Source organism: Pleurodeles waltl, chromosome 2_2 (assembly GCF_031143425.1).
Source record: "Pleurodeles waltl isolate 20211129_DDA chromosome 2_2, aPleWal1.hap1.20221129, whole genome shotgun sequence".
Lineage (NCBI taxonomy): Eukaryota > Metazoa > Chordata > Amphibia > Caudata > Salamandridae > Pleurodeles > Pleurodeles waltl.
The window spans coordinates 648957909-649246266 of record NC_090439.1 but is presented as its reverse complement, the minus strand read 5'-3'; the positions used below and the strand labels follow the sequence as shown (position 1 = coordinate 649246266).

General features: G+C 44.0%; 1 protein-coding gene across 1 annotated transcript; it reads left to right on the top strand.

The window, feature by feature from the left end:
- The first annotated feature begins 49485 nt into the window (after positions 1–49485).
- On the top strand, positions 49486–261179 carry SDR16C5 (short chain dehydrogenase/reductase family 16C member 5). Its single transcript, XM_069220207.1, has 7 exons — positions 49486–49905; positions 57486–57832; positions 109424–109555; positions 172764–172863; positions 203150–203294; positions 220355–220480; positions 259135–261179. Exons 1-7 carry the CDS (start codon positions 49728–49730, stop codon positions 259226–259228), a joined length of 1122 nt encoding a protein of 373 aa, XP_069076308.1. The 5' UTR covers positions 49486–49727; the 3' UTR covers positions 259229–261179.
- Positions 261180–288358: the final 27179 nt, after the last annotated feature.

The window sequence follows — 288358 nt, the reverse complement described above, 5'->3', positions numbered from 1 at the left end:
GCCACGGGCACGGGCAGTGTAGAGTCCCCTCTGTGGCCCCCTGCACCTGCTCTCCACCAGCCTTTTGATGGCAGTGAAATCACCATGCAAAGGCTGGCAGAAAACCAGGTTGTAATAAGCAAGGTGGTTCTGCATGCAGCGCTACCCTGGCTCATTGCAACTTGCACCTGCTGTAAGCCTGTTGGGATCACTGATCCTGGTGAAGATGGCAGTCCCCTGGCAGTCGCACCACCAGAGTCGTAATGTGACGGTCGGACTGCCAAATCAGTGACAGTACAGTCCTAGGACCTCCAGACTCGTAATTCAGCTCTAAATTTGGACCATAATTAGTAAGTACAAAACAAGGGGTTAGCTCAACAGTTTTTCCACCTTCAAAGCATTTTTTTGTTAAAACACGTTTTTATTTCTTAATTACAGTGTCATCCAGTTCATGGTCCTGAAGAGAACCCTGAACAAGTGGGTTCAAAACGTGTCACCAGCTTCAAACTAGGGAGTTGGTTTTGAGCTAGACCGGGTTGTAGGAAACATTTAACAAATGAAAGTAATCCTGGTCCTCCTCTCTGTAAGCTCTTAAAAAATAAATAAAGGCCTCTCAACCCCTAAGTTTAGTGGCTAGGAACAAGGGGCCCGTTGTACGTAAATGCAATTTTGCATTTCTTAAATAGCAACTTCATAGAAATCACTATTTGGGAAATGCCAGATGCTATGTACCAAGATACTGATTTCCTAATACAAAGCAGGAATCGCTATTAGAAAATCACAAATAAGAAATCCCATACTATTTGTGACAATGGGCTGGTTTTGCATTTTCCCAAATAGCGATTTCCTATTAGGAAATTGCTGTTTGGGAAATGCAAAACCAAGGACAGCTATGTGCAAAAGGCACCCCGAAATACACCCCAAAAATAGTGGTGCACATGTAGAGCACACATATTTCCAAGGGGGCATGTATGTGCGCTATTGCACTCTAAAAAAAGCATTTCACTTGACTTGAAGTCGATGGTAATTGCATTTCCTAAATGCCCAATTCACATTTAGAAAATGTTTGTACATCTGAATAGGATATCTCTATTTGCAAGTTCCTATTCAGAGGATCACAAATTGGGATTTCTATTGGGTAGAAATCGCAATTTGCCAATCCCTAAAGGGCTTTGTATATTTGAAAAAACCATTTTTCATTTGTTAACGCCCGGAAATAGCGATTCGGACCGTTATGAAATGCAAAACCGCTTTGCACATCTGGCCCTTGGAGTGAAAAAAGAAAAACATTGTGCTACTCCCTTTTATTTCAAATGATGAACTTGGTGTAATTTGTATAGTGAATACTGTTTTTTTCTTAATGTGCTGTATGGTGCTAATGTTCAATATCAACTGTGTGTGTCTTTTTGTTGTAGGAGTCATAAATAAGATGGTAATTTTCTTTAAGAATGTATTTTTTAGGTTGGTTCTCTTGAGTATATGGCCTGTTCTGTTAAAAAAATTGTTTAGTGGTTGATACATTTTTTTTTAATTAATCAAAATAATACATTTAAACACAAAAGTTCATTTTTTGTGGCCACAATTTGAAAAGGTGCTAACTAGTGTCAGTTAAGGTTTATTATTCTTGAAAACTTTTAGAAAGTGGGCATTTTCTTCCTTAGTCATTCTATGCCTCTGCCTGACTGTGGAATAAACCTCTGGGTCAGGATGGCAGTTGGGCTGTTTCCAAATTCACTCTAGACAGTCACACAAAGGGAGCTGAGGTGCGTCCTCCATATTCTGATGGGTCTTCCTGGGCTAGAGTGGTGGGGGAGCTGACACTTGCACCTGAATGGGACTGTACCTGTCATTTCACAAGGCATTCTCCAACCCCCTGGATTGTATTTAGGGCCAGGGCAGGATCTTGTGCACTACAGAGACTTTCCTTTGAAGTTTGCCTACTTCAAAGGCAGAAATGAGTATAAGTACTGGGTCTCTGAGACCACAACTTCAGAACACTTCTGAACTGAGGACATTCTGCCAGAGAGAAGAGTTGGATGCTGTAGTAGGAACTGTGCTGGCCTGCTGCTTGCTGCTTCTACCCTGGGAGTGAAAGGACTAAGCTCTGCTTTCAACATCCTACTTTCCAAGGTTCTCCCAGGGCTTGAACTGAACTTGCCTCCTGTTAAGAAGTCTCAAGCACATCAAAGACTTCACCTGCCAGAACCTGGGCTCTTCTGCTGAAAGTCCTCAATTGCCAAGTGGTGCCAAATCCAGTCCCTGGGCCCTTGGAAGTGGACGCTAATGACCTGAGTAAAAATCCTCGTACTGAGCCGTTGTGGCAGAAAAATCGACACAGGGCCTGTACCGTGGCTGCAAAATCAATGCAGCAGCTGTGGATCCGATGCATCTCCTGCTTCAGCATGGATTCATCTTTGCCGTGCATCTGGATTTTCCACGCATCACCTCTGGGCATCATTTTCTTCATCAGAGCTGCACCGCAGTAAGAATTCCATGCATCGCCTTTCCTGCAAGGAAAAGAACTGATGCATCCCCAACCTGGCAGGAAAAGAATTGACGCATCACTCGTCTGACGGGAAAAGAGTTGACGTATCATTTGCTTTTCTGATATATCACCTCTTTTGTGGCCTGCATTGTCTTTGTTTTTGACGCATCCAATGTACTGTGTGTTATAAGGATACAACCATTGATTCTTCAGGATTAAGACTCTTTTAAACCTTAAAAAGTGATATGTTTACTTGTGTATGTTGTATTTTTGTTGTTTGGTCTTGTTTAACTCAGATACATTTTGGCTATTTTACTAAACTGGTGTTGAGTGCTTATGTGGTGTTTGCACTGTGTTACTGTGTATATGTGTACAAATACTTTACACATTGCCTCCGAGATAAGGCTGACTGCTTGAGCTGAGCTACCAAGGGGGTGAGCAGGGGGTTATCTTACGTGTGTCACTCCCTTACCCTGACTAGAGTGAAAGTCCCTACTTGACAGGGTGTAAACTGACTGCCAACTAGAGAACCCAATTCTAACATTTAGGACCACTCCTCATGGGCTAAACCCCTTCCAATCGAATTGCTAATTGCCCCAGATTACTATAAAGTTAGTTAAATGGGGACATTTAAGAAACATATAAATCAGTCCAGACCCTGGTTAGATGGTGGATCATCTTACATTTTATTTTTAAATATTTAGGAAAGTTGAACTTGGTAAATTTACTTCTGGGGATTTTTGTGCCTGACATTGCACAGGAAAATGATTTTGTCAACTTCCAATTGATATGAGTTAATAAAATTGCAAAGGGCGCTCTTCACAAAGGTAACTTACACTTGTAACTAATTTACATGTAAAACGTGTAATTTACTCTTACACTTTTGAGTAACTTTACTGCTTTTGGCTATTCACAAAATCTGAGCGTGAAGTTACCCAAGAGAATAGACCCACATTTCTCCATTCCCTCAGGTTAGGGGGTGGAGTCAGAATAATTGTAAGTTATAACCATGTAGATACTACATGTAATTTATGAATGTATTTCACATCTGGAGGTACGTCCACACAGGGCAGAGTCTGGGCACAAGGGTACAGACCTCCGCATGGCAGTTAACAGAAGCCCTCTGCATGGCAGTGAATACGAAAATTATATATGTCCAAGCAACCCCAGAATTTTCTCTACTGATGATGGAATAATCCAGAAACACATGTCTAGAGATACAGCAATGACTGCACCAAATGAGGTGAATATTTAGATGAACTTTGAAACCATTGTGCTTAAAAGATACAGTAATGACTGCTGAATCTTTGCACTACGATAACCAGCATGCTAAGGGGTAATAGCGCATGGATATGAGGCAGTGTGCTCCTACCCCCTCCTTTCACAGGAAAATTATATATGCCTGAAGTAAATTAAGCACACCTGGCATATATTCACCTTTGGGCCCTGAATCCACTGCTGTGTTTTTATCTTCCAAGGATGTTGCCTGTGTTGAAGAAGAAGAGGAATTTCACTGAGGAGGAAATAGCCTTTGTAGGTAAAGAGTTGCCTCCCTTCTCCCTCAGTGAATCCTAGAATGCAGCTTTATGGCAGAATGTCATAGACTCTTTGAAAGTATTGCATAAGGAAGTCCGAACTGTTGAGGACATTAAAAAACATGGCAAGAACTGAGGTGGAGGGTGGAGGAGAAGTACTCCAGGATTCAGCTGGCTCAAGTTCTTTGTGGAGGGCAAACTTGTGCCCATCTTCGTCTTAACCCCCGGAAGGATGTCTCTCCACATTGCACCTCCAACTGCTATATGTACTGTGACCTCTGAACAACACTAATGTGGTTCCAGATAAATCATATCCTCCCTGCTCCCATACTTTCCATAGTGGACATGTTTCTCACATCTATGATTGATTAAGGAAACCAGTGCCACTTTTTTACTTGAATTCTTTGGCTTGTAGTTCTGGTTTTCTGCTGGTTGTAATAGGACTACAAGTCCCAGAATTCTAAAAAAAAAGAAAACTTGCACTGGTTTAGCTAGTCACACATGGCTCTAAAAAGCCTGGCAGTTATGACTATCCTTATATCTATAAAACAAACCTACAAGCAGTCATCCACGTATATCCTTCAGTTATACCTGCATTATTAGTCACAGATTACATACACCCCTCATAAACACCCCGTAACACAAGCCCTAAAAATTAATACATGTTGTGATAACGTTTATTTGTACTACCATTCATACAGCTGGAACAATTGCAACTGCAGTAGGGCAGTACACAGGGTAGGTTTTACAATGCAAACCACCTACACAGACAAGTTTGTCCATATGCTAACAAGCTGACTACTACACTACAGAGAATTATTCTCAGCCCCTGGTGTTAACCTTAAAAAAATCCTCAACTCAGACTTGGAAGCAGCAATTAGACTCTCTACCATTTGTCTGTCATTTAAGTCTGCAAATCTATGATCTTAACTTCTACATCTCATAACTCAACTCTTTTATCTCCCTTTTGTTAGGAGATGTATTTCATAATGGTGTACAAGCTGCTGCATGTCTCTTCAACTTACCTGCATTTGTGGTCATAATGACTTCTACAGACTGACAATATAGATTTTTTGGAAATTGGGTCTCTAGTAGGCATAGGTATGCATCCTGTCCAAGCAGGGACCACCACTCTAGTCAGGGCAAGTCAGATACACACCCTAAATCCACCCTTGGGTAGCTTGGTGAAGAGCAGTTAGGCCTAATTTAAGAGGCAATGCATAAAGTATTTGTGTGCACTTTGATCACAGTAATACAGTGAAAACACCACAAAAGGACCACACACCATTTTAGAAAACTAGTACACTCTTTCCTATGAAATTACTACTTTTCAAGTAATACAAGTTTAAAACAGGAGGGTAAAACAGTGCTCACAATGCTCCTCGCATTTCAGTGTTTTATGGGTGGTCACAGTAGACCGAGAAGAAGTGACAAAATTGGCACCAGTGGTCATCTATGGAGGTTGCTGCCTGGTAATATGAACAGACACAGGCCCAAGTTACTAGCAAGCCAAAGCAGGGCCTGTAGGGGGCCTCTCAGGCTGCAACTCCATAAAGTAGAGTCACCCGCAAGGGAGCATAGGTCAGCTTCACACACAACCCCGGGCCCAAAGGCGACACAGTACCTTTGTTCAGTGGGGTCGCCGATGATGGAAAATCTAGACCATCAGGGTCACTGTAGGAATGGGGCTGTGGAGGTGCCGGCAGCCTCATAAGTGGGGACAACATCATCGTACTTGGTTGGTTACCAACAGCACCTGCTGAGGCACAGCAAACCACCCAGCCCCCGTGGGCATGGACAGCTGATGAGCCTGGTGTCTTTGTACATGCCCCTGGTTGCCTGGGCAACACATTGCAGGGAAGCCATGCTGAAACGCACTGCAGCGGCTTTAAACACAGCAGTGGTTTCGATCAGCACAAACAGAGCTGCATCAGCTTGAGTCTTGTATGCAGAGCCGGTTGTGACAAAATGGAGCGTTAAGTCCTTGGCAAAGGGGAAGTGCTGGTCTTCTTAGTAAAGCTGAGTTGGCGATCAGGCTTACAGGCTGATCTTGCCATATTCACCTGCTGGACTCACCAGTTGCAGAGTCTATAGCAGTGGTAGTGGGTGAGGTCTTTGATGAGCCTGAGACCTCCTGAACAGGGGGCAAGCAAGCAAGCCCTTGGAGTCATTTCAGTTTCTTTGTGAGGTTGCAGAGATATGATTTAGGGGGTTATTACGAGTTTGACGGTCTGAAACATTCGACCGCCAAACTCCCAATGAGGAGACCGCCACAGTGCTGTCGGTCTCCCCAGTGGCCCCATTACAACTTTCCCACTGGACTGACGGGCAGGAACAAAGGTTCCCGTCCATCAGCCCAGTGGGAAAGGTACAGCAGCATTGTTCCCGGCTCATAGTTGAGCAGGTGGCAATGCTGCTACACACAGGGTGCACAAGCACCCTTGAAATGTGCACTGTCTGCACAGCTGACATTTCAAGGATGCTGGGCAAGGGGGCTACTGCACTGCCCATGCCATTGAAATGGACAGTGCAGGGGCCCTCCTGTGGCCCCCTGCACTTGTTCTCCACCAGCCTTTTCATGGCGGTGTGTAAATGTGATGCTACCAGTGGGTCTGCAGCATTTATTTATTGTGCAACTAACTTAAGAAGCACCTTAAAACATGTCCCAGATCTGACAGTGTATCCTGATGGCAGTCCCACTGCCATGTAGACTTGGCATTCAAAACTCTTTGCCAAGTCTTAAACTCCTCCTTTTGTACATATAAGTCACCCCTAAGGCAGGCCCTAGGTAGCCCATAGGGGAGGGTGCTGTGTAATTAAAAGGTAGGACATGTGCATTTTAGTTTTGCATGTGCTAGTAGTGAAAAACTCCCACATTTGTTTTTTCGCTACTGTGAGGCCTACCCCACCCATAGAATAACACTGGGATTCCTTATTGTATTTAATAAGCCGTAATTCCTAAACCAGAGGTGGAATATATATCATGTTTGGTATCTATAAACTTGTAGTGATAAACCCTCTTTAATTGTAAAGTCGTATTTATCATTACAGGTTTGGAAATGTCACTTTTAAGAAGTTGGCATTTTCCTGCCCTTAGCCATTTGTGCCTGCGACCTGCCTTAGGTCACATGAATCCATACAGCCCGCAATTCACAGCTCTCTCTCTTTACAATCTCCTCCCATGAGGGTGCATCTCCAGCCTTTTCTCAATTATCAGAGGGAGAGAACACCCCTGCTGAGAGGCAGCTATCCCCTGTCATGAATCCCCTCTACCACAACCACTGAGGTACCATCCCTCTCCATCCTGTTCAATCTGCTGGCCATGTGGAACAGCAATGCATGCAGGGGCATTGGACTAATGGCAGTGTTAGGACTAACATCCTTGATGTGGTCTTCCCCCAGACTTTTTGCCTTCTCTTTTCCTCTTTTTCTGAATTTCTTTTCTGTTGCCATTAGGACTCTGTGGACATTATCACTGCTACCAGTGCTAAAGTGCTTGTGTTCTCTTGGAGACACATGGCATGATTGGCCTACACTCAATTGGCACATTTAATTTACTTATTAGTCCTTCGTAAAGTGGTACTATATGTACCCACCGCCTGTAAATTAAATGCTACTAATGGACCTGCAGCACTTATTGTGCTATTCACTAAAGTAGCCTTTAAAAGCTGTCTCAGGCCTGCCATTGCAGCCCTTGAGGAGTTTTAACCTGGCAATTTGACCTGGCAGAATAACCCTTTAGCCCAGCCTATGGCTTCTATTTTAATACATGTATGTCACCTCAAAGGTAGGATCTAAACGGATCACTGACACAATATCGAAAACATAACTATTGAGATACAGAAATATTGTGTCAAAAATATAGATTACAAAACTATTGTTTCCATATACTTATAATGGTAAGTACAAAAACATACAAAATATGGGGCAGTCCTCGGACCTCCAAACTCACGGTGGTTGTCGGACCGCCGCCGCTGTGGAGGTCTAACCACCACATTATGAGTCCCCTAAAACCCCCAGTGACGTCTGATGACATCAGCGCACGATTGCACGCTGACCTCATCAGAGGTCACCCCCATCACGCTGGAATCGGAAGAGAAAAGCTTTTGTTTCTCTTCCGATCGGGGGTGAGGGAGATCAGAGAGGCATGAAAGGAAAGGAAAGGCTTTTCCTTTCCTTTCATGTATCTCTGAGCATTCCTGCAGCACGATCACATAGCGATTGTGCAGCAGGAATGCCCACTAGACACCAAGGACTTTGTTTACTTTTAGTAAACAAAGAAGGGGGGCATCCCAAGGGGGGCATTGTTTCTAAGGCCATTTAAAGGCCTATTTTAATTAGGCCAAGGGCGGAAGCCACTAGGCACCAGGGATAATTTTTATTTTTATTCCCCTGGGGGGCAAATTTATTTTAGGCCATTAGGGGCAGATTGGCCTATTTTTATTAGGCCAATCTGCCCCCAAGGGGGCAGAAACCACTAGACACCAGGATTTTTTTCTTTTATGTCAATTTCACTTAAGGGCAGCGACCCCTTAGGCAAGGGTCGCTCCTCTGGGTGGGGCTTTTTTTTAAGCATTTTCTGCCCTCCTTGGGTGCAAATCGGCCTATTTTAATTAGGCCGATCTGCCCTACAGATGACAAACTCACCCAAACTCTTGCAAGACTTGCAACTTTTGTAACAAGACATGGCCATGGCCATGTTGGGCACAGCAGCAATTTAAGGCCGCACCCACTTTCCAGACCTTGCTTGCTGTTATTCTACTCACTTGAGGAGGATCCACACACTAATTGCCACTCCGCTTGTGCCGAGGACTTTCTCTTCCAAATTAAGTCACAACTTTCTCCAAACCCCTGAAAGGAAAAGGAAACACAAAACACAGAATCACATTGGACAGCATTGCTATGGTAGTGTTGAAAGTACTACATTTAGCATGACTTACCCTGTTCTTTGGTTGCAGCTTGTGAACCTCTGACTCTCAAAAGAAAAGGGTCACATTACTAATCAGACCTAGCGAAGTTGCATAATGCTATAGAACTAACTAGAGATGCGTTGAATGTTTGTCTGGTGTATTAACAATGCGTGGTACATTTCTAAAAGCTGAACATTGGTTGTGTTTGCCATAGTTGTTGCATGCAATAGTGATTGTCGTGCAATGCCACCGAATTGTATATTATGTTCATAAGGTATAATTGAATACTTAAATGGTTGTAATCAGTGTTGTGCTCCTATGACCATGAGGGAAGTTTGCAAGACAATATGTCAAATTTGGATACAATATTACGACAAGGATTCAAGAAGACTCTGGTATGTACACAAGCAGTTATCAGTGAGAGTAACATATCCATGTACAATGGGATGTGGAGGTAACATGCATCTGCACCACATCCACTGAAACAGGAGCTGTTCTCTGCCCCACTTAGATTTGAAAAGGCTTCCTCCAGCACATTGACAAAGGAACTTGACACCAGTCTTTTTCACCCTATACTACCTGGAGTGGAGCCTGGGAAAAGGAAGGAAGAAACATTCTTGAACCAGATGTGGGGGTAGCCTAGATGTCTCCCCCACTTCAAAGGCTAGCACAGGTATAAATACTGGACCCTTAGACCAACACTTCAATACACTCAACCTGCAGAGGACATCAGAACGACTATCTTAGATGCCCAGAGGACAGCCCTGCTGCTTGAGGCCTGCCTTGTACCTCAGAGGACTACTGGACATGCCAGCTTGCCGATCCATCCAAGGTGCATTACAAGTCGGCCTGATTACACAGTATCACCTAATCTCCTTGCTACCTTCCCAGCCAAGGTCTTAGTAAAAATCATCAACAGAAGCCTCACAGAATAGCTCAACAACCACCAACTCCTCAACAACAGTCCAGTTTGAGACCCAATTACAGCAAAGAAGATGCCCTCATTGCAATCATGGATGTCATCTGCATGACTCTGGAAAGAGGAGACATGGCAGCCGTCATCCTCCTGGACCTCTCTGCAGCATTTGACACAGTCTCCCACCCCATCCTCATTTAACACGTACAAGACATTGGAATGCAAGGACACACACCCTGATGGAGCTGCTCCATCCCGACTGGAAGGACCCAGCCAGTCAGCCTGGCAATATACCTCTCAGCCACATGCAATCTCATCTGCGGAGTACTACAAGGATACTCCCTTTGCCCAACCCTCCTCAACACATACATGATACCTCTAGCCAGCATCATCTGCTCTCATGACATCAACATCCTCTCCTATGCTGACGACACGCAACTCATTCTCTCCTTCACAGAAAAGACGCCCAATACCCGCATCAAGTTCAATGCCTACATGACAGAAATCACTCACTAGATGAAGACCAACTTTTGAAACTGAACAACAAGACCAAAATTGTGATCTTTAGGAACAGCACTTCACCGTAGGACTCAACCTGGAGGCCAACAGAGCTAGAAGCAACACCCACTACCTGACCCAAGAACCTTGCAATTGTCATCAAAAGCAAGCTCAACATGACAGCACATGTCAACGCTGTCACTGCCTCCTTTTTCAATACCATGAAGATGCTGAAGAAGATTTTTAAATGCCTCACAGTCAGCACCAGGAAAAGCAACACGCATGCCCTGGTCACAAGCAAGCCGGTCTATGGGAACACACTACATTTCAAGATCAACAAAAAAAGGCCTAGAAGGCTGCAAACGATTCACAACTCTCACACCACATTCACAACTCTCACACCACATCACACCAAACCTGAAGGAGCTCTACAGGCTCCCTATACACAAACAACCACAATTCAAACTCCTCACCCCCACCTTCAAGCCGCTACATTACAATTTCCCAGCATACCTCAACAATCACATCTGCTTTCACAAACCTTTCAGACACCTTTGCTCGTCTGGACTCCTACTTGCACACATTCCACACCTAAGGAAAACCAGATCTGGTAGCTGAGTGCTCCTGCCACTACACATAAGAGCATAAGAGCCCCCTCCTCACTTCTTAAATTCAGAAAGAAGCTGAAGACCCAGCTTTTCGAGTAGTTGCACTAGCCCCTAGGTTTGGCTAGACTCACAACTGCCAGAATACCGTTCGGGTGATTATGCTCTTTACAAATCTGCATAACATAAGATAATGGCCGTCTTCATCATCAATGGTATTTTACCATTTATGAATATTTGTCAAAGCTGAAATTACAACACTCTCTACTGTATGCAGTATGGCCACAGGACATGGGCGGACAGAATAAAAGATGTTATTCTCCCACAAATTATTTAATGCCTGGTGCACTTAACATTGGGAATGGAATCACGGTATATATAAAAGTATTATGCTTTTGTCTCCAATATAGCATTAAAAGTCTTTGGAAGGGTGCATTTTGAACAAGAATCTCTCCATTTACTTGACAGTATTATTAGGCTATGCCTGTAAAATCGTCGCAAAGTTGTTCTTAATGTTGTACTTTGGCGGACAAGGAATGTGGTTGATGGCCTGCCTTTGCTTGTGTAATCATTTCCTGTGATGTACAGATGGTTCTTGTGGACTTAATCGGAATCGGAATGTCACTGTGGGTGCTCAACGTGGCAGCTGCAAAGTTTCTAGGTCAGTATTGGAGGAGAAAATCAACTCGTCTTTCTTCTGTGTTTACTTCTTAAGAACGTATTGAGAGTTATGTGTTGAAATATGAAAATTAGTTACTTTAAAAGTAAGAGAATATTCCAGGAGACTTTGGGGAGAGGCATGTTAAACCGAACTCATTTCTATTGCGTTGACACAAAGCTTTATTTTAGGTTCCCCCACAAACAAGATTTAATGGGGAGAAACGTAGATGGTTTCTTTGGTGTTTGCTGAGAAAGGATATTATGTGGTCTGACCAAATCAGTAGGGATGTAGTTTTAATCGCTGCAAGTTAACCCGCATACTACCATGAAAGGTATGTTGCACAGTTCTTTCCAGGTTCCATCATTGTGACCAGAAATCCATGACATAGTACCTTTGTGCAAATTCCTATACGAAGAAGTTACGTACAGATTCAGATTCATCTGTCACTGGGTAAATGGTGAGTACCCCTCAAGCAGATCAAATGTGCATGTGTGTTGATGTAACTGAGTATGCAACAGCCCTTATCACAATTCATCAAATTTCTCCTACTTTGCGGCCTAATGCATGGGAGTTCTGGGAACTGGCCTTACCACTCTGTTGCCAGATAGAACCATGCCAGAAAATATGGGAGTGGAAGCTCTGTACCCACTATCCTTCCAAAGGCCAGCATGCGCCTGAGAGTCAGCCCTTGAAACAACTGTTGAATATGGTGTCTGGAGCATATGAGCTAAACATGATCAGGAAATGGGAGTACTTACTATTTCTAAGTGGGGTGAAAAAAAGGTGGGGCGGGGGCAAGGTGTCGGTCTAGCAGTACTGTCATACCTTTTTAAAAGAAACGTGACCCTAAAGAGAGGCGAGGCGAATCACTTTACAAAAATTACAGCATTGTGAGTTGGTAAATTTCCCGAAAAGGCACACAGTGCCACAATGGAAAGAGTTTTCTGAATTTGGGTGAGGACTGGTGCTCGTGGAAGATGTTAAATTCAGGGAAGAGTCCTTGCAAAGTCCTCTACTGAAGTTTGACTCCCTCTGCTAGCAGATTGGAAGAATGAGATGCCAGGTGGGAGGGACATAGGAACCTATGCAGTAGAATATTATCATATGTTTCAAAATTTAAGGAACATTTTTAAATAAAAGTATATATCCACCAAATGACATCTGTAGCCAATGCTGGGGGTTTAGCCAACTCAACTTTCCATTCTGGGATTTATATTTTCATTTTTCCTATTAAAAATGAAGGCTTGCAGCCCCTACTATGCTCCTTCTTCCTCCCAATTTCTAAAACTCTGAAACCATAAAAGAGACTGGAATCGGAGCAAGAGGGTAGAGACGGTCGGTAATACATGAACTAAAATAGGGTATTAAACTCTGTATGATGGGTCACCTACATTCTAGGCCGGGGAGCTGTGACGTGATTGCATTTTTCTGAATTAAGGGATTCCAAAAGACACATTTGATTCAAGAAGGTTCACATCACTAAATTTCAACCAAGGAGCCAAATCTTTATCTAACTTGATGGTCTCAACATAATCAATGTCTCAGTATAAGTCACTGATTAGCATCAATGGGTCCGTTTTAACGAGGGCTCAGTACAATCCCGAATATGTAGGAACTCTGATTTCATGGTCTTTTTCTTTGTCTTCTTTATCTAGGCTAAAGTGCTAGACTGTGCTTGACCTATGTGACCTCTTTGTTTTTCTAACTGCTGAGATGCCATGGTTCCTGCAATGACTGTGATAAGGCAGGATGTATTATCAGCAATGAGCTGATAAGACAGTGGGGAGCAGAAGCAATTAGGTGGGGTTAGTCTGGAAGAACAACAATCTGAGTTACCTGGATGCCAAGCTAACGGATCAAGCAAAGGATATCTGTTCTGCTCTGCTAGAGCCAAAGGACTTGTATGCCTATGCGATGTCTGCATAGACCACTGCTGTTGCATCCATGCGTTTAGTTCTACAGCATAAGTGTGCTATCCGGTTTCATAACAATGAGATGTAAGGAAAGGTGTTTTGATTTATTTACAGGAATGCATATAGGTGCGCTTTGAGGGACATCAAGGGATAAGTCTACAGGGTTATCCCCTGTAAACAGCCTTCGGCGATCCGTAGACCTTGAGAGGGTCAGTCGAGGAGCGAACAGGGCAGCCAAAGACATACTTCAGGAGGAGAGGATGTTCGCAGTGATGCAAACATGTGCGCATCATTCAGGGGGCTTTAAATGTCACCCGTGAAGAGACCTGTAGTCAATATAGTCTAGCAAAAAGGAAACTGAGAGACCTAGGTAAAAATTATTGCACTAGGTTATCCTTTGCTACAATGGTGGATAAGGCCGCGCTAGCCCTTGTACAAATAGGCAGTTGAAAATGGAAGGAGTCAGCCACAACCTTCATTGGGTGTCAATCAAGATCATCGGAGGATGGATTCTTCCACTAGGATACAGTGCGCCTTGACAGCTCATGAACGGCCTCGAGCAATATTGTTACAGAGGGAGGGCGGTATGAGAGAGTAGCCAGTAATGAACTAGGGGCCACATGTACGATGCCTTTATGAGGTTGGAAACAGGCCAGTTAACATAATTGGTTCTTTTCCGAAAGCAAAAAGTAATTTTTACATGTACCAAGCCCAAATAGTGATTCAGTAGTCTATTACCGAATTGCAATTTGCGTTTGAAATTCGGTATTAGGAAGGGGCGTGTTGAGGGAGTCCCTTCCTAATACCGAATCACAGATCGCAGTGGTATGTATGAATGTTTTGTGACCGAAATGCGGTCGCAAAACATTCACATTTTACCACCAACTTCGAGGTGATGATAACCCATTTGCAAATGGGAAGGGGTCCGCAAGGGACCCCTTCCTTTTTTGAGAATGTTTGTAAAAACATTTTTTAAGAGCAGGCAGTGGTCCCATGGACCACTGCCTGCTCTTAAAAAATGAAAAGGAAAATTATCTTTGTTTGTCATATAAACACATCCAATTTCCCTTTAAGGAAAATGGGCTGCATTAAAAAAAAATGCTTTATTAAGAAAGCAACCACAGACATGGTGATCTCCTGATCCCAGTGAGCCACCATCCCTGGGATTTAACAATTCCCAATGGGTCGCAAAGTGAGACCTACCTCATTAATTTTCCCAAGGTAGTTCTATTTGAGACCCACTAGGAATCTCAAAATGTGTCAAAGGCACAGTTGTACATCGGTGTTTGCAATTACCAAATGGCAAATCATAAAAATTTGCTATTTGGTAACCGCATACCATTACCTTTGTGCATGTGAGCCAAAGTCACTGGCAGTCTGTCCCACAATTGAAAACAGATGACCTTTCTTGCCATTTTGCTATTTCCTGCTGTATGTGCCTGCACTTGGGGTGCAACTTTGTCCCCCAAGATTCATCTTGCTAAGGGAGGCAGGGCTGGTGACATCTAGGAGCTATAAAGCCCTGTAAGAGCACCATAGCATGGGATGTTTTCTTGCCATTTTGCAGCATCCTGCTGTGTGTGCCTGCACCTGGGGTAGGACTTTGCCCCCAAGGATTCATCTTGCTCAGGGAGGCGGGGCAGGTGACATCGACATGCTATATAGCACTGCAATGCCCCCACGGCGCGGGACACACACAGGACCATCTTCGCTCGTCATCAGCCAGAAGAGACTGTGCTGCGCCAGGTCCCTTGGTTGTTGTCTTCAGAAGGTACATGTATAATTTGAGTTAACTCCCAGTCTATTTCCCTTTGACTTGTGATCCACTACCTGGGATTACCTGGGACCTGTATTCGCCATTTTGCCCATCTCACTTAACCAGCCCTCAGTTTCCTCTCGTCATTTCGAAAAGGAATATTATTGGAGGTCCCTTGATTTTATGTTGGAGCGCACCGTAAATGTTATCAGTACAGAGATCGTGCCCACAGAGAGGAGGCTGTCTTTAGGGGTTGGAAGCGGTCAAAGAAATGACTTGTGGCCAAGTTCCCATTTTCCTAAGGGACACCTATATGAGAGCTAAGGGGACACACATGGCAACCTACCACCCAAGGGCATTGATCCCTTTATCTTTTGAGAGCGCAAAAACATGCATAGCACCTCAATGTAGATCCAAACAAGGTTCTCGCTACAAGCTGCGTTGCAGTAACAACTCCGATGCTACCCAGGTTTTTACAACAACTTTGTCACAGACTGACAATCTGTGTGATGATACATGTGACAGCCACCTCCTCCGCTGTGTGTCTTCATCGCCTGGAGGTGTTCCGTGCAATTGTCCAGTGACATCATAACAAATGTGTTGGATTATCTAGGGTGCCTTAGCATATGCTTAAATTGGAACTTTCTCCCTTGATCTCACATCTGGGCACTTTGGAAACTAAATTAGCATCCTCTATGTCACACCCTTGCTCCTCCTCTTTAGTCGGTGATGGAAACCCTGGGTACGTTGCTGCCCCAACCTGCCTGAACCCGAGTTTGCCCCCCCCAAAGATGCTCATGTTTCAGTTTCAAGCTTGGAGGTGCCAGCAGGTATATTTCCCCACACTGAATCTTTACAGGGAGAAATACCAGTATGAACCAACAATGGAGCTGGACTAATGGGGTAACGCTGTATGAATATCAAGCCAGTGTTACAGCAGCCACAGGAACCAGGCCTTCCTGCAAAGCATCCCCTGAACAAAAACTGTCAGACGATTCTTCTTCATCCTACAGAGCTGTAGTTAATATCTCGCCTGCAGCCTGCCCATATGTGGTTGTACTTACTGGGGTTCCCATCTTGCGAAGGAATCAGATGAGACTAATGAGAAGCTTTTCAACAAATGCTTTGATTGGCTAGAGTGGCATAATGGTTTCCCAGGATACCATACTAGAGATATTCTTATGGTGCGTAGATGTGCATGTATAGACCCTGCCCCTAGAAACCCCACAAGTGACTGTATAATCATGAATGCTAGATTTTCATTTTTAGCTCCTAATTTATTGAGTCCTGTGAACCATTTACCCACAGAAGTGCTATTTCCCTGGTTCCTTTGGGCTTCTGCTATAAACCACTGTGATACCATTCTCGGAGCATGGCTAGTCATCTAGGAGTGCCAACCAACCATGTTTATGCAAGCCTTGACTGCCACCATTTGCCCTCTTCCAGTCACACTGAGCCTCACTTGGCTGGATTGTTGCCTGTGGCCCCTCCTCAAGGTCCCCCTGTGGTTTCACAAAGGCCCTCCACTTCTTTTACTATTCCTACAGCTAACAGATTAGGGGGGTCATTCTGACCCTGGCGGTCATTGACCGCCAGGGCCAACGACCGCGGGAGCACCGCCAACAGGCTGGCGGTGCTCCCAAGGGCATTCTGACCGCGGCGGTACAGCCGCGGTCAGAAAAGGAAAACCGGCAGTGTACCGCCGGTTTTCCGCTGCCCTGGGGAATCCTCCATGGGGGCGCAGCTTGCTGCGCCGCCATGGGGATTCCGACCCCCATACCGCCATCCTGTTCCTGGCGGTTTTGGCCGCCAGGAACAGGATGGCGGTATGGGGTGTCGTGGGGCCCCTGGGGGCCCATGCAGTGCCCATGCCAATGGCATGGGCACTGCAGGGGCCCCCGTAACAGGGCCTCACCAAAGATTTTCAGATTTGCAACTGCACCCGTCGCACCCCTTCCACTCCGCCGGCTCCATTCGGAGCCGGCATCCTTGTGGAAGGGTGTTTCCCGCTGGGCTGGCGGGCGGCCTTCTGGCGGTCGCCCGCCAGCCCAGCGGGAAACCCAGAATACCCGCGGCGGTCTATTGACCGCGCAGCGGTATTCTGGCGGCTCCCGCCGGCCCTGCGGATACCGCGGCCGGTGGTAGTCAGAATGACCCCATAGGTGTTTTTGCAAATGTTGATTGACTTTCTACTGTAGCCACTGTTGCCACTGAGGAAACCACTGCTTCCCCTGGGGGGTAAACCTGTTGGCTCTGATTTTTGTTTGTACATATACCTTAATAAGTTGGAACGTCTCAGGCCTCAATGGGAAATTAGATAAACCAGCTAGGCGGTCTTTTATCAATGAGTATGATTTTATTGCTAAGCAAGAGACATGGGCTACTGCCCCCAGCCTATTTGATGAATAAGCGTGTTATTCTAATCAAGCAACGCCCTCCTTGTGGGGAAGGCCTATGGAAGGTCTTGCAAGCTGGGTCCGTGTAAATCTGTGTGTGGAAGTGACACCTATTGACTCTGGGTCTGCTGCCTTTCAAGTGTTATTGATCCAGAACAGTCTCGCCTGATTAACTTTTTATCTGATTAATGTTTATAACAATGATTTTGTTAACTCCTCATTTGTACCTTTTGAGCAATTGTTGAATTTTCTTTCCAATCTGAAGCTTCCTAAGGGGTATGTCCAGGCGCAGCCTCTATAACTTTTATGTGGAGATTTTAATGCAAACTGTATAAGGGTAGGCCTTTGGAGATGGGATCTCAGGCAGATCGCAGTGTTGCAAGAGGTTTTGAGTTGGCAAGATACTTGGCTATGTTTTATCTGCTTGATCTAGTTGATACTTTGAACGTAGATGTGTACTCTCTGCCAACTTTTAGAGGCCACGGCCATTCTTTAACTATTGATTATGTTTTCATAACTAGGAATCTGATGAAATTATTCATTAGGGCCGAGGTAGTGCTGACAGAATGGGGTGACCATCAGTAGGTCTAAGCTAACTACCAATATTATCCCTACACAGCACAATGCTGATGCGCTTAGGGTTGTTTGGCGCCTCAAAGACCCCCCAATTGCCTTGGGCATACTTTTGAACCGGCACCAAGGGTTATTTCTCAACTGCCTGTCATCAGCCCACGGTAATACCATGTCAGCCAATTATGGTGCTCTCAGTCAGGCCATTTAACAATCTTTTCTTAAACCCACGTGAGCCGGACAGGGAGACCCACACTTGATAGATGAGCATTGTTTGGCTGCAAACTGGCAGCTAAGGCGGGCACCAGCCATCACTCCGAGAGATGGGCCGTAATTCGATCTGCTCATCATGCATATAAGTCCACCCTTAAAACCAGGAAGGGGGCCTTCCATAAGCCAGATTAGGAAAAGCTAGAATTCACTGTGGTGGGCAACAATAGTAAGCTCTTCTGGGAACAGAACCAGGTCAAGATGTACCCCTATTAGTTCTCTTCTGTAATGTACTTGTTAGAAATGGGGTATCTGGTTGGTAGTCAGTTTGCACTCTGTCCAAGCAGGGGCAATGGAGATACACACTTAAGATAACCCCTGCTCAACCCCTTGGTAGCTTGGCACAAGCAGGCAGGCTTATCGCAAAGGCAATGTGTAAAGTTTTTGTACCAACACACACAGTAATACAGTGAAAACACTATAAAATGGACACCACACCAGATCGGACAAATAGGCAATATTTATCTAAATCAGACAAGACCAAAACGACAAACATCCAACATACACAAGTAAGGTTATGAATTTTTAAAATATTAGAAGTATTACTCTATGGAAAACAATGGAAACGTTGTTGTTACATAAAGTACCTGGTTTGCGTCAAAAATAAAGTTGCACGGACGAGCAAACATCGGAGAAGTCAGCGATGCCTTGATTCCTTACTTGCAAGTGAGGCCGTGCATCGTTTCTTCTCCAGTTGGGTAGGCGATGTGTTGTTTTTCTCCCATGCAAGACATCAATGCATTGATTTCTGGATGGGGCCCTCGGATCAGAGCAAGTTCACGCTGATTTTGATGTCCATTGAGGATGCATGAGAAATCCGGCTGCATGGTGATGGAAAATCCTGCTGCATGGGGTTTGAGTCATTTTCAGCAGGTGCAAGTGGGTGTTTGCGATGTTTCTCCAGCTGTGGTGCAGGTGATGCGTCGATTTCCCTGCCGTGATGCAGGTGGTGCGTTGATTTCAGCCACAAGGGGGATGGCGCGTCAAAATTTCCTCTGCACGGCGTCCTCTGTGTGGATTTCAGTCCTTGTTCTACCAGCTTCACCTCTCAAGGGCCTAGGGACTGGATGGAGCACCACTTGGCAGGGCAGGAGTTTCAGCTAAGAGTCCAGATGCTGGCAGAGGAAGTCTTTGATGAACCTGAGACTACAAAACAGGAGGCAAGCTCAGTCCAAGCCCTTGGAGATTTTTCACAAGCAGGAATATACCACAAAGTCCAATCTTTGTCCTCTTTCAGGCAGAAGCAGAAACTGCAGGCCAACCCACCAAAGGACAGTCACAGGCAAAGGGGCAGTACTCCTCCTTCAGCTTATCTCCTTGGCAGAGGTTTCTCTTGGTTCCTGAAGTAATCAGAAAATCTGGGATTTTGGGTTCACTACTTATACCCCTTTCTGCCTTTGAACTAGGCAAACTTCAAAGGGAAGTCTCTTGTTCACAAACTCCTGCTCTGCCCATGCCTGGCCCCAGACACAAACCAGGGGGTTGGAGACTGCATTCTATGAGGGCAGGCACAGCCTTTTCAGGTGTAAGTGACCACTCCTCCCTCCACTCTAGCTCAGATGGCCCGTCAGGATATGCAGGCTACACCCCAGCTCACTTTGTGTCACTGTCTAGGGGAGATTCACAAACAGCCCAACTGTTGGTCTGACCCAGGCAGGAAATATGCAAGCAGGCAGAGTCACAGAATGGTTTAAGCAAGAAAATGTGGCATTTTCAAACAGACAATTGAGAAAAAACAACTTTACCAAAAGATGTATTTTTAAATTTTGAGTTCAGAGCCCCCAAACTCCAGATCTCTATCTGCTCCCAGAGAAAAGCTACACTTAAAGGTATTTAAAAGCAGACCCCATGTTAACCTATGAGAAAGATAGGCCTTGGGGTGTCTTACATGTATAAAAAGGGAAAGTTTGGGCCTGACAAGTGTGTACACTTGCCAGGTCGAATTGGCAGTTTAAAACTACACACACAGACACTGCAGTGGCAGGTTTGAGCCATGTTTACAGGGCTGCTCATGTGAGTGCACAATCAGTGCTGCAGGCCCACTAGTAGCGTCTGACTTCAATGCCCTGGACACCTCTAGTGCATTTTACTAGGGACTTCCTAGTAATCCAAATATGCCAACCACGGATAAACCAATCTCCAATACAATTTATACAGAGTATATGCACTTTAGCAGTGGTTAGCAATGGTGAAGTGCCCACAGTCCTAAAGCCAATAAAAACTGGTCAGAAAAAATAGGAGGAAGGAGGCAAAAGGTTTGGAGATGACCCTGCAAAAAGGGCCAGGTCCAACAGTACTATTATAGGTTTCGATTGGGTGGCACATTTTTCAACCAGCTACCATCTACAGGAATGTTAAGGCAGTTTCATCTCTGGGTGCAAGGTAATATAACGCTCCACCTGTGACAGTATCGCTGATGAAAGCGGACCTGGCCATATTACAGTCTACAGTGACAAAGTCCTTGGCCCAGATGAGGTTCCAACTGACCTTATATATATAGTAGTGTTGCTATTTGGGTCCCTTTGATCACAAATGTTTTTAACAACTCTTTAAACGCGGAGATCCCTCGTTCATGGAAACCTTTGATTATCGTACCTATTTTTAAAAAGGGAGACTCTATGGCCCCCAAATGTTGCAGGCTGATACCTTTAATAGGCAGTACAGCTAAAATTATTGGCATGGTAATTTACAGCCTTCTTGTGGATTGGGCACAGGAACATGATATTTTCTCCCATTATCAATTTGGGTTCCATCCAAGACTGGGTACGGTTGAACAGTGCCTTAATCTGAGTTTGATTGTTAATACACACATCTACGCAAGGCGCTGTCCTCTGTATCTGGCCCTTATGAACCTTTCGATTTGGTAAAGAGGCCCAAGCTGTGGCTGAGGATATTAGATATGGGTGTAGAGGTATCATTGGTGAATTTCTTGCATACTGAGTTGGGAGCCAAATCATGCCTGAGTCCAAATGATGAAATGTCCCCGGTATTCCGGCTGAAATGTGGGGTGGTCAAGATTGCATTTTGGCCCCTTTGCTTTTTATTTTATATATTACCAAGCTCTACCCCTATTTGATTGGTTCTCCAGTTGATACTGTAAGAATCGCTAGCACCCAGATTCCTGCATTGCCTTGTGTGGATGACGTGGTCCTATTGACCCAGACTCCAAGTTCTGTACGGGTACTTGTGGACCACTTTGCACAATTCATGGGCAATCTCGCCTGGTCACAAATTATGGCAAATCGCAGGTTATGGCGTGCGATCCAGGAAGTATGGATATTGGTAGACTTACCATCCAGAGTGAGTCACTGCATAGTGTAAAAGACTTCAGCTACCTGGGTGTGGTTTTTAATCGTTTGGGTTCCTGGCAGTAGCAGTTGAATAGCTCAAGTCTTACACTCAGTAGGGCAGCCAGAGCAAATTTTAATCTTTCCAGAGCAAGGACAAAAGGGACAATTACTCCTATGGTACTCCTATGGTAGAGGTGTATAATGCACAATGTGTCCCTGCTGCCATGTATGGGTCTGGGGTTATCACAACTCCACTCTCCATCTTGAAGAAAATTGTATTTGCAGGAGGATTCTGCAGCTTCTGCTGATCCCCCTCCCCCAGTTATTTTATCCATGCATAGTTAAATCAGTGGTATGTTGAGGATAGAGTCCAGTTGTCCCCCTTACTACTGTGGATTAGCATATGGGTTAATCAGAGAGCACAATTCTATGGAGATGTTATTTAGGACTGTCTGAGTCAGGACAGAGGGCACGCCATTCCTTAGTTGTGATATATAGTTAACATTTTTGAGGTGCTGGGGTTGTGTTCTCTATACATGTCCCCTCTGAGTATAAAGAAGGAAGACAAACTCAGGGAAGGGAGTCTTTTTTGGGTATTCTGTGACGCAAGAAGGCTGCAAACGGAGTTGGCGAAGAGCCCTGTGCTGGTTTATTGCAGGTTTTTTCCTACCGGGACTCAGCATTTCACCTCTCTTTAGAACTCACACAATGGGAGAGGTCTCTTCTTTTTTCATTCCAGAAGATGCTTCTGCTCAGTTGCTTTTGAATTATATATTGTTTTGCACTGATTTCAGCCATCCGCAGTTTATTCCTTAAACTTTTTTAAAATCACTGGGTTTTCGTAGATGCAGAGATGCCCTGTTTTATCTGCAATTATTAAATACCCCAAATACTTGCCAGGAAAAACATGGAATGGTAGTCATCTTGGTTTGGCCATGTACGATCTATTTATTGTGCTTTTGCTGATGGCATATTTTGCATTTTAACAACTGTTGTTTTAATATTGGTTTTATATCTTTGTTATTTTATTTTCACAGCCATTTTTAACATATTGATAGCTGCTTCATTGTTTGAGGAGTTGTAGTGCCAACACTGCACTGGGCCTTTAAGTTTGTGGAGGGAACCCCAAGACAGCTACCTCCATTTTGTGAGGCTAGATTTTCCCTGCACCATAAAACAATGATCAAGAAATCCTAGGAGACTGGTAAAAACCCTAGACTTTCTGGGAAATCTTGTTACTTGTTACAAAGTGTTTGTACTGCTACCCATGCCTATTTACTGTAGGTTCCTTGTGTTTCAGCCAGCTTGGCCTTTTTAAACTGCTGTTTTTTACCTGTGACTGTTTGAAATTTCCCTCCTAGTTTGTGGCAAAATACTACATAAAACCAACCGCCACCCTCTCCCCTGCTTTTTTGTATGAGACAAAAAGGGGCTACATACACCTCAGTGGCTAACCAGTGTGTGTTTGGGAGAGTGCTTAACCTGTTTCTGTGATTTAAATTTTGTTTAGAAAGTGTCTGCACCACTTGTTTTTGCCTTGAAATAGCCAGTATTTTTGTGTTTTTCAATGTCTCCCTTACCTGGAAAGTAGACTCTGGTAGCTTGGAAGTGTGGATTCTGCCTGTCTGTATTCAAGGAGATTCTGAATAGAGCAGCAGCTCCCTCCTCCCTTCCCCTGAGGCTTCGGCTTCAGTTAACATGGCCCTTATATATGTTTCTATTGGTTGTTGCATATGTTGTTTTGATTGGTTGCTGGGATTAGTATTTCTATTGGCTTAAGGATTATGGTCTGGGTTCTGATTGGTACTAAGGCTGGGATTCCTATTTGTTCATGGTTGTAGGGTTGGTGTTGTGATCAGTACTAGGGCTGGGATTCCTATTGGTTCATGGTTTTAGTGTTGGGTTTGGTTCTAGGGTTGGGATTTCTAATGGTTCATGGTTTTAGGGTTGGTGTTGTGATTAGTACTAGGGTTGAGATTCCTATTGGTGCATGGTTTTAGAGTTGGTGTTGTGATTTGTTCTAGGGTTGGGATTCCTAATGGTTCATGGTTTTAGGGTTGGTGTTGTGATTGGTTCTAGGGTTGGGATTCATATTGGTTAATGGTTTTAGGGTTGGTGTTGCGATTAGTACTAGGGTTGAGATTCCTATTGGTTCATGGTTTAAGAGATGGTGTTATGATTTGTTCTAGGGTTGGGATTCCTAATGGTTCATGGTTTTAGGGTTGGTGTTGTGATTGGTTCTAGGGTTTGGATTCCTATTGGTTCATGGATTTAGGGTTGGTGTTGTGATTGGTTGTCAGGACAAAGAGTGTGATTGGTTAACAGGTCTAGGTCTCCCAGTGGCTCTAGGATTTAGAGTTACAAATCTGATTGGTTAGGGTTAGGACTAGGTTTCTATTGACCAGTAGGGCTATTTAAGCCTCGGGCTCAGGGCGTCTCAGCCCGTGCATCGAGGCTAAGGGCAGAGGTGACAAAGGCAGTTGCCTGTTGGAGCAAGGGCAGAAAGGACAAGGTCTGTTGCCTATTTGGGCAAAGGTGGAGAGGAGATGGGCAGTTGCCTGGTTGGACCTGTTCGGGACTGATCAGGCCTAGGGCTGGAAATGCTGCCCATTTTCCCATTTACCAGAAATAGCATTATTCCCTCCATATCCTCCAACATCCAAAAACAATATCAGCAAAGGCATCCGACTCATACACCACAAACTGACCTCATACAGATTGCAATGGCTCATCAACCAACACAAAACCCCACATACCACACCTATGCACATATCCAACACAACTACAAAAGTAAGACACCTTCTTTCTCACACCAAACACTACTCTGTCCATTCCCACTGACTCATCCTGCCATCGCCCACACAACACAAAACCACATTATACATTACTTTCAGCTATCCAGATACACTCTGATCATACAAACCAACAGCGCTATCCTCTCTTTGCTCCTACCAGACCACCTTTTATCATGACAGTACCTAAACCCGGCCTTCCAACACTCCATCCACAAATACCCTCCACCTCTCTTCACCAATTACACACAACCATACAATCCATACACTCCACTCCACCACACATACTACCTCTTCCAGTGAACATAACTAACACAAACACTACTAACTCTTGTCCATCCCCTCTTATATACCTCATACACTCAATACATTCTCCAAAGCACATCAACAGCCCCCGTAATGTTCTAATACCACTCAGCAGCACTAACTCACATGCATATCCTACACAGAAAACCACTACATCAATATCTCCTCTCACTATTCACATCAAAATGAAACAAACGTTCATACTTTCCATCACACCCATTCCCACCCTCATGACTACACAAATAATACACGTCATGCCCAATCTTTACTCCTAAATTCTTACTCTTCACAAACATCTACCACAAGTACCCAAACAGAGCAACATTCATTCATCCGCCTCTCATCCATTGCACAATTTAGAGCCTTACATTATGACCCACATGCTCCTCCACCACCCCTAACCAATACTCCTACAACACTGAACAGATGCAAACAAAATAAGCAACATGCCACGCTTAACAACTTTGCATCCCCTTGTTTTTTACACAATAAGGCTACTCTACAAAAAAACTAAACTCATCATGTCACTCATAGCCACAAGTCCACCACCACCACAAACAGACCCAACAAAATGCCTCATAAACCTGCTGGAAGAGGAACACTATATTGAAAAACAGGACTATTGTGACCCTCATACAGTTATCACAACTAATAACACACCTGCTGCAAGCTCAAAATATACTGCTCATCCTTCTCCAAAACAAAACAACAGTGCCACAAACACATATTTTCTAAACTGCCTGCTCATAAATGCTCAATAACACTAAAAAACAAGCACCACATCTATGACCTGCTCAATGACACACAACCTAACATACAAATTCATAACAGAATCATGGTTGAGGGATGACATGGCCCCGGAATTGCATGAAGCCGTTCCTCCAGGCTATCAAACCATCACACAAAACTGTGTAGGCAAGAGAGGATGTGGACTAGCTATTATATTCAAACAAACAATAAATCTCTGTAAAACAAACATTTCCATACACCAGATGCAACCCGACACCCACTTCCTTCCTGTAACTTTCTCCTCCTTTACAGACCTCCACCTAACAATTCAACACTCCCAGACACTTTTCAAGATATAGGCCGTCATTAAGACATAAGTGCCGCATACCGCCGCAGTGAAGGCTCCCAAAAGACTGTCACCGCGCCTAACATCCGTCCGCCAAATTATGACCATAGCTGGATTTCTGCCACAAGAAGGGTGGAAATCCAGCTGTGGCCATACTGGCAGATGGTGTTAAAGTGGTGCTGTTACCACCAGCAGCACCACGCCAGTAGACCACCTCCAGCCGTGTAATGACAAATATTATGGCCTGGCCGTGTTCTGCTGGCGGTAGCAGCACCCCGTCCCCTGCCGGAAAAACCCCTGGGTGCAGGTAAGCTGGGTTTCCGACAGGGGAGGGGAGTGGGGGGTGTTGTGTGTGTGGGGGGGGGTTGTGAATGTATGTGTGAGTATGTGCGTGAATGCAAATGTGTGTGTAGTGTTGTTTGTGTGTGTGTGTATGCATGTGTGAGAACGCATATATGAATGGAAATGTGAATGCGGGTCTGCATGTCAGTGTGAATGTGTATACAGATGTGTGCGAGAACGAATGGATGCATGCGTGTATGTAGGCGTGTATGCCTGTGTGAGTGTGTGTATGCGTTGTGCGTGTCTGCCAGTGTGCGTGAATGGGGGGGTTGGGGTATTGGAAAGAGGGGAGCGTGGATGGAGGGGGGCGCCTGGGGTGTGTTTGTTGGTGGGTGGCCTTCCAACCAGTGACAAGGAAGAAATTCTATCCTATTTAAAATAGAATAGAAGAAAACCATCAGCACCAACCCCTTTCCTAAAATGCCCTACTAGAGTATACCAACCCATCTTCTGCACTCCTTCAAACAACTATCACAAGGTGAATTTATGAATATGGTCAAAACTAGCAGGCCTTCCAGCTGCCCTTCTGACTCTTGTCCATCACACATCTTCAAAAACATTCTCTTTTCTACTTCTGCTGCCACACCTGTAAGAAGAATTATTAATAGCGCTTTAACTACAGGAATTTTTCCTGAAGACCTCAAAAAGGCATAAGTATGTCAGTTATTAAAGAAAACAAACCTAGACCGCAGGACCCCAACAACTGTCGACCAATTACAAATGGACCTTTCCTGGGCTAACTGATCGAAAGAGCAGCCTTCGCCCAGATGTCACAATGCATTGAAGATAACTCCATACTTTCAGACTACCCAGGAAACCCAGGAAGAAGCACTGAATCAGCCCTCATAGCAATTTGGGATGATCTTAAAAACACAGTCGCCCCGCAATGGAGTTGTTGCACTACTTCTCCTGGACCTCTCAGCTGCCTTTGATACTGTTGACCATGACACCCTAATTCAAAGACTTCTCGAGGCCGGCATAGAAGAGAGTGCGCTCGCCTGGATTACAACCTACCTTCAAAACAGAACTGGTATTATCTATTCTCCTCCCTTCACGTCCAAACTCTACCTCATAAAAACAAGGGTTCCCCAATGATCAATCATCTCACCTATGATTTTCAACATCTACATGAAGTCATTACCAGATTTAATCAATGAATTTCAACTCACATGCTACAACTATGTAGATGACACACAAATCCTACTTAAATTTGAATGCCCCACAGACATTGAAAACTCACAAATATTCAGTTGCCTCAGAGCCATTGATCAGTGGATAACTTGGAGCCATCTAAAACTGAATGTTTCCAAAACAGAAGTACTCACATGTGGCTACTAGGAATATTATGACCTACTGTGCGCCAGGCCTAATGATCTCAGACCACCACCTCAAGTATCCAAGGAAGTTAAAAGCCTTGAAATTACCATGGACTCCAATGAATGCCCAAGTGGACAAATTAGCAAGATCAGGCTTCATTACCTTGAACACTCTGCAACGCATCATTCCCCACCTCGGATTTCCACACAAGGTTCAGGCTACTATCTCTCTTGTACTATCCAAACTGGATCATGCCAATGGCCTCTACCTTGGATCATCACTATTATGAAAAAAATACAATGTATTCAGAGCTCTACTACTATTACATGTAAAGCCGCAAGCCCACATCTCCCCTGCCTTGAGAGCACTACACTGGTTACCCGTTGCCAGAAGATCCACTTTCAAGCTGTCTTGTATCACCCACAAAGCTATACATGGAACAGGACCGCTTTTCATCAGAAACTAAATATCCAAATACATTTAACAAAGAAACCTCCACTCAAGATTGCCAGCCTGCCTTAAAACACCACTATACAAGAAAAAGACAACAGGTGGTACATCCTTCTCTGTTCGAGCAGCCAAACTATAGAATTCATTACCTCCAAATATAATATCCATGGATAACTCTCTTGTCTTCAGAAGAATACTCACAATTTGGCTCTTTCCTTCAGAACCACCATATTCCAACAACAATGGACTGCATATGCCTGTGTTGATAAATATTAATAATCTGATTATGTGTATATTCTAGATATGAATAGTTCTTTAATAAATATGTATAGTTACTATTTCATAATAAGAAATTATAAACATACTATTTAAGCCTGTTTAACAAATGTATGTTTACCACGGTTAAATATATATATGTGTGTGTGCTTGTATGTTTATATATGTGTGTGTATATGCACATATATGTGTATATTATTCTATACTTAACATGTTCATAGGTCATTGCATATCTACTAGACAAGTTGTTATAATAGATACTTATGAGTCCCTGCTTTCTTTTTTATATCACAATGAGCAAATGTTATCTTAATTATTAAACAGCAAGCATTTAGCTTTTCAGCTGAGGAGGATTTTCCCAAAGACCACGGACGTCTCCGTATAATGGTGCTTAGGATACCTGTTGTCTGTGAGACAGTGATAGTCGGGGTATCCGTAAATTAGTGCCTAAACACCATCGTTGGTGGTGCCATGTCGTAGTTTGGACTCTTGCTCTGGGCAAGACTGCTTGTTAAAAGATGACAGTACTTTTGCTTGTAGGCGACTACGCCTTTCCTACAACAAGTCGCAACTGTTGTCCCAACCTTACCGGCTCACTAGCAGCACCTCACCAGAAACACAAAAGTAAAAGGTGATTTGTGGTAGCCTTTACGCATGGACTCGAGAATAAGACATCTCAGGGAGTGTCGTGGTTAAACGGAGATTACCCCTTTCTCACAGATATATCATGTCTCGTACAAACAAAGGCAATGACAAAGATGCAGTAAAGTTTCAATAGTTTTTATTTAACATAACTGCAATTTGCGATAAGTTGCATGGGCTGCAATGATTAGGATAATGAATAATGCAAGAAACAGAATTGTGAAGACGAGAGTCATTATTACAAAGACCCCCACCATCTTGCAATGCATAAGCAAGACATACGAGATGTAATATGCCCTAATACCCTAATATGAGAGGCCTAACCTCCTACCTAAAGGAGAGCTGGGTTTGCTAAACCTATTCTGCCAATGCCATGTCCATGAGAGGAGCCCCCAACCCTTGTTACCTTGTAATGAGGTCTCTATCTCAGACTCTGCAGGGGCACGAAGACTCGGTCAGCGTCAAGACGACTGCCGCATCGATATCAGCGATGGTGGTGAAGCCCTCTGGTCGGAATCCCTCTGATTATCTGCCTAAAGTGTGATGTATTTATACAGATCTACAAGGACCCCTGACGTAGGTGTATTCCCAAACAATAGATAACAGACATGCTTGGGATGGCAATTAATATAAACAATCCCTCAAAAGTATAGAGAGGGAAAATCTCTAAGTGTGAACACCTACTGTTTGTTTGTCTTTGTTGCTTGATCTTGACGCCTTAGCGCGGTGACACTTATAATGTAACTCGTAACAAGTGGCCTAACTATAAACAAGGCAGCCATCTTAGAAGAATTAAATAATTAAATGGGCTAAGACAGAGCAAGCTAAGTAGGTTAAAAGTCACTAGGTGACGGGGGCACGAGTCTGCAAGCCAAAGGCTAAGCTAACTCCTGTTATCCCATTAAAAACGAACTAGGATTCACTACAACTGTTGATGTTTAATATTGATTATAACATTTTCAACAGCTTTTTGGCGACCAGGCTCCTCCCATTCATGATGAATGCTACACAGCAATTAATATCAGGTGGCTGTTGACGCTATTGAAGGTGGATACGTTGGATTATGGGGAGGTGGCGATATTCGCAGAAGACATTGAGGAAGATTTTGAAAGCTTGTAGTGGTGCTTTCTCTATCATGTGTTGGCAAGATTGCGATTGGGGTCCTATTCCATAGCCTGGACTAAATTGCTGTAAACAGACCCTTCAGCTGAAGTCAGAACTGGTTGTGTTATCTCTGAGAGCTATGAGGTAGGCCAGGGGACCAGGGAGGGCTGCCCCTTGTCACCCTTGCTCTTTTCGTTGGGAACGGAGCCACTAGCCAGTAGTGCAGGACCTGTGGACCATTACCAAGAGCTGATAGTATGGGGAGGGCAGCATCATATGCAGATGATTTGCTGATATCCCCCAAAACACAGAAATGGATTGGGGGGCTTGAAAGTTACTGCACGATTTCGGCTTGATGTCTGACCTCAGGGTCAATTGGCAGATATCGTGACTGTTCCTAGCGCTTGCAGTCTGTGGACCTTCTGAGGTTCTTGAGCAGCTGCAATGGGAGCCCCGCTGTCTGAAGTATTTGGGTGTCTGAATTTTTCATCATCAGGCGGACCTGTTGGACGGCAACGTGATGAAGGCAGTTCGGGCTCTCAGAGCTAGCATTGACATTTGGAAGACACTTCCCTTATCGGTGGTGGGTTGGATGGCTATTCTTAAAATGGTGGCCCTCTCCCAGCTTCTATGCTTTTTTGTGCCCCTGCCAGTATGGGTTCCCTGAGCGTTGTTTCGGGAACAAGACTAGCTAATCATTGCTTTCCTTTGGGGAACAAATCACAGAAGAGCAGCTTTGATGACTCTGCAGTGACCTGTAGGAGGGAGGCCTAGCAGTCCCTGAGCTAGAGACATATTACATATTGGTGCAGATACAATAGTTTATTCAATGGGTGGATGGTAGGTTGTCCCTGGACCATGCGATGGGACAGTTTATACCTCAGAGTCAACAGCTCACAGCTATACAGAGTATTTTCAGGCATGAGCCCTGCTCTTACTGGAGACACCTGTGAATTCAAAGTGCTACAGCACTGTTGGACTAGGTGCTTGCAGAAGATGCAAACTTGCGTTCTGTATTCAGGAGGTCTCCTGTTTATATTGCATGATCAGGGAGGATATGCTGAAACACTTAGACGTGTTACAGGGCTGATGGGAAGAGAATCTGGGAGTGCCAATCCCCGAGGGTGTAGTGAAATATGTGTTTTTGACCACCTACTTTGTGTTGCACCACTTTGCACCTGGATTAGTTGTCCACTGTTCACCAGTTGCAGATTACAATTTGTATTCAGTTTAGCTGCCTATTGACTTTATCGTAGCGTTAGGCACTGCTATGTTAAAGTTGTCTGTGATTTTCCACATTGTAAACTGTGCTTGTTTTCGTATTCTTTCGACCGAAGAGCTAGGACATATTATCACTGAACAGCTAGTACATAATATGGAGGCGGTAGGCAGTCAGCACGATAAGAATGTTTATAGTGCAAGCAGGGAACGGCTTTGGCTTGTGAAAGACAATTTGGGAAACCGGCCAGTTCCAACCTGTTTCTTTCAACTCTGATCTACATTAGCCAGAATTTTTGAATATTTTGAACGGGGTCATCTTCTTGCTGGCATGAGAAAGATGAAGAGATTGGCAGGCCCTACGGTGATGATTTTTTACTTCATTATTTGCTTTGCAATTATAATATAATATAACTACATATATTTGCTGAGTACATTGCAGTTGAGAATAATTTTGGTATATTTCCTTTCAGTGCTGCGACTATTTTTAAACGTGTGCTTTTAACATGCTAACCTCTTTTTTAGGAACCTCGTGGTGAAATAGTAATAAATGTCTTCTTTGAACTGAGAAGTGCATTCCAGAGATTTTTGTCAGCTTGGCCATTAGTGAAAGAAAAACATTTTGGCGTAGGTCGGACAGTCTAAAAAAGAGAGGTTGGAGGTTGAGAGTGCACAATTTAAAAGTGTAAATATGTTTTTGTTCAGAGAATTAAAGGAAGCAACACAAACCATGTTTGAAAATGCATGTGAAATTAAAATGCCTTATGATGTATTGGCAAATATGTTTTCTTTTTATCAGTACTTTCTAAGTTTTGGGATGGGTGCTTGGATAAAACAAAAGTGCTAAATGTTTTTTCATGTTTAGAAAAGGTGCTTTTTTAACAGAATGATGTCCCTATTGTTCTTGACAGGAGGGTTTGGATACTTTTGTCTGCTTACAGAAAAATGCATGAGAGATGTAAACAGTTAGAATTTAAAAATAAGAAGTTAAAAGAGCAAGTTAATCAGAGTAAATTATTACAAGATAAAACTAAAATCTACCAAGCTGTTACAGGAGAATCTGGCTTTTCACATTCCAGTAATGAGGAGGTTAAAAAAGGTGGGACCAGTGTGAGCTGCATGAGCAGAGCGTAGTTTGTGCTCAGAGTAGCCCACAGATTTTGGCAGGAGTTGAAATGCGTTCTTTAAAAGATTACACTGAGCAAGAAGTTGACGATGTTACCAGTATATTCAGACAACTTTTGCAGAGTAGGATGCGTATAATTAATTCACACAAGACACAGGGACTGTCCCAAAATGTGCAGTGTCTAGGAATTCAGTGGAATCCATAACATGGAGAGATGTTGTTACAGGTAAAACACAAGAAGTTGGAGTTTCTTACTCTTTGCAGTAAGCAAGAGACACAGAGTTTCATGACATTGTTTGTTTTTTGGAAACAGCATAACCCTCATCTGAGTAAAATCTTAACCCTTTGGTACAAAGTAAGCAGGAAAAAACATGAGTTTGAATGGAGTGAAGAGCAGCTCTGTGCTTTTAATTTGGAAAATTAAATAATTCAACAGGCTTTAGACTTGTGTACAGTGCAAGGGGGAGACATTGAGTTACATGTAACTGTTCAGGGGCAATATGCAAATTGGAACATGTGGCAGAAACAGGGGAGGATGAGGGTGCCCCTAGGATGTTGGATTAGAAAACTACCTGACTCTGGGGAGCGCTATACTCCTTTTGAAAAACAGCGTTTGGCTTGTTATTGGGCTCTAGTGAATACTGAGCAAATAACACTAGATCATAATGAAATTCTGAGACCTGAAATACCAATCATGCAGTGGGTGATGAGTTCACCTAAATGTCACAATATAGTACATGCACAAGAGGCTAGTATGATACACTGGATCTGGTACATACAAAACAGGGCTCGGGTAGGACTGGCAGGCACTGCAGCCATACATGAACAGGTGTCACAAGCCCCTGTACAGGATGAGGAGAGAGTGCAGAAGGTACCATAGGTTAAAGAGTCACCAGGGAAATGGAGTGTGCCATTTGAATTCTTATCCCCTGAGGATAGAAAACATGTTTAGTTTACTAATGATTCATTCAAATACATGGATAGTAAAAGACTTTGGAAAGCAGTGTCATACAATCCAGTTACTGAAAAGTTGTTGTCTACCGCAGGAAAAGGAAAAATTAGCCAATATACAGAGTTGTACACTGTGTGTCAGGCTCTAAAGCAAGAACGTGTCATTTGTACACTGATTCTTGGTACAATGACAATGGATTAGCTATTTGGCTTCCCACATGACATGCATATAACTGGTTTATTCACTCAAAGGAGATGTGTAGCAAAGAGTTGTGGCAGGAAATTTGGGAAATGTTAGAACAGAGTAAAGTTATAGATACTTATTGTCCCATTGACTCACTAGAACGCTGGTTCAATTCCCTTGCAGACGTTGAAGTTAGAATTTCAGAGGCAGAAGTGTCAACCCAAAATTCTGACTTGGTGGGGATGGCTAAGTGGGCGCACCAGAAATGTGGATACCTGGGAGAAAAAGCCATGTACAGGTGGGCAGAGATTAGAGGGCTGCACATTCCTCTAGATTTGATCTGTCCCACAAACAGTTAAAGATCAATTGAGGAGAGGAATGTTACTAGGACAGCTAGAAATCAAAGCTATTCTGTTAAATAGTGGAGAATCTGATGTATTCATACAGATTGGAGACAGTGTTGTCCAACTTGTCATAAGTGCAGGGTATGGAGGACTGGTGACAGTGCAAGGAAAGGGAGGCTGTGATTCAGCAGATAAAAACCTCAGTGCTAAGGTGTGGGTTGAATCCCCAAAGGTCCCTCCAGAACCTGCAGAAATTATAGCAAAGGACCCCAATAACATCCTGCTGATTATAAAATAAGGAAAGGAAAAAGGGGAGCACATTTCAGATGACAAATGTTATTTGCAAGACAATTCATACTTGTTTCTTTTACAGATCTTACTACGACTTGCCATTGACCATGAGTGTGCTGTGTGGTCTCCCTTCAGGTGTTTGCATGTGGGGTCGGGGGAGGGACCGCACCCCCAACTTGAACCTGAATAATAACCTTTGTGCAATGCTCCTGCTGCTTTGAAAGTACAAAACCTATGGCTCTATTTAGCACTAATTGTGCTTCACAGATCAAAGCTCTGCATGGGATCAATGCAGAGTACCATGGATGTTCTGTCAACTTGTTTGATTACATTTTTTCACTCAAACTAACCCATGGCTGGTTATCATCTGAATACAGCTGCCAGTCTCATTAAGCACATTTAAATTGCCAGTTGGCTGACTATTCTTGCATGGGAACACTTCTATTCCAGCAAACCTTTCAGGTGGACCTTGTACCTTTACATAATTGATGTTTCCATCTAATTCTATACCAACTTGCTATCCTAGAGACACTATTCAATCAGTTATTATCGGAATCAGAATATATTAGCTTCAGTATTTTCATTGTAGGTGTGTCTGGTTTGCCTGTTTATATGATTAACACGTTAATCCACTTCCATTGTTTTCTAGTGGTTGCTTTTATCATTTCATTATGTTGCTATATACAATGCACACCTGATTTGTTTATAATGTTTTCTTTTGTTTTTAAAGAAAAAACAAAATGATGAGAGAGAAGTACACAAAGTCATTGATCAAAGGGTGGAATGTAGTGAAATATGTGTTTTTGACCACTGACTTTGTGTTGCACCACTTTGCACCTGGATTAGTTGTCCGGTGTTCACCAGTTGCAGATTACATTTTGTATTCATTTTAGCTGCCTATTGACTTTATCGTAGAGTTAGACACTGCTATGTTAAAGTTGTCCGTGATTTTCCACATTGTAAACTGTACTTGTTTTCGTATTCTTTCTCACCGAAGAGCTAGGACATATTATCACTGAACAGCTAGTACATAATATGAAGGAGGTAGGCAGTCAGCACAATAAGAATGTTTATAGTACAAGCAGGGAACGGCTTAGGCTTGGGAGAGACAATTTGGGAAACTGCCCAGTTCCAACCTGTTTCTTTCAACTCTGATCTACATTAGTCAGCATTTTTTAATATTTCTTTTTTATGGGAGGGTTTTTTCCAGAAAGACCTTCTCCGGTTCTTTACGATAAAAAAAGACGGCCCTGCTCAGTAGCGGTGAATTCCAAGACCTCAGTCAGGATTAGACGTCAAATGCCTGACACCTGTCCCGTGAGGGTGGAGATCTCTTTCTTGTAGTTGAAGGGGGCCATCTTCTTGCTGGCATGAGAAAGATGAAGAGCTTGGCAGGCCCTACGGTGATGGACTTTTACTTCATTATTTGCTTTGCAATTATAATATAACTACATATATTTGCTGTGTACATTGAAGTTGAGAATCATTTTGGTATATTTTCCTTTCATTGCTGTGACTATTTTTTAACATGTGCTTTTAACATGCTAACCTCCTTTTTAGGAACCTCGTGGTGAAATAATAATAAATGTATTCTTTGAACTGAGAAGTGCATTCCAGAGATTTTTGTCAGCTCTGTCATTAGTGAAAGCAAAACAGAGGGAGCCGGGGAAAGGTATTAGAATAGTCCCCCAGAGTGTCACGGAATGCCCGTTTTAAACTGATCAATTTTCACCAATTAAACAGGACAAACGTCACACCGGGGAGGATAAATAGGCATTTTGATACTGTTGGAGCGGCATGCATGAGATACAGGGTGGTTGGAGCAGAATTTTTCAACATGTTTTGGGAATCCCTGTCCCTAGCAGACTATTGGGAGGAGATCATGCACATGGTCGTAGACATTACACTGCTCTCAGGGCAATGCCTATTGAGTCAGTTTCCACACACCCCCAAAGCCAAGGTTACCAGCAGATTCTAAGATTTGGCCTTCATTTCAGCAAAGAGGGAAATTACTAAGAATTGGAAGGCTACTAGGGGAACATGACTGGTGGCTTAGCGCTAGGAGTTTTAGACAGAGGCAGAGCATGAAAGCAATGATCTGCTATGGGAAACCCACAAAGGCAATGGATCTATGGAGGTTGCCAGGTCCTGGGAAGCACTGGCAGATAGTTTAAAGGATCTGGAAACCCCTTCACTAATGGCACTTCTGAGCAGCCCACTGGGCCCTGTCCCGGATTAGATCGATATTATGCTTATGAACCCTCCTGCAGGTGTGTGATCCCCATGTTAATGCCTTGCGGCTCTGACTCTGTCTAAAACATACCCATAGTTTGCTGAATGGAACAGATGAACATGGGACAATGGACTTGCCTTTGGAAACTGGGAGCGCAAATTGGGGAGGGGGTGGGATGCTCTGGCTGGGCTACTATAGGATGTGATTTTGATGTGTTTATATGGCATTTGGTGTATTGCCGCCTTGTAGTGTGATGTATGCTACTGTTGTGAAAGCCAATAAAATCTGTTTTAAAAAAGAAACTAATGGCAAAGCCATCACTTCCCTTACCCCTATATGTAAGTCTCCCCTACGGAAGGACTATGGACCTTTATGGCAGGGAGCTATATTTTGTTAAGACATATAGGCCCTCATTCTGACCCTGGCGGTCGGTGATAATGCGGCGGCCAAGCCGCCAACAGGCCGGCGGTCCAAAATATGCAATTCTGACCCTGGCGGGAACCGCCAACACAGCCCGCCGCATTAACACTCCGCCCGCCACGGCGGAACAAACAAACAGCGCGGCGGTCCCCGCCAACAGCCAGGCGGCAGACAATGTACCGCCCACCCTATCACGACCCACCAATCCGCCACCTTTTCCGGGGCGGGAGCACCGCCGATAAAAACACGGCGGAAACAGACTACGGACGGGAAAACGCTCACCTCTACGCACTCCACGCGAGATTCCGGCAGTATGGAACCCGAGTTGCAGGTCATCCCCGCACTCCTATACCTGCTCCTGTACCAGGAGCACGCCCGGCGGCGCGGAAGACATCGGTGAGTACTGCACCTACGACACAGGGGAGGGAAAAGAGTACCGGCACACACCCACCCACCCACACCCACTACAACACACACATCAATGCATTCCCACAGATCACTGTCACAACCCACAACCCCCCCCTCCGAAATAATGCAAAGACCAAAAGAAGAGATCATAAACGGGCAGATATATTGAAATATGGACACCAGTAATCCCAATAAATAAATAAACTATGTACAAAATATATACAGCTACTAAATGTAGTCCAACCACTGTCCGTGGACCACAGGGGTCCTGTGCAAAGGGGCAAGGCCCAGTCCCACGACAAGAACTCCACGGAGAGAACACTGCAGGGGCATCAGAAAGAAAATAGGACAGGCACCTCAGGGGGAAGGGAAGGGGGGGCACCTCAGCCACTTGAGTACACGACGCCAGATCCACGAGGGGACTCCATGACCACTGGCCCATCCTGGGGAGAGCAAAGCCACAGTCCATACAGTCCATACAGTGGGTGGCCTGCCCACTGGGCCATCCTGGGGAGAGCAAAGCCACAGTCCATACAGTCCATACAGTGGGTGGCCTGCCCACTGGGCCATCCTGGGGAGTGCAAAGCCACAGTCCATACAGTCCATACAGTGGGTGGCCTGCCCACTGGGCCATCCTGGGGAGAGCAAAGCCACAGTCCATACAGTCCATACAGTGGGTGGCCTGCCCACTGGGCCATCCTGGGGAGAGCAAAGCCACAGTCCAAACAGTCCATAACAGACTCCACTGCCACTGGAGGAGGCATGTTGGCCAGAGGACATCCTGCAGCCCTGCCCGAGACAGATCCTGCCCTGCCACGTCTGCCAAAGGGCCAGCGGTTCTTGCCTTGAAGGGCCCAGTTCAGCGCTTCTTGCCTTGAAGGGCCCAGTTCAGCGGGTCTTGCCTTGAAGGGCCCAGTTCAGCGGTTCTTGAGACGGCGGTCCCCAGCGGAGCGGTGCTGGAGACGGCGGGGCCCAGTTCAGCGGTGCTTGAGACGGCGGTCCCCAGCGGAGCTGTGCTGGAGACTGCGGGGCCCAGTTCAGCGGTGCTTGAGACGGCGGGGCCCAGTTCAGCGGTGCTTGAGACGGCGGTCCCCAGAGGAGCTGTGCTGGAGATGGCGGGGCCCAGTTCAGCGGTGCTTGAGACGGCGGGGCCCAGTTCAGCGTTTCTTGAGACGGCGGGGCCCAGTTCAGCGGTGCTTGAGACGGCGGGCCCAGTTCAGCGGTTCTTGAGACGGCGGGCCCAGTTCAGCGGTTCTTGAGACGGCGGGGCCCATTTCAGCGGTGCTTGAGACGGCGGGGCCCAGTTCAGCGGTGCTTGAGACGGCGGTCCCCAGCGGAGCTGTGCTGGAGACGGCGGGGCCCAGTTCAGCGGTGCTTGAGACGGCGGGGCCCAGTTCAGCGGTGCTTGAGACGGCGGTCCCCAGCGGAGCTGTGCTGGAGACGGCGGGGCCCAGTTCAGCGGTGCTTGAGACGGCGGGGCCCAGTTCAGCGTTTCTTGAGACGGCGGGGCCCAGTTCAGCGGTGCTTGAGACGGCGGGCCCAGTTCAGCGGTTCTTGAGACGGCGGGGCCCAGTTCAGCGGTTCTTGAGACGGCGGGGCCCAGTTCAGCGGTGCTTGAGACGGCGGGGCCCAGTGCAGCGGTGCTTGAGACGGCGGTCCCCAGCGGAGCTGTGCTGGAGACGGCGGGGCCCAGTTCAGCGGTGCTTGAGACGGCGGGGCCCAGTTCAGCGGTGCTTGAGACGGCGGTCCCCAGCGGAGCTGTGCTGGAGACGGCGGGGCCCAGTTCAGCGGTGCTTGAGACGGCGGGGCCCAGTTCAGCGTTTCTTGAGACGGCGGGGCCCAGTTCAGCGGTGCTTGAGACGGCGGGCCCAGTTCAGCGGTTCTTGAGACGGCGGGGCCCAGTTCAGCGGTTCTTGAGACGGCGGGGCCGAGTTCAGCGGTGCTTGAGACGGCGGTCCCCAGCGGAGCTGTGCTGGAGACGGCGGGGCCCAGTTCAGCGGTGCTTGAGACGGCGGGGCCCAGTTCAGCGTTTCTTGAGACGGCGGGGCCCAGTTCAGCGGTGCTTGAGACGGCGGGGCCCAGTTCAGCGGTGCTTGAGACGGCGGGCCCAGTTCAGCGGTTCTTGAGACGGCGGGGCCCAGTTCAGCGGTTCTTGAGACGGCGGGGCCCAGTTCAGCGTGCTTGAGACGGCGGCCGGTCTATGGCCAACTGCTCATTGCCTGGTGGTGCCCTCCTGGGCAGCGGGGATGGTGCTCCTTCAATGCCCACCTGGGCTGTGGGTGGTGGGGCCCTCCTGGCCAGCTGGGCTGGGTCCTCCCTGGCCAGCGGCTATGGGGGCTCCTCCTGGGCAGCAGGCCTGCAGCCTGACCTCTCCGACTTGCTGCCCTTGCCCTCCTTAGTCGGGAGTCTGTGGCCCTTTCCTCCCTTTGGAGCTGTGGCTGGTGACTGTGTCTGGGTGGTGTCCGGGGGGGATGTAGAAGCCGGGCTCCTGCGGCGCCCCTTCCGTCTTCTGCTCCTCTTCCCAGGGGGTGGGCTGGCTGTCCCCTTGCTGCTGGGCGAAGATCCAGACATGCGGGCTGGTGGGCTCCAATACCCCTGCACCCTTGTCAAGGGGGCTGCAGGGCTGGTGGTGGCTGAGGTGCTCTTCTTACCCCGACGAGAAGGAGGGGGGGGCTCAGGGTCAGGAAAGAAGTTAGCAGTGGCGAGGAAGAGTTTCTTGGGACAATGGAGAGTGGTAGGTACAGTGGGAATGGGAGTGGAGGGAGAGGATGTGGTTGTAGGTGAGTCACGTTTGCTGTCTTTGGGTGCAGGTGCAGGAGGGATAGGCTGTCGTGAGGTGGATGGCTGTTGGGTGGGTGGGTGGCTGCGTTTGTGTGGTGTGGAAGAGGGGGTGACAGACACAGTGGGAGAGGACACAGGGGACGTGTAAATGGCAGTGGGGGTGGTGACTGCACGTGTGCGGACTGGACTGGAGGGTGTGCTGGTGATGGAAACACTGGCTGATGGTGAGGTGAATGGAGGTGTGAGTGTAGACGTCACAGAGAGGGAGGAGGGAGACGAGGAGGTGGGGGTCACAGAGGTGGTAGTGACTGTTGGCATGTCTGCATCGGAATGTTGCGTGTGTGAATGTCTGCGTGATCTGTGGTGCTTATGTTTGGATGAGCTTCTCTTGGGTGTTGAGGTGTGTGCAGGCTGGTCTGATGGTGTGGGTGGGACAGGCAGAGGAACAGGAGACTGGGAGGAGGGAGTTAGTAGAGGGAGGCAGGAGACAGGGACAATGGCTGCCGTCAGTGCTGAGGCCAGAGCCTGGAACGATCGCTGATGGGCAGCCTGACCCGAATGAATGCCCTCCAGGTACGCATTGCTGCGATGAACCTCCCTCTCCACCCCCTGGATGGCATTCAAAAGGGTAGTCTGCCCAACAATGAGCGTTCGGAGGAGGTCAATGACCTCCTCACTGAGGGCAGCGGGGGTAACAGGGGCAGGGCCTGAGGTGCCTGGGGCGAAGGAGATGCCCGGCTTCCTGGCAGAGCGGGCACGGGGCGAACGCTGAGGGGCTGCTGGGAGGGCGGAGATGGTGCGCTGGGTGGCGGCTGTACCTGTAATGGCGGGGGGCACGGATGGTGCCACCCCCGCAAGGGAGCTCCCTTCCGAGGACGTGTCCGTGTCGCTGCAGGGTCCAGTCGTCCCCGTTGTGGAGCTCCCCTCGCCCTCCGTCTCACTGGTCCAGTCAGACTCTGTGGCATGGCCCTCCTGGGCCATGTGAGATGCAGCTCCCTCCTGCCCCGATGCCACTTCTCCTCCGCCTGATGATGCTGATGCACACAAGCACAGAAAGACAAACAAAAAGGGGGGGGGAGAGAGAAATAAAGGGATATTGAGTACATGGATCTCCGGTACAGTTAGCGGACATGACAGACACAGATGCCCCCTGCACTAAGTTGCGCACTTGGGGTCCGCTACGCATTCCGTGGAACATGCCCTACACGCCTAGAGTTGACAACTGCACCCATGGATGACACGGCCCAGGGATGGCTGTACTGACACACTACTGAGGGTGGTGGCTGGGGACACAGGGGCTTACGGGGGTGCCCAGCCTACAGATATCGCCCTGGCCTAGGGGGACCCACAGCCCTCCTCCCCCACCCAGACACCTCCACTGCGCGACAACAGAGTAGATAATGCTTGGACTCACCCCCTTGTGTCTGCTGTGCTGCCCTCACGCGCCCATCCAAATCAGGGTAGGCCACCGCCAGGATCCGGAACATCAGGGGGGTCAGTTGACGGCAGGCACCCCGCCTACGTTGGGAGGCCATCCCCAGCAGAGACTCAGCGGTCTTCTTGGTCCCGCGGCGGATGTCCTCCCACCTCTTGCGGCAGTGGGTGCCCCGTCGATGGTGGACCCCCAGGGTCCGGACTTCCTTGGCGATGGCACGCCAAATCCCGATCTTCTCATGGGCGCGGACCTATGTGACACGTACAGGGAGGGAGAAATACCACGTTCAAGTTTGTCTGCATTTTCGTTGCCAGTGGCCCAACGCCCCCCATCCCCGCCAGGCCCCCCGCCATGCCCCCCGCCAGGCCCAACATGCCCCCATCCCCGCCAGGCCCCCCGCCAGCCCCAACATGCCCCCCATCCCCGCCAGGCCCCCCGCCATGCCCCCCGCCAGGCCCAACATGCCCCCCATCCCCGCCAGGCCCCCCGCCAGCCCCCCGCCAGGCCCCCCGCCAGCCCCAACATGCCTCCCCATCCCCGCCATGCCCCCCGCCAGGCCCAACATGCCCCCCATCCCCGCCATGCCCCCCGCCATGCCGCTCGCCAGGCCCAACATGCCCCCCATCCCCGCCAGGCCCCCGCCAGCCCCAACATGCCCCCCATCCCCGCCAGGCCCCCCGCCAGGCCCCCCGCCAGCCCCAACATGCCCCCCCATCCCCGCCATGCCCCCCGCCAGGCCCAACATGCCCCCCATCCCCGCCAGGCCCCCCGCCATGCCCTCCGCCAGGCCCAACATGCCCCCCATCCCCGCCAGGCCCCCCGCCAGCCCCAACATGCCCCCCATCCCCGCCAGGCCCCCCGCCATGCCCCCCGCCAGGCCCAACATGCCCCCCATCCCCGCCAGGCCCCCCGCCAGGCCCCCAAGCCAGCCAGTGGCCCCAAATCCATATTGAATTAAACTCACTTGTTGGTCTGGAGGACCGTAGAGTAGCGCATACTGGGGGAGGACCCCATCCACAAGTTTCTCCAACTCCTCTCCAGTGAAGGCAGGGGCCCTTTCCCCAGTCGCAGCAGCCATTGTCCCTTCCAGACCGAGGTCACAGCAACACTTGCAGTATAGGTCCTCTCCTGTGAAAGTTCAAGTCGCAAGTGGATAAGTAGATAGAAAATGGCGGTCACGTCCGCGGCGGTGCGTACCGCGGCGGTGCGTACCGCCACCGCCGGCGCCCTTCGCCATTGGCTCCTGAAACCCATAGGCTTCAATGTTAACCAATGCGGCTTCGCGCCGCGGTGTGCCACGCCAGCGCATTGACCTCACATCCCATTGTCACACTTCACAGGTCAGGCAGCCGCCATTTCGAGGGTCCACATGGCTCAATTTCAACTGCGTCACACAGGCCTAGGCCTTGCATAGCCACTCAGACACGCCATTCACTGCATAGAGAATCGTTTACTGTGCTAGCTGTGAGTACGTACCTGTGGGTTGCTTGACTGTGTGCTCCATGTTGTCCTTCCTAGGCACCGTCCGCTGGGTTTGGCGAGGAGACGGATGAATCCTCCTGTGTACCGACCGCTGGTGGACCTGTCGACAATGGAAGAACGCCACATTATCCTGACCTACCGTCTTAACCGTGCCACTATACATGAACTGTGTGCCCAGCTGGAACCCGACCTGATGTCCCCCATCCGCCAACCCACAGGGATTCCCCCTCTGGTGCAGGTCCTGTCAGTACTCCATTTCTTGGCAAGTGGGTCATTTCAGACAACAGTGGGAATTGCTTCTGGGATGTCTCAGCCCATGTTTTCGAAGGTGTTATCCAGAGTGTTGTCTGCCCTGATGAAATACGTGAGGAGCTACATCATTTTCCCTGAGGTGGGCGAATTGGCTGCAGTGAAGGGTGATTTCTATGCCCTTGGACATATTCCCAACGTCATTGGTGCCATTGATGGGACCCATGTGGCTTTGGTTCCCCCAAGAGACAGGGAGCAGGTGTACAGGAACAGAAAAAGTTACCATTCCATGAACATCCAGGTGGTGTGTTTGGCTGACCAGTACATCTCGCATGTAAATGCCAAATTCCCAGGGTCAGTGCATGACGCCTACATCCTGAGGAATAGCAGCATCCCTTACGTGATGGAACAGCTAGAGAGACACCGTGTATGGCTATTGGGGGACTCTGGGTACCCCAACCTGTCGTGGCTACTGACCCCAGTAAGGAATCCCCGGACCAGGGCAGAGGAACGGTACAATGAGGCCCATGGGCGTACTAGGAGGGTGATCGAACGCACCTTTGGCCTCCTAAAGGCCAGGTTTAGGTGCCTGCATATGACAGGTGGATCCCTAATGTACTCACCTAAGAAGGTGTGTCACATCATCATGGCCTGCTGCATGCTTCACAACCTGGCTTTCCGCCGCCAGGTGCCTTTCCTGCAGGAGGATGGTCGAGACGGTGGTGTTGTGGCAGCGGTGGAACCTGTGGAGAGTGACGAGGAGGAAGACGACGGGGCTGAAACAGACAACAGGGACAGAATCATTGAACAGTACTTCCAATAGGACACAGGTAACAATTCAAAGATAATTTAGTAAATGTGAACTACTCTCCTGCATCTCTGCTGCCTGTCTATTTGCCCCAGTGTATGATGACTGAGTTGTGGCTTTTCCCTCCCTATTTCAGATCTGGGGTCCCCACTACGAGTCCTGTGCTTCGTTTCCCCATGGACTACAGCTTTGTGGCAGCTGTTTGTTGACTTCACTATGTACAAGGACATATTTGCACTGTCATGTCAATTACAATATTTTGAAATCACAGCCAGACTCCAGATAGTTTTGTGCAAAATAGGTGTTTATTTCAGTGCTCAAAATGGGATGGGTGGTTTCAAGTGGGTGGGGGCTATGGTGAAGGAATGTCCATGGCAGAGTCCAGAGTAACAGTCACACAGGTGCATTGTCCAGAGGCCTGTGGAGAGATGGAGCATGGGCAGTTCAAGGATGGACAGGGTCACAATGTGGGACAGTGGGATGACATCAGGTGGTATCCTTTGCTGGCGGGGGTCTTGACATCCTACTCTGTCTTCTTGCGAGATCTCAGGGCCCTCTTGCGGGGTGGTTCTTCTCCTGCAGGAGGTGGGTGTCTGGTGGGCTGCTGTTGTGCGGGGGCCTCCTGTCCACTAGCGCCGGCGGAGGTGGTTGGCTGTTCTTGGTCCAGGCTAGTGGCAGGGGCCCTTTGTTGTTGTTGAGTGTCCGTCCTGGTGTTGATGAGGTCCTGCAGCAGCCCGACCATGGTAACCAGGGTGGAGGTGAGGGCTCTGATGTCCTCCCTGTACCCCCGATAGTGTTCCTCCTGCAGTACCTGGATCTCCTGGAACCGGGCCAGTACCGTCGCCATCGTCTCCTGGGAGCGGTTGTATGCTCCCATGATGGTGGTGAGGGCCTCGTGGAGAGTGGGTTCCCTGGGCCCGTCCCCCCCCTGTCGCACAGCTGCCCTCCGAGTTGCCCTGTTTCCCTGGGCCTCTGCCCCCTGGCCGGTGTGCCCACTACCACTGCCCCCAGGTCCCTGTTGTTGTTGGGGTGGTGGGTTATCCTGGGTGCCCTGTAGTGGTAGACACACCGCAGATTGACGCACCCTGGAGACAGAGGCATGGGCCCGCTGGGTGGGAGCTGTGCTGGTGTTCCCAGAGGGGTTTGGGTCTGTAGTGGCCTGTGCCTGTGTGAGGGGAACCGACTGTCCAGAGGTCCCCAATGGTCCGGGCTGGTCATCGGTGTCCAGGTCGACAGAGCTGCTGTCATCGCTGACGGCCTCTTGGGTGGGGGGTGTGGAGAATTCTGGCCCCTCCGCGGCGGTGTGTTGACGGTCGGGTCCTGCAGGGGTATAGAGGTATGGTTATAGTTTCAATGTGTGGCATATGGGTGTATCTGTGGGTTCCCGTGTCCCCAAGTGCTGGCATTCGTGTGTGGGGGCTTTGGTGAGGGTGGCTTGTGGGGGGGATGTGTATATGCATTGGGCATGCTTTGGTGATGGGTGTCCATGCTTAGTGGACGCATGCAGGCCTAGGTTTTGGGATGTGTGGGTTGTGATGGTGAGACATTGGCAGGGAATAGGTGTGCTGGGGGTGGGGGTGAGGATGGTGGTGGGGGTGAGGATGGTGGTGGGGGTGAGGGTGGGGGTGAGGATGGGGGTGGGGGTGAGGGTGGGGTTCGAGGATGGGGGTGAGGGTTGGGGTATGATTTGGCATGCAGGTGGGGGGGAAGCAGTAGTGAAGCTTCAACTTACCAGTATCCATTCCTCCGCCGACTCCTGCGAGGCCGTCAGGATGCAGGATGTTCAAGACTTCCTCCTCCCATGTTGTAAATTGTGGGGGTTGAGGTGGGGGTCCTCCGCCAGTCTTCTGCACGGCGATGTTGTGCCTGGATACCATGGAACGCACCTTCCCTCGTAGGTCGTTCCATCGCTTCCTGATGTCTTCCCGATTTCTGGGGTGCTGTCCCACAGCGTTGACCCTGTCGACAATCCTCTGCCATAGCTCCGTCCTCCGGGCAATGCTGGTGTATTGGATCTGTGTGCCGAACAGCTGGGGCTCTACCCGAACGATTTCCTCCACCATGACCCTGAGTTCTTCGTCTGAGAAGCGGGGGTGTCTTTGGGGTGCCATGGGGTGGTGTGTATGATGTGTGGGGTGGAGTATGTGCAGTTAAGTGTGTTGAATGTGGTGGTGTGTGTTGTTTTGTGTGTGGATATTGTGTGGTTGATGGTGTTGAGTGGCTGTGGCTGCTAGTTTGTGGATGGTGGTGTCTCGCTCTGGCCTTCTTTCGGAATTTTTGGTCGTAGGGGTTTGTGGGTGATGTGGGTGTGTGTTTTATATTGTATTGTGTGTGTGGGAGTGGTGTGTGTATGTGTATCAGGTGTGTGGAATTCAAATCGGCCAATGTGGCTGAGTTTTGTTCGTTTGTGTGTATTCTGACCGCGGCGGTGTGTCCCGCCAATGGAAAACCGCGTTGGAAAGACCGCCGCGTGGATTCGTGGGTCGTAATGGCATGGGCGTATTTCTGTTGGCGTGACGGTGGAGGTTTTGTCACCTCCACTTTTCCGCCGACCGCTGGTCTGGCGGTCTGTTGTGGCTGTCGGATTTTCGGAGGTTTGGCTGCTGCGGGTCAGAATGACCGTGGCGGGTTTACGCGACCGCGGCGGGATTATGGAGGATTTCTGACCGGCGGTAGGCGCCTTTTACCGCCGAGGTCAGAATGACCACCATATTTTTCATGTTCTAACAACAACACATTGAAATTGTTGTTTTGCTGAGGAAAAGTTAGTAACCCCATTGGCTAACAAAGGGTGACCAGCTTGCACCCTAGCCTGGCTAACTCTTAAATAGGACTACCTAACTGGGTATTGTAAGTTATCAAATAAGTTGTGGCATTAAATCTGACCTGATGCCCAGGTTGACTTTAATGTCTCAATTAAAGTTCTGCAACTTTTATAAAGTTGCCACTCTGTACTCCAACTAGTCCAGTGGCCTTACAAAGGCCCTGGAGACACACAGATTTCTGCTTGGGGAAACATGTGAATAATTCCCATGCCTAAGAACAAAGGCAACTGCTGTAGAGCGAGGTGTTACCTCCTATCCCAGGAAAGCCACTCGGGTGTAACCCCAAAAGGCGAGCTCCAAAGGGTAAGCCACCTTTGAAGGGCAAATGGTGATAACAGTCCCGAGCAGGCTGCCTTTTGTTCATGCAGACAAGTTGGGGACATGGACAGAGAGGGAAATCTAGTGCCCAAACAGGTTTTCCCATGAGCATGCAGCCCTCAGGTAGCTACACCTCTAAGGTGGGCTACCAAGCTCCTTACGACGGAAGAGAGGTTTAGACATCTTGAGAGTAGCTTGAATACTGCACACTGGGATAGTCAGATGCCACACATTGATGGAAACACATCACCAGAAAGGAGGGGACCTAGTAGCCCATTGGCTAGTGAGTGCCTGGTCCCACTTAGGGTTCAGGGAAAGTTGATTCTTGGCCCAAAATAAAGCAATGACTCCAAGGATCAGTTGTCTGATCCCCTGGAATCAGCTCCACGGACAAAAGAGCAGAAGAAGCTCAAACCGGCAAATTGGTAGCCAGCGCAGAAGGTGCGACTACCTGCTGCCCAAAGTGACTGTTCCATGATGGCCAAATGTTGCACCAGAGTCTGCTGGACCCGGAAGTGCAGTCAGAGTCTGCATTCATCACTCAAGAGGGACACTATCCCCCATCTGAGGATTTTGCCCCATCTGAGGTGCAAGGAGACCAGTAGCCCAGCATCAGCTGGCTAGCTACTGCATCAAAGAGAGCTTTGTGGGTTCCCGACCTTGGTGGCCAAAGTCACCCCACATCACATGTGGAGCAAAGAATAACTACAAACACCTCAACTGGAGCATCCTTGAACATCTTTTCATCCTGCATCCCCAGCATCAGGACCACTCTGTTACAGTCTATGGCAGTTGTTCTCTAAAGGCTGGAACTGAACTGAAAAAGCCTCTGGTGGCAAGGTAACTATTCAAAGAATATTTTCTGCCCCACTGGATATTCATCCTGTCAGACTGGTCACCCAAGCCAGGCCTGTGTAGTCAAACTAACTTTTTCAAATTTTCAAAAGTTTGCAAACTTTTTGTTGGCTAATGCTTGCTTGTGGTTGCATTTAAAAGTGATTATATCTCTTAAAACCTGTGTCTCTGGAACCATATGGTGGATGTTGCTCATCAAGGTCTCTGAAAATTCATTAAAATATACTCTATTTTTATAAACTGATGTCCTGCTTTTTTCATGTTGTGTGACCTTCTTATTTCGTTATTTGGTACTGCTAAAAGCTTTACACCTAATTCATTTGTGCAAGCCTTGCTGCTCTAAGGCCATAGCTACCTAGGGTTCAGCTTAAGACTGTTGAAACAAGTACGACTAGACCCAAGACAGTTTTTGTGAGTGTATTTCATGATACGGCTCCACAGCCATATCATATAATACACCTAAATCCTCACAACAATTTAGTGACCCGTGAATGGTGGAAAGCTGTGTCGGGGTTGCCAAGACTCATGATATGTGGAGCAGTGCTTGTATTGCAGCAAGCACCGTAATCACTGAGCCATGGTGCAGGCTTACAAACTGCATCTAATAATATGTTAATACCACCAGTTTTAAATACCCTTGCTTGCCCACTGACCTACTGTACGGGGATTGCAATCTGTGATATTCAAGTCACTTAAGGATGTAAGCAACAAAATCCACTGAGCTATTTTACATGAAATGCAAACCAGTGACCTAAATATGACATGTAATGCTTTGTAGCAGGCACATGAACTTTATAAGTTATTTTGTTATTCCAGAACGGTTACAGAGATGTATCCAGCAAGTACATTTAACCACCCCACCAATCAAACCAATAGTATACCATGAGACTTGCTGCGTAAGCATAGATGCTACAGCATGTGCCGTAACCCTGGAAGTTATCTCAAAACTCGTTCAGTTTTGTGGCAGAACACTTTTATTTATGACAAATGTCTTTGCAGAGAATTATTTGCGAAGAAGTGTTTTAAAACAGTTTCATGTTTGGCAGAACCTAGACTGTAACCGGGAAATGTTCCTCTTTATTGCGCTCCACTTGGTGACTATCGTTATCTGCCACCATTCCGACCGTATTCCAGCGCTGCATTTGTAGCTTTACTGTTTCAACACACATACTCCAACACAGCTAAAGTGAAGAAAAAACACAACTATCTTCACAGTTAACTTCTAAAGCACGCAATTTGAGACCATACTTTTAGCTGCGCCAACTCTATACGCTACGCCTCCTGCTAAATTTCCAACAAAACCAAGCTTAAAATTGAGTTCTTGAACAGCGAAAGGGAATCATGACGGAAGCGCAATATTTTAGCATTGAAAGCCAAAACAAATGTGCAGATGAATACTTCGTAAGGGGTAGTAAAAGCTCTATTAATAGAAATACAGCTTCAATTTTTAAAAAGTGTAATTTCCCTTTAAATTTTGAAAGACTTCATTAATGTGGGGCTGTAAAGGAAGACCATGGAGATTTCCGTCCCTGTGTGCTACCTTTAATACCGAGCTAAACCTGCACAATGCCGTATGAAACTTTCTAGCAGTGGTGGGGCAATGGGCACGTAAGGAAGAGAACACAACACACGATTACGAAAACTGCGAAATGAAACACAGAAGAGGAAATGAGACACGGAAGAGCTTCCCTGGCGTCTCCCACCGCGGCGCATGCGTAGTGCAGCGTGCTCCCAGCGCCTCAGGTCAAATGGTAGTGACGACTCTTTCCCCTGTGCACTTTGCCCCGGTCCTTCGTGTTTGCCGTACCGTCTCCGGCGACACCGCCACACTGCCACACTAAGACTGCACTTTCCTGCTCCAGCCCGGCATTTTCAATCTCTCAACGTTGGTAAGAAACTAAAAGTACCCCTGCATGTCTCATCGCCTCCAGCTTTCTGTTTCTCCTTGCGGTGTAGTTATTAATATTGCCTCAGTGCTCAGGTTTTACAGGCATCCTGCTGACGCGCCCTTTAGAGCTCTTGGTACAAGTGTGTGTATATTATACGTCTGTCTGTTAAAGTTCTATCTTAAAATGCAACGTAGTCTATGGTCACTTCGCAATAGGTCAGACAGCCTTGATTTATAATTAAAAAGCGTGTGAATCGAGACCGAGCGAGCACCTACTACACTGAGAACACATAATATGACAACAAGTTAATTATAGATCTCAGTAATACAATTGCCCCATAGGCACGAAACAGAATTGTGGTTCTGGGTTATTTTATGCCTGCTGTACTGAATTGTAACTTGTATATCTGAAATGCTTTGCAAAATGTTTTACTGAAATAAATAGTAGGTCACGCTTGCGATTACAGCGTTTCTTTTGCTGTCATGCAGTGTCTAGCAGGCAGGAGGCATCGTTTTGTGCTGTGTGAAAAGCACGCATGCCAACGTTACCTATCTAGGTAAAAGACATGACTTCTTCTTCCTTTTTTTTTTTTTTTTTTTTTTACAGCAAAACGGAGTAGATTGCTTTTCTCTTTAGTCTTTTTGTCAATGCAAGTTAAAGGGGAAATGAATCACCTACGACTTTTTTTTGCTAAATATTCTTATTTCTTTACACTTGATGCCCCTCGGAACAGCAAATATCTCCTCTGTTGTAACCCCTGGGATTATCTCATGGAAAGTGGCGGGTGCTCAGGGCCAAAGTGGCTAATCCAGATTGGTCAAAGCTTGTGGGTCAATATTCGTATATATGCTATTAAGAGACTTGGCTTTTAGACCCCCCTCATATTAGCGGTTTTACCACCTCCTGTGCCCCTGCAATTGAATCTCAATCAGGAAGGGCTAACAAGGGTTTGATCACGTTTATATCTGTACTTTTAAGGGGGTGGATGTACGTGTTGCTGATGCAACACCACACTGTTCATCTCCTCAAATTAACTGAGCCACATGATGTTTTGTTGATTAATTATTAGAACAATGTTTTTGATTCCTCAGTGTTATCGATGGTCTTGAGACGAGGGTGCATAAACAAGCCTCAAAAAATCATTAAAATTTTACTAGACGTGCAGGTCGAGTAGCTTGAATAATCTACTCGACCTGACTATAATGTACTTGACCCTGAAACAGGTCTCAAATTGTGTGATCCTAGGCAAATATTGTATTTTAGAGTTGCCTTTTTCTTCATTTTCATATATCAATGCACCTTCGAATATGTGAGTTCAGCATTTCTGCTGTAAAAAAAAATCCTCTTTTGTTTGATTAAATACACAAAACATTTGCTCCATGTATAATACATCTAGCCCACATATAGGGTACACATGGTCCATGCATGACTTGCCTATTAGTTTACTAATAGCTTTGCGATCAGGGCAAGAGTGTTTCTCAGTTTATGTTTAAGCACTCATTTTTAATAAATATATTACTAAAGCATGATGTGGTAGCATACTGCCATTTACAGACAGTACATTTCCAAGAAATATCCAATGACCTTCCCACTAACGTGCAGCTTTACTTATAAAACTATGATAGTGTATTAACAATAATCTATAAAAATTGGGTTTCAGAAAACATTTATCATTTGAACATCATCAAGTAAAGTGTTCTCTTTTTATTTTTATTTTTTTCCATTCTATGAAACTATTTTTTTTCATCACACAGAAATGGTCTTTCACAGCTACTGAAATATATTTTGAAATGTTTGTAAAGTTGAGTGTATAAATGTTGTGTGTTAGGAAAAATCTGATACCAAAAGCCTTTCTTTTCATATAGGTCAGACAGTTCACCTTACAAAATCCTGGAACTCTGCAGTCACAAGGAAAAGTATTTGCATTGCAAGAAGACAAACTGGCTTTTGACCTCTGTCTCTGAACACCAAACAAATGTGACAAGAATAAGATTTAAAGGCATCTGAATTGTTAATTCAGTTTTTGACTGAACAGAACACCTGTTCTTTGCCCACTTGCCAAAATGGTCAGGTCAGTGGAATCTAAAAATAGCTCGACCTCATAAAATAAAACTTGCACCAATGCGAGTGGACGAGTAGATTTTTTGACCCTGTTAAACTACAGAATGAGCATAGGAAGGAATTTATGATTATCTGGGTTGGAGATTTTAACGCCCATTTGTGTGAACCTAAATATTTAAAAGTGTTGCGGGATCTCTGATGACTATGATTGTCCCATACAGCACTTTAAACATTCCCGTATGGGAACGCACTCAACAGAATGCTGGCTACGAACTCTATGATCTTTCAATCCCCGGAAGTCAAGGGAGTCCCTATGTTTTTGGGTGGACGTGCTCAATCCACAATTGACTTTATAGTTTATTCTACAGATTTACCCCCCTCTGTAGGAAAGTTTAATGTGACGCTAACTTGTATAAGTGATCCTTACCCCTTAATTATGGAAACGAGGATGGGTTTGGATAAGGGTTGTGGCATTAGAAGTCTGGCAACCAGAGATGAGACTTAATGGGCAGAAAGGCCTGACCATCAAGTGGGAAAACATTGATAAATGTAGCTTTTATAGAGACCTGAGGACAAATAAGAAGGAAGAGGTCATGGCTGCTCTTGGGGGGAAAATACCCCTGTGCATAAAATTATTGAGGCATTTTCTGCCTTAACAAGCTATATGGCAATAAGTTACAACGAGTAAGTGTCAATAAAGTTAGGAGCCCTCGTCGGTTCAATCATGCATGTACGTCTGCTCTCAAAGACTTAAAGAAGGCTATTGGCACTTCCCCATATAATCAGACCACTATGAGATTGGCAAGAAAGACATACAGGGACATCCTTGTTGCCAGGAAGAAACAACTGATGGAGAAGGCCTGAAACGAGTTAATCAAAGCAAGTAATAATAAACATATGAAGGCTTTTTGGCGAGTGGTTAATTCCACCCCATTGGCTGGCAAGGATAGTGCTGTATTAGATACTGTCATCCCAGCCCAAGTGTGGGTGGAATATTTCTCTAAAACTTTTAAAACCAGGGGATAGAAGTCTCTCTAGCCATAGCCTTTAGTAAATCAATTGAAGTATCTGACGTTCTTCAGGCCATTCAAGATTGCCCACCTGACAAAGCCTCAGGACCTGATAGAATCCCTGCTAATGTATATAAAACTATACCAGAATTTTGGGGGCCAATACCTACCAGTGCTGTGATAGGCCCCCCGATAGACACCTGGAGAGAGGCACTCATTGTACCTATTTTTAAGAATGGGCATAGGGCTGAACCACACTGTTACCATCCAATCTACCTCTTAGACAGCTCTGTTGAGATCTTAGGCTGAGTGGTACTAGCAAAATTGGAGACATGGGCCATGGAGACCGACTGTTTATTTAAGGTACAGTTTGGGTTTTGCCCGGGGCTGGGCACGATTGAACAGACTTTCAACCTGACTCTGATAGTATAAAAATATACTAAGGCCAAAAAAGGCTGTGTCCATCTAGCCATTATGGATCTGTCCTGTGCTTTTGACACAATTGACAGACCCAAACTGTGGGCTGTTATGTCAGATATGGGGGTGGATAAAGGTAACATTTCTCTTCTCAGCAGAATCCACGCCTGCACCTCTGCAGGGGCCTGTTTCAGTCGGAGGGGTAGAGGGGGTGATCTGACAGAGGAATTTCCCTCTTTAAAGGGGGTTAGACAGGGATGTGTGCTGGCACCTTTCCTTTTCCTTATAGATATAAATGGTCTGAAAGATTTTTTGTATAATTCCCAGTCAGTCCCAGACTTACTCTATGCGGACAATGCTGTCCTTATTTCAAGGACAGCAAATGGCCTTCAGTCTTTGGATGCCTTCAATACTTTTATGGCGAGCCTTGGCCTAAGAACAAATAGAACAAAGTCCTATGTGATGAAGAGCAGTCCAAAGCTATCAAAAACTAAGACATTTGTTCTTGAAGGTTCAGAAATGTTAAAATTTCTGAATTTTACTTATCTTGGAGTCCCTACAGATGTTGGTTTTAACTTTTAACTGGAATTTTTTAACTTGTGTTCGTGTTTTGCAATTTCAAAGATTCGTAGATGCTGTTTTTAGGTTCTCAAAGAAGCTAGGCTGTAAAGCAGTGAGGGAAATGCTGACTTTTAAAAAAAAGTAAATGTTTCTCTATTGTGTCGTTTGGAGCTGGGGTCTAGGGCTATGGCAACTGCACGAGCCTTCAGGTAGTGGAGAATACGTTTCTGAGAAGGTTATTACCAGTTCCGCAATCCGCTCTGGCCACTTTCTGTCATGATGAAGTTGGTCTGAAGGGCAAAGCCGACTATATAAGATTGCAACCCTTATTGCTTTAGTCAAGAATCTGGCGAAATCCCGAAGCTCAATTCTATAGATCAGTGATTTCGGACTGTTTGTCACTGACTCGATCTATGGATATTCCCTGGCTCAGATATGTTTATTCCTTATTCTCCCGTCTTGGGGTTGGGGAATATTTCCATGCCCCTGAGTTCTTGACAGCCAAAGAGAGGACTAAGGAGCTCTATTGGCATTCTATTTTAGAACTGAATTTGACTGGCAAAACATCAGGGGATTTGGAGAGCTTGTTGCCATAGCCGCTACACCCTAAGCTGTATCTCACTATCATTCTTTTAGAGTGGCACATATTTTTATTTCATTTGAAGTCTATACATTTGTTAATTAGCATTTCCCACTCAAGGCACTTGGTTTAAAAAACGTCTGCCATGTACATGTGACAGTAATTCTCCCCAAAGCACTTTGCACTTTATCTTTTGTAATTTATATACTGTACATAGAAGGTTTTTATGTCCTGTACTTTTGTCTTCAGGCAGTAGGTCTAGCTATTTTGCCCATTCATATCTACATGACTTGGGAAGTGAAGGGATGATACATGGTGTGTTAAATTTTGTACTTGATGCTATTCGACTTCGCAAGTGTTATCACTTAATATAATATGTTTATCCTGATATTGTTATTTATATTTTTGCTGATTATTGCATATGTAATTGACTATGTCTTTTATGGCTCTTTTGAGTCCAATAAAGTGTGACTGACTGCCTGACTGACTTGATGGTATCTGTTGGCTATGCATGCCCCCCAATTAGAATTACTGTAATATTGTTGTGTAACCATTTTTAGCTATAGTTTTATACACCTTATTTTAGCAAAGTAGGCCTGCCGCTGTGCACTTCAACCTAGATATATTTTATTTTAGCTTTGTTATATTTTAACATTAGCCACATTTGCTGTCTTGTTTTATTTTCTCTACCTAGCTATTCTTTGCCTAGGTCAGCACTGCATTCTTAAACAAGACATTTCTTTCACTCTGTGCTTTTCTCAAGGCTGCAGTAAGATAGGTTGCTGGCAAAAGTGGTACGCTTTGTCTCCGATGTTCACAGAAACATACTCACTCTTACGTGGGGATCCTTTCTTGGAACATCACATGTTTTACTATAAAAACACTAAGTTGACCCATGTACGTTTAGAGGGAGATTCCAGCCAGATGACCACGGCTGTATGCTGATTGCGTCACTCAGCTGCTTACGTAGACTACAGGCCTCCTGTTCAGGTATGCAGGATGTCTTCCTAGTGGGAACCTGAAAGGCAGAATTGAAGCTTAACTTGCTCTTCTCTAACATAGCTTAGGTAGGAACTATCCCTACAAACCTTAGTAACAGTATGGTAGTGTTATTCTTGTGTTTTACTCTCCTTGTCACAATTTTAATCTTATTGTGCTTCATCGTCCTAGTTATTGCAATACTTGCTTTATTATCTAAGATGGAGTTACTTCAATAAAACCTTAATGAATTTTAATCTGCCTCTTATTGTCCTTGCATACGTGAGACTAATGTAACTGAGAGAAACGGATGAGATCCGAGTAACCACGATTTCCCTGAAGAGTCATGTATGTCATGGGCCCAGTTGCCCCAATCATCTCTGCACTCGGGTGGAGATGAGGTACTGCTAGTTAGCCAGAGCAAACCTGGATTAGGCCTACAGGTGTCACATGGTGCAGGATCAGACTCAGTCCCCGCAGTACAAGTAATTCTGCCACCCGAATCCAGTAGTCTCATTAGGATAATGGGAACCTATGTGACAATATGAACTTGTTGAACAGTGCATAGAGGGACGGGGTCTGAGAGATCTGAAAGTGATTGTAATTTTGAATGTTTTTTTAATGAATATTTGATTTTAAACTATTGCAGTTACAGTTTGTTAGATTGTATGTTGCGGTGAATGCCTTAGCGATTTAGTGAGATTTGACCACGCAGTAAAGTATTGTATCAGGTTAGAAGGTGTTACAATAGTTTAATATGTTCGAGGGGTTTTATTGGTAATGTGATGGTGTTTTGCTTCACTAATGACCAAGCTGAAACACTCGTGCACTGACAAAAAATCTCTGGAATGCGCTTCTTAGTCCAAAGAAGACATTTATTATTTCACTACACAAGGTTCCTAAAAGGAGATTAGCTTGCCGAAAGCACATGTTTAAAAATGGCCACAGCAATGAAATGAAATAATGTACAAATTATTCTCCACTGCAATATACACAGCAAATATATGTATCTATATTATAATGCAAGGCAAATAATGAATTAAAAAATATACATCACCATGAGAAAAGGACATCACTGCTTCATCTCCCTCCTATTCAGCATCAGATCGCTAGATCCCAGAATCTATCGAGGAGAGAGAGATTAATTATCCTCACAGGAAGGATGGCACACTCCAGCATCCTGGATGTGCCTGAGATCAGCAAACACTCTCTGTCCCTGATCCATCTGGTCTCGGCCTCTTATACTTTGAACAAACAAGAAAAGAAAAGTCTAGAACTTTCCCCCTCCCTGCAGAAGTTTATTTATTTAAAAAATGCTGATTGCTTTAGGCCAGCTTTGAAAATAACACGTTGGGAGGTGACCACAATCCCAAAGTGAAAATCCAAAACAAGTCCGTTCCCTGCCATCTGAGTACATTCTTATCAGCCTATGCCCTGGGTGGGGAGAAACACGAAGAATAAAAACGTGCACATTGTACAATGTGGAAAAATATTTGCAGATTTTAATGTAGCAGTGTCTAATGCTAAGTTAAAGTCAGTAGGCAGAATGAAGCTGATGGTCACTAAAGTGACAGTGTATTGCTAGGCTAAGTGCAATGTGGAGTCAGTGGTCAAAACTCACATATCATTACAGATGGCCAAGCGTTAAAGTTCTACTTACTGCCAGCTATAGTGGTGTTGATCAGATCTCCAACTGGATTACTATGTTTTCAGTTTTGTGGTTGATTTCAGAGTGGCTTGTTCCTATGGAATTGGATCAGCTTAGTGGTAAATGGAGGTGTTTTTCAAAGGTAGTGTTGTACTTACCACTGTCTTAGTTAGAAACTTGTGGAAAATACTTGAAGGGACCCTGAATATAATTACAAAAGTAGCCAGCCATAACACACTTTCAGTATATCTGCATGGCAGCATCAGTTATTTCAAGGTAACATAACACTTTGTTTTTGTATCTTCTTTTTTATTTCCTTCTGCAGACGTTGGCCCACAGACTACCTTGGAGATGAATTTCTTTCTAGAAACGCTGAAAGTCCTGGTGCTCTCTATATACTACACCTTTGAACCTTTGTTTTTATGGCTTCTGCCTTCTAGAAGAAAGAATGTTGCTGGGGAAATTGTTCTCATAACTGGAGCAGGAAGTGGGATAGGGAGATTGATGGCTTTAGAATTTGCACGTCTTGGAGCCACACTTGTCCTCTGGGATATCAACCAGGAAGGCAACAAGGAGACTCGCAGACTGGCCAAAGAACATGGAGCGCAAAGAGTACATGATTACATCTGTGACTGCAGCAACCGGCAGGACGTCTACAAGGTGGCCGCACAGGTAAACGTGACGTATTAGCTATTCCAATAAGGATCATAATGAGCAATGTTTTGTCTAAATGAGGGCACGTTTAATCACCCTCTTTCTCATTCAGACTGATCATTTTTTTTATTTTCTGACAAGTATTGAACTCCTATAAACTTTCATGTTCTTTCCCTTCCCCGTTCCTGCTGCTGAGATCCATTGTAAACAATTTCCAGTTTCCTGATAAGAGACGCTGTAGAATATAAGTGTTTTTAAATAGTCACAGTATACTGTCTCTGAGATCCCACTTACAGGCAGCTTTCACTCGCCTTTTCTAGACGACCTATTGTGTACGGTACCAGTACTAAGAGTGGACTTTGGGTCAGTCCGTTGCTTACCATTTGTTGTTTTTCTTGTCAGTCTGATTTGTTTTCCTATTATTTGATGGGTTGTGTCTGTCCCTCTGCTGTAGCATAGCTTCTTTACCTTCCTTTTGCCTGGATGACTTGTACCCTTCCACTTCTCACATCAGAGAGCTGTTTTTTTCTTTTTCTCCAAACAACCCCTAGGAGTGCATATGTTTTCTTGCTCTCTACCCCTCACTTCACTGCCCTCTTCCTGTTGCTCTCCACTCCTGCACAGCATGTCTGTAAAAGCACAGTAACAAGTGTTTGATAAGCTCGCCTTAAGTGTAGACTTTATTAGATTGTTTTTCTCTTATCTTCTACATTCCTCTTGTTGTATGAAAGCCCAGGCCTTGGCACATAAAGGTACAATTTATGTTGCTGGGCGCGGGGCAGGCTGCTGCACTCACCCAGCCTGTGTATAATGTAGAAAGTTAACTAAGCGTGTCTAGGTATGAGTTGTCTGTTTTGGTGGAGACTTATAAATCTGCTCCCAGGCTGCTGCAGACCATCACATTTTCCGGGCTAGGGGACTGATTACGAGTTAAGGCGTTATTTATCACACCTGATAAATAACGATACCACGGGGTACATTATTTATCGGGTGTGATAAATAAACCCTATTACGAGTTCATGAGTAATAACATGCGGATTTTGATGTTTAACACACCAAAATCCGCAAGACACAGTAAATGCTGTATGGTTTTCTGCCCTTTAAATTTTGGCACGTTTGGCCTGTGAAATTTGATGAAGGTTGAGTTACTTAACCCTTCTGATAGTTATCAGATACGTTAGGTACCTAACAACTTGTAATTCAACCCATGCATAAACGGGTTTATACAGGCGTCGGAATTATCCAACTAGAAATTAGGCCCAGTGTGTGCTAGATCCAAGTCGCACTAGCAGCAGTAGCGAACATTTTACCAACAAAAACCCTCAGTGTACCCCCACCTTGTTTTAGATAAAATCCTTGTATGAAATAGGGCACGGTGTTTATGAATTTAATACCAGCCACATTATATTTTGAATTGCCATGCTTTCTGAATTGTAGTTTATATAGTGTGTGCAGGGCCTCCATATTCGAGCATTGCAGTTTGAATGTATGCAGTGTAAGATTGCTTCATTCACACTGGCACTACCTCAGAACATTCAGTGGTAATCTTTCTCAGTCAGGTGAGGGGATCATAGTCTGAATTTTTTTCTTCTGCTGTGGCGAAAGATCTGTAGATGCTTTATTACCTATCTCGTTTTATGAGACGGAGTTCAGGCCAAATATAAGACCGTCATTAGTCCACTTTTGGACCATGCCAGATAATGTGTATCGGGTGCAGGCCATCTAATCACACTGCCAGCAATTTGAGTTCAGGAGTAAACCTGCTTTACTCAGCCTGGCAGGGGTCCAGTACCAGTTGTGGCATACTTTAAAGCATAAAAAATGAACCCTCGCTTCCCTGAGAAAGCTACCATTTGATAACTAGGAGTAAGGAACCCTTGTCCTCAGAGTAGTTTTAGCTCAGGAAATGTGCCTAAATATCTTTCTGTCTTTTAAGGACTATTTTGGGAGAAAATAAATTCTAAACACATTGTAGAGCCTGGCGAACTGTGCATACCCCAGGTTATAATGTAATTCTGGATCAGGTAGAAGCACTGCTTGCTTTCCCAGATGTCCTATACGCCTTGGAAAAGTTGCTAGCGTTGCCATTGGAAAGTGTCGCCCAATGCAAACTCCTCCCAAAACGAATACAACGGTTTTAGGCATCCCATCTTCAGTACATTAATCTACTCAGGCAGTGGCTTTGGATTTCCATTTTGCTGCGTATTCTGATGCAGGTATTGTGCTAATATGGAGAATCAACATACAAGAAGGGATCTATCCCGAACATTTTATGCACAATTTTCCAGTTACAGTGGCAAAGGGAATAGGATTATTCAAGTTGAACGAAAGTGCACAGGAACAGTATATGGTAGTTGTGCCCTGGGTTTTAAGCTGTGCAGCCCAACCGGCCCTCTTTAGAGTGGCATTTCATGACTGGGTAAGAAATAAAGCAGTTCTGATAGATTGTGGACTGCGTAGTAAATGCATATGTAGGGGAGAATAAGCTCACCTATCCTGGTCTCTGCATGAAACTTGTACTGTTGATTTTCACCACTACAAGTTTATGCATCAGCAGAGGCAGCATTCAGAAAGCAGAATTAAATATGGGCGTAATGGGCATATTCACTGGCTAACCATTCCCCAGAAAGATATATTGAGATGTTTCCAAAATGCAATATTGTTTTAAGTCTTGGTGGACAGATGGTATAAATTATCCTCCACAACCGTTTCCAAGCCCTGACTTGCGAACGATGGGGACCTACTTCATGGTATGAAATAACTGGCTTTTGAGGTGACACATGACCTGAGCAGTACTTAACACAGGAAGGTAGAGAACGAATCAATCACCTCAATTAAAGAGGCAAGTGAAGCATCAGGGTCCATATGTGTCAACAATATATGTAATGCGTATAGCAACCACTTTACTGGGTCAAACTGCTTGGATAGGCCTTTTATGTTTCGATCATTCAAATAGTTGCTGACAGTAGTTCCAGTGCCAGTAGAAAGTGTAGAGATGAAAATGGACATGTTTGCATTTTCTCCTGCTGTGGGTTTCTTTTTCCATTAATGCAAAGATGTAAGAATTGACTTTATTGTCTTTGTACATAATGATACATACGCACTTCCCGATCTGCAAGATTCATCACTCAGAATGTGCTAACCAGGATTGTAATTTTGAATGCCTGTGCATAGTGGATGGCATACCAGCCTCTGAGTTCTGTGCTGTTCTATAGGCATATAACGCCCATTTCGCATGCTCAAGAAATAAAGGGAATGTGTGTGTCATTAAATTACTGAAATGGCAAATGTAAAGGTCGCCAGGTCATCAAGCATCCTCATTAGTAAACAGCATAGTGGGCATAAAATTTAGAGCCATCAATATTTGTCTCTCTCCCTGGTCTGCAGCACAGAGCACCTATTTTGGGTGCACCTGGAATAGATGAGTAGACGAGCTAGTGTACGTAATTAGGAAAAAATATACCATCCCCAGTTGAGGTGCAGACTGGCACCATCACCGGGGTCAGCACAGTTTCATTCTGTCTTCCAGTGCAGAGTGACTGACCTGTTTTGAAAGAAGGTACAGGGCTTCCCAGCAGGTTAATACAGTGTGTGACTACACCAGCTGGCAGAGTAATCCTTCGGTAGTTCTTAGCCTCCCCCCTCACCCGTAACGCCTTACAAGCAGTGCCCCAGAGAACGGATTAATAATGCGCCTTTTTGTATGTGGTACACAGTTAGTACAGCTACCTAGAGCCTTATTCACCCTGTCCCCATGTCAGTATTATGGCACAAGTAAATCCGTTCGGTTCCTCGCTCATTTTTGTGAGGCACAGGGGGGAACGTCCCTTGAAATTGCACAGTTTAATATGCACCCAAACGATACTCATTAGTGAAGTAATTGGGCAAGCGTGAACTGTCCCTTTTGTAATACAAAAGTGCTGTTAAGTGCAAAAACATCCTTTGCGTCCCCAGGGCACTTTTATAATAAGACACTTGGAGCATTTTCATAACTCTAGGTAATATTATTTAAATCATGATGTAATGCTTAGCTTTATAGATTGTTCTAGCAAATCTGTGTTGCACAAGGTTGACTCAAGCCACTGGGATTTTAGATAGTACTATAATTGTGCAATTAATGTTAGTTGATTTGTAGGCTGCAAATCATTATTTATGTAATTATGTTTGCTATGACACTGCCCTTCCCTTCCGCCTGCCTTGTAGGGCAAGATTATCCATGGTTGATAAACCTACAGCACTGCTATTCAAAAAAGTATTTAATAATTAAACCTGTGGAAGAAAGAGTGCAGACATAGAAATTATTCATCAGATATATGTTAAACAAAGCAATGTATAACCACCATGAATCCAGACTATGGGCCTGATTTCAACTTTGGAGGAGGGTGTTAATCTGTCCCAAATGTGACGGATATCCTACCCACCGTATTACGAGTTCCATAGGATATAATGGACTTGTAATACGGCGGGTGGTATATCCGTCACATTTGGGACGGATTAACACCCTCCTCCAATCAGGCCCTATGTCTAAATAAAACTCTTCCGTGTTATTGGCGTCACAGTTTCAGACTTTAACATATTTGGCATCTGTCCCTTAAACGGACAAGTAGTCAGTACTTGGTGGCTTTCTAAGCCTTAGTCCACCTCAAGACAGGAAGGGGTCCAGATAGAGTTGGACATTCAGTTTAGTGTCAGGTGTGGGATTTATATACCATTCAGAGGACATGGTTTTCTTAAATAGTAACTGTTGGTGCAAGTGCCAGACGGAGAAGTAATGCAACCTCTTTTCTCATTTTTTAATAGTACTTCTCTTGTAGTATTAGGTATTCGGGATGCAGAGATACGGACAGAAATATTCCTTGCCCTCTTGTAATAAAGGACATAGCAACCAAAATATCCATGCTAAAAGTAGAGTCCAATCATTAGTTTTGTTGTAAGTTTCATGTGTGCAGTTGTGCATTTAATTCCAGTCAAACAAACATTATTGTGGCATAAGATGAAGCTCGTCTTAAAAAAAGTCATGTTGATAGAATTGATGATGTGGCTTAACTTCAAGGCAATTTTGCATCTAAGGCAGTTAAGGTTTTGCAAGGGAAAGTCTACAGTACTTGGTGCAGTGACAGTCTACTTGCCAGCAACTCTGCTCATGGGGTTGTGATGCTGCTCCACTGTGTATTTGTGGATCTCTTGAAGACCTTTGAAATCATTTACTGCTCAGTGTTATCAACAAAAGTTATACATTTTGGATATCCAGTCCCACTTGTGTCCACATGAAATAACCTCCTTGTAAACAACTTGTCCATGATAGCAAAACCGAGACACCAATTGCCACAAAATCAGAACTGGTCTGGGGCATGATTGAATATTTCTGCCAGAAATATTTCACTTTTTTACCATAAATTTGACACCACTTCTACTTCTGTGAACAATCTCCCTCCAAAATGTGATTGGACTAAAGGCTGTGCTCAGTTGTACATAAATGATAGAGCACTTTTTTATTAGAATGCAGTCGTTTCGCAATGATCGCTTAATGCCTTGGTTTAAGTACTCCAGTGCATATAATTTAAGAATGAATAAAGAAAAAATACAAATTCTAGTTTTGGTACAAAAAACGCTAGGACGTGACATATTGATTGTATCTGAGGCAAAGATGCATTAATATTTAAGGATTCAGTTTGATGCAAGAATGATGTGAGACGAGCCTAATGTGCAAGCATTAAACTCTTTTAGCTGCTGAGCAATGCCATGGCAAGTTTTAATAGTAAGTTTGGCAGCTTGTCGTTATCCCCCTGGTAAAAGCCTACATGGCCAAAGAAACAGAGTAACTCCAACGATGATTTATGGCTCTGAACTAAGGCTCTGAAGATTACCTCTAAGACTTGTTCACATAACGGATGCAGGGTAGCTGGCGGGTATGGGGTAGTTCTCCTGGGATATACCTGTGGAGATAAAGACTTGTCTTGGGATGACGGACAATGTATTTTCGGATATGAGGTCCATGATAGGTTGTTCTGGGGTGGCCGGGGAGGGGCTGTTTATGATGAAGGAGATATTTTTTTAAAAAACTGGTGGAGGGGACTTTTGTGTCCATTTTCGGTTTACATTGTCTTTCACTAGATAATAATATATGATACTATCTCCGTCTGTGTTGAACGCAAATAAAAAATGCGTTTGTTAAAAAATTGAATGTACAAAAATTAACAATAAGAATGATCATGAATCGTAATGGTAATATAGTGACAGTGTGATCAATCAGTTAGGTTATTAATTATTAGAAGACCTTGATTATATACTTTTTTTATTGATATATCTTATTTTGTAATTTTGAAGTATTTTAATGATGTGTGAACAGTAAAAAAAAAAAAAAAAAAAAAAGCACCTGCTAGCTTGCCTAAACTTACTTCTCTTGATCCTCATCACTGATCAGGCCTCAAAATATATTAAAAAGTTTACTAGACCTGCAGGTCGATTAACTTAAATAATCTTCTTGACCTAACTGTAATGTACTTGATCCGTAAACAGGTCACAAATCGTGTGATCCTAGGCAATTAGTTTACAGAGTCGCCTTTTTTTTTATTCTCACATATGACTGCAACTTCAAATATGTGAGCTCAGCATTTCTGCAGTGCAAAAAAACTATTTTGTTTGATGAAGTAGAATAAAGTTTGCTGCATGCATCACAAGAATCTAGCCCACATGCCCATGAGGTCTAGCCCAAATAACCTAGGACTTCTTTTAGTTTACTTGCAACATTGCCATCATAGCAGGAGTGTTTCTCAGTTTATTTAAACACAGTTTAAATAAATATATTACTATACCATGATGTGGTAACATATTGTCATCTACAAAGTAACTTTCCCAGAAATGTCCAAAAAAACCTCTCCACTAACTTGCAGCTTTACTGATAAAACTATGTAGTGTATTAACAGTCTGAAAATTGGGTTTCAGAAAACATATCATTTGCACATTAACACATAAAGTATTCTGATTTGTTTTAATTCAATTAAAATATTTTTTCACCACACAGAAATAGAAAAAAGGGCTTTCACAACTACTGAAATAAATTTTGAAATGATTGCACTAGTGTGTTAGTTAAAACCAGACACCCTGAATGAATCATTTTCTTTTACATTCTAAGCAGCAGGTCACACAGTTCACCTTACAAGTCCTGGAACTCTGCAGTCAGAAGGAAAATGAATTGTAAGAAAAACTGACTTTTGACCTCTGTCTGTGAACACAAAGCAAATGTGACATAAGAACAAGAGTTAAAGGCATCTTTCATTGCCCCCTCATTTTTCAACTGAACAGAACACCTGTTCAGTGTCAACTAGGGACACATAAGTATGAGTAAAGTATTAAAAATAGCTTGACCTGATCAAATAAGACTTGCTAATGTGAGTGGTCGAGTGGATTTTTCGAGCCCTGCTCTCAGGTGAGATGTGCCATCTACAAACAATCATAAAATAAAACATATCCTGGGATTTGGGCACTGAACCCAGAAGACTTGTGGGCCCCACTTTCCCAAGATGACTGCACCAAATAGTACTCTGGTGAGTGCACACACATCCCACATGCCATGGAGTTGCTGCTAGGGTGGGATGTACACGTCTTGTGCACAAGTACTGTCTTCCTCATTTCAACTGCCATGGCTTGTGCATTAGCGGTCCAACCAGAGGCCCCAAAACGCTTCAAAATAAAAATTGTGCAACATCAAATAAAAGGTCCAAATGCTGCTCGAAAAATGTACTAAACTAGCTTGAAACAGACTATTCTGGTCCTAGGACTGAGTAAAATCACGGCTATGTAATTTCTTCTCACCTCTCTTTACTGCACACTTCTTTGGATTTGCAGATGTATAGCACCTGCCCTCCCCATAGACAAACTGGTCAGCATAAGAATGCTGACACGTCTTGGGCATTTAATTTTCAAGCTGCTTCAACAGAACAGGTTGGCTCTCCGCCTGCTTCTAATGGACAACACAAGGACAGGTCTTCACTCTTTGTAGTTCAGGCTGAGCACATCTGTCACAGCATTTGTGCTAACTGCCCCTTTATTCCCCCAAGAACGGACCATGGCTCATGCACTCCAGTTGGTCAATACTCCTCTTGTCATCTGGCGCGAGGTTCACGAAACATATTTCAGCACCAAGAATATAGCTATATTTATTGATTTGCATTACATTGCACACTGCCTGGTTGGTCTTTTATCATATCTACATAGCTACAATGAGTATTATTAATGGGGGTGATAACTATTAAGTGTAGTAAAAGGCAGGTCCCATTTTCTGGCGGTCGGTTTGGAGTTGATTATTTTCGTTATCTTGCAACACTGAGGCAGCACAGAAAGACGGAGGGATAACTAAAATCATTCCTGCAGTTGTTGTAGTGCAGGGGTCTCCAACCTTTTCTGTAGCAGGAGCTACTTCTGATCAGTGAAAATCATCGTGAGCTGCTGAAGAATAAGCAAGTTGTGCATTATTACAAGACACCCTCATGCCCAGCTTCCTTGACTAAAAGCCTTGTGTCCATAGAGCCAGACACTATGGTTTGAACAAAATACTTTGACTAGGGGCTGCAGTGTATGTCAGTGAGAGCGTGGTCTTTAGGGATGTATGAACGTGTGTGTGTATGAGTGGGATGTATGGGTAACTGAGAGACTGTGTTGTACGTACTTATGGCACAGGACGTACCTTTCGCCATATGTGGCACCGTTACATGTGTAACACAAACCTACAACAATTATTTTTTTTTTTTTTTTAAATTGGGGAAATGTAAAGTACTAAAATGTTCATAATGTGGCCTCTTTTTCTTCACTTTAATTTTCTCCCGTTTAAAAAATGACTTTTTCAATTGTAAATATGTCACAGTGCTCTGTGCTGGCCACTAGGAACAAGAAATCTGCTGTTTGTAAATGCAACACTTTAAAAAAAAAGGTGAGGAAATTAAAATGAAAAGTTAATGTAATCACAAGGTAACTTTTAATTTCAATTTTATCTGATTTAAAAGCATTGAGAAACATAATTTTGTTCCCACCTCCAATGTTTAGCTGACAAGGACTTTTATTTAAGAGTTAAATAGCTTAGTGCTTCAGTTCTTCACCTCTGTGACCTGGGTCATAAATGTTACCTGTAGCCTGATGATAATAATGTTGAATAGGCACAGCCTTCCCTTAACCTTAAAAGGAAAAAGTATTTGCAATGCAATGGGTCTTGCATTCGCTGGAGTTAGAGCTATTAGCGTGGTAAACTCCTAACTGGACGTTTCTTGCCACATAAATTAAAAATGAAAAGTAAAACAGTTTCACATGAGCTAGCCAACTGCTTCCATGAGCATGAAGGAGACACACAAAAGTAAAAAGAAGTTTGGTCGAAGTCAAACGTATCGCCAAAAGTGCAATTAGCCTGTAACTGGGTCGATGTCCAAGGCTGTAACCAAACCACCCCAAGGAGGGATAAACATAAAGCATTTACCAATAATAACAAAGGATTTTTGAAGGGCAAGCCCATGCACGAGCGATAGTGATGGAAAAGTAGCTCTTGCTTGCTTGCTTGCTTGCTTGCTATGCTCAACCTAAAAATGTGACCCTGTGCTTATTTAATAATGAACTCTAGGCTGTGAGCTACTCTGAAGGTGTCTGGGAGCTACTGGTAGCTCGATAGACTGTTTTGGAGGCACCTGTTCTTGTATGTGTTTGAAATTTAGCAGTTCACTGATGAAAGACTTATTTTTCCATATTTACAGAGATCCTTTGATGTGAGCTACATTCATTTCAGATCCAGTTCAATTGTTTAAGTCTGAGCTTCTTTCAGTTGCACAGAAAAGCCTTGCTCAAGAAAATCTTGCTGTATAAACCTGGCACCGAAAGGCAGAAGTACTTTGCCTGGATGGCTCTTGAGGGCAGCGGTGGAGCACCTCGCATCTCACTCGGGGACCACACCCACTTCTGCAGCAGGGCCATCAGGGTCTTGCATTAGACCACCCTGGCTCGGACCTGAGCCACCTTCTCCCTGCAGCAGGACATCCTTATTCTCCACATCTGCATCAGTGTGACCATCTCCTTCCCTCTCACCTGTGTCTTGGCTGAAGGTGAGCCCCACGTCCCTCTGTTATACCCATTCCAGTTCTTTCTTATGTGCGACCTTAGGAGAGCAATCGTTTCAGAAACTGTTAGAAATGAGGTCTGTAGTTGGCAGTCGGTTTGCACCCTGTCCAAGTAGGGACCCTCACTCCAGTCAGGATAAGGGAGATACCCGCTCAGATAACCCCTGCACACCCCCTTGGTAGCTTGGCACGAGCAGTCAGGCTTATTTCAGAAGCAATGTGTAAAGCATTTGCACATAACACACAGTAATAAGTGAAAACACTACAAAGGGACACCATACTAGTTTTAGAAGAAAAGCCAATACTTATCTATATAAAACAAGACCAAAAACGATAAAAATCCAACATATAGTAAGAAAAATAGGAATTCTGCAACATTTACTCAAAATTACAGTTCCTTGAAGTCGATAGCTCCACCTGGGGCTATCACGGCGTTGTGATCAACAAAACCAACAGTTCAGGCTGGCCGTGGCGTTGCAGGCCAGCTACGGTGTCGGGAAGACACGAAAACAGTACCTTGGATTTGCAGGGCGTCGTGATCCTCGCTGTGAGCTCAAGAGAGCGGTGTCACTGACGTCGCAGTGTCAGTTCCGGAGTCGTTGCAGGAGTCGTCTGGCTCTTAAGGTCACACACGTTTCAGATCGAACTCCAGGCTGATGAAGTCAGGTGCGCTGACGTGGATGGCGTCAGGGCTGAGGTGCGAAGCGGAATGATGCGATGTGCGGTGCCCACAGGTCACGGTGCAGGCAGCGACTCGGTAATGGCGTCCAGCAGCGTCGGTGAGACCAGGGCTGTGGTGTGAAGCAGGGCGGTCGACGTGCGGTGTCCACAGGTCACGGTGCACGCAGGATGCATGGTGACAACACAGGAGTCGATGGTGCTGGTGTCGGTAGACCGGGACTGCGGTGCGGGATGGTACGGTGCTTTGTGTACCTCACGAGTGGTATCCACAGGCCACGGTGCAGGCAGTGGCGTCGGTGTCAGCAGGAGCGGCGGCGTCAGGGATGCCCAGGCTGCGGTGTGAGCAGGCATTGCCAGAGTGCGGGGCCCACAGGTCGTGGTGCGAGCGGTGGCTAATTGAAGTTGTCCAGTGACGGCGTCAGTGAGATCAGGGTTGCGGTGTGAAGTGGGGCAATGCGACACCGTGTGGCGTCAGCAGGTCACGGTGCAGGCCAGCGGCGTCGTTGGCGGCGTCACTGTGGTTTCTCCTCTTGAACAGCACAAAACACACAGTTCCCAGTGCTGCAGGTCGAGGAAACTGAAGTCTTTGGTGTCCCCGAGACTTACAACAGGAGGCAAGCTCTACTCCAAGCCCTTGGAGAATTTTCTCAAGCAGGATGCACAGCAAAGTTCACCATTTGCACTCTTTTCAGGCAGAAGCAGCAACTGCAGGCCAGTCCAGCAAAGCAGCACAGCAAAGGGAGAGTACTCCTCCTTCAGCTCTTCTCCTGGCAGAGGTTCCTCTTGATTCCAGAAAGATTCTAAAAGTCTGGGGTTTTGGGTCTTCTTCTTATACCCAGTTCTGCCTTTGAAGTTTGCAAACTTCAAAGAAAAGTCTCAAGTGTTTTCAAGATCCTTCCTTGGCCAGGCCAGGCCCCAGACGCACACCAGGGGGTCGGAGACTGCATTGTGTGAGGGCAGGCATAGTCCTTTCAGGTATGAACGACCATCTCCTCCCTCCTCTCTAGCTCAGCTGGCTCATCAGGAAATGCAGGCTACACCCCCGCCCCCTTGTGTGTCACTGTCTAGAGAGGTGCAGAACAGCCCAACTGTCAAACTGACCCAGGCAGACAATCAACAAACAGGCAGAGTCACAGAATGGTATAAGCAAGAAAATGCCTACTTTCTAAAAGGGGTATTTTCAAACAGACAACTAAAAAACCGACTTCACTAAAAGATATATTTTTAAATTGTGAGTTCGGAGACCCTAAACTCCACATTTTGATCTACTCTCAAAGGGAATCTGCACTTTAAGGATATTTAAAGGCAGCCCTCATGCTAACCTATGAGAGAGATAGGCCTTGCACAGTGAAAACCGATTTTGGCACTATTTAACTGTTACGACATATAAAACACACTAGTATATGTCCTACCTTAAACATACACTGCACCCTGCCCCTTGGGCTACCTAGGGCCTAACTTAGGGGTGCCTCGCTAACCGCTCCCAAAGAGTTTACCTCCCTCCGTTTCGCTCAGAACCCACCAAGATCATCTGCGGCGTACCTCAAGGCTCATCGCTCAGCCCGACACTCTTCAATGTCTACATGAGCCCCCTCGCCGACATCGTACGCAAGCACGACATCATCATCACCTCCTACGCCGACGACACCCAACTTGTACTCTCCCTCACCAAGGACCCCGCCAGCGCCAAGACCAACCTACAAGAGGGTATGAAGGACGTCGCAGATTGGATGAGGCTCAGCCGCCTAAAGCTGAACTCTGAAAAAACGGAAGTCCTCATCCTCGGCAACACCCCGTCCGCCTGGGACGACTCCTGGTGGCCCACGGCCCTCGGCACCGCACCGACCCCCGCAGACCACGCCCGCAACCTCGGCTTCATCTTGGACCCTCTTCTCACCATGACCAAGCAAGTCAACGCCGTGTCCTCCGCCTGCTTCCTCACTCTCCGCATGCTCCGCAAGATCTTCCGCTGGATCCCCGCCGACACCAGAAAAACCGTGACCCACGCCCTTGTCACGAGTCGCCTGGACTACGGCAACACCCTCTACGCTGGGACCACCGCCAAACTCCAAAACCGCCTGCAACGCATCCAAAACGCCTCGGCCCGCCTCATCCTCGACGTACCCCGCAACAGCCACATCTCCGCACACCTGAGACACCTGCATTGGCTCCCAGTCAGCAAAAGGATCACCTTCCGTCTTCTCACCCACGCACACAAAGCCCTCCACAACAAGGGACCGGAATACCTCAACAGACGCCTCAGCTTCTACGTCCCCACCCGCCCCCTCCGCTCCGCTGGCCTCGCACTTGCTGCCGTCCCTCGCACCCGCCGCTCCACGGCGGGTGGGAGATCTTTCTCCTTCCTGGCGGCCAAGACCTGGAACTCCCTCCCCACCAGCCTCAGGACCACCCAGGACCACTCCGCTTTCCGGAGACTCCTAAAGACTTGGCTGTTCGAGCAGCGATAACCCCCCCTTTCCCCCCTAGCGCCTTGAGACCCGCACGGGTGAGTAGCGCGCTTTACAAATGCTAATGATTTGATTTGATTTACATGTAGTAAAAGGGAAGGTTGAGGCCTGGCAAGTGGGTACATTTGCCAAGTCGAATTGGCAGTTTAAAACTGCACACATACACTGCAATGGCAAGTCTGAGTCATGTTTACAGGCCTACTAATGTGAGTGGCACAACCAGTGCTCCAGGCCCACTAGTAGCATTTAATTCACTGGCCCTGGACACCTCTAGGGCACGTTAATAGGGACTTATTAGTAAATCAAATATGCCGATTATGGATAAACCAATCCACAGTACAATTTATATGGGGAGCACTTGCACTTTAGCACTGATTAACAGTGGTAAAGTGCGCAGAGACAATAAACCAGCAAAAACAGAGTCCAAAACCAGGAGGTCAGAAGACAAAAAGATAGGGTAGACACTCCAAAAAACTGACAGGTCTAACAGAAACCATGTCAACTTTGCCCCAACGCTGGGTCACTCCACTCTTTTCAAATCTTTAACACCATGCATTTATTTTCATGTAGTATAATCTGTTAAAAAAGACACCTCTTACCTCCCCAACCCGACATGCAGCCCTCAAGGCACAACTGCATTTTTGTGCCCCTTGATCAAAGCTAGTTAAGAGTACCTATTAATAAATAATCATGTCAAAACCATTAGGTCTTTATATTTTATTAGTGAAATTCATGCTTCATTGATTGGTGAGTCTGTGTGAGGTAGTTTGGAAGGTGAAAAGTGATTATGTTAAAGAGTCAATGGAATATTGGGTGAGTGTTTCAACAAATGAACAAATAAGACTGTGGATAAGTATAATGCAAATAAGTTCATAGAAGGATGAAAGGTTAAATGGATGGATGAGTGAACTGTTGAGTGTATGGATAGATGTGGATGGATTACACTGATCTATCAGGCTGATCCTCAGTCTGCTTTAGCAACAGTGCAACATCTATTGGAACACTGGTTACATTGATGGGAAACCGTGTTTGGTTTGTTACAAATTGCACTGCTGATTATTCCTGAGAACAGTATATTTAGGATATGTTTTCAGGGGATTTAAAATTAGTTTTCCACATTTACAGCACTAGTAAAAAAATCTTGTACGGTTTGCTCCATTGTCCATTATGCAAGAACAGTAATACAGAAGAACAAACCGCTCTAGCTTTGCTGTTGTGCGAGCTATAGACCACATAACACCAGGTTGTGAGATCTACATTTTATGATTTCTCATTGTCAGTACCTCCAGTATGCAAAAAGTCCACTTTAGTCAAGAAGAAGCAGAGGCTTACACATCATTAATTTGCTTTAAAGTCGTCAACAGGAGTGTAACAAGCACTGGCAAAGCCAATGGGTCTGGCATTGGCCACCAACCTTCTTGTAACTATTGTTCTGTTTTGTCATGGTTGTTGCCAAACTTTGAGAGTATGCTTGGCCTTCCTCAATGTAAAAAAAAACAACAAAAAAAAACTTCTGTGTTTTTTTCTTTATACCATAATACTCCCTGGCACAGAAGCAAACTACTTTGTTTGGATGTCGTCCTTATGAAAGGGCAGGATACCGTAACTCGTAGCAAAGTCAGCCAATGGCTGAAATGGGCTGATATATTGTCTCTTAATGCATAGTGGAGTGGGTTGAAGAAAAATGTGAATGACCCCAGCCACAGACTAATCTCCGAATCCCCTATAAGTAACTATGTTATACACATCATTTTAGTAAAATCAAACGTTTTGGCTCACACTGACCTAAAAATGATAACCGGTCTATCATTGGTTGTAAGCCTCTAGCCTTCGAGAAAGAGAAAAGGAAAGAAAGGGGAAGAAAAGAAAGAAAAGGAAAGAAAGCATGAATGAGAAGGAAAGAAAAAGACTAGATTTCTGGGAAGGAACAAAAGGTTTGTTGACAGAGCACTGTCTGCGCTTTCGATATCCAGTTTTATGGGGTGTTAAGAGTGAGGGATATCAAAGGTTTGGTTGTGGGTTTTCATTTTTATATTATTGTAATGAAAGAATCTGCCATGGTTCATTAAGATTTCAGCAGTGTGGGATTTGAGATGGTGGAACTAGGTTGATGCCATATTTGAGTGTGCTGATGGGTGCTTGTTCATATTTGTTTGAGAGCCATATTAGTGAAAAGAAATTGTGAGTCGAGTCTATAGGTTTACACCGCTAAGGCTCTCTTTACAGTACCTTCTACATAACCTATGCTCACTTTTGACCCCCTTCGCCACCATAGATTCAATTAGAAAACAGGTAGACCTAGGAGGCGGAGCCATCCTAATTCTTTTGGATCTCTTGGTGGCATTTGATACCATCTAGCTCCAGATTCTGACACGTCGCCTACATCAGGCAGGGCTGAGGGATTCTTCTATGAGCATCCTGGAGACATTCCTCCAAGACAGGACAATGATAGTTAGTTGTGTAGACTACAGCTCAGGTCCATTTCAGCTTCCCTGTAAAGTTCCTCAGGGATCATCTTAGTCCCACCCTCTTTAATTAGTGTGTGGCTCCTCTGACTAAAATAGTCCAATCCTTCAGCTTTCAGGTGTTGTTGTATGCTAATGACACTCAAATTGTCACCTTTCAAGACAAGATGCATATTACGGCAGATAGGTTTCAATCCTACATGAAAGAAATAAGCAAATGGATGAGCCACAACTGGCTGAAAATGAATGGCGAACAAAACAGAGGTCATCATCTCTGGGGCAAATACCTCCATTTGGAATCGTAGCTGGTCGCTTGAGACATGTGGGTCCCTACCTTGTCCCATCTCTGCGGCCAATTTGGGATAATTTTCGATTCAGATCTAACTTTTGATGTACAGATAAACAAAGTTATTAACACCTGTCTCTGGATAGTCAGAATCTTAAAAAAAAAAAATCTGCCATTCATACTACCAGAACTTAGAGCGACAATGGTGCTGGCCCTCCTTATATCTAGATTGGACGACAGCAGTGCCTTATATTTAAACATAAACCAATCATTCCTGGATAAGCTGCAGATGGTCCAAAATGCTGCAGATCGGCTAGTGCTTGGATTAACCTAGTTTACCTCCATTAAGGAAGGCTTGAAGAAGCTGCACTGGCTACCTATTAGGAAGTGCATCATCTTCAAGGCATTGTGCCTGACTCACAAAGTTACTAACACTTGTCTCTGGATAGTCAGAATCTTAAAAAAAAAAATCTGCCATTCATACTACCAGAACTTAGAGCGACAATGGTGCTGGCCCTCCTTATATCTAGATTGGACGACAGCAATGCCTTATATTTAAACATAAACCAATCATTCCTGGATAAGCTGCAGATGGTCCAAAATGCTGCAGATCGGCTAGTACTTGGATTAACCTAGTTTACCTCCATTAAGGAAGGCTTGAAGAAGCTGCACTGGCTACCTATTAGGAAGTGCATCATCTTCAAGGCATTGTGCCTGACTCACAAAGCCCTCCACTCTCAAGGCTTAGGATATTTGCAAGCTGCAAATTGGCACACTCCCAACCGCCCTCTAATATCAGCTGGGCTTAGGTTGGCACGGACTGTAAAGAGCAAAAGAGCCTTTTCTGTTGCTGCTGCCAAGTTATGGAACTCACTCCCAGCTAAAATTAGGGAGATCTCCTCTCTGCTGCCATTTTAAAAGCATCTGAAAACTTGGTTGTTTTCACTTTAGTTTTCTGATCTGCATTAGCCTCTTTTTGCCTGCTTAGCGCTTTGATACCTCTGGTCTGAATGCGCTTTACAAATAACCAAATGCAAATACAAAATACATCTTGTGATTTAGTCAGCTTCTCGACAAAACTAGAATCTTGAAGAATAATCCTACAGATATTGATCTGCTGAATCTAGACACTAAAATATTATTGAATACACTTGCTAAAGGTTTAGATGCTTTACTTCTGTACGTAATATATTCAAGCCAAGGTGGATTCATACAGGGTGCCAGGAATTTGATAATGTTTATGAAGGATTGCCATCTGGTAGATAAGATCTGGAAGTGTTTCCAGGCTTTGCAGCTATTGCATATTTAGAAAGTCAGACAGCCTTTGACTAAAGTGTCTTCTTTTCAGTGACCCTTGATGTGATAGGGTTGGTAAGATGTTATTTATTTGGAAGCTATCATCCACAGTCTATAAGCTGGAATTAATTTGAAAGAACATACCAATGACCCATCTAGGCTGGTGCTGCCCTTTCTCTTCCTACCTACTCTCAATAACATTGGGACGATTCTGATGGAGAGAGGCAGGTAGAGAGGGATGGAGCGAGAGCAAGAGACCAGAGGGGAAGGAGGGATAGAGAAAATTAGTGGATACAAAGAGAGCGAGAACTTGTGAGGAAAGGAAGGGAGCCGGGCAGTTTGAGCATTGCTGTCAGGTCTGCTTTTCCCCCCATCTGGCCCTGCAGACTAGTGTTCAAAAAGCACAGCTGACACAGTAATGACCAATGTATAAAGTGGTATCCGAAAGGTTCTTTTTTTGCTATTTGGTTAGCAGAGAAGCACAGTACTTTGGCCCTTTTACAAAATAAGCACTGGAAATGTATGACAAGTTATTCATTAAGATGAATCTGTTCAATTGCCCACGGGTCCCTAAATAAAGAAACTTAGATTTGCCACTAACCGCGACTAAAGGAATATTTCATGTCTGGAGAGATGTGAACTGCATAAGATTTCAAGCCCTCTTTGTAGGGGGGGGAGGGGGTGAGGAAGATAATGGATTTGACAGATGTAGAAAATGTTTCATCCATTAGGGGAAGAGGTTAGAATATCTGTAATCATTACTTTGTGGCCAAAACTATGGTGTCCCACTAGATCACTGGCCCTCGTTTAGAAAACCGTTGATGCCTTTTTGGGATCTAGGGATTTAATAGCAAGTGTTTTCAAAGCGCTCTGTTGAGCCATCCCTTTATTTTATGGAGATGTGTGCATAGAAGGAGGAGAACCTCAAAGTACTGCCCAGTAATGAGGAATGGGACATGAGTACGAGGCAAGAGGGCACAGTCACCGTTGCTGAATCTTCAACAAAAGGAAACTGGTTATATTCAACTCGATATATATTGTATTGTCCGTACTTAAACCCAGATATGTTCACCTCTATAGAGAAAAAACACCAGCAAGTGATGGAGGGGATGTGGCCTTCTGCCTATGGTGGCAATCAGCAGAGATGCTCCAGATCAGGATTGAGAACTCCGAGGATCTTTGCATTGTGTTGCTGAGAATGAACAACTTGCTGGGCCTTCAGTGACCCATCAGCATAGACAAACAGAGTACATTTTTTACTTCTCCTTAAATTAGTGATACCAGCAGAGTGCTGATATAAAATGGTACTTGTCTAGCCCATCGTATCTGGGCGCTTCGGTTTACCGCAGAAAGCTCGCAGGTGCTACTTTCACAACGTTGGTTGTGATTCTGATAGAGGAAATATTTTTGCTTCTGTAATTCTGTACCATCTCGACAGAACTAGCGGGAAATTGAGCAACAGAGGAAACTGTTCCAAATTTCACAACCGGCTACACTGCTTCCGTTGGGCTTGAAAAAGAAATCCTATGTCATTTTTTTTCAGCCTTGAAATATGAAGTATCGTCGTTGGAAAAAGAGCAGGACGAGTGCTGTTAAATGAAAGAAACTGTAGCGCTGTTGAAGGACGATCTGAGGGGGGTACATAGACTGCGCATAAGTGAGATATTTAAACATCACTCACGTAAAGCCCCTGTAGATCCCACGGGCACCCTAATCCCCGCAGCCGAGACTTGTTTTCAGCACGCTTCCCTTATTGTCGTGCGACTACAAACTGACAGCTAATGTGATGTTTTAAGAGTGTTTGTGAATAACTGTTAACCGCGCGTTTCAGAGACCCGCATTTTCTTTCTAAGTGGTGGTCTGTAAAACCCCGTTGTTGTTGTGTCCCAGTTTTGCTTTTAAATTGTATTCTGTCAAAACATTTACTCGGCTCCTCATGTCTTTGGTGCTCAGAGCTCCTTTATCCTTGTAAATGTGGTTTCCAACAATACGGTGTTGCCGTTTTATAGAAACCTGTTTTCCCCCTCATATGCTAAGCCATTATACCATCCATATACAGATGTCATAACGGATATGTAGTTTAATTCTTCTGTAAATCCACAAGTTAGCCATCATTTTCTCAGAAATTAACCTTTAATAATAAATTTGTATTTAAGTTAGAAGCAACTCCTAAATCGTTTGTAAGCTTTATTAAGCATCGCATTTTAGTATGGAGCCCGTGGAGACTACATGGCTCCCCCGTGCTGATTTCCAGTCTGATCAAAGGTTAAATCCTCATTTCCAGTGTTCTAGGCAGCTCAGGTTTTCCCTTGTCTGTAAAAATAGGCAATGTTGGTAAATAGGGATGTAGAGGCAAATGTTGTGGTCATTTTTACAGTAACATTTAGTTTGTCTACAACTTGTATTAAATTACCTATCTGTGTGTGGAATTTATTAAATTACCTATCTGTGTGTGGTTGCCTCCTAAAACTACTTGTCCTGTAAAACAAAAAAAACAAAAAATCTACTTGTCCCTCTGGTGCCATGTACTGTGGTACAAATTATGGCAGCAATCTCATTATGTAAGAGCTTTGATAATAGCCTCTCAGATTATGCCAGGGTTACTACTGTTGTAGGTCTTGAATACTTGCAGTTTCAATCCCTACTATAGCAATTTCCTTATTTTGCCACCTTTCCACAGATCTACCTACTGGGGCTGGAGTAAGCAGTAAGCAATAGTTCCAGGGCTGGGATGCCCCTAAGTCTGCAAACACACTAACTTGCAGGTTTTAAGGATTTTCACCAGCTCTTTTTTCCCCATAATGAGAAAGGTTACTCCTGACAGTGGCAGAAGTCGAAGTTCTTTCAGGGTTGGGGAAAAAAAGTTATTGGAGGGAAAGTTAACTTGTAAATGTCCAATAGATTTTCACATGAGCAAATCTACACATTCATATTTGCTCATGCTAAAATACAGTTTCCCAAATATTTTCTAGGAGTACCTTTTCCTGGTCTACTTCTGCAGGTTCTTGTGAATTCATGGAAGCCACTAATTCAAAGACATATACTATGAGTGCATTTTCGTGACTTTCTTTTAAGAATTTGGTCCCTAATTAATCTGGAGTTAATAAAGACGTTTTTGTTTTTACTAAACGTTTTTATTTCTCTCTCTATCTATTGGCGGGCTTTAGTGCGAGTAATCGCATTCTACTCTTCCACAAGGAGAATGTTGGCACACAAGGTAGTTTTGTTCAGTGCCAGGAACTACTGGGGCAGTCAGTGGTGCAACAAAACTGGAGCCCCCCCTGCAAAGAAAGTGGACCCTCCCCACCTACACTCACTCAGGGCAGGTGCTAGATGGGGGCTGTGTGGTCTTTGTGATGCCACTGGTGGCAATGTGTGCTTTTAAAAAAAAAAAAAAAAAAAATTTAAGACCAATAACTTTTATTTCTTTTTTCCACTGTTTGTTACAGTGGTGACAATGGCAGCTCCCACAACAAAGTGTTACAAAAGCCATGCCAAAACAAGACACGCATTGACAAAACCAAAAGACTGAAAAAATGCTGGATCGTTGGCTTTGCCAGTGCTTGTTTATTTTCATGCTTCCCATAATCTTGTTGAAAATGGTTACACTGATTTTCTGTTAGGAATATTTTTTGGAAATACTAGCATGCATCAACACTTCTTACTAAATGACCCTTCAAAGAAGCAGCACCTAATAGTTATATAAATACAAGTTCAAACAGCATTAACATATGGACACATATTACCTCAACTGTAGACAGTTGTCTTCTCTGTAAACTGGCAGCCAGAGGGCTTTTGCTGAAGGGTTGGGTCTACTTGTCCCAAGGACAAAAATAACCATGAAAACGTGTTTACCCCAAACATTATGTCCTGGCCGTCGGGCAATAGGAATTCCACATCCCTGACCCCTTTTCACTATTTTTTAAATTTATTGTTGCCAGCATTGTGCATAGCATCCTGTAGATGTATTTTGCAGAGAGTGTCATCTTGCTTAACGGAGATAGTTTTGTGTTGTTAGACTAATTGCCCAGCAGGGGTAGTTGACATCAAAGCTTATATGACAGTAACATCTAAAGCCAACTGCAATGCTACAGCCTTTTCCATCACCCAACTATTATCATAAAGCATGCTCTGTGTTTGTACTCCTACATGTACACAGCATCCTTTTGTGATAACCACATGCAAACAACACCTACATTACCCAAGGGTCTGCATTATTCTAATTCTGTCCACAGCAAATAGAATTCCTGGAAATCTGTATCTTAGCCTTTTGGTGGGGATCAGTCGAAGTGCTCCAATGAAGGTGTTTATATATTTGGACAACTCTCATGTGTGGGGCCGTCTTGAGACCCCAATCCCCCAATCAAAGATGTGAGTTGATTTTGCATTTTTCTTAATGAATTATACCCCAATCTGAGAAGTGCATGTACTCTCTTTCAAATTTAAGAAGTGCAGATACTCCGTATCTAAGAGCACCTTCCCATTTAACCCCTTTGCTGCTAAGGTTTTTCCCACCCCGATGCTGAGCCCTTTCTGATGTTTGGGGCACTTCACCATTAACCCTTCAAAAGATATCCAGACCAAATATGCGCCATTGTTTACGCACATGACGGGGTTTCTGAAGGTGCCCAGTGTTTTCAAAATGTGGCATTTTTTAATGTGAAAAAGGTGCTGTGCAGGACAAAATAATTTTTTTAGAATGACATCAACAAAAGGTTTGCTCTGATAAGACTACTATCTTGCAAATTTTCATGAACCAGCATGCAAATCATTTGTTTACCAAACTGGGAGTCAATTTGTCCTGTTCTTTTGTCATTTCTGCTTACTCCGATTTGGTATTCACAAAGACACTAAGGGGGTCATTACGACCCCGGGGGTCGGGGATAGTGTGGCAGTAGTACCGCCAACAGGCTGGCGGTACTTACTGCCACATTATGACATTGGCGGATTGGTTGAAGCCAACCCACCAATGTATCACTCGTACAGCCATGATGGCAACAACCGCCGGGCTGGAGATATCTATCTCCAGCCCTGCGCCCGCCATTGTGCCGCCTGCAGGATTATGACCCTGCCTACCGTCATGGTTTTTGTGGCACAAAAACCATGGAGGTAGGCCATATCCGCGACAGGGAATTTCTTCCCTGTTACTGATAGTGGTCTCCCCCCTCCTTCCCCACCTCTCCATTTGTGTGTGTGTGTGTGTGTGTGTGTGTGTGTGTGTGTGTGTGTCTCTCTCTCTCTCTCTCTCTCTCTCTCTCTCTCTCTCTCTCTCTCTCTCTCACATATACATACGTCCAGTCACAGACACATCCGGGCACACTTCCAAACATACACGCATTCACATTTCACAACATACACGCGCTCACACATCCGTACATGCACACACTCATTCAACACACACCTGCGTTCAGGCACACATGTACATTCACCCTCACCCCCCCCACCCCTCCACACACACACAACACTCCCCCCAACCCCATCCCCTGTCGGAGACCTGACTTACCTGGATCCAGGGGGTCCTCTGATGGGACAGGGCAGTGCTACCGCCTGCAGAGCCCACCAGCAAAACACTGCAATGCCGTATTATTTGTTATAATATGGCTGGTGGAAGTCTACTGGCGTGGCGCTGCTGGTGGTAGCTGTGCCACCTTACCGCCATATGCCAGTATGGCCACAGCCATATTTCTGCCATTCTTCTGGCGGAAATCCAGCTGTGGTCATATTATGGCGGATGGCTGGTAGCTGCGGCCACGGTCTTTTGGCGGCCGTCTCCGCGGTGGTAGGCGTTTTTTACCACCAATGTTATAATGAGGGCCTAATTGTTGTAATAGAAAAACAATGAAAACAAGCCAGAAAGAATAGAAGAAATTGATAACAGCATTTTGATCTGTAATATTTTGCCCCGATTGCTTATTTATAAAAGTACTGTTACCTCTGTCAGACCATTCTTATTGCAGGGATATATAGTGTTTGTTGGTTGTACAAAAATACACAATATCCACAGACAGTTGAATTGCAGCTTATAATGAGTTTCATTCTTTTCTGCCTATGCTTCAATCCAAAAACTAATAAAGAAAAATGGGTATGATGGAAGTCTTTTCATTTGGAGATGCTGAATTTTTATTATTGTTTTTAACAAATGGTGATTAATTGTACAACTCTGAATTTGGAGTTAAATATATTACCATATGCTTCAGATAGCATATTGAAAAATGTGTGCTTTCTTGCACACTGGTTACATTTGGAAGCCAAGAACATAGCGAAATTCAGTTGTTAATAACTAATGTTACGCTATTCTGTGTTCTCACACTCCTAATAAAAGCTATACTCGAGTTGTTTGGGTGGGCCTCTCGCCGGCAACAGGAAAGGCCCCAAAATACAATGTGCTGACATCAGAATTTTCCCATGAAGAATAACCCATTGTGCTGATGTAGATAACTGTGATATTTTAGTCCAGAAATAAGGACCACCAATGAGACATACTAAACCAAGATATCTCTGAAAACTAGGTGGTGTGACTTGTATGGATTGCACTTTGAGGTTTGCATGCTTTCTAGGTATGAAAACAAACACATATTTTCCTCGCATTCTGTGAGGGAAAGTCCCGTAATTCACGGGGGATCCACAACATTCCTACTACCCATTGTTCCTACATTTCTCTTGATAAAAGCAGTACCTCTCGCTTGCTATGATGTTAGGTATTCTCTGTGCCGCAGGGTAGCAGTAATACTGTTGGGGTTTTAGGCGATGGGGTGTGGCCTAATGTCAGTACAGGTTGGCACCTAACCCAATAGTTAAAAAAAGAATCCCAGGACACAAAGGTTGTTTTGCCCTTTATAAGGTGGGGGCATAGTCTGATGCCAGAGTGAGCCACCCCCACCCTTTCTCTCTTTTTTTTGTTGTTGTTGTTTTTTTTTTGTTTTAAGTTACCACTGGTGATCTAGTAGGCTTTCTTGGTAGGGAGTGATTGAGGGACCCCTCCCCCCCAAAAATCGCCCCCTCGGGGGGGGGGGGGAAACAGACTGCTGGGAGGGTTCCACTTCCCTCCCACTAAAAAGTATCCCTGGTGTCTGCTAGATGGATCCCTTCTAGAGGATAAGGGTCTTGGAACGATCCACAAACAGGGATTCACTACGGAGAGGTACCAGTGGAAAAGGAACATTGTCCCCTTTCCAAGGGTACATCTGTTTCACAGTTCTGCAACCCGGGCACCAGTAAACCTGAAAGCAGTCTGCAAAAAATGGTGGCGAGTGCTTTCAGTTTTAATTGTGTGACATCACCAGGGGTCACACATACCAAAAAAAATACAAACTTAAACCTTGAGGGAAGCTCTTCTAAAAACATTTCTGGTGCCGCTCCAGAAGGATTTTATTGTTTAGTGTCATAGACAAATTAACGTCCACCGCGCTTGAGGCAATGCAATGGACATGAACGGTTCGGCCACCGCATTGAAGGTTAAAGCACTGGTAATAACTAGGTGCTTACCATGCATTTCGCCAAAGTCCTAAAGCTACATAATAACAAGCATAATGGTACTAATTTTTTGACACATGGATGAAGAAAGACTGAGTGTACCTGTAGGTATTTGAACCCATCTACTGTAGTTTACATATGAATTTCTGCAGGAGATGCATTAGTCAACTTAGCTATTTATTGTTTAGGCCTTCTGACCTTTTATCAGACCTCTTCCACTATAATCATAGTCAGATCCAGGAAGTCCCTACCTTGATCTAGCTTCACAAAAGCTGGCCCAAAGTCATTAATCCTCTGAATCTTTTGAGAGCACAACTAGAAACTGGACTCCCTAATCTCGGAACAGTACTTCTGCTCAAGAAGGTGGTGCCTTCAAACCGATCTAATGTTCTTTTTTAGCAACACATCTCCCAGATCTGAGATCCTCAACAATTCTGCGTTGATCACACAATTAAAATCCTTCACAGCCACAACTGCCCATAGGCCAGTCATTCATATTTGAGGCAGAAGTTACCATCTCACTTTCTGTTAATGGAAATCTTCTGATTTAAGTGTCAAATGAGAACCTGGAAACCTTTAATCAACTCTTTATAGCATTACTAAACATATAGAAGCACAAAAACGTAATTTGTGCTACTGATAACGACTCAAATCTCTTTGCTGTTTTGACAGTCCTCACTAACAAAACACCACCAACCATACTTTCTAAACACCAGAACACACATTTCTTTTGATGGTCAGTCAATTGAAATTGAATTCTCCCAATATCCAGCCTTACCAAGAGTAATTACTATGCACTCACCCAAAAGACGTTTACCCTTTCTCGACATATCTCGCCACTAGCCCTTATTAAACTCCACTCCTTCTGGGAAATGGGAAAAGCACACACAAGGACCAGAAACCTGACTCCAGTTCTCCGAATAAATGTAGTTTATTGATTGGCCCAGAAATAAGCCCAACATCTCTGTCTGCTCAGAAGATTTAGACATCCTCATTGAAATACATAACACAATACCTAAATGTCCCAGGTCATTAACTCAAGACGATTAGCTTAGTTCTGCTTCACTCAGCCATATCTGGGCTAAACTGTATATGTGTAGTGAAATTAGAGCCGTGTTATCAGACCTAAAGAGCACAGGATTGACTGTTTGAAATCATTGGAAACTGGTTAAGATCACACAGTGCAGATTACCTCAAAATGAACCCCATTTCAATTCCTGGGCTCAATAAAAAAACCTTACACAAAGACAGATTGAAAGTCTCCTTAAAAGAGGGCTTTCTGATACTACAAGCTAGCTGTAACGCTGCAAACACAGTTCTTCCTCCTGTGGGCTTCTCTAACATCCTTGCTATTACACGCAATAGAAGGCATCACACCTATACTTTCAAATAAGGAATGAATCCTAACAATTTTATTAGGGTTCACATCTCCCCATACCCAGAAACATGCTTGTCCTCCTTAAGATGCCTTCTTCATAACTGTGTTCAGCTGCTAAGCACTGTAGTGACATCTCACAGAATATACAAGAGCACAGCCAATATCTACTTTTCTTGATGGAGACCTTTCTGAACAAATCCTTGCATCAACCTAATGACCCCACCAGGCTCCTCAATAAAATTGTCAGACTAAAGTTAGAAAAGACAGAGGGATGGAATTTCTAGAGGTTTCAGAATAACAGCAAGATCTATCAAGTTGTCAATTTGCTTCTCAACTTCAGTATCTGAACCATCTCTTCTTCCATCTTCTGCTAAGATGTCCTCCTCCTTTACTCTCATTCGGTCTCCTAATACATCGTTCTCCCTTCTCAGTCCTATGTCACAACACACCTTAAAAATAACATGCTTTCTGCATGCTACTTTTTAGCATGCTTTCTACATTATAAATTCTCACCTTGTTGCATCTGGAAAAAACACACTCCAATCTTTCAAAATTCAATTACCCCACCTAATCTTTCTAAGAATACAGGCAAACTCCTGAACACACAAACTCCTTGAAGCCCTCCCAGAATACCTAAAATCCGTAACACCAGGGCAATGCTATTGCTTCTGGAGAGGTAAATTTAGAATAGACTTCCTATTCATTTTGAAAGACACTTCACTTTGGGTTGAAATACTCAACTCAGCCCTGTTTGTTTTACGCAAATCCAAAATCCCCTGTGGAATGGAACGGACTATAAACCCTTCTTACACCTTCAAAATGAAAACAATAACTGACTTTCTGTTAATGGTAAAATTATGGTTAAGCGTCTGGTAGAAACTTTAATCATTTAATTTAGATTCTTGATTTGCTTCTGCAAAAATGTAAGGAGAAACACTCACCAGACATCCCCACTCAAATAGCCTCTTATTTGGTCACCATCCACAGCAACTCCGAGGTACAACCCTCATTCCTGTCAGATTATCCCTCTACCTCCTTGTCTATCCAAACTTCTGACAGAGGTACAGCTCTTCCTTGCAGTATGTCTTGTTGTGTTAACCTAATCTGCAAAAAGCTGCCTGCTTACCATCTTAAAGTTCTTACTCCCCACCGTCCAAACAGATTCTCAGGACCTCTGTCCCAAATCAGATTAAGACTTTAATCAGAAGTTCTTACCATCTATCTTTCTCCAGTCAGTGCACTCTTACCCTTATCGCTTTAGAACAGATAATCAGGCTCATCATCTGTAGAAATTCAGATTCCCCAAATAGGGATTTCACACTTTTTCCTACACTAAGCTACAGGCCAGCTCCTATACAAATTTGTTACAGTTCACCTACGAACAGTCTTGAAGGTTCTCTGTTAGAGAACGGAATCCCTCATTGGCAAAATGAGTATCCTCTCTGCTGACCTGAAGACTACCAAATGAGCATTATAATGTCTTCAAAACAAAGTAAATAAGTACTACATTAAATTCTTAGTTCCTATCTAAAGATGCAGAAGTTTATCACCATGCTTCGAAACAACACACTATCTCTACCTAAGAGAGCCAGTTCAGACCAAGATCGAGGTAAGCACTCTACATGATAAATATGAATTACAAATTCTCCACTACCAAATCATTATCAAAGAGCTCAGACCATTGTTACCCCAGTTTGTGACAATCTAGTCAAAGCTTTTGCAATGTATTTTCCTTGATTGTCTTAAGGTGGTCACATCACTCATCACGAAAAAGCCAAGGACAGACCCTTACAAAATGAACAGTTCCTGACTAGTATTGAATCCAAATGTACCTTACCTAGTCAAGACACTGGAAAGGTGTGTAGAAGGCCAAGTGAAACTGTTCATTGTCAAAAAACAACCTTCTTCACTACTACCAGTCAGGCTTCAAGACGGGCTGCGTCGACACAAGCTGCTATGGTTGACAATAAAACCCTTATTCGGGATACTCTTGTTTCATTACTCTCCTCGAGCTGTACATGGCATTTGACACTGTCAGCAGCCCCTCTCACCTGAAGATTCTTGAAGACATTGGAGGAATGGTTCTCAAATGGAAAAAAAAGAAATTATATATATATATCACACAAAACAAGATGCTGAGGCCCAGTTCCAGTCAAATTCCAAGCTTTAATTCAAAATTAAGTAGCAGTTCCCCAGAGTCCTGACGCGTTTCGGCTTGAAAAGCCTTAATCATAGGAAAGTGGTTTCAGCTGTTCGTGAAGCAAGTGCTTTTGAATCAAATATCATGTGACTTCTTAATAAAAGCATACATCTCCCATAACACACTGATAGTGTTAATTCTCTTGCTACGGAGTTTAATTCTCAATCTTGCAGAAATAGCGTTTTACAAACTCTGTAGTTCCGGTCAACTGCTGTTATTAAAGCTTGGAATTCGACTGGAACTGGGCCTCAGCATCTTGTTCTGTGTGATTATATTACAATGGGGTACTCCACCCATCACCCTGTGGTTGCCCTGCAGGGTTGGGGGCCCCCTTTGGAGACTGCATATGGATTTTCATATATATATATATATACATATATATATATATATATATATATATATATATATATGTACGTTTGGAACCAGGGATCGCATAAGGATCTATTCTTACACATATATGTACAATCTCTAGGCGGGGCGTGGCCAAGATGGTGACTGGAACAGCAGCATAATCTGCAGCTCCGATCCCGGCCATACAAAATCTCCTGTTAAATAAGTGATCCCCGATTCATGTCGGTGGATCACACGTCTCCCTGCTGACCTGGCGCTGCTGGGGGTGCCCCGACAGTGATTGACCACGCAGAGGCTCCGGTGGGCCGAACGGAGGGCCGCTCCGCCTGAATTGTGCCGGGCAGAGGTGGGGCTTGAGGTGCGGCCGCAGGCCGTCGTCAGCAGAGGTGCCTACCTGCTGAAGCGGAGGGCGAGAGCGGACTCCGGTTGCCTTGCGCCGCTCGGTCTGTCTGCAGAAGACCAGTGCTCCGAACTGGGGCGTGGATAGGGCTGAGCGGGTTGCGTGCGGCCGTGAAGAAGTGCAGCGCGATGCGGCGGGCTGGACGGTGGCACACATCGGGCCGCGACGCCCTGACGCCACTGGCCCTGGGGGGGGGGGCGGCACAGCTCGGTGCGCTCCCTTGCAGGGGCCATCAACCACATGATTCAAGGTGGGAGTGTACAATATAGAGGTGATGCGCTACTGAAACGTACCACAAGTCACAGGATCGGACGGAGCCTGTTTAGGAGCTGGATCTATGGCCTGAATGAGTGTGGCCCTGGGCCCCTGTGCTACCTGACCGTGCATCTGTCCCTGCTACTTACAAGGTTTACATCCAACCCCAGGAGCGGCAGAAGGAGTACCGGGCACCACCTCTCACCCCTGCAGGGACGGCTGAACTTTACATCCTGAGGTCTGTACTTGCCACCATATGCCGAGCGTTTGCCAAGTGGGATTATGTGTGGAGATATGGACGCGGAAACCTGCTGCAGTTGTGAGTGAGCAGTCACAAAAATCTGAGCATCGAATGACCTCTTTCCCACATCATTGATCTACGGGGATGCAATCTTGGTGGTTTTAATCAGAAGGTTGTCACTTGGCGGCCTCTTTCGCTGCTGTGAGGACCAAATGGGCAAGCCAAAAATGGCGAAAGCATCCTCAGAGGCTAGGGATGCCCCAGATGCCCCAACTAAGGAGCAGGATACGACTATCCAGGTGTTGCAGCAGATGGAACTCACTTTGCGCAACCATACTTTGCAGTTTGAGAAAGTGTTGCAGGCCATTGTGGAAACCAAGACCACCCTGGAATCAAAGATTGGAGAAGTGGTGGAGGATGTCGGGCTGCCCAGGGCCGACCAACGCGCGCTGTCAGACCAGGTCTCGGAGACTGAGAAAGACATGGTTGGACTGACCAAACGGTCAAAGTGCTACAAGAAAAGGTACTACGCTTGTCATCAGAGGTGGACGGACTGAAGTGCAGAGCTGATGATACCGAAGGCAGATCTAGACAGAATAATATCCGCCTGGTGGGGTTCCCTGAGAGGGCCGAGGGCCCCTGTGCTGAACTATTTATAGAAAAATGGGTAGCAGAGACTGTATTACGGGACAAAATACGAAAATTCTTTTTGATTGAATACGCTCACAGAGTCACGGGCAGAACACCACCGCCGGGAGCGCATCCACGCCCCATAATAGCCAGGTTACTCAATTATCGGGACAGAGACCTCATACTTCAAATGTTTCGCAAGTTGGGTCCGCAGCACTTCGAGAATGCATCAATCACAGCTTATCCAGACTTCACTGTGGAAGTCCAGAAAAAATGTAGCTCCTTCTACCAGGTAAAAGAGCACCTTTGTGAACATAACTTCAAATACGCGCTCTTGTTTCCCGCCAATCTACGTGTTCAAGACGGGCCCAAGGTGCATATCTTCACCTCTCCAGATGATGCATGGACCTGGCTCCACGCCGAGGGTCTTGCCCGATCTGCACACCCGTAAAACTCAGAGGAGGGGTGGTCTTCCTCCAAGGAGAGATGCAAACACTGACCACGCTCCAGGATCAAACCAACTGTGGAACAGGTGGCGGAGGAGCGCTCTCGGCTATTACGAGAGACAACGTGATTTGTGGCCAACCCTCCAGTGGAGACATTAGAACACTTTAACACTGAACCGGAGCATGAAACCCATTCTGACTCTGCGGACTCCCTCCTGGGTCCGCTTCTCACCCCGCGGTCGTCAGGTGACATCTGATTGAATCTAGATATGGCTGACTGTCTAGGTACTGAGCACCTGCGGCCTCCGCGCGATTGGCCAAGCTGCCATTGGAGATCGAACTGGGATGTGGAGCGCGAGAAGTGGCACACGACCTGGGGCCTCCCCTGACGGCGCACTACGAGTCGTGTAAAGCAAGTCCATCCGTTGGGCTAGGAATGGGCACCTCTTAAACTGATCTACATATTCTACGCCCTGTTCCATATGGACCGGTTCAACCCTGTGCCTGCTTGCAGGAACTGTTTTGTTTTTTTGCACACTTAGTGCTATTGTTTATCAGTGTTCTTGTTTCTTTTGTTTTTCCTCAATGGGGTTCTCTCTTTGTTTTTACATGGGACTCTTAGTACACTTCTCCTGGAGGGTGGCGAGTACATCGTGGGCTCTTAGGGGCAAGCGTGTCTGGGGTAGGATGCTCTGGATACTCCTCATGGTGGTCATGGGGTGGGACCTTTGCGCCTCCCCACCATTCTACCTTCCCGCACTCCCATGACTGTAAACGATCAATTGCATACATGGAATGTAAGGGCGATGGCAAACCCACTCAGGCGGCAGCGTATACATGCCTATTTGAAACGTCACCAGATACATTTGGCCGTGCTCCAGGAAACACACTTGTCCAATGCCTCCCTGGGTAAAACTCAGACGAATTGGAGGGGGCAACTGTTGGGCACGGTGTCCTCATCCTTTGCCCGCGAGGTAGCGATCTGGATCGCTCCGGGGGTACCATATGTGGTTGCCTGCACGCGGACTGATCCTGATGGCAGATATGTAGTAGTGGATGGAAGCCTGGATGATACACCACTGGCACTGGTAGTGCTGTCTGCTCCCAACATTAATCAGCCTGGTTTTCTACACACATTATCAACGGGTCTGTTCTGTGATCCAACAGTAGATAGCATCTGGGGCGGGGACTTTAACTGTGTCATGGACATCCACATAGATAAGTCCTTCCCCCCACTTCCGACTGCCCCAAGCGGTCGCATTTTGCGCGAGCTGACTGCTTGGAAGTTGACAAATGGGCTGTGTGATGTCTGGTGACTGCGACATCTAGCACAGTGCGAATATTCCTTTTACTCCCCGGTCCACGCTCTCCATACCAGGTTAGACTTCATTCTTACATCGCCGGCTGTAATACATACAATCCATGCGGCAGACTACCTGGCTCGCACTTTATCAGATCATAGCCCTTTTCGTGTGACACTGGGTTGGGGAAAGCCGCACACACGTATCCCTACGTGGCGCCTGCAGGTAGAAGCACTGTCGGACCCCCCTTTTGTGTTGAACTTGCTCAGTGTTTATCCACCTACTTCTCTATAAATGACAACACCGCGTCTAGCCGAGCAATTGAATGGGACACCCACAAGGTGGTGGTACGGGGCCGCTGTATGGCTGTCTCGTTTGGGGTCAGGCAGGTGTTGATAAGGGAGATTTCGGATCAGGAGTCCCAGTTACGCGAGGCGGATACTGCAGTGGCGGGCAATGAGATGACAATAGAGGAGCTACAATCGCTGAGGGCGAGTTACAGGGAAGCAGATACCAGACTGAGCAAACATGATTATAGACATTATATGACACGTAAATATGCATAGGGAGATAGAGCAGGCCGTTTACTGGCCTGGCTAGTTCGACAACCCTCTCAACCTTCACCTATAGGAGCAATCCGGTTGGGTTCAGGGCAGATAGTAAATTCACAGGTGGAAATTAATGAAGCCTTTTACAATTACTATCAGTCCCTGTACTCGTCCAGTCCTTCTCCACCTGCAATGCAGATGGCCGATTTTTCAGTGTCCACTCCTCGGAGATGCTTACAGCCTGAGCAGGCTGATACGTTAGATGGTCCAATTAGCATAGAAGAAATCTGCTTGGCACTATCACAGATGGCCCGCAACAAGGCACCGGGTTCAGACGGCCTACCAGTGGAATATCTGACATCTCAAACTACTCATCTTCTACAGCCACTGCTTCGGGTGTTTAATGAGGCATATAATAGGGCGCAATTACCTGACTCGATGAATGAGGCTCTTACAGTTGTACTCCCCAAGCCTGGCCGCGACCCCCTGGACGTCCGATTATATCGCCCCCTTTCCTTGCTTAACACCGACTGTAAGTTGCTGGAAATGTTTTTAGCCAATAGATTCCTTCCATTTTTGTCGCATCTGATCCATGAGGATCAATTGGGTTTATACCTGGCAGAAACACCTTCCTCAATATTAGAAGATTACTTCGTATAATACACAGCGCCAGATCTGAGTCCCCTACCAGTGCGGTGGCCCTGTCCCTGGATATAGAAAAGGAGTTTGACACATTGAGCTGGGACTTTCTTATTGATCCGTTAGAAATGATGGGGTTTGGGGCTGGATACATTCAATGGATTAAGGCGTTGTACGCTAAGCCCATGGCCCGCGTGAAAACGGGGCAAGTTATCTCTGAGTCCTTCCCAATATGTAGAGGCACCAGACAGGGGTGTCCGCTGTCTCCCCTTCTCTTTGCAATCGCCATGGAGCCGCTGGTGGCCAAGCTGCGCACGCAAGCGTCTATATGGGGCATCCCGGAACTTAATACACATCATATTATTTCTCTGTATGCGGGTGACACTTTTGGTATAGTTGCGTGATTATACTATCTCCATGGTCGGTGTAATGGAAACACTCGACACTTTTGCAACCAAATCTGGCCTACGGGTCAACTGGTCTAAATCTTGCATTTTTCCTCTCTTCCCTGTACCATCGGAGCTCCACTCGGCTCTTCCAAATTATCAACTACCGTGGTGCCATACCACTTTTAAGTATTTGGGCATACAGATCTTTCACTCTATGGATGACCTCAGAGAGGGCAACATAGATAGGGTTCTTCGCTCAGTGCGAGGTTCTTTACCATTCTGGGTGGCTCTCCCTCTATCACCTATGGGGTGGATAGCTATCGCAAAAATGCTAATCCTCCAGAGATTTTTATATTATTTTACAGCACTCCTGAATATCCTTCCTCGCTCTTTTTTCAAGACCTTACACTCCATAATGACAGAGTGGCGCTGTCCATAACGCTATACCCACAGTTGAAAGGAGGACTGGGCATGCCCAATTTTGAATTGTATTATGCAGCAGCCCAATTACAGTGGCGGCCTTATGGCTCGGTGAAACCCCTTCAGTGGAGCGTACGGCAATAATGGAGATGCTGGCACCGCTCCCGGTGCTGTCTTGGCTGCTAGACCGTTCGCATTGTCCACCTCATGGCTCCGTTTGACTAGTATCTGCAAAGTCATGTTGGCAGTGATATGTCCACGGTAGGGGCACCCCAGTACCATACTCCCCCATGCTCCCATGGACTTAGTTGCCTAGGGCCCAAACTCTAATAAAGCATCACGACGCGTCCCTACGGTGCAAAGCAGGCCTAGCAATTTCAGGTGAGCTTTATGCGGACTCTATACTAAGGTCCTTCGAACTCATGACAACAGCGGGGATTCAAGCCGGCGCCTTCATCACATACTGCGCGATCAAACACTTGTTGGGAGCCACATGGGATTGGGGTAGCGCTGAACCACAAGAATCACAATTGCTCACTTTGATTCTATTGATTGGAAATACAAGGGGCGCAATTTCCAGATTATACTTGTCATTGTTAGATCAGGTATGCCCCGAACTGACGTGCGTCAAAGCCAGATGGGACGAGGTACTTCCCTCTCCCTTGTCCCAAAATGCCTGGACGGCGGCGTTATCCGCTGTCAAAAATGTCTCTCGCGATACCAGACTTCGATACACTCAGTTCAGTTATGTACATCACTCCTATCTGTCCCCAGCTTGCATAAAACAAATATACCCTGGTTCGGACCCAGTGTGTCCTAGGTGTGCACAGCCTTCAGCAGATTTCTATCACATGGTATGGGCATGTCCCCCACTGGTTATAGCATGGCAACGCATTACGGACACCAAAGCAGATATTACAAATTATACACTAGATATGGAACCAGAATCATGCCTGCTGGGCCTGCGCCGGTGCACCAAAGGGTATAAGCAGTTACACAGGTTTATCGAATTGGCCCTCATGGTGTTTAAACGCTTGATAGAGACTCACTGGAAGGCTCCACATACTCCGTGATAAAACAGCTGGTTGTGCGCCCTGATACAATGCTCTTACGCAGAAGCGTACACACTACGTCAGCTACAATACTGGGGATTGGACCGGGGGTGGGAGGGAGGGGTCTGAGATTTGGGACACTTTTATTGTCACTATGGAGGCAAAAAACGACACCCACCCACCTTAAATTGTGTATACACCACATTGTATTGGACAGTCAAAGGACTCCCTCCTATTCTCAGGTTGTCTGTACCCTGATAGAACTCAGTCACATATCTTGCTTGCTACGTCGTAAAGGGCAGAGGAAGCCACCGTGTACGCAGATCACTATTTATGCAAGTGCTCCCGGGTAAGGGGCGTCGACCAGGCTGAGACCGGGGCATACCCTGACTGCCACATTTCCACACCATGGTTAGAGATGCGTAATAAAGCACCAATGAATATCTAATGTAGGAAGACAGGTGTACATATATATAAACCCATTTATATGCTCCTTAATTAGAGAAGGGTTAAATCTTAGCACCCCACATGAAACATAACTACAGTGATCGTTATTGATGTGGCACAGTTCTTCTGATACAATACCACACTATATTCCTATGTTTTATTTTATTATTTTTCTGTATAAGTAAATATATATGTATGCACATGCCCGACCACTGTGTGGCCGATTGTTCTGCAGAACCTCAATATATTCAATAAAAAGATTTGAAAAAAAATGTACAGTCTCTAGAGACGTTACTAAAAACGCCAACCTCTCCTGTCTGTTACAGCCAAGTGACACTTAGTGGAGTGTAAAAGTATCCTCCCTAAATACCATTGAATCTCTTGCTCCAATAATGAAGAAAATCCAGTTTTGGATGATATCACATCAAACAGAATTTTTTAGAAACATGATTTCTTCATGTAACTAATGTGCCGTTTTCACTAAATACCCTAAATAACCATGCCTGACATGTTTTTCATCATCTGTGTAAAGTGCTTTCGATTCAATTTACACAAAAATCTCAACCTTCAAACACCATTGCAAAAGGTTTTCTCATATGAACCTGTGTTCTACTTGGAATCACCATTTGTCCCTGCCATAGGTTTCAAGCAAGTTGTACTATCCCTATTTCTATCCAGGCTTGACTAGTGCAACTACTTTCTAACAGGAACTCTAAAACTTCAGTTCACATCCCAGAAGGCTGTCCTGTATGCAGCTATGAGACTAGTTTAAGACACCAGCAAACTTGGCCTCATCACACCTGTTGTGATATCCTTGAACTGGCTCCCAATCGATGTTAGAAGCACCTTGAAACTTTCCTGCATTATATACAAATCACTTAACTTTAAGTCTCCAACTGTCCCTCAAAGAAGCTTGTCATCCCTGGTGGGCAGTGCCATGCTGTTATACTATTACTCAAACTCCATGTATGCCAAAAGTGTCTTCAGACAATTCTTTACTGCTCTGGAGATATGGAATTCAATTATACTCATCACCTGGACAAACCCATCTTTCAATATCTTTAAATGTGAAATGAAAAAACTTTGTTTCCAGTGATACCTTTCATGATTGCCTGCTTCTCAAATGCTACTCTCAAATATTTGTCCTTGTTCCGGGGTGACCAATGGAGAATGCCTGAGAATTGTTCTTCTGTGTTTTGTAAATAAGAATTAGTGAACCTATTATGCCAATATCGCTAAAGCTTGGAAATGATTTTTCTAAACACCCAAATGCCTACAACACATTTTATCTGCTCTACCTTATGTTGTAAATTGTTTGAAATTTGTTAGTCCAAGTGCAGGCCAACCCATTCTTAGTTGAATCATACCCTCCACTTTTTACGTTTAGCTAACATGATTCTGTGTGAAGCCTTTTCCATCTCCTCAGGTCTAGTTTGTGCTATTAAAAACCTAACATTAATACAATTCAATGCACGGTGTCAGGTGGAGGCATTTTCCGTCATTTTTTTCTGGTGAGCCTACAGGTGTTTTATGAGGGGGGAGTTTGAATTACTTAACGCACCTGCACTGGATTTATGTGACCCCCAGCAAACCTGAGCTCAACCTATAACTGCTCTTTGATATGCTCCAAAAAGAATGAAGATGTCCCAGTCGAGGATCTGATGTGTCTGTCTGACTTTCCGAGAGAGACTGTATACTGATCATTGTCTCAGCTTTCCAAGAGAAGATATGCATAGGTGGAGGCAAGTTTGGGGGTAGTGGAATGTATGGGTCCTCCATACTTCGCCACCCTGGGATCCTAGGAAAGGTAAATGGATGGTCAGGTCTGTCTACCAGAACCTGCCTGATTACTGGATTGAAGTATACAAAAAACATGATGGATGGAATGCTTGAATGAATCTCAGCCAATGATAATTACTCTGGGCCTCATCTCAGTACATAGTATTTGGCACACAGGCCTCAAAAAATCATAAAAATTTTATTAGACCTGCAGGTCGAGTTGCTTGAATAATCTACTCGACCTAAATGTAATGTATTTGACCCGGAAACAGTTCTCAAATTGTGTGAGCCTAGGCAAATATTGTATTTTACAGTCACCTTTTTCTTCATTCTCACATATAAGTGCCCCTTCAAATATGTGAGTTCAGCATTTCTGCTGTTAAAAAAAATTAAAATAAAAAATCCTCTTTTGTTTGATTAAATACAGTACATTTGCTCCATGTATACTAAATCTAGCCCACATATAAGGTACGCATGATCCATGCATGACTTGCCTCTTAGTTTACTAATAGCTTGCCACCAGGGCAGGAGTGTTTCTCTCTTTGTTTCAACGCTCACTTTTAAGAAATATATTGCTAAAGCATGATGTGGTACAGACAGTAAATTTCCAAGAAATGTCCAAAAACCTTCCCATTAATTTGCAGCTTTACTGGTAAAACTATATAGTGTATTAACCATAATCTGTGAAAAGTGGGTTTCTGAAAACTTTTATCATTTGCACATAACCAAATAAGGGGTTCTGACTTTTTTTTTTATTCTATTAAAATATTTTTTCCATCACACAGAAGTAGAAAATCACAGCTATGTAAATACATTTTGAAATGTTTGTACAGTTGACTTTGTTATATAAATGTTGTGTGATAGGAAAACCCTGATTCCAAAAGCCTTTAATTTCACATAGGTCAGACAGTTCACCTTACAAAATCCTGAAACTCTGAAGTCAAAAGGAAAAGTATTTGCACTGCAAGAAGACAAACTGACGTTTGACCTCTGTCTCTGAACACAGAGCAAATATGGCAAGAATAAGATTTAAAGGCATCTTAATTGCAAATTCAGTTTCTGACTGATCAGAACACCTGTCCTTTGTTCACTCTCCAGAAGGGTCAAATGGAATCTAAAAATAGCTCAACCTCATAAAATAAAGCTCACCATTTGGAGCAGATTTTTCCAGTGCTGGCACTTCAGATAGCAGTCAGGCATATGCACATTCATATTGACCCTGCTCTAGTTTGAACAGTTCGGCCCAAACTGCCAGGCCAGGTCCTCCCTGAACCAAAACACAAGCAACCAAGGACTAGTTTTGCCATTGTTAAAGCTCATTGTTAATGTATTGATTGCTTCTGGATGAGTGTGTGTCCTCAACATCCTAGCCTTTGTGAGAAACCAGATATGAGTTCTGTAAGCCACACACTGGGCCCGTGTTTCATGGTGCCACTGAGGGGAGTCTGCGAGATGCATAGCTATGCCCCCCCAGTCCAATAGCATGGAAGAGATCACCTTTGTACCAAGGCTAATCTGGTAACTCTCCTAGATATAGAACCCAGAGGTCTTTCATATCGAGAAGTCCTAAAGTTATAAATTTCCACCCTGGTTTCTCAGCCCACAGTCTCTTAAGAAGTAGCTTATCTGCTCCTCCACTTTAACCTCCAGCTTTACCCAGGTTATGCCCCTGTACCAACACACTTGACTACAATATCCCAACCCATCCTATTCATGGCACCTTATAAGTGTTCCCAACCTCTTAACGACCTTATCTGCAAAGGAGACAATCACTCTTACAGAATTGTATGCACTCCCGATCAATCCAAAACTGTGACCAAATATGACACAAAAAATCATCAAAGGTTTCCCTGTGACTCTAATTGCCGACTACTTCTTCTGCAACAGGAATGGAAAAATGAAAACAGATCTGATATATTTTTCACACAATACAAATTCCTGGTTCAAATTGCTCTCTAAAACACTACAAATGCTATAAACCAAAATACTATATGGCTTTAAACATATTGGGACATGCGTCTCCCCATCTATATCCTCCTCAATACTGGATGCGTCTGATCAATGCCTAACTGGCTTAAGACAAAGTCCCAGACTGCCTTAAAATAAGATAGGTCATCCCACAACTAAATAATATTTTTTATCTGCTAACCACTCCTTGATTTTTTACAAAAATCCTGAAAACGTACATTGAGTCACAAATCAAACAATTAGTGAAAAGTATGATCTACTTGATGATTTCAACAAACTGTTGCACTTTAAGGCTATGTTCCAATTTGTTGAGGATGCACTATGTTTAGTAGGCAGGAATCACTCATGGTTCAGCCTCCTTGACCTATTTTCTGTATTCGATATCTATGCACTCTGCAGAGCATAATGAGGGGCAGAGTGGATATCAGTTGCTCAGTTTCGAATTGGCCCTTCTAATAGCTAGAAAACCAAGCCCAACAGATAAAACAACAATACTTTCTCCGGCTATTCATATCTGAGCCAACATGTTCTGCAGGACTTCATTCCATTATTGACTCTTTTCAGGCGATCGTTGGAATCCTCAACCATTATCCTCAAACAATCTAACCTCTTCTATCACGTTTATGCACTTGATATCCAGCTATACCTAAATGTTTTCTTCTTTGAATAATGCTAAGACAATCTCTGGAAGACATCTAGCCATAGATGGCTTTTCACCACCTGAAACTTAACTCACTTAAGACTGAACTCCTACTCATTTAATCCACACAGAGTTCAATCCTAACTCAGTCTTGTTTAGATGCCCTAGATATAATATATTGAAAGTCAGTTATAATGTATTGCACTAACTCACTAGTCTTCAAAATAGATTTAGAATTGATAACAATCACACATATATTCACTTTCCCCTTTGTTTCCCTGATTTCTCCCCTACCCCTCTTTGGAACACGATCTCCTGTGGTACACACAAATCTCTCTCTCTAAAGACATGCAAAAAAGGAGCTAAAGCTCCTAAAGATTACAGCAGTATCTCCAAAGCTAACAAGTGAACAGACATTGCTGCTCTTAAAACCTAAACAGAGGCATTCATTCTCCCCTTACCCTGTGCATATGTTCATATTTAAACCAGTGTCTAAGCGTTTTCTGTACATTCACCAATAGAGATTGTAATGTGTTCCTGGTCCCGGAAAATAATATGTGAAAACGCTTCCTGTATTTTTTCAGTTTTTAATATTTTGTTGTTTTTCACTTGGTATTCTTTGTCACAAAAAACTATTATGTAGAAATGTTTTTTTGTTTTAACCAGTGGTTATTTGTTGATTTTCATTTGGAATGTTGTTGCTTCCTGTGATGCGCTCTGACAACTCTGACTCTGGCATATGCAATACTAAACCACCTGTAAATAAATATAATCTGTGACAATATAGTTTGGTAGGGTAGTGTCAGAATCACTTTCAGAGGGAAAAGGAGCTGGCAGGACTAAATGGGTGCAAATCTGGTGGTTATAGCCTTTTACTCCTGCTGTCCCAGGCCTGACGTACTGTGGGTTCTGAGTAACTGTGCCAAGTACTACAACTTTCAGCACTTAGGGCCATATGCACGAACACTTTTTCCCATAGACACAGAATGGGCAAAAACCTTTGCTACATCTGGCCCTTAGCTCCCAGTGGTATTGTGGGTTGAGGAGTTCAATTCTTTCCAAGGAGGAGGTAAGTGTAAGGCATACAGAGGTGCACGACTCAAAGTACAAACAATAATGGCAATAAGTTGAATCTCCAGTCAAATATTTGCTTTTGTGAAACAAGGAGTATATTAATATAAACGCACACAACATAGAAAGAGCACACTAAGTAATCCACTTGGTCTCTAAGGTCAGCATGCTAGGTTTATCCTGGGTGGATTCCCAGAGTCCCTCTTTCCCTGCTAGTGGGGTTGGTTATTCCCCATTTGATAATTGAGCTGACTTTCAGGTGTGGCTCATGCTGGTCCCCACATAACAAAGTCTTAGTTTGGCCTTAAGAGTCAATGTTAGCACTGCTAGGTGCTAAATTTGCGCACGTCCAATAGCCTAGAACAGTCTTATCAGACCCAGTGGCAGCCAGCTAGGGTTGTATGTCATAACATTACATATCTTTACCTCGCAGATGCCTTTAACGCCTATGGTAAGTGAATAATTGAAGTGTGTGTAGAAGAAATATATATGTGTGTGTGTGTGTGTGTGTATATGTGTGTGTGTATGTGTGTGTATATATATATATATATATATATATATATATGTGTGTGTATAATAAACTGTAACTCACTTATTCTCCATGCACTGATTATATATACCCTTTCATACTCCATCACTTACACCATCTAAATTATAGCATTTACAACAACATGAATGATATTGCAAATCACATAATTTGTGATAACACAGTGCATGGTAACGTGACGACTTATAGTTAATGTAGTGTGGGTACTGAGTTCAATACACTGTGTATGGAGATGCACTGGTTATAATAATTTGAAGGTATTGCGTAAACCTTAAATTTAAGGTAGAAGTATAACTTTAGAATTTCTAATATTTGTGTAGTTTAAGTTTGGTTTGTTGAGGAAGAATAAATAAAGATATAGTAATTTAAAGGTGGCGTGTAGAGAGTTAGAGTAAGTGTAGAATTTGTAATGTTTGTGTAGTTTGATTTGTATAGAAAGAATAACGTTGTTCTAACTACAAGAAAGCTTTAACCTTTGTTTTTCATTAAATATGTTAAATTTGTAATAATAATGTTTCAAATCGTAGAGTCTTCTGCCATCGAGTGGAATGTTGCAGAGTGGAGGTGAGTGTTGTATAGTGTTGTGGATTGTAGTGCTGTAAAGGGGAGTGCTGTAGCATACAGTGGACTAAAGTATAGTACAGTAGAATGGAGTGCACAAAATTGTACAAATGTAGAGTCAAGTAAACTGTCATAAATTGGAGTCGCCTGTCGTAGAGTGTTGTACAGTGGACTGTAGGTGTGTAGTGTGGAGTAGAGGGTTGTACAGTGTAGAGTGGGGTACAGTGTGATATAGTGGCACAGAGTGTAGTAGCATAAAGTTGTATAAAGTGGAGTAAAGTGTGGTAGAGTGAAGCTGTGTAGAGTGGAGTGTCATACACTGCCAAAGAGTTGGGTAAGGTGTTGTGGAACGACATGGAGTAGAGGTTTGTGGAGTGAGTTGGCATGTCGCACAGTGGAGTGGACTGACATGTTGTAGAGCATCAGAAAGTGGAGTAGAGTAGAGTGGAGTGCTGCAAAGTGGATTATAGTATGGCACAGTGGAGTGGGGTAGAGTGTGTGATACAGTATGGTAGATTTCAGAGGCAAATACTTGCATAGAGTTCAATGTTATAGAGTAGAGTCAAGTGGAGTGGCGTAGGGTGCAGTAGTGGAGTACAGTAGAGCAGTGTCTAATAGAGTATAGTAAAGTGGGGTGGAGCAGCATAGAGGTAATTGCGTAGAGTGGAGTAGTGCGTTGTACCGTGGCCTAAAGTAAAGTAGATTGCTGTAGACTTGCTTTGACAGGAGTACATTGATGTATAGTGGAGTGCTATAGAATGGAGTATAGTGTGGTAGCATGGAGGGGCGTAGGCTGTCATTGACTGGAGTACAGTGTCATTGAGTGGAGTACAGTGGAGTGGGATGAAGTGAAGTTGGGTAGAGTGGAGTGGCATACATTGTATTAGCGAGGAGTGGAGTGCCGTGCAGTGGAATATCATACAGTGGAGTGGTATAGAGTGGAATAGCGCAGAGTGGAATAGCATTTAGTGGAATTGCATACAGTGGAGTAAAGTACAGAGGAGTGGCGTAGAATGGAATGGAATTCACTGCGTTAGAGTAATGTACACTGAAAAGCTAGGCTGGATTTGGATTGGACTGGAGTGCCGTACAGTGAAGTGGCATAGCATGCAGTGGCATATAATAGAGTAGCATAGAGTTCAGTGGCGTACAGTGGAATAGCATAGAGTCGAGTGGCATAGAGTAAAGTTGCAGACAGTAAAGTGGGGTAGAGTGTAATAGCGTACAGTGGAATGAAGTAGAGTGTAGTGGCAAACAGTGAAATAGCGGAGAGTGGAGTGGCACAGAGTGGAAGAACATTGGGTGTAGTTTTGTACAGTGGAATAGCATACATTGGAGTGGCGTAGAGTGCAGTGGTGCCAGTGTAATAGCGCACAATGGAATGTCATACAGTGGAGTGGCTTACACTGGACTTGCATAGAGTATAGTGCAGCTTCCTGCTGTGGAGTTTTGTACAGTGGAATAGTGTACAGTGAAGGAGCATGCAGTTGAGTGGCGTAGACTGGAGATTTATGGAGTGGCGTAACGTAGAGTGAAGTGTGGTACTTTACAGACATAGCGCGAAAGCGAGTGAACATTTGTAGATGTAATGTGGTAGGAATATAGATTATGGGGTGTAAATGGTAATTTTTGGTAGTAGGTTTAACTAGTTTAAGCAGTGTTTAAAGTTATAAGTCTAAAAATACTTGGAGGGTGTGTGTATATATATATATATATATATATATATATATATATTAGTACAGTGGTAACTATGATATACTGCGGTACATGCCAATGACAAGGTAATATCTGATTAGCTAATGTCTGTCTTTACAAAATGGAAGCCACGTAATTTTCAGTATACTTTCACTGTGTTCTGGGTTAGGGTCATAAATATAGGTAAGTAGTATATTTTATTGTTGTTCCTTCCTAACACCTTTATTAAGGTGTTAATAGGTAGATAAATGTATTTATATTTTCTATATATTTTTTAAACAGTTTACAGAGAACCTCTTTTTTTTCCAAACAAATGTGTTTAATTAGTGCTGTCATTTGTAGGAATTACCACACTATTCCATAGAGTGTTTTGTAAAGAATTAAAGATGTTAAAAAAAAAAAAGAAAATACACTGTAGTACACTATATTTGTGAAATATAGTGTAGTCCAATGTATTTTGTTTTTCTTACAATTTAAAAAAAAATAATTTATAAGGACCACCGTACTTTCTAGTTAGTACCGAGGTACAGCATAAAAGCTTTGTAAAGTATATAGAAACGTATAAATAATTTCCCCTACCTATTACCACTTTAAGTAGTAATGGGGTGGGAAAAATATAAAACACATTACTTAACTATATCTAAGACCGTATCCCAGAACACAGTCAAAGTTTACTTCAGGGGGGCCGTGGACTGGAAAGATGGCTGAAAGGGCGTGAGCTCCCGACCAGCCTGGCTATTTAATCCCCCAAATCCTGCATGATCCTTATCAATCCTAACCCTACGGGTTACTACCAATTGCAACTGCATGTCGCCGCATTGTGATTGAGGCAAACCTCCGTTTCTTGTGAGAAACACGTCTCACAAGTCTGTGACCTACCAACCCTGCAAAGTGCGAGGCATAGACTCACGGGGATGAGCAATGGCCCAAAGTGACAGCAGCACCCAGGAAATAAATAGTGCACCCGATGTCCCCGGGGTGCAGCGTCGATGGGGAAGCCTGATGCCTTGGCGGTTCCTCCCTGAACGACATGATATTGCATACCCTACAAATGCTGCGGGGTGACTATCTCATAATCGCATACTCACCTGGAATGTCCAGGGACTAGGTACCTATTTCAAAAGATTTAGAGTACTTTCCTTTCTTGAATGTCATAAATTTCATATCGCTTGTCTCCAAGAGACCCACTTTGATGATGCTGAGGGCCCTACAACTAGCTAAAAAGTGGACTGGGACAATCTAGCACACCTCCTATTCGACATATGCCAGAGGTACTTTGATTTGTGTGTCTGAGGGTTCTGTTTTCCCATACATTTGTGGAGGCAAACATGAGTGGCTAGTTATGTACTCTTGCAAAACACCATGGATGGCAGGGAGGTGACTATACTAAACTCCTATGCGCCCAATAATGATGACCCAGGAGTTTTCTATACTATGCAGGATGTGATGATTAATGCCTTAGATTTACCCCTCATTTGTTTGGGTGGCTTTAACTGTGTCTTGGACCCCCACCTGGACATGAAACCACCGAGGGTATGGATCACACTTAACATGACTAATGCTTTGCACAAAGTGATGCATAATATAGGATTATACGATGTATGGAGGTTAGCACACCTTACACAACAGACATACACATGCCGCTCTTTAATGCACAACACACACATTAGATTGGACAGGGTACTAGTGAGTGGGCTTCCCCAACTGGAAGATGCTGAGGTTACACACTTGTCTTCTATTTGATTGCTTCCCTGTAAGCTGTAGCCTAGTTTGGGGGGGGGGACACCTCTGTGGTGGGGCGAACATGGCGGTTACTGACTGATCTCCTTGAAGACTCAGAGGGTTGCGAGACTCTGGAGAAAGCTGTTGCTTAGTATCCGATTTGAACTGGGGTTCCACCACACATGGGGCAACAGAGTAGGAAGCACTCAAGGTGGCCCTGAGGGGCACCTGCCTTGCTTTCACCTGGAGAGTACGCTGTCAACTTCAGGTGGACATATGGCGAGAGGAGGCAAAACTGACTGCGTTACAAGAGGCATACCCGGCTTTCCCAGAACTGCAAATGGAGAGGATTGGGAGAGCTTGAGGACTGACTTGATAAGTATACTCTACACCAGTACTGTCAGAAACTACACAGGGAGGCAAACAAATCCAGCAGGCTGCTAGCCTGGATACTGTGTAGGGAACAAAATCCACCACCCATCACTCATTTAACCACCAACAGGGTCACAACTATAGTGGCATAGTGCAAACGTTTCAGGAACCTTTACAATGGAACCTATACAATGTTATGCCATGTTGTCTGGCTGGCAAGAGGTTCCCCAGCAGTTATTGAAACCTTGCACACTTTGTTAACCATAGAGGAACTAAGGGCGGCATTGCATGCACTTCAGTGTTCAAAGGCCCCTGGAAGTGATGGCTTTCCCCTGAGCTCTATCAAATGTTCTCTGCGAGACTGACAGACTCTTGAAGGTCCTTCTAGAAGCCCGTGACAATGGGATACTACCACACTGACTAAGAAAAAGGGGAAATGTGTATGATTCTTAAACCAGTGGAAATTAAACTAACCCATCTGCCTATAGGCCCCTCAGAATGATAAATGCTGACACAAAAATCCTTTTTAAAACGCTAGCAAAGCGCTTATCAATGTATGTGTTGAGCCTTGTGCAGGAAGACCAATGTGGTCTCATACCAGGATTAAGCACTGTTTGAATCTTAGGAGATTGACTCAATTAGTTCATGAAGTCCTATATCGGCTAGAAGAAATGGCACTAGTAGCCATAGACCTGAAGAACGCGTTTGACACCGTGGACTGAGGCCATCTCCTAAAAGTCTTGCATGTCATGGGTTTCTGACCCCGATTCCCAGCGTGGGTATGTTTGTTCTACACTGAGTCTCAAGCCATTGGCTCGGGGGACACGTCCGGGTTGCCCACTCTCCCCGCTTCGCTCTTGTGATAGAACCCTTAGCGATATTGGCGCTCTGAGAACTAAGGTACTGGGGGAAATAATTGGGAGATAATTGTCACATCATTTCATTATACGTAGATGACGCTCTGTTCTGCTGCCCGCCCCCGCATGTCTTTGCCAGTGCTGTTGCAGTTATTAGAGGAATTTGGGAATGTCTCTGTCCTACCGCTTGATGGGGCTAAGTCCTTGGTGTTCCCCAACGTCTTCACCCTTATACCACACAAGATTTTTTGACAGCTGAATTCTTTTCTCTCCTACCTCTTGTGGATGGAAAAATGTAGGAGAGTTGCAATGTTGGCACTGACGAAACAGTATGAGGAGGGAGGTTTGTAGGCCCAGAGTCTGGGTCTGTATTATTTTGCAGCCCACCTGCAGCACGTGGCTAGATAGCTGGACCCGGCTGACAGCTAGAAAAAGTGCCTGCTAAATGGCACCTGGTGGTTGACCGCTTGCCCTAACTTTCATGGAGGGCACAGGTCTTTCAATAGACACCCCACAAATACAGACTGCAATACTCTGGCACAGGTTCGTTCGGATTTTTTTGAAACAAGCCCCTTACCACCGAGAACTCCCACTTTGCATACTGAACAAAGTTAGATGTATGATGGACAGTATGTCCTTCCAACAGGGGAGTGAAGGGGGACTTATAACCAGGTAACACTTTCATCTTGTTTTAGGAGGCCCAACATGCTTTCTCCCTTGGACCGGGCCAATTCCTATGTCAAGCGGGTCTGGCAGAAATAGCAAGGGATGTTTGGCCCAGTTACCCAGTTATTCCTAAATCTACACATAAACTTGGAGGGCTCCTATCTTGCAGGCAAACATTTGATTTCTTTATTATACAGAGGCATGTGTTCCGATGCTGATTGCCCCCCTTCGCGGGCTCGCATCGCCTGGGACATAGATCTTGCTACTCCACTTGTTGTGAGGGACTGGACACGAGTCCATTACCTCCCACCACAGTCTAATGTAATGCCCGATTTAAGCTGGTACTCTAGAATTTTCTGCACAGAACATATCTTGCACCAAAAGGTCTACACCTTGCATCACCACCTTTGCTCAGATAATTGACCCAGGTGGGGCAGAGTTCTTGCACTTAGCCTGACAATGCTGGAAGGTACAGAATTACTGGACCCCGTTGGATGAGGAAATACAGAAGACTGGGGGAATAACCATTGCTCAGACACCCCTGTGCTGCCTCCTGGGCAATGTACGACGCCTGAAGTGTAGAAGGATGAAGTACAGGTTCTTGCATCTAGCTTTACTTCTGTCCAGACGTCAGATAGCTATAACATGGATGGGGACAGAGAGCACCAGATAATTCTCGCTGGGGCACAGATGTGCAGGAATGGTCTGTAGCAAGGAATCCCACATGAGGCTTAGTTGACAAGATGATAAAGCGATAGATGATATAGCTGACTGGAAGGAATCATATGACGTTTTTCTGTCTGGATTTGGAGGTGATACAGACATCCTCGGACAGTGAGGGTGCTGAAACTAAGGACAGTAAGCGGGAAACAGTAATTGGGGAGGTTGCCCCCAGTGGAGGTAGCAACGATGGATTGTGATGACTGATTATTCTTAGTAAAGTGATTACGTATTAGGGATTCGGGCGGTAAGGTAGAAATTCTGCCTGGTTTATTTGATTATACATCTGCTCACCTGAACCGTTAATGCTCACTTGTAAGCCTACTTTTTCACTCGTTATTGCTGTACTGTTTATGATAACACCGAAAAAAAATATGTAAAACAAGTGTACTTACAACAACGTAATTGCCTTTAACATTTGTAAAGTCTGTCATTAGCCAGTCATATAATGCCTTTTCATCTGCATGTGCCGAAGTACTTTTGCAAAATTTAGCAAAACTACCACAGTGACAGATATCACTAAGGTAAAATGCCTTATAACTTAAAAAGAATTTACCTGTAATATGAAAATGGATCATCTGTACATCTTAATCGCTAATCCTGCCACATTGCATGCAAATTTGACTGTCCGTTTTTGCGCTATATCCAATACAAAAGTCTATGGAAAGTGCACTGGGAGAAAAAATGCGTTTTGGAACCCCCCTCCCTTTTTTCTTTGTTCCTCCTTGACGAGCCGCCACATACCTTTGCATCATCCGACAATGTAGAAAAAGCTGTAGGTCTGCAAAGTATTGTGTAGGTTTCTAAAGTAATTAATGGTGAAAAAAACGAGTAATTCATATCTCTAGGAGTCCTAACTATAACTACATAATGGCTACACCACTCTGTAATAAATATATACCTGCATGGTAAAAGCACTGTTGAAAAGGCTGTTTCCCCGAGCAAGTAGAGGAGGACTGGATTACTTCTTCATGGGCTCCAGTCTCCCGATACTGAGTGCCTGTGACCTCTGGTGGTCTTACCCTGATGACATGTTTCTGCCCCTCAGTCTTCGGACAGTCTACATCAGTGTCAGACATCCTCTTTCTGCTCCTGCAGCAATCGATAAGATTTCTTCACAGGATCCTTTGGCACAGCGTTCCAGGCCAACTGCTCTGACTTTAGAGTGTTTCGTCTTTCACATGGGTAAAGGCCTTATATTCACAGTGCCTCTCCTGCTGGTCACAAGGGGTCGCTGCCTTTTGCTAGCCCCCAGACAAGGGCCTTATTTTCACAGTGGCTCCCCTTCTGGAAACACAGGCTCACTGACTTTGGTTGGCACATGCGTGATGGCCTTGCCTTCATGGTGGCTCCCTTCCCGACACATGGGGTGGTGGGTAGTCACCGACTATAGCATGCACACAGGCAGCAGTCTGAGCTTCACAGTGGCCCCTTCCTAGCACATAGGTGTTGTTAACTTAAACACGCAAATGGGTGGTGGACGTAGCTTAATGGTAGCCCCCCTGGAGACACATGGGGGTCGCCGCTCTCAGCTACCACAAGGGCAGTGGCCCCAGCATCACAATGGTCACCTCCTAGCTCACATGGGTCTCTGATTTCAGCTTTCACAAGAGCAACTAGCCAAACAAGACCCCTAGGCCTAATTCCAGCTGCTTGAAGTCTTTGATCTTCTCCATGTGAACAGTGCTGTTGAACAACTTGTGGGACTCGTGCTCCCAGCTTTATAGTCCCATTCTTGGTACAGATATGATTTAGTGTCTGGTTCTTTGCAGTTGTGTTGTGAGTAATGACATCTTTTAAGTTGCTTCTCCTCTGTCCTGATCTTTCTCAAAGGGAGAATCTACTACAGCAGAAGTGGCTTTAGTTTTTATTGACCTACAAAACACAGAGCAAGGGAGTAACTGAGGATCACACTTGGCTGTCAGTCTCCATTGAAATTTGCCTCATAAAGGTTTAGAGGCCTAAACTTTCCCCACTATCCTGATTCCCTGGTCCTATAGAGCCATCCTTATCAGCAGACCCACCATCTCCCTGACAGTGAGCCTGGGTCCCACTGAGCAGCAACTCCTCTTGGACTCAAGCAGCCCTTCCTCCAGTGTGTGTGTTCCCACTGCAGACCTTGGAAATGTCTGCAATTCATATATCCTCTCTGGGGTTTGTACTCATCACCTCCACCAGCCTTTTCTGACCCTGGACTTCCACATTGAAACCAGCAAGCGTCCATGTTATGTACCATGCACATACACACACACATCCCCACACGCATGTCTCACGTGCTATCTGGTGTACAAATAGGGCAATGGTGAGTTAAGTACACAACAACTGAAACTTCCATGAGTGAGCTGGTAGGCACCACCCACATGACGCAGGTACAACAGCCTGCTCACATTACTGATGACAACTAACACAAAACGGATATACTGTCACCGCTGCAATCTTTTCACTTAACTCCTGGTAATGGCAGTAGCCATCTAACTTTGCAAGGGTAGTGGTTTATGTGCCCCTCCTGGTCTAACAAGACTGTTTTCCCATGGGACAGGCCTTGGTCACAGTGCACAAGCACAGTCTGTGTTTCCCAATGGCCAAAAATCAACACCAAGAATCAATATATCTATGCAGCTGGGGCACTCAGGGATGGCGTGCACATCTGTCAGCATGCAGGAGACTTTTCCGTCCTAACACATGGGTTGGAAGCCTTTATGGATAATTGGTTTAAAATTAGGCATGTTCTTTATTTCCAATTAAAATTAACAATGCAAATTAGTATGACCGAAACAAGCTTGACCAGCAGGACAAGATGTGCCCTTCTGTACTGCAAATCCATTCATGATGAAGCCAAAAAAAAAAACTGTTGACTGTTACAGTTCCTGATTCCTTTGTATGTGTTTTTAGAGCTGTGTCCAAGACCCATCCATTGCCTCTCATCTGCCTGTATCTGGATCCCGTGATAGTGGCTTCAGTTTGTGAGCAATCAAAATAGAGCTCGACAGCTCAAAGGACTGCCCTCTGCAGACTGAAGCTACTTTACAGCCACTGAATCTGGATCACCTGCTACCCGTTTTACAACTCTATAGTCCTAGTTTCATAATCCGTGTAGAATAAAAACGCAAGATGAGATGAAATAGGAAACAGGGTGAGAGGGAACAGGAAGGGAGCATTTGTAAAAAAAAATATATATATATATGAGAACACTAGAAATTGGACAAGAATGATATATTAAAGAAAATTCAGCAGTGAGGAATGTGAAGGGGAACAAGGACGACTGGTGAAGAAGATAAGAGAACAATGACTGAATGGGAAAGAACGTATAGTGCGTGTACATAATTGAATACAAGAGGGGGGAATCAGGCCAGTCTCTTCTCTTCTATCTGATTTCACGTTTCTTATGAGAACGCACGTCAGTATGATGTACAGTAGTGGGACGTTAGTACTAAACCCAGTGGGTCCGACTCCATCCCTTCAAAAAACGTAGTACCTTTGTAAACTTGTTTCTGTGATTGTAGCTTTAAGAAGTCAGTAATTAACTTTTGATTTCTTGTCTGTTAAAGGTAAAGAAAGAAGTTGGCGACGTTACTATTCTGGTTAACAATGCAGGAATTGTAACTGGAAAGAAATTTATTGATTCTCCGGACCCACTGGTCGAGAAAACCATGCAAGTTAACGTTATGGCGCATTTCTGGGTAATGTATTTTGTTCGTTGATGCCTCTTGCAAACACACGATGTTATTGTCTGTCTCTTATATTTCTATCTCCTTTTCGAACACTTGTACGGTTATGACCTGATTTACGGCGACTGCTGGGATAAAATAACCCTAGAGTATAAACCACATGCACTCGTTTTACTGGAACAAAACTATCTGGGTTATGGATGTGTTAGCAGTTCTAATCACCACCAGACGTGTGTATGCAAAGTGATCCCAAGGATGTGCCATGTATTGTTCGCACCCAGTCCCGGTTCTGTTCTAATCGAAGTAGAGTAGGTTCAAAGGTCCCTTGAAAAACCGTCTGCTAATTGTATGTAATACGTACACTCTCGTAAAACAAATAATTATAATTATAAGCGTGCATTAGCGATTGCTTCATGCGAACCTCCTCGGTTGATTACTTGGGACATCATAGATTATCATCCATTTCCTTCACAAATCAAGACTTGTATACATTATCACCAAAACTGTGTGTTTTTTTTTCACGTTCTGCTATGTAAATGAGGAATGTAATATGAAACCCCCCACAGTCCATGGTCATTCTCCCAGTTCACTTGACATATTTATCCACATATGGAGAAGTATAGAGTACAATGCCAAAGTAACTACACGGATAAATAATATTTCAGGGAACACAAATTTGCATTATTCTGAGAATCATTTACAAACTAGAAACCAAAATGTTTTAAGCAAGCGGTCAAACTCTCTTCCTTATCAGACTTATTAAGCAGGTCTATATAATCGTTTGCTCCATCTTATTTTTAAGTGACAATGAAGCGCTTTGTTAATTTATGTAGCATTCACAACACTATTTACCTACTCAGTGAAATGATGGCACTTTCAATATTTACTTGTTAACCGGTTTTCGGGTCAAGGAAACATGTTTGCAGTTACAATTGTTATAACACATTAATGTTCAGTTCATTTGCAAGACAGCAATATAATACCGTGGTATTTGACAGCTCCTCCCCAAGCATTTTTGTCTGTATTACAATTTATTTTCAGTGAAAAACTTTATAACATTTGTAACATTTACATATTTAAAGATGGAGGAATTTTTGTTTCAACTCCTATTTTGCGACCCATTGCTTACTGTACTTTCAAATCCTGAATTGCAGAATCAGGACTTATTTTTGTTTCTTTCTTTTTACAGCTGTAAATTTCATTTGTTGCAATTCATAATCCAACATTGGGATGAATTTGCACAGGTGGAAAAGTGAGGAAAGGATGCCAATGATGATCCTGGGATAGTTATACCAGTGGGCATTGAGAAAGTGGTGGTCCCCCACAAAGGCATACATTTGTGGGTATCCACAAACCTACCGAATATCCACTGTTACTCCTAATGCCGTAAATGGCATACATGATGAAAAATACCTCCATCTTCGGCAGGCATATAGATGAATGAATTTCTCCACAAGGAAACATTTATCTTGAGGGGGGGGAATTAAATGTTAGTTACTCTTTGAAAATTACCTTTAATTAGATGAAATTTCATTTCTACTAATGGGAAGTACACCTTTTTAGGGTTAGACCTAGGACCGGAAATTGATGATTGTCACAGATTTTCACGCATAGCTGTGGGATAGTTTTTGTGAATAACTTAAAAGCAAAGTTTATCAAATTCATAAACTTACTAGTTTGTTTTGCTTTGATTACCCCAGTACAAGTAATCCAAGAGGAATTCTTTCCCTAGACTTCTAGATTTACTCATACATTTTGTGAATCTAACTCAAGATATTAATACTACATACCTTGATGTGTCTAGCGTGCTTCTGTCTGAAAGTACTACCCATTGCAGTGTTCTTTTATGGGTACTTGCAAAGTAAAATGAGTTTTTGAAAGCTGTCCTTGTAAGTGGATTAGAAATGAAGACCAGTGTACACATTTTAGTCTGCCTTAACTATTTATTTACTATATAACTCAGTTTTTTGTTTAAAGCTGTTACCCAAGGATCACACCATAAAGGGCATGATGGTAGAGCTTTACTGTTTGCCATAAACATTGTTTAGTGCTGGTAGAGCATAAACCTTTCTCTTAATTGTGTTTTATCGGTTTAATTTAATACCTTGGAATTTTTGTGTGGACAGGAGCAAAGCAAAATTTGAAGCTGTATTAAATCTGTTGAATGGTTGTAATTCTTTTTTTGGGCGTTTACTGCATGTTTATCTCTGCAATTTTTTTATAACTTTTTTTTTTTTTAGTTTGTTGCATTGAACATAACATTCAACGGAGAATATTTATTTAATTGAAGTAGTCTTGGTTTCGATTGGAAGTTTCACCCACACTGTTACTTTTCAATAATTTGTATCAATATAACATTGGTTTGTGTTCCGTCTGTATTCTTTTTATGTTACAATGATTATAAGTTACTCTCCGTATAGATTGTCTTTTGAGCCTTTCCGTCTGCATTTCCCTAAAACACCCCCTTGCACTATTTCTACCCTCATCTTATGTAATCTAGTGCGTTTAGCGTTATCCAGCATCTTCACATTTTTTCAAACTTTTTGGACATCCCCTTCATATGTAGGAAACTTTTTTGGCAGCCATACACTAATCCTTTCCTCTGCAAATTTGACAAAAGTATACCAGGGGACTTGTCTTACAAGCTCCGCAATAGAGACATTTTACCTTGTTCGGCTGCTGTCACTGAATTCGTTTCCCACCATTTGCTTCTTATTTGGGAAGCTAATTTACTTTGAGTTAGTTGCCTATTTTTAATGATATTCAAGATTTTGAGCTAGAGATTGTCCTTGATGTAGCACACCTCCAAGTCTTTCATGATGACCGCCGATTTGTAAGCCAAGATCATGCATTAAGGTGTCACTTAACTTAATATTTTACCTCAAACTTTGCCTTACCTGTGTGGTAATCGCCTGGGTAAAATTTCAGATTTTTTTGTATGGAATATATATTCTTTCCTTGTATCTGTCACAGTGATTTGATGCACTGTTTCTCAAATTTGTAGAGCACTTCTGCACCCTAGCTAAGGGTCAACGCAGCTCATCATAACATTGATAAGTAGTATTGTCCATTTGTGCACTTACCAGAGAATCTGATTACCAATTGATGTTCTGTGACCAATACCACCAGCCGATGAATCGTATTCCATGACAAAATGGAAGAGGGTTTACAGCAGCAATTCTGTCAGACCTCCCTTTTGTATCAGACAGCAACATTGAAATAAAGTACTCCTTTGTAACTCTCCTCAGAAAGAAGAATCCTATTTCCTGTTCGCCAGTCTTAAATTGAGGAGTAATAAATAAGTGGACAAAAAAGGAGCTGAATATAGGGTGAAAGGAGGAGGGCTGATATCTGTGCACGCGCGGGCTGCAGAATACGTTAAACTTAAGAGTACCACACAAACCCCTCTTACCCTAACAAAATTCCATGTGCTGTGCTTGTATAGTTCATAGAGCATGTAGTAAAGATTGTGTATTCTAAGCTGTGAGGGAATCAGTCAGCAGAGCCTTGCACTTTCAAATGTTTTTTTTTTTTTGTAAGCTGCAAAAATACTTGCAGTTGCATCAGCTTGTGGGCATCGTGGGCATCTCCTTGATATCCAGTCTGTTTTAACAGGTCACCAATAAGAAATCTCCAAACCAAATGTGTTCACATAGTTCCTAATTCTCTTTATCTACTTCCTTCTTTTTGGGGTACATGTTTGCTCAAATCAGGAAAGCTCAGTTTCTTGTTCCCTCTGATCTATTTTTGTTTGGGTCTTAAGTCTGTACTTCCCTCGGTCTAGAGCATATCAGGTTGTCCATTAAAGTGCTGCAACTGCGTCCGTAATGGATAGCTTGATAACCTTTGGACGCTATGAACATTATGGGTCAACTCCAAGAATTGCAGCAAGGCGAAACTGTTGTAATCCCAAAATTAGTTAACCTAGAAGAATTATTCAGAATTTCTGCCTCCAGCTGTAGCTTTAAAAAAAAAAAAAATAATAACTATCGTTTTTTTTTTTTTTCCAAGCATAGTAGAACAATATTACGCATTGCATTTATAACATATGGCAGTAGGCGTATTAGCAGTACAGATCAGTATTTCAACAGCGCAGATCCTAGAGGCAAAAAGTGGCAGAGCCATCATGTCCATGTCACAGCTCCCTTCCATCTCGACACCCTGGTGCTTATTGCTTTTTTGACCTTCTAATACTCATTTGTGTCCCCTCCCCCTTAGGCTTTCTTTCGTCCATGGCTTGTCTGGGCAGGGCTCCAAATGTATTCCCAGGGCTTCCACCCAACAATTCCATATCTTATAGTGTTTCCTGGGGGCATCCTGGTGCCATAAATATGGGTTGTTCCTGCCCCAAGCAAAAGTCCATACCTTTAGCCCATCCCTCTACCAAGGAAGCAGCCACAGCTTTCCAGGCCTTCACAACATCTCTCTTGGAAATTATGAGGCCCAACCATAGAAGCGCCCTCTGGTGTCACATGCTCCCAAGTTCATTCGTGACATGTCGGAGCACCAATATAGGGTCTGTCGGGATGCACCAACCCAGTATTTCCTCCAAACTCCCCAGGACAACCCCCATCCCATAAAGAGAGAAGGGACGGGACAATACCAAATCGTGTGGGCCAAATCCCCTGGAGCACTCTCACCCTGCTAGCACCTACCATCCTGAATAAATAAAACCCATACGGTGAAGCCAAGCCCTGTTGTAATATATGCGGTGGAGCAATTTTAATTGTATGTGTCTAAATTGTGAGGCTGTAATTGACTCCCTCCCTGCCTCCAATTCCTCTCTCCAGTCATCCTCCTCAAACTCTCCTAGTTCCCTCTCCCACACCCTGCATACCGCCACCATTGGGTCAGACGTCCTTAACAGTATCTTGTACATCTGAGATAATTTATGTTCTTTGATGTTTGTCAGGAAGAGCTTAGCCTTCAGTGGGGAGACCTCTGGGATCTCCAGGGCTGCCCAGGGCGCTGGCGCTTGTGGATGGGGAAGTTGCAGGTGTTGAAAAAACTGCGTATGATGGGGAGTGTACTGTGCCTGCAGCTTCTGGAAGGATTTCAATATCCTGTTACGTAAAACATCCCCCAGAGTTGAAATCCCAATAGTATCCCATGCTGCGAAACCCTGCAGGGCCTCAACCAGCACAAGGCAGGTTCCCCGCCAGGGTGGAGTGTCCAACATTAGTCTGTTGATCCAGCCAGTAGCTTTCTTGGCTGCCGCCCATGCCTCCAATACCACTCGAATCACCGGAGGCAGGTCCCCTCATGCATTACCCCATGCAGCAAATGTGGCAGGCCCTGCAATCCCACAGCTCTCCCTTCAAGGGGGTAAGCCGGGCATGTGAACCCCCGAACCTCCAGTCATTGACAATGAGAAAATGTGCGGCCCAATAATATATGCAGACATCTGGTGTAGCTAGACCCCCTTTAATCACGGTCTACAGCACTTCTCCAAGGAGATGCGTGGGGCCCGTGCCCCCCCAAAGCAATGCTTGTAAGTGTGCATTCACCTTCATAAAAAAGGATTTAGCAATTGTAAAAGGGTGATTTTTTTAGATGATACAGAAGCAGCAGTAGTGCAACATCTCAAATAAGGCCGAGCTACCCACTAGGAGAGCTGTCCAGAACTTAATGTCCCTTACCAGCCGCTCCAGCTGCGACACCAAGTTCCTCTCAAAGGAACATTGTGCATCTCCGATGACAAACACCCCCAAGTATTGAAACCCATCAGGGTGTATCGATAGGCTGGATGCCCATGTCATAGCAGCTGAGCATGAGGCTATAGGGTAGATCACTGACTTCCGTGGATTGATACGAAGTTCAGAGTAAGTACAGAACACATAGAGTATTTGGAGCACCCTAGGCTCAGACTAGTCCGGGTCTCTCAGGTATAAAATCACATCACTTACTACACCATCCCATTGAAAGCCCTTAAACAGAGCATCATCTCGCACCCAGGCAGCCAGTGGTTCAGTCAAGACTGCAGATAACAAGGGGGACATCGGGGCAACCATGGCGGGTGCCAGTCATCACCAGAAACCATTCCGTGTCCACACCTCCCATGAGCACTCTGACTTTAAGGTCTGTGTATAAGAGACGTACATAACTGACGAACCTAGGACCACACCCGCTCCGTTCAAGCAGAGCAAACGTGTATGCCCAATAAAACCGAGTCGAAGGCTTTCTGGAAATCTACTGACATCAAGGCTCTATGCTCCCCCACCGACTCACTTAAGGCTATTGCATTATACGCTCACCTTAGATTATTAGGAATGGCCAGTCTCTGCATAAACCCAGACTGATCCAGCTGGACCAGATGCTCAGTGACTCTCCCCTGGCGAATCACCAGCACCTTGGCCCACACCTTCACCTCTGTATTCACTAACGAGATGGACTGGAAATTCTCACAATGTGTGCCATCCATGTCCGGCTTTGGCAGTACTACAATATCAGCCATTCTAAGGTCTGGGGTCATTTTGCCTCTCTTTAATGCCTCCCGGACATGCAGCCTTGGCTGAACCACATGTGGCCACACCAAACGCCAATACATAATGGAAACCCATTCAGTCCAGGCACTTTACCTGGTTGCAGCTGAGCCAGGGCCACTCAATTCCTGGTCAGTAATACCAGCCTCCAAGGATCCCCTTTCCTCTGATGACAAACTGGGCACCGTTGCAGCTCCACATGCAGGCTCAACAGGTCTACCTGATTCAATTCCCAATAGTAGGCAGCAAGCGCCTGAACTATCGGCTCGATACCCGCCACTTGCGATCTGTCCTGCAACTGCAAGTATGCCACAGGAGCTGTCCCCAACCTTGGTGTGCATAGCCAGTGTAGAATCTTGCTGGCCTTATCCCCCATTAATAAATTCTACTATATGTGGCTTTCCAAGCAGCCCGCGCCTCCTGTGTTAATTCCTTCCCAAGCAGGGCCTGTGTATGCAGTGAGTCACGTAGGATTTCCTCCTGACCGGAGGCAGCAAAACTACTCTCCTCCAGGTCCTGGTCCTTCTGCCTACTCCTCACCTATGTCCTTTGGTATAGCTAAAAATGTGACCTTTCCTGGTGTTCTTCTGGGCTTCCTATAACACTCCCCCAAACGCACTGAGCCTTGGTTGTCCGTGAAGAATTGTTTACTTTGTTGCCGGCACATTTCTCTAAAGTCATCTTGTTGAATGTAACACCTATCCAATCTCCACCCAGCTCTCACCCTCTCATACCCCAAGACAGAACCATCTCCACTGGCGAATCATCGGATAGACCCCATTCAAGATGTCTAACCTCCAACACTCTGACACTCCCTGGTAGGCATGTAAAAGTGATCTATTATAGAAAAGGTCCTATATACAGCAGGGTAGAAAATGTAACTCCACTCTGTTGGGTAACGCCACAAGTCTACTAGATTCAGATTACACAGGAAGGTTGCTAAATTTGTGGGTCCTCCTCCCCCGTCCCAACCGTGGAGCGATCCTTAAGTTCATCACACACACCATCAAGATCCCCACTCAGAATCCATGGGACCTCCAGTAGCTCTTTTAGCAACTCATCCAGTGTAGCCAAAAAGCCCATTGTGAGCGGGGGCGGGGCATAGAGGTTTGTTATTGATATAGGTTGGCCCTGAAGGATCCCAGTGTCCTCCACATAACCGCCCAAGCCGTCCTGCCAGACCTTTGAGACAACCAATGGTATGCACTTTCTGATCAGGATGGTGGTGCCCCTAGAGCCTATATGGAAGTCAGAATGATAGGTCTTGGTGTACCTGGGCAGTTATTACCCATGAGGTGGGTTTCCTGAAGGAGCACATCTGCCTTCGTTCTCAGTGCTGATTTGGGAACTGCTCCCCTCTTAATCTTGTCCAAGAGTTTGTTTATACTCCATGACAGCACCTTAAGGGTAGCCAGTCTGGTGGAAGTTGAACTGTTGTTCCCTGACAAAATAGTATCTGCCATAAAATGGTACCCCTAAACATTGTGCCTGCCGCCATCGAAGACGTGCAGTATTTCTGTGCTGAGTTCCTCCAACTAATCCATAGGGGGAAAAAACAACAACCCACGCCTCCCCTCACCCCAACACCCCCCTACTTTGCCAACCAGAAGTACCTCTTGTTATATGTCTAGGGACCTAGTCAACTGAGCTAAACTGTGATAAAGATCACCCCCTACACCTAAACCACCCCAACAACATTCAACGCCAACTGACAGAATATGGCCTTCATAGTTGTTCAGAAACCCCCCCTCCCATGCAAATAAACACAAGAGACCATCCACGCCATACTCAGTCTTTCTTCCGTGCGGAAGCCGCAGCCTCTGCTCCGTAATGTCCTCGCGTGATCCTGGACAAGCCGGAGAGGTGACCATATCTTTCCTTTCTGTAGCGGTCTCATGCTCCAGTGAGCGGGTCTGTCTAACCCTCTTCCTTGGTCGTTGGTGCAAGTCATGTGCCATTCCCTCTGTGCCTCATTATTACTGTCTACTTGTGCAGAGGGTTGGGAAGATTGTCGGGTGGTCGCTCCTGAATCCAATTCCAGTCCACCTTCGGTATGTCAAAAAAGAGTAATTTACCACAAAAGAAGACCTTTATATGGGTTAGAAATAGCAGCATGTACGTTAGGCCCATGGCCCTTAATCTAGTTCTGGCCTCCAAAAAGGAACGCTGCTGCTGTTAAATTTTCAACTTATAGTACGGGGAAGAATGATACAGGAGTGGGCTGGAATAGCAAAGGCTCCGCTCATCTCGCTGCCCTGAGGACGGCATCCCTGTCTGCATAGTTGAGCACTCTCTCAAAAAATCATCTTGGTGGGGCACCCACTGGCGGCTTCGTTTTTAGGGCCGTCTGAGTGCACTCTACATTAAAGCATGCCGGGACTTCTTCCTTAGGAACCCAGCTCACCACATAAATTTGGTAGGGGTACCTCCTTCTACCCCCTCAAGAATGCCCAACCACTCAAGTTAGTACACCTGGACAGTCCCTATGCTCTCAAGTTGACTCACCCGCCGTTGCGTTTTCACCAGACACTCTTCATATGATGTAACGGTGTCTTCCGTTTCTGAGAGACACCTCAGTGACTCTATGCATGGTGATGCGGAGGTCCTGTTTGATCGGGACAAAGTCCACCTTTAGTTCCCCCATCTTGCCTCCATGGTGCCCTTTAAGTCATGAATAACCTGCAAATTAGCCGCCGTCTGAGTAGTGTCCTCCGTCATAGATGCTCTGCCAGTCGCTCTGACCTCATCCACCAGGATGCTCTGTTTGGCATACTTCTCATTTTACTTCTGTGCAACCATGAATGACGATTTATCTCTTGCCATGTTGGAAGTAGGTTCACCGCTTAGGCACTGCACCTGATGTGGCGTCAAAGAACAGATGGCTATACACAGATCTGTATTTCACAACAGTCACTGACCAACAGTTCTCTGGCGGTCCCCCAGGACTATCAAGGCTGATAAACAGGGGAGGGCTAGATGAGATGCACACAACCACCGTCCCACAAGACTCCTCCAGTTGGCAACCTCGTCAGAAAAAGCAATGTGAGGGGGAAGAGCCCCCTCTCCCTCCCCACCCCCGCTGCAAAAGAAATCTGTGAGTGTATGCTGCCCTAGAAAGCTTTTTCAGAGCAGTTGCTCCTGGCAGCAGTCAAATGGTCCCAGCACCACTCATCGCCCGTCGGCTGCACAGCTCCTTTAGGCCCTGCAGGCCCCAGATCTGGGCAGCAGCAGGCAAACAGCAGCGCTACCCCAAGGCCCCGCTCCCGTCTCCGAAGCAGCATTCAGCCCGGGCCTCCCGCAGCCAACAGTACTCTCCTTGCCATCAGCCATGCAACTCCTTCAGGCCTTGCGGGTCCCTCTTCTAGCTGGCCCGAGGCGTGCCTTTGCCTTCTGTGGCCAATGGCACCAACCCGAACTCTGGGCAGCCGCAGACAAACTGCATGTCAACACCGGTGCTGCTCTCCTGCCACACACACAGCCCTCACTCCAAGTCCCATGCCGCAAACAGCATTCTCTCTCCTGGTCTGTGCGAACATTCTAAGGAATGGTGACAGTCTCACAGAATCTGTGTGCCCACCGACCGATTGCCAGTGTGGTTCTTGAGCGGATTGAGACCACCTGTAAGCTTAGCCCGCCATGAGACCCCCGGAGAACGGCAGTATTATACGGATGGTTCGCACAGGTGTGGAGCTCTAACAAAGACTGTCCGCCATGTTGCACGGCGGAGCCACACACCCACTGTAGCATTTATGAAGACAGCATGTTGTTTAGACCAGTGGTTCCCAACCTTTTGACGTCTGTGGACCCCCACTTTATCATTACTGGAGCCCGGGGACCCCTCACTGAGCCATTACTGAAAGCTGGGGACCTAATCAATTAATATTATTTAATATTATTTAATTTTTTAAGCAGCCCCGGACCCCCTGAGGAGGCTTTGCGGACCCCCAGGGGTCCCCGGACCACAGGTTGGGAACCACTGGTTTAGACCATAGTTTCTGTATGATTTATTTTGTGGTTCAAGACCTTGGACTCAAAACTACCTCCTGAAAGTCATTTTTATGTTTACCTCTACCCTATCTTTTGGAGTATCTATCTAGTCCTGTACATTAAGCAGTGTGATAGACAAGCACATATTGCTCATCGTCAATCATCAGTTGGAAAAACTCTTGGATTTTTTAGCCATCTCCCCATGATCCAGTCTGTTTGTTACCAGTTCTCATGAAAGCATTGGAGTCCCCGTTATGCAAATTCAGGACATTTTAGAATCTAATGATAGTCTGAACTATTTTGGGGTGCAGTCAGTTGTCAGAGAAATATTGTTTCTTTCGTGTTCATGATGCTAGGAAACCTTCAGTGGATTGTGGATGGTGAAAATATCTGTGCTTTAGCCTTATCTGACCTTTTGTCTGACTCTGAGACTGTGGATCATACCATCTTGTTATACCGATGGGAGGAATCAAGAATTGTGGATATTACCTTTTATTGGATCGAGTCCTATCTAACTAGTTAATCCCAAGTAATATGTTTCCCTGCCTTTCGTTTTGCGTTGGGGTAGATCACTTGTGGATTGCCTCATGGCTCTTCCCCCTGTGTTTTTTAAAGTCTCTGTGCAGCCCTTGCTACTCTGAACAATTATTATTTCTATGCCCTCCAATGGCATTGATATTATCTTCAAACTAGTAGTTTGGATGAGAGAAGCAATTACTTTAAGGCCTGCCTGTTCGGTGTTCTTGGGTAGATAACTATATTTGTCTGATTTCAGCTCCTGGAACACTAATTTCTGATGGTAGGCACGAACATTGAGATCTGGTCACCCTTGTTTATGCCAGGTGAAATGGTGTCCTGCACAGGTCCAGCAGAATTAGTTTGCAACCTGGTGTTCTGATTTAGTGTTTTGTTGTCCTTACTCCCCTTGGTAATAACGGCATGTATCCTCTTTTTCATCTTCGTGTCCTGAGCTAAACTTCACACGCCTTGACTCATGAGCAGGCCACCTGTGGAAACGGATCTGAGGATTTCATTACTTTTCTTTGCCTATTTCTTATAACTCGACACAATTTACATAAGTTGAAAACTCCTGACTTATTCATAACTTCCGCTAGATTAGTTATTAACCATAGAAGGTTGAATTCCATCCCCAAAATGTACTCAATTATTGTAGGCCCCAAGTTCAGTTTAAAATTCTCTGCATAGTTGATGGTGCGGTCCATGGTTATTGCTTACTTGCTGTTCACAGCCCCACCTTGTTCTCATCAACACCTTTCAAACGTTACTTATTGGGAATGCAGCAAAAATATGAGGTTTGAACTAGAGACGGGCTCGAGCTTGAAGCCTTGCACTGGCTCAGCTCAAGGTCCTTTGGAACCTCGAGTCCATAATGTGATGGGCTTTTATGTAGCTTCCGCTGCCTCGACCCAGATTGTGGCCTTATGTGGCTGCTGACTGTAGAACTGGGGAACCGGGTTCGAGTCTCAGCATCGGTGCAGCATCCTGTGATTCTGGGCAAATCACTTAATCTCCCCATGCCTTTGAACAGAGTGTCTGACCTTGTGTAATGTAACTACTGGTGCTCATGTAAAGCACTCCAGTAACCTTCAGGTCTAGTTTGCGTTATATTTTGAAAAGTACCCAGGTAAACAAAGCCTTAACACAAGAAAAGACCAGTAGATACCCAATTATTGGCTTATTTGTACAATATAAAACCATAAAACCTGCACACATCACGGTTTCACTTCTTAAATTGTGTTATCAGGCATATTATGTATTTCACAATTTTTTTTTTTTTTTTTTTCTTCATGATCATGTTTGAAAACACTTTCAAATATGTGGGATCAGACTTTCAGTTGTACAAAACTAACACTTTTACCCTTAGGCGCTTGCATGCTTTATAATACATCATACATTTCCATACAAAACAATGTTTACCCATTTGTTAAGGGTTGAGGAATGTTCTTTCATGTGTGATTCAGGAGCCAGTCATTTATGAACTGTATTTGTATTTTTTTTTATTACTTGATAGGCCCTAATGTACAGCATCAGGTACATATCTATACTTGGTGGACACACACACACACACACACACACACACACACACACACCCCTTCAACCCCCATTCTTCCTCAACATTACAGACCGCAGCTTATACATACAACAGATGTCACACAGGATTCTAACCATCCCCTGAATGTTTCAGAAGCTGTTAGCTGTCTCCAAGTAGCGTTCAAATCACTTGTGTTTACACTGAATGCTCTTTGTAGGTTTCTGCAAGTCCTACACAATAGCACTCACCGGGGATTACTTCTGAATGAAGTTATAAATATGAGGATCAACATTCCCTAGCTTGTGTAGGGCAAGTAAGGAAAATTACAGGCTGACTAATTCTGTTTTCTCTCTTTGGCCCTGCGTTCTTTTTCTTTGGAAGACGTTTTTGTTGATTGACAATGGCCTGGGGTTTACATTGATATAATTTTTTTTTGCTAAATTATTAGCTACACGCCTCCAGCCATGACTTCCCAATCCCCACCCACTGTAACACTCAGAACCTTTGCACTCTTTGCCCTACTACACCACCCCGATCCATCCATGAAGGCAGCTGTGATCCTTCTAGATGCTGGTAAGGCGTTTGATTTTGTTGCCTGGATCTACCTGTTCACTATATTGTAGAGAATGGGTATCCCTTGTGGGTTTAACAGGGGGACCCAACTACTCTGTACAGATCTGGGAGCCAGGGTGCGGGTAAAGGGAATAACTTCAGACCCCATTCCGGGTACTCGTCAAGGGTGTCACTGATCCTGTTCGCCTTGGCTCTGGAGCCATTGGCATGTGTAATTAGGCAACGCCACGCTGACGTGTCCCTCAGATTTCTGTTGTGCCTCTTGGCTATATTCCTATACACATATGATATGGTGTTCCATGCACGGGATGCGTAGTCCCACCTGGTCTCTCTCATCCAGGAGTATGTATGCTTTAAATGCCAGGGCTGAGTATATGGGAGAAATCGTATGTACTTCTCCTCGCCTCTAGCACTGTGCCATTCCTTGTGAAGTTCCCTCTGCAGTGGTGCAGCGATCCAGTGAAATACTTAGGTGTCCAGGTGCACAGGGGCTTGGAACTGGTGATCCGGTATAATTATAGCAAGGTGTTCTCCAGACTCGAGTACCGTGGTGGTCACGTCTCCCTCTGTCCCTGGCTGATTGGGTAGCGATGATGAAAATGGCCATCCTACCCCCGTTCTTGTACCTGTTTGTTCATATACCGGTCCCTCTTACTCAGGCATTTTTTAAGACCCTACAATTCCTGTTGACATCTCAGGCATGGAAGGGGAAGCAGCCGCGGATCGCCTGCAGGCAGATCGCACTCCCAGTTGCCTAAGGTGGCTTTAATGCTCCTCGGTGCCCCCTGAACGGTACAGTCCACACCTGGCAAAAGAGCAGGATGCTGCACATCCTATATGGCTCTCATCGCTGCTTCTGCACAGGTGAGTGGTCGTGGCCTGCAGCAGTCTTAGAACTATTAACTGCATGTTGAGCGCTTGGCAGGCGGCTATATCTTGTGAAACCAAGATGTGGAGAATGTACCTTTTTATGTGCCAATGTATTTCTGGTGCCTGCGGTGCCTCTGGTTTGAAGATACAGCAGGCAGTTTGAATTCAAGGCTCTCCTGTTTCACCCCAAATCTGGCCTTGGGTAAGTAGTAGTAGAATGCTGGAGACTCAAAGCATCTCATAATCGGAATGAAAATGCCTGTGAAGCTGGCGAGCTTAAAAGCTCCAAACTCTTCCTTCTGTTGCTAAAAAAAAATTAATGGTGCACTCATTCAGGCACAGTCATGCTCCATCTGTTGTATGTGGTGGTTTACACTATCTTCAATGGTGCCTCCCATCGAGCATTTCGGGAGGAAGGTCGGTTCTACATACTCCAGTGTGCTCCATTGTGCACACCACTCCTGCTTCTAAGCACTTAAGTTCCTTGTAAATTGAGGTTTGTGACTTGCGAACATAATCTCATTCTGCCTCAGTCTCTGAAAGCCAGCCACTTATACAGCATTTTAAGGATCGATTAGGTTGGATATGTACTCATCCTTCCTTGTACATCGTGTGCTATATGTAGCGAACTTTTGCAGACTTAACTGTGGGACCTAGGTATGCTACTCAACTCTTTGTGACTTTTTTGTAGAAACACGTTAGACACACAAATTTCCCATTTGTGTGTCTCATATCGCCCATTTATATTGCATACAAGTTCCCCGTGCATGCTTCATTCATTAGAGGAGAGACCACTGCCATGGTTTTCGAGAAACTTCAGCAGTCCTGACATCTGTAGGGTAATTCCACTAGCCATTATTTGTGGGTTCCTGTAAATAACAGAAGCCAGTTAGTACTCGGTAATCTGTCTGTCTGCTGCCTATTCTCGCCTATAATGTCAGCATCACACCAGTGTTCTTTGCATGGTAAATTGTTCCAAGGAGTTTTTAAGTGTAAGGCAGTCAGGCAAAATGAAGAAAGATGAGGTTACCTATGGCACATGTATGCACTCTTGTTAGTCACGTTTCAAGGTGCAGTTGCATCACTGTGGTGAAAATTGTGTTGTGGACGGTAGTTTAGGATTCACCAAGACCTTCTGGCTGGGTCCTGCCATTTACTGACTTGAGAGGTGAGGCCAGCACCAGAGAGATGGAGAATTAATTTCTATTAAATACTAGCTAGTTTTCATGCATCCGGGAATGTGCGCCACTAAGACAACCTGAGAAGAAAGAATCCCATAAGGAAGGCTCTGGTTTAGAAAAATTACATAGGTGGCTACAACCTTTGAAGCTGCATTTTGAAGTTGATTCCACGGAGTACACTTCTCAAGAAAACATTGTAATCTTTATGGTTTTAACAGTGATGATAATCTAGCTGTAAAAGTAGTTGTTTAGAATGTTTTTACTTCATATTGATGTGCTAGTCTATAATGCGGGGAGAGATGAAGGACACTATTCCCGAACTTTGAGATGTTCCTCCCTTTGAATGGTATTGGGTTCCCTGACACCCGGCTGTTCAGTATCCTGGAGTGTAATTAATTATTTTAATATAGACGTGGAGTAGGGCAGTCACTTAGGCCACAAAAGCAAGCAGGGCTCAATTAGAAGTTCCCCTGTAGTTGCTGATTTTCCGAGATTCAGCCTTTAGATTTTTTTTTTCGAACAAGAGTTATTCGCGACAGATTAAAATGTATAGGTGTTTCATATTATGCCACTTATGTCTTGGGCAAGTGAAGCAATAGTGACCTTGAGATGGAGGTCGAGCAAGGGCCAGCTCTTGAGGGTGCCTGAGGGTCGACAAGGTCTGCCTTAACGCATATTACAGCTCTGGACCTCAATGTGCACGTCCAGGCTCAGGATTGAGGGCCCGTTTTGGCACCCCAATTTTGAGACACTGAAAAAAGTTTGCTTTTTTTTTTTTTTTTTTTTTTTTAACTGGACGGACATAGTGGGAACTCTTTGAAATGTGTTTTGTGGTCACTTCAGTTCATTAATGTAAGAAGGAGTTTGTATTGGGCCCAATTATTTGTTAAGATATGGATTATCAGTATGGTCCAAGTTGAACGCACGGGGCTTCTCTTTTTTTGTAAAGTGTGTTTTTTGTAATGCAGTGTTAACATAATTTGCAAAAGACAATGTTTTCTACTGAGTTGCCTCCAGTTGCTCTGTTGCAACACAGGAAAAATGGCTTGGTTTTAATTTATTTCTTGATATACAATGCCGGTTTTACTGTGCGTTTATTACGCTGTCACATTTAATTTTATATTTTTGAAATTATTTGTGCTGTGTAAGCTGTAACTAGGATGCCTTAACCATAAAAACAGTCAAATACCCACCCAGACAATTCCAAATGTATTATGTTGCTTTGTGTATTTTCTGTGCATACCGTTTTAAATTTAAACTATTGACGATGGAAATGAAATGGTCCCTTTTTCAAGTCAGCACTTATTCACATTATTTTGAAGCAGAAATAAAAAAGCCATTCGTATTGGAAAAACTCTTTGTCTCCCTAAGAGCACATACTCGGTATGTAGGTCTAGTTTGTTCAGCTCCTCCTTTCAAATCCTTTCTCGGATTGCGCAGTGCTGGGCTCCTGAGCCACTTCCGCTCACTGGCTATACTACTTCACTCTCGTCTGTGTTTTTTTTACTTCTTTGGTTTCCGCTCCCGTTTCTTCATCAAGTGAGAGATCTTCTTCCCTTTTCTTTTGCACAATCACTGCACGAGTGTCTTTCCAACCCCCTATTCCATCTCCCACCAGCTCGGAATCCAGGATCACCTCTTTAAAGAAAGCTATATCACAATGCATTTACTGTCCGTAAACCAGCCACCTCTTTTCTCTCATTGACTGAATGCTTATCCTTGATCCTGCACAGCGCTCTGCTGCCTTTTGTCTAGGTTTGCGTACACTCCCATCCTACTACCATACCACATACCCACCGCTACCAGTTGGATGCCTTTTTGTTCCCCCTGATCCCTTAGTGCCTGAGAAAATATGGACACAAATTAGTCACTTAGTCCCCGAGATTTAATAGAAGTAATGTAATTTAAAAGTCAATAGACCTACATGCTTCTCTTCTAAAATGGGACTTGGGTGGAGATGTGTAAAATAACATAATCTTTTAAATTGAGATGTTTGTGATGTATAAACATGTTTTATCAGTCTGGCTGATGAATGGGCTTTGTTTTGGGTAATGCGAAAATGAATTATCAGTAAGTGTACTAAACAAAATAATGGTAGCCAACTGAAAATGTATGCACAGTCTTACTTTTTGTGACTGTTTTCAGTGAGGCACCATCTTCACAATGACAGGGGGACCAGTTAGATCATTCCAAAATCGTTCTGTGATGACTTTTTTGGGCAAAGTACACCCCGTTGTAAATGAAATATTCAATGTTCGTAGACTGTAAACATATTTGTATTCAAGCAAGAGGCGTTAACCCATTACCTATTTACAGTGATGCCAGTTTCTCTCATGATGGTGACCCACCTTCCTTCTGCTCAGTTCTGTCATACATACCCCGTTCTCTGTGCCTTTCTCCTCTGACTCTGTACTATATTGGATAAGTAGAGTTTTATATGAGACATTGAGAAAAAATTTGATTCTACAAAAAATCAAAATGGGGGCAGTTGATTACTTTTTGTCTGTCTTGTTCACACATCTTTTCCATGATCTGTCATAACATTTACTGTACAGAACTACAAATTTTCCAATTCACTGATGCTTTAATCCCAGCGCTTGATGGTGCAGGGTGTGTCACAGCCATTTACACTTACATAAATAAGGCAAACACTTTACATACTTCCAGTTAAATTAAGTTGTCATGTTTAGCTTGCACCTGATTCAGTAATTCAGTTTCAGGTCCAGAATGAACAGCACCAGCAGCTCTCTATTGCCTCTGACTCTCTTGGCTGCCCAAACCATTCTACATTTTGTTTTTACAAAGTAAAATTTGTGTGTATTATTTGTGACATGATCTTATATCTATTTATTGTTAGTGCTAGGTGAAGACTAGATGGCAGTTAGATATAGAATCTTAATATGGCATACTTTCTTTATTAGAACACTCCATTGTTAAGTAGTATGTTTTCAGGTTCTGACATTTGTACCTCTTGGTATCCATTAGGGACTTCTGTGTGCCAGCTGTAATAATTTGCAAGCACAAAGGTTAGTAAACAAGTACATTTATCCAACTTCACATCTAACTCAGTGTTGAAACCCCTCACAGGGATAATCTCCCTGTCCTCAGATTCAGGTTAGTGCCTCATTACTTTCCGTAGAACTCTGTCAAGTGCAAATTTACCTTCATATCTGCCAAGCTAAGCCTGCAATCTGGGTCCAAGTACCATTATGACGTTTACCCCACTGAATGTATGTGGGTTTGTAAGGACCTTTCCCATGTTTTGGGATATGATTGAGAATTAGGTAAGTAAGTAAATGTATTGATTAATAAGAATAATACAATTGATAACAATACTAAGAGCAGACCCCACTAACAGAAACTAAAAGCTCATTATATACAGTACAAGACTATGATATACCACGGTAGGAATGTATGGAGACCTAGAGTTACAAAGTTAACTCCTCAAAGGAGATCATGCTATCGCATGCATGCTTGTAAATTTAATCTTGCCAGTCTTGTGAATTTAGTAAATCCATTTATTAAAGGGTCACCTGTTTCCCCAAAACAGTGCTGCCCAGCATATTTACAGTTCCTGATACCTAACCTTCCAATGGTGGTGACAAATAAAACCTTTAAAGATGGCCTGACGATTGACAGCAACTGATATTGTGTGCTAAATGCTTTCGAAATTAGTCATAAACATGAATGCTGTGTGCACAGTTCCATGATTACCTAATCTCCTCCAAGTCAAAAAGTCCAAATGTTAAATAAATAATCTTGGTTTTGTAACTACAACGAAATTGCATTTAAGCAATAAGGTTGGAATTGACCTAATGTGTGCAAACAGAGGGATGTGTTTCTGCCACTTCTCAATGCAATATACTCTATCTTCAAATGTAATGTGCTTCTAAATTGATTGTCTGAAGTGCCAGGCTGACACTATCCGGGCATATGTACATTATCAAGCAGCTGTATTACAGGAAGGTCGCCATGGATTTGTAATTGAGTAGCTCTCCATCCGAGTTTAGCTTTAGGTGAACCTAGTTTTCCTGCTTTTACTTGCAGCCTGAATTATAACAGATCCCCCTGTAACACTAACACTTGAATCACTAGAGATAATTAAATTCTGGGTTGGATCGGAAAACTTACTTTGAGAAAGTTTGCACTTTGCAAAATCTAACAACTTAAGTAAATTAATTCACTGTTTCCCTTCTTAGAATTACAGGCCATGGTTTAAAGCGGATTATTACTGCACTCGTATTACTTCAAATAACGGTTTTAGTGAAGAATCTGAAAGATTTGTAGAGGGAGTGCAAAAGTTATTAAATCTGCCTTAGGTTTTAAACGTGTGCAATGAGAGCTATGCTCCTGAAAAGTAACTCCTATGTTCCCCAATAGCAACTGAATAAAACGTTTTCAAAGGCTTTCCTTTTTCAATGCCATAACAGTACATTTGGAATTATTAATAAGGCCCTCGTGTGCACAAGATATGCTATGATCCAGCACTTTGTTCATTCAAAAAGAACAGTATTGTCTGCATACTGCACGATATGTTGGCGGCTGTCACATAATTTAATAATCTATGCATGCACATATACACTATAAAAGAAAATGTGCAAGGATTTGATTAACATTTAAGAAACAAGGGTCCCATGGGTAAATGCAGTCATTAATTCAAAACCTCAAAAATGGCAATACATTAATACTACTTTCATTGCTTTATATAAATAGCACAGACAAATTGCAAAAGAACAAAGCAATCTGTGCATTTGTAATTTAATTCACTGCTTCGTCAGAAAGTAGTTGGTGCTCAAAAGTATTCATAAAGGGAAAGAAAGTGAACTTTATATTGAGTATTGAAACCTAACAATGGAGCCACATAAGTAGATTCAAAGTGACAATGTTGATACTGAGTATAAACTGTCACTGCCTGATTAACTTTCAAAATGGCTCCAATTACCGTATATGTCGATGGCATTTCGATCCAAGGTAGTTAAAGGGTCTTCATCTGGAGAGTAGTTAATAGGATGAGCTGTGGGCTATGAACTAGCAAAAAAATCAAAAGTAACACGTATGTTATGAATTTTAATCGATTCATTTTAATATTCTTTAATTTTGTGAAAAGGTCGCAGATCCCCTGAGTAGGCTTTGGTGACGCCCAGGGGTCCTTGGACCACAACTATAGAGCAGTTTAATAAGTATGTATTTGTTGACATTTAATGAGGTTTTGAATAAAACTCTTATTTATGGCATGGGACCAATGTCTTTTCTGTGTCAATGGCCTCTAGTTCGAGGTGGTATATAACAGGGCAGTCCCTGTTCCCATCTGCTATTGATTTGATTTGATTCAGACTTGTAACGGACTCCCAATGGATAGATGTAAACATTGATAACTAACAGTTTTTTGAGGTTTTGGCCCTGACAGTACAACATCAACATTATTTGGGAGGCTATTTCTACTGGATTAAACCTTACCCATCACTTCTAATGCTGCTGTGATTAAAATTGCGAACCGTTCAGCAGGACAACCCTCGTGTGAAGATTTATTTGGTGTTGGCAAAAGGATATGAAAGGCTTGCCAAATGTTGAGCTCTTAGGCACCAAGTTTCCAGCACACGTGGTATCATTTAAAGAGAGATATGCCACAATATTTATTTCAGTAATTAAGCAGTCCTACCCTGGCATTTCTGGAGCACATTTGAATTCTTCCATTCAGTTGACTTACTGTACTTTTCTTACTGTTTTCAATGCTGTTGTTGGGGCTTTGCTTTGGAGTATTTGAATATTGCCTAATTCAATGTTTGTTGCTTTTTTTGTCAAGGAAGGCTGCTAGCCATCCCCAGCCGACGTTGCTGATTGGTTTGGAGGTTTTGCTCTTTTTGCAGGACCTTATTCCGCCCACCAAGCCTGTAACCACCATCTGGGCCCTTGGTGGCTTTTCCCATTCTTGTGGCCAACAGTTTGATTTAAAACACAGCCTCTTTGTATTGCCAATTCGAAATGTGTTTCAGGGGCTAATTTTGAATAGGTTTTAGGGACATGAAGGCCTAACACTAAATGGTACTTAGGTAGAGATATCCTTGTAAGAGTGATCCCCCAGTCTGAAAGAAAATAGAGAGCTTGGAATGAAAAGACTTCGCTTTGCTCTCTTTTTGCACATGTGTGCAGAAGAGAAGAAACCATCAAATACAATTACCTAATTGATTCTTCTAAATTTTCTAGTCTCTGTGCAACTGTATTCTTTTCACTATTCATTTCAAACCAATGTTTCCTTTTTGAGGTCAAGCGTTCGGCCTCGTGTATACTTTTAGTATACTACTTATGGCTTAAAGTGATTTAATTTGTTGGTTGCAGCGTCCTTTAAAAATTCTTGCTCACTGGTTGTCAGTTCTGCCTTTTTCTCCATCCTTTTTCTGTTACAGAGCAGTGACCAACTAATGTATTATTCCACTTTGGTTTCTTTATCTGTTGCAGTGACTGATTACTTTTGAAATCTCTTTGTTGCTCACTTTTCACTGTGGGTGCTTTAGGCTGGTAGCTGCCTGCGTTTTATTGCATCATTCTGTTCCTCCTACCTCCTCCTATGTCGCTGACATTTGTTTTGGCTTTATTCCAGTGCTGTCCTCGTTTACTTCTGGCTCCAAATATAAGCTTATTTTACAAAAGAAACACCCGGTGTATAAACATTCAGCCAACTAACTGCTCACGAAAGCCACAATATGCCCCTTATGGTTGAATGTAACTAAACCTCGATGCAATGATGTGAAACTTGCAGAGCCTCATCTGAAGTCTCTCTCTCCAGGCTACTTCCCTGCCAGTCCTTAGAGACATCTGCACACAAGGAATTGCTTATCTCCTTTAATGGGGCCCTAAATCTTCTCAGGCTGCTCAGCTATTGTTAACTTCATTAGAGTTTTGTTGAAATGCAAGGCAAAGATTCTTGCAAGACTTTTCATTCTGTTAACATAAAAAGAAAACTACTTTTCCAGCCTTACTTTCCTTTTTCTGCCCAGATGTTTACACAGTCATCTTCTCGTCTCTCCTCAAGGGCTTGTGATTTCTGATGTCAGTAGCCGTGAGTGACCACCAAAACATAGCATGAAAGGACGAAATTATGAGGCAGCGTTGAGCAAATTAGATGACAAGAAAAGTCCAGTTCTAAATTTGCAATGCCAATAGCTCTAACTCAAGAAAATGTGAGACCTATTGCATTGCAAATGCTTGTTTAATTATATGCTGAACATCTTCAATGGTGAGCAACATAAATGCCAGACCAATTTGAATGACCATGGCAAGCAGTACGCTTACCTGTAAATAACTAGATTTTCGGAGTCCTTTAAAGTTTGAAGTGTATTTTAGTCGCCGTCTCCTTTTCGTAGATTCTCTTTTAACGTCCAATCTGATAAACATGGCCATTTCTTTAGATTATGAAAACGTGAAACCTGCGTCCGCTTCTTGTCACATTTGTAACCATGCTGGATATCTTTTACGTGGAACTCACTCCAGCTGAATAACGATGATTTTTGTTATTTATTCATTTTAAACAGATTTTAAATATTGTAACATTACTAAAAGTTTTCACAAATAAAGAAGTGCAAGACTCACTTATTAGGTTACAGTGGTTCTGTAACATATTAATCAAGGGAAATAGGCTGGGCATTGAAAAGCGGCCATGCGCAATAACCTGTGTGACAGTCCTCGTTATCACACAGAGTAGCTGACACTGGTATTTGGTTGACCCGGTTTCTCAGTGCAAGCACCCTTTGCTGGAAAGTGACATGGAAATACACAGATAATACACATCCCATGTATTACTAACATAACACACAGAGGCGCACACACACCATCTCTCGGTTTTGCATTCACTGGGACAGGCGCACTCACGCAAAGGAATAACCTCATATTAAAAGGAAAAGTTGTGCAACTATTCATGCACGCTTACTGGCATGCAGAGGAAAGTTAATTATGCAAATGCACTGCTGCACAATAGAAAATTAATATGTTTACACACATGCACACAAGGATACACATGCACAAATTCATGCACACATAGGAAAACAACTGAAAGCAGGCATATGTACGAAGAGAGAGACTAACACAAACAGAGACATTAACAAATAAAAAATAACCCAAGTCGTGTGGACAGCTTTATATCAAAATTAATATTCCAGCCAACATTTTCAACAAGCAGCGGCGGGGAGGTTTTGGATGGGCTGGGATGTTTTGGAGGGTCACGAGGCAAGCAATAATGGCAGCAGAGAGCAAACAAGGAGGGTGCACACAGTGATGAGGGAGGGCCTGGAGGGATGGGGTCATGCAGCTTAGCTGGAGGGTATTGGGGGAGAGGCAAGCCACGACAGGACATTAACAACAAGCATTGGCAAAGCCAATAGTTCTAGGCAACCCGAGAGCAATATGGCGTTACCAATGTAAATGCATTTCTATGTGGCTCTGGGGCTGTTTTTATTGACATACACAGATGCATTAACATTGCCAACACCTATAGATCTCAGATTGTCGCAACCTATTGGCTTTGCCAATGCTTTTTATAGTTCTGTGTGCATGCAATTATGAGCGTTTTTGGCTTAAAAGAACCTCTCTGGGCTTTAGTAGACCGGCCAAGCAATAAATCAGTGTTTTCAAAGTGACTCGAAAAAAGGGAAGGGGTGCAAAGGGGATCACCTCAGTTACTGAAAATTATAATTCAGAAAATTCTAAGCATTTCGGTGCTTAGTGTATAACTGAGACGGTAAAAATATACAAATTGTGTTTTCTTTCACCAGTACATATCTTTCCCGTACATTATAGGGACGCATGTTGCAATAATTGGTTGGCTCTTTAAACAATGGACTAGAGTGAAAATGGACCAATTTACTGACATTAGTTCCTCTTCAGAGCTACAGAGGCCAACAACAGACCAGTGCTTTGTGTGACAAAAGGCCTTTTTTTGACATGGTTAGACCCCACTTTTTGCCTGGTATGTGATGTAGCCTTGACGTTGGTAGGTCCCAGGGCCCCTGCTAACCAGGTTCCCTGGACCAGAGCTCTTTCCCTAAATGCAGGGTGCACTATACTGTGTGTGAGGGCATAGCTGAATGAGCAGTATGCTCCCACTGTGTCCTTACCAAACCTAGGACATAGTGAGTTAACAGAGCTGCAATTTTAATACATGTGCTGACACTGGTCAGTACGAGTTTCACAGCTACGTGATGGCCACTCTGGTAGCAAACAACTCAGAATGATAAATCCAGACTGGTAGCAGTGTTGGGTTTATTATAAAATGTACCCAGGGGTCACCTTAGAGGTGCACCCTGCAAAAGATAACTTCAGTGGCATGGATGCTGACTGGTCCTGACCAGCCTGCCACCTCCAGACACAAATCTGCACCCCTGGGGCGAGGGCTTCTGCCCTCTGGGATGCAGAACAAAGCCCTTTCTTGGTGGAGGTGCTAACACCCTCTCCCTCAGGAATGTCCACTGCCCTGTTGGCGAGCTTCAAAGGGCTCACTGCCTTAGAAACTCAACCTCCATGACTGCTGCTAGCAGCAGATGGCCGCCCGTTGCAAACCCCCATTTTTGGCAGGATCAACATAGGGAAACTCAAACAAAGGACAGGAGGAGTAGCCCTATCTAGCATGCACCACCCCTAAGGTGTTGCATGCGAGGTGAACTCTCCATTTCATTTTTCTCCATCTTGGATGGAAGGAAAATAGCCAGTCAGGTGTAGGGAAGTGACCTCTGCCCACCGGAAGTGGTCACTTAGTGGGTGTAGCCACCCTAAGGTAGATGGTCCATTGGCCACCACCAGGTTCCCCCAAAACACCCACTAAATACAGTATTTAGTGGGCATCCCTGGACCAAAGATTCAGATTCGACTGAAACAAGAAGACCAGCAACAAGAAGATCCAAAAACACTAGAACTGCACAAAGAAAAGGAGCCAAACCCTGCCTGCTGCACCCAGGACCCAGCAGTCGCCACTGAGGACACGCTGGACAACTGGAAAAATCAAAAGAACCCCAGAGGACCTCCAGGCTTTGCAAATTTCCAGAGAACTTCCTCCAGAGTGGAGGTACCACTCTAAATCCACAAGGAAAAAAACAAGCCAGTGAAGTCCACTTCACTAACCGGACACTAACTCCAGAACAGGACATCTCAGCCAGACCAAACTTCACACCAAAGGCAAGGGGCAAACCCTGCCAGTGTGCCAAGTTTGTGGCACTGCACCCTCCAGCGGCAGAACCATACCAATGCCCTGGTCATTGATCATCTGACTTCGGACACCCCAAAAAACAGCCCTCCCGGGGACTGTAAAAAGGCCAGGTGGAAGCCCCAGTTGATGTACTTCAGAAAGAACCTGTACCTCCAGCCGGGGTGCCCCCGTTGTCCTGCAGTCAACCTTAGAACTGACTTACCTCCTGCTTCTGAGGGCACCCTTGAGCACAGCTCCTGGCTCACCGATTCGCTCTTCACCCGCCCGCCCTGCACCAAAGATCCAACTGTACTCTAACGGTACCCCACCCCTTGCGACCTCAACAGTCCAACGGGACCCCCAGGGTTCACCTTTAAACTTACCTGTGCAGTGCTTTTCCAAGTGGTCCCCGGCAGTGGCCTTGCACCGGCTCCAGAGACCTTTTCCCGACTAAACCGGGAGCTGCCCGAACCTCTCCAGGCTGGCAAAAGAAGAACTTGGTAAACCTAATGTATGATTTTGTATGCATTTTTAAAGGTTATCCTCCATTGATTCCTATGGTGCGTAATTACACACAAAAAGACTATTTTTATTAAACTTAAAAAATGTATATCTCAAAAAGTACTTCACCAATTCTGATGATCTTGACCATTGACCACCTGAGGTTCAAGGGTAGAGGTGCAAAAGTAGGGGGCCCATTATGATGTGGGTAATAATGTCAATTTGAGCAGAAATCACTTTGGTTTCCAGGGACAAGCCGTCCAGGTCATACCAGTAAGAAAATGTAGGTTTTCTTTCCGCATAATTTATTCAACCCTACAGTATAGGTTGGTCCTCTACTGCTGCATGAACTGTAACCCTGCCTTTGATGCGCAACTTATAATATACAGGTAATATCAGGCGCAGAATTACAGATGACACCCAGATATTGTTAGTACCAGGTGCAACATTGACAGTCAGCCCCCAGATACTGCAGTAATGATGGTGGGGCTGTGGCGGCATCATTTGGAGCATTACAGATCACCATAAATATTTTTTCTTCAGCGACTGGCCCCCATAGCATCAAGATGGCTGCCCCAGAATACTTAGCTTTGGAGCCGAAAAATCCTGGACTAGGTGTTGGTCACACTTATGTAAAAAGTTGCTAGCTGTTAAATGTCTGGAAGAATCACAAAGGTTTCATGATCCCAGGGACTGAGGCATTCAAACTAGGTTACCTTTAATGGTCTTCTTTCATTTTCAAAACGAAGCTGTAAGCACTCTGCTAAAGCCAAGAGCAGGACCTTGTGAAAAGCCCAATGTAAACAGCCTCAGATAAGGAGGGAGGAGACGCATGGGCAAGGGATATGTTTAAACACACCCAAAAAAAAAAGGGCCCTTGGCACTAATGATAATTCTAGTGCTCCTAAGGAGGGCTCCTAAAGTAAGAAAAGAGTAGTTATTTAATTAATCATAAATTGAGAGATAGTTGAGGGAATACTGTACTTGGTTGCTGCGCTTGGGGAGAGAAAGAAAAGGAAGAGGCATGACAAATGCATGCCATGGATAAATGTTTGAAAGACTGGAAGAGTGACGAGGGAGCCACCAAATGGGAAGTCTCTGGGTGGGCTGAAGCCCACAAAGGAGATGCTGCATGTCTTGGTTCAAGACAACGCATGTGAGCTTTCTAGAGCCGAGACCTAAAAGTAACCAGGGTTCTGTTGACAGTTTTATAACAAAACTATTAATTCTAGTCAACTTATTAAACAATTAGCGACAAGGGGAGTGAGACAGGGCAAGCAATGATGGGGGAGGTGGTGGGGACAGATCAAGTAACAAAGCGGAAGGGGCTGGGAGAAGAGCAAGCAACAAGTGAGGAAGCAGCAATGAAGGGGAAGCAAAAGAAAAAGAAGTACCTCAATCCGAGCAGAATCAGCAGAATGAAACTGAATTAATCAATACTTAGTTTGTGCGCCAGAGAAGAGAGAAATACATGAAGACTAAGAGGAAGTGACGCACGCATACTCCCACCAATAAGAAGCAAGTAAATTAAAGCCACTGTTAATCCAGCAAGTGGTAAGCAGTGGGCGGCCTGCAAGCCCCTACACTGTATACAATATCTCTTGCAGGCGAGAGAGCTTGCCCTGGCATGACTTAGGTTGTTACAAACAAGACCTAAAACGGACACAGATGGAGGCAGTGAACCCCACCTAATAAATAATCTGAAACATTAGCATGCATTGTCCATATGGAAGAACTCTTAAATAGTTGACACATTTCTTTATCTGACTAGAAGTGGATGTTCCTGACACTAGATTCATGATAGTTTGGGTTTTGCCTGTGCACGGAAGGGGAGGTGCCAACTGTAGATCATTTGTGCATAACACAGTAGGCCATCGTGAAATGTTGAGCAGTACACCAAAGCCATGTGTGGCACCCAAGTCAGAAAGACCCAAGACAGCTCTGGAACATAAAGAGGCAGATCGCGGAACAGACTACAAACCTCACCAAAAAGGACATTGCATAAGCTATCCTAGTAACACCATGCATGGTCTGGGCTGCAAACTTGCAGATAATGTCAGCATGGTATTTCCACACGGTTGGCAGTGTCTGTCTCCACCCTCCAGTGTAGTGGAATTTGACTGTGTTAAAAACAAGCTTTATTCTCCTCTTCCCTGGATTGACAAGCTGAAAAGCTAACATAACAGGGTAGATTTTACCTCTGTCTTCCGGTATCCAATAGAATATTTCATGCTTCATAGGGTAGTAGCACTGAACATATGTTACTTGCAGTTGTATACAGATAACAAACTTGGCTTATGATACGATCCCCATTCAAAAGTCTGTTGAATCCCTGTCTTTAATGGGGCCAGAAAAGAAAGACTGTGTGCAACAGTGTATATTTTTATATTAAAAAAAGAATATCTGTGACCTTGTTATTTAGCTGACTGGCAGTTTATTAGCATAACCTGACTGCCTTATTCAGTGCAGGGACCTGGTGATCTATACAATAACGTAAGTGGTTAATGTTGAGTTTCCACAACTAGTATGCTCAGGAAACTTGGAGGTTCTTGTCTCTTTGGAAAGGAAGATAGGCTCACTGGATTTGCCTGAGTGGAGTCAGCATGAGTAACCATGCTTACTGAGATGTGATTGGATGTCTGCCTGCAAGGGAGTATGTGATGATGAAAGAGGTAAAAGTGTTCAGGGACTTTCAGTTTAGCAAAATACTGAGAAGAAGAACGTACAGATAAGCCACAAGTGTACTGCTCCTACTGATGGGAGGAATAGTTAGCAGAGGAAATGCAGAAGAGGTTTGTCCTGGAAGAGACACTCTCCTACAGGTAAAAAAAAGACACTGGTCATAACCTTCAGGACCAATGACTACTAGCTGTATTAAGTGCACAGACACGCTTTGGGTTATCACTTGAAGGACTACCAAAGACTAAATGGTCTGTAACCCACCTTTTGAGTAGAGTGAGGTGGAACCCTGCTACACTTGGTTAGTGGTCAAAGCTCCAGATCTGGCACTCTCCAAGCCAGAAAGACATTTCCCATTCAGGAAGTCTTGGCAGCCTCGTTTTGGTGAAACTTACAAACAGCCCCTCACATAAGCACACATGTTAAAGTTAACCTCATTACTTTTTGTTGCTAACTCCTGGGAAGATGGGAAACTGGCTTTGTGTGTTCCTTAGTATTCCAAGTGAGCCAAGCGGTGTTTTGTACATAGTTGGTCCAGCTTTTCCCCTTTAGCCTCTGAACTGGTTTATGGGCCCTCTGCATCTGGGGTTCCATCTCCCCCATACTCTTAACAAAAATATGCAAACCTGGTAAGTGTTAGTGAGAATCATTATTGAAGGTGAAGCATATAATTGGAGGTGTGGTCGCAGATTAATAAATGAAGGCATGTGATTTGGTGAGAGATGTGCCCATATGATAGAAACCTGGAACCGCACCTTCAGTACACTGAATCAAGATGGAGCTCGCTCCTGCGCAAGATTGTGTGACGGAAGCACTATGCCATGCTTGCAGGTGAGTCTCCAGATTATGCAAACTATGTTAATATACCGGATCCTGGCTCTTGGCATTTATGATTGGTTGGCTACAGTTCGCACGTGAAGTATGGCGTCCTCTCTTAATTTAGTAGCATGAGTTGCTTCCGCTCTTGTAGAAGACCTCTTTCTTACAGACATGGGCGAGAAACTCAGAAAACGCTGTCTCTGTACGATCCGCTTGTCTACGTTCTGTACATGGTAACCGGTGGTACTGGTGTTATTTAGTTTACAACTACATCTTCTAACTTCGTTGCGAAGTGTAATCCTGTTATGAATACGTGGTTTTGGTGCACAAAGGAACAACACTGGCATCTGGAAAATTACTTTTCTTACATATGTGAATCCACAACTCGTTATAATTTTCTGAAAACCTCCATATGCATTTTAAATGGTAAACACAGCAAAGTTGGAACGCATACAATGCAGATACGGACAGTTCAAATGTCCTTCTGGAAAACCATGGTTTGACTTGTATTTGCTTCTTTTGTGAACATGTATTGAAATACTGCGGTCTCGATCTGTATTCCAATTAAAATAGCTTAAGTGAACAGACGAGCAAAATATAAAGCCTGCAACCCAAGCGATATACTCTTATTACTAGTAAAGAACTCTTACTAGATTTTTGAGTGCTGGCGGTTGTACAGTAAGCAAACACACCTGCTGGATGCTGGGGTTATACTCACTGACCCAAAAGAACAAAGTAGAATTCTTGAAAAGGAATGGTGCCAAAGAGCATGCTCGACTGTGTGGACAGAAAATGTCAAGTAGGAGGTAGGATTGTTCAAAGATCTGTGCGCAGTCTTGTGTTATCTTTCCGTGATAACCTATTTCACAAAAAGTGGTGAGTGACCTTTATGCTCAGTATCTTAAATCTTTAAATGTTGCAGCTTGGATTGTTAGGCGGTTTCAAGACATTATTATAGTCACGTGCTGCTCTCGGTCGTATGCCCTATGCTCCTTTTCTTTGGCGTTACCTATAGTATGTATGTATGTATGTATGTATATGGTAATTCTATAACACGAGCCGCTTTCTGAAAATGATGAGACAATAATGTGATTTATTATTATTTTTTAATTTGTAGAATGCATGTCTATCCAGATGAATCATGGCGCTGTTTATATCTGAGACTTTAACTTCCTATTATGTGAATTCCCAGGTTTTCAGCATTTTTCTAAAAAAGTTAAATCTAAACACCGAATATTCTGGCTCTTTGAAAAGGGCATTTATGGAGCATATGGTTATTTTCTGAAGAGGACTCCTGTGAGAGTATAGTTCTGCAATCTGCCGAAAAGGATCCCACGTCCTTACCACACCTGTGCTCTTTTAATATAGGCACAGTGCCTTAAATTTGGAATGCTATCGGACTGGTAGGCAGTGTACAGTGGTAATAAATTGGCAACAACAATGCGCTGTCATTCAGAAGGTGCTGAAGACAGCTAAAGAAAACATAAAAGTGATGGCAGGAATGTTTTAAATAATGTCAGCTACGGAATTGCTTATACCGCACATCAGTGCATCATTTAATCCCCACCAAGTCATCTCACACAGATCCCAGCCATATGCAAATCAGCCTTGGAACTGCTCCAGTAGGAACATTACAGCCTAAACTGCCAGTCCAGGTCCCCTCTGAACGGCAACATAATTGTCAGAACCATTTCAGCCCAGTTAGGCCTCGTCAGTGAGTAATAGCTTCAGTCTTGTGGTAGGATAAGCGTAGGATCCTCATCTGCATGTACTTTAGCTCATAGGGTGTCGCACTGAGGAAAGCACTATGGTGCACTTTTGGTACACTTCAGTAGAGTCCTGTACAGTAATGCATTCTACACAGGATCACTGGTAAGATCACAACAGTGCTATTTGTCACTGGCATGAAAGAAAGACTACAGAGCAAGGTTTGCATTCGTAAATGCCAATTTTATCATCACACTGATTTGGTGGACCAAGGAGAATTTGTCATCAACTTGGTCTGACCCTACTTGGAATGCAGTGAGCCAACCCGACCACAAAGAAATCTATATAAAACCTCTGCCAGAATAATGCCATCTTTTAAGTGTGTTGAAGGAGTGGGGCCACCATGAAAAAAAAAGTAGAAATCAAAGCATGTGGCCTTCTTCAGTGCATTGATCTGTCTCAAATGTTAACTAAATAAACAACGTCTTAACTAAAAAGCCGTATAATTATCAGTAAAGGAGAACATTGTGACAGTGAATAAGTTACCAGTCATTTTTTTTTTTTTTAAATATCTTTTATTGCTTTTAACAAAGGATTATATCGCAATACAAATACAAGTACTAAGTTAAACCCAACTGGGTGTACTACCCCCCTCCCCCGATTTCGCATTTTAGTCCGTCATCCATTGTTACCTCGTTGCAACTTTCATCTGCTGGCAGGAGATTTGTCGGTGTTCGTTGGTGTACGTTATGTCGTAGTGACTGTTGACTGTACGGAGTCTGATTCTGAGTCAGATGTGTTATCCTCTGAAGTGGAGGCATCCATTGTTTTTAAATTGTCCAGTAGAGCGTCCCAATGTTTAGCATTGTCTCTAGGTCTTTGGCCTTGCAGTGCTTCTTTCAGCAGTACATTGCTCTCGGTTTTGGGCCATTTCACTAGGGCATTTTGCCATCTCTCCACCAGGGGACCCCTCGGGACCTTCCAGTGAGAGGTTATTTCTCTCTTTGCTAGTACTAGCGCCAGGTCTATGAACCTATTGGACATTTTTGTGCTGGAGGGCGAGGGAAATCCCCTAGTATGGCTACTATTCGGGTGGACGAAATTTATCTTTCTGTGCTGAAGGTAATTTTACTGAATACTTCGGACCAGTACTGGTTAATTTTCGGGCAGTTCCAAAGCATATGCAGAAGGTCTGCTGAAAGATCCTCACATCGGGGGCATTTAGAATTATTCGTATTGTAAAATTTGGCTAATAATTGTGGGGTCAAGTAGGCTCTTTGGTAGATGTATAAGCTTATCAGTTTGATCCTTGCATTCCTGTGGTGATTCTGGTCCATTGGGAGTCCTGTAGGATAATGTTTGGATCGGTCTGCCATTTGGATCTAAGTTTGTTCAATGGTAGCCATGTGCCACTTTGTAGACCTTTATATATTCTTGATACTACCCCTTTCTGGTCTCCCACAGTGCAGAGGAGGTGGCAGCTCTCGTGTTTGTCTGGTTCACTTGATTTTGTGCCCCATAATTTTTGAACAGTGTTGATTAAGGCAGTGCGAGTGAGGAATAAGCCCGAGGGGAGATTGAACCGCTCTTGCAGCTCCATGTAGTTGCAGAGTTTACCATTATTGAACAAATCTCCACTTTTCATGATATTGTACTTTATCATTTTGCTAGTATGTGTCATGATGTGGCTCCTAGGGATGAGATTAAGAGCTGTTAGGGGGCTCTCGGGTGTGTAGTTTTTTTTTTTATATGTGTCCTTTTTAGGAATTGGTCCCAGCAATGTCTGGGTACCTCCCATTCAAGTGGGAGTTGTTGCACTGTTTTTTTGGGTTTCAGTAAGATATTTAGAATGTTTTCTAGGGGACAGTTTAATAAGGTCTGTGGGTTGGCCGTATTTAGGGACTCACTGATTGCCCTTGTTATCCATTGTAATTGCCCTGCCCAGTAGTAAATCTCTAAGTTTTGGCGCAGCTAACCCGCCCTCCGAAGTGGGCCTCTGAAGTGCGTTAAGAGTAATTCTGTGTCTATTCAGTCCCCATATGAAGTTCACGAATAATGATTCCATGTCTTGGAATACCCTTTTAGGGATTATTAGGGGGACGGTGGAGAAGTAGTATAATAGTCTGGGCAGTGCTATCATTTTTAGCAGGGCAACTCTCCCGAAGACAATCAGAGGAAGTGTCTTCCAGAATTGCATGTTGGCTTTGAGTCCTCTGATTTCGCTCAGTACTTTTCCCTCCAGGAGGTCTTCTACCTTATGATATATGTTGACCTCCAGATATTTAAATGTGTTCGGGGACCAGGTGAGGCCTCCGGTGTCCGCGGGCTCAGGAGTGTCAGCAGCCAGTGGGAAGATGGTGGACTTTCTCCAGTTAATTCTGAGACCAGAGGCCTTTCCGAAACTCTCAAGCATGTCTGTTGCCCCTGGTAAGCCTACTTCTAAATTGTTAAGAAATAGTAGCATGTCATCTGCATATAATGCTATGAGGTGTGTTTGGTTATTGATCATTATACCCTCATAGTGTCCCCTTGTCCTCGCTGTCTGTGAGAGGGGCTCCACTGCCATAGCGAATAGGAGGGGAGAGAGTGGGGAGCCTTGTCTGGTCCCCCTGCCCACTGGGAATGGATCAGATATTATGCCACCTGTGCGTACTCTCGCTGTGGGGTTGGTGTAAAGTAGTCTTGTCCAATGCTCAAAGTCTTCACCCAGCCTTAGTTTTAGCATAACTAGTTCCAGATAATCCCATCGTAAGATGTCAAAAGCTTTTTCTATATCTACTGATATTATCGCTGCTTGAGGAGTTGGTGTAGTGGAGGGCATGGCGTGTAGTATGGAAACTAGGCATCTGATGTTTTGAGCTGTGCTGCGTTGCGGGATGAATCCTGCCTGATCTTGATGAATTAGTGACGTCATGTGGGGTAGTAGTCTGTTTGTCAGTACTCAGCTTAATATTTTATAATCTAGGTTTAGCATGGATAGTGGACGGTAGGAGCGAACGTCCATGGGTGGTTTATCGTTCTTTAGCAGGGGGATCATTATGGCCTCGTTGGTGGATTGGGGCAGTCTATTGTTATGCCAGGCTTCTGCATATAGTGCGCAAAGTCTAGGGGCTAAGAGGTCTTGGTACAACGAATAGAACTCCATTGGGAGTCCATCCGTTCCTGGGACTTTACCTCTGGCCATGCCCTGTATTGCTGTTTTAATTTCTGAGATTGAGATAGGCGCGGCTAGTAGCTGCCTGTCCTCTGTGCCTAATGTAGGGAGGGCTAGCGTCTCCAGTTCCTGGACCTGGATGTTACTGATAGTGTCCACTGGAGAGGAATATAGGGTTGAGTAGTATTCGAGGAAACAGGTGTTTATTTCCCTTTGACTATATATACTACCGCTTGGGAGTGTCCTGATTTCGACTATGGCAGTTTGTTGTTTGTGAGGCCTAGCAAGCCATGCCAACAGGGCCCCTGCTTTGTCACCCTCAGCATGTTGTTTGTTCAAGTACTGTTTGTGGTCAAAGCGGGACAGCCTTAAATTAGCTTCGGTTATTTTAGTTTTTGTTTCGTTCAGGAGGGATAGCAGTTCGGGATGTGTTGGGTACTTGCGCTACATTTCTCTAAGGGAGTCCTCGAGTTTAAGTTCGGTTTTGATTGATTTACGGACTCCAATACTCTCGCCTATGCAGTTACCCCTTGTCACTATTTTGAAGGTTTCCAATTCTAGGGCTCTAGAGGGTGTTGACCCTGCGTTTAGTGAGAAAAATTCCTCAATGTTTTGGTGTAAATTGTGCTTGATTGCTTCGTCTTTGAGAGCTTCTGTTCTCGTTCGCCAGGTGGGGATTGCTGGTTTTTCCCCGCCCCACGCCAACGAGATCAGCATGGGATTATGGTCCGATAAAGTGCGGCTTAGGTATTCAGCTGTCACCATAATATGTTGTAGTTCCAGGGAGACCAGAAGGGCATCTAGTCGAACGTGTAGATCATGTGTTATCGAGAAATAGGAGTAGTCTCTGCCTAGGGGGTTGAGTTGTCTCCAACAGTCTACTAATTGCCAATGTTGCTGCCATTCTGCAAAGTGTTTGGCAGTTTTTTGAGTTTGCGTGTGCTGCAAGTGGGGGGTGAGATCTATCTAAATGCGTATTGGCTATACAGTTGAAATCCCCGCCAAATATTTTGGGTCCTGTGAGGGTCGGGCCTAGTTCTCGCGATATCTTATCTAGGACATTTTTTGGGTCTGAGTTCGGCGCATAAAGGCCTCCAATAGTCACATCTTTTCCATCAAGCCTCCCCCTGACCACCACATATCTCCCCTCCTTGTCTATCATTGTTAGTAGTGCCTGGAAGGGTACCCCTGGTCGGATCCATATTAATACCCCCCTAGCAAATGCTGAGTAATTAGTGGCAAATATTTGGCCTCTCCATCTTTTCCTAAGTGCTGTGACCTCCTGTTCTAGTAGGTGTGTTTCTTGTAGTAGAGCTATATGTGCCCCTCTACGTTTGAGGTAGCTGTATACTTTATACCGTTTGGACATGTTATTTAAGCCTCTAACGTTCCATGTTATCATTTTGTAGACCACAGCCATGACCTATGAGTTTTAAATTGGTGGTTATTGGCGGGTGCGGACCGCTGGACGAGTCTACTGTTGTATGAATTTGTTGAGGAATAATGACTGGAATTGTTAGGTTCATGGATGACTGGTGCGATGTAAACCCCCCTAACTATGTGAACAGATTTAAACCCCAACTCCCCTTCCCCAGGACCGGTAACCAAAATTTTCCCCGTCCAAACCTTAAGCATTCTTATTTTAGAGTCCTATAGGTGGGTGGCGTGTCAGAGGCCGCGAGCCCCCGCCAAGAGCTGCTCTCGGGGACCGGCTGCACTGTTTCTGGGTCCCAGGAAGGGCCATGTGATAAGCTTAGTCTATCAGCAGGGTTGAAGGGAACTCTACCTGGTATCTTATATGTGTCGGCAAGTGTCACATTGGTACTCATATAGATCTTAATCTTGGAGATTAGTGGTTAGATAATCTCCTCCGAGGTGCCTGGTGTAATTTTAGGTAGACTTGTCAAGGTGTCTCGCGAAGCTGAGGAACTCCCACAGTCTGAGTCAAGATCTGACATATTTTTCGGGAGTTTGTGATCCCCCACTTAAAGCAGCCGCCGCTTCTACCGCGTTTTGCATCTCACAGAGAGATTGGTGCCTCGGGGGGGCCGCCTCCGTGGTTCTTCTGGAGGGTCTGCTGCGCTTCCCATCCGTTTTGCGCGGGGTTTTAGAGGGGTGAGTCGAAGTGGATTATATTCCGAGATTCCAGCCAGTCTCATGTCAGATGCGGTGATGTAAAGAAGTGCGATTTACCATCGTGTTCCACCCTAAGCTTGGCTGGGAAAAGCATTGCATATTTTATGCCGTTCTCGCGTAGTGCCTGTTTAGCGTCATTGAAGGAGGCCCTTAGTGCTTGCGTTTCCTTGGTGAAATCTGGAAAGATCATGATCCGTTGGTTGTTACATATGATCTCTCCGAGCTGACGTGACTGTGCGAGAATATAGACTGTCTTTGGGATGAAGTAATTTTGCCACTATAGGTCGCGGTCTGGCTCCTGGAGGTGGCCTTCTGCCAGGTACCCTGTGAGCTCTTTCTATTGCAAAAAAGGGTGACAGGCCCTCCGGGGACACTGTGGTCTTGATCCAATTTTCCAAAAAGGATTCTATGTTGTCTGCAGACGTTTCGGTTTGCTCTGGTATTCCAACTAGTCTGAGGTTACTCCTGCGTGCACGATTTTCAGCATCTTCTGCTCTGGCCTCTAAGGTTTTGACGCAGGAGGTGAGAGTCATGAGATCGGTAGTTGTCGATTTTAGTGTTAAAGTAATCTCCGTGAGCGAAGATTCGTTGGTATCCACCCTCTCCTTTAGCTTGCGGTGGTCGTCTCTCAGTAGATTAAGGTCCGTTGCTAGATTATCTATTTTCTTCTCAAGAGCTTCGCGAGAATCTTTAATGGCCAGAAGCACCGTGTCAAGTGTTGTTTCCTGTGGCGGAGTTTTTGCTTGTTGGCACCTGTGTTATTTTGTTATAGAGTTCACTTCAGGCAATTCTGACCATTTCAGCGGCTTCTGAAAGCGTGTCTGCCTTCACTTCTCACCCTCTCCGACCGTCCCCCTGGCTAGTCAGGGGTCCTCAACGTCGGAAGGACCCCTGTCGCAGACCAGGCCTGCAGGGCCTATTTATGTGGTTGGGTTTGTGTCGCCGAACCTCCGTGTTCGCACCGTTGGGCTGCCAACCGTGATTTACTGGCCTCCTCCTCTCGTATCCCCCTTCTGTTCAGTGCTCTAGATAGGGCATTCCGTCTGCCCCGGATTCCGCTCCCCTGGAGGATACACTTTCACGTGGGCAGGGCGTTCCCCCCCGCCATCCTCCACCTGTCAGGGGTTCTCCTGCTGCCCTCGCTGCTTGCGACAGAGCGGTCAGCGGGACCGAGCCCCACCCGCGGACGGAAGCGGTGCGGCGGCTTCTCCCGCTCAGTCGGCCCCGCCACTCACCGGTTCCCTCCTGGCTCGGCCGGTAGGGGAGTCCGGCTCCGCTGGGGCTGTCGGTCGTCAGCGGTTCTCCAGGGCCTGTAGCCCCCGCTCCTGCTCCTCCGTTCGGGTCTCCATCGTCTCAGGCTGTCGCGGTCGCCATTTTGTTTCTGGCGGCCACGATAAGAAAAGTCATTTTACCCAGCCCAGCAGTTCAGATTCAAGTCCGCAGGGGCCCCTTTGTGATCCAGGCGTCCCGCGGTGCTGTAGGCTGTGGTCCGCTCCGGATTTCAGGTGCCGCACAGTGGTATTAGGTGGGCCGGGCCCCGTTGGCTGCCCCGAAGCTCTTCCCTAGGCATGCGGCTTCATCGTTCGCTAGCCACGCCCCCATTAAGTTACCAGTCATTTGCTTCTGCAGTGTATGAAGTTTTACAAAAGCACAACTTGTGTAGCATTACCAAAACCCAATGATAGTACACATGGGATAATGTAGGAGTCTGCAAAATGCCATGACCTTCATGAGCAGCCCATCCAATCAAGTGCAAACCTTGAAAAACTCATGATAGCCAATGGCTGAAGTGTGCTGACCAAAGTGTGTCTGTACTGTACTACTTGATACCTGTACTTGTTTAAAGCATAGGTAAGATGGAGTCTCCCAAACAGCTAAATACCTCTGCAAGGAAACCTAAAAATAACTTTCAGCCTCCAAATGTGGTCCTCTGGCACTGATGGTTGTCCAGAATTGAACCATGCTTTTCATACTTTGGCAGATCAGTCACCTCCCATTATTATGCATCTTCCTCACAAAAAAAACCAGACCCAAACTATTTTAGTAATTCTTACCTGTATCTAAGGATGACGAATATGGACCAGGTGGTTAACACTACAGGTCAGATGCAGTGTACGCGTATTTAAAAATGTCTGTGCAGCTGCCCTCCCTTCGTCCAGGTGACAAAACATCTCTTGGTGGATTTGTGTTAGAACCTTCCTTCTCCTCACGTAGAAGCTGGGAGGCCTGCCATCATATCTTCAAATACATTTTCTGAAAACAAATAACATTTTTACCATTATCCAAATATAGCAATTAATTACTGTCTGGATCTTGAGTCGCCTTTCAAAAAGGGAGGCCATTGTACTGAAGTGTATTTGATATATACACTGCATGTCAATAGCTTTTTCCCATCACCAGCAGCTCAGTGCTAAGATAATTATTTCTATCGTCAATCAGTCTAATTTCCTATTGCCTAGAAATGGTAGTGTGAAATCAAGCCCAAATGGAAAATACTAGTATAAGCAACATTCTGCTTTAGCTTTAAAAAAAAATTTATAATAATGATTGCATTTGATTCATGACCTAGGACATCTGATTCTTGGATTTGGATGTGGGAAGTTTTTTGCGCTTGTTGATAAACCGATATGATGGTGTGTCAACATTTCTTTCCAAATCGTGAACATCAGGGTAGCACTTTTACTTTTGATCATTGTTCAGTTTTGCTGCAAAAATTTGGTTCTGTAGATCCCCAAAAGTAGCACCATTAAGTGAAGATGATTCTTTATCTTGTCCATGCAAAAACCATCCTGTGACATGTGTAGTTCAGATGACACAACCCCATGCCGTCCCTGTGAGCTGCTGTGGTGCAGTGGGGGAGGTCAGGGGGGCTCAATGCCCCCACGTCCCTATGGACAAACGGCCCTTTGGCATTATAACCATTAGGATTGTTCTTGTTGCCATTTCAGTTAGAGAACCAGCAGCTGTTTCTGTTGGATTGCTGACTTAGTAAGGAGGCTTCCCAAAACTTACTTTTATTGCTTCCGTTTTGGGGCCCCTGCCGCCCAATACTCTTACCTACAGTGTTGTAAGTTGAAAGATCCCACATGTCACTCCTACATTCAGCGTGCTTCAGAACTTTTGTACTTTATACATTATCATCAGTTTATTAATCTTACAGGTCTGTTACAAGTTCAGTTTCATATTTTTTACCAGAGCACACATTCATACATGGGTAGAAGATCTGAATAACAAAATTGCAGCATTAACAGAATGAATATGTCTTCAGAGTCCTGCAGGTGATGAGAAAACAGTGACCGAATATTAGGAAGTTATTCCAAATTTCTGGCCAATGACTTGGAAAGTACTGTCCCCACAACCGTCTTGATTAAAGCGTGGAATTGTTGGTAAGTGCATGCCACTTGATCTGATGCTATGGGGCAGAACATTAGCGCCACTTGGTTGGCAAAAAAGAGAATGCGAGTTCTGTGGTAATGCCAAGGCCCTGAACTGAATATGATTCAATGTAGAGACTGGCTACCTCAAAGTATAGTCAAACCAGTGTTGGCCACAGACAAATTTTAGAGCCAGGATTTGTAATGTTTGGGTCTTAGCAATCATTGTCACAGGCAGCCCCTGATAAAGGGCATTCTCACAGCCTTAGTGGACAAGAACACATGCACATGTGACAGTGGCATAACTTGAGGCAGGGAGAAAAGGCAGAATTATATGCACAAGTATGGCACAGGAAACAGGCTGACCAAACCCTTTGAACTTGGCCGTTAAAAGATGCCAGATTGGCAAAGAGAATGTCCAGGTTCTTGGTTTTAGTTATTGGCATGGCATTATGGACAGCATCAACCAATGTAAGAAATTAGGTTATTAGTTAAGAGGGGTGAGAGCCCCACTCAAGTAATAAATGCAACCCCTGTTCTGGAAAGCAACAAAAGTCACTAAATTAACCTGTGCTTAACCCTATGGTAGCTTGGCACAACAGCAGCCAGGCTTAACTTAGAGGCAATCTGTAAAGTATTTAAGCAGCACTCACAACAGTGATAAAATGAAAACCCAACACAAAAAAATCAAAAACCAATTTAAAACATGGAGTAAATTATAATAAATAAAAGGACACCAAAACAACAAATATCCAGTAGATAGAAGTGAAGTTATGAATTAAAAAAACTTCAGGTAAAAATAGCACCATTAAGCATCAATAGCCAATGGAGGTTAACTGGTCACTCTGGATTCGGCCAAAGTCAGAAGTTCAGGCTGACAGCGATGGAGTGTGGGTTGGATGCAAGGGCAAGATTTGTCCCGGTGAAAGGAAGGATTACCTCCTGCTTAGTGCAGTTTCATATAAGGAATTTCTGTTGGAGCACTGCATTGGCGGGGCTGCAGGGAGATCATTGTCAGCTCAAAGAGCAGGTTGTCATCGGTGCTTTGATTGGCGGGAGCGGGTGGTCGTTTCTGAAGAGAAGAGCGGGTCAACTTTGAAGCTTCATGGTGTCAGATGATGCGGGTGGGCGTTGTTGATACGAAGAGCAGGTTGTCTCTAAATTTTCACCTGGAGGCCAGTTCTTGTAGTTTGGAAGAGTACACTCTGACACCAGCCAAGGGTCCAGGACCTGAGGATCACCTCTTGGGTTGAGGGCTGACTGCAGAAGAGAACAGCAGCAGGGTCCAGGCAGGCCCAGTTAGGACTGGTCAGCGGGGCAATTACAAGGAAGGCATCTGGAAGCATGTTGTATCCCTGTAGTTCAAACTGGAGATCTGCCAACTGATCTTTGGAGTCCCTTCTGGGGTCCTGGGATTAATGCAAGCAGGCCAGTCTTCTTTCTTCAGACAGCAGGGCAGTCCTTCTGAATATTAGGTCCATGAGTGTTCTGATAAGAGGTTCTTAGGGTGCCACTTTTATACCCAATGCCTGCCTGTCGTTGAGGGATGCCCCTTTGTCCAACTTTCCCCTTCTCTGGGTTTGGCTCCAATCTGTCTAGGAGGACAGAGAGCAGGCAGGCACAAGTGTAAGCTGCATTTGCTAGTGACAGGGCAGGCAGCTTCAGAAGTCAGGAAGGGGCTGGCACAGCCCTCATGCTACCTGCTGAAGCTCAGGGGTCCTAGGTTCAATCCCCAGGCCATCTTGCTCAGGAGAGGACCACCTTTCCAACACCCAAGGCCCTTTTGTCCCCATCTCTGGAAGGAATTTACATTTCACCACATGAGAACCATTAACAGTCATGTGACCCTGGACACTGGCAGAAAGGCACATAGGGAAGTTTCCAAAAGTGGGATTTTCAGAAATAGTAACTTAAAGTACTACTTTACAATTAAAATTGGATTTTAACTTACAATTCAAATGAGTGGGAGAAATATTTCTAGATCCACTACCAAACGAAGGGTAATAAGGTAACCTAGTGTTGATCTATGTGGGCGGTTGGCTTGCCGCAGTGAAAAACTACTTTCGAGATATTTCACTGCCAGGATATGTGACACATTACAGGCCTACCTTAGAGGTGACTTGCAAATATTAACAACCATTAGCAAAGTCAGTAGGTCTCGTCTATATAGGAGCTATTGGCTTTGGCAATGTGTTTTACCATGTTGTACACCAGTGTGGCTACTGTTCAACATGGCTAAAAGTTAGTGGCATAGAATGTCAGAGTGGAGTGGTGAAGCAGCATGTTGTAGAGTGGATTCGTTGGAATGTAGTAGAGTGGAGTAGGAGGAGTTGTGTCGTAGAGGGGAGCAGAGATCAGTGGCAGAGTGGAATGGGGTGGAATAGGGTAGAGTGGGTAGGAGGGGATTGAGGTAGTGGGGTGGATTGGAGTGGGGTTGATTGAAATGGGGTGGATTGGGGTGGGTGGTTTGGATTGGAGTGATATGGGTGAGTTGGGGTTGATTGGATTGGAGTGAGGTGGGTAGGATTGAAGTGAGGTGGATAGGATTGGGGTGGGGTGAATTGGAGTGGATTGGTGCGGGCTGGATGGATTAGAGTGGGGTGGACTGAACTGGGGTAGATTGGGATAGAGTGGGTGTTATGGAGTAGAGTGTGATGGATTTGAGTGAGTGGATTGGAATGGGGTGGATTGGTTTGGAGTGGATTGGATTGGAGTCGGGAGGATTAGATAGGGGTGTGGCCGGCTGCAGTGGGATGGATTGGGGTTGGGCGGATTGCAGTGGGGTGTGTTGGAGTGAGGTGGATTAGAGAGGAGAGGATAGACTGGAGTGAGGTGGACTGAAGTGGGGTGGATTGGATTGGATTGGAGTGGGATAGACTGTAGTGGGTTGGGGTGGATTGATAGGTATGGGGTGGATTGGAGTGGAGTAGGCTGTATTGGATTGGAGTGCGATGAACTGGGCTGGATTGGAGTGGGGTTAATTAGAGTGGGTGGGGTAGTGTGGATTGGTTATGGTGGATTGGATTGGTGTAGGGTTGATTGGGTTGGTGTGGATTGGATTGGTTTGGTGTGGGGTGAGGTGAGGTTGATTGATTGGAGAGAGGTCGGTGGTTTGAAATGGGGTAGATTAGACTGGAATGGGGTGGACTGGGGAGAGGTGTATTGGAGTGGGACAGATTGAAGTGGGGTGGATTGGATTGGCATGAGGTGGATTAGATTGGTGTGGGGTGGACTGGACTGGATTGGAGTGGGGTGGATTTTGGTTGATTAGAGTGGTGGAATTGGGATAGGTTGAGGTGAGGTGGATTGGAGTGGGGCAGTTTATTTTGGATTGGAGTGTGTTGTTTGGGATTGGAGTGAGGCAGTTTCCTTTGGATTAAAGTGGGGCAGAGTGAAGTGGATTAGATTGAAATGGATTGGAGTATCACAGATTGTCTTGGATTGGAGTGGGCCAGATTGGAGTGGGACAGATTGCTTTGGATGGGAGTGGGGCTGATTGCTTTGGATGGGAGTGGGGCTGATTGCTTTGGATGGGAGTGGGGCTGATTGCTTTGGATGGGAGTGGGGCTGATTGCTTTGGATGGGAGTGGGGCTGATGGGAGTGGGGCTGATTGCTTTGGATGGGAGTGGGGCTGATTGCTTTGGATGGGAGTGGGGCTGATTGCTTTGGATGGGAGTGGGGCTGATTGCTTTGGATGGGAGTGGGGCTGATTGCTTTGGATGGGAGTGGGGCAGATTGCTTTGGATGGGAGTGGGGCAGATTGCTTTGGATGGGAGTGGGGCAGATTGCTTTGGATGGGAGTGGGGCAGATTGCTTTGGATGGGAGTGGGGCAGATTGCTTTGGATGGGAGTGGGGCAGATTGCTTTGGATGGGAGTGGGGCAGATTGCTTTGGATGGGAGTGGGGCAGATTGCTTTGGATGGGAGTGGGGCAGATTGCTTTGGATGGGAGTGGGGCAGATTGCTTTGGATGGGAGTGGGGCAGATTGCTGATTGTTTTAGATGGGAGTGGGGCAGATTGTTGATTGTTTTAGATGGGAGTGGGGCAGATTGTTGATTGTTTTAGATGGGAGTGGGGCAGATTGTTGATTGTTTTAGATGGGAGTGGGGCAGATTGTTGATTGTTTTAGATGGGAGTGGGGCAGATTGTTGATTGTTTTAGATGGGAGTGGGGCAGATTGTTGATTGTTTTGGATGGGAGTGGGGCAGATTGTTTTGGATTGGAGTGGGGCAGATTGTTTTGGATTGGAGTGGGGCAGATTGTTGATTGTTTTGGATTGGGGAAATGGGATTTGGGCAGATGGGACTGGGGCATATTGTTGTGGATTGAAGTGGGACATGTTTTGGATTGGAAGTGGGCAGATTGTTTTGGATTGGAGTGGGGCGAGTTGGAGTGGGACAGATTAGATTGGGATGGATTGGGTGTATTGGAGTGGGATGGGCTAGATTGGCTTGGGGTGAGTGGTTTAGATTGGAGTGGGGTAAAGTGGGGTGGATTGTAGTGGGGGGGATTGGGGTGTACTGAATGATTGTATTAAAGCACCATTTAAGAAATTACACATAATAAAGAAAGAATGGCACTTTGCAATATTTCGAACAAGATATTTGTATTCTTTTGAGAAGAGAGCCCACGAGCAAAATCAAAAGAAACCATGAGTGGAAAGTGAGAAAAGAAGACTTGGCAAAATAATAGAAAGTTAGCTAAAAAAAAAAATTAAAAAAAAATGTTGCTATTTTGTTTGCCCTGCTAGGGACATCTTTGCCAGTCACAAGCCTTCTGTTTGCAAGGCACTAGAAGTTTAAAAAAAAAAAAAAAAAAACGACCACGTCAGGAGCAACTGATTGATTCAACTTAATCAGTGCTTGGTCCCTGCGGCTCAGAGTGGAATAGTAATGATGCCAGGCCTGCAGTGACGAATTACGAGGCTGTAAAGAAGTGTCACACAAGCCAGCAAAGGGCTCCAAGCCCTTTACTTGAGACTCGCAAGTGAGATGCATGCAGTAGCACATGCACTCAGAGGCTCAACACAAAAAAAAGAAAGTTGTAGGCCTGCCAAAAGGTTCATTTTGCGGAGTTGCAATGGCAGTTTTAAACTGCGCATTTATGTTGCAATGGCAGGCCTTAAGACATATTTTGCTGTGCTACTTTTAGTGGGTGACCAAATGAGTGCTGCAGCCCACTAGAAGCATTTAACTTACAGACCCAGGGGACCCGTAGTACCATATATGAGGGACATACAAGCAAAATAAATGTGCTAATGATGCCAATTTACCATGTTTAAAAGAGAGCTCATAGGTACTTTATGACTGGTTAGCAGGGGTAAAGTTCAAAGGGTTCTATGGCCAACAAAACATGGGTTCAACAATAGAAGGCAAAATGCAGGGGTTACCCTATAGAAGTGGAACATTACCACCATCCTCACTGTACTCTGCAAAATCATTTCTTCCACACTACTCATTGATGTTTGCTGCTCATACAGCACACCAGTACCATCTCACAAAGCTCGTGTGCTTGCTTCTCAGATGGCTAACCCTAGCCAGATCCTCACACTGCCCACCATTGCCAACTTCTTCTACAGCACCTCAGAGCTACCTCCTCACACTGCCTGCTAGAACCAGCAGTTGTCGACTGGTGACACTGCTCACTAATGTCTGTCCTTGCACTGCTCAGCAATATTCATTCCTCTTGCTACCCACCCAAGCATGTTTTGTCTCTGCCTACCAATGCTAGCACCTCTTACTGTCCGTGCCAACTTCTGCTACAGTCCATTAGTATCTGTTCTTTACACTGCCCACTGGTATTTCCTGCTAATACAAAGCACCAGTCCTCACACAGCTAATCAGTGCCATCTCCTCACACTTTTCACCAGCGCCAGACCCTTACATTGCAACCTCATTGTGAAGCCCATCAGTGTACACTCCCGACTGCCCACCATTGGCAGGACCTCACACTGCCCAGCACTTCCAGATTCTCACACTACCCACTAGTGCACTTTCTCACATAGTGGACTTCTGGTAGATTTTGCACAACCCACCAGTGGTATGCTTTTATACAATCATTCAGGTTTTGCTCCTGATACTATCCACCCTACCAAAACTTATAAGTTTGCAGCCAACTTCTCATACTGCATACTAGTGCCAGGATTTTTTCACTGCCCCCCACTGTTAGCCGGTTACTGCCCTTCTGTACTCACTCTCACTGACCAGTCTTCTGACTTTTCAAACCAGTCTCAGCTTCTGCCAGTATCTCCCATGGCAAAAAGTAGCTACTCTCAAGCACCATAATTAGTAGGACCATCCACTCCCCACCAGTGTAGGTTTCTCATACTGCCTGCCCAGTTGAGATCTTCACTCTGCTCACCGTGCAAACTTCTCACACTAACCAGCAGTGCAGGCTGCTTTTACTGTAAATCATCAAAGGCTCTCATGCTTCCCGTTGCTTGCCCTTGATGTAATCTTTGCACTTTTTCCTACTTATGTATCCCCTTTTCATATGTTTATTACTCAGGTGCAGAGTTTTCAATTAGAAGCACATATTGTTTTAGTATTGTATTTAGTATTGTTAGCAAACATATGTTGTTTGTTATCCAAGTTGTCTAGAGAAGCCAGAACCCTTTAAAAAGTTCTGAAGTACTATTCTAACAGATCCAGTTGAAAAAATTTGAACCTACTAACTCCTATGTCCCTGGGAGGCCCCTTCTTCTAGTAATCAGTGGCTTTTTGTTAGTGTCCACACTCAGAAGGGCAGGAAGTGGAGGCCAGTTCTTTGCCTTTCTTTTGCTTGTTTGTAGTTCATATATGCAGTCTGGAGAAGTTGTCAACAAGCACTAGGAAGCCCCGTAGGGTAGCTTTGTGCTGTAGAAAAACCAGTTTGAATTTAATTACATTGAAGTTTGCCTCCTTATGATTTGACAGTTCACCAATTGCCTCTATAGGTAATTCAGAGAGTCAACAATGTTTTGTATTATTTGTTTGCTTTAGCAGTTGTTTATATGTGACGTTCAGATAGTCAACAATTTTTTGCAGAAGTAGGTAAGCTGTGTGTTATTTCTTATGCCATAAATTCAAAAGAATTGTGAAAGTATTTTACAATTCAATTATAAATCAGTTTACCTTTAGATAATTTTTATGAAATTATTTATATTTTAAAATGTAAATGTAACATTATTTCTTATGGGGTCCTGTTTTAAGTCCCTACCTCCATTATGTTCTATGGAAGGGGGCTGCAGTACCAATGATTGGCAATGTGTGGTGCTAGACTTACTATTGTTTCTGTTTTTTGCAGGAGTGCAGATGTGTAAGTTCGTACTTTTTGGTAACTATACTAACATTTCATAGATATCCCAAAGTAGTAAAGTTACTCAAAAGTGAAAGGGTAAACTTACATGTGTAGCTTACTGACAAGTGTAAGTCACCTTTGTGAATAAGCCCTTGCCTGTATATTGTTGAGTGGTTCTATCCATAATAAAATGAGGTTTGGAACCTAACATCAAGTACTTCTGTGAGTCTCTCAAGACTGATCATTGCACAGAACTCACCATCCTGATATAATGTGCAGCTGGTTTGTGGCTTACATTCCACTGGGTTCTTTAGCTCAAGTTTTTATGTTAACTATGTCTGTGCTGCCAGAGAGTCTAAAGATCCCAGAGCTTGGCCGAATTCTGAATTTCTGAGTTTCAGAAAACGCATCAATCTTCTGCATTGTTAACCATTTTTAACTCCTCACAGTTCTCATCTGTGCAAACTTCTCATACTACTTAACAAATGGTAGCTTCTCATGTAGGACACTAGTGCCAGCGTCTTCACTGTTTACCAGAGAAAACTACATGATGTCCACCAAAGACCAACCCTTAACATCTCCATTAGTGTCTACTTCTCATACTCTGCCATTAGCAATTCCTCACACGCCTGTTCTAGACACTCCACCTGTATGTGGTCATCACTCAGTTCAGTAGCATCTGTTGCTCAAAATTTACACCAGTTTGCGCTATTCAAACTCACAATGGTGGCTCCTGCAACTACCTGGAATGCTTATTGGTGCCATCTCCTCACATTGCCCACCAGCTAGTCAAATTAACCAACATCTAGTCACATTGCTCAACAGCTGGTAACATTGCCCACAGATGTGAGCGTTCCACACAGCCTTTTAGTGGCAGCTCCTCAGTTTACCATTTAATTACACCTTCTTACGCATTCTATCCAGTAGCATTTTGTACCCCTCACCAGCCCTACTCTTGGCACTAACCGCCAAAGGTGGCCCCCCAAGACTGCCCACCGGAGCAAGAGCCTCACTGCCTAGCATTGAAATCCCCTTACACTGCTCAACAGTAGTCTTATAGTGAAGTTCACCATCTTGTTCATACAGCCTCCAGTGCAAGCTCCTCAAAAAAGGACCTACGCATGGCACATACACTGCAAACTACTGCATAATCCCCACACTGTCTATCAGTAGGAGCTCCTCGCACGTTATAGTGTCCACTCCCATTACTGTCCACTTTTTACTCTGCTCATTGGGACCACATTTCTTCACCAGCCTTACACACTTCTCTTACATGTGTATTGCACCTGTCCTGAGGATTAGATCACTTGATCAGCCAGTTTTTGGCCTTTCATGTGAGGTGGAAGCTGGTGGGTTGATTTTGTTTTAAGCTTGCTTCCCCATTCACTCTGACACAAATCCTGATAATTGCCTTTTCTGTAACTTAGAGAGGCTGAAACATGTTGACCTTATTTTATTTTGATGGCTATAACTAGAATATCAAGACATGTAGAAAATCTATATAATTTATTGGTCAACAAAAACATTGTGAGTTCTCTTAAACTGATTCATCTGTACTTGTTCTGCTGCTCGTACAGGGATGTTGGTAACACTGACAGGATTAACTATTTGTTTATGGGAGTCTGCAGAGGATGACTTTATCAAAAAAGAAATTGTGTATTGGATAGCTAAAAGGACATATGTTTTTCTTCATTCAACTCTGTTTTGAATACAGTTTCTTGATAAATATTCCTTATATGTTTATGGTTGTGATCAGGAATAAAAGAAAATGCATTGTTTGTAATTATACTTTTAATAAGAAGTAATATAGACCAATATAAAATGACCGAAGTGTACACCGTGTAGCTTGCTTATCCATTTGCTAAGCACTTCAGCAGCTCACATATGGGTAAATAAGTACTATACAAACATTACAATACAGTGCAACACAGCTCATGACTGTGCCTTGCTTTGTCATAAGTTTTCATCTGTGGAGTGGAATACCTGTGTCACTCTACTTATCTTTTTGTTCATCCCTGTACTGTATTATTTCTTATCCCTTTCTGTCTTTTTTTCTGTCTCTCCGTCCCTCACTCTTGCTCTCTCGTCCAATCAACTGATTTTCTTCTCTTTCTTTGCCTTCTTCATGTATTCTAAGCATCCATTTTACACTCTCTTATATTCTGTTCCCCCCCTTACCACTAGCTCCCATTTCCCATTCACACACTCCCACATGTATGTTTAGTTCATGTGCCAGTGCATGAGAAGCTCTTTGTGTGAGGGAAGAAGACAATAATGTCACATTCTGTGTTCACAGCCCTCTTTTCTTGAGCCGAAGTTTGCCTACATCTGTGCAGTGGTCCTACTCGTATTCCTCATGTCTCTTCTCATACCTCCTGTATCATGCTAACCATGCCAGACCCATCGCCTCTGTCACGGTGAGAAAAGATGGACAAAAGGACTGCAGACGGACACACTGATCAGTAGGCCAACTAGAAATGAGACATGTTGGCTGGAAAAGGAAATGCCCCTGGAGCAGGTGTGAAAGGAGGGTGGCCCTTGGGAAGCCCGTAAGCTTGGGGCGGGTATCCACTTCTCCCTGGGTTCTGGTTAAGAGGATCAATGTGCTTCTTGTGTTACCCAGCATCTCATAATAAAGCGTTTCCAGCACCTGTCAGTCTCCTTGTCATCCCTGTAGCGGGTACCCCAAGATAAAACACCCCCACCCAGTTTTCCTCCCTCCGCCAACTTCCCCCTCATTTTCTCTATTTCCTTGTCCCCCTGAATCCTGTACTTCGATTTCTCCTTCTCTTTTACTCCTGTGGCTGGTCCAGCCACGTGACCGGTCCAGCAACGTGACCTTGCACCCTGGTCCTGTGCCTTGCTGTTGTCTATGCTTTCTCCCCAGCCCTCTCTCTTTCCTGTGCATGCCATCTTGCTCTCTCCATCCCTCTCTTTTGCCCCAATCCCCTTTGGCCATCTCCCATGATCCTGCAACCACAACCTAGTGTTCCACAGAAGGTAGCACAGTCTAATAAGTGATAAACTCACCTGACATATTGTTCATCACTGGAAACTGGCTCACCCCGCATCTGCACCAGACATCGCCACAACGACACCCTGCGGGTATAAGATGATCAACCGCGACCGCCCTAACGGACACAGCAGAGCGATTGCTGTCACCCACAGGAACTCCCTCTACTGCACCACCTCGGATGACACAACGACGATCAAACCCGATGTCAAAACCACAGTCAGGGGAACCCTCACCTACAGACCTCCTGGACCCCACCACGACTTCTACAACTTCATCCCGGACTTCATTGCCCCCTGGCAATCGACTTCAATCACGACATCTTCCTGGGGGAACTGAGCTTCCACGTAGAAGACCCGGACGACGCCAATTCCTCCTCACTCTTCGAAAACCTGGGCATTATTGGCCTCTCTCAGCTGGTCCCCGCCCACAGAGCAGGACACACACACACTGGACCCCATTTTCTCCACCAGCGACAAAGCCAAGTCCTCCCACACCACTTAGGTAACATGGACCGACCATGACATTGTCCACATCACCATCGAGTGCATGCCTGAAGCCCCAACTAGACCCCCAGCCTCTCCTACTGCAGCTGAAACAAAGTCACTGAAATACCCTGGATTGCAGCCCTCAGAGAAGCTAGACCCATCCCTCCAGGCACCCTTGAACGCTGTGTTCAAAACTTCTCCAACTGGATATCCTCAGCCGCCAACACGATCGCCCCCCCCAAGAAGAACACCACCAGCAGCAAGCCTACCAAGAAAGCCAAATGGTACTGACCCTCAAAGGTCACTGCAGGAAACTAGAGAAACATTGGTGCTCCAACAAAACCCTGCCAACTTCGGTTCCTTCAGGTCCACCATCAACAGATATCACCACGACTCAGAGCGGCCAAGAAAAAAGCACTCACCACCTGCATCGAGGCAAGCACCAACTACACCAGAGAGTTCTCCCTTCCCTCTGCCACAGAGAACATGATCCACCCTTCCCAAGTCCTCTGCGAGATGCTATCGGACTACTTTCACCACAAGATCGCTGACGTCTACAACAGCTTTGATTTCCCTCCCCCCCCCCACAGCCCACCGACCTCGACCACACCCGCACCTCAACCCACCACTCCCCCCAACTGGATCACCAAATGGAAGCAGCTGTCCACCGAAGACTTCATCTCCATCATGACCTCCATCCACTCCGGATTCCCCGCAGACCCTATCCCGCACCACTTCTGCAACTAAAGACGAAAAGTAATTGGAGCCTCCCTCACAGAACTCCTTAACACCTCCATCTCCACAGACACCATCCCCGGCGCCTGGAAGCATGCCGAGGTCAAGCCACTCCTGAAGAAACCTTCAGTCGACCTCACAACAAGCTAAAAAACTACCAGCCCATCTTGCTCCTCCCATCCCCGCCAAAGTCTTGGAAAAGGCCATCAACGGCCAGCTCACGGACTACCTCAAAGACAACAACCTGCTCTACCTATCCCAATCTGGCTTGCGGCCCAATCACAGCTCTGAGACCGCCTTGATTGCAGCAACAAACGACATCAGACACTCAACTGGATCTCCTTCTTCCTCTCTGGTAGATCACAGAGGATCCTCCTCCCTCCCTTTGTCTCCGCACCCAAAGACATCATCTGTGGTGTCCCCCATGGCTTCTCCCTTAGCCCTCCCTCTTCATCACCTACATGACTCCACTGTTAGACATCACACGCACCCACCTAGTCAACATTGTCTCCTATGCTGACGACACGCAGCTCGTCCCATCCCTCACAGACAACACCACCACCACACAAACCAACTTCGAAAACACCAATGACCGACATCGCCTCCTGGATGAGGACCAACTGGCTCAAGTTAAACTCAGACAAGACGGGCATTCCTGGGAGGCCACTTGGTGGCCCAACGCCCTAGGTTCCACACCCACACCCACCGACCACCTACACAATCTCTGGATTATCCTGGATACCCAACTGTCCATGAATCAACAGATCAATGCCGTCTCATCTGCCTGCTTCCACATCCCCTGCATGCTCCGCAAGATCTTCTGATGAATCCCAATCTCTACCAGGAAAACAGTCACCCAGGCCCTCCTCTCCAGCCAACATTATGGAAACACGCTCTACGCCGGAACAGCTCATTAACTGCATCCAAACCATCCAGAACGTGGCGACAAGACTCGTCCTTGACCTCCCCAGAAGAACCAGCATCACTCCCTGTAGAAAAGTACCCTCTTTCTTGGCATGGTTATCCCCCCCCCCCCTTTTCTGCCTGATGTCCGTGTGTTTGACTGTGTTCACTAGGATCCTGCTAACCAGGACCCCAGTGATTATGCTCTCTCTCTCTCTCCCAAAACTCTGTGTTACATCCCACAATTGGCATACTTGTGCCCCCAAAATAAGCTCCTACTATATGGTACCCAGATACCCAGGGCATTGGGGTTCCAGGGGATCCCTGTGGGCTGGAGCAGTTATTCTGCCACCCATAGGGAGCCCATGCAAAGGATTCTGCAGGTCTGCCTTTGCAGTCTGTGTGAACTGGGTGCATGCAACCATTTTCACTATAGGTCACTGCACCTGGTCACTGTAAGTCACCACTATGGTAGGACCTCTCAGCCCAGAGGGCAGGGTGCATGTGCCTGTGTTTGAGGGCACCCCTGCACTAGTAGAGGTACCCCCACAAACTCCAGACCCATTTTCCTGGACTTTGTCAGTGCTGGGACGCCATTTTATGCATGTACTGGACTTAGGTCACTACCTATGTCCAGCTACATAACGGTAACTCCAAATCTAGGCATGTTTGGTAACGAACATGTTGGAATCATGCCGCAATACTTTTACAAGTATTGGTTGTATGATTCCATGCACTCTGGGTGCTCCTTAGAAGACCCCCAGTATTGCTTCCACAGCTGTCTGAGGTTTTCCAGGGAGCCCCAGCTGCCTCCACCTCACAGACAGGTTTCTGCCCTCCTGTTCCTTGAGCAGCTCAAGCCCAGGAAGGCACAACAAAGGATTTCCTTTGGGAGAGGGGTGTTACACCCTCTCCCTTTGGAAATAGGTGTTACATGGCTTGGGAGGGGTAGCCTCCCCACGCCACTGGTATCCTGTGGACATCACATTTGGTGCCCTCCGTGCATAAACCAGTCTGCACCGGTTCAGGGGCCTCCAGTTCCTGCTATGGCGCGAAACTGGACAGTGAAAAGGGGAGTGACCACTCCCCTGTCCATCACCACTCCAGGTGTGGTGCCCAGAGCACCTCCAGAGGGTCCCTGGGTTTTGCCATCTTTCATCCAAGTTTGGCAGGGAACTCTGGGAGTATCTGACTAGCCAGGTCAGGTGAGTGATGTGAGAGCCCCTTCCTGATAGGTGGTCACCCAGCTAGGTGACCATCCCCTTTTCAGAGCTATTTAGGGTCTCTTCTTTGGGTGGTTCCTCAGATTCGGCTTGTAAGATTCCAGCAGGATTGCTCTGCATTTGACTTCTGACCAAAGAAACTGCATCTGCCTCTTTAGGACCCGAATATCTGAAACAAAGATGAAGACTTTGCCTGCAACATTGTTTCTCTGGCTCCTTCCAGTTTCTGCAACATTTCCCTGGTCGTGCATCCTCTGAGGACAGCCTGTCTCCAGTCTGCACAGGAAAGAAGAAGGAATCTCCCTTGGAGTGAAGTAGTCACTCCCCCACATCTGCAGGCACCAACAGCAACGACAACCAACTGCGTGGATCCCCTCTCCTGCTGAGCTGCATGGATCCTGGTACCCCCAGCAGCCCTCTACACATTCCACTTACCAAGGTTGGTGGGGTGCATTCTCGCATTCCATTTTTTTTTTAGTTTATGGTTTGTGTTTCCCCTAGGACCACTATTCTCTATTGTGTTTTACACTATTTGCAAACTATTCTTAAGCCTATTTCAGCATACCAGTGTATATAACTTGTATATTACTTACCTCCTATGGGGAGTATTGCCTCTATAGTATTTTTGGGGTTGGGTTACCATAATAAAGTACCTTTCTTTTTGTAACACTGAGTGTATTCGTTCATGTGTATAAGTTCTGTGTGATTACAGTGGTATTGCATGAGTTTTGCATGTCTCCTAGATAAGCCTTGGCTGCTCATCCACAGCTACCTCTAGAGACCCTGTCTTCTAGACACTGCCTTCACTACACTAATAGGAGGTACCTGGTATAAGGTGTAAATACCTTAGGTACCCAACACACACCAGGCCAGCTTCCTACACTCCCCACCTCAGAGCCCTCCACTGGCTTCCCCGTCCAGCAAAGATGCCTCTTCAAGCTCCTCACCCATGCATACAAGGCCCTCCACAATGCCAGACCCGCCTACATCAAAAACTGCCTCACATTCCACGGACCTACCTGAGAACTCCACAAAGCCTCCCTTGCCCGGGACCACATCCCCTGCAACCCGCATCCTCTGTGAGAGCACCGGAGGCAGCTTCTTCTCCCACCTGGTCACCCTCACCCTTCGCACCTCCCCTACTCTGAAGGACTTCGAGGTCCGCAGCATCCCTTCAGCACCTGGAGACCACCCAGGTGACAAGCTCATGCTCTACAAGACGCTTGATTGATTGATTTGGAGCACACTTGTGACCAGCCAGCTATAATGGAGTGCACTGATAGGGCTGCATTAAGCTTTATGCTAGAGCAGCAGGACATTGGATGCTGCGAGCTGGGGTGAATTGATGGCGAGGGTCAGACTTTGTGTTACTTTGGGTTTGGGGTCCACCTGAAAGATAAGCAGGTCTATGGCTGAATCTGTCACATCTGGCACTCATCTGAGCTTTCAGTAAGGCTTCCACTAGCTCTAGAAAAGTCTGTCCACGCGCCTGGCGTACCCTTGACTGTCAAGACTGGAAAAGATATAGTAACACAGTCGCTTCGCTGAAAGGATGGCAGCGCTGGAGCAAAGTCAGACATTTGACAAATGCTCCTCTGAATGACCGGTTTGACAGTAGAGTAAGACCCTTATCAGGTCCACCTTTGAAATATCATTGTGGTTAAGGATGAGTCGGAAAGATGCTTAGAAGCATTGACCAGCTAGTAAGTTGGACTGGAAAAATATAAAGCAGACGTCTAGGACAGAGCCAGAGCTGCTAGGCTTATGAAGGACTCGGCTGTCTTTTTTGCTCTTTGTGACCGTGACCTTTGTGAACTCAATTCTTTACAGTCCCGCTTGCACCCTCCTCCCCCTTTCCTATACTGCACACAGCTAGTCAGATGCAGTCACCAGCAGTCCTGGCCATCTCTGCTGCTGGTGGAGTTTCATCATTGTTCCTGTCTCCAGGCCTATCGAATCTCTCATCTCTCTCTGCTAACATACTTCTCGCTTCTCCTTACCTCACCATTTCCCGCTACCAATCGTTCTCAGGGTGACCATCCATCCGTAATTTTCACGGACTGCCTGTAATTTCGCCCTTCCGACTGTTGTCTGTGATGAAAAACTTAACGGACAGCATTTGTCCGTAATTTTAGCCTTTCACCTAAAGGACAAAATGTACTTGGAACAGATCAAAAGGCAGGGAGTCTCGTGTGCTCTCAGGGAGGGAGGAGCAGACAGATAAGAACTGGGCCTTCCTACCAGGGGAGTCTCCTTCCCTAAAGAAATGTGGATGCGCACAACTGGTAAATCTGCAAATCCAAAGGGGCTTGGAAACCTGCATTGACTTCAGTGAAAGGAGTTTCTATCCTGACAAGGCGTATTGAAGCTTTCTGATGTCAGAGATACTTTCTTTTAGAGAGGTACCGTAAGGGTGTTCCCAAATGAGATGTGGAGTGCGTATTTTTAATGGACTGGTATAAAAATGTTTGCACTAGGTATAATCTATATAGTACTGAAATTTGTATTTTAGAAGGACTTTTTTTTTTTTATCCTAAATGTATTTGCGCATTTTGGGGCAGCCTATATTATGATGTGTGTAATGCTTTTTTTTAAATAAGGACTTACACAGTCACAGTTCTTTCAGGCACCTTGGCACCTCATAGTACTAACAAACATTGGCAAAGCCAATAGGTCTTGTCTACGCACAAGTTATTGGCTTTGCCAGTGTGTTTTAGACATGTTATACACCATAGTGGCTGCTGTTGAGGATGGCTAAATGTTAGTGGCATAGAGGAGAGTGTTACGAAGTGTCGCAGAGTGGAATGGCAAAGAGTAGAGCAGAGTGGAGTGGCAGAGAGTGTCCTGTTCAGGAATGGCATACTGTGGAGTCGGGTAGAGTGGCTTATAGCAAGGTGGTATGCAGTGGAGTTGACTGAGTGCATTGGTGCAGAGTGTTGCAGAATATAGTGGTGTAGAGTGAAGTGGCATTGAATGCAGCGGTATGAATTCAGCAGAGTACAATGTAGTGTCATAGAATGCAGAGGCATAGATTAGAGTGGTGTGCAGTAGAGTGTAGGGGTGCAGACTGGGGTGGTGCAGAGTAGAGTGGCATAGAGTGCAGCACCATAGAGTGGTGTATAATAGAGTATCAGAATGTGCAGCAGTGTAGTGTGGTGTATAGTGCAGTAGCGTAGAGTGCAGCATAGACTTGAGTGGCATAGAGTGCAGTGGTGTAGGGTGGTGCAGAGTAGAATAGTGTAGAGTGATGCAGTGCACAATAGAGTGTAGTGCAGTAGAGTGTATTGGCGTAGAATGCAGTAGTGCAGAGTAATATGGTGTAGAGTACAATGGCGGAGAGTGCAATGTTGCAGAGAAGAGTGTCAGTGCAGTGGTGTAGTGGCATAGGAGCAGTAGCATAGAGTACAGTGGTGCAGAATAGAGTACGGTAGGGTACAGTGCAGTTTAGAGTGCAGTAGTGATGGGAAGAGTGGAGTGGCATAGAGTGCAGAGGAGTAGAATGACATACAATAGAGTGGCAGAGAGTATAGTTGTGTAGAGTGATGCAGTACAGAGTAGAGTATAGTGCTTTAGAAGTCAGTGGCATAGAGTGCAGTTGTATAGAGTGTATTGGTGTAGAATGCAGTAGTACAGATTAGAGTGATGTAGAGTACGGTGGCGCAGAGTGCAATGTTGCAGCATAGAGTGTTAGTGCAGTGGTGTGGAGTAGAGTGGCATAGAGAGCAGTGGTATAGATTGCAGTGGTGCAGAGTAGAGTGATGTGGTGTACAGTAACGTTTAGAGTGCTTTGGTGTAGAGTGCTGTGGCATAGAGTGCAGTGTTGCAGAGTGGTGTAGAGTGAAATTGTGCGGAGTAGATTAGAGTTTCCTAGATTGGTATAGCGTGTAGAGGTGCAGAGGGCAGTGGTGTAGAGAGGTGTAAAGTGCATTGGCGTAGAGTGATACAGAGTAGAGTAGAGAGGTGTAGTGTGAAGTAGCATAGAGTGCAGTGGCATAGAGTGGAGTGGTTCAGAATAGAGAAGAGTGCAGTGTCCAACAGTGCAGTGGCATGGAGTGGTGTAAAATGGAGTAGTGCAAGGTAGAGTAGAGTGGAGTATGCATGGTAAGATAACATTTTTTTTTTTTAAATGACCATTACATTTGCACAGGCATACAGTTTTTCAAATTAAGCTATACAGTGCACAGACGATGTGTGGAAATTGCATCACCTACTGTAATTAATTGTTTTAATCATATACCATTGTTTGCAGCACAGTTCAGAAGTAAAAAAAAAATGTGCTTCATTTAATTCTGATAGTGTCTGAAATCCTTGTACAGTTTATTTAAATGTTGTCATGTTATAGAAAAAAAAAACTTTTTCCTACCCCCCATTATCCAACAAGATTGTCACATAAATCCTCTCACTTTGAAGTCAGAGAAAGAAAAGTAAACACCAAGTTCCCACCTGAGACAGAGCCTCACATTTGACCTTGTTCTTTGAATGCACAGCAGATGTGATGAGACAAGAACAAGATTGACAGGCTTGTTTACAGAAAGGGAGCACTCAGAAAGATACTGTAAATAAGGTTTGGGCAAGGGAAGGGAGGAACTCAAGCTAGATAGCCTAAAACAAATTAAGCCAGCAAATTAAAAGCAACAAAATGTGAATTACAAACCACAAAGCCAATGGCAAGGAACAGGCGGAATGCGTTCCCAAGGAAGCTCTATGAATATACTTAAAGTGATAGCTGTGGGATACTTTGTGGGGAAAATCCAGTATTTTAGTCCATTCCGTATCTTGCAAAGGTTTGGCCACATCAGTCACCCAGGTAGCATGGCAAGAAGACCTGGAGTGGACTCCATTTTGCAGGAAAGGTCTACACACCCATCTTATTAGTTTGGCGCCAGTCCCTATGGTGTAGAGCGTCTGGCACACCTCATGTAGGGTTAATGCTAGCTGGCGAAAAATGAAATAGGGCATTTAATGATTCGTTAGGTGGTTGTAAGTAAGGAGTTGACCAGGGTGAAGATGGTAGTGTGACAAAAGGGCTTGGAAATTTAGTAGCTTGCCGACCAGAAACAAATACCCCAATTTTAATGCCACTGACTGAGTTGTTCTGAGTTCAGCTGTCCTGTGCGAGTGGGAAGGCCTAGCTAAGGTAGTGCAGGAGTATCGGGTTTCTTAGTGTCAGTGAGTTTACAGGTTTTAGCAAGGCAAGTGAAAGCTGTGCATGATGACCCCGGATGGTGTTCCGTATAATAGTCAGTAGGTAACAATGAGCAGTGCAGTAAGAGCTCCTTAAAAGTCTTTACAGATAAACCCCATCTCATGCAGGGGGCGGCAGACAGCCTGCGAGCCACCCATTGGTCCTGTGCAGCTAAATAATAGCATTCTAAGTCCAGAAGGCCTAATCCACCCACAGTCACAGGTAGCTTTAGAGAGAAAAGAGTTACACAATGGCACCCTAGTGGCCAAATCAGATGTGTGGCGTGTCTGAAGAAGGAATGAAGGGAGAGCAGGGGGTGGTTTGTAAAATATTACTATCATCGGGGTAGCACACCTCACTAGTGCCATGTGGCCCATTAGAGAAAGCAGAAGAGAAGACCAAAAAGCAAACTGGGCTCAGAGGAACCATGTTGCACTGTCGAGATTTCCATCCTGCAAATCACTGAAGAAATGGTAGATATTAATCACTAGGTATCAAAAGGTAACTTGTTCCCAGTTCAATCTGAGATCTAAGTGTAAATAAAGGGGAAAACAGTACCATATGTTAAAGAAACACCAATTACATTTGAAAATCTTTCTCATGTTCTTAGATTTTGTTTGTGCAATTTACATCCCAAATATTTTGAAGATTCCATTTGTACTTGACACTTAGGGATAACCCAGATCATTGGTTTGGCTTTTGCTTAAATGCAAAACTATTTTAAGACAATTACCTTGCACAACCTTGCAAGGGGTCTGGCCCCTGCTCACTGTTCACAAGCATCAACAGTGGACCATTTCAACAGAAGAGCTTGCCAGAGTGGGTTGGTGCTGCTTGTTCAACTACTAGACAGTACCTCTTCTGTTCCTCTCCTGTCTGCAGAGACAACTCCCCAGGTATGCAATACTTTCCGATAGTCTCGGTGAACTCATCTTGTCTGATTTTAGGAATTGTCCCACCTTGTTCTTCTCTACCTTATTTATCCAGTTCTTAGCAACAACCCTTTGAATCAGTTTCCATGGATCTCCCATTTGATCTCAGTTTTAGCCTCCTCTTTTATTATCATTGATTGGTAGACTGGGCTCCCAGGTCTGAGATAAAGGTAGAGTCCCAGACATACACGCTAGTGCTGTGGGACTACAGACAAGTTGTGGGTACCTCACATCCTGACATTAGGTGTGAGACTGTCACCCACACAATCTGCTCTGTCTTATTATTATTATTGTTTAGGTTGAAAGTCCATTGGAGGTTGAGGTGAGCCAGATGTTTTTGTTCAACCTGTTTAAACTAGCATAAAGTTACTTACTTTAATGGTTCTCAAACTGTTGCCTTCGGTTTTAAAATGTTCAGAAACATAATCAAAATGTTGCTGTTGCTTTTTCTCCAAAAAAGATTGGGTAGATTTGGGTGTGGGTGATGGCTTTGATACAGTGCTGAAGGGCATTAATTTACTACTGAACAACGACGTAATATGACACCTGATTGTAGCATACCATGAGGCAATCACAAAAAGACCACAGTGAATAAATAGTGCTATGTTAAAGAGTAAATAAATGTACTGATAAAGTAATGGGGTAAGGCCTCTCTTTGGTATATCTGATGTTTGTTTTTGAGTTTTTGTCCTGAATTTTGACCCTTCGTCCTGAATTTTTCTCTTGAATTTTGACCCTTTGTGTAGTGTATGTTTGAGTCCCTGTTGGAATGAGATTGCATCAGGGGATTCTTTCACTCTGATGCAGTCCCGTTCCAATTCTTTTAGAGAATGTTTTCGTTTGTTTGCCGGGTGAGAGGCAGTTATTCTGAACCTGGATGGGCGTGTAGCCGTGGCTCCTTATTTTCCTGTAATCTTTGAAGATAATAAACTTTTCTTCACTCAACTTTACGAAGGATGCTTTTCTTTTGTCACGCCCATACTACACTTTGTCTTGAATTTTTTACAGTCCTTTTTACAGTTCAGAATTTGCCTTGATGCCAGGTGGTCACCCCAATCGCTCTATGAAACAGACTGAAGGAGAATATCTGCCAAATCATTTCATATACTCACGTTAGCCTAGGGTGACAAGACGACCCGGATTTGCCGTGACAGTCCCGTGTTTTCAGCAGCTGTCCCAGCAGATGTCAGGAAATTAGGGTCATGATCCGGGTTTGAGAGCGGGTGGAAGAAAACAGGACTAGGCGCTTTGTGGATATTCTAAAGCTGCGCTAGTTAGCAGCTGTTATAATAATAGGTCTGATGCCGGTCTTAAAAATTAAATTTTATTTTCTCTATTGATATAAAATTGTAGTCCTTCTGTTTTTTTGCAAAATGTCACGGTTTTTGGTTCTCAAGATCTGTTCACCCTACGTTAGCCGAACAGCTGGTGTGCCTTGGAACGCAGCACCCTGTGCTTAGACTGAACCGAATCTCTCCCTGTGGAGCACCTTCTCACAAAGGCTTCTGAAACAATCAGCGGGTTGATATAGAAGTCTTGCCTGTGGCTAAGGCTCTGTGAACAATCTCGACAAGCCCACGGTTAAATCCCCCGTGTTAAAGTTAATAATTAAAGTGGCAGAGGGCGGGAACAATAGCAGGAAAGCCACGGCGAAGCTGCAGAGCAAACCATCATCTAGGTGCTACAGAATTCTGTACATCATTTTAAAAAAAGGCACGTGGCACTGCTTAGTTTTTCCTTGTTCACCTTGTGCACTTACACTCATTTTTGGTGGGTGAGGCTCATTTTTAATCATCAGACTGACTCGGACTAAAAAGGAGAGCTGCAGAAAAGGGAGGGAGAGAAAAATAAGAAGACAGTGACAAAGAGAAAGCGCCAGAATGAAAACAACTTGGAAGAGTGAGTTCAATAGAGTAGGATGGTGGAAGAAAAAAGCATGTCAGCTTCAAACTAGACAGCCTCGATATTCGACAAAACTGCATTTCACAGTGGGCCCTCGCATTTATTTGTTTGTTTAACAAATTGTGTTCTGTTTGGTGGCCTTTTCTGCCAATAGCCCCTTTTAATCTATACAAGCATTCACATTTGGTATACCCAATACAGAATATTAAACAGAGGAGTTGTAATGCAGTATTTAAGATGACATAAGAAGGTAATTTTTGTCAGTGATTGTTAAAATAGTCGTTATGTATTTTAAAGCGACCCCTATTAAAATATCTAATGCTCATTGCTGATCTGGCACACCTGTGTCAGGAAGTGGGAGAGAGGCTCATTATAATACGGGCCATTTCAATTATACGACAATGAAGACCAATGTATGTGCGGCATTCATTACATTATATAGCGAGAAAAGGCAGGTTTGGGGGCATAATAGAACACCTTCTGCAGCAGTGTTATTTTGCAATTTTATCAATTTAACACACTTTACACTGGGCAAACGTTTCATCTCTTACAGCAAACCGCAATTGAAAGGTGGGATACCATTGTACTGCATCACGTGCGGTTTCTTCTTTTTTAATAACCCGTGATGTGTTTTAGCTAGAAGCATTTGTCAAGTAAAGCCGGAATGCACTACCACATTATGCAGCAGATTGAGGATTACTTGGCATGTGCAGTAAATTGATTCTTTTATTATGTGGCAGAAGCCAGGGCCGTAGAATCTCCTAATTCCAATGGCTTTGATTTGATTATACTACAGTAAATTTGAATGTGTAGTACTATATACGTTTTCCACGCACAACTTTACTCTGAGAGGCACAGATGATTTGCTGAGGACAGTAATACAAATTGCATTTTTGAAAGACAACGTTTGTGCTTGTTGGTGTGTGATATTTGGTATGGTATCACCTAAATATATGCATGCCTAGCAAAAACAGCTTTTTTCCTCTAGCATACTTCTCTAAGCCCTCCATGATTTGCTCCTGTCTTACTGCTCAGTGTCAGTGGTGTTTGTGCATATTCTTATGTGTGCATGGCCCTGAAAATATCAGGCCCTTTCTCCTCCATGGGGCGGATTAGCTGAACATTGTGGCTTCGAAGACATTTGTTGAACGTCATGACTGCTTTGGGTGTGGTTGTTTGCGTGAGGATACTGTAGGCACCAGCCCACGTTGTTGGCAGCAGTATTTTCCTGTAATTATGATTCTGCACACAACACTGCCTTGGTGCATCTTGAACAGGCCTCTCCAACCACAGCAGCTCGTGAGTTACTGGTAGCTGTCCAGCTACCATTAAGTAGCTTGGTTGTGTGCCGCCCAGTTTATTACATTAGAAGCTTTTGCTTGGTTTAATAATCTATATAACATTTGATAACTGTGTATTTTCAGAACTAATAAACTGACGTTTGGAGAAAAAGGGTTCAATTAAATCCGATATTTGAATGATAGTTCATGTTGCATTAGGGAATCATACTACCAATAAGAACCTTGGTGCCAAAACTATTGCCTCTATTGTTCTGTGTACCCACATTGAGACACTCCAGAATGGTGAAGCATTTGTTGACTTAACTGCTGATGCACCAAGGTCATCACTACTGGTAATCTTACACAGGTTGACCACTAATGTTACCTTGCCTTAAGTGTCACTATTAGCACACCGATAATATTTTTTGGTAGCTTGGGTTGATTTTTATTGAGCATAAGTACCTCTCATTACAAAAAAGGTTGGAGACTCCTTACTGATCACAGTAAGGTAGGGTTTCATGCAGAGAGAAAACAGTGTGGGAAAACAGTGAAACATGCCTGGCTTTAACTGGTATTTCATTTTTGTTTTATAGACATGCAAAGCTTTCCTTCCAGCCATGATGGCCTCCAACCATGGACACGTGGTTAGCATTGCAAGTTCAGCTGGACTCATTGGTGTTAATGGACTAGCAGGTTAGATCTCCCTACTCATTTTACTACAGTCAATAGGTATATTAAGCTCCATAGTGCACTGTTTGAGAAATCATTATTTTCTTAGGTACTATCTTTACGATTTTCAGAGTAATATTGTTTCTGAGCAGTTTATAATTTGTGAATTATTTTCCTAATTTTACAGTGGTTAAGATATAAATGTGTGTCAAATTAATCACTGTCTTTTCAAGTATTTTCTAAAACAATCTTATTTAAAAAAAACATGATATTCACTTGGAATATATTGCATGTTACTAAAAAGACATTTTGAAAATCCTTTGGGTTGCTATGGGATGTCTATTTGTTTAAGAAAAAAATTATATATATTTATCACCAGCACTGTTCCAAGAAAGTAGAGCTCTCCGATTAAGGACCTGAGGTTGATTTGTAAGTATATTGGCCTCACGCGAATGAAATAATAGGATATGAACCTATATAAGATCATGCGAGCCACACTAGAACGTCCATTATTTTGTTTTATTTCAGCAAGGAAAACATGGAAACATCACAAGTGTTCACCTCACAGTGTCATGTTCACATAGTTTCACAACCATCACCATTGTGTTTATATTGCAGTAGAAAGTAACAATGGGCTAAGCCCATTACGTGATAAGAAGACCCAAAGTGTGTGTAAAAATGGTCATAAGAGACAAAATAATATTGTCAGAAAATGTTTTTTTTTTTCCCAATGCTGAGTCTATTTATCTGTATTGGAAAATTAATTATTTTTAACCTAAACCTCGACGAAAGATCATAGGGCTAACTAAATGCCAGTCAGTTGTAATCATACGCTCGCCAGTCTGCATACAAATGGGACTCCTGTTATGTTTGTTAGCACAACACTGTAATTTTGTCATGGGAATATTGAGGTATAAGCATGAATTAATGAATGAATTCCATCTGATATGTTACACCTTATGCTGCAGAATATTGTGAGGGCAGAGCATATTATTTGCCAATACCACCATCTGAACTGTGACTCTCCAGGACATAATAGATCGCATTATGGAAAACTGGCATCAAATCGACTGTAGTTGTCATATTTAGTATGGTCATATGTGAGTGAGCTCCAGCAGACATAAGGTACATATAGTGCAGACTGTTGCTGAGATAAAGTGGCTTAATCTAGAATATGCTTTACTTGTGTTGTGTTGTGGTCATGAATGATAACCTTCAGTTAGTAGCTGTAGTAGTGTAATTTATCAAAGCAAGAATATTTTTAATATTGACAGTTTCGTATACATTGTACTCCACGTTACAATAGCAGCAGTGAATGATATGTCTATTATTCTTGGTAGGTGTGTGAGAATTCATTGTGTTATTATCTAAATGAAATAAACAAATGTACATGGGATAAAAACATTATCGCTAATTAAAAATTATTATCCAGAATGACTCAAGCTACTAGACAGATGAGCATGATTATTCAGAAATGCACATGTAATTCTGTATCTTAATTCGTTCCACTAAGGGACAATCAGCTTTGATTATCATTTCTGCTATATTTTCTGGACTTGCAATGTCCACATGTTAAAAAATAAAAGCGGCTCTTTTTGGGTGATAACCATTTTTGTGTTGTGAAATATTCCAAATGATTATGGACTAATGTGTCCTTAGGGGTAGGGCTCCTTCAGTATATTATGAGTGTTGTGATGATGTCTTTAAAGCAACCTCACTCCTGAAAATGTTCCAATGTTTTTAGGTCGAGCGCACAAGCGCTTTGACCTGTTGTAAGGATTGTGGGCTTTCAACCACGCCCACCCTGTGCCCATCACTTACACTTGTTCATGGGCTTGCCTTTCAAAACTCCCTTGATGTCATTGGTAATTGCTTTACATTTGTCTCGCCTTGGGGAGGTTTTGTTACCTCCTTGCAGACTGACCCTGTTACATGGATAATTTCACGACTGCCAATATTCTTCAACGTGGGTGAACAATTTTTTTTCTTTTGTCTCTCCCCTTTGTGTTCCATGGCGGCCATTGCCTTCACTCCATCAGCGGTATTGGAGGGCTGGTCACATTCTTCACACTGTTACCTAATCAGAGTCATTTCTTTTGGTTTTCCCCATTCACGCTCCATAGGTTTCCCAAAAATACTTATAATTGACTAATGCTTTACGTAAAAAGCGGGAGAGCCTATACTTCAATATTCATTGCCCTCAGGAAAAGTCGCCCCATAATGCTTTAGAAGCATTCGTTTTCAAAAAATGTTTGCCCCTAACTCAGCATGTGGTGGTCCTAGGACAATGGGACCACACCAAAACATTCAGCCTGATACACTTTTTCTGTTTAGGTAATCTATGGGTCCCCACACTAGATAAGTGAGCCCCCCCCAAAACAATAACCCTTCCCACAATTTAGTCCCTTTCAACCTCTCTTATGGCTGGGAACTTTAGTTTTACAGCTTGGAGTAGTTTGTGTTCTAAGGGCTTTAGTTTTGCAGCTGGCCTGCTAGGCCTGAAAATGTGTAAGGCACAAGCCCCCTAGGGGCTAAATATATGGTTGCACCACATTACTTTCTGCCATTTTATTTTCATGTGGCCATGCTTTCAAGGGGCTAATTATATGGTTACATGACCATGTTTCTTACAAATGATATTTTTATTGTGGCGTCCTCTAGTGGCTGTTATGAGCATTACAGTCAACATGCTACTATATTTGATGCACTCAGTTGTCCTATAATGCTTTGCAGGGCATTGTCGTACAAAATATTTTTGCTCATACATCAGCCTGTAGTGGTCCTAGGACAATGGGACCTCCTTCAAAACATTCACCACAACCTGCTTTTTCTGTCTCGATCATCTCTGGGTCCCCACACTAGGTTAGTAGGGACCCCAAATGAATAACCCCTTCCTCAATTCAGTGTCTTTTTAACCTCTCTCATGGCTGAAACTTTAGTTTTACAAGTTTGAGTTTTAAGGTTCTTGCTTGTAATATCATTGCTATCGGCCTGCTAGCTCTAGAAATGTGTAATGCGCACTACGCTCCTAGGGGCTAAATATATGTTTACACTGCAACACTTTCAGTCATTTTGTTTTCATACGGTTATGCCCTGTTGGGGTTATCTATATGGTAACATGACATTGTTTCTTACAAATGCTATCTTCATTGTGGTGTCCTCTAGGGGCTGTTCTGAGCATTACAGTCTAATGCCAAACGTTTATTTCTGATAAAGGTTTTTATTGGGTTTATATGATAATTACATATATTTTATTATTCTCTCCTTAATGCAATTATGATCATGATTCAGGTCAACTTAACATCCTTATTACACTATAACTGTTTGAACACTCTTGATATGTTGGGTGGCACTTTCTAGTTTTTCTATCGTTACTCCTCCGTGGCTGTCTTGTTTAGGGAACTGTGTTAGCCAGCCAGCTACTCTGATCGTGGGGTGATGAAAGAGGTATTCTATTGGAATTAGCATGGCAGATTTAAATTAGGATGTTAAATGTCAACATTTTAATTTTTGGCTGCAGATAGAGGAAGAAGGTAAATGGAAGAGATTTAGGGCCATATGTACAAACACATTTTCCCATAGACACAGAATGGGCAAAACTGCTTGCTTCATCTGGCCCTTAGTTACATGCAGGGCCACTGGAATTATGTGGCAGGAAAAGACCAAAGGGTTGACCAATTTATGTGGCAAGAAAAGTCCAAGTATGGGTTTGCAACACCAACAGCCCTAACTCAAGCAAATGTGAGACCCATTGCATTGCAAATGCTTGTTTCAGTATGGAACAAACCAAAAGGACTTGTTCACTGAAGTTTGGAGTAAACCACACAGTTTTCCTTGAAGTACCTGTGTTATATATTTCTAATTTGTATTGTTTCTTGTTTATCTGCCTTACCTATGGATTGCCTTAAAGCTTTCATAGAGTATAATACATTGCAGAATCTCTGTGTCGTATCATCTCCAGCTGTGTGTATGAGGTTAGTGAGCTTCATTTTCGTTTAGCTGTCCGATACTCACTGTAGGGTGTGCTCCATCTGAAGTATGATGGATGGCTGGTGAATGCATGTAGGACTGAATTACCTCCAGTAATCTTGAGAAGAAGAGTGCTTTCTCTCTTGTGCTGGTTGATACTGAGTTTTAAATCAAGAAATTCCAATGAAGTGCTACAAATGTTCATTGAGTGCTTTATTCAAACTATTCTTGTTCAGTTCATGATGCTTACTAAAGGAGTGAAAGCCCTTAACAGAGTTGTTCTACTAAATAGGATTAGTGTATTGAAAACAGCTCTGCCAGAACACGATCTGCCAAGAGATTTTTGGCTTCCACCCCAAATTTTGCAAAAAAGATTCCCACCAGTCTAGGCAGGCCTCATACTTGTGTGGGAGTGTGCAGGCTCCAAATATGCCAGAATAGTCTAAAACACAGGCAGGCAATAACCTCCATTGTTTTGGCCCTTCATAAGCAACCAGTTCAAGTGCTTAGACCAGCGGTTCCCAACCTGTGGTCCACAGACCCCCAGGGGGTCCGTGACATATTCCCAGGCGGTCTGCAGCCCTGGAACGACAGAAGGGTACTTCTCCGGGGGGGGGGGGCCTAACAGAAACATGTGCATGTTTTTATTTGCGCAGCAGTTGTAAAAACACCTCAAAGTTCCTTGTACAACCAGCAGCTTTCGGGTGACAATAAAAGGGTCAAGAAATCTCTGGTGATTAATGTACCTGCTGGAGAGTGATGGGGCTTTTGTCCTGTGGCAGTTTTGACTCATCTAAGGTAGCACAGAGGGTTAATATGCCTGATACAGAGAACGGGTATAATGCAAAGAAAATTATTTTATGTGCATAGTACAATGGGTTACTGCTTCTGTCACAGAGATTCTTTTGTTACCATGCAGTTCATAAGTTACAATCGTAATCTTGCACAGTGAGCTATGAATTGCTAAAGAGCTGCACGCAAACTGCATGGCACAAATTAGAAAGTTAGTTTTTTTCCAGGCTGCTAAAGAAAAAAAAAAAAGGTTTGCTTGCATAGAAATACATTCTTATTATTAAAGTCCATGCTAAGCACTGAGTTTAAGCTTCTCCAGACCAAGCACTCTTAGAAAAAGTCTACCATTGTGAATGACATGTGAATCCTACGCACTGTAGTCCCCTGTAAAGTGCTCCGACACCCTACACTGGTATGCGTGGAGCTATAAAACAAATGAATTACATTTGACAGAGAGGCTATGGAAACATGAGAGGTCCTTATGGTTTTACTTCCTTTCCCCACCACATATTTATAGGCTTTCCCAGATCTTACTTACCCGAAAAAATAAAAACAGAAATCGCTTTGGAAATGTAGAATCTGAACTGAGGATTCAGCTTTCCTAAATAAAACCAAATATTTAAAAGTGAGTCACCAAGATGCAGCAGCAAACTTCTCATTACGTGTTTTTTTATTTTTTGCTTAAGTTTTCAATATAAAATTATTATATCATTAGTAATTTGAGTATTTGTTCGGTGTGTGCTTGTTTGTTTCTTTTTTGTGGATTACTGTTTTAATGTTTGAAATTTAAATTGTACAAATTGCTTTGGGGTCCCCAACTTCCAGTAGTGATTCAGTGGGGGGTCACCAGGAGTCAAAAGGTTGGGAATCACTGACTTAGACTGTTTCAGAGAAAGCTAAGGAAGGCATCCTTTAACTTTGAGAAAAAAACAAGTCACAGAAACACAAAAAATATCATTCCGCTCATGCTTATTTCACACTAGATCATAAGCAAACAATGCATCTGCAGTTTTGCAGGCAGGGAGCCATTGGCCTGCAAACATATTTACTCGTATGTAGCACTGCAACTACAAGACAAAAGCAACTCATAAAGCGTGTTTAGTAGAAGGACACTGGGCAAGAATCAGTACTTTGGCCATGCACCAGCGGAGGGACAAATACAGAAAGAAGAAATAAAGCCGGCATGCTCTGCATAATGAAAAGGAAGGAAATGAGAATGACACTAAAGCCAACCATTGGTAAGCAATGGATGGGCTGTCAGCCTCATGTAAGTATACAACATTTCTTGCTAGTGACAGCACATACACTTTCTCAGGCAAGTGGGAAAAAAAACAATTTGAAACTGTTCAACTATACTTTACCAGGTGTTCTTATCACTCATCACTACCACTGTATTCAGCATGAGGCAGTTTTTGTAAACCGCTTCTGCTGAAGCTTTACTGTCAGGCAGCAAGAAATGTTGTCTGTCTAGATTGCATTTTTTAGATTGGAATGTCGCAGGTTGGGTGCGAATTTTCTAAAATGATACAGCTCATTTTACAGTTTGGACTGGAATGCAGCCTATGTAATTACCAGTGACGAAAATTATTTCAAACATTTTTCTCACTCCATTTTTGTGTTTCTAAATGAGATGTAAGTGCAACACTTATGCCCAAACATGGGTTGCGTTCTCATTGTGCCATTACACTCTAGCTGCACCTCACTGATGAGGACAAGAATTCTGAGCTTGTGCTCGGTCTTGGGGAGGCATGGCCCGGTAGCTCTTGCTGGACTGTTCCTAATGGACAGGATGAAGACTGATTTGCATGTGGATTAGCTCTGTTAAGAGTGACCTTTTGTAGGCAAAAAAGGCACAAGCCACAGACCTACCACCACGTGAGCCACCTTCTGCAGCTAGAAAAGCATCAGAACAGGAGTGGGTTTCCATCCTCTCTGCTCACTGGCCTGAGCACACCAGCAACTTGCTGAAATCCATCAAAAACCTCAAGAGCTGGATCACCCCATGTGTTGACCTCCTGGCTCCCTTCAAGCACAACTCCGCTGCAACATCCCAACTACAGGCCAGTTGGTACACAGAGGAACTCCGGCTGACGGAACACCACTGCAAGTAACTAGAGTGCAAATGGAGAACAAATCAAGACATCACAGATGACATCCACAAATCAGCCATAAGGTGCTACCACCGGCAGATATGGAGCACAAAGTGTACAGCTGTTGCAGATCGCAGCAAGCGCTAACATCCAACTTAACACTCCTACCACCTTAGCCACATTCCTGAACACCTGGAAACATGCCACCATCATGCCCCCGCCCAAGAAACCCATCTGTTGACCCAGCCACACTTTCCAAATAGAATCCTGCTTCTTTCCTACCTTACCTGGCAAAGGTCTTAAAGAAACTACTCAACCAATGTCTCACTGGCCCCTCTGGACTGCATGGCGTCAAGGAGCTGGTGGTTGCAGTTTCAGGCTCAACCAAAGTACCGAAACAGCATTAATTGCTGCCCCAGATGACATCCGCATGATCTCTGCTATAGGAAACACAGCAGCCCTCATTCTTCTGAAGCTCCCCGTCACATCTGAAACTGTCTCACACACCATCCTCATCAGGTGCCTGCATGAGATTGACATCCAAGGACTTGATCTCCGCTGGATCTGCTCCTTCTGAACAAATAGAACGCAAGCCGTCAGCCTGGCACCTTACTCCTCAGAAGGCCGCTAACTCATCTGTGTAGTGCCTCAGGGTTCATCGCTCAGCCCCACCCTCTTTAATGCAGACATGATCCCTGTGGCAAACACGCCCACAACATCAATATCCTCTTTTATGCCGATGACATGCAACTGGTACTCTCCCTCTCGGATAAGACCCTCCACACAAAAAAACAAGTTCACCGCCTGCATGACTGAAGTCGCTAACTGAATGAAAGTCAACTGTCTGACGCTCAACACCAACAAGACAGAAGTAGTAATTGTCAGCCAGAACCCCTCACCATGGGACTTCAATTGGTGGCTGGCAAACTCAAGCGCCAACCCAGACCCAGCAGTCATGCCATGAACCTTGGATGATTATGCCCTTTGGGAGCTAATTATATGGTTACACGACCATGTTTCTTACAAATGATATTTTTATTGTGTTGTCCTCTGGGGGCTGTTCTGATCATTGCAGTCAGCGTACTACAATATGTGCTGCACTTGGTTGTCCTATAATGCTTTTCAGGGCATTCTTGAGCTTAATATTTTTGCTCATAACTCGGCCTGTGGTGGCTCTAGGACAATGGCACCACCTTCAACGTGTTCATCACAACCAGCTCTTAATGTCTATATCATCTGGGGGTCCCCACACTAGGTTAGTGGGGACCCCAAAATAATAACCACTCCCTCAGTTCAGTGTCTTTTTAACCTCTCATGGCTGGAACCTTTGTTTTACAGCTGAGAGTAGTTTGTGTTTTAAGAGTCTTGTCATATCATTGCATTAGGCCTGCTATCCCTGGAAATGTGTAATGCACTGCACCCTCTAGGGGCTAAGTATATGCTTAAACTGCAATACTTTCAGTCATTTTCTTTTCATGTGGTTATGCTCTAGGAATTAACTATGTGGCAACATGACAATGTTTCTTAAAAATGCTATTTTCATTGTGGTGTCCTCCAGGGGCTGTTTTGAGCATTACAGTCTAATGCCAAATGCTTGTTTCTGATAAAGGTTTTTATTTGGTTTATAAGATAATCGTATGTGTTTTATTAATCTCTCCATATTGCAATTATGACCATGATTCAGGCCAACTTAACATCCTTATTACACAATGGCTGTTTCAATGCTCTTGATATGTTTGGGTGACTCTTCTAATGTGTTTCTCTCTTTACTCCTCCGAGGCTGTCTTGTTTTGGCAAGTGTGCTAGCCAGCCAGCAACTCTGATGTTTGGGTGGTGAAAGTGTATCCTATTGGAATTAGCATGGCAGATTTAAATTAGGATGCTAAATGACAGCATTTTTATTTTTCGCTGCAGATAGAGAAAGAAGGTAAATGGAAGTCCTTTAGTTATATGCAGGGCCACTGGAATTATGTGGCAGGAAAATACCAAATTATGTGGCAGGCTCGACCAATTTATCTGGCAAGGAAAATCCAGTTATGAATTTACAACTCCATTAGCTCTAAATCTAGCAAATGTGAGCCCCATTTTCATTGCAAATACTTGTTTTAACTAGCAGCCTTTCAGCTATTCATTCCATTTGACTATGCGTGAAGGAGATGATAATAAACCATCACATAATGAAGAACTCAAACTGCAGGCTTCAATTATGTTATAATATTCACCTTAGAGCACCAAGTTTTAAAACATGTGCATTCAGTTAAAGGGAAGGGAGCCAGTGGGTTAAAGTGGGCTCACCCATTGCGCCATATTGTATGCTGTGGTGGATAAAAATCAAAGGCCAAACCTAAAAATTTACTACATAGTACTAGTGGGCACCAGCTTGGAACAGCACTTTGTCTATTGAACTGTTAATGTTGCACTGTCCTTACAAACACCATTTTGCTTTGACTTCATTTTAATTTGAAGACATTTTAATTTTTTTTAAACAAGGTAATAATTAGTCATATTACACTCTACAATTCTTACATAAATGTGGGATAATCCTGTCTTGGTTAGCTCGTTTAAATGTATTTGATCTTTAACAACATTTTATGAGTAACCTGAATTTATGATGGCGCTCCTGTTTTGGTGAATGTAAACCTGTTGTTTCAGTATTGCATCGGTGAACATGAACTATGATCCAAAGGCACCAAAGACAGCACAACCAAGTCACCTTGCATCTTGAGAAAATATCTTTTCATGTATGCTCTGTCAGTCAAATGCAGAGCAACGATTAGAAAGTACCAGTCTACATCTCAGAGGGACTTCCTTCTAAAGCAGCGTGGATTTATAGATATAAATATATATATGTGTGTGTGTGTATATATAATAACTTTTGCCCCCCTGCCATGCACAGTTTTCTCATCAATAACTTTATTACAAATGTTGCAGTGATATTATCAATTATATCATGGAAGGTGTCATGATTGATGTAATATGTGGAATAATTAGCAGTGCATGGTGAGGGAGCAAGTTATAGTAGGGCACGAGGTATAGTTTCTTGAGATAACTAAAACTGCTGAATTTCTGTGTTTTTTTTTATCTGTGTAAAATATGAACCTAACTAGAACATCCCTCTAACCTCTGTTTTTAGTGAATTTCTAAGTTAAAAAAAATTATATTTCCTAACTATAACGTCCCTGTAGCCTTTGTTTTTTTTCCCAGTGAATTTCTGTGTTTTTTTAGGTTGAGCGTAGGCATAGGCATTTGACCTGATGTATACTTAAGTATACATATACTGTGGGATAAAGCAATCTCATTTGTTGGTTTCAGTGTCTTTTAAAAATTATTGCTTGCTAGTGGTCAGGTCTGCCTTTTCTCACTCCTTTTTCTGTTTCAGAGCAGTGACCTACTACTGTATTGCTCCACTTTGGTTTATTTATCTGTTGCTGTGACAGACTACTTTGGCATTTCTTTGTGTTAGACTTTTCATCCTTGGCGTGGCCTCCCTTAACTTTTTGCCTCCGTTCCCCAGGTTGTTGATGTGTGCTGGACTCTGATTTTACTGTTTTTGTTACTCTGGGCACTTTACCACTGCTAACCTGTGCTAAAGTGCAAGTGCCCCTGTTTAAAATGTGTATGTAACTGGTTCTCCATGATTGGCATATTTGTTTTACTGTTAAGTCCCTAGTAAAGTGCACTAGAGGTGCCCAGGGCCTGTAAATCAAATGTTACTAGTGTTCCTGCAGCACTGGTTGTGCCACCCACACAAGTAACCCTGTAACCATGTCTCAGACCTGCCACTGCAGTGTCTGTATGTGTATTTTTACAGTGTACCCACTTGCCAGGCCTAAACCTTCCCTTATCTTACATGTGAGACACCCCTAAGGTAGGCCCTAGGTGCCCCAAGGGCAGGGTGCAGTGTATGGATAAGGTAGGACATATAGTAATGTGGTTTATATGTCCTGACACTGAAATACTGCCAATCACGTTTTTCACTGTTGCAAGGCCTGTCTCTCTCATAGGATAATATGGGGGCTACCTTTAAATATGATTAAAGTGTAGATTCCCCTAGAGAGTAGATGGACATGTGGAGGTTGGGGTCCCTGAACTCACAATTTAAAAATACATCTTTTAGTAAAGTTGATTTTAGGATTGTGCGTTTGAAAATGCCACTTTTAGAAAGTGAGCATTTTCTTGCTTAAACCATTCTGTGACTCTGCCTTGTTTATGGATTCCCTGTCTCGGTCAGTTTGACAGTTGGGTTGTTTTTCACCTCACACTAGACAGTGACACAAAGGGAGCTGGGGTGTAACCTGCATTTCCTGATTAGCCATCTCTGCTAGGAGGGAGGGGTGGAGTGGTCACTCTCATCTGAAAGGACTGTGCCTGCCTCTGACAATGCAGACTCCAACCCGCTGGTGTGTGTCTGAGGCCTTGCCTGGGCAAGGCAGGATTTCACAAGTAGGTGTGAGTCCCCTTTGAAGAAAGGTGACTTCAAAGACTAAAATGGGTATAAGAAGGGCACCCAAATCTACAGACTCGTGAAACACTTCTGGAACCAAGAGGAACCTCTGCCTGGAGAAGTGCTGCCCTGCCTGTGACTGTGCTTTGTGGAGCTTTCCTGCAGTGCTGCTTCTGCCAGAGTAAGAGGGCAAAGACTGGACTTTGTGTGCCTTCCATCTTGTGAAGAAATCTCCAAGGGCTTGATTTAGAACTTGCCTCCTGTTGTTTGAAGTCTCAGAGACAGCAAAGACTTCTCTCTGCCAGCACCTGGAGTCTCTGGAGAGACTCCTGCTCTGACAAGTGGTGCCCTATCCAGTCCCTGGGCCCTTGAAAGGAAAGCTGGTGGAAATCCAAGGAAATCGACTTTGGACCCCCCCGGACCAACACCGCTGCTGAATCCAGTAACGCCGCCTGCACCCGACGCCGTGACCTTCGCTGGAACGCGACGCTCTTCGCAGGCCCGATGGCGCTGCAGCCCCGCTGAAGTCCGCGACTCCTTGGAATTCGCCGCACCACGTCGTGACCGACGCTGCTCGAAGTGCACGGATTCAACAATTTCGCACAGACGCCGCGATCCCTGACTTCGCGCATCGGCTTGTTTTCACTCTTCACCAAAGGTACTGTACTTGGGGGTCTACACGACTCCGTGTCCGGTGCCGCTGGTGTCGGCTTGTTGGGAACGACTCCGTCACGATGCCGTGTTAATATCTCATCGAAGCATTTTGGTTTCTAAGCGCTATTTTTGAGTTTAATCTTTAAAAATTCATAACTTGACTTGTGTATGTCGTATTTTTTTGTCATTTTGGTCTTGTTTTGTTTAGATAAATATTTCCTATTTTTCTAAACTGGTGTTGTCATTTTGTAGTGTTTTCATTAAGTTACTGTGTGTGTTGGTACAAATACTTTACACCTAGCACTCTGAAGTTAAGCCTACTGCTCTGCCTAGCTATTAAGGGGGTAAGCAGGGGTTAGCTGAGGGTGATTCTCTTTTACCTTGACTAGAGTGAGGGTCCTTGCTTGAACAGGGGATAACCTGACTGTCAACCAAAGACCCCATTTCTAACACTTTGGTGCTTCCCTTTCACTGTGGGTGTTTTAGGCTGGTAGCTGCCTGAGTTCTATTGCAGCATTCCGTTTCTCCCACGTCCTCCCATGTCGGTCACATTTGTTTTGGCTTTATTCCAGTGCTGTCCTCCTATTGGCTCCTAAAATAAGCTTATTTTACTAAATAAACGGCTCCTAAAATAAGCTTAATTTTCTAAACAAACTTCATATGCCCTTGCATCACAACTCAGAGTCTCTCTCTCCAGGGCCCTCTGTGCCAGCACTCATGACATTGCACACAGGGCATTGCTTATCTTTATTGGGGGCTATACATTTTCTCAGGCAGCTCTGCTAACCTAATTGGAGCTTTGTTGAAATGCAAGGCAAACATGCTTGTTTTCCTTTTGTGTTTTTCTTTTATGCTCAATACTACGATTCCTACTGTGAATAAACTCATTTCCTCTTGTCTGTTGACCTCTTAAATGAAACGAGTTACTTGCCCAATCAAAAGCCATTGCCTACACACACAGAAATACACGTGAAACGTAACACAATATAGTTATGTTTTTGTTTTTATTTTCAAATGCCTAAAGCAGCGGGCAGAAGGAGCTGACTGACTGGTGCCCCAGACTTTCACTGTGAATGATCATTCATAAAGCAATGCAGACCAGCGCACAGGAACATTTTAAAGGGAAGCACAGCTGTTCCTCCTGTGCTGTACTTGTGTAGCTTCATTTGTGTGTTTTGCATTTTGTGAGCATTACACAAAATGTCTTCCCCCATAATGTTACCTGTGCAATGTTACGCAGATATCTGGTGGGACTGACACCCTACAGGTATCGCTCAACTTCCTATACAGACGTTCATATCCACCGTCTCCCTAATTGCAGCAAATGTTTGAACATGATGTTAATGATTGTTCACATTGCTTAATTAGAGTTATAGAGCCAGTTGCCCATTTTGTTTTTCTGGCTTTTGCTGAGTTTTTCTTTAAATATAAACGTCTTTCTACTGCTCGGATCTTTTTTTACTAGTCCTACTGCTTTTAGTTTATGCCCGTGTTCTGAGTTTTTTTTTTAGCATCCTTAAAACTGAAAAGAGTGACTTCCTCCTAGAAAAGTTGCTTACCCACAACTATTTGGGAAACATTTCCCAAAGTAGTGCTGTATCGCGGGGACCAGATTATTTTTGCTGCACATTTGCCAGGTTCATCTTTAACTTTTCCTTCTCAAGCAATTTGGAGTTCACCAACTTTGTTTAAATGATTCGAGCATTGCAATACTGTATGACACATTGAGCTGGCACACAACCCCTACCACAATCTGGTGCTGCTGTGAACCTGTAAGTGGGAGAAGGCACTGGCAGGTGGGGCAAAGGACTGTAAAGTGTCAGTGACGTAACTGAAGGAGAGGGAGGCGAAGTGAGCCATAGCCCGATTACAAGGAGGGCTACATAATTAGGTGATTCAAGTTTAGCCTAACAGGAAAGGGTCTGGTCCATGCTACAAAATGAGCACTGAGGCAGCTGACTCCTTTAAAGGAAAAGACTTCCATTCACTTATCTCCGGGGAGCCGATTCCCCCTAATCCACTAATGACCAAACCTCGGATACTGCTTTATGGTCCAAAACTACTCAAGGGCTCTAGGTTTAAGTAGCCCTCCCAGCGTTCCCCCACCCTGGAAGTGATGATGCTTGGGGAGGAGGCAGTGAGAGAATTAAACATGTCATGACGCTGCAACACTAAGATGCCGACTGCCTGTCTTGCACTGCATGTGACATGATCCTCCTCAAATCCATGACTTAATTTTGGCTCAGTTCATGTGCTGGCCTTTCGTTTGGTTGACCAACACTTGGACAACATTGATTAAATTATGCTGGCTTTCACACTGCCAAGTAATTTCTAACACCACTAAGATAGACATTAGAATTAATTTTTCGGTCTGGTGTTAGCCAAGCACTTTTGTTTCCCCTAAAATATCATTAAAAATGCTTACATGCGTGTATGCATACATACATACCAGGCTTTAAGTCAGCCTTCTTCATCCATTCGTCTTTTAGTGTCATTTTGCTTCTACTCCCCACAGCATGGGGAAAGAGATCAGCCCACTTTAGTCTCTGGGTCCCTTATGTGTGAGTGATTTCTTTTTTTTTGTTTCATAAATATTGCTTGGCCTGAAAGTTCACTAGACACTGCTACCAGTGCACTGCTTTCTCTGCGCACCTTTAAACTATTCAAAGATCCATGCTCGGGTGTTAGTCTTTGGTTGTTCTTTTACTTCTGTCTAACCAAACTATTCTGATATGGGTGCCAGTGTGGCTGCGTGCCCGGGTGGAAATTTATGACTAAAATTTGCTATACATTAATAACATTAAAAAAAATATATCAAAGAAAAGAAGCATTGGCGAAGTCCACAGCTTTGTAGCCAAATCCATCCGTATTGGCTTTGCAAATGCTTGTTTTATCATGTTTTGTTTTGTTTCAGGTGCAATACTGTTTTAAGACTAAATTGTCCTACTTAACAACCAGTCATAATCTCTGCAATATGACTTCATGTTGGATAATGTGTTTTTTTCGACTAAATTAACATCTGGTGCATTAAATTGAAGTTCATGTTCTCTGATGCATATTTTTGTGCATCCACTCAATAAACTTTTTTGCCCATTTTTCAAGGAAATGATTCTTGTGTTGACCAGCCAGCAACTCTGATGGGGTTGTGAACGTGGTATTCTATTGGAATTAGCATGGCAGATTTAAATTAGGAAGCTAAATAGCAACATTTTCATTTTTTGCTGCAGCTAGAGGAAGCCGGTAAATGTAAGTGATTTAGTTATATGCAGGCCCACTGGAATTATATGGCAGAAAAAGACAAAATTATGAGGCAGGGTTGACCAATTTATGTGGCAAGAAAAGACCAGTTATGAATTTACAACACCATTAGCTCTAACTCAAGAAAATGTGCGACCTATTACATTGCAAATGCTTGTTTAATGCTCTTTCCTTTCATTAACGTCCTTGTAATCTTAGTTTTTTTGAGTGAATTTCTTGTTTTTTTTAAAACATAAAGTTATATTTACTTAACATATGTTAATCAAAGGTGGGGTGTTGGCCTCATGGCCTGCAGCCCAGCCACTGCATCTAGCCATACTGCGGGCCCCCTCCCCGGGACGCTTTGGGCCTAGTGCATTTTTAAAGGGAAGCAGGGCACCCCGCCCTCCCTCTTCCCCCTCCAAGCCTTTTTTGGTCCAGTCCTGCAATATATTTCAGGAGTGAGGGGAGCACGCAAACCCACTCCCCAGGGCGATTTCAGTCCCGGCGATACCAACCCCCAGGGCCCGGCACCATATTTAAATGGAAGGGGATACTCGGCCCCCAAGGACGATTTCAGCCCTAGGGACCCCATCCCCTGGGGCCTTGTGCATTTTTTAGTGAAGAGGGCCCCTCCACGGGCCGATATTGGCCCTGGGGACCCCATCCCTTACTGTGGCACAACCTTACTGTGCATAGGGAGAGGGGGCCATGCAGCTCCCCTCCCTGGGCCAATTTCAACCCTAGGATCCCTACCCTGGGACCTGGCCGTATTGCAATATGGGGGGTGGAGGTATGCAGCCCTCTCCACATGACAATATCTGCTCTGGAGACCCCATCCCCTGGGGCCCAGCCAGCAAAGAGTGGGTGCCTTGGTACCCACCCAGGGCACCCACCACACTATGGTTAGGGACTCTGGGGGAGCCCCAAGGCCTCCGTGGCCAAGTAGCTTCGCCTCCTTTGTCGGCGACAGCAAACACAGGATTCAATATCCATGCTAGTGCAGCCTCTGAAACTGCTATTTCCTGGGACTAGGTACCCTGGATATAGCAGGATGGGGTCCCCTGGGCCATTAATGGCTCAGGGAGGTGACTGTGCCCCTGTCGCACCCCCCACCCCCCCTCCCCTGTTTTTTTCTACGGCAGTCACTGGGGCCGAAATCGGGCCATGCGCCCCCACCCACAGTTTTTTAAGTATTATTTTTCTTTTTTAAAGTCCAGGCCTTGGGGATGTTGACCCCACGGGCAAAATAGGCCTGAGGAGGGGGGCTATGCACGCACTGTCCACCAAACATTTAAATTGCTCCTCCTGGTACCTGGCCCATTTGCGGCGATTTAAAAAAGAAAAACACAGGAGACTGCCCTTGCTGTTTTTTTTTTTGTTGTTGTTTTGCTGCGAATTCCCGTCAAACTTTAAACCCCAAAAAAACATTTTTGGCCCCAGGAAGTTCCTACCCTGCCACCTTGTATTTCTTTTGCTTGGTTTTTTTTTTTTTTCTTTTTTTTTTTTTTTCTTGTGACTCCGCCAGAGTCCCATGATGCCTGCCTGTTGGCACATGGATCCGCGTTTCTAGATATAAATAAATCTTTTTTCTTTAATAACTCCAAAACTACTGAACAGATTTGCACCAATTTGCACTCTTTCTGGACCAAGGTCTAGCTTTCTGCTAAATTGAGTGTAGTTCTGTGCAGCCATTCGGGTTATAGTTCTATCCCAAAGGAAAAGTTCATGCTTAAAACTTATTTTGGGACCACCTTTTTTTTAGGCCCTGGCTTTATGAACCAACCCGAAACTTTTTTAATGACAGCTGAAGTAAGTGGCAAACTAGTTTTGAAAATTCCGTGAAGTTTTGTTTTGTTAAACAGCACTAAAGTTTTTAGCAAAACAATAAACACTTTTCCTATGGGAACTAGGTCCTAACTATAACTGCCTACTGTCAACCGCCAGTAGGTAATACACCAGTATTGATGTGTCCACAACATCTAAATTGGAATGCAGGAGTTCACAACAGCCCCAAGTAGACACAGTGCTGAGGGTGTTTGAGGGCTTTCTGAGCACCAGAAGTTTGAGTGTGTGTCTTGTGGGTGCATAGAGCAAGTGGGAGCCAGAGAGAGATCGGGTTCCGTTCAGCGCCTTTCTCATGTGGGCAGCATAATTAAAGATAAAGAACAAATGTCAGAGGAAGAGATACTTGCAAGACTCAAAGCAGGGAAGAATGTGTTGGCAGATAGCAACTTTGGAAAATCAACCAGTAACACTGCGACTGGGGATAATACTGAAAGGGACTCCAATACAATTCAGAATTTGTTTTAGCAACTAGAAAAGCTGACATAAACTTTTCAAATGGTGGGAGGTGCAGTTCCTAAAGAAATATGTTAAAGTGGGCAGGATCCCGAGGGTTTAAGGATAATGATCTCACCACCTTATGAAAATCCACACCCTGATTTGATTCAAGTATAGGCAGAGTTGAACACATGAGCCTCATAAATATGATGACACTGTTAATCAAGCATGCAACAATTGATTGTGATTCAATTTTGAAAAAAATACAACAAATCGATGAACAACGCTTATGATAAAATATGAAGAGACAAAACTGAAAAAAGCACAAAATATTCAAAGCGTTTAACGTGACAATGAGAATGGCAGAATTTACACCTTTTATCACCGATCTGACAAAATACAAAGAGAACGCCTAGAGGAGGTTAACAAGGTGCGCCAGGACATGTCAATTAGTGATATCAGCTCTGACCCAGGGTCTGAATCAGACCAAGAAGGTACAACGGTGGGCGGACCCAAGACAGTATCGGACAATTTCGTTGTTTACGGTTTGGCAATTTAACAAACCAAAACAGCAATGTAAAGACGCAGGAAACAGAGGAGAGGAGGAAAGGGAAAAGGTGGAAAAAATAATTCTTCAGGGATAACAACACGCAGCCACATGAAACGTTAGAAGACATCCACACAGTAGTTCATTTGACAGATGAACAGTTATCTCAAGATGACATTGGCGTTTTATCTTTAGGACTTTCATTTTGCCCCAGTCCTCCATTTTACTATGTACAATGCAGAATACATTTATTTATGTTTACACAAAAGCTTAAATTCTGGAAGTTTTTTGAAACCCAACAGAGTAAATCAACAACAGTGGCAGCCATCAACAGAAGTCATTACAGCAATTTATTAGCGTCAGACTTGGAGATTATGAGAGGTCTATTTAATTTGGAACATGAGTGAGAATGATATGCCTATTTTGACTGACAATGAGTTACTAAAGGCAATGCAAGTGTGTAGTGAAGAAGTGGGAATACACGTTTTATACCTAGATCTCACTTCATAACAGTCACACCTCATGTCAACATAGATTTGCAGAAAACGTGGTGAATGAATTGAACAGAATGAGGGCTGGCTAAAACTGTATGAAAAGTAGATTAACCCAAAAGAAAGGAAAGTCCATGAGGCAATGGATAACAAATAATGATTGTGTCATACAAGGGTCTGAAAAGAGATAAAATGTGGTGCTGAGGCCAAAGAGAATGTATTTTGAAGAAGCCTCTTCCCAATTAAATATCATATTTGTTATAAAAGAATTACGAGCTTACAATATGAGACTACTAAATAAAAGTTTCTCAAGGAATTAGGTGAGTGATGAGATACAGAGTTAATAAATGTGGATGAGTGTAACTTCTTAAAGGTGGAGCATCCAAGATAGCCTATTTTTTATTTGCTCCGAAAGATACATAAACATAGGGATAAGCCTCCATGTAGACCCATCATATCTGATACAGGCAGCTTGTTTGAGAATGTTTCTAAATATGTAGATTATTTCTTACAAACGTTGGTAATGAACCTACCGTTTTATCTCAAGGGTACTTCGGACTTTTTGAAAAGTGTTTGACATGCAGTGGGATGATGATCTCTTGATGATGTGTTTAGATGTAACTTCATTCTGCACTAGTATCCACCATTAGGATGGCATTAATGCTATGAAGCACATTCTGAGTTCCAGACGATCAGATTAAATGCACGTAATGAACGCTGTTAGAAATTATCAACTGGTGCCTGACATGTAATATAAATAACCTTAACTTGTCATTTAATGGCAGAATTTACACCTTTTCTCGCCGATCTGACAACATTCGAAGAGAATGCCTAGATGAGGTATAGTGCGCCAGGACATGTCAATTAGTAATCTCAGTTCTGACACAGGGTCTGAATCAGAGCAAGAAGGTACAAAGTGGGTGGACCCAAGACAGTATCTGGCGAATTTCGTTGTTTACGGCTTGGTAGGTTAACAAACCAAAACACCAATGAAAAGTCGCAGGAAACAGAGGAGGCAAGGGAAAAAGTGGAAAAGCGAATTCTTCAGGGATTAAAACACGCAGCCGCATGAAACGTTAGAAGACATCCACACAGTAGTTCATTTGACAGATGAACAGTTATCTCAAGATGACATTGACGTTTTATCTTTAGGACTTTCATTTTGCCCCTGTGCTCCTTTTAACTATGTACAATGCAGAATACATTTATTTATGTTTACACAAAAGCTTAAGTTGTGGAAATGTTTTGAAACCTAACAGAGCAAAGCAACAACAATGGCAGCCATCAACAGAAGTCATTACAGCAATGTATTAGCGTTAGACCTGAAGATTATGAGAGGTCTATTTTGTTTGGAACAGGAGAGTGAGAATGATATGCCTATTTTGACTGACGATGAGTTACTAAATGAGATGCAAGTGTGTAGTGATGAAGGCAATTATACACGTTTCAAACCTAGATCTCACTTCGCAACAGTCACACCGCATGTCAACATAGATCTATTGCTGAAAACGTGGTGAATGAATTCAACAGAATGAGGGCTGACTATAACTGTATGAAAAGTAGATTAACCCCACAAGAAAGGAAGCTCCATGGAATAATGGATAAATAATAAAGAACGTGTCATACAAGGGTCTGACAAGGGATAAAATGTGGTGCTTTGGCCAAAGAATGTATTTTGAAGAAGCCTATTTCCAATTAAATGATCACATTTGTTGTAAGATAATTACGAGATTGCAATTTGAGACTACTACAGAAAAGTTTCTCAAGTAATTACGTGAGTTGCGAGGTACAGAGTTAATAAATGTGGAACAGTGTAACTTAAAGGTGGACCATCCAAGGCTGCCTATTGTTTATTTGATCCCAAAGATACATAAAAATAGGGATAAGCCTCAACGTAGACCCATCATATCTGCTATAGGCAGCTTGTTTGAGAATATTTCTAAATATGTAATTATTTCTTACAAACGTTAGTAATGAACCTACCATCTTATCACAAGGGTACTTCGAAAAGAGTGTTTGACATGCAGTGTGATGATGATCTCTTGATGATATGTCTAGATGTAACTTCACTCTACACAACTATCCACCATGAAGATGGCATTAACGCTTTGAAGCACTTTGAGTTCCAGACTGATCAGATTACATGCACGTAATGAAATGCTCTTGAAAATTATCAACTGGTGCCTGACATGTAATATAACACTAATAATCCTAACTTATCATTGACCAGTCACGTCAGCAATACGGCCATGGACTTCTGGATATGAGACTAGGGGTGATAAACTTTAAGCTTACCACCACAGTATGAAGGAAGAGTGTAACAAGAAATGCTACACTCCATGAGAGTTCACATATCACCCCTCTCAAACAAAGTATATCATATGGGGAAACTGATGCAAGCAAAGCGCATTTTAATTACTAAGGAAGCATTTAGCAAAACACAATATGATATGATAAACAGGTTAAGGGCCAGAAGATACACAGAAGCCACACTTACAGCAGCAAAAAGGAAGATAGCTTGAGTGTAAAAGAGAAGAAGTGCTTTTCAAATTGCAAGGTTCGATTTGAACCTGCTTGTGACTTGGTGCACCATTTGGAGGATGTTTAGCTGGGTTTCAAGGAGGCCAGACTACAATTCAGAACAGGAATATGTTTGAAGTTGACTGATGGCCTTGACTTCCGCAGCGAGTTTCAGGAGTATGTTAAGAAGGATAACTGAAGTTTCTTGTTTAGGTAGCTGTCTGAGTGGACTCCCAAGACTTTAGTGACCGCCTGTTTAATGGAAAGTGGTGGGTCGGGAAGAGGAGAGGAGAGGAGTGGTGGTGGAGGGTAGCAAGGTTTTAAGGTGAAGAATTGTGGCACTCGAGTTTAGCTTTAGTTCGGTCATCAAGTATGTAAAGGCTATCTGACTCTCGATTGACTTTGTCTTGGTCGACATATACCTTAAGGTATATACATGCAACATCTGGATAAAGTCATTGGAATGAATGTGGAGATATTGAATAGGCAGTGTAATGGGGGTTGGGAAGGCTTGGGGAATCTCTGCAAGAGATGGTACTAAGCCTGTCTTCTTTGAGTCACAGTTCTCAGTCATCCAGGTATGATATAAATGATTCCACAGTGAATCACATATTTCTGGTCTCTTTCCCGAACCTCTTTAAGAAAGTGATGTTGATCTCAGTGTCAGAGACAGCTGAAATATCTGGATGAATGATCATAGCCATGCATAGGCATCCAATGCTCAGTTAATCTTTCCAGTGATTATAAGAACTGCCTCTGCTTATTTTGGAAGTGAGCTAATCTGGGCGGAGTGTTCTGAGATGCGCTATTGGTATTTTCCCTGGGATCCTTAAGTTTATGTGGAATACTGATAAACCAAAATAGTTACCCATCTCCTCTGAATTCAGAAAGGATAGGCTTCTTCATTATAGTAGTAAACACTGCTTAAATGGTTTGGCCACCACTTTATGGTGAGGGTAGGGGGCTAGCATAGCCATCTATTGGGACATGAAAAATTCCAAAGGCTGCAATGCTTGTGAGAGAGGGTTTCAGAGGGGAATGATAATCTTGTTTCAGGCATTCATGTAGAACTATATTTTGGCGCTGCTTGCGCTGTTTTGCCAGACTATTGTTTTCCCCAAAGATCATGCATAATATACATACAGAGAGGGGACTTTGGTCTGTAGGCTTCGTCCATTGGTCTGTTTACTTGTGATTCCCATTTTGCTTCTGCCCACCACAGAATACAGCATGAGGCAATGGGTCAGCCTGCTTCTATCCATTTTCTCCTTTCACTTTGAGTGACTACACAAAGGGCCTCATTACAAGTCTGTCGGTCTGAATCCTGGACCGCCAGACCCATGGGGAGGAGACCGCCGCAAGGCTGACAGGCTCCTCAGCAGCCTCATTACAAGCTTTTCACTGGGCTGACTGGTGGAATCCTAAAAAATCAGAGGTTTCCGCCAGTCAGCCTAGTGGAAACCATGCGACGGTATTGGCCTCTGCTCTTCATGCAGCCGAGGCCAGTGCCGTCGCAGAGTATGCTCCGAGCACCCTCGGAATGCACACTGTCTGCTGTAGCAGACAGTGTGCATTCCGAGGGTGCTTGGCAGGGGTGCACCTGCACTGCCCATGACATGGTCGTGGACATTGCAGGGTACCCCCCTGCGGCCCCCAGCACAGACTTTCAGCCAGCCTTTTCCATGGAAAGGTTGGCAGAAAGTGAAGTCGTGATCAGCATGGCTTTAAGCACCATTGTGTCTAGGCATGACTCCGATTGTTGCCTACCCGTCGGAATCTACGATCCTGACAATGGTGCTGGTCAGACTGCCAGGGTGGTATTAGGCAGTCGGATCGTCTGGCATGCTGTGGTTCCATCTGCCACCGTGGGTTTGGCGGTGCTCGGAACGCCAAACTCATAATGAGGCCGTGAAATCTGTGCATTGGTCATCAGTATAAAAACTGTTCTTTTCGGCTCATTCACAAAGCTGGTTCATAGTGTACTTTTTATAACTTAATTTATGTTTTATATTAATTTTAAATACCATTTGTTTATTATACTTTCAACCCTTTTTAGAACTTATGTTATAAAGTGTTTAACATTGTAACTGACGGCAATTTGAGTGCTTGGATAGGTGGTGATTTTTCTTATTTCCTTCAGAAATAATAATAGGATGTGTGACGCTATAGAAAGGTTTTTTGTTTCCAAAACACACAGCATGAGATCAGGAAAAGGCCGCTTTTGTCCTCAGTGGTGGGGCAACTGGTGATATCCCAGAGCAGATGCATACATACAAAGAATACAGGCCTTTAAAAAGAGAGTGCAGCTAATATAGAAGAATCTTCTTACATTGCCACAGGACCCTTCATGGCTTCACAAAGAGTGGCAAGAGGACAAACAGTTAGGGTCACAGAGCAATATACTCTGACTTGTGTGCCAAGTCCCTTAGGTGTTGAGTTACAGCTTCTGATAGCTGATAAGCTAGGGGCGTGGCAAGGAGCCGTGAGATGGCACTTGATTTTTAGGATCTTCTGCTGTGTGGCCTAGGATTCGACATGAACTGTTGCATTCTGTGTCCTGCGGGCCCGTATGCCTACGGGATTGTGATGGGGGGAATGAGCGGCGCCTGGAAAGCTGTTTATTAGCCCCAGAGACCACTATCTGACTGGTGTGCTGGCTGCAGCCTGCAATTTCATGAACAGGCCTAGGGCAGCTGTAAACACATCCCTCCACCAGCCTTCGGACTGCAGAAGGGAGGCATTGGAGGCTTCTGGCGGCTCTGGCCTTAATTGGCCACAGGTTGGTTGCTTATCCTGCTGCGCTACAGCCTGGTGTGGGGTGTCTTTCTTGGGCCACGACACTGAAGCACAGCCCTGGACCCTGAACTACTGTAACAGCTCAGCACCGCAGTGAGTACATGTGCGGTCATTGACTCCGGCATTGTGGTAACCCCTTCCCCCCCCATCCAAGGACTTATGTTGTGTACTGAGGCTCCTCCTCCCTATGTGCCTCCTGACTGGAGAGTCATTTTGCTGCTGGGCGATTAATTACAGCTGCCCGGGGGCATGGTCAGCAGCCTAACAGCCCAACATGGCAGTCACAATCTAGCGAGGCTTTCGACCCCGAGCCGCCTTCCCCACAAATCTGTCATCATCCATAAAACGATTTGTGCTCCTCTGTACCCTCTGTGACCCCAGCAACAGGAACTCACCCGGTGGGGAGTCTTGCCTCCACCCAAAGGACCAGTTTACAACCTGCCCGCCGCCGGCATCTGTGGCTAGAGCCTTTCCGCAACCAGCCTATTGAGACTGCGAGGCATGGCCTGACTGGAGGTGGAGTGGACTGCCTGTTGAGGAGCCCCGGCAGCTGGAGTATCTCCAGTGCCAGCACCAGACTTGAGAGTGGATTGCAATGAGTGCCCCCACGTCCCTGGACATCCCGGGCCTGTAGGCCCACCACCCGCGCCTCACATCGGAGAGATTTGTGCTTCGCCCTCCACCTACCGCTTGGGTGGCTGATCGAACGGCTTGTGGGGTGTTGTGGCAGGTGGGGGGGCAAAACCCGTAGCCACCAGCCAAGAGCGATCTGCCCCTCTCCTGCCGCTGATGTCTGCGGCCGAGACCCTACCGCGCCCAGCCTGCCCTACTGTGTCGGCGGCAATTCCATCTGGGCAAGGCAGCCAGCCTCACTTGAGGACCCAGCTAAATAACAGACCTCAGCGCACGCACCTGGCTAACGGAAGGCCTGAGGTGAGAGCCCCGCGTCCCCGACAATACCGGGCAGACAGACCTTCCGAGGGAGGGACAGGCGCCACTACCACTGCCGGCGATGGGTTGATCGGACAGCACTGTGTAAAGGACGACGCAGGTGAGGGGGCCAGCTTCGCGCCATCAGGAGTATCCGATTAAATTGGGGCTCCCTGCTCACTCCTCTACCCAACTGGTGATTGGCGCTCTTGTCTGGACTGCATGTTTTCTTGGAGTGGGAGATCCTGCGCTGCAGATGACTCATCAAAGAAGGCTTGAGGGTCGGTCTAGATCCAGAAGGATTCCCCCCCCAACCCCCACCCCCGCCTCCCAGACACATGGTATAAAAAAAATGGTACCCCTGGATTTGAGGCCTTGAGAACCAACTGGGCCGTGCTGTACCAGGAGCCGTGGAGAGACTTGCCCCTACTTCCCCAATCCCCCCCCCCCAGGAGGGGCCCTTGGCAGACTTGTGGTGGACACAAATGAGGACACTTCCCCCAAATCACAGCCCGGGCGGATGAAAGCACGCTCTGCCTGGCGCCAGCCCTGGCCCCTCGCTCATAACAAAACCTGACCCCTTTATGGCTATCCGCCTGATCTACAGCGCAGCGGATTGTGGTGCCCACCTGTTACTGAGTTACCTGGGACAACATGACCTCGGAGAACAGACATGACGGGAGGAAAGGACGGGAAGGAAACTCAACAGAACAAGATGGATAGATAAGCAAACCCCACAGGTTCCCCCAGGTTGAACGGCACCTCTGTTTCTGAGAGTCAGCCACCTACCAGCGAAGAAACAACCTAACCGACCCTTACTGTCCTGGCCACCATCCATAGTAAAAAAGGGACACAGAAGCCCAAACTGGACTCTATGTTGGCAGAGCGGTCACTCCTTCAGGCAGAAGTCAATAAAGAAAAGACCCGGCTTAGAGAAACAACAACAATCTCCGATAATATGACAGCCCTCCAACAGCTAGTGAACACAGCACAGAAATAAAAAATGCTTTCATTCTGGCTCGCTTGGAAGACATGGAAGGGAGATCTAGGAGGAACAATCTGCACCACATGGGGGTGTCCGAATGGGCAGACCAACCAACCACACAGAACTTTATCACAAATGTCCTACAACCTAAGGGTCACTCTGAAATCTTTTCTAGCGAACAAGCTCACAGGGTGCCAAGAACCATTATAGTATTCATTTCCAAAGGGATAGAGATGTGATACTACAGGCGGCCTGGCGCACCCCGGACCTGAAATTTGACAATGCCTCTATCAGCCTATACCCAGATTTCACTCTGAGTGCAACAACAGCTACGCAGTTTTACAGAGGTCAAGAAGGAACTCCGAAAGAGCGAGATTAAATATATGATGAGTTTTCTGGCAAAGTTGCTAGTACTACTGTGGTAATTGACCTGGAAGGATATTATGTTTTGATGGAGGGGCAACTGAATGGTTGACCTGTCTTATTGGGAAGTATATATGCTCCTAGGGTGGCACAATCAGCCTTCTTCACACACACACACACCTAGACTATCGTGACCAAATGGCCACATGTTCTGTGGGTTTTTGGGGGTGACTTTAAAGACGTACTTGACCCACAACTAGGCAGTTCGCACCTCTCCTTGTCGACTTCCCCTATTGTTACGACTGCTGCCCATTTCTCACAATGGCTAGCACATTTGTCACTAATAGTTGCTGGTGCACGCTTCATCCAGACACAAGGTAATATTCATACTGCTCACCCCCTCATGACTTGCATATGAGACTGGACAACATCCTCTGTCACCGTGCCGTCCAGCTGCAGCCTATTGTGGCTTAAGATTTAGGAAGGACATTCTCAGACCACAGACCACTTTTGATACACTTTGAATAGGGGTGGGAGGGTGATATGTCTCCAGTTCCCACTTGTCGACTACAGTCTTCTGTGTTGGAAGACCAATGACGCACAAGAGAAATTATCACACTATTTGTCTGAGAATTGGGGCACAGCTACTTCCTGTCCAGTGAGGTGGGAGGTGCCAAAAGTTGTGTTACATGGTCATTGTATCTTTACTGTGGTGGGAGTCAGCGTAGACCTACATAGGGAACTGATGCAAATTTGAAGCCTCTCTTGGAACACTAGAAGTCGCAGTTAATACTAACCCAGAAAACTGACGTACGTTAACTGCAGCCTGGATTTCAGAGCATACCAGACCAAAATTCCAGCGGAAGGAAATAGGTTGAGTTTCCTACTAGCATGGCTCCTGCAAAGCGCAGCCCCTATAGCATCTACCCCTGTGATTAGACAGACCCCAATATATCTACTTACTAACCAATTAGACATACATGATGCATTCGCCACACACTATCAAGCTTTATACACTTATCCTCTTGGAGATAAGACACAATCTGTCTGCGATTTCCTCACCAAGATTACATTGCCAACTATTGAGCCCCTGGTCAGAGAAGAACATGCCCATTACATTACAAGAAATACGGGCAGCTACAATGGGTACGACCACCTGCAGGACCATCAATCAGCGCGGCTTGTCACCCAAGTGAGTATCCAGGTCCTTGCTGCAGGTGTTATTCTAACAGTCCATTTTCAACCTCTTTCTAAAGGGATCAGTGAAGGTGCGGAGGTAGAGGGGAAGGGTGTTCCAGGCTTTTGAGGCGAGGTGGGAGAAGGAGCGTCCTCTGCAGCGGGTTTTGTAGGCATGGGTCAGAAGCTTGAAGTGGCATCTTTTCTGGATCTGGAGCCAATGGTGGTCCCTCAGGTGCTGGATGAGGTGGATTCTCTTGTGCAGGTTGAAGATCAGTCTGACAGCTGTGTTCTGGATTGTCTGGAGTCTTTGCATGAGTTTGGTGGTTGTGCCTGCGTAGAGTGCATTGCCATAGTTCAGTCAGCTGGTGATGACGGCCTGCGTCACTGTCTTTCTCGTGTCGATGGGGAGTCACTTAAAAAATCTTGTGGAGTGTGTGGAAACAGGCTGAGGAAACTGCATTGACCTGCTGTTTCATGGAGAGTTCGCTATCGAGGATGATGTCGAAGTTGCAGGCGTGTTCTTTCAATGTAGCTGCTGATGGTGTTGGGTCTGAGTGACCTTGGTCCATCTGCGGAAGGGGGGGCTCTGGTGCTGAGTGACCTTGGTCCATCTGCGGAAGGGGGGGCTCTGGTGCGGATGGGGGGCGGTGCGAGGGAGTCCAGCGAGGGTTAAGTGTACGATGGAGTGGTCCGACCAAGTGAGTGCCAAGGTGTGCCTGTACCTTATTCTGTTGCTGGACGTGAATATGGGGTCCAGCTTGTGTCCTGCTTTCTGCGTGGCATCAGTGACGAACTGCTTGAGGCCATTGTTGTTTAGTCTTTCCAGGAGGTCGGTGGAGTTGGTGTCCATGGCGTCTTCCAAGTGGAAGTTGATCTCTCCCTGGAAGATCTAGTCCTCGGATTCAGTGGTGAGCGGGGTTGTGAATTCAGTGATGGTTTCACTGAGGCCACTTCTTGGTCCTGGTGGCCCGTACGCGAGGGTGCCTCCAATGGTGGTGTTGTCATTGGAAGCTGTACGATTTATGTGGTTTTGTCATTGGTGATGGTGCAGGTGATCGATTCCTTGTGTATGATGGCAATGCCGCCTCTGTGACTGTTGGTGCAGTCGCTGTGTCACATTTTGTAGCAAGGCGTGCTGCCCTCAGGGGATAGAATGTTATAAAGCATAGAAACACCTGCTAGCTCCTAAACTCCTTGAGCTGTACCAAGCTGCGCTGGCGAAAGACCTCCTTCACTGTCACTCCAAGAGCCCCTCCTTGTCTCTCTTCTCAAACCTGATAAGAACCCTTTAGAATTGACCTCATACTGTCCACTTTCTCTGCTGGGCCCTGACCATAAACTACTGAGCAAAATTATAGCAACCCGACTCCTTGAGCATTTGCCCACACTCGTCCATTCGGATCAAAACGGCTTCATCCCGAGTAGATCCAGCATGCTCAGCTTCTGCTGGTTACATAGAGTAATGGAGCTCTCTCCCACCCAATGGCCTTACGCCGCTTGTATAGTGTTAGACTAAGACAAGGCATTTGACACACTGGAGTGGGAGTATGTTTTCTACCTTAACAGCCTTGGGTATCATAGGCTACCTACAGAGGCTTATACGCCTTTGGTACACAGAACCCACAGCCTGGGTGAAGATCGGGCAGTGCATCTCCAACTTGTTTCCAGTGAGCAAAGAGATGTGACAGGGCTGCTCCTTGTCTCCCCTTCTCTTCGCCTTGGCTACAAACCCTCTAGCACAGAGGTTCCAACAACAGGCTGGGATGCGGGTCAGTTCACTAAATAGAGAAGTACATACAGTTTTGCTATATGCAGACGATGTTTAAATTTATATACGTGACATTAGGAACGGCATATCCGACATCATGACTATCCTTTCGGAATATCGAGCAGCTTCTGACCTGTGAGTAAACTAGGCCAAATTCTGTCTATTCCCCCTACATCCAAACTGTCCACCACAGCATTTATAATTGGACACACACACCGTCTGCACTGGGAGCCTTGCACATTCCGCTGCTGAGGCCTACACATATACCGCAAGACTCAAGATCTCTTAAACTGAAATCTCACCAAAGCCATTGCTTCCCTCTGCCCCCAAACGGCCTTTGGAGTATTCTCCCGCTCATAGTCCGGGGGAGTGTCTCCCTCTCCAAAATGGTGATGCTTTCCTGTTTACCGTATTACTTTCACAATCTCCCTCTGCACATTACTCAAGTTTTTCATATGCTTCATGCCACACAAGGTAGCTTTAATTTGAACAAAGGAAGACACCGAGTTGCGCTGCGCAAATTACAACTACTTGTGGACAAACTGGCCTGGGGGGGCCCCAACTTCGAGCACTGTTACCTAGCCTCAGAACTTCAGTGGCCTGCTCGTTGACTGGCGGGACCCCTGTTGGAGGAATTGGGACTGGCCATGCACGACGGGTGGTAGAGGAGGCATTCCTTTCTCAAGCAAATCCCCCACATAACTCCGTTATTTACTGTGCATAGCTCATGACAGTTATCGGTGGTGCCTGTGACTCATGGCATCTATCCCGCTATATTCTCCCGAAATTAGGCTTGATTCCATTAGCACGTTTCCTGTCATGATAGGAAGGGAGGGCCTCCTGTTATGTGAGGCTGCAAGAGAAGGCACTCTTGGGGCTGTTCCACAACGGTGCTCTTGTGCCCTTTGAGCAGCTACGAACAGACAGCGACATACCGACAAGACATTTCTTGAAACATTATCGACTATTGGCTGCCTTAACACAAGTATGGCACATTACAGACTCTGAACCAGTACAACACCCGTTAATATACACGCTCCATGCTGTAAGGCAGTGATCGTCACTTGATTAGTTGGTTTACCCACCCCTTAGTGGTAGCCGTAGTAATGAGGGTACTCGAATTAGGGCGTGTTTTATCACTTTTGTATTAGATATCATAAATAGTGCATGCTGGTTTTAAAATTAAAAACATGTGATTCTGTGTCGTTAACATTTTCCCTCACAGCCGGTGCATTTGATAGCAAGTTTGTTTTTCTTTTCAGACTACTGCGCAAGTAAATTTGCAGCAATTGGGTTTGCTGAGTCTATCGCTCTGGAAATGCTAGCTCTTGGGAAGAACGGTGTAAAAACCACAATTGTTTGTCCTTACTTCATAAACACGGGGATGTTTGATGGATGCGCTTCCAAGTAAGTTCGTATTGACTAAGAATCTTACAGTGTCTGCCGAGCTATCCTTTTTTGTTGCACATGTAGCCAGAAATTAGTTTTCGTTTTCTTTTAGTAGTGGAAATGAAAAGGAGTGTGATCAGGATGGTAATGAAAACATAGTTTTTGTATTCCACTTTTATACCAGATGTCTGTTTATTACTTTCTCTTTTCTTGCTTCAACTTTACGCTTGTGTTTTTCTTGTAATAAACATTTAGGATTTAGGGTTCTAAAAAATGCATGAGTTGCTTATGACAGAACACTGAAGTTTCATACTTAATCCCGGTCTTTGAGTGCAGAACTTCCCCTTGAGAGTTTAACCATTTATTTAAAGTGCAGTCCAAAGTGACCTTTTAAGGATGGGTATGGATATTGCAAACTGGCGCTAAGTAATAGCTTAATTCAAACAGGCAATTGGGTGTGTAGTACTTTATGCTGCGTCTCACCTTACTAATGTTATGTAGTGCGTCTTGTGCCTTTGTAAACGGGGAAGAAGCATTTGTCCTTAGATAATTATGGTTTGGCTCGACAGCGCAGCTGTTGCCAGACAATTACATGAGCATTACTAGAGAGAAGATTTGGCTTCACCCACATATTAGGAGCCATGAGTGCGTTCTTTGTTTGTACAGAAGTTGTTTCCTTCCACAAAAAAGTGCTCGCCCTCTACACATCTGTCATAAGTTTGATTATCCAGCCACCAGAGGTTGAACTTTCAGGGCACGCACATGACAGTGCTTCTACTATAATGTCTTAGATAACTGGATAATGCATGGTGTTTCTCAGGCAGCATAGATGGGAGGAGGCAGTCCTTATAAACCACGCATGGATTTTTAGGTCTGGCTTGGCAGTGCATTTATAAGCTACACGATGAATAGGCAATGCTTTTTTTTTTAATGTATTTTTTTAGTTTAATTAAGATTTCCTTTTTCATAGTGCTCTGCTTTAGGTTTGTTTTATGTTATTACGGAGTTAGAATGAAGCTGGTTTCATTGATTGGTTTCATTGATTTTCATAAACTGAGCTTCTCCGGAAAAATTCGGACGTTTTCAGCAGAGCTGAACTTTCCTGACATATCAAGGTGGACAAGACACAGTTTGGCCCCTACCCTTTTATTGCGTTATCATTAAATGGCAGCATGATGGGAAAATAAGAGGGAAATGTGGAAGGTGAGGGAACAGGAGAAAGGAGAAATATAGACTTCAGAAAAATTGTTCAAACACTTTTTTTTTTTTTTAGCCAGGTTAGAGTGTTCTACAGGCTTCTTCTTTGCCAGTGCTCCTCTGAAGGTTAGAGCCCCCCCCCCCCCCCCCCCCCCATTATCGTCGTCCCACTCCAAGTCCTTGCAACGATCAGGTAAGTCGAGCCACAATAAGTCATAGAAGAAGAACAGTCATTCTTCAACTTCACCCTCTCTGTCTGTCGGTTGACAAGACAAGGGAAAAGGAGCGTCGTTGTTCTAGGCCTTCATCCTCAGGGCCTGCATCTGGCTCGCCTCCCCAAGTTTTTGAGAGCTGGAGTGACCCCTGCCCAACTCGGGGAGTTATGAGGCCCTGCACCTCACCTTTGGGCAGTCTGACTCCACTGGAGTGCCTTTGGGCCCTGTAGGGTTGGAAGGGGCCCCCTTGGTTTAGGCACAGACAGCTCCTGGCTTGGCTCCTGGGGGTACCCATGGGTCCATTCCTGGATCAAAACCTGTATTATTCGTGCATCCATGACCTTCTCCAATGCCGGTTCCCATGTCGACACTCCCGACATTGCCCATGGCCCTAGGAGGCATCAACCCCATCCTGATTGCTGACTCCACCACGGAGCGGGACCAGCATCTGCGACACCGAATCAGACTTCAACAGTGTCCTTGAACCCTCTGTTGGATCCTGACCCTTACTCTTATGAGTTGGGGTTATGGTGAGCAATGGGTGGGGTCACTGGACCCTCTAGAATACCAGCTACAAACCCCTTTGGACTGGTGTATGGGCCTGGGTGAAGCCAGTGGTCTGGATACATCCCCGGACACCGGCATACTTTCTCCCCCTACAGTGGCTATGGAGGAGGGAGCATCCTATTCCATGGTGGTACGAAGAGCGACAGAGGTCCTGGGCCTTGAGCTGCCTTCGGTGGCAGTCAGGACTAACCTCCTGACAGAAGTGCTTCAGCCTGGGGCCTCGAACCCCTATTGTCCTTCAATGAAGCCCTTACAGATGTCCTGCTGGGTATCTGGTGCAAATGCAGCACAGGGGCTCCTGTGAACAGGACTATTGCCCTTCCCTGGAAGCTTGGTTACCCAAGCCTGTACATCCTAGGGCACGTTCCCTTCCACACCCCTGGATAGAGAATCCAAGAGGCTGGGCCAACTTGGGAATAAGATGCTTCTTCCTCCAGTCCATGAACACCGCATGCCTTTTGAACTGGTACTCTCACATGCTGTAGGATATAGTTGCGCAAGTGCTACCACAGATCCGAGAGGAGGCCCGAGGTGTACTCTTTCAAGTTGTTACTGATGGGAGAGACACAGCAAAGTGCACAATCAGATGTGGACTAGACACAAACAACTCACTGGACAGAGCAGTTGCATCGACAGTGGCCCTGAGGCCCCAGGCCTGGTTGAGGACATCTGGCCTTTTTGGGGATGTCCAAGCCAATCTTCTGGACATGCCCTTGATGGCACCCATCTCTTCGGAGACAATGCAGACTCTGCGCTCAAGCGCTTCAAGAATTCTTGTGCTATAGCCAGGTCCCTGGGCCTCACTGCGGCCCCTTGCCCCCGCTCCTCAGTCTGCTCTTTGCCCCCTATGTGGCTAAAGAAGGGGTGTCCCACCACGTTCGTTTCACTCAAGCCACTGTGCCACGCTTGCTGCCTAGCCTCTGCATGCCTGGGTATGTGGAATTATCCGTCCTTGTGGTTCAGGGAGTCAGCGGTCTGGCCAGTCCACTGCCCCACCTGCAACTACCTCCAAACCTTCCAAGTCAGGCTACTCCCCACTGCGGACCAGCCGAAGGCAGGATTCCCCATCACCTGCTCAGCTGGCAGTCCATCACGTCAGAGGGGGGCTTTTGCAGGTAGCAACTGAACAACTAATATATATATATATATATATATATATATATATATATATATATATATATATATATATATATATATTCTAAACAACTAACAAACCATAAAAACCAAAAAGAAAACCTTACCTTAAAATTAGTTGTTCAGGCAATTGTTATTCAGGCACACTTGTTGTTTAGACAGTAGTTGTTCAGTACTTAGTTGTAGAGACTTTTTAGTTGTTTAGCAGTAGTGGTTCAGGCAAGTAGTGGTTTAGACCTAGTTGTTCAGGATGTTTCCCCCCAAAAAGGACAATGACCTCCATCCTATCCTAGACCTTCAGTCTTTCAATCCCTTCCTCAAAAAGGAGAAGTTCCAAATGCTCACTCTGGCTCAGGTTCCATCTGCCTTGGACCCAGGAAACTGGATGGTAGCGTTGGACTTGCAGAACACTTAATTCCACGTTCCTGTAGTGCCTGCCCACATACATTACTTGCGGTTTATGGTGGGCCACAAGCACTTTCAGTTCACTGTGCTCTCCTTTGGCCTTACCAACGCCCCTTGGTTGTGTTCACCAAGGTGATGGCAGTGGTTGTAACTCATCTAAGCAGATTAGGGGTTTCAGTCTTTCCCTATCTCGACAACTGGTTATTAAAGGTGGACTCGCCCCAGCCTTTTATCTCCCACCTCCAGACTACAGTGGACCTCCTGCATTTCCTGGGGAGCACTATAAACGGGCTAAAGTCGCAGTTTGGAAATTATCCACTCAAGAGGCAAGTCCAGGATATTCAGGCTATGATACCAATGTTTTAGCCTCTGTCCTGGATTTCAGTAAGAATGAAGCTGAGCCTGCTGGTGACACATACCAGATGGCATATGCAGGCTCTGGAGTGGAACCTGAAGTTCCGGTGGGTGCAGCATCACGGGAATCTTTCTGACATGGTCCAGATCGCAGAGGGAACTGTGCGAAATCTGCAGGGGTGGCTAACAAACTGTGATTGGGTCACAGCCAGATCCTTCTCCTTCCCCCAACCAAATCAGACAATAGTGACAGATGTGTCACTCCTGGGATGGGGCAGCCAGCTGGGAGAGGCAGAGATGAGCGACATCTGGTCTTTGGTGGAGTCTGGACTCCACATCAACCTGTTGGAGCTCCAGACGATCAGTCTAGTATTGAAAGCCTTTCTTCCCTCTCAAAGGCAAGGTAGTGCAGGTGTTCATGGACAACACCACCGCCATGTGGTACTGTAACAAGCAGGGCGGCGTGGGGTCATGGACCTTTTGTCAAGAGGCTCTGCGCCTCTGGACACGGCTGGAAAAGCATCCCTGATGGTTCAACTTCTGACCGGCTCTCTGAACATCAGAGCAGACAAACTCAGCCGACAATGCTTGGTTTATCACGAATGGCTTCTCCATCCGTAAGTGACACAAGGTCTCTCGCAGCAGTGGAGCAGTATTGTGCATTGGAGTTTCCAAGGCGGCACTCACTCTGCAACACTTTTCGTCTTGAGTGGAGCTCAGGCCTCCTGCAAGCCTTTCCACCCATACCACTTCTGCCCAGAGATCTTAAGAAGATCAAGAATTACCAGGCCCAAGTAATCCCTGTGGCTCCTGACTAGGCACGAAGAGTCTGGTATCCAGTGCTATCGAGCATAGCTATTAATCCTCCAGTCAGAGTGCCCTTTTGGGAGGATCTTCTATCGCAGCAGCAGGGGAGGGTTCTCCACCCAAACCTGTCCAGTCTCCCCCTTCTTGCATGGAAATTGAGTGGCAGCAGTTGACAGCTTTTGACCTTCCCCGCAAAGTCTGTAATGTTATCTTGGCAGTCAGGCATCCCCCCCACCAAAACATTATATGCCTGTTGTTGGAAGAAATTTGTGGAAAGGTGCACAGACAAGTCTGTTGACCCCCTTCTCTGCCCCTCTTTTCAAGGTTTTATTATTCAGGCTTTCGTTTGCCCAGCAGGGCTCTGCTTTGGGCACTCTCAAAGCTAATTTTTCTGAAATCTCTTCTTTCTTAAGGGCTGCCTGATCAGCCTTCTTCGTTTAAATCTTCTATTGTAAATATGTTCCTTAAAAGCCTGACATTCTGACATTCCTGACGTGTGCGCCTTTTGAGCCTCTCCACAATTGTCCTGGAAAGCTTCTCACTTTGAAAACAACCTTACTTGCGGCCATTACATCTGTCCACAAGATGAATGAGCTGCAGGCATTGTTATCTAAGTCACCATACCTTTCCATCTGTCCTGGCAAAGTGGTGCTTCGCACACAGTCCTATTTTCCTCTGAAAGTGGTTACGCCTTCCATGTATGCCAATACATCACCCTGCCTACTTTTTATGCACCCCTATGTCCTTCTAAGGAAGAGGAGAAACTCCACCACCAGTACACCAAAAGTGCGTTGGCATTCTACCTTGATCATACCAAAGAGTTCCGGGTGGATTATCAACTCTGTTGCTTAATTGGGTGCAACGAAAGGTCGGGCAGTGCAGAAGAGCACCATTTCCAGATGGGTTGTACACTGCATTTAACTGTGCTACGCATTGGCTAAGAAGCAACCCCCCCTGATGGCTTTGGTGCTCTTTCTACCAGAGCTAAAGTTGCAGCCACTGCATTAGCACACCGAGTTCCGGTCCTGGATATCTGTCAGTTAGCAACATGGGTGTCCCTGCACATGTGTACCAAACACTACTGCCTGGACTGTCAGGCTCGTAGGGGCGGGCACTTTGCCTGATTAGTCCTGCAGGTATTTTTAATAGGATCTTGTTTTGTAGACCCACCTCCAGGGATGGTATTTCTTTGGTATCTATTCTAAAATAAGGAATCTGCAACTAGGGTGTCCCTATCAGATGGACAAGTTATTTACCTTTGGTAATGTTTAATCTTCTCCTCTTGGTGGCTTGGTTATCATTTTAGTGACCTGCCATCTTATGTCATCCTCATGACCTTTCTCGTATAGTATTCTATCAGTAGTGTTTGCAGACTTACTGTCAATCATCCTCCTTTGTTGCCCTGTCCTTGTTTGGATCTTTGAGTAGTTTAATCCACAGAGATTTTGTCACATGGGCACCAGAGAAAGCGAATTACGAATCTGGATATAGAGTTTGGAAAGATTTTCAAATCTTGTGTTACATGTTTGAGGGTAAATGTTTTTATTTTGTTTGTGAATGCCAAACTGGTGCCACGTTTATAGTAGCCCAGTATGTCTGTCAACTCCCAACGTGTAGTTATGGCGTTGTTTGTCATATTTAATGACATCCCAGAGTGTGAAACATGACCCCTAGTGTCATTCCGTCTTTTAAAGGTTAACGTAAGGACATCCAAAGTATAGTTACCTGTTCTTAATATAATCCATTTTTAAAGATATTTACAATCTTGTTCATATGGGCCAAACCATTGTCACACATAGAAGTATGGATTTCTATTTTTATAGCTGTTTTGACAAGTGTGCAGGAATATCCCCTTGCCTGTAGTCACTCTGTTAAGACCCCGGCTTCAGTTTTACTGTAGCTCACATTCCTATTAGGCATACTGGGCGGTTCTTCTTTTTTTCCTGAAGTGTTGCTACAGAAGCTTAATTGCAGCTTTTCCTAGCTATTAGTGAAGGAAAGTCTCTATTTTATTAAGGACACAGAGTCCTAATGAAGTTTCTTTCCTTGCTTAGATTGAATAGCAGCCAAGATATAAACAACTATATTTCCCATGTTTTACTTGGAGAAACCACCAATGAAACAAATGAGTAGCAGTCCAATCAACATGAAGGTCACTTTTAAATACTACTAAGAGTAACAAGCCCTCTTTTCTTGTGGAAGACTATCAACTTAGACTATTGAAATATGGGAATAATAATCAAAGCAATGTCCAAAGTCTAGAGTAAAGTGAAAAACTCATGACTAAGGTCCATAAAGAGAAGCACTGGACATGTAGGCTTGAAAGAACAGCCTAAGTAATGATCAGTCAAGCGAAGAACATGGATCAGAGATCTATAGTGGGATGAAGAAAGGCCAAAACAATAATTCCTGATGTGGACCACAGATTTAAGAGGTGGTAGGCAATGACCCAGAAGGCGCCGAAAGAAAAGGGTAGAGTTGCTAATTTGTAAAATGTCTTCAATAAAAAGCAAAACTTTCCTTCGCTAATAGTAAAGTAATATTTTATTGCAGGATTTAGAGACTCCTGTTATGCTTGTTTAGAGCATAGCAGGATCTAAATTAGCCAGATGAGAAATTGGCTTGCAGTTGGAGATTCGATAGTGGACTCATTGAAATCAGTCCACTGAGCTTAGAATGCCATCTAGACTTGCTCCTTCCCAAACTCTTTGGAAGCCATAGCATCCTTAAAAGAAGTTACCTCAAAGAATTGCTATCAGTGTAGGCAGACTTCATAGACTACCTAACCAATCGAGCCAAGTTTGGAAAGAGACTGGACCAATGAGTCTAATAAAGTAAATTGAGAGATGGGCAAAAGAGAATCTTCTCAGATGTTAAACTCTGTCAGTGTAGACTTTCTGGATACTCCAATACAAAGCTTGGGTTGCAAGGGAAGATACAGACAATGCATAGTCATTATATTATTCTTATTTCTTTTGCAGATATTAAAACAGGCTCCTGAGGATTATATTGAGTCAGAGAAGCATCCACAGCTTTAATATCAAAAGACAATCCAGTGAAATCAAACATCAAACCATCGCAAATTGAGCAAACAACAGCTTCAAGGATAAAGAAACGTTGTCGGGTCAGGAAATTAACAGAATCAGAACGAAATTAACATCCTGTTTGTGTGTGTGTGTATGTTTATATAATATATACACACAAACCAAAGTTGTCCTCAAAAGAAATGACTGAGTAAGCATTCATGTACAGCTTACTTAGTCATGTCTGTACCTGGCTGCCCTGATTAACTGTCCAAAAGAGAACATTTTCTCCTGCACCTTTATTACAGGGTGCAGGCCATGGCCCCCCTCGTCCTTAAAAACAAATCAGAAGGCCACAGGGCCAGGTGGATGGACCCTGACCCTCATGCCCTGATGGGGGAATACTAAAGCCCCCCTTCACCTCCTCTAAAGTTTAAAAAGTAAAAACCCAGGCACAGAATTTGAAAATTCCTGACAGGCAAATACTGCCACTCTCACCTCAAAGTTTGGCTACTCTTCATAGACTTTTGGAACCATGACACCCATGGCTCAAAAAACAGGCAAACTGTACTTGCATGTGAAATGCAGTACCAATGACTAACAACATCTAAAATCATAGTATCATTAAATAACAATACATACTTAACTAGTAAATAATACTATAGACATAGTCCTCACATTGATGGTCATAATGTAATGTATAATCTGGGCAATAAGATAAGTTACAGCAATTATACATGCATCTGTAACATCATGAGTGAGGTGATGAGCAATGTCTTTTCTGTGCAAGTTATTGTTTGCGTGGCTGTTTTGTGAGTTATGCAGGCCTCCAAAAATCTACTTGCTCATGCTGTGGCGAGTCATATTTTATGAGGTCGAGCTATTTTGAAGGACCTACTCGCCCCTTTGGGCGAGTTGACAAAGATCAGGTGTTCTATTCAGCCCGAAATTGAACGAGCAATAAAGACACCTTTGAATCTTGTTCTTGTTGCATTTGCTCTGTGATCAGAGACAGAGGTCAAAAGTCAGTTTATCTTGCGATTAATTTTCCTTCTGCCGCCAGAGTTCCAGGATTTTGTCAGGTTTTTCCTAATACACAACATTTAAATAACTATATTTGTACAGTACTCTTCAATTATTCAGGTTACTCGACCTGCAGGTCTAGTAACATTTTTATGATTTTTCGAGGCCTGTAATGGATTGTAGAGCTAAGCATTAGTGGCTAATTTCAGTGGTATTTCGGTTTTAACTGGTAATCATAACTGCACTGTAACATTTGTTTTAAGTGAATTTCAGGGTGTTTTTCTTTAACAAACGTTAAAGCCAAAAGACAGTCCTGGATAAAAAAGTCCCTTGAACTGTTTTTCTCAGTGAATATATGTATAGGAACAAACCAATGAGGAAATTAAAACAGTTAAGATATTTCCTTTCTAGCGGATACCTATACCTATAGATTCCTCACCTTTAGACTATTCCCCAGGCACAGGTTGTATTGAGATGATTTTCATAGCAGCGCTCCCATACGCCACTAGGTGGCACCATGTGGCTCCACGTTGGCTTCATTCCACTCCGGAAGGGATGGAATGGAGCCTCATATCGACAAAACATTGATGACAGCTGTTCTTTCCTTTTCAGGCCTTTGAACCCAGATGCTGAGCTCTGCACCTTTTACTTCATTGGTATTTACGACTTTTCAAACTGAAATCAGCTGTGCAAGGAAATGGTGTCCCCACCTAAAACTACAGGGTTTAAATCATGCAGTGACTGACAAAAACAGATAGCTGTAACTGACTTGCATGAGGGTGCCTTTGGTGTCTGGACTTGGAGCAAAACTCCAAGTCAAGCAATAAGTGCACCTAAAGGTGATCCAGGCCTCTGACATTTGCCAAGCTGTATGGCACTGACCATCAAAAGAAGTTATAGACCTTGCCTACATCCCACTCCAGGTCAAGGGCGTGTAGCCTCTTTGGCTGTCAAGGCTAATCTTGCAACAACTCTACTTTGTGGCCAGTCCAAGTCATCCGGTAAGCTGAAGTCCAGAGCAAGGAGAAAACAGAAGAAGGCAAATTGGGGACATCTATATCCAAAGAAAAGTTGTGAGGGCAATAAGGTGCCACTCGATCTCTGTCCAGATCAAGAAGTCCCATAGTTGATCCTGATACACCAGAGTTCCCCAAGCCATCAACGATATTGTAGCAGGCCAAAGCCTTTAAGGCCTTGCACTTTTCCAACTTCCTCTAGCACAACTTAGGTCGTCAATGATACACAGGGGTCGTTAGTCGGGTTATCACTGGTGGATCAGTCCTCTGTGCCATCTCAGCCTCTTGAAGCTATCCCGGGTTCTCCTCCAACACCAGTGCTGACTTCTATTTTTGCTCCAAGGCCTATGGTGGTCCCTGTTTCATTGACATCAGTCCTGAAATGGCTGGCACTGGAGATGGATTTGTTGCCTACTCTGGTGCCTGACTCTGAGCCAAAACCATCTTGACCCTTACTGAGATTGTGCTCCAACTCCACTCCAGCACAACAAAGTCCAGTAAGCCTGATTCACACAATACCCTCCCACTACAGTGGAGTTATCTTCAGAGGCTCCATCAGCTTTTTGGTTCCGATTCTGACTGGAATTTGCCACAGTTTGACACTAGTGATGACGGGGATCATTTGCCTCGCATTATGATGATGATGATGATTATGGTGATAATTTATACATAGATTTCGAGGCCAGTGGGCTTGATTCTTTTCCTTATTTCCCTGCTTAGGCCACCAATGGAAGTGTGTGTCATGGACTTACAACTATCTTCTATTAAAGTTTAGACAAATGCCCTTACAGAGCGTATTGCAACATGGGTCTGCTGCGTATGGGCCCTTACTCCCATTCACTAAGGTCCTAATTAACACTTTTATGGGCACTTGATCTACACCTTGCTCTTGACCACAGGTGGATCAGTAGGTGGCCAGGAGACGCAGGCCGGTGTTTGATGAGCCTGATTTTCCTACACAGCCTTCTACTCCTGAAAGATTGGTGGTCCAAGCTTCCACCAGCAAGGTAAATCATAATTCATAGTGAGTCTGAAAGAATTGAGGCGTTACTGAAGCAAATGTTCTCTTTGACTAGCCTAGCCATATTTCGGGCATTGCAGTTTGCATACTAGGTCTTCTGGGACACTGCCAGTGAGATCTTGCCTGCAGTCCTGGAAGAGTTTAAGGCCTCCTTGACTCAAAATGGTCAGACTGCCTCCTTGTCTCAAAATGGTCAGAAAGCAGCTAAATAAGTGATTTGTGGTGGTCTGGACACAACCCATTTCCTATGGTGAGCAGTCAGCACTAGTGTGGCGCACTATCGCAATGTGTGGTTGTGATCCATAAGTTAGTTTTTCTGGCGCTATGCAGGCATCCCTTATGGATATGCCTCTTGATGGATCCTGTCTAAAAGGCAAAAAACGACTGATTCAGCCCTCAAACGCTTCAAGGAAAGCCAGGGCAAGGCGTGTTTTTTTTAGTCTTTCAACCCCTGATGGACAATTTCTTCATCAGTTTTGGCTAGTCTGAGGCTAATCCAAAAGGGTTGATGTATAGGCAACAACAATAGCAACAAAGCAGTCTCCTCAATCTGCACCTCAATGGCAGCTTCCAAGCTGCTTTACTTTGTCCTTAGCTATACACAAGCACCCTGGGGGAGGCAGATCCAGCATTTTGTCCCAGGTTGTCATTCCATCACATCTGACAGATGGGTCCTCCTGATTGTACAGCAGAGCTATACCTTTATATTCCTTTCTGCCCCATCACAGTTTCCTCCCACTTCAGAGCAGCTTTCAGACAAGCACCTATCATCTTACTGCAAGAGGTGCAGGCTGTCCAAAGGGGTCATTGTGAGGGTTCCGTACCTGGAAATAGGGATGGGCTGTTACTCACGTTATTTCCTTGTGCCGAGGAAGGATGGAAGCCATCGTCTTACAGTAGATTTTCACCCTCTGAATGCCTTCCTACATAAGGACCAAGTGAAAATACTCATATTGGCCCAAGGTTCTGTCTGCCCTAAACCCAGGTGACTGGATAGTATCTTTGGATCTGCAAGACGGATACTTTCATCTGCCTCTCCTGTAGTTCGACAGAAACCTGCAGTTCAAGGTTGGCCAAGAGCATTTTCAGTTTGCCTAGCTCCCTTCAGCCTTACCAGTATCCCTCGGGTGTTCACAAAAGTGATGCCAGTGGTCACTACCTGCCTTCAGAGATTGGGGAAGCCAGTCTCCCTCTACTTAAATGACTGACTGTTGAAAGTGGGCTTGCCACAGTCAGTCATAACCCTCATCTATGTAATGGCAAAACTCCTGACATCATACGGGTTCTCACACATCGAGTCAAAGCAACACCTGACTCCTTTTCAGAGACTTCCTTTCATAGGTGCTGCCTTCAACAGGTTGCAATCCCAATAATTCAGGATCCCATAATTCAGCCTCAGTTCTGGGGCTTGGTCTGTTGCATTCTCCTCGTCCACTTTGCCAGGTGGCATATGTAGGCTCTGCAGTGGGATCTGAAGTCTCAGTTAGCCCAGCACCAAGGAAACCTGCAGGATGTCATTTATGTTCCGGAGGAGACAAGGTGTGCAGTGATGGTTGCTCAACCACAACATCTCTTCCCTTCCCCCCCCTCCACCCCACTTAAAGCTGACAGTGGTGATAGTCCTGTCACTGCTGGGTTGAAGAGGTCATCTAGGTGAGGTGGAGATCAGAAGACTCTGGTCTCGAGTGGAAAACCACCTTCATATGCATTTGTTGGAGTGGTGGGCCAGTTGTCCACCAAGGGGTGGGGGGTGTCATATGTTCTCACAGACATCACTATCATGTACTGCAACAAGCAGGGCAGAGTAGGGAGCCCCTTTGACCAGTGTCACTTAGGAAGTGTTTGGAACTTCAAGGCAATCTACAGGCGCCTCCCGTTGGGTTAGCGCTAGTGGATCAGTCTTCTGCACTGTCTGAGCCTCCGGATCCCGTACCCAGTTCCACACAGAGTCTGTTGCTGGCTTCCATTGCAACTCTAAGACATACGCTGGTCTCTCTTTCACTGACAATGGACTCAACGTAGCTGGCATGGAAAGGCGATAAGCTGCCTATTCTGGTGTCTGGCCCAGAGCGAAATCCATCTCAAGCCTAAGTGAGTTGTATCTGACTCAGGAGTCTCAGCATCTTCCTGATTGTGAATCACCTGACTGGATCACTAAACGCCAGGGTGCACAGTCAGCCAGAGGTATCTGGCAGATCACGAATGGCAGCTGCAACCTGAGGCGCCACAGGGTGTCTGGCTAGACCTTTTCTCCACCACCAAGAATGTGCATTTCCCAAACCTCTGTACATTGTAGTTCCGGCAGAGAGTCTCCCCTAAGAGATGCATTTCAACTGGGTTGGAACATGGGTATGCCTTCCTTCCTCTGCCCTCCTGCCCACTGTTCTGAAGGAAATCAGATACAAGAGGGTCAAATTCTTTCTAGTAGCCTCTGATTGGGCCAGGAGAGTGTGGTAACCCGAACTTTTGAACGTGTTCATCTACCCTCTGATTAGGCTACCACTATGGGACGACATAGCAACATCACAAAATAAAATGATGGATGGATTGTTGAAACTTTTCAAACACTCGCCCCAGTCACAGATCTGGGTTTAATCCATTGTTATTTTGCTTGCACATCACCCCAGTTCGGACACAGCCATATGCAAGTCAGTCTTGACCCTGTCCCTATGGGAGCAGTCCAGCCTAAACTGCCAATCCAGGTCCTCCCTGGAAAGGATTCAAGTATCCTGGGACTGGTTTCAGGGTATCACCCTTCATCAGCCAGGCTAGCTTGAATTCAGTGGGGCAGCAAGCAAGGGTCCCATGTCTCTGCATACCCTAGCCACTTAGGGCACACATAGCAACATCACAAAATAAAATGATGGACGGAGTTTTGAAACTTTTCAAAACACTGACCCCCTTTCCCCCCCCACACCCCCCCCCGTTACAGTTCTAGGTTTAATCCATCAATATTTTGCTTGCCACATCACCCCAGTTCAGACCCAGCTATATGCAAATCATCCCTGACCAGAGCAGTCCAGCCCGAACTGCCAAGCCAGGTCCTCCCTGGACAGGATTCAAGCATCCAGGGACCGGTTTCAGTGTATCACCCTTGATCAGCCAGGCTAGCTTGAATCCAGTGGTGCAGCAAGCAAGGGACCCATGTCTGGGCATTCCCTAGCCTCTTAGGGCGCACATAGCAACATAACAAAATAAAATGATGGACGGAATGTTGACATTTTTCAAGCACCCACCCCCCAGTCACAGATCTTGGTTTAATCCATCATTTTTCTTCCCACATCATCCTAGGTCACTATGGGATGATCTACCATCCCAGCAGCAGGGCATGGTTCTCCACCAAGATCTGCACCGTCCACTCCTCCAACCGTGGAGACTGAGTGGCTGCAGTGGGCAAACTTTGATATGACAAAGTTGGTATGTCATCCAGCATGCTGCCAGGCACCTTTTCCCCAAAGTCCAATTACAGTGGCTACTGAGACAAATGTTTTGACCTGGTGTGGAGTCCACAGAACAGACCCTTTGCAAGCCAAACTGTTAGATATTTTGTTCTTTGTTTTATTTTTTGCCCCTTGCATTAAAGGTTCTATATCAGCCCTTTTCTGCTTCCCTGTGTTTACTAGACCAACCGTCCTTGTTTAAATCACCTATTGTGATGTGGTTTATTAAAGGGTTCAACACACATGTTCCCTCCCAAACAATTTGTGATGCCACAGTGGGACCTTCATTTGGTTCTGACATTTCTCATGTGTACACACTTTGAGCCGATGCACAGCTTCTCATTGCATGTTCTGTCAATAAAGACTGCCTTCCTCTTTGTCATCCATTCAGCTCATAAAGTGAGTGAACTCTAGGCAATTGCCCTACACCACCTTTTGTTGTATAGTTATTTTAGCATATTTTAGACACGTTATTTAGCAAACTAGGCCTTCCGTTTTGCACTTTAGCCCAGTTACATTTTATTAAGCATTGCTTTATTTTTCTAGCATTAGCCACATTTGAGGTGTTGTTTTATTTTCTCTATTTGTTCCTTCGCCTAGGAAAGCATCACATTCTTAGCATTCCACTCTGTGCCTTCCTTAAGGCTGCATTCAAATGGGGGTTGCCGGCAAAAGTGGTACGCTGTGTCTCCAACATTCACAGAAACATTCACATTCTCACGTGGGGACCTTTTCTTAGAATAAATGTTTTATCATGAAAACACCTCTTCGTCCCGTACACTTTAGATGGAGATTCCATCCAGATAACCATGACTGCCTGCTGATTGCTGAATGTCTTCGCTACAGCTGATTGCCTAGACTGCTGGATCCCTGGCCTACATGGGGACGGTGTCTTTTTAGACAACAGGCTTCCTTGCTCAGGTATGGGGGATGATGTCTGTACAGGGTGGGGAAACCTGAAGGGCGGATTGGGGTTTATCATGCTGTACTCTAACATAGCTTAGGTAGGAAAAATATATTACTCCTAGTGACAAAATGGTGTGTCTGTTTTAGTGTTTCTCGCTTCTTGTCACACTTTTGCTTTTAGTGTATTTTATCATCCTAGTTATTGCAATGTATGCCATTTTATCTAAGATGCAGTTACTTCAATAAACCCTTATTGAACTATACTCTGCATCTGTTTGTCTTTGCCTGTGTGAGACTAATGTAACTGAGAGAAAGGGATGAGATCTGATCGACCATGATTACCCTGAGGAGTCTTTTCATGTAATGCGCCAAGTTGCCATAATCATTCCTGCTCTTCGGTAGAGATGAAGAGCTGCTAGTTGGGCGGAACACATGGTGAGGAATTGTACTCAGTACCCCACAATTCAGGTTATTCTGATGCTCAAATCCAGTAGCCTCATTAGGATAATGAGAACCTACGCAACACTTTGTTTCCAGACAGGCTGGTACTGAGGACCAGGGCAAACTTCTTGTCAAAAGTAGTGACGCCTATTCACATTTGGTAATCCATCTGCCTCCCAAGGTGCATTGCTTCCCGACTGACCTGGGGAGGAGAGAGACTATGAGCTGGACCCCAGAGAGCTTTAAGTTTCTACATCGATCATACCAAAGACTATCAGGCAGTCAACTTTTTGTGGGGCTTTCTGGGGCAAAGAAGGGTAAGGCGGTCCAGAACCAAGGCTGCCACCACTGCATTGGCATGTGGCATGTTTGTTCTTAACATCTGCCAGGCCTCAATATTAGGCATCATTGCACAGGTTCATGAAACACTACTGCCTTGTCAGCCAGGTCCGACCAAAAGGGAATTTAGCTTTTTCTGTCCTGCAGTACTTTTTTGCCTGAGTCCACTCGACAGACCTGCCACCTTGGGAGATGCTGATTTGGTATCTAGAAGAACAAGTTACTTACTTTCGATAACACTCTTCAGTGGAGTGGTTTCTTATCGCCATCTAAAAAAGTCCCAAATGAGAGATTTACACATTGGACCTATAATTGTTTTGTGCTCTACCTCAAAGGTCGTGAAAAGAGTCAAGCAAGAAACTGACATCTGCTCACAACAGTGGCACTTATCTGAGGCTTTGCTCCGTCACTTCTGGGATAGAACAAAGATGACGCGTAACCCCATTGTTCCACTTAGTGGTGCACAGAAACGCTGCTATCCAAAAAGTCCTGATCCAGTCTTGCGCCTGGGAAATATTCTAAAGGTGAATGTATGGGTAGAGTATCCCCCACATTGAGCACTACTGAAGGTAAGTAAACTGTTTATTTTCACCAATTTTATAAGTGAATAAGATTCATACCAGTGTGTCTTGTATTGTTGTATCTGATAACAGTAGTACAATGGTCTGCAAAGTATTTAAGAGGAAAAAAGAAGCAAAATGAATCAAGTTTGTCTGAAGTAGTTGTAGTGGATAACAAGTTGAACATTTGATTGCAACAATAGTTATACTAATTAGCTGCCAACTGATCGTATCTGTTGTGAGCACATGCAGTGCTTTACCCTTCAAGGTAAGGCTAATTCCAGTACATCTACCTACCATTATTGCTAAGTTGTTTAGATGGAACTTGATAAGGAGATTGGGCCTGATTCAAAAGGTAAACTTACACCTTAGTGTAAGTTTACAGTTGCTTGCTATTGACAAAGGTATTTTACTAGTAGTAACTTTACTAATCTTTGTGAATAGCAATTGTAAAGTTACAGAAAGGTTTGTTTACCTTTGTGAATCCTGTCCATTGTTTTCTGAAAAGCAAAGATAACGTGGCCATCTAGAAAACCAGTAAACCGCAAACGTCTACCAGTATGCACATTTTCTGAATCCTGATACTAACACGTTTCAATATTTGGACATATTTTTTTTTCTACATTTTAGATGGCCACAATTGCTGCCTATTTTGGAGCCTGATTACGCTGCTAAGAAGATAATTGATGCGATTTTAAAAGAGCAGACCTATCTAATCATGCCTCGTTCTCTGTACTTCGTATTTGGTATCCGAAAGTAAGTAAAAGAATTTCTAGTGGTGGTGTACAGCATTGTATTGTGACATGACACTTTCAGGTCTTCTATACATTCACAAATGCTCACATACAACATTTGGCAATTCCTTATTTTCATTTACTAATCCGTGGCTGACTGACTTGCCAATAAGTTTATTTTTTCCTCATCTGTGCCTTCTCCTTGGTCTTTGTCTCTGTTTGAACATTCTTGCTTAGAACACCGTTTTTTCATTGAAAGTGCAGGAAAGTCTAGCTTCCAGTTAGCCAAGTAGTCAGGTATTATGTTCAGTAACACATGCAGCCTTAGTGCTATCCGACTCATTTATTATTCCATACTTCGAAGCTCTGAAGAAAAAGATTCCTATATAGTTAAGCAGCAAGACTGTCTCTGATTAAAATCGGCCCGCAAACACCTTTGGTGGGTCTGGCTCGCAGTCGCGTTGAGAGTGTAGTGTCTTAGAACTGTACATGTTAGGACCTGTACCTAGGGGTGACCCTATGGAGGAAATTAGGTAATAGATATGGGAAGTGCCAGGGCTTGGTCCTAACGGTTATTGGGATATTATGAGTTCAGTTACATGCTGTACGCAGAAGAGTAAAGACGTTAATTCCGAGCTCCATGTATTCTTATGCATGCTACCAGGCAGGGGAGGATGTAACAACTGCTTGATGAGAAGGGGATACGTACCCCAAAGAAACAAGTGCTATCCCTGAGAGTTTACAAGAAATAGGAAACTGCTTGTGCGTGCCACATGCACCCAAGCCAAAGCAAAGAAATCTGCAGTTGGCATATGTAGAGTGCAAGTGCCACTTCATCCCGTACGAGGCCTCATGGAGAGGTTAAGGGCGCACTGTCAGAAAAACCCACCAAGACTTGCCAGCTAGACTAAGAAATCAAGAAGGTGCTGCACCATGACATTGAGTCATCAATCATACAAAGATAATGTTAAAGGCAGTGACAACCAGTTACAACATAGAAGGCACCAACAATCAGATATAACACCAGAAGGCAGCGACAGCCAGGTACAAGAAATACATATGTACTCACCAGTAAGAGAACAGTCACAACCGAAGCATCTGACACGCCTGGTGAGACCTGCTGGAGAGGTCGATATGTACAAAGTAGTAAGTAGCATCCACTATATTCTGAATCGCGCCTCGAGTGAGGCCGCTCAACCATACAGACCACCGTTATGAGAGCCACGAGGTGGGACTGAAAGCCACAGCTGATGAAATAGCACAAAATAATGGCTCGATCGAAACAAAAAGATGAAAGCAAAGACCAGAGCTTTCAAGAGACAGAAAATGCACTCACTGTCAATAGTTACAGCCCAGCACTGGGCCGGTCTGGTAGTCCAAGCTCAAGTACGGAGCTGGTACTTCCAGAAGGTGAGGATTCAGGTGCACAACAAAGGCCGCCTAATCAACACATACTCTCGATGCCAGAAGAAAGGGGAAGGTCACGGAAGATACTTACCTGAAATTTCTGTTGCCATTCGACACCACCAAAAAATAGAACATTGTTGCAAGATGGAGACATGACTCCTAATCCTAACAAAGTATGAGCACTATCATCCACTAACCTTCCAGAAGATGTCACCATGGTATGGTCTTTCTTGGTCATGGCCAGTTATTGTTTGAGATGCATTTCTGACTTTGCCACTGTGTGTGTCCCTTTGCGAGACCTGACAAAGTAAAATGTACAATTCCAATGGTCTGTTGAACATGACTGCAGTTTCAATCACAATAAACATGCAATTGAAAGTTCTGCTAAGATGTCTTACTTTGATACTGAATTGCACACTGAGATCACTGTTGATGGGAGCCCAGTGTTGTTGGGTGCAATCCTTGCTCAGCATAATGGACATCCAAATTCTCTGAGACACATTGTGGCATACATCAGTCGAACTTTGTCTGACTCAGAACATGCATAATCCCAGCCACATAAGGAGAGTCTGGTGGTGGAAAGGGTCTATGAACATGTTCGTGTGTTTCTTTCTAGAAAGCATTTCACGATTGTCACTGTTCACCAGGCGTTACTCTCCATTTTTGGAAATCCGAAAGCCAACGTGCCTCCTCGCATTAAGAGGTGGAGTTTGTGTCCACAGGAGTACTACTATACAATTGTGCCGAAGCCAGGCAAAAAATCATAACCCTGCTGATTATTTTTCACCAGTACCTTTAAAGCAGCGCAGTTGAACGTCAAAACCCGCTGAGTAACATATCCACTTCAATGTAAAGTCCAGCTTCCTGGCAGCTCTGTCCATTGATCCTATCGTTGACGCTACCAAGGACATATGTGCTCTTAAAGATGATATTGCCATCCAATCCTGGAGACCGAGTATTCGATCTTTAAGTGACAGTGTTGAATTTTAAAAATACTGCATTGTCCAAGATGAACTGTCTGTTACCAAAGAAGGGATTGCACTAAGGGGATCCCGGATTGTCATACCTGGATACCCATGAAGGCCATTGTGGCATTGCGGCCGCCAAGGGGACATTGAGGGATCGCATGTTTCTTTCGGTTGAGCAAGAAAGTGGAGAGAGAATTAAGTGTGCCATGCAAGCAACAGCCTGTCTCCCAAGGTGACCCAGCATCACCTGACAATGTTGATCTCCCTACGCATGCATGGGAAAGAATTGCTGTTGACTTCTTTGAGCCTCTGGCCAGTGCCCATCACCTTTTGGGGATCATTGACAAACATTCCCAGTTTCCTTTTGTAGAAGACATGTCATCCAGAACCCACGACAAAGTCATTGAGTGGCTAGATAACATATTTGCACTGTGGGTCATACCAGACATTCTCAAATCTGATGGTGGTCCACCATTTAATAGCAAGTAGTTCAGGGAGTTTCTAGCCAGTTTTTACATCAGAAAAGCACACCCTTATGACCTCACATCAACGGTGTTGTGAAACTATTTATGGGGACTCTAAAATGGGTGATTCAACGTTCATTGATAGAGGGACTTTATATGAGTCGGGTGTTATGCCAAGGTCTCTCTGTTCATCGGCCAACCCCTCATTCCATTACAGACTAAAGTCCCGGCACTCATGTTCGGGAGAGCCCTGAAAACCAAATTACCATAGTGGACACCTGAGCGTACCTTACATGATGATGTGATTTGTGCTACTGATGCTGCTTGGAAGCATCAGATGAAGTTGCATGCTGATTGACGCTGTCAAACTTGAGACGTGTTTAATGAGGGTGATTTGGTTCTAATCAGACAAAAGTGAAAAAAAATCCTCCATTTGACGTTGAACCTTTAAACATTGCGACACGGAAGGGACATATGATAACTGCACATCGTGGCAGCAAATCCATCAGAAGGGAATCGTCGCACTTCAGACATCTACCATGTCGATCATCAGTCCCTACAGATTCAGATGAAACTGCTCCACCAAAAGACTGACCAAAAGTTCAACCCTGTACCCATGGGGTCCACCCTTGGTACAGCTCAACTACCTCACCAGACACAGTGTGGGCGAACTGTGATCACCTTAACGGCTGAAAAAAGAAATAAGATGCTGCTGTTTGTTTGTGTCTTTTATATTGTGCCTTCTTATTTAACAAGGGGGAAATCTAGTGTCTTAGAGGCCAGATGTATAATCACGGCCCATTGTGATTCGGTAATAGCGATTTTTAAGAAATCGCAATTACCGACTCGCAAAGGGCCATGTATCACATTTGCGAATCGGTAATAGCGATTTCTTAAAAATCGCAAATGCTATTACCGAATCGCAAATTGCGATACTGGCCCCATTCGCAGCTATGGGTCTGTTGGCCCATAGCTGCGATTTTTTTTGCATTTCCAAAATTGCGATTTCTGAACCAGAAATCGCAATTTTGGAAATGCAAAAGGCCAGGGTGCTGGGGGCCTAAGGCCCCCTCTCCTGCACCCCAATTTATTTTTATTTTTTTAACATGTAAAGTACAAACATGCCAAAAGGGCATGTGTGCTTTACATGTTACATTTAAAAATGCAGTTTTACTGCATTTGTAAATTTTGCACCAGGTTGCCACCTGGTTGCAGACCATGGTATTTTGCATGTGCAAAATACCATTCTGCGAAAAATCGCAATTTGCGATTTTTTGCAGCATTGCCTTGCGACCTGGATTTTGCGAATCGCAAATTGCGATTCGCAAAATCCAGGTCGCAACGCAAAAAATCGCAATTTTTGCGATTTCTACTTTGTGGTCTGCGAATGCCTTTCATGCATTGCAGACCACTATTTTGCACTCGCGAACGGCCGATTTTGCCGTTTGCGAGTGCAACATTTTTTCATACATCTGGCCCTTAGAACTGTACGTTAGGACCTGTACCTAGGGGTTGACATAGGAAGGAAATTATGCAATCGGTATGGAAGATGTCAAGGTGTGGTCCTAACCGTGATTGGGATATTATGAGTTTGGTTACATGTTGTAAGCTGAAAAGTAAAGACTTTAATTCCAGGTTTCATGTGTGGGGTGTTCTTATGCATGCTACCAGGCTGGGGAGGACGCAACAGAGGGTAGAATTCAAATTGCTTTGCTCTATCTTCAAAGCACACTAGGACCTAACTTCAAAATATTTGCAGACTTTCTTTCCCCTCATTCTTTTGTCCAACCAGGCAAATCTGATCGCACAAACCCGTTAGGCACAGTAAGCTTTAATTTATGAGGAACTTCCCTACCGTGACGTGGTTCATTTAAAAGCTGAAAATGTTTGTTGCAAAGAGGCATTTCAATTTCTCTGAGGAATGTTCTGGGACTTCCTGTCCTTCTGTCTGAGGGATTGAGCTCTACAGAGTACAAAGCTATTTTCCTGAAAGACTGCACATGATCACTCTTCAGTTGATTATCTTTATTGACTTAAGTCTGAGATTTGGGTACAGGTTCAAGGACGGTGTGGTATGCATGGGCAAAATGAGTGTGGCCCCACTATTCATTGGAGGAGGAGAAGGGTGAAAGAAACACACAAGCATTTGGCACAAAGGACTGGCTGCTCAGTGATTAAGCAGGATGTAGAATGTATATTTGATATGGGTTTGTGGTTTCAGTTATACAAGCCTCGGGAAGGTTTCACTCGCCCTAAAGGAAAAGGCCTGAGCGCCTACGTAAGTGGTGGGGCATGGTCATTCTACAGTGCTGTCGGGACTGTATGTGAATGTACGCCTGGGGCGTTGAGCCCTTTGGGCCAGGGCAGAGTCAGCACTGCAGAGCTCCATAGCAGCATGGATTACCAACAGGCAGGGTGGGATGACAAAATCAAAGTGTGGGTAGCAGTGTGGTACTAAGTTGTGAATGGTGGTATGCAGTGAGGTTGGACGTTGATAAGGGCTGGGGGGGGAGTCCGGCAGCAATGTTATTTCTGGACCTCAGTGCAGACCATGTAAAGACAGTAGCCACTTGCTACTGGACTTTTAAAGGAGCAAGGATTGTGTAGCCGGGGAGTGTGCCCTTTCTGCTGTACCAGTGTCTGTCAGTCTCTTTTTTTGGACGAGTGCAGTTGAGGTTTTTTGCGTTTGGACTGAGGATGTGGCGGCCAGAGCTACTGAGTTTAGAGCTGGAGAACCCAGGTTCACGTCTTGGCCTCGCCTCAACATCCTTTGATTCTCGGCAAATCACTTAATCTCCCTGTGCTTACAAAAAATGAATATGTCCTTGTGTAATTTAACTGGTGCTCATGTAAAGTTCTCCAGTACCTTTGGGTCAAGTTTGCACTATAAGAAAACTGCAACAAAAAAAAAAGTATCTGAAAAGAATACAGCAGCTCTTGATCCGCTGCCAAATGACAATGGTCAGCATCACCAATTCCTGCTGCAGTCTGGAGATGGAGGCCACGCCTCAGGGCCCTCTTCCCCGAGGACCTCCCCAGAAGGTAACACAGGCGGCACAAGGGAGGGAGAGAGGGAGGAATCGGGTGGCTGATCTTAGTTAGCCTACAGAGAATTGAGTGCATGGAGAGAGTGGGGACCACAGCCTCACACTTCCTCTAACTCTGCAAACAATATACAGTACACCAAGCACTTCTCCGTTATGGAGCAAGAACTTGATGCAAATATTAGGAGAAATAGTGGAAACACTAGAGGTAAAGAGGGAGCAGGAGAGGCAGAGGAAGCAGTGGAGGGGCCCCAGGTGTGTCTGTGACTCTCCCAGTCTGTCTCTGGGACCATGAGCTGTGCCTGGGCGACTCGGATACAGGGCTTTACTATACTAAGGCCATGGTAGGCAGATGCCTTTCATCACAACAACTAAAGGGCACAAGAGTGTCACATTTGAATATGAGGCCTAAAAAGGCTTTTTAAATGTTGCACCTGTGGCAGAGGGTGTGCACAAACAGCTAGACAGCATTAGTCTGAAGCACCAGAAATCCTTGAACCTTGGTCTGCATCTGGGGAAGCAATCTCTGCTTGTGATTCTTTTCTGCTACCCTTTCTCGGAGAGAGACGTTAGCGGTGCTCATGATAATAAAAAGAGGTGTACATTAATTGCTACTTAATAGTTTTGTTTTTAAAAAGTAATCAAACCGATAGATGCCTTGGAAATCCCTGGTAACACCACTAGTTGAAATAGTCTTTTTAATGAGCTACGGAAATAGCAAAAGCTGAAAAGAGTCATTGCCCAATAAATAACAGTCTGGTCTGAAGAGATGACTATCTGCCAGACCTTGATTCTTGCATTCTTAGGTCCATTGTGATGAAAGCTCATTAGCCATCCGTTGCTACATAGAACCAGCCTAGGTACACGAAGATATTATTGAGATTTAATATTAACACTTGTAGCACCACAATACTCAATCACTGTGCTAAGTTGTAGTAATGGTTGTTGCAGATACCACACTTAAACAACAAGGACATCCCTGCCTATAGGATACCATTGTTCTTTAGGGTCAGAAGCTCCTCAGGCTGACCTAGGGAATGTTGGATAGAAGAAAGATGCATAGTTCAGGAACGTTTGTCACTTCCTCGGTCATTTGTTTTATACCAAGTGGCCAGGGGAAGCATGCTCTGCAGTTATTTCTCAGTACGAGGCCCAAAATGAACCATTTATGTCCATTTTTTTTCAACATTTCTTGTAAGGTAGAAAGCACTTTCTGAACCCCCCTTTTAATTTAGGCTTGCTTGCATTTTCAGCTCGTGACTCGTCTATCCGCCCCACCACTTTTAGAGTCCACCAGCCGCCACTGGGCAGGTCTTTATACGATGTACCATTTTAACCCACAACACAGCTATTTATTAGGATTTAAGAAGGTAACCCTTGTCACATATTCTCAACCCACAGTATATAGATAGGCCTGCTACTTCTAACTAACCGTTTCCTTGTGAACATTGTAGTGCGTAAATATATTAGCGTAGACTGTAAAAACAATTGACCTGGGCCTGAACACAGTGGAAAGTTTAAAAACCTACAAACTGCAACCCCAAATACATTATCTCATCAAACTGCCCTTGCAGTCTTCTGTGTATGGATATGATGACCAGAACGGCCAAAACATAAATAAGAAAATACTATAGCAATATAAGATCCAGACCAGCAACCACAAAAATGACATCCTACTCCCTAGAGAAGGGATGAGTGTATATAGCTGGTCCTGTTAAAACTATTGAATATATTGGTCCATGGCTTACACAGTAAAATAGACTTTAGACAAATATTTCCCAAACTGTGTGTGAGACAAGCCTGTTTTTGAAGGATCGGAAAAGTCAGAGCAAGCAATAAAGAAGCCTTTTAAATAATGTGTTTATGTTGTTACATTTGCGGTGCTTCCGTGACAGATGTTAAGTGTCAGGCTATGTCTTCTGACAAATTTCTCCTCTCTGACTGCACAGTGAGAGGAGTTTTTAAAGTGAGTTATGTGACAGCCTTAGGATGTCTTGTGTTTTTGCAACACACAACAAAATGTAAATAAGAAAGAAAAAATTATGTACATTTTTTTTTCTCGCAATTCCGATTGGTGCAGGAAACAGATTTTAATAGGCTCAAAACAAATGAAGCCACCTTAATTGGTGATGCACAAATGATAAATATTCACAGAAACGTCATTTCCATACATTATTATTTGAGAGCTTTATGCTGTTTATTTTTATCTGTAAAGCGGTATGTCTGAGCAACGTAAGTGGCTATTTCAATTAAAAATGCTCTGTCTGTAAATGACAATGCGCTACCCCACAATGCCTTAGTTTCATTCAAATGTCACCTCTCCTCATGTTCATTAAAGGTAGGTGGGTCACAAATGTTGGTCATTCTAAAAAGTGGGTCGTGATTCTAATAAGTTTAGGAACCACTGCTGTAGGCCAATACACATTTCTTAGACTGTATCCAGTGGCAAAGTCTGTACTGAATGACAACTAAATATGAACTATGAGGCAGTAAAAACTAGTGTAGATCCACACTGAGAGCCTTCTCCAGTCATTATATACCATATACTTTTCTTTGAGTACTATTCCATCACAAGCCATGGCATAATTTATACTGAATGACAACCTGATATTACCTATGCATTATAAAAACAAGGTATATAGAAACTTGGTAGTCAATACTCATAAAACATATTTGATACATCCTGCTCACACTAAAAAGGCCATATATAATGACAATTAGAACAAGCTTTCACCATGTTTGGATGCCACTATCCTTCAGAAATACATTGAAAACAAACAGACACTGTGTGGACTCCATATAGTTCTTTCCTTCGCCGGAAGAGCTAGACGAGGATTTATTGTGTGATTGCAAACAATTGTTACATACTTCGTAAGGTGTGATGAATATTTTGATATGCAATGCAGAACGCAACAAAATATATTGCTGCTGGTGTTCCAGCATTTATCACCCTTGCGAGTGATGATGCCCTACCAGAGGTCTACAAGACCTTTTAACCCATCTGGAGGTAAGAGGCAGTTTTGGTCACAGAAAACCTTTCACAAAACCATAAACACTGTGGCCGCACGAGGAAAACCAAGTCAGAATAAAAGTGCAACTGCCTTTATTACAAACTAATGCATACGTTAATGTAAATAATCCTTAAGAACTTAATTAACATTAAACATACTAAGCATTCCATAATAACTGCGCAAAACAGCAGTAATATAACCTTGTGGTTACTGAACACAAATGAACTACCCAACGTGAAGGCAATTAAGAGACACCATGTCAGTTGCATAAAGGGGGAATCCCTTTAAGAATGTCACTAGTTGACATTCACTGAGCAAGTCAAAGTTGGGACAAAAAATAAAAAGCAAAAATAGGGCAATAATTTGGAAGGGTGACATCTGGTTCAACCTCAAACTAACTAGAACTGGCAAAATAAATAAGTAAAAAGAGACAACGTTGGCATTTGAATCTCTGTCAAGGGACTTCAAACAGGGTCAGAAAAATCCTAAGCCTAAGCTTTAGAGTGGTTTTGAAAATCATACAAATAACATTCAAGTCTATAACCTAGAAAAACCATTGGGAAATGTAATCCATGCAGAAAACAATCAGCAACAATAGTGCCAATTGGCAAAATCAGCAAAGTCGTTGGTCACCAGCATTAGGGAAAAATAACTAAGTATCCATGGCCTGGGATAATAGCTTGAAGACTCAACCTGGGCAAAAAGAAAAATGATCTTCTCTCAAGTTGATCCAAGTGAAAGTTACCTTGGCAGAGTTAGGGAAAACAAATGCCAGGCCTAAACCTTCCCTTTGTTTACATGTAAGGCACCCCTAAGCTAGGCCCTATGTATCCCCATGGGCAGGGTGCAGTGTTTGCTAAAGGTGGAACATGTAATGATGTGTTTAACATGTCCTAACAACGAAATACTGCCAAATTAGTTTTTCACTGTTGTAAGGCCTATGGCTCTTATAGATTCACATGGGTGCTGCCTTTAAATATCCTTAAAGTACAGTTTCCCTTTGGCGGCAGATGTAAATATGGAGTTTGGTGTCTTTCTCTGAACTCACAATTTAACCCCTTCGATGCCAGGCTTTTTCCTTCTCCGGTGCCAGGCATGGCTATTTGGGGCAGGGCGCGCTTAGGCCCTCATAACTTTTTGTCCACATAAGCTACCCATGCCAAATTTGCGTCCTTTTTTCCCAACATCCTAGGGATTCTAGAGGTACCCAGACTTTGTGGGTTCCCCTGAGGGAGACCAAGAAATTAGCCAAAATACTGTGATTTTTTTTTTTTTTTTTTTTTTTAATTTGAAAAAAAGGGGTGCAGACGAAGGCTTGTGGTTTTTTCCCTGAAATTGGCATCAACAAAGGGTTTGCAGTGCTAAAATCACCAGCTTCCCAGCTTTCAGGAACAGGCAGACTTGAATCAGAAAACCCAATTTTTCAACACAATTTTGGCATTTTACTGGGAGATACCCCATTTTTACGATTTTTTGTGCTTTCAGCCTCCTTCCAGTCAGTGACAGAAATGGGTATGAAACCAATGCTGGATCCCAGAAACCTAAGCATTTCTGAAAAGTAGACAAACTTCTGAATTCAGCAATGGGTAATTTGTGTAGATTCTCCAAGGGTTTCATACACAAAATAACAACTGAAATAAAAAAATTATTGAAATTGAGGTGAAAAAAACAGCCATTTTTCTCCACGTTTTACTCTGTAACTTTTTCCTGCGATGTCAGATTTTTTTAAAGCAATATACCGTTACGTGTGCTGGACTCTTCTGCTTGCGGGGATATATAGGGCTTGTAGGTTCATCAAGAACCCTAGGTACCCAGAGCCAATAAATGAGCTGCACCTTGCAGTGGGTTTTCATTCTATACCGGGTACACAGCAATTCATTTGCTGAAATATAAAGAGTCAAAAATAGGTATCAAGAAAACCTTTGTATTTCCAAAATGGGCACAAGATAAGGTGTTGAGGAGCAGTGGTTATTTGCTCATCTCTGAATTCTGAGGTGCCCATACTAGCATGTGATTTACAGGGCATTTCTCAAATAGACGTCTTTTTTACACACGGTCTTATATCGTGAAGGAAAAAATTTAGAGAAAGAAAAGGGGCAATAACTCTTGTTTTGCTATTCTATGCTTCCCCAAGTCTCCCGATAAAAATGGTACCTCACTTGTGTGGGTAGGCCTAGTGCCCGCGACAGGAAATGCCCCAAAACACAAAGTGGACAAATCACATGTTCTCAAAGAAAACAGAGGTGTTTTTTGCAAAGTGCCTACCTGTGGATTTTGGCCTCTAGCTCAGCTGCCACCTAGGGAAACCTACCAAACCTGTGCATTTTTTAAAACTAGAGACCTAGGGGAATCCAAGACGGGGTGACTTGTCGGGCTCTCACCAGGTTCTGTTACCCAGAATCCTTTGCAAACCTCAAAATGTGGAGGAAAAAAAAAACTTTTTCCTCAAATTTGGTTGACAGAAAGTTCTGGAATCTGAGAGGAGCCACAAATTTCCTTCCACCCAGTGTTCCCCCAAGTCTCCCGATAAAAATGATACCTCACTTGTGTGGGTGGGCCAAGTGTTTGTGACAGGGAAGAGCCAAAAATACGTCGAAATTGAGGGGGAGCCAAAGTGGGTCCAAAAGGGCAGTTTGAAAAAAACATTTTTAGGCTGACCAGTGCAACAGAAATTTTATCGGTATAGATGAGACAATGCTGGGTGGTAGGAATTTTGTGGATTCCTGCAGATTCCGGAAGGTTCCATCACAAAAATGTGGGAAAAATGTGTGCTTTCCAGCAAAGTTGCAGGTTGGCATTGTGGGTAAGGAAATGGTGTGGGGTGCATGTGAAGCACACCACCCTGGAATCAACTAGATATTTAGTTTTCAGATGTGTCTAGGTCTTGTGGATGTTTCTACATTGCAGCTTCCCAAAGTAAGAAAAAAGTGCAGCCCTCACCATTCCAAGTGGGACGATTTTGAGAGTTCTCAAGGCCCAAATGTAAAACAAAAACCCAAAATAATCAAATGTCCTCTTGTTTGACATGGGATAAGATGTTTTAGTGTGCGGGGGAGAGCTGAATGACTGTTAGCCCCTTCAGTTCGGGTGGGGGGCATAACCAGGCCGATACTGGTTGGTAGCCACCGCCCCACTATTTTCTTATATTGTTTTTATTCCCTGGCATCTAGTAGACTTTCTGACCCCACCCGGGGTGTGGATCAGGGGTAATTGCCCAATCTGCCCACTGGTGGACAGAACAACTTTGGCCCCATTTATTTGGGGTGGGGGTATGGCCATACCCCTATATTTTGACCAAAAAAAAAATCTTCCCTGGTGGGCTTTCTGCCCCCCCTCGGGGGCAGATGGGCCTTCCAAAAATAGGGGGGCTTCATGGGGGGCAGTTATGGCCAACAGTAATGTGCCCCCATGGGGAGCGACCCTTGCCCAAGGGGCTGCCCCCCCAAAGCAAAACACACAAAAACACACACACCAATCCATGGTGTCTAGAGGTTTCTGTCCCCTTTGGGGGCAGATTGGCCTAACAAAAATAGGCTGATCTGCCCCCAGGGTGTGGGGGGCAGAAATGGCCTAATAGGGTCGCTCCCCAAACATAAAAAAATAAAAATAAACAAAAAAACAATTATCCCTGGTGTCTAGTGGTTTTCTGCCTCCCCCTCCCCCCGGGGGCAGATCGGCCTAATAATTTTAGGCCGATCTGCCCCCAGGTGGGGCAGAAATGGCCTAAAGATCATTTGCCCCCCAGAAAGGGCCTAAAAGTCATTTGCCCCCCTGGGGAGTGGCCCTTGCCCAAGGGGCCACTCCCCTTATGTGCATGTACCAAAAAAAAAAATCCATGGCGTCTAGTGGTTTCTGCCCCCCATTGGGGGGGGCTTTCCTCTCCTTTCATGCCTCTCCGCCCCTCCATGTGATCGGAGGAGAAATGCTTTTGCATTTCTTCTTCGATCGGCGTTGGAAGCTCAGCTTCCAGCGCTGGGGGGAAGGCCTCTGATGAGGTCAGCGCGCTGATGTCATCAGATGCCGCGGGGGTGGAAGGGGAAGCGATTCCCCTTCCATCTCTGCCCAGGGAAAGGGGGGGGCCCATAGCCGGACGAGGTGGTCTCGTCCTCCGGTGCCGAGGACGAGACCAGCAGGTGCCGAGGACGAGACCACCTTGTCCGCTGCACCCAAGGGGTTAAAGATACATCTTTTGCTAAAGTTGGTTTTCAAATTGTCAGTGTAAAAATGCCACTTTTAGAAAGTGGACGTGTTCTTGCTTAAACTATTCTGCGACTCTGCCTGCTTGTGTATTCCTTGTCTGGGTCAGACTGACTGGGCTGTTTGAGACTCCCCTCTATACAGTGACACAAAGGGAGCTGGGGTGTAGCCTGCATATCCTAATGGGCCATCTGGGCTAGAGTGGATGGAGGAGTAGTCGCTTGCACCTGAAACTGCTGTGCCTGCCCTCACACAATGCAGTCTCCAACCACCTGGTGTGTGTCTGGAGCCAGGCCTGGGCAAGGCAGGATTTTGGAAACAACAGTGACTTCCCTTGGAAGTTTGCCTACTTCAAAAACAGACAGGGGTATCAGTAGTGGACCCAAAACCCCATATTTTAGATTTACTTCTGGAACCAAGAGGGACCTCTGCCAAGGAGAAGAGCTGAGGAGAAGTGCTGCCCCTGCCTGTGACTGTGCTTTGTTGGGCTATCCTGAGGTTTCTGCTTCTGCATGAGGAAGGGGACAAAGTCTGGACTTTGGGGTATATTCCTGCTTGTGAAGAATCTCCAAGGACTTGGACCGAGCTTGCCTCCTGTTTTGAAATCTCAGGGCCATGAAAGACTTCCTCTGCCAGCAATTGGACTCTCTGCTGAGACTCCTGCCCAAGTGGTGCCCTATCCAGTGCCTGGCTCCTTGAAAGGTGAAGTTGGTAAAACAAGGACTGAAATCCACACAAACTGAGCCATGCAGGGAAACGTTTGACGCACCACCTGCAACGCGGCTGAAAAAAATGATGCAACACCCACCTGCGGCTGCTGAAAACAATGCAAACCCCACGCAGCTCGGTTTTCCATCACTGTGCGACCAGGAGTTCTCACGCATCGTCGCCGGGCATCAGTCATTGTGAACCTGTGCGAATCAGAGGTGCCTCGTCCAGAAATCAATGCATCACTCTCTTGCGGGAGAGAAAAATGACGCATCACCTACCTGACCGGAGACAAAATGACGCAAAAGGATCCACTGCACATCCAAATATTCCAAATAATGTCCTTTATTCTTCCATATAGTTTATCCGTTGTAACACCCGCCAAAGTGTTCAATGTGAAGACAGCCGACACGTATTTCGTCGTAATAACGACTTGTTCGATGGCATCTGTCGCTGTAGATACGCATGTTCTGCAATAGCTCGCCATCTGGTGTTGGGCCGGAGTGTTACAAGTTGTTTTTCTTCGAAGAAGTCTTTCGAGTCACGGGACCGAGTGACTCCTCCTTTTGTCTCCATTGCGCATGGGCGTCGACTCCATCTTCGATTGTTTTTTTTCCGCCATCGGGTTCGGACGTGTTCCTGTCGCTCCGAGTTTCGGAACGGAAAGATAGCTAATTTCGGAAGATTTTCGTCGGTATTGTTGCGTTCGGGATCGGCGTACTTAGGTTCCACACCGCATCGAAGATCGAAGAGCTCCGGTGCCCTTCGGGGTAGTTTTTCGATCCCCCGTCAGGGCCTGGTCGGCCCGACCGCGTGCTGAAGAACGCCGATGGAACGGACCCCGTTCCGTTTCTGCCCCAAATGCCACAATAAATACCCCTACACAGACCAACACTTGGTCTGCAACCTGTGCCTGTCACCTGAGCACAGCGAAGACACCTGCGAGGCCTGTCGTGCGTTCCGGTCCCGAAAAACACTCCGAGACCGTCGAGCCAGAAGACTTCAGATGGCGTCCGCACCGACAGCCCAACGGGAGTTCGAGGAACAGGAAGAGGAAGGTACCTTCTCGATCCAAGACTCAGACTCCGAAGGATTCGACGATACACAAACCGTGAGTAAGACGTCGAAAACCACACAGAGAAACATTTACAAGGCCCAGGGGACGCCACTGCCATCCGGCCATGGCTCCACCCATAAATTCGGTGACCGACCGTCGGCACCGAAAAAGGCCCAAACAGTGCCGAGATCGTCCGACTCCGGTCGAGACACCGGCACGCAGCCTTCTCGGGACCGAGAAAGTGCTGGACACAAGCCTCGACACCGAGATGCCGGTGTCGACGCGGCTCGACGCCGAGACAGCGGCACCGAAACAGATCGACGCCGAGAGGTTTCGGCCCCGAAAAAGAAAAAAGTCACCTCGGAGCCGAAAAAACACGCAGACAGGGTTTCGATGCCGAAACAAACTGCAAGCGACCCAGCTTCAGGCTCTTATACAGAAGAGCACTCGCTAACCTCCCAAATGCAGAAGCATAGGTTTGAGGAAGAGCTACAAGCAACTGATGTGGACCATACGCAAAAGCATATCTTCATACAGCAGGGGACAGGAAAAATAAGCACCCTTCCCCCCATTAGGAGAAAGAGAAGGTTGGAGTTCCAGACTGAACAGACACCACAACCAAAAGTGGTGAAAAGAGTTACCCCACCACCCTGTCCTCCGCCCGTGATTAACGTCTCACCAGCACAAACTCCATCACACTCCCCAGCTCACACCACCATGAGCCAGGGTGACCAAGATCAGGACGCATGGGACCTATACGACGCCCCAGTGTCAGATAACAGTCCGGAGGCATACCCTACGAAGCCATCTCCACCAGAAGACAGCACCGCGTATTCTCAGGTGGTGGCTAGAGCAGCACAATTTCACAACGTAAGCCTCCACTCAGAACAAGTCGAGGATGATTTTTTATTCAACACACTCTCCACCACCCACAGCTCATACCAAAGCCTGCCTATGCTCCCTGGTATGCTCCGGCACGCAAAAGACATCTTTAAGGAGCCGGTCAAAAGTAGGGCCATCACACCAAGGGTGGAAAAAAAGTATAAGGCGCCGCCTACAGACCCGGTTTTCATCACTACACAGCTGCCACCAGACTCTGTCGTTGTAGGAGCAGCTAGGAAAAGGGCCAACTCTCACACATCTGGAGATGCACCACCCCCAGATAAAGAAAGCCGCAAGTTCGATGCAGCTGGTAAAAGAGTCGCAGCACAAGCTGCAAACCAGTGGCGCATCGCGAACTCCCAGGCACTACTTGCGCGCTATGACAGAGCCCACTGGGACGAGATGCAACATCTCATTGACCATCTGCCCAAGGACTTACAAAATAGGGCAAAACAAGTGGTTGAGGAGGGACAGGCCATTTCCAACAACCAGATCCGCTCCTCCATGGACGCTGCAGATACAGCTGCACGGACAATTAATACATCTGTAACTATCAGAAGGCATGCATGGCTCCGAACGTCTGGATTTAAACCAGAGATTCAACAAGCAGTTCTCAATATGCCCTTTAATGAAAAAGAACTGTTCGGTCCAGAAGTGGACACAGCGATTGAGAAACTCAAAAAAGATACGGACACTGCCAAAGCCATGGGCGCACTCTATTCCCCGCAGAGCAGAGGGAATTACAGCACATTCCGTAAAACGCCCTTTCGAGGGGGGTTTCGGGGTCAAAGCACACAAGCCAGCACCTCACAAGCCACACCGTCCAGTTACCAGGGACAGTATAGAGGAGGTTTTCGGGGACAATATAGAGGAGGGCAATTCCCTAGAAATAGAGGAAGATTTCAAAGCCCCAAAACCCCTGCTACTAAACAGTGACTCACATGTCACTCACCCCCTCCACACAACACCAGTGGGGGGAAGAATAGGTCATTATTACAAAGCATGGGAGGAAATCACTACAGACACTTGGGTTCTAGCAATTATCCAACATGGTTATTGCATAGAATTTCTACAATTCCCTCCGAACATACCACCAAAAGCACAAAATTTAACAACACACCATTCCAATCTCCTGGAGATAGAAGTGCAGGCACTATTGCAAAAGAATGCAATCGAATTAGTGCCAAACACACAAATAAACACAGGAGTTTACTCACTGTACTTTCTGATACCAAAGAAGGACAAAACGCTGAGACCAATCCTAGACCTCAGAGTAGTGAACACTTTCATCAAATCAGACCACTTCCACATGGTCACACTACAAGAAGTATTGCCATTGCTAAAACTACACGACTACATGGCAACTTTAGACCTCAAGGATGCTTATTTCCATATACCAATACACCCATCGCACAGGAAATACCTAAGGTTTGTATTCAAAGGAATACATTACCAATTCAAGGTACTGCCTTTCGGATTAACAACCGCACCAAGAGTCTTTACCAAATGTCTAGCGGTAGTCGCTGCACACATAAGAAGGCAGCAAATACATCTGTTCCCATATTTGGACGACTGGCTAATCAAGGCCCATTCGTTCATACAGTGCTCAAATCACACAAATCAGATCATACAAACCCTCTTCAAACTCGGGTTCACCGTCAACTTTACAAAATCCAACATTCTGCCGCGCAAGGTACAACAATACCTAGGAGCCATAATAGACACATCAAAGGGAGTAGCCACTCCAAGTCCACAAAGAATTCTAAATTTCAACACCATCATACAACGCATGTATCCAACACAAAAGATACAGGCAAAGATGGTATTACAACTCCTAGGCATGATGTCTTCATGCATAGCCATTGTCCCAAACGCAAGACTGCACATGAGGCCCTTACAACAATGCCTAGCATCTCAGTGGTCTCGAGCACAGGGTCACCTTCTAGATCTGGTGTTAATAGACCGCCAAACTTACCTCTCGCTCCTGTGGTGGAACAACATAAATTTAAACAAGGGGCGGCCTTTCCAAGACCCAGTGCCACAATACGTAATAACAACAGATGCTTCCATGACAGGGTGGGGAGCACACCTCGATCAACACAGCATACAAGGACAATGGAACGTACATCAAACAAAACTGCATATCAATCACCTAGAACATCTAGCAGTTTTTCAAGCACTAAAAGCTTTCCAACCAATAATAGTTCACAAATACATTCTCGTCAAAACAGACAACATGACAACAATGTATTATCTAAACAAGCAGGGGGGGACGCACTCCACGCAGTTAAGCCTGCTAGCACAAAAGATTTGGCATTGGGCAATTCACAACCAAATTCGCCTAATAGCACAGTTTATACCAGGGATCCAAAATCAACTCGCAGACAATCTCTCTCGAGATCACCAACAGGTCCACGAATGGGAAATTCACCCCCAAATTCTGAACACTTATTTCAAACTCTGGGGAACACCTCAGATAGACTTGTTTGCGACAAGGGAGAACGCAAAATGCCAAAACTTTGCATCCAGATACCCACACGAACAATCCCAAGGCAATGCCCTATGGATGAACTGGTCAGGGATATTTGCTTACGCTTTTCCTCCTCTCCCTCTCCTCCCTTACCTGGTAAACAAACTCAGTCAAAGCAAACTCAAACTCATATTGATAGCACCAACTTGGGCAAGGCAACCCTGGTACACAACGCTGCTAGACCTATCAGTGGTACCCTGCATCAAATTGCCCAACAAGCCAGATCTGTTGACACAGCACAACCAAAAGATCAGACACCCAGATCCAGCATCGCTGAATCTAGCAATCTGGCTCCTGAAATCCTAGAATTCGGGCACTTACAACTTACCCAAGAATGTATGGAAGTCATAAAACAAGCCAGAAGGCCATCCACCAGGCACTGCTATGCAAGTAAATGGAAGAGGTTTGTTTGCTACTGCCATATTAATCAAATACAACCATTACACACAACTCCAGAACATGTAGTGGGTTACTTGCTTCACTTACAAAAATCTAACCTAGCTTTCTCTTCCATTAAAATACACCTTGCAGCAATATCTGCATACCTGCAGAATACCTATTCAACTTCCCTATATAAGATACCAGTCATTAAAGCATTCATGGAGGGCCTTAGGAGAATTATACCACCAAAAACACCACCTGTTCCTTCATGGAACCTAAATGTTGTCCTAACTAGACTTATGGGTCCACCTTTTGAACCCATGCACTCCTGCGACATACAGTTCCTAACCTGGAAGGTGGCATTTCTCATCGCCATTACTTCCCTAAGAAGAGTAAGCGAGATTCAGGCGTTTACAATACAGGAACCTTTTATACAACTACACAAAAATAAAGTCGTCCTAAGGACCAATCCTAAATTTTTGCCAAAGGTTATTTCACCGTTCCATCTAAATCAAACAGTGGAACTTCCAGTGTTCTTTCCACAGCCAGATACCGTAGCTGAAAGGGCACTACATACATTAGATGTCAAAAGAGCATTGATGTATTACATTGACAGAACAAAAAACATCAGAAAGACTAAACAACTCTTTATTGCATTTCAAAAACCTCATACAGGAAACCCAATTTCAAAACAAGGTATAGCCAGATGGATAGTTAAATGCATCCAAATCTGCTACCTTAAAGCTAAACGACAGCTGCCCATTACACCAAGGGCACATTCAACCAGAAAGAAAGGTGCTACCATGGCCTTTCTAGGAAACATCCCAATGCAAGAAATATGTAAGGCAGCCACATGGTCTACGCCTCACACATTCACCAAGCACTACTGTGTAGACGTGTTATCCGCACAACAAGCCACAGTAGGTCAAGCCGTATTAAGAACATTATTTCAGACTACTTCCACTCCTACAGGCTGACCCACCGCTTTTTGGGGAAATAACTGCTTACTAGTCTATGCAGAACATGCGTATCTACAGCGACAGATGCCATCGAACTGAAAATGTCACTTACCCAGTGTACATCTGTTCGTGGCATCAGTCGCAGTAGATTCGCATGTGCCCACCCGCCTCCCCGGGAGCCTGTAGCAGTTTGGAAGTTACCTTCAATTATTTATATATGTATCATCTCAACCTTAAATAGGTGCATACTTAGTCACTCCATTGCATGGGCACTATTACTACAATTCAACTCCTACCTCACCCTCTGCGGGGAAAAACAATCGAAGATGGAGTCGACGCCCATGCGCAATGGAGACAAAAGGAGGAGTCACTCAGTCCCGTGACTCGAAAGACTTCTTCGAAGAAAAACAACTTGTAACACTCCGGCCCAACACCAGATGGCGAGCTATTGCAGAACATGCGAATCTACTGCGACTGATGCCACGAACAGATGTACACTGGGTAAGTGACATTTTCATTTCAAGGCTTACTGATATAATGTATGATACTCAATATATATCATTTATGTCCACGATCTATTGATCAGAGAGAGGAATCCTTTCGTATGTGAAGATACTTCATGTCCAATTCATAGGTACAATTTAGAATTAAATCAATGGTTGCATCCGGACCATAATACGTCCATCCATCAGTCCGTGTACGCGTCTTATTTCGCAGCATGTATTTCCTCTAGTAAGTTTTAATGTTTCTAGTTTCAACATGAATGACTGTTTTTTCATAATAACAAAATAAGCAAAAAAATCTTGGAAGTGCGCACCAGTTTCTACACAGCCACAATTCGTTTTAAATTAGGAGACAAAATGACGCACGGCCTCACTTGGGAGTAAGGAATCAACGCATCGCTGACTTTTCTGATGCACGCTCACCCGTGTGGCTTTATTTTTTACGCAAACCAGCTAGTTTGTGTTACAACAAAGTTTCCATTGTTTTCTAACAATTGTAATTTGAGGGTGGGCGGGTTGGAGGTGGGGGGAAGATAAGAAATGTCCAATAAACGAATGCTAAATGACCTCAATTAGGTTTACTATTTGAAGCTATACTTATGAATTTTTTTATTACGTAATAGGCAACGTGTAACATAAACGATGATTAAAAAAATATATATATATTCCTTGCAAGACCTATTGGTTTTGCCAATATTTATTTTTGCTTTAGTTGCATGTCTTTTTCCCCACATTTTTGTCCCCCGTTTACTGCACTAAGAAAACGGTCCAACTCTGCTGTCTAATCATCATCCTCACCGCTCACTCTCCAGTGTTTCTAATTTTTTTAATTTAAATTGTTTATTTTTTTATTTTCTATACAGTGCCCATGCAGCTTCTAAGTCCTACTGGACCCCCTCCCATCCCCTTTTCCTTTATGTTTTGTTCTGCAGTGCCATTTTATTTTGCACTTCTGATTTACTACTCAGAAATGCCATCCGCCATGTTGGAATGGTAAATTAGAAATGGCACAATGGCTGGGTAATGTTACAATGCATACAGAGTCATTGTACTCATAGGCGGCCATGTTGGAATTGCATTTAAACACACATGCTTCACAGCGCATATATACGCATCAACAGCCATCATTGAGATGCTTTTCTTTGGTAGAGAACCAGTTCCAAATTATAGTGTATGCATCCGTGTGTCTTGATAAAGTGGGTTAATTTTCTAGGTATTGACAGTTACATCAACCATTGACAAAGCCAATAGCTCGGGCTTTTGCAACTGAAATTTGATGTATTTTCCAATATTTATTCTTAATATCTCTCAGATAGAAGAACACTATGGACCCAGGTTGCCTACACTGGTTTTGTATTCATTATCACTTTTCCAAAACACCACTTTACACTAGCACCTAGAAGGTTGTTGTAATGGACTATAACAAATATATGCTATGCTAGTCCTGAAGTAAGCTATAGACAAAGAATGGCTGAAACATGTTGAGGAGAATATGAATAGAGGGGTTAGTTGTAATCCTTATTGTTGAACTACTTTTCTTTAACCCTTGCTTATTGAGGCCGTAAACAAATTGGTTGGTTTACCAGTAGTTCGTATTAAGGTACATACTGAGATCCTTGCACTTCTTTGATACAAAGTCAGCCAGGATAGTATACTAAAGAAGGGGCAAAATAGAAACAAGACCTCTTACGTTGGTGACTGACAAACCCTGCATGTCTCCTACAAAAGAGCTCCTGTGGTTGAGGTTCCAGTGCCTTTGAGCAGAGAAACCCCATCTTGATTATAGATTATTACAAAAACTGGAAATACTTTGGAAAGTTTATTCAGGGAACATTGCATTTGTCATGATCTGTGTTATGGCAAATGTGCACTAGTCAGTTCATTAGTGCAATAAGTGACTACAGTATTGCAGTAGATTGTGGTATCTGAGTGGGTGTTGGTTCTTATGGCACTGTTAGGCTTAGGTGCATCTCCAGTGGCATTTGGCATGTGATGGAAGATGTCCGCAGATGTCAGTATGAATAGTTTGAATGGAGGCTCTGGATATGTTGAGGGGTTTCAGTGCTTAACTTGTGTGTGTGTGTGTGTGTGTGTGTGTGTGTATATATATATATCCGAGACTTGTGCGCCATGCACAGTTTTTTTATTCAATTATTTGACTGCTAATGTTTTATTGACATTATGAAAGTTGTCATGAGTGCTGTAATATCTGGGGTTATTAGCAGTGCATGGTGAGGGCGCAAGTTATAGTTACCTTAGGTTGCGAGTTAGTTACATGAAATAACTGTAGCTATAACTGCTGAATTTCTGTGGTTTTGTACAAGTAAATTCAGAACCTAACTGAAACACCCCGGTAAGCTTTGTGTTTTTTAAGTGAACTTCTATGGCTTTTTTTATTCTATTTCCTAACTATAACATCCCTGTAACCTTTGTTTTTTTTCAGTGAATTTCTACTATTTCAGTGTAAAGTTATTTTAATTACTAAATGTTCATCCATCCACCGCACTGCACAGATTTCAGCCGTGCGTGGCGGGGGTTTGTCAGTGGGCCGGCCCTGCGGCCAGATCCTATAACCACCCAACCCTCGTGTGGCCGAAGGTGTGCGGGTGGGAGTTGGGCACAAGGTCTGTCATTTTGGGTGTGAGCAGGTGTCTATGGGTGTGAGAGTGAGTGAGAAAGTGGGTGAGAGTGTCTGGGTGTGAGAGTTGGTGTGAGGAGTTCTATGTGGGTGTGAGAGTTTCTCGGTGTGAGTAGGTTTGAGTGTGTGGGTGCTTCTGTGGGTCTGTGAGTGGGTGCATGAGTGTCTGAGTGGGTCTGTGAGAGTGTGTGAGGGTCTGTGTGGGTGTGTGAGTGGGTGCATCAGTGTCTGATGGGTTTTAAAATGGGTGTAAGACTCTAGGTCTATGAGTAGGTGCTTGACCGTCTGAGTAACTCTATTAGTGAATCGTTAAGCGTATGAAAGAGTCTGAATTTTTTGAAAAAACTTTTTCACTGATATTCGCAAACTCATCGTGACTTTACACGGGGGCCACGCTGACCTTCGCATTGTATTCGCGTATATAGCACATGGTGAAATAAAAACATTTTAAGCTCATAATTTGACCCTCAATGACCCCGATATCACACCCCTGTGGTCGGGGTACATTCACCTTGACCCCTTATACCTCTTTTTATTTTATTTTTCAGCCCTGGGGAGCGTGTCCTATAACGTAAAATGGCGGCTGCAGTCTTCCGCTCAGGTTGCGGCCAGCCAATCACAGCATTCCTAGTGGGGCACGCACTTGCAAAGACGCTGCGATCATCATGAAAACATTGCGACAGATCGGGGGCCCGAGATAAACAAATTTATTTTCCCTTTAATATCTCCTAAAACTTACTCCACATAGCACAAAAGCATAATCTGTGGAGCAAAATCTAGCTTTCTGCCAAATTTGGTGTAATTCCTTCCTGCGGTTCGGGCTGTAGTTGTGTTCAAAACTCCTATGGGAATTAACATGGAAAACGCACTTTTTGACCCTCTTTTTTTCTCGGCCCCTGCTTGACGGATCACCCCATGTGCAACAAGAATCACTGGCACACTTTTTAGGAAGCTTTCGTGATGATTCGGCAAACGACATCAAACCCACGTGTTTCAGAACTCCTTGTTTCTTTGTTCACGGGTATTCCACATTGTCAATACTTTCTTTACTTTATATTCCCATAATTCAGTACATAATAAACATCATATGTGATGGGCTTCGCAAGCTTCCTTCATCATACAGGATTGTGGTGGCCATCTTTAAACATGTTTTTCAACCTTGTTTCAATATATTATTGTCTCTTTCAGCATCGTAACTCTTATCATACCTCAAGTGGGCTTATAACATTGTATTGTCGCCACAGTGGATTTCCTCACAAATACAATAGCTCATTTGATTTTTTGACTATAAAATCCTCTCATATAAATACGTGGGACTCAAATCTTCTCATTACTCTTGTCGGAATTATTCATTTCCTTAATATTCTACAACTATCTCCATGAATTTATTAAAAAACGACAATAGCTCTTTTGCTTCTAATCTTTTTCAATCCACTGGGGCAGTCATTTACAAGGCCTATCGAATTATAATAAATTCACCTGAAAGAACATTAAAATACAATCAGCTAGACAATAAATAAAACCAATTCTCGACAGCGTATTATTCTCATTACTCCAGAGATAGCTACTTTGATTCCAAATGAATAGCTAGTTCCTCATCCTTATTTAATCCTATAGGATGCTGGGTAATCAAACCAATAATCATGTGAGATTCCAACATCCTTAATTATAGGGTTCTATTCCCCCCTCTCATTTAGTACAGTCCTACATAAAACTACAAATTTCAATTTATTAATATTCTGCGCATGGCATTGTTTAAAATGTCATGCTACTGGATATGATTTATGATTATCAGTCCAAATTTTGTTCAGATTTTGAACATTGACATCTAAGAAATTGTCAAAATACAGTACAGAGGGGAATGGCAAAAGTAAAAAAAAACAAAAAACTTTGGGACATGCTCTGAACGAACAATCGAAAATGGTGGGAAGCAGTTGCATTGCAAATATACATTGATTGTGAAAGGATCCATAGAGGCTTAGGGGTTTTTGTTGTACCCACCTCAGAGAATCCTGGTTTGGAAATGATAGCTGAATGGATGGAAAAAATTATCAATGCAGTGCAAATATGTTTAAAATATTGGTAAACTACGCATAGAAGGAACAAGAGAAGTTGATTATAGAAATTGAAAAAGTTTCCAATGAATTGAAGGGAAAGTGTTTAATGGAAGAATATGGAAAAGAGGAGAGAGTAGACTAAAAGCTGAATACAGCAGAAGAAATACTAAAAAAAAGCAACAGAAATTTCTGAGGGATCAGAAGCATTACGAAAAAGGACAGATTCTTATATTTGGAATAAAATACGATCATTTTAGGTATAAATCTCTTGGAAGAGTAGATATGGATACAAAGTGGCATGATTACAGACAATGAAGTGGTACACGATGACTCTGGAAAAGATCTGAGAGGATAGTGAGAGTGATGCATCTATACAATCTGATATGGGTGGAGCAAAAGACTATATTTTAAAGGAATTCAATCTCATAGCCCAAGGAAGACTGACTGGCCAAGTAGGAAGAGGAAACGAGCTTCATCGAGGTCATGGAAGAGGAAGAACAAGAGGAGGAATGCGAGATCAAAACGGAGGTCCAATGGGACTGCAAAGAAGAAGCCAGTTGATGCCAAAATGATGGATAGAATGACTGTAGTCAATCTCTCTGGAACTTGTTTAACAGAACCAGAGAAAGAGGTATTATAGGTATTATCTTTGGGAATATCTTTCTGTCCTGTGGCACAATTTGATTATACACAGAGTCACATTGATTTGTTCCATTTTAGTAGAAAACTAAAATTGAAAAAGTGGTTTGCCACTCGAACTAAAGAAACATGTAACAGCAAGAGATACATGATACAGATAGAGGACATAGAGGTATTACACACTATGTGTGAGCCAGATAAGGTAGAGGCAATCTCTGACCCGGTTCTAAACTTAATGGGAATTGACCTAGAGATGGGATGTCCAAGTGGATTTAGACCCAAGTTGACCTTTTTGCCCCCAGTTAATAGTGATGCTATAAATGTCATTGAAGGGGGTGTTATTAAAGAGATGAAGAAACTAAAATATACTAAAAGGCCCCAATTTGATAAGTTGAACTTGAAGCATAGAGAAGCGATTAAATCCCTGAAAGATAAGACAATTGTGGTGGAAAAAGGGTGGAAATGTGGTGGTATTATCTAGAGATATGTCCATCAAGGAAGGTCTGAGACAATTACAGGATGATAATATTTACATGATCTCAAATAGAGATGAGATTTTGCAGGCCAAAAGCAATTTTTTTGTAAAACTGGATTAGTGGAGAGACATGGGACTAATTGAATGGGAGGAGTATCAATTCCTAAAAGTTGAATTTCCTAAAACTCCAGCTATCTATTTTCTACCTAAACTGCATAAAGATGCAAATAATCCCCCGGGAAGACCTATTGTATCATCTATGGGTAGTCTATTTGAGAATACCTCAAAATATGTTGATTATTTTCTTATGTCCCTTTGTGGAGGCATTGCCCTCATATATCAAACATACTGGGGATTATTTGAGGATTTTCAGTGGAGTTATGTGGGAAGATGATTTCCTCCTGAGGAGCTTGGATGTCAACAGGCTATATACTTGTATACCCAATGGCAACGGGATTAGGGCAGTAAGATATTTTTTGAGAACCCAGTCATTGTCACATCTCCTCCATACTGAGATGTTGCTGGATATGATTTATATATGTTTGACCAATATTTTTTTCATTTTTGAGAAAATGCTGTACCATCAAACCCAGGGCACTGTGATGGGCACTTGTTTTGCCCCCAGTTATGCTGGCTTATACCTCGGCTGGTGGGAGGAACAGGTGGGAGGAAACATCGCTGATTTTGAAGAGCACATAGTCCTTTGGGTTGGGTACATCAATGATAATTTTTGTATTTGGCAAGGCAGTACATAATCTGCAGTCCAATTTATGACTACTTTAAATGACAATTCTCTTAATTTGAAATTTAGTGGGGAAAGTCATTCAAAGGAGATTGAATTTCTTCATGTAAAGATCAGTGTTTTGTATGATAAAAAGGGATGTGCTCTGTATTTAAAAGGAACAGTGGGAAATAGTTTACTTCACCCAAAAAGTAACCATCCTAGAAATTTGGTACATAGTATCCCATACAGGAAAATATTACGAGCAAGGAGGAATTGCAGTTTGGATGCTGCTTTCGAGGAAGAAATTGAGATTATGACCAAATGTTTTAAAGAAAGAAGATGCTCTATATGTACGATAGAGAAAGCACTGGAAAAAGTGAGGCAAGTCAATAAAGATGATCTACTGGTAATTAACAAAACTGAAGCAAAAAGGAAAATAAAGAGTGAAGATTCTATGAGATTCATCACATCTTTTCACAGTAGGTCAGGAGGAATAAAGAGGATATTTAAAAAGTTTTGGCCAGTGCTGAGAACAGATGAAAATATAGCTGATGTACTGGAAGAATATCGAAGATTTACTTTCAGACGGAGTAGATCACTGAAAGACTCTTTAAGCCAGTGCTTATTGCCGAAGATAGAAATGAATAAACCTATCAATGGCTTTTTCATTTGTGGGAAATGCAAGGCCTTCAAATATAGTGAAAACTGAAAGGAAGTTACATTCACAGGGGTTTCAAAATCATTTAGCATCAGAAAACATGTAACATGCAATTCTGATTACAGTATATATGCCTTTTAATGTCCCTGTAATAAATTCTATGTAGGTAGCATGTAGGCAGCACTATTCATGTAGCAAAGAAGAGAATTTTGGAGCATATCAGGGCTATCAAGAATGATGATAAATCGTATCCAGTAGCAAGACATTTTAAACAATACCATGAGCAGAATATTAATAAATTGAAATTTGTAGTTTTAGGTAGGATTGTACTAAATGAGTGAGGGGGGAAATATAATCCTAGAATTAAAGACGTTGGAATCTCGACTGATTATTGGTTTGAATACCCTGCATTGTATAGGATTAAATAAGGATGAAGAACCAGCTATTCATTTGGTATGCAAGTAGCTGTCTTTGGAGTAATGAGAATAATACGGTGTCGAGAATAGGTTTTGTTTTGTCTAGCTGACTGTATTTTAATGTTTTTTTTAGGTGGATGTATTATAATTTGATGGGCCTTGTAAATGACGGCACCAGAGGATTGAAAAAGATTAGAAGCAAAAGAGCTATTGGATCCTTAGTAAATTCACAGAGATAGCTGTAGAAAATTAAGGGAATTAAATATATCCCACTAGGGTAATGAGAAGAATGTAGTCCCATGTTTTTATATTAGAGGATCGTACAGACGAAAATTCAAATGAGCTATTGTATTTGTGAGGAAATCCATTGTGGCAACTATACAATGTTATAAACCCACTGGGGTATGATCAGAGTTACGATGTAGAAAGAAACAATAATATATTGAAACAAGGTTTAAAAACATGTTTAAACATGTTTAATCCTGTATGATGAAGGAAGCTTGCAGAGCCCATCTTTTATGTTGTTTGTTTTGTACTGAATTATGATAATATAAAGTAAAGATAGTATTGACAATGTTGAATACCCGTGAACAAGGAAACGAGGATTTCCAAAACGTGTTGTTTAAATGTTTTGCAGTCGCCAATAGGTAGTTTTATTTAGGACCATGTTACCATAGAAAATAATTTGTTGAATTGCCTATATTTTTGGCGTCGTTTGCTGAATCTTCACAAAAGTTTTCGAAAAAAGTGTGACAGTGATTCTTGTTTCAAATGGAAAGTTTCAGGGTGATTCGTCAAGCAGGGGCAGAGAAAAAAAGGGGGTAAAGAAAAAGTGTGTTTCCCATGTTATCCCACTCATTAAGGTTGGTTTTCATCACTGATTTCTCCTTTTCTCACTGTTTTTCCATCCACCTTTTCTTCCTTCTTTGGCCCTTTGCTGTCTTCCTCTCTCTCTTGTTCTGGGTCAAAGCCTAATGATTAAAAGTAAGTGAAGGTCCCGAAACAAAGACTGCGGGTGGGCCCAACTGCTACCACTGCCTCAAATGAAGCACCAAGAGGGTTAATGTATTGCCTAATAAGCCTGGACCCTCTCTGTACCGACAGTGTCGCAGTGCCTTTGATGCTGGGCTGCATACTCTCATATATGTAAGTACTTGCTGAATCAAAATTTGAATTTCATGCAACTTGCTATAATGGCCAACATTTGATCCATAGTTTTGGCTGAAAGTATGGGTGGCTAGGTGCGTATGGTATTTGTAGGAATTGTGGAAAATAGTCACATGTGAGCTTAAATGTTCATGTCTGTGTAGTGAATATTTTGAAATATGCTGATCTAAAGATACTTTATTTACTCATGTTGATTTGTGAGAGTGACATTGTTTACCACTTGCAGGAGGAGGATAAGGACTTTTGTGTTAAGTCTTGGCATATTCAACCAGTAATTCCACATAGGCTAAAATGTAATGCTTGTGCAGAATGGTATTACTGAAAGAAAATGACTCATTTTGACTCGCTTCTGAAAGCTTTCGGCTGAAGCCCTTGTGTGTTGTGGCTTAATACCTGCAGGGGTGCAAATAGGACCAACTCACCCGGGAGGGGAGCTAGCCTTTTAGGCCGTGGGGCTGAAAAAGCATTTCAAGCAATATAAGCAGAGATATCTTTATAGCCAATATGAGGGAAAGAAGTGCCAAACTGCAGTTTACACGTATTAGACAAACACAATCTTAATATGAGTGACAGACTGGCGACCACATTTATCCTTAGGTTCCTCTCGAAGGCTCATTTGTTGGTGGCAGGCCTATTTGCTGAGGCCATATTGTTGATGGGCAGTGTTTTGATCCATTTCCTGCATATGGATATTTCAATTTGCGACATGTTTCTTTTGCTGTGGTTAGATGTCATCCATTATTTAACTTTGAGATATTGTCTGATTTAGTTTGAGTCAAAGTCAGATGAGTTTTCATGCTTAAGTATGATTTCTTATTGTCTGATTAGCAGTAACATTCGAAATTGAATAAGCATATTGGGTGCAATATAGAGGAAATGTAAATGGTAAAGAGGGAGTAAAGATGTTTGGTATATTAGTTGTGAATTAATGGAGCTGATGTGAAGGGAGCAGTGAGATGATAATCTGTCTGATAGAAAAGATGCAATCTGCTTCATTTAAGCACCCTGCAGTCTGATGTCAAGTCTCTATAGAAGCTTGGGAAGATGAACAGTATCAAAGGTAAGGGAGAGTTCAAGTAATAGGCGTGCCAGTGCTCCAGTTGTAATCCACTGTTGTTTTAAAATCATCCCATGTTGAAATCACAGCTGCTTCTGTGCCTCAGCCATATTAGAATATGGTTTGGTAATCTTAAAGCAGGCTATTTTCTTTGAATGTAGGTATATGTTTTGAGGCAGATCTTTCAATCAGTTTGCCTTTTTGACTAAAAGCAGTCTGTTACTGGCCAGTGGTTAGAAAGATGTCTTGGCTCAAAGCCTGTTTGGTTTAGAGAGGATTTTATGCAAGGCATTTGGAGTTCCTGTGGGAAATTACCTATATTCAATGAGTTGTTAACTGTTCTGAATGGATTGGTGGCAGAGCAAATCAATGACATGGGTCTGCAGACAATTCTTCTAGCCCACAGGCATTTGCAACATTGATGAAGGATTGATGAAGCTCTGAGATTAAAGGTGAGTGACTGTAGACTTTTTTCTGTTTTGTTATCTGGTAAGCTATAATGAGCTTCTGGAGTGGTGGTTGAGCAGGGTGAAGGGATGCAAGAAGAGTGAAATTGGTGGATGGACATAGCACATGTTTGCCCTGCAAATAGTAGAGGTCAGTGGTGAGGAGGTCTTCACCCGTACTGCCAAGTAATCGGGATGTTCTAAGGTACTACCACTTCCGGTATTACTCATGGACGCTTTTTTCTTCTGAAATCTTCTACTGGTGCTGTTGTTTGTGATCTTGAGGCCTCTCATCAGGTCTAAAGGTCCCTCACCAGCTCTCTAGATTTAAAGCTTCTATCCCACATTAAGGGTTTGTGGCTACTCTTAGCTCTACAGACTTGTAGGTATGATCTCCAGGACATAGGATAGGTCTCCCTTGAGCAAGGTAGCCACCAGCTCACAATGATTGTTAACTTCACTGGCTCCAGTCAGCTTTCCTTGCTACCAACTCATCGTTCTTGCGAACAAAAGAAAACAAAACATCCAAACTACTCACCATTTAGAGAGTGAGGAGCAGATGTTCCTGCCTGTGTGCACTGTGGAGAGATGGACAGAGAGCAGAAATAATGTATTTTTACATCCATGATTATACATTACATCCGTGATTAGACATTGAGACACAAATATGCACTTGTTTAATATCCACAAAATAGTGTGTTTATAGGAGTCAAGACTTTAAGATAAGCCATATTAATTTAGGAAAAACATAATATTGCCTGAGCATGATGTTGGATGGAGAATGTTCCCTCAGGGGTGTGCAGTCAAGTTGCCATATTCTGAGTGCTTGACTGTGACTAACCTATATCCCAGTTTGTGATTTTTCTTCTAGGCTTGCCCTTCTACAACATGTGCAGAGGCCTGCTCCTGTATCTGACACAAATGAAATCCTGTAAGTGTCCACTGACCTAGAGGGGTGCACCAATTGTGCTCTTATTTTGTTGACAGTGGACTACCACCCCTGTCATGGGTTTAGCATGTACAGCGGTGGTGGCAGCATACCATGTTTTGTGAATCCACAGTCATCGTCAAACCTTCTATCTGTGTATCCAGCCCCACTTGTGTAAAGTTCTGCATCAGTGTGTAAACTAGATCATAGTGCTAACATCCAATTGGATTGCATCTGTTTGTGGCTTGTGTACTACATGCAGTATGTGCATGAGTGAGCCAGAGTAATGGAGGCCTGCAGGTCCCCTTTTTGAAAGCCTGCTCCTGTGCACAACATGTTTGTGAGATTGTTGTCACAGACAGTGGAAGAGTATTGCTGTCATTCCTGAAAATGGACGGAGGCAACACAGCTCCTTTAACATGCATGTAAGCAGCTCCTGCTCAGTTAATCTGCTGATTAGTTTTCCTGTGGTACTTTGGTAAGTGTTCAGAGTGGGACTCTCAATTTTGTTGTTCAGGGTGAGAGAGATTTTTTAGGTGAAGCCAGCCTTTTGTCTTCATCCTGACCACTGTTCAGTGTGGCTAGTGAAAAGCTAGTTGCAGAAACTTCACACCTCTTTGGGCCCCTGTTATCCCACTCCAGGCTGGAGCTGCTGTGAAGAGCATTACCCTGCACAAAGGCCCTGTCAAGAGAATAGCCTTGAGAGGGCACCTGACAGAAGAACCACCACAAATCTGTTTTTGAGATTACAAATAGAGAATCCACATTCCTTATCTGCTTTGACTGTATGAAAGTGGGATCTACTTACGTCTTGGTTGCTCCAGTTCCAAGTCCTCTCACCAAGGAAGGGAGTATTCTACAGCATACTTTGAGGACTGTTGTACATCACCCAGAACTGGTGTCTGTGTAATAGCCAGCTTCCCAATGAAGAGGGTACAACAGCTGGAGTCTTTATTTTCTGGAAGAGCCTCACCCCAGACCTAAAGCGCCTGGAAGACATCTTGCCTGCTGATAGAATGAAAGATCGTGCCAAGCGGAGGTGTGACTGTCCATGTATTGTTAGAAACTGCCAGACTTGTGTATGGAGAGTCTACTAAAAGAAAGAAGCCTGCAGAAAGCGATCTGCAGGTCTGAAGAGGGTGGGATGCAGACTCTCCACAAGTACAGTTCCAGGAGAGAATCACAGGCAGGCAGCTATCCTTGCAATAAGAACAATCATGGCTATCCTTGCTGCCTAAGTCAAGAGCTGTGCCCATGGTGAATGTAGCCACTGAAACCTGAGCTGTTCCTGTGGCTGACGGCATCACAGAAGTTAAAAACTATGTCCATAGTAGACATCACTGTCGTAGCCAAGACTTGTGCACATAACAGTTGTTGGAAATTAGGAGTCTAGTTGGCAGAGGTATGCACCCTGTCCAAGTAGGGACAACAATACTAGTCAGGGTAAGTCGCAACACAACCTTAATTATCCTGTGCTCACCCTCCGGTAGCTTGACACAGAGCAGGCAGGATTAACTTAGAAGGCAATGTGTAAAGTATTTGCGCAATAACTCATACAGTAACACAGTGAAAACACCACAAAAAGTGCTCCACACAGTTTAGGGAAATAGTTAATATTTATCTAAATAAAACAAAACCAAAACAACAAAAATCGAATATGCAGAAGTCAAAAAGGTTTGAATGAGTCTCAATCCTTAAGAATCAGTGGTTGCATCCTTTTAAAAAACAGTACCTGTGATACATCAAAAATAACGACGCAGAGGACTAGATGCATCAAAGTAAAGCAATGCTTAGATTTTTACGGTGCGACAAAGGAGATGCGTCGGTTTCCAGGAGCGCAGCCTTGGTTCCTCACTGCGATGCGGGGATATTTTGACGCACAACGACAATACATGGAAAACCCAGAACACGTTGAACAGAGGCAACAGGTGCAGCGTCAATTCGGCAGGCAATGCAGTGATTTTTCAGCCACGAGGCCGGAGCTGCGTCGATCCAGCAGACGTTACATCAATTTTACAGGTGTTGCGCCGATTTACGGATGTGCTGGATTTTCCTCACATTGGTGAAGTCTTTGAAAGCCTTGAGACCTCAGAACTGGAGCCAAGCTCAAACCAAGCCCTTGGAACGCACTTGAGGAGGAAGGCAGAGTCCTTCCAGCAAAGTCAGAGGTCAGCGGGGGGATGACGGGGGTATATCAGTCCATTGCGTGAGAGCAGGCCACTGGCCTTTTGAAGGATAAGAGAGAGCCCCTCCACCCTTCCTACCCAGGGAAACCCATCGGTATGAAGATGAATACAGATGCAACGGAGTGTCCTGTGTTTATGGCTGTCTGAGTGTAATGCACAAGGGGAGCTGTCAGCCAGCACAGGACAGATGTGGATTGGAGACAGGCTGTAAGACACAATGGCAATAAGTGTAGAGAAATGCCTACTTTCTAAAAGTGGAATTTCTGAAATAGTAATGTAGAATCCAACTTCACCATTTTTAAGTAGGATTTCTCACTACCGTTCTAACCATACCCAATATGACATGTCTGTTAGTCTCAGGTCAGAAATTACGACTTAAAAGCATATAAGGGAATCTCTAATGGTGGCCTATGAGAGGAGCAGCCTTCACAGTAGTGAAAAACGACTTTGGGAGTGTTTCACTACCAGGACATGTAAAACATACAAATACATGTCCTACCTTTTACTTACATAGCACCCTGCCCTATGGGTTGCCTATGGCCTACCCTAGGGGTGACTTACATGTAAGGAAAGGGAAATGTAAGACTTGGCAAGTAGTTTAAATGCCAAGTCAAAGTAGTAATGAAACTGCACACACAGGCCTTGCAGTGGCACACCTGAGACATGGTTAAGGGGCTACGTATGTGGGTGACACAGTTGGTGCTGAAGGCCCACTAGCAGCATTTAATTTACAGGCCCTGGACACATCTAGTGCACTTTACCAGGGACTTATAGGTAAATTAAATATGTCACTTGGGTGTGAGCCAATGGTACCATGTTTAGGGGAAGAAAACACAAGCATTTTAGCACTGGTCAGCAGTGGTAAAGTGTTCAGAGTTCTAAAACTAGTAAATATTTGATCAGAAAAATGGAGGGGGGCAGGCAAAAAGTCGCCACTGCATTATTTACTAAGTGCAACCTGTGGCAGCCAGCGTGCTGTTGTGATACACATATAAGTGGTAGCCTGTCTGCTGCCCAATGACCGAGAAGTAGGTCTGATACCCGCCATCCCATGAGCCCTCACTAACTTCCATTACCACCTGCATTCACCAAAGGAATCATTGCTGCAGCTCTGGCTGCCCCATCTTGTTGTGGCCTACCCAGACTGAGGGCCACTCCTGTAACCATCTTGTCTCATCCTAGAAGTGGACGAAATCAGAGACTCAAGATGCTGAACAGCATAGAGACCTGCATTGTGGTGAGGCTTTATCTAGGAGACTGTACTGAGCACAATTATAATTGAACTGGGGTATCTGCACCTGAGTTTGATTAATGTCTCACAAAGCTGGCCTAACTAACTGGGGACCTTCCTAGACACATAAGAAGAGGGACTCATGTGAAGGAGAGAAGAGGACGAAAGTAAAAACAATATCCCAAGGTGCAGTAGCCTAAACTGCAGTGCATATTACTGTACCTGCAGCAGTATACCTTTTAAGCTTGTCTATTAAAATGTTTCTTATCAAAATAAAGCACTGGGTTGGACAAACAAATATTGCTGTGCTGGATTATCTGAGTCCTCGGTTTCCATACCCCTACAGTACTTTCCCGAGAAGTGTGTGAATGCTCTGAAGTGCTACCACAGAGAGTCAAAGGCTGAAGGATTTGTATGTGGCCCAGTTTGTGAAGCCAAAGTAGTACAGACTCTGGGACATCCGAGGTAAACCACCCCTCCCACCCCAGGGCTGAGGCCCAGTAGCCCCTGCTTGCCCCATGCCCCCTGAACTGGATCTGACACATGCCTTCTACCAGAAAGGATATATATTCAGAGTGACAAACTATACACTTCTTCCCACTTAAGTCTATATAGCTAGTGTCATTCACTTAATACTAAGTTTTCAGTAGGAGTCGAGGGCACAAAGGGTTGGGGTAAACATGTTGCAAGAGGCACTAAAGACATTGAAGGGAAAGAGTGAAAACAAGGACTTTTTTAATGAAACCAATACTGTTTTAAAGGCTACTTCACTACTTTTGGATAATCACCAGTAGTCAACAACACATGACATAACTCCTTGTGTTATTCTTGAAACCAAGTTAATGTGTAGTGCTATGATGTGAGTTCTAAGCACCATATTGGATGTGTTACAATACTTCTGAGATGTACTTTTTAGATCTGGCTGTCGCCATACTTAGTGTGGTCAACAGAAAAAAAGCTTTAAGAAACACAACCATCAGAGGCACTTTTGCTCCTCCCACATGTTTATCTTGATTACAGCATTTGATAGGGCAGAACGTGTGGTGTTGCCGATAAAGAGTGCAGGGCTTGTTGCAGTTCTATTGACTCCTAAGTGTGTTCCCTGACCTAACATGGCTACCCCATTAAAATGCAGAAACGTGGCAGTGTGCAAGAAGACCACCCCTCCACAATGATGTGATAGTATTGCTAAGAATATTACTCTGTGAGCCAACAGCAGTATAACGGATAGAAGTATTGGTGAATAGAGATTCCCATCAAGGGATTTCCCCCATCTAAAATGGTTGCTATTTCCAGTGTGATGATGTAGCAGCATCTGAGCCTGTTCACTTTTTCTTCCCCATTTGCGTTAGTGACATTCAAAACAAAAAAGTTAGTTTTGTCCAACATTCCTTCCACTCCAGAAGTGCTATTCACTACAGCCTTAGCCGGCGGTCCTGCATTGCAACAGCCTCATCCCAGTCCCTCCTTCTACACCAACCTGCAACCTCACTTCACTCTCCCCAACCTCACTGGCTCCTTCATGGACTGTTCCTTTCTCACACACCAGCTGTAGACTCAGCATACTCTCCCCTTCAGAACCAGCCCCTGCAGAGCACTACAGCTATGCAGGTCATCAAGGCAGACGCTGCAGAAACAGCATCTGTGGTCACACTGGCTATAATGAAGGCCAGCGGTACTCAGTGCAGTGTCAATAAGTACCTTCTCATCTGTACATTCTTCCCCCACCTGCACCACACCCTTAGCCTGCAGTACCAGTCAACTCCCACACCAGATTAATGGCTCAGTTGATGTGCTTCATCCTTACCTTGTGCTGATCCCCTTCTTTCTGCCTTTGCCTGCTTTCACCGCTCCCTCTTGACTTATCCCCACAGCCTAAGATTGATAGTGTCTCCCACTCCAGCCCCAGCTCAATCTCCTTTCCCGTACCATCCCACAGTCTTAGTACACTCTCCCCTCTTTCATTGCACCTGTAGTTACAGATGGAACTTAATAAGCATCTAGTACTGCGGGAAGGACAGATATTCAGTGACTGCATTTGTAGACGTGTGCATGTTCTCACGTGTTAGATAGTTTAATGTGTGCTGTATTCAAGGTCTGGTTTGGAAGTGCTGAGTGACGGTGAGTGGTGTAAGTGCAGGTTGTATAGCGTGAGTGCAGGGTGAAAGAAGTGCTGGTATAAGTGTAGGGTGAGAGGTGTGCCCATGAAAGAACTTAGTGACCAGCGTGCTCTTGTCAGTGGTTGGGGAGAGTAAAAGGGAGACCGTGTGAGCAGAGGACGACTCATGACCCTTTGAGTGTGAGCTGTGTGAATGCAGGATGATGTATCCTTAGACACTCGAAGTAATTCACCTTATCCTTGGCAGTTGGCAAGTGGGGATGCAGGTATAATTTGAACCAGGGTTACCACAGCTGATCCTGTAACAAAATGCCAGCCTTTTGGATATTCGGAAAGTTACTTTTCTAGAAGTGGAAGCGTCATTGAAGGCCAGACCCAGATGCTGAGCTCTGGCTCTGGAAAAAGTCATCTTGGAACTTTGAGCCAGGACTTTTTGTGGATTTTGCCACCCACATATGTACGTCAGTCTCAAAGCCTCTTCCTCTTCATCGAGTGGCTAAATTGGGCACCAGTTGCGGAAACCTGGTTTCAAACACAGTTGACCTGCTAGACAAAATCTGTTTCACCTTATTTCACTGTGCCTCCATGTCTTCTATCGTCCCTTTAAAGAGTACCTTTAAAGAAACCCCTCAATTTAGCATGTGGCCTCTACAAAAACTTCCTTTTTATGTTTTAATAGACTTTAACGTTCGCCATATGTTCTAAACATCTAAGAGGGGTTCCTATGAATTGCCTCTTGGTTCACTACTAATCAGGGCCACCGGAATTATGTGGCAGAGTTGACTAAATTATGCATCAAGAAATTGTAAATTATGCTGTGTAATGCGCCACGTTTTGTGATCGTGTTACCTCAATAGTTCGTCATTTTTACTCATGGTAACAGTGTCTCTGAAAGATTTCACCTTGTTAATACCAATTTAACATCTAAATACAACATTAAGCATCTGAAATATGACAATTCAACCTTTGCAAAGGGCCTTCCAAAGCGCAGGCACATGTATTGCCATGTTTTTAATAAATTTCGATCTGTTTGAGCTAGAAACTAATTTTTGTGACAAATTCTACTGATTATGCAGCCGACAAAGGATTATGTGGCAAATGCAGCAAATCCAATATTATTCAAAAACGCTTGAATCGCTAATAGCATTGCCATCTCAGACATGCATGTTTCATAAATTTACATTAGGAAACTGAATCCTGATAAATTTCAGTCAATGCAGAAATTAATTTTATTGTACTTTAGTGAAACACTTCCAAGTTAAAGAAATATACTTTTTGAAATGTGAGCCTTTGGCAGACTTTTAAATGATGAATTATATACCATGTAGAGGGGCTCAATTCCTGTTTTGGTGCTTAGAAACAAACCAAGCCAATGACTGAGCACGTCATATTATTGTGCGACATGGCCACTGTTTGTATTGTAAATTAAATCCTTTCTCCCACTGCAAGCAGCAGTAGCACATAACAGAGTGGGGGCAGCAGGGCGCACTGGTAGAAATTAAAACACACAAAAACTCCTGAACTGTTAAGTGGTCTTTTACAGACCTGCGAAGTACCTTGGATGAGGCCTAGTCTGTGTTGTCACCCCTGCCCAGCCCAACCCAAGACAGTTTAAGAGCGACCTGTGCACACCAGAGCCCGAGCTAAGGCAGACGACCCGGGGCGTTATAAAGCCCCATCATTGTAATGGGCGTTGCTCGCCTGAATACCCGCATACTTTGTTGCGCACCAGTGTGTACCCGTTACCTGGCGTGTAAATAGAAAATGATAAGTTAACATCAACTTCTGCAGCGTGTAACGAGAATTTCTGTTTATTTTCCACAGCATACTGTCGGTGAAGTTAGGACTCCTCCTTGGCGATTACTTGGGTGCCTTCCATTTTATGGATCGCTTCAGAGGTCGCGTGAAAAAGGACTGAAAGGAGCTCCATGGTGCCGAGTGAAGATAAACGCAATAATGGCGATGAATGTGAACTGATATTTCCTCGTAGCTCTGCTGGAAGTCGGATGCAAATAATCTACTTTTATTCAATACTGCATGTGGGGGAGTACTACAGTCGTAACATTCCATAAAATAGTTCTATTTTTACTGATTTTTCTAAATTACTATAGATTGTATGAAGGTAGCGATCAACAGTGCAGCATGGGGGGGGGGGTTGGTGCCTGGCCCAGGCGCGCGAGGGGCCCTTTACACCCCAGTTGTAGCTGTTTTTTTCACCGTGTAAACAGAGGTAGGGAGAGGGGCCCATTTCCTTCCTTGCTTCAAGCCCTATTGTGCGCTTGCTACTCCAGTGATGGAGGCAAAAAATAGGGTTGGTCGACCTAGTGAATATTAAAATTAGTGCGGTTTCCAGAATCACCCACGCAGTGTGCTAAGACACTCCGTTAAAATTCGTATTACAGTTTATAATGTATAATAATTGGGGGCATCATTTTAACTTATATCGATTTTTACTAAAGGAGGGGTGAGGTCCGAGGGACCGAGCCCTAATACAATGAATGCCCCAGGAAACTACGTACTCCTTCTTTATCCGTCTAATTGCAGAATTTACAAATGCACTTTCACGTCCCACTGTTTACAAGGTAATACTTTCAGTCCCCTCAGATTAATATGAAAAACAGAAGATTAATATGAAAAACAAGTCCGTGGAGCTCAAAATTCTGTTTCCAGGTAGTAAAGACCGACAGGATGAAGAAAACTAGCACATTTGTATTTCAGAAGAGATGTAACATTTGAGCCCATACCTTATTGTGTACCTTTTATCTTAGCACTAAAATGAAAGAAACAGCACTGCCTTAATTTCTTCTGTCTTCTCTACCAGAGGAGAGCACATTTAAACAGAACATGAAGGATTTAAACAGAGGAGGCCTGAGCCCCTTGCACTCTGCATATGGCCATGTGCCTTGCTGTCCTATGTAGGCGCTAATCTGGATGTACAAGGCAACAGGCAGGGACTGTGAAGAGGACACTGCCGAGAAGTTAAAACACTTAAATATGTAGTTGGTTATTGACAAGGTGTTGCAAGCCCCTGCCATGGTCAACATGGAGGCCACATGGCTGTCTCTCTTGGGTTAGTTATTGACCGTTGGGCTTCTTATCCAGGTGTACCCCTGGGCTTGTGATTGTGGACCGTGCTCTAGCCGGTCACCACTCTGTCTGGCAAACATTCACAACGAAGAGAGCACTGGTCTGTTGCTATGTGAATCAGTGTCTTGTGTTATGAACTCCAGAATGTTTTTAATTATTGCAATTGTGTTTTGTTTAAATCAGTTTTCTGTCAATGGTTGCACCATCCTCCAAAAACTATTGACGTCCGGTGATAGGTGCAACCGTTTCTTCTTGATGCTTATCTGAAATGGATCTGATGTACAATTAATATTTTCAAATTAGAGAACCAACCCTTGAATTACAGGAACAGACATATCGTCTTTGTGCATTGATTTCAAATAGTTATGAGAACGATCTGTTCAGAGTAAGGTTTAGGCCTAATGTTTACTGTCGTGGAAAGGTATAGCCTATGTGCTGATGTATGCTTTCTGTATTAAAAACATTTAAATACAAATAATTCTGCACCTTACTTTCAAAGCAGCCTTATCAACTAAGACGATAAAAATGCAATTTAATGTTTGTTACATTCAGTGCAAAGACCATAAGCAAGCTTTTGCTTTGGCCTTATAGTAGCAAATTGTTTGTTTCTTAACATACTCTGAAATGCAGCTCGGTGGTTACATGACCTAAAAAAAGTTAGTGGGTAGCAAGATATCGTTACTGCCGCTTTGGAAACAATAACTTGTGAATGGAGAAATGTACTTGCTTGCCAGTGGTTTGAAAATAAATCCGATGAAAAATCAAAAACAAGTGTAGAAAAAGATGTCTGTTTGTCTACATAATTTCGGTGTAAAATCAAAGCAAATAAGAATATAGAGATTACAAATGCATGTTTGTTCAGATCCAGCTGTTCTGTGCTTAAAAAAAGAAAACTTCCAACCTGCCACAAAATGTGAAGCACAGCGAGTCATTCATTAAATGTATTCACTTAGGTGATAAATAGCTGAAGCATAGCATTTGTTGGTCACTTCAGAGCACCGTACTGTAGTGGTACAGTTGTCAGTCTTAATACTGTTTCTGTGTGTGGGAGGAATGTTGCTTGTAAGGGTAGCAGACTAAGGGGAAGGGGCATATTTCATTGTTGACTGCACTTCCGGCGTTGCCCTGTTGCTTTTTCCTGAAGTCAGTAATTCATAAGCAGATCCATTTTTAGCAGTTACTGGAGAGTATATAGATTAGTTGTGCCCTCACGGAGAGAGAAAGAGAATGCTTGTGCTTTCACGGACCCGCCCCACAGCTTTACCACGGGTCCTAGCTGGAAGGCAGAGGGTAAACACACACAATCGGGTTAACACAACTGTCAGCTGCATGGAGAAAAGTTCTGTACCGTGAAGTCACAAGGAGGAGTTGCATGACTCGTGTTCCGTGCACCAATCAACGGAAACAACCACTGGTGATGGATCATGAGATCCAAGTGCCAGTGGAGTACTTCACTGCCATGTTTAGAATGGGATGTCCACCATTTGCATAATTAAGTTGTTCACCCAGCAAATGGAGGGCGGGGGGATTCCCCTCTTCTCCAGACAAGTCCTATAATAGCATTTACACTGACAGATGCAGTGTTTCATAGGAGTGCTGAATGTAAAGGACTTGAGAAACGAGTTTAAATTTAAAGAAAAAACTATTTATGACACATACCTCATCCATCCATTTGGCATCACTGATGCTCAAAATCAGAATAACATGCACAACGGGAATCGCATTGTTACACAGTTATTACTACTCGCTGCTCTCTTGTCTTCTTCACTAATCGAAAAGTTGTGAGTACGAGTGAGGCAAGTCCAACACCGAGTCGGGTATTGTTAAAGAAGTGTTCGTGCAAATTTCAGAGCAAGGGTCACGCACTCTGTCATTTATTTTTTTTTGCCTCACTTTACTTCATTTCAGCCAGTCTTGTCAGTCACTGATACACGTCTGTGCTGACGCCTGCAGGGTCGCTAATACTGAAGGAGTTGCCAGACGGGCCTTTGTTAGAATAGCGCCTACAGGTTAAAGAAATGTGGCGCCCTCGCTGCTGTTGGTGAATAAAATGAGAGAGCAGTGATTCTGTTTTGTGTTCACGGACTCAGTCCCTGGCTAAGCAGTGAGCGACCTCTGAAGACAGATGGCTCATTCTGTCCAGTTCTCCTGAACCACCCATAGCATATATAGCTCAGTGTTGATGATGCGGGAGGAAGGGGGATTGTTGGCGTGTGACATCCGTGGGTCACAGGAAGATAGGAAGAGAAGGGAGTGGGTTTATGGGGTGTTGAAAAACGTCACCGCAGCACGCATGCAGTCTCAGATAAACTTTCCAGCTGCAGAAGTGGGCTTACCCACAGGCCTATGCTGTGTGCTTCCCTAAGAGGAAGGAAAATGTGGATGACGCAACTACAATCCTACGGATGAAGATGGCAGGCTGGAATCTCAATAGTTTGTTTGGCTTATTATTTCGGTAAAACCGGAAGGTTTGGCTAAAGCCAGCTTTAACAGTTATGAAAACGTGTTTATACTGAAGCTAAACGTCCTGCTGCTCTTTGCATGACCATGGTGCTGACAGCTCCATGCTCCCCTCGGAATGTTGGCACCCTGGGCGTCTACCCAGCTTATCCATGCAAGAGCCGGCCCTGGCACTCTCGCGCATGGAGCTAGTCGCAGATCATTGACAGTCTATGCTCTTTCTGCCCCTAACCATGCTAAAGTGCTTATATCAACATGTCGCCGCCTTTCGATAAAACGGGCATGCGTACATCAGAGGCTGTACTTTCTGAGAATCCACGCGGCAACAGGGCGCTGAGAGACAGACACCACAGCACTTAGGTCTCTGGTGTGGCTTGAGTAGTAGCCTGCCCAATGAAGGCCAGCCAGTCATGATTCTGCTCTTTATTGTGAAGCCCAGCTTCGGGATTAGATGAGCTGTGCTGAGGTAGGTAGCCAGACACCTGTTCTTAGTATGACTCCGCGAGGTTGCGCCCATAATTATTACAAGGAACTCACTGTTAAAACGAAACAACATAATTGATCAAGGTGATTCCTCCTCACTCTTGCCCTCACAGGTGTTTTGGATATGAAGTTAGAGTGTGTAACTTCGTTGGTGATATCGTGCACCAGTGAGAGAGGGAAGTCCTTTCCATGCTGCTGTTAGTTGGTGGTATTGCAGCTATCCCTTTGTTTGTTGCTTGATGGACTAATCTGCAGCAGTGCTTCATTTGAGCTGGTTGAAGGTTGGGCCCACCCATTTTTAGGAAACTGCTCTTATTTTTCTTCACCGGGATTTGACTCAAAGTAACAGAGTGAAAAACACAAGGATGAAGCGAAAGATTGAAAAACGTGAGAAAAGGAGAAAATAGGAGCCTGCAAGAGTGAGAGAAAGAGCCAGTGAGTGTTTAGAGGTAGTTTAAGAGATGTAGTGTGTGAAGTCTACGTAGTTTCGGTATGTGACACACCAACTTTAAAGAGCGCCAACAGCAGGATTCTGAGCAAAACTTTGGGTCCTGGCACTTACACTTTCACAAATTAAGCACTGCTCCTCTGCTGTCCAAAGCTTTTTCAGATTTCAGTGGTAAGGCTTCTGTACTGTTTCCTGCTGGTTAAAACTTGCTGAAGACATTAGTAGCTCAGGGGCAATACCATGGGCTCACAATGTAGTAATAAAACTAATATGTACTTTATTTCTGTGTCTGTGAGCTCAGACAAAATACTTCTTTGCATAAAAATACAACTAAATAAATGCTGCACATGCATTTGGGTTATTTCACTGTACTATAACTTCATGTGGAATTTTTGATGGCTGAGTAGCGTTCCTGTTTTTGCAGAGGTGAAAAGCTGGGCCATTTTCACTTACCTCACAAATCCACATACCAGGATGTAGTATATGACTTAGATGATCTCAGCTTGAGTGGAATGCTCACAATGCTTTGCCTTGGGCTGAGGTTATTTATGACCTCATGGTAGAATGTGGAGTGTGGACAGGAGAAGGAGGAGAGTGAAGAGCAAGTTGTTCACGGTTCCTGGTGATAACGCGTCCCTTTATGATATTTTAATACACACGAGTACTTGTTTTAGGCCAATGAATCTTTTGACCCAGTTGAGAGACACCGTAGGACGAGATAGCTAATCAATATATCCATCAATACATCAATAATGTCATCATTATTTATCACAACAATGCATTTCACTTTAGTCAAAGTCATTAATCAATTCAAAGACGCTACCATGACCCTTCAGTCATGAATAACCACACCTTGTTTAGTAGAATTTTATGAGTTTTATTCCCTATTAATTACAGTCTGATAGCAAATGCGTTAATCTCAACACCAAGAAACATAATAGCATAGTCACAATATGGCAACTTTGGTAAGCTTTCATGAAGGCGAGAATTACAAACATCAGAACATAACACGGCGTGAACATAGATCAATTTTAGCAGAGTGTCAATAACACGTCAGTTCAACAAAGCATAGTCTTGGTCGTTTATATATTTGCGTCAGTTTGATGAACCCCTGTCCTAACCACTGATTAGCATTCGCATGTTGGGCTTCATGCAAAACAATTTAGAACACCAATTTGGAAAACATCTAGCTATGGTCTCTGTCAAAAGCAAGCAGTTGGTACCTAGAAAGGAAAAGCAAACAGACAAATTACAATTGCATTGTCATAATTACCCTCCAAGGATTAGGTCTGCGCACAGGTTCAGTCTTCGTCTTCAGGACATCAGTCAGATCGCCATCAGTCAAAACTCGGCTCTGAGGCAAAAGGGCACCTCCCTCATATGGAGGTAAAGTGTAAATGGGCAACTCTAAGGGGCGAGGATGGTTTAAGTCAACCACCAAATCACCAAACAGAGTGACTGAGTTTCTGGATAAAATCAATAGCATTCCCTAACCCACCTAAATGACCTCCCTGTGACATGGGTTTTTATCCCTTTTTCGTTGTACATTCCCCCAAAATTCTATTGGACATTCGTTATACCCCACTATCTTTAACCTATCAAATAAGCATTATGAAATCCTAATCTTCACCCCATATTATTTTACAAGTCTTTGATTGGTCTTCGTAATTGACGTCTTCAGAAGTGGCACGTCCGGTATGATTTCATCTTTTTGTAATTCTTTGCACATCTTTTGGTCAGCAGTTCCATTGTCTTCACCGGTTTGAATGACCTTGTACATTGCATTAATCTACACTGTTTCAACTCATTTTAACATTTATTTTGCAAGACGATGAGAAGCGGTGGGAAACGGATTTTCATGGTTACATTCATCTTCCCAAAAAAAATTTGCAGGGTCATGTACCCTGTGAGTCAGCACACTGAAAAATAGAAAATGCATTTAATATGAGAGCCAAGCAGCTAAGCTGCAGCTCATGCTAACTTAAGGCCTATGAGGTTTTCAATACAGATTTAATAACGCAAATGTTAGTATAAACTCATTTGAACGTAACATAAACATTTTGGTCATCATTATTAGTTTGCGTATACATTGGTGGCCACTCTTCGTGGTCACAATTCAAGCACCCCTCTAAGCAGAATTGCTATTATTATAGTTTCTATGCGGCAGCATCACACACTAATTCATAAACATTTCATGTTAATATTATATTATATTAAGATTATATAAGCTACGCTCTCTCACTGGTGGATGGGATGCTCCAATAAAAGGATCTACTTTTCTTACTGGAAGATTAGTTGGAGTGATTCCTTTTCTACACTGGCGATGAGGGTCTGTGCAGCATCTCCACACAAACGATTACTTTGAGGATTCTGGCAGTTTTTTATGCTGTTTATTTGGAAACCTCGTTTTCTCCATTTTTGAATCCTGTATGATTCGGTCCTTGATATACAAAACATTGCTGTTTCTCCTAAGGACCTTGCGACTGTTCAGATCCACAAGGTACTTTCATTTTTTATTTATTTCCAATTTTTGCCTTACCTGTGCCAACGGTTTCTCTGTCTCGTGCTCCTCAGCACGTTCTCTTCCTCTCTGACACAAGCTCAAGTTGTTTCCCTGACAACGAAGGCCGGCGTGGCACTCGCGCTGGAAATCTAACTCTCGCTCAGGAGGGCGCGAGTAAAATGTCAGCGGTTTCAGTTTCCCTGACTCGCGATTGTAAGCGCGAGGTCCGGAGCTGCACTAGCGCATAATATCTACTCGTGTTCAGGAGGACCCGAGTAAAACAGCAAGTGTTATAATTTGCAGCTAGTCGCATTACGTTTAACTCGCATTCAGGAGGGCGCGAGTAATTTACTGCAACCGATACTGGATATAAAAAGGGAAAAGGGCGACTAGGAAACAAGATCGATTTCCTATAGAAAATAATCTGATTAAACAAAAGTAAAACAAAGACATTGATGTACCTACATGTGAATTTGGATTCTTCAAATGGTAACTGGTTGGTTTCAGTTTCTTTGTGTAACATTGCAGCACTTTGGTGACATCCATGTATCTACATAGGAATTAGAACTCCTGAACTCTAATCATTTGCAGCAAGCTGTCTCAAGTTCTGCAGGCTACATTTTAAAATATAATCAAAGTGGAAAATATATAGGAAAGAATATTTTGGATTTAATACAGGCTTTATATTAACCTTACATGATGCAGAATATCCCAACACCTCCTTTCTTTCTAACTACACCTGGCGAACCACCAATAAAATGGTCTAAGTGGAAGAAATAATTTCTTCATTATTCCAGAGTTTGTGGAACGAATTTATCTAATGAAAGAAAATCAGCACTTATTATGCATTGTCTGGGCTGGGAGGGTCAGGAAGTATATGAAAACTTGCCAGATCCTGGTGAAGAGGCTACAGACCTAAATTAGTTCGAAATGTGTTTGAAGAAACTTGATTTGCATTTCTTTCCTAAGATCAGTACTATTTTGGAGCGTTTTCATTTTGGCATGAGGGAGCAGATGCCAGGTGAAAGTATTGAGTATATTACTGCTCTTAGGAAACTTGCTTCTACATGCAAGTTCGGGAGCACGATTGAAGAAAGGATCCGTGATCAGTTTATGTTAAGATGTGCAAGTGACAAGATCAGACAGGAGTTATAGAGTAAAGATGATCCGACATTGCAAGAAGTGATTATCCTTGCCAAGAGTGTGAAGCACACCTTGGCTTGCGTGGAAGAGCTGGAGAAAGAAAAGAAAGTTGATGTGAAAAGAATTTCTACAAAGAAAGAACCAACTAGTGCAAAAGGTTGCGGCATTGAACGAGAGGATGGCAAAGTTGACCAGGGAGTAGCGAGCAGATACAAGGATGCTAGGTGTTTCCGTTGTGGGAACTTAGGACATTATGCATCCTACCAAAAGTGTCCAGCTGTTAACTCAATCTGCAGGGTATGCAACAAGAAGGGACATTTTGGTAAATGTTGTAAATCACAAATAAGTCAGACCGCAGTGAAGGTAGTTGAAGATTGCATTTTGACAGTTTCCATGGGCACGGAGAAGAAGACATCCTAAGGACTTAGTAACCAGTCTAAAGTTCTGAAGTTGAAGAGTTTCCGGAGAAGGAAAGACGAGAAAATGCATGTGTGTGCAGTGTGACGGGAAGTGTGGTAGGACAAGATGAGTGGGTGAAAGCTGTAATTGGGGATAAGATTTTGCAACAAGTGTGTGAGCAAATCAGGTTTGGTTGGAGGAACGAAGCTAAGCAAAATAAGGATCTGTGTAGTTTTTGGAGAGTGAAAGAATTGTCGGTGGAAGATGGTATCCTGTTACGTGGACTAAGGTTGGTAGTTCCAGTAGAGTTGAGAGACAACATTTTTGAGCTGGGGCATGAAGGGCACCAAGGTATGAGTAGAACAAAGGCAAGGATTTGTCTTAATTATTGGTGGCCGGGGATGGACTTGATGATTGAAAGATTTGTAAGGGAGTGCACAGATTGTTGCAGTAGTGATAAAATGTACAGGACAAGGGTGCCTCCTATGTGTGTGTAAGGGACATGCCGCACACACTGTGGGAAATAGTAGCAGCTGACATTGTTGGACCTGTGCAAGGAAGAGGTGGCTCCAACTATCTGATAGTTTTGATTGATCAGTTTTTTAGGTGGGCGGACATTGGTATTCTCAGTTCCACTGAGTCAAGAAAGATTATTGAATTTTTCAAGGATGTTTTTGGCCGTGAGGGTTTACCTAATGTTATAGTGACGGACAATGGACCTCAGTTTATTTCAAAGGAAATGGAAGATTTCCTTCAGGAGGCTGGCATTAAGCATAGGAGGTGTTCTCCATATCATCCGGAAGGGAATGGTACTGTGGAGAGGTTCAACAGGTGTGTGAAAGAGTGTGTGCAGATGGAGGATGCGTCTAATAGAGACTGGAAAGAAGGTCTGGAAGGATTTCTTCATGCGTACAGAGTCACACCACATTCTACCATGGGTAAGGTTCCATTTGATCTATTCAGAGGTCGGAAAGCCAATACTTTCCTTTCACCTGCGTGGGTGTCGTGGGGAAAAAAATATGGGGAACGAATGAGTGTTGTGGGCGAAGAAAACAAGCAAGGAAAAACATGTGCAGAAAAGGAAGCAGTACTATGATCACAAGAAAAGTACACATTGCATTGATGTGAGAATTGGTGATCAGATTTTGGTAATAAAGCCTACTTTGTATAAAGGTGAAAGTAAGTTCATGGGACCGTTTGAAGTTGTTAAACGTTTCAGGAATGCTGTTAAAATTAAGGATGGTAGAGTATGGAATCTTAACAGAGTAGTCAAATCCAAAGTAAAACAATATTGTGCTGCTTAAAGTTTTTATTTGAATGCTTCTTTTTTGTTTCTCTTGTTTTCTTGTTCCTTTAGTTATGTACTTCTTATCTCAATGTAAATATCTGTAATATAGTTTCCTTTTGTAGTTTCATTGTTAAGAGGGAAGATGTGTAGTATATGACTTAGATGATCTCAGCTTGGGTGGAATGCTCACAATGCTTTGCCTTGGGCTGAGGTCATCTATGACCTCATTGTAGAATGTGGAATGTGGACAGGAGAAGGAGGAGAGTGAAGAGCAAGTTGTTCACTGTTGCTGGTGGATGGGATGCTCCAATAAAAGGACCTACTTTTCTTAATGGAAGATTAGTTGGAGTGATTCCTTTTCTACTCAGGAGAACCAATTCAAAAGAAAGTTGGTTTGTACATGAAAGTGTTTTCCACTTGGTTTTCCACTGCTCAGTTGGGAGGGCATTTCACTTCTTGGGAGGCCTACTCAAAAACTTCTCTCCTTTTCATGTACAAACTGACTGTCAACAGAGCATGTCTTGGCCATGGCAGCACACTCTTAAGCATAGCCAGACTTGTCATGTGTAGTAGCCTGTCAAGTATAATGATTCTAAGCGGAGGTCTTTAGCAAAGTGGCGTGTTTTGCCTTTTGTAAAGGAGTACTTTTCTTGATGGTTTCTGTTGCCAATGAATGGGACTTGTGGCAATTAAGCTAACACCGGTTAGCGCTTTTCTGTTGCTAATATTGTGAACTGTAAAGCACTGTTAGATGGATTGAGTTTTGCAAGTAAGCCTGGTCAACAAGTTAAATACATTCAATAAATGTGAAGCACAGAGACAGAGCATTTTAGTTTTAATACCAGGAAGGGTTATCTAAGGCTAATAGTTGACAGAAAGCAAAACCAAGTTAGCATCAATTAAAAATCAAAATGTATATGTTTCAGTTAATATTCAGTTCAAAGTAAATCAAAATCTTTAATTCAAAGGAAAGCCAGCATGGAATCGCCTCAAAAGTGAAAGGCAAAAGAAAGTCAGCTCTCTCACTTGGGAAAGCGCTCTAAAATCTCCTGCTCTGCTTCATTCAAAGCCCAAGTCTTATTTTGACCACTCAGTTCAAATCTGGACTACATTAAAAAACAGCTCTAACGTTTTTCACACCTTCACGCTGTTCTCATAAGGCTGTCCAAACAGGTTAAAGAAAGATTATACAATTGCATACTCAACAGTTTCTCAATGTTTTCTACTAACAATTTCAATGCTTTTCAAACTGCACTATCTGTAACAGCGTAAGATACAGGTGTCAGACTGAACACTGCAAGTGTCTCCTTGAATGTGCTATTCATTAAAACATTCCATGATTATCACAAAGAAAACGTTTCTTCATATAAATAAAGAAGGAAAAAAGAATATTGCATGAAACGATTAGCGCTCTACCTTGCCTAAAAATAAAATGTTCATGTGTCACGAAGCAAGATGGCAAACTATGTTAGACATTTTAAAATTTAAACCTGAATTAGCTATAGTCAATCTAAACTTTGAGTTCACAATATACTTTATTTTGGATGTCGCCCATTTCAAATTCTTCAGTTTCCTTTTTCTTCCTCTCGCTGTGACCCTCTCACCACACACAAATTAACCCTCCTTTGCAAATTAAGGCTAACTTTCGGATGTATTCCTAACCCCCTGTTTTTCCTTTTCCCGATCAATTCTTTCTCCTTTCTTTAATCTTTTCTTATTATTCCTTTTTCTTTCAGTCAACCCTTCTATAAAGTTTTTCTCAGCCCCATTCAACTCCAGGAAGCCTTTAAATTAACTGGGTAAGTCACATTCATTTGTGTGATGAGCCGTAGATAATGAAACATTTTCTCTACAGACTTTGACCTCCCCATTCAGGTTTAAAGACCTAAACATATTTACATTACCCAAAGGCATATTAGAATCTGAAAAGTTGAAAATGGTCTTGACGATAAAAACAAATTAATGATTATGCTGCACGAAAGAGTATCTAAGAGGCAAATTGTGGTATATTACACTAGCTACAGTAGAGACAGGAACATACATGCAAATATAACCGTCCCGGACACCCATAACCTTTTAATACTCATTTAACAATGTAAAATAAACTGCCTGAAAAATTTCCTTCAGAGCCATCTTTTGTGTAATATTTTCATATTAAATCTACATTGCCCATCTAAATAAATCTGGTTAGATAGTCTTGGTTGAAGCATGCTCAACAGGAAAGTTAAAACTCACTAGTAATCCCACTATTAATATAACGATGGCTAATAACACAGGGGTTTGGCATTCCTATAGCGGAAAGCCCAGCCCAAACAATTTGGCTGCCAATTTACAGTACCACCTTATGGAGCAGGGAAGGGAATTGTCTGCAGTTGAGGTAATGTTTGTGTCCATATGTTAATGCTGTTTGAACTTGTATTTATGGTTCATTAATGCAAACCCTTTATTATTAATGTGAGCGCTCTAAATAAACGTTGTAAACTCGAACTGCACTATTGACAGTGGTTCAAGGAAAAAAAAAAAAATAATTGCTTCCAGAATGCCCTCTGATTAGATGCAAGTATTTGCAGAAGCTTAAAAGCAAGATTGATGATTCAAAATAAAATGTCCACGAACAATGCAACTATGGAAGACATTTTCTGCTAAACTACTGTGAAATTGTAGGTACTATTTCTTAAAAGCATCATTTAGTAAAAATGTGTTGATGTATGCTAGTATTTCCGAAAACTATTCATATTCGAAAGCCAGTGTAACCAGTTTCAACAAGATTATGGGGAAACATGAAAATAAACAAACCATGGCAAAGCCTGACATTGATGAACAGTCTTTTGGTTTTGTCAATGTGAGTCTTGTTTTGCCACTGCTTTTGCAAAACTTTATTGTTGTAGGGTCTGCATTGTTGTAGGCCATCACTATTGTAACAAACATTGTCAAAAAGTACAAATATTTTTTGGTCTCAAAAAGCTCACATTGCCATAGTAGTTCCTGGCACTGAACAAACCTACTTTGTGTGCCGATATGCTCCTTGTGAAAGAGTAGAATGTGATCATTCACAGTGGAGCCAGTCAACAGATGGATAGAGAGAGAGATACCATTTTAATAAAAACAAAAGGTCTTACCGCCAGACCTAATTAGGGACCCAGTTCTTCAAGAAAGTCACAAAAGGTCACTCATGGTACATGTCTTTGCATTAGTGCAGATTTACATATTTAATGAATATACAAGAATTCACAGAAGTAGACCAGGAAATCGTACTCCTAGAAAATATTTGTGAACTTTATTTTAGCACAAGCAGATATGCATGTGTAGATTTGATCTTGCAAAAATCTGTTGAGGGTTTACAAGTTCAGTTTCCCTCCAACCACTTTTTCCCCCATCCCCTGACGAAGTTTTACTTTTGACCCTTGTCAAGAGTACATTTCTAACCTTTCTCAGTATGGGAAAATATTTGAAAATAACTGGTAAAAACCCTTAAAACATACAAGTTAGTAGGATTGCACGGACTCAGCTGTAGAACTATTGCTTATCATCACCTCCAACCCCAGTATGTAGATCTGCAGAAAGGTGGCAACATAAGAAAATTGGTACTATTCAAGCCCTACTATATCATTACCCCTGGCATAATCACAGAGGCTGTTAGCAGGACTTTTATATAATGCGTTTTCTGCCATAGTTTGTCACTGCACTACATGACACCAAAGGGACAAGTATAATTTTTTTACAGGACAAGTATTTTTATGAATCAAACTTTCCCATCAACAAGTAGATATTTAATGAAATCCCACACCACTGTGACAACACTACTAATATAACATTGCAGTCTTTCTGTATGGTTGACGACATGGTTTCCCTCAAGGCAGACCTTAAAGAAAACAAGCCACAATTTACTCATTGACATTACTGTTCAAATATGCAAAACTTTAATTTCTTTTCTTTGTAAATCTGTTAATCCATGATTCTAGGATTAAGGACCTACACATTTGATTGCATACCTAAAAGGAAATTTTACTCTTCAGGAGAATGCCTATGTGAACCTAATATCTTCTTCTAGATACCTAAGGTGCAAATTATGAATTTTCAAACCTATGTATTTTACTTCACATCATGCAAAAAAAAACACCTGGACAATTTGCAGTTTCATTACTTCTCAGATCAGGATCACTTTTAACAAAGTAGGTGTACTCAGGAGCTGAATATCTTTGGTTTGGCACTCCTCTTTGTTCTTGCAACTTCTAGTTGTTCACTGTCACTAGCACTCTGTTCAGTTGGCTTTAGTTCCTCCATGATAATTTCTGGGATTTGTCCCTCTATCACAATGATTTTGACTCTCCTCTCTTCTGCCACTTCTCTTGCCTTTGTACTCTACCATCCAAAGTGCTTGAGCCTTCTTCCAGTTGGTGCATGTTCCCATTTGCTTGACTTGTTACTGTTGTTATTCTCAGCTCGTACCCCACAGACTGCTCACTTATCACAACATGCCTTTGAGACCTTTGCGCTCTGTCTTCTCCTCCCTCTAAACATCATTTCTGGGCTTGAGTTTCAGAACCAGTAGTTGTTGTCAACACTTCCTCACCTACTTTTCTCAGTCTCTTGGTATGGTAGGCATGAAACCAGTGCGACAATCAGCCGCACTTAACATCAGTGTTTGTCACAAGAATCACTTGAAATGGTCCTTTCCAGTGCATTATGGTATGTTTCCCTGTCATGTTTCTTCTCCAAGACCCAATCGCCTGGACTTCGGTCGTGGCACAGATCTTGTCTTGCAAGTGGAGTCACCAAGTCAACCTGATGAGAAATAGAACACAACACGACAGCAAATCCTTCGCAGTAATCAAGAACTAGATCATCTGTTGTATTTACGAGTGCAGCTATAGGCACTGGTGGCTCTCCCCATCAGCACTTCATTTAGAGGACAGTCCAGTCTTTCGATTGGGGGTCCCTCGAAGGCTCATTAGAACAAGAGGAAGAACATTGGTCTATTTTAGAGAGGTAGAAGCACACTCTCTTACCAAAGTGGATTTCAGAGTTACGTTAATCTGGTCCACTATGCCAGAAACTTCAGGTCTGTAACTGCAGAGAAATTGTTGTTCAGTTTTCAAAACTACATACAGCAATTTAATAATTTCATTCTTAAAATAAGAGCCTTGATCTGATTCCAGTGATGCCAGCTATGCGCTTCTGAGAATCAATATTAATTTGCTCACAATGAGGCTATCTCTCCTCCTGGTCTGGTATGTTTCAACACAACAAAAGAAGAGACAGACTTACTAGAATGTAAGGAGACCTATTGCATACGAGCATATCATCAAAATTCGATTGCATGCAACTAAAGGGACCATCAGACTTTTCAGTGTAACTCATTGTCGCAACTGACCATGGAGATCTGGCCATTGTGGAAAGCAAATCATGTGACAACTGACAACAGAGCTTTGCCATTGTGGAAAGCATATCATCAGGTAAAACAAGTCTTACATCTTTTGAGACCCAAATCTTACTCTTTACACATCCAGATATCACTCACCTTTCCTTCTCTGCTTCTGGTACTTCATTCTGTAACTCTCTTAATTTTTCCCAAGTGTTTGCAGTATTCTGTAGCATATTTGAAACAGGAAATTTGTCAAATTCATGTTGTTCATCTTGATTAAATGTACAAGATTCTGGAACGTGATGCCTGGCCATTTCATCCATGTAGTGCTTTCCTGTAGTAACAAAATGACACCCACTCTTGTGTGCTGCACATTTTACAACTTCATGTCCATATTTTACATTCCCTATTGGAAACCAGAAGAGGTTAAGAAACCCTTCTGTAACCACAACTGACTGAAATCGTGGATCACGCCAAAATCATATTTACTGTTTTGTAAATGGTGACATTCACACTATTGGAAATGCAGCATTCTTTTGTTAATGTAATCAGTCCAGCCACCTTTGCAGAAGTTACATTGCACAAATAGGAGCCTTCCACAACACTGTTTATGGTGCACACAACATATGCAGCTTTGAGAATTCCTCGCCTGTCTCTTAAACAAGAGCTATCCACAAACAAAGTAAAATCGGGCTCTTCTAAGTGGACATCTTGAATGTCAGGTCTTGGCTTTGTGCTCAACTTGGTAACATCAAGACTTTCATGATAAGCATTATCATTATCTGAATCACTCTCTAGGTGGGGCAAAAGACTGGCATGGTTTATGACATTGCACCTCCTGAGTGAAACTTTTTCTGCTGCCAAAATCACTACTGATATTAAATGAACTTGCTGTTTGTCATGTGCTGCGCTCACATGTGGGTCAATAAGATTTAGACTGAATGTACGAGCCTCACAATAAATGAGTCACCCGTGCCTATGCTCTTGCACTGTTGGATGCCAACACCCACAGTGGCTATGTCTTTAGGCATCCGGTAACTGCTGCAGCCACTGGATCGAGTGTGGCAGAGAAATAAACCACTGGCCCTTTTGATTCCCAGTGGGCCTGTGTCAATACAGACACTGTACACCCTTCTCTCTCATGCAGTAAAGGACAAAGTCCTTGTCGTAATGAGGCATTCCTACTCTCTGAGCTCTAGGAAGGCACTCATGCATTCATTGTCCAAAGGTAGCATATCAGTCACATCATTTTGTGTACATTAGAGGAGTAGCAATTACGCAAGAGCTGGGAATCCACTGATGAACAGTAGGCCACCACACCCAGGAACATCCTGACTTCTCTTTGTCATGGGAGGTTCATTTTCAGGATTTTAGAGAGATAGGGCCTCATTCCGATCCTGGCAGTCTTGAGACCACCAGGGTTGCAGTGGCAGTCAGAACGCCAGCAATGTGGCAGTCCGGCAGCCACATTACAACAGTGGCAGTTGCGCCACGGTCGGACTGCCAGCACCACTAAATCACAACTTTCCGTCGGTCTGGCGGTCCTAATCCACCAGGGCAGCGCTGCATGCAACGCTGCCCTGGGGATTACGAGTCCCTTCTCTGCTGGCAGTTACATGGCCCCCCCATGTAATTGCTGGTGGAGATGGGGTGTAGGGTGCCCCAGGGAGGCCCCTGCACTTGGCATGGGCAGTGGAGGGGCCCCCAAGGCCAGGCTCTTCGCATTCTTCACTGTCTGCTTTGCAGACAGTGAAAATCGCAACAGGTGCTGGTGCATCGTACGCACTGCAGCATTGCCGCTGGCTCTATTATGAGTATGTCAGTGTTGTAGGACGTTTCCCACTGGGCCAGCGGGAAACTCTTAATGGGGCTCAAAAAACTCAGAATGACCCCCATAATCTCGAAACACTTTCCTAGCTCCTTTCTCAAAGTGATGTCCCTAATAGAGAACCTCCCTCTGACAAAATGTAATTTTTTTTTTTAGGGAAAACCTTCTGTCTGTTCTCTGCAAGGTAATTTAACAAAGAAATGTGTCTTGCTTGCAGGCCCCTCAAGTCATAGACATCAACAGAATGCTGTCTGTGTACTGCACTAGCACTGAACTGCAAGGAAACTATAAGATCTACATATTTTTCTTCAGTATTTGATGAAAAATTTATGAACTCACTATAACCCTGACAACACTACGCAAGGATTTTTCTATAAAAATCAGAAACAGAAAAGAAATCGGCTGTCATCATGCAAGTAAATGGAAAAGAATACTTCATACAGATCTATAATTGAGCGCCATTAGGTATCATATGGAATCTGAAAGAGTATCATGAAAGGATTTGGTACCACGAGACAATGTGTCCTGGGCTTTTCTTTCAATCTGACTCCCGCTGCAACCCATCTCCTTGCTGGCAGCATCAAGACCTTGGCACAAGGTGTTTCTTGGCTTTCTTCTTTTCCTTTTCCCTTGAGGCTTCCAGGTCAGGGCTTGCCTGGTGGTATTTGATGCTGGCTTGTGGAGAGTTTGATCGATCAAGCCCAAGCATCTCTTCAGGATTCCTTCATGAGCAGGGAGTTGGAAAGTCTGCTGCCATGGACCATGGTTGCTGATGGTGTTTGACCAATAGATTTGGATGGTTTTCCTCAGACAGGTGTTGATGAAGGTCTGGACTTTGTTGGTGGTGATCACTGTTGTCCTCTATGTTTCTGCTTTATACTTTAGGACCAAGTTTATAATGGTGTTACAAAGCCTGATCCTGGTTTCTGAGGTCCAGAACAATCCTCTTTTTCTTATTTGGTTTTTGCAAACTCATCACTGGTGAGTTGCCAGATCTTCCTTACACTCCCTTCAAAATTCCTTGTTCTAAGATGAATTAGATGGAGCAGGTAGTTTCAGTATTGATTAGAAATGACGTGGTGGCCAGTCATCTCTCCATCCGCATATGGCCCACTCTGGTCTTCCCCTAGAACTGTGCAAAGCACACACACTTTCTACTTTCTCTCCTCTCATGCACTGGCGTTGTGATTAATAGGGGTCCAGTACAGTGGGACTGACAGAAAGTGGAAACTATTGGAGATTGTCCGCAATCAAGAAAGGATTTTGCTGAGTCTTGGAGTTTGGATTCAAACTATCTTCTGTGTGCCATGTTGTGTTGTATCATTGGTGATTGGACTGTACTAGCATTATCTGATCTTTGAACTTGCACATTCTGCACTGGTTTCACATTCTTATATGACATTCAAGCATCATTTTGCAGTCTATTTGGGTTCCATCTTCATTCTTGCTTCCAGTGGCTCACCTTGTTACAAATATGACGAGCAGTGGTCTTCTACACAGGGGCATAGCTTAACACCCCCCTAATAAATGTATTTTGTGATAAATAGTTAGCTACAGGTGCTTTGAGTCAGGTATGGTGAGTTTGTCTCTCAGATTTCACCAGTAAGTCCTCTCTAAGGCAGAAGCAGCAACTGCCGGTCAACTCACCAAAGCACACGCACAGGAGCAGTACTCCTCCTCCAGCTCTTCAGCTCTTCTCCTTGGCAGAGGTTCCTCTTGATCCAGAAGTCATCTAAAAATCTGGGGTTTTTGGTCCACTACTTAAAACCATTTATGCCTTTGAAATAGGCAAACTTCAAAGGAAAGTCCCCGTTGTTGACAAGATCCTGCCTTGCCCAGGTCTGGTCCCAGACACACACCAGGGGGTCGGAAACTGCATTGTGTGAGGACAGGCACAACCCTTTCATGTGTGTCAGATCCTCCCATCCCCCCTCCCCCACTCTAACCCAGGAGACTCATCAGGATATGCAGGCTACCCCCCAGCTCCTTTTGTGTCCCTGTCTAGAGGTAATTCACAAAGAACCCACTGTCAATATTACCCAGACGTGGATTCCACAAGCAGGCAGAGGCACAGAATGGTTAAGCAAGAAAATGACCACATTCTAAAAGTGGCATTTTCAAACTGACAACCTAAGAACCAACTTTACTAAAAGATGTATTTTTAAATTGTGAATTCAGAGACCTCAAACTTCATCTTCTCCTAGTGGGAAACTGCACTTAAAATATATTAAAAGGCAGTCCCCATGTTAACCTGTGAGAGAGATAGGTCTTGCAACACCGAAAAACTAATTTGGCAGTATTTCACTGTCAGGACATGTAAAACACATCAGTAAATAACCTACCTTTAACAAACACTACACCATGCCCATGGGGCTACCTAGGGCCTACCTTAGGGGGGTGCCTTACATGTACAAAAAGGAAAGGTATACTTGCCAGGTCGAATTGGCAGTTTACAACTGCACACACAGACACTGCAGTGACAGGTATGAGCCGTGTTTACAGGCCTACTCATGTGGGTGGCACAATAAGTGCTGCTGGCCCACTAGCAGTATTTGATTTACAGGACCTAGGCACCTCGGGTGCATTTTACTAGGGCCTTAGTAGTAAATCAAATATGCCAATCATGGAAAAGTCAAATACACATACAGTTTACACAGAGATCACTTGCACTTTAGCACTGGTCAGCACTGATAAAGTGCCCAGAGTACCAAAACCAGCACACAGTCAAAAACACAGAAAGCAGAGGCAAAAAGACATCGGAAACCACGCCAAGGATGCCAGTTCTACCAATCAAAAATTACAAACACCCCACTGCTCGACGACTCGCAATCAAAACTGCATAACCCTACTTATAGTCACATTCCTAGGATACTGCAACCACCTTCAGGAATGCTGGAACACCATCAATAATCCAGATGGGACCATGGAAGACCAGGAAGGTAGATTGAACTTTGGGATAAATATTTTAAATTCCGGTGTGAATTTTAAATCATTCAGGCCACGTCCGAAACTATTTTCTGCTACCACATTTGTTCTATTGATCATTTTTGGACCCATTAAGGGCTATTGGATGGATCAAGTTCCACAACTGGGACTGGTCAAAAAGTCAAGATATTCGGTAAATGTGAAGCATATTAGGCTGCAAAAAACTGAGTATTTTAGTTTTCAAACTATGAAGGTTTATTAAAGGTTAATGCATTACAGAAAGCAAAATCAGGTCAGCATTAACTTATATTCAAAATGCTTATGTTTCAGTTAATATGCAAATCAAAGTAAATCAAATTCATAAATTCAGGGCATGAACTAGCATGGGGGTTGCCTCAAAAGAGAAAGGCAAGGACAAGTCAGTTCTCTCACTAGGGAGAGCTCTCTAAGCTCTCCTATTCTCTGCCCTATTCTACTTTCAAGTCTGGCAAATCAATTCAAATCTGCACTACATTAAAACCCAAATCTAACTTTGTTCACACCAACGCACAGTTTTCATAAGGGTGTCCAGTTAGGTTAAAGGAAAATGATACAAATACATACTTAACAGGTTCTCACAGTTTTCTCACTAACAAGCTTCTCGCTGCTTCATTCAGACTACACTATCTGTAACAGGATAAGCTATACATACAAAGGCTGAACACTGCAGGTGTGTCTCTGAATGCACTATTCATTAAAACATCCATGTTTATCACAAAATATATATATATATTTCTTCACATGGAAAGAAGGAAAAACAACATTCCATTCGCTAGCTCACCCAGAAATAAAATGTTCATGCGTCGCAAAGCAAGATGGCAAAAGATGTTGGTCGCTTTAAAATTCAGGCCTACGTTAGCAGTAGTCAATCTAAACATGATTAAACATAATTTTTCCTCTCTCTCCAAATAATTGTAGCATGTCCATGTGTTAATGTTATGTTAATACAAAGCATTTAATATATAAATCGTTTCCTCAGCTATAGATGGCGTACTACAATGCTACAGGCATACTAAGTGCGTCACAATGATGTGCCTTTTCTCATGTCAGTTATATGCAGTGCTGTGCACCTTCATGAGCGTGCTGGATTTAAAGGCATGGGGTTTAGAGTATCTTTCCATATATTCTATCCATATGAAAGAAAAGGTGGCATGTTGTGAGTTTGCATCTCAGAGGTATTTAGAAAAGCTTTCGAGGTTGTTTTGAAAGTGCGACTACAAAAGAAAATGCCTTTTGAAGTGTTCTTGTGTTTGTCACATACCGTCAATCATATAAGCTGCTAGAAAGGAGCTTTATTTTAAATAAAGCTAATTACTCGTAATTATCAAATATAAAGTATGTCAGTGGAATGGCCCTAGGGATAAGCCTAAGGCAAGTGTTTGAGCTCACACCGTAGCTCGAGGCGAGCAGTGCTGCAACTGCCATTTTACCACTCAAAGAACCTGAATAAACAAAACAAGCATCAACAATGGCCTAGCTTTCAAATGAAGGTTCCTTTTAAGTCAATGATGGCTTTAGCAGTTCAGTAAGTCATCATACATGCACTCTTCCTCTCATTTTAACACTTGTGTCCATTCATCCACCCACTGACTCACTCTTACATTCATACACTTAAAGAACCATAAAAAACTTGCACACAAATTCAACAACATATGCCCGAAACATTAAAATGAATAAACTGGAAAAAGACAAAGAGCTTCGGCTAAACATGGCAGGCACGTTTGCAATACCAAAATTAAACATGGTATTGGTTAACCGTCTTGGTATTGTACATGGTGTTTTGTTGTTTTCAACTTCCAGCATGCTCACTGCGTTTAAAACTAATGTGCTGGTCACCTTGGAAAAGTAAAAAGTGAAACAATGGAAAATGCCATTCTATGATGTTGGCCTGGCCTAGATGTTGCGGCCTTGTGGGATGTGGCGCACTATTTATAAAATGAAGGGCAAACAGGCATCCTGTTAGCACTGTCTGGGAGCTGTAGTATGCTCTAAAATGACAAAAATAAAAAGATGAGAAGGAAAGAAATGAGGTAATAAAAAAGGAACACAAAAGGACCGTACCGCTATTTTTGGCACCGGAGCACGCCCAGAAAAATGCCATCATTCCTAGGGCAATAGAGCCTATGTCTGAAGTGGCGGCTCTGTTGACGCATGTTGAATGTTATGGATGCAAATGAAGAAATTCAACCATTGACTCTATTGCCCTTTAATGATCTGATTTATTTTCTTCACGTCTATATCTAAGTATCTTACATAACGCGTTGTATTACAAGATCATATAAGTAAGCCAGACAGACCTTCTGAAGGGATTATAGCAAGAAATATTACAGTACAAATCTTTTGCCCCAGGGTTTGTCAGAGTGTGTAATCAACACTAAACTCTTTGCCTACAGAGGTAACCTGTTGAGATTTCAAGTAACAAAATACACATTTTCAGGTGTAACACTGTACAATAACAATCTACTCAACGTCTTATTGGCATTAACATATGTGTTTCACAGTAACTAAAGTAGGCCAATTTCCTTTTTTTTTACTTTTCTAAAAACAGATCAGAACTATCACATCAGGCATTTGTTTTCTCAATGAACAAATCATACCTGTAGACTATGCTATTGGCTTGCCATCATAACAAACTCAGACATACTTTTTTGGAACATTTGCCTTCCTATAAGTCAAGCACCTGGTACACAGTAATAACATTAAATTATGTACAAAACACTGCCAAGAGGATTTAATAAGGATTATTGCTTTGCAAATCTATGGTTTGAGTGGATCTCAAACTTCAAAACCCTTGCCTACTTTGATAATCTGTGAGACTTATTCAAGAAAGTATGTGCCTATGGTCTATGACCACAGTATAATAACAATCCACTGGTAAAAGCCTATTGCATTTAACACATACATTTAACAATAAGTAAGTCTGGCCTACTGGCTTTCTGAGAAGTTTTCACAATAAAATGATCAAACCTATGCATTTTGCCACATTTCCTTAAGAAACCAATAAAGCCTTTTGCCTTTACTGCTGGCCTGACACCAAAACTAAAATAGGCTTACTGAAGTGCACAAATTCTCACAACCATCGTGCATACAGTTACAAAATTACAAATATGTACAAAATTACAGGTGACAAAACTATAAAACCTCTCACAAAAGGTCTTAACAAGAATTATCACAATTAAAATCTTCTATGACAGGGTTTGTCACAGGAGATGACAAACTCAAAACCTTTACAGTAATCTGGGAGATTTTGAAAATATCCATCTATGACCTGTAACACAGCATGATAACAATCCCTCATTAGAGGCCCATAGGCATTAGCAGAGAGAACCCTATCGTCTATATGGACCTGAGGTAAATATATTGTTAAAGAAACCAATGGTCCCCATGTAAAAAAAATAATACTGAAACTATGTTTATCAACCACTGAATTTCAGGAGATAAAATTAATGAAATCATTTATTGTACACATTAAAACCATAAGTCAATTGTATTATCAAAACATATATGTGAGAACGAAGTGCTCGGTGCTCTCACATAATACACACTAGGGTAAAATAATTTCAGTGCATTGCACGTATTGTTTTTAACCTACAACCAAAACACCCAATATAGTACTTTAAAAGGTTCTAAGAAACTAGTTGATGACCCTTCAATCCCTTCTGGACATGGGATGATCATCAGGACTAGACAGCAATTGTTACCAGGAGTCTGGCAGCATGGAGAGATTAAAGATTGAGTCAAGCTCAATTCAAAATAAAAACCCTTTCCTAGAGCGGAAGAATAAGATACTGGAGTGTTTTCACTGAGTGACAATCACTGTAGTCACTGGGGAAGCCTTAATAAAGGGACAGGATATTCTAAAGTTGTGGAAAACCAACGGCCCAACTGCAACCGTAGTGCAGGAGGAATCCAAGATAGATCACAAGGACACCACAGGTAGTGGTGAGGACCTCTGGAGACTAGCGTCTTGCTAAATAATACACTAATTGGAGGCAGGAAGGTCTTTACTAAATGAAGATTTCAACCGGCCAGCATTAACAGAGCCGCCAACATTAAGGACTAAAGATGAGCATCTCTATGAAGGCTGAGTTCCAACCACCAGTGAAATGAAGTTCTCCCCTGAATGGCGATCTTAAACAGCTGAGGGGAACTGTGCTACAAATAATTGAGCCTAAAGGTGAGCGCCTCATTTTGAATTCACAGCTCATTATATGGTAGAGCTGTGAGCCAACAAATTGAAGGGGTGCATCGGGCAAAGGGATAGCTCTGGCTCTAGGAGCCTTTTGTGGCGTATTTATTATGTCACTGCTGGGGTGCTGCACAACTGCTTTATACATGACCTCTGGGGATAAGCCTGACTGCTCTGTGCCAAGCTACCAGGGGGTAAGCACTGGTTATCATTGGTGTGTAAATTACTTGCTCTGACTAGAGTGGTGGGTTCTGCCTGGCTTAGGTGCATACCTTAGCCAACCAGAAACCCCATTTCTAAAACTCTTATCCACCTAAACCCTAAAAATTCCCTTACCAACCAAATACCCTTAGCAACCCTAAACCCTAAAAATACCCTTACCACCCAAATACCCTTACCCACCCTAAACCCTGAAAACACCCTTACCACCAAATACCCTTGCCCACCCTAAACACTTACATCCCAAATACCCTTTCCCACCTTAAACCCTAAAGATACCTTTGACGCCCAAATACACTTATCCACCCTAAAATTCAGTTTGACACGCAAATACCCTTGACCACCCTAAACCCTAAAAATTCCCTTACCGCCCAAATACCCTCACATGCCCTACACCCTAAAAACACCCTTACCACCCAAATACCCTGACCTAAACCCTAAAAACATCCTTACCACCCAAATACCCTCACAATCCCTAAACCTTAATTTATCCCCTTTCCACCCAAATAACATTACCGACCCTAAACCCTAAAAATACATTTGCCACCCAAATATTCTTACCTACACTAAACCCTAAAAAATACCCTTGCCACCCAAGTACCCTTAACCACACTGCCCCCCAAAAACACATTTGCCATTCTAATCCTTTTACTATGCAATCCTCTCCCTCTCCCCTAAACCCAAAAAACACCTTTACTGACGAACATGGTAAAGGCACTGCATGGTAAAGTCAGTGTGTGGTAATGAATGCACGATAAAGGTATTGCATAGTAAAGCACGCTTTTTAAAAGTTGTTTCCCAATTCAGTCTACATATGCAAATTCAGAAGTTACAAAACACATTACTCGTCATTTTTAATGCACGAAAATAGAAAACCCAAAAAACAATCGAACAGAAAGTGTTTCCGAATTCACACTGTCACTGAGTCAACCAGGCAAAGGGGTACGCTAATGCCATCACACGATATTGCCTCTCATCCTCCGAGGTAACATCCTCAACAGGAGACAACTGAGAACATTCCCAGCATCCTAATATTTGTCATTTAATTTTCCACTGCTAGGAAGAGTTAGGGCACAAAGAACTGTATATGCTGTTACATGTGCTGAGCAACTGGCATAGCGGCAGGATGGTGAGCAACAGCCAGGACCGCTCCTGAACAGTTAAAGGTTGGAATATAGGGCCAGATGTACCAAGGGGTTTTATCCATTCTGTGTCTATGGGAAAATGTGTTCGTACATATGGCCCATAGTTGGTGCAGAAGCTGGTCCTGCAGAAGCTGTCACTGTGATCTGACTGACAACGGCTGTGGCAAGGGAGTGGGGATGATGGGCGGGAATGGCTGGTTTCCCATTGCTTGAAAGACATGTTTCAGTTCTTGAGCCTTCAGTTTTGGGGGCATGGGGCATTCTGCGCTGCCAGGACAACTTGCAGGGAAAAACATGGGGGCCGAATTGCACTTCCTGAAGCTTGAAAGGGTGCCACAGAGAGCAGATTTAAGCCCTGCCCCACTGCCACATTATTACTGCTTTGCAATAATGCAGCTGACAGGCATTGCAGAGAGAGATTCACTTGTGGGTCCACCGTCTAACTGCTAGCCACTTAGGCGGGTATCACTGTGGGTGCTTTTGCAGCTGTCAGAGCTGATTGTGGAGGGCCGCTAAATTGTACCGGGAGCCTCATAGTCCTGGCCGCCCTGACTCTACGGAGGCCTGCAGTATCAGAGGGGTACTGCAAGTAATCCACCATGTTCCATCTAACAAAGAGCTGAGTGACAGGCATAGCATGGCCCTGGGGCATGTGAGCCAGGGGAGTCTGCTGCTAAGTTGCATAGAGGAGCTGCTGGGGCAGAGATTGCACATGGTGTAGACAGGAGGCCTGTTTGTGCATTAAAGGCACGGCCCCCACTCTGTTAAGATGAAGGATGTAAAGGAGGTTGATAGCCTGGATTCTGCTGTTCATACCCACCTTCTGATGGGAGCTATGGTGTTAGCATGGTTGCACTATGTGCCTTGGTCTCCAGGTCGGGTAACCACCGCACTCTGGGTCACTATCAACACTGTCCCCAGTCGACAAATTACTGTGTTCAGCTGCGTAAGTCTAATTAGTGCACTGGAGCAAAGCAAGCCTATATCACCCAGAAGTTATTAGAAAAAAATCAGGCTGGAAACAGTGTCAGCAATAACCTCGAGGAAGGTGGTAACTCTACATTTGAGTACCTCTACTCCAGCCTAAGGCCTTCTCTCCTGCCAGCGCTCTCTGGTAATGGCTCAGGGTGCTGGCACCCAAGATCTTGCTGGTGCTCTCTCTCTTCAGCTGCCAACCGCATGTCCCCCACTGCCCTGTTGACAAAGTAGATAATGGTTCCCCAGAAGCAAGCCCACCTTCCAGCAGCACAGGTTCTGTGTCAGAATATCTACCAGAGGATCGGAGTGCCTAGATGAGGGGCAGGGAATTAGGGACAGTACTGCGGTGAGGGAGACGTGAAACAGACGGTGTCCGATGTTAAACAGAGGGGTTCAATATGTCCACATAAATACTCCTACATTAAGTAGATCAAAAAGGCAATGTTCGTAGCCGCTTGCCACAATAGCCACTATGTTCTTACCTGAAATAAAATCTTTGAGTTGGTTTGCCCTTGTTACTGACAACTCGTGCCTCTTAGCTTGATCTACAATTATAAGTGCCACCTAATAGAGCTCCTGGAAGTTGTCAGAAGGATTTATGTTCTATTAATCAATCAATCAGTCCATTTGTAGCGCATGCACTGTCACCCCTTAGGGTCTCTGGGCATTTTGTGCCTTGTTTCGGACTTGGGCTTTTTTCGGAACTCCCTCAGGGATGGTGCTGTTCGGAGATGTAACAGTAAGGAGTTCCAGGCCTTGGCGGTGGTATAGGAGAATGATCCGCCTCTGGGGCAGCTGCGGCGTTGTGTGTGAGGGCCAGTGTGGCAAAATGAGGTGTCTTCCTGGCTGGTGGAAGTTTAGGTGGTGGTTGATATAGGATGGCCCTAGATCATGCAGTGCTTTGTAGGTGTGCGTAAGGCTCTTGAGGTGGCATCTCTTCTGGATGGGGAACCAGTGATAGCTATTAACAGGATGTGCACTATGAATTTCCTTTGAGATTAGAAAGCACACTGTGACTTTCTAAAGAAGTGATGCACCGTTATCCTCAACATGTATTGGCTTGGTAGTGTTCAGTTAAAGTGTTCACTAAGCTAAATCATGCAGTTCGGCTTGGTATTGTTCTGTAAAAGTATTCACAAATATAAACAATGCAGTTTACTCTGGGTGTTGTTCAGTAAAAGTATTCACACATAAAAGCCAGTGCAAAACATCTTGGCCACAAGTTCAAAACATTATTTTCATAATCTGAAATATATATCGTACTGTGAAGAAACTCACTCGTCAACTAACATTCTTCCCGTACTTGTATCAAGGACTCTGGTTACTCCCAGGGTGAGATCAGTAAACTCCAGGACGGAGCGTAGGTGATAATATGTACGTTTCCAAGGCTCTTTTCAAGAAACACAAAAGGGCTAATATGAGCAAATAAGCTTGCTGATTTTTCACGAATTACACCAATGGTCCAGCACTTCTATTTAACAAATGCCCATTTTCAAACAAAGTGGGTCACCTAATGAGGTGTGGACCAATTTTCCTCAAGTAAGTCTCATATCCGGGAGAGAGGTGAACCCACCCAAATTCCAGCGTAAGGCCCCAATTTTCTAAAGCAGTTCCACAGTCAAAAAACGGTTTCGTATTGGTAATCCAATGATATTTTATTACAGAAACTTCAAAACAATAGCTAGCCGACACATGTTTTGCCCCCTAGACAATATGTATACCTGGGGCTTTCTCAAGACTGCAAAGACATGAAAAGAGGGGTTGCACGACTACAGATCGACAAATAGGACCATCACCCAGCATGCAGAATTGCCAACTTAATGAGGGTGCCATCACCCAATATAAGGAATGGTAATTCAAACAATACGACCATGGAAGGTGAGTCTAGTAAGATGACAGATCACCCAGTGCGGATCGCGGAGTAGTCCACGGTAGATAGAGAGTGTGAAAGTGAGACAAAGTCAAAGTGCAGAGAGGTGAATTGTGATCAGAGTTAGAGATATATAATTCCCAGATAAGGTGAGAGCTTAATCAAAATTAAGGTCACCCAGGAATATAATGAAATTACGAGTGTGAACAGAATAGAGAGAATAGAGAAAAGATCGTCAGCCCCATGCAAACTCATACATCAACATACAATATCTTTGAATGCAGTATGAAGTGTATGTCCATTGTTACAGGTTGTACAGGTTACTGGTCAAAGTGTATCTGTACTAGCACAAATATATAGTGATGTCCGCATTAGAATCCATCCTTCCTAATGTAATGTATGCAAACATACCGAAGCAGACCGGCATCGTATGGGAACAGATCACAGCATGCACAAATATTCATATGGCTAATTGTATGAAAAACTCACTCGGGCAAACATAGAACAATCGTACCTTTCATTGACTTATGATTAAGTCAAGTATTAAACCATGTCTTAATAATCAGATACAGTTACAAGTCTTGCATTGACACGTTTTCATGCTGCATAGCAATCGATAAGGCCTGTATGATGGGTCATGTCGAGAGTCAATATATATTATATGCAAAGGTCATATCAT

Bases quoted from the DNA above. Each gene is read 5' to 3' on its own strand.
- SDR16C5 (XM_069220207.1), top strand. From the start codon at position 49,728: ATGCGTAGTGCAGCGTGCTCCCAGCGCCTCAGGTCAAATGGTAGTGAC. The intron at 109,556-172,763 runs GTAATGTATTTT...TTTGTTTTATAG, and splicing joins ACGTTATGGCGCATTTCTGG to ACATGCAAAGCTTTCCTTCC. The intron at 172,864-203,149 runs GTTAGATCTCCC...TTTTCTTTTCAG, and splicing joins TGGTGTTAATGGACTAGCAG to ACTACTGCGCAAGTAAATTT.